This window comes from Zonotrichia leucophrys, chromosome 1A, assembly GCF_028769735.1.
Source record: "Zonotrichia leucophrys gambelii isolate GWCS_2022_RI chromosome 1A, RI_Zleu_2.0, whole genome shotgun sequence".
Lineage (NCBI taxonomy): Eukaryota > Metazoa > Chordata > Aves > Passeriformes > Passerellidae > Zonotrichia > Zonotrichia leucophrys.
The window spans coordinates 41,284,007-41,510,531 of NC_088170.1; the positions used below are offsets into that span (position 1 = coordinate 41,284,007).

Genomic DNA, 226,525 nt, shown 5'->3' on the forward strand with positions numbered 1-226,525 from the left:
AGAAATGTTGCACTGTGAATTGTTTCCTCAGCTAAATTAAAATTTTAAAACGAGAGAAGGAAAAGGCATGATGTGATGTAAGTGACATAAATACACACTGAGAACTGATAGTGTTTCCCAAAATATATCATGCTTGAAAGAAAAACAGAGAATAGGGGGCTGCTAGGGACCAGGCTCAGGAATATCTTGCTTTCTTGTGCAGTTGGTGTTGTTCCCTCTTTGTGTGACAAAGCCTCATGTCTGTATGAGTGAGTGAGAGATCCACTCCCCCTGCCATCTGCTCTCCTGCCTGAATAATTAGAAGGAGGAAACAGGCCCAGCTCAGGAAGAGAGGGAAGCAGAGAGCAGGCTAATATGGGGAGGAAAACATCCCATCAAAACTAGCAGCAGGCTGGGAGGAGGGAGGAGATGAGTTTCCAGCCTTAGGCAAGTGCAGCCTGCAGTGAGTGAGGCTGTTCACAAAACAACCTGCAGCACTTGGGGAAGGAGAGCTGGGAGGGAAGGGAGCAGCACTCCAGTTCCAGGCAATGCTGTCCTCACCCACGCGCTTGGGCGAGCACTGCCGAGGATGCTGGGGCTCTTTAGACTCTGCCACTGCAGCTCAGGATTGCTCTGTGTGCTCTGTGAGGCATCCTGCACTGGCCAAGCAGCAGGACTGAAGATGTGGTGCCCTTCAGAGCAAACCTGCTCTCAGTGTGCCCTGTTTTTACCCTCTGAGTATCTCAGTCTTGCATTTAGTTGATTCACTTCCCTTTTCAGTTAACAGTCTCATGTCATCCTTTATTTCTCAGAGCAAGAGATTTGTATTCCACCTGGTCTGGTGGGATATCCAGAAAAAGCACCAAAGCCATTCTGCACAATGTGACTGTCTAATGTTGACTGTTCACACAGAGGGCAATATTAGGAGCATTGCAGGACATCTGAGCTTCCTCTTGTAGCTCTGCTTTAGATTCTGTGGGTTCACATCTAAATGATGAGTCTTTATCACCTGCATCTCTTAATGTAAAACCATATTTCTTTTGAGGAAACCTAGAACCACAGAAATGCAAGAAAGAACACAGATACTCTTCTGGTGCTTCCAGTGAAAAGATTTGCAGACCGTCTTACAGCAAACTAAAGAAGGCAATCATTATTCTAACTGTGGATTCTGCAAAATTCTTCATTGCTAGCTTACACTGCAAGTATATAGTCAGCAATTTCATAGCCCAAACTCGGTATTAAGGCTTCTCCCCAGTAACCTTTAAATGACAATGTGAGGAGTAGCACTGAGTGAGTTCTTCCTGGTCATCAGCCAGGACAGGGCACAGCCACCAATGCTTGTCAGTGCCACTGTATGTGGCACATCATGTGTGAGGGACAGACCGTGCCATGTCCTCTGGTCTCAGAGCTGTGGCAGCAGGCAATGAATGCGAGACTGAAGATGTATGGCCATGGGCAAGATTGTCATTATCTCTTGTCTGAGTGGAGATCTTTGGGTTTGCTTTGGGATGTTTGGATGTGCAGGATGCTGTTCCCTGCTGCTTTGCCCCTAGGAGGTATTCCACTGCAAGAGAAGAACCTCAACTCCACCTGTGCATGCACAGGCAAACAAATGCTTGTGTTCACTTTTCATCCTGTAAAAATGACATTTTCACCACTTCCCTCTGTCATGTGTATTTAAGCACACACATCTCCCGCCCATGCATGTGCACACAGTTTTACAACATATCCTTTGAGAGGGTATGAGAGCCTTGCTTCAGGGGAAAATGTTTCATTGGGCTTGTTTTGCTTGGTTTTTTAATTCTTTAATCACCCCCTTGATGGCAAAATTTCCTCCAAGTCTGCAGCTGCCCTTTTCATGTGTGACATACCTTTCTAGGAACCAGTTGAGCAGTTCTGTGTATCTATCCACTCTTGCCAGCCATGGTTGATCTTGTCTTTATTTTTATTTTATTCCCTTTGTGTAAGGTTAGAGCAGGTTTTTTTACCAAAAGAAAAGACTTCTAGGAGTTGCCTCAATATAATTCCTTTCTTCTGCAATAACAAACTCCAGCTGCATTTCTTATATTTTTGTTTGGTAGTAATGGGGCCCATTTTGGCTATCACTAAACAGAATGTACATATTTTATCTTCTTTCTCACCTTTACCTCACTCTTGTGGTTTCTGCTGATTATTTGAACTTTTATTTCATGCAGTAATTAATGTGCTGTAATAAATTAATTCTTGGCTTTCTTTCTTCCTTCATTAATGCAGGAAATGCTTTGTAGTTCAAAGAGGTTATGTGTCTGCCAGATTTCACACAACTCATTAAAAAGGAGCTTTAAATACTGCAAACAAATCAACTCTCAACTCACACAACATGGAAGGCATATGGAAAAGCATGGTGGTTCTACTTTCATATGAATCTCTCCCTTTTGCAGAGGTAAGATCATATTTTTCCTAACTGACATTCTCAGGATTTAACTTTTTCTTAATTTTTTTACTTGTGATGTACGTATTGGAATCAGAGATCTGCAGTACATAATCTCTGTTTAGTGACCACAGTGATCTTGTATTGCAATGGTTTGAAAGCCTGGAAGACTTAAAGATATTTCAGAAGTCCTTAAAATGTAGAGGCTTCATCCACCCACAGTGGTTCCTGTTGATCTTTTTATCTTTTACTACAGTAAAGGATCCTTGGGTGTTTTCCTTCTCTCTTTAATAAGAACAGACAGAAGACTTCTCTGAGGTTCTGTGGCTGTTGAATTTCACACATTGCTTTATTTGGGTAAACAGACCCCGTGGAGAAGAAGTCTCAGCACTAATAAATTGGTGCAGCTCTTTTCTGAAATATAAATCTCTCTGTTTTACTGGTACTGCTTAGCCTGTGGTTGCACTGAGAGGATATTGCAAGGTGTTTCTGATCTTCTGCTCCAATGCTGACTTACAGAATGGGCAGCAATTCCCCAGCAATGTACACAAAGAAAGCTCAGGTGCTACAGCTACAACATTTGGGGTTCTCAGTGTTGTCTTTCCTTCTCTGTGGGGCTTCTTAGAATCTACTGACTGGAGAAAAGAGGCTTGTGTGGAAAACAGCATTTGACTGAAATGTCTAAAGGCATCTGGGAAAGAGTCCTGGGTCTGGAAGGTATAGAAATCTTGAGTCTGTCCAGATACATTCAATCTAAATGCATAAATAACTGGAGAGAGAAGTATATCTAAGATATAAATTTAAAAACCATGAAAATGAGAAGACATTCATCTTTTTCTCATTGTGTCATAAAGGCAGGAAGTCATTTAAGCAGCAGCAGCAGAAGTAGATACAATTAAGAAATAGGGAAGACCCCATGGTAGAGACCTGTGCCAAGTCTGACTGACCTGTAGACATGAGTCTTCTCCTGTTCAGGAGCCAGGATTACTGTGTGATTCTGCTTAAGAATATGTGCAGGACAGCACCCATGAAAACCAGTGAAAATGGATGAGTTATCATTACCCCTTGCTCACAGGCTTTATAGACACCACATATAACTAATTTTTTCTACTGAGGCTGCAGACAATAATAATTTACACCACAGTCCCTAAAGCCAGAGCTGCTGCCTTATGAGAACATGGAAGTGCACTTGCACGGCCCAGAGCACTGTGCTGCAAACACAGAGCTGGGGCTGCAGCAGCACCAGAACAGCAGCACCAGAATCTGAATTGCACCAGTGTGCTCTTCTGTCCAAGGGGCCTGCCCTGCTCCTCATACAATAACTCAATTGGAATGAGATACAAACCTGAAGGCCTCCTCACAAGGTGCTGGGTGCTTAAAAGACATGGCCTAAGAAATGTGAAGGAAAACTGACTTAGCCAATCCCAGAAAAATTATCTTTAATGAAGAGCATGTTATTTCCCAGATAACTGTGAAGTCACACTATTTATAATACCCTACAGGAGACACCAGAGGTACTGAGAGGGAATAGTGGTCAATATCTGTGCTGTTCAGCTGTGTTGTTTGGTCCTAGCCATTCTGTCTGCTGCTGTAGCATACACCCACCTCTCTCAAATTCCTTTCATCCTGCTACCAGTGTCTCCTTCTCCTTTAACATGCTCAGAGAAAGACATTTAACCACCAGCATTACAAAATGTGTTCATATTTTCACTCTCATTATCAGTCAGCAAGTAATTCTAAATTGTTACTTTTCTGTTAACGATTTCTGTGCTTAATTTTGAAACCTTTAGAGTATTTGATTCCCAGACCCCTCTTTTAAATGCAGTTGTTTCTTGCCCACTGCAGACCACTATTGGAAATGCTCCCTTAAGATATCTGTACCTTTGGAAGAATTTATTCCCTCACCTTTCTTCCTCACTGAACAAGTCTTTAACCACTTCAAACAAGAGGAGTCTGCATGGCTCCACCAGATTCCTTCCACTTCACCTCCCTGCCACTCTACTTGTTCACCATCCCCTCCCTTCACAGTTCCCTCCCCTGCCCCCTCGTACTCCCCCTCCTCATTCCTCTTGCCTCAGCCTGCCCACTGTCCCCATGGGGTTTGGGACAATGTGAAATCTGCCCCATTCCAGAGCCCAGCTGGGCCAGCGGGGCTGAGGCTGCTGCACAGCCCTGCACAGTTGGGAACACTGCAGAAAAATGCGTCCAGGCAATCCTGCTTATCCCATTCTGTTCACAAAATCCTTTGAAACCCTTTTTTCTTATTCAAGACATTTCTCTCTAGAGCCAGCAAAAGGATAGACCATTTCAAAAAACAGCAAGGTTTGCTTGCCAGTAGTCATAATCCCATCCCTACCCTTCTCTGAGTAATAGCAGAGACCTTGAGATTAAAAAGGTGAAATTAATACCTCATTAGAATAGCTGGTTTGTTTCCTACCAAATTTGAAAGATTTTTAAAAGGACAAAAAGGACAACTCAGCAAAAATAAAATGATTCCTAAATCCTAATTTCCTTTCCTTAGTCACTCTGAACTTAATTTTCCACTCCAAAAACGGCAAATGCACTTTTGAGATTTTTGTCATAGAGTACTGCTTTGTATTTCAAACCTCAGCAGAAAAGACAGCAAGCCAAAATTTGACCTTGGATATGACAGGAAAAAGCAAAAAAACAATCAGGAAAAAATTAACTGTCTGCATTGGACTGCTAGAGGACTGGAGGAAAAACCTGCTTCTAGGCTGGATGCAGTTGTTTAAGAAAATATCAAAGAACAACAGGACTCAGAATTGGAGCTTTGCAGTTGTGAAATTATTTCATTGCTAGTAAAACCCAGCCTTGGTTGAGGTGTAGGTGGGGGAGGAAGAGCACTTCTCCTTTCCACTGAGAGCAAAATGTGAGTCTGTTCAGGGGCTGGCCATCTAGATCACTACTAATTAATGCTTGTGTGCTGTACACAAATAGCAGGTGGGCTCAAAAGGGCTGGGAGGGAAGAGTTCTGGGGGAAACTGTAGAAATTCCTGAGATTTTTGGGATATGTGGCTGTGTGAACTGAGACTGTGGAGTCTGTAGGGAGTGCTGGTAGGTTCAATGGCCTCAGGGTACAGTGTTTATCAGTTTAGGCACCACAATAGAAAATAGAAATGGAAAACTTTGCTTAGAAAAAATGGCTTTTCTGGCATGATATATGGAGTTTAGGTATAAACCAGATTTTAGGGTGGCTTAATAAGTCTCAAAATATGCCTGAAATACTGAAAAGCCTCGAGAATTCAGTAAATAAAAATGAAAAGTGATATTGAAAATGGTGAAATGGAAAATTTCTTCTCTTCTCTTTCTTGCTGGATTCAGTCATAGAGGATAAAACTTTGCCAATTAAGCTAGTTTTGAAAGTTAAGTCATAGATGTGTGTATCTAATCTTCCACGTATTTTTTTAATCTGACTTTATACCTCTGGTTAGTTCATGCCATCGTTTTTTAAACTAAATTACACTTTGAAATACTGATGGTTCCAACCATCAGATCCCAAGGGGCAGTTATTTATACACTTGAGATTTATCCCTCAATTTTAAGGAAACCAGATGAACTTTGGAGAATGAGACAGCCTCTCTCCCCCCAAGTTGGCCAAGGAACTTCATGGATGCCAGTACAGGGCTTTCCATTTCACTTTCTAGTGGCTGATCTCAGTCCTCTTCTATAAGTCTCTGAGCTTTTATGAGCAAGCACATTTCTGGCCAAAAAATGTGTTTCTCTTGCATTAACCCCATGGGCACACTGTTAAGTGCTGCAAACACATGGCTCTGGCCAGCTACAGCAGTGATCCTCAGCTGAATGGGATGTCTGCTATTGGGAAATGTCCTGCTGCACAGGCTGGCAGCTTCTGTGCCTGAGCTCCTTAAACTGTTGGTCTGTGGAATTGACGGGAAGTAGCTGAGCCACAGAAAAATCTCAGAAGCAGCTTTGAGTCTGTGAAGTCATTTGTTTTGGAAGTCATGGATATACATCACTTGTCCCACAGCCAGTGTTCATGCAAAGCAAGGTCTCACAGTGAGGTGTTGCCTCCAAAGCCAAGGCCGCTTAGCCCTGGAGCATTTTCTAGGAGAGAAAACCCAAACCCATGCAGTGTCCCACAGGATGGTTTCCTCTAGCGCGCTCTCTGGTCCTTTTGTAGTTGCCTGGCAACCAGGGAAGGGAGGAGGAGGAGAAGGATGTGAGAGCATGGAGGCATCTGAAGAAGCAGATTATTTGTAGAAAACCAGTCAGCAAACATTATTAGTAAAACATCATTATCTGCAGCAAATCAGCTCTTGGTTCTGTTGAGCTACTTAGGTCACTCCTACTGGCCCTCCTCAGATGGCTGGCTGCCAGAGGTGAGGACCATGATTCTGCTGTAATTTTACAAGAGTTTCTGCCTAGTGTGAATCCTTTGGCAGTGCCAGAACTCTTCTTCTGCAGTGGGAACTTTTCTTACCTTTTCTGAGGTAAGAAATGAGCTTTGATCATTGCCCAGAGCTCCCCTGTGTTGTGTTAGGTATGCTGTGGGACTGAGTGGGGCCCCTTAGCTAAAAGGAAGCCGAAGATGAGTTCAGCTCAGCTGTCCCTTCTGAACATGATATTTAATCTCAGATCTTGTATGTTATACTTTCCATAATTGTCAAAAGGGCTAGAAACTCTAAAAGGTGAAGTAGGTTTTTCTAATCCAAGAAAGTAAAGAAACAGAAAGGTATAATTTTTCTTCTCCAATTAAATATCCAAACAACAAATCCAGTGCAGGATTTGTTGTTTGGATGAAAACATGCTTAGATGAAGCAGGAATGTGGGAGAAAGAAGTCAAACCTGTGCTCTGTGAGCTACAAGCCAGAGTGTCACATTCTCATGAGTGTCTTGGCCATTGGTCATCCATTCAGTATTTGGCCCAATGTTGCAGGGTGTCCAGAGTGTAGAATAATTTCTGTAGGAGGTGTAATGGTAGTCTCTGCTCTGAATAGCTGACAAAATCTTGGTGCAGTTACTTTCTGTGCTGGGGAGAACCCAGAGGTGAGTCTCCTGTTGGCTTTGTTCAGGTTTGGGCCCTTTGTTTCCTTCATCCTAAATGGATGCTATAACCTTTGGTGTGTTGCCTATGCTGACACGGAGTTAGGGCAGGTCTCTCTCTTTTCTGATCTTTGGGAGGGGAAAATCCATACCATCAGTGAACAGGAACACTATTTTTGTCTTGGAAAACAGCCTAGAAACGACGCTTTGCAAAGCATGGCACAGGACTTGGTGAAAATGCGATGTATTTTTAAACATGATTAAAGCTATTAAATAGATTTGTACTCACAGAGCCTCATGGAAAAAATTATATTTGTGCTTTCTTGTGTAAGAATAGCAGAGTGGGATAAAACATGGCTTTTAAAGGCCTCATTGCTATTGTCTTTGAGATAGCAAGAAGTCACTGCAATGAATAAGCTAATTACAGAAACATTTTAGTGAATCATGGAATCATAGGATCATTTGGGTTTGAAAAGGCCTCTGGGATCAATTCCAACCATTAGCCTAACACTGCCAAGTCTACCATTGAACTGTGTCCCTAAGAACCACATGTACATGTATTTTAAATACCTCCAGGGGTGGTGACTCAATCACTTCCTTGGGCAGTGTGTTCCAATGCTTGACAACCCTTTCAGTGAGGATTTAATTTTCCTAATATCCAATCTAAAGCTCCTCTAGTGCATGCAGCTTGAGCTAGTTTCCTTTTGTCCTATTGAGACACTTGTGAGAAGTGACCAGCCCCCTTTCAGGTGCTTGTGGAGAGTGATGAGGTCTCCCTTGAGCCTCCTTTCCTCCAGCAAAGCAGTCCCAGCTCCCTCAGCTGCTCCTCACCTTTACTCACTGAAGTAAAGAATACCAGTAGAAAATTTGTTCACTTTTCTTTCCCTAGATGAAGAGATGATACCTAGAAGTTCTTGAAAAGTTTGTTTGAATAAGTCACTATTGCTGAAGAATGAAAAACCATTTTAATTAAGAACATGTTTAGATAATAAAACATGTTTTCAGTGGGATGGTAATATGCTTTTTATAGAGACCACCATACAGATATGCAGTAGCATTGAAGCCTCAGAATAATGCCTCAATCTGACTAGATAAAAGAAATTCAACTTGTCCCACTTCAGAAAATAACATCCCAGATACTTCTAAGGAGCCGTTCCTCTTCTGCTATGCATTGCTCTTTTCTTCCTATCTCCCTGTTCTCTGTTCCTCATGTTCCTCAGGCTTGTGGGTCCAAAACAACCCTGCCTGGCTTGTGTGCAGCCCAGCCTACTCCAGCTGCTACAATGAGATTGCCTAATAAATGTTTTGTGCAAGGCTTTGGCAAAATGGCAGGGAGGGAGCAGGAAAAGGAACAGCCAGTCTCATTTTCAAGTAGATAATGAATTAAAGCCTTGTTTTCTGGTCAGTTATAATCGATTAGGTGTTGGACACTCTCAGCAATGTGTGCATGTGGATACCCTGGCACTGGGAAGAAGACGCCAAGGTGTTGAAATAATGCCACAACATTTCAAGTAAGGCAGACTTCCAATGAATTTTGGGGCTCAAAAGATGAACTGAACATCAGGTATGGGAACAATTGTATTATAATGAAAATGCATCGTTTTTATAAACAGAGGGGTTTTTTTTCAAAATTTCTTGAACTTGTGTATCTCTGTAGTATGTGTGCTTTTGCTTGGCAAGGATCCTGTTTGGACTGTAATGCTCACTACAATACAATCATTTATCTATCCTTAAATTTCTCAATTGCTTCTGATTTTCATGCTAAACACAGTTCTTCATCAGGAGATGAAAAGAGAGGACAAGAAACTTTTGCAATTTAACTTCATTTGTCCAAGTGCTTAAATTTCCCTAATTTTGGATCTGCTCCCACTTACTGCTGCTACCCTTCAAAAGGGGCTTATGCCCAGTAAGGCATCATTTCAAAGGAGAATACCAAAACTTCCACTAGCAATAAATTATCTGATCAAAAATAATTATGGGGAAGGAGAGAGCTTCTATGAAAACTACAAAGCTGTCTGGAATTTTTCCAAAATAATGTACTTTGTTTTCAGCCAAGAATACCTCAGCTATTGCAATTGAGAACCAGAAGACTTCACTGAAAATTTTCTATTAAAACAGTGATTTTCTTAGAAGGCGCGCAAAGAAAAAATATTCAGCTAAAAGAGAAGAAAAATTAGAAAGAGAGCCAGCTTTGATAGAAAATATTCAACAATCCTACCAGGGATTTAATTCCTTCAGAAGAACTGTAGTGTAGTAGCCTGTCTTCCATTTGCTTAGTTTGTCAGATTCTCCTGACACCATTGATCCTGCAGGTTTCTTCTCTTATTTGCTTTAATTCATTCCTTGGGGTTAGCAAAAGACTTTGCTCAGCTTGTTTCAACTTCCAGAGGGTTTCCACCAGAGGTGGTGAGGACTCTTCTTCCTTCTCTCCCTCTCCCCTGTGGAAGTTGTCTCTCCTCTTAACTGCAGCACAGATTCAGGGTCTGTCTGTCTGTCTGTCTGTCTGTCTCTCCACTGCCTGCCTGCAGTGACGCCCCTGCCCCTTCCTGCACCCTGCTGCATATGTGCTCCTGTGGCAGAGCTGCCCCCTCTGTGACTGCTCTGTGGACCACACAGCTGAGCACCTCACAGCAGAGTGAAACTCACATTAGTGCTGGGAGGGCTGGTTTGTTCCCTCTTTAGCCAAGCTTTGCTCCCAGTTATTAAAGCCTTTGTCAGGGAGGCTTTGATGCTAGGAATTAACTTGAAAGGAATTTGATAACCAAGGGCCATATTCATGATGCAGAGATCTCCACTGAAGGGCTCTTCCCCCCTCCCCAGCATCTCCTGAATTTTGAGTAGATTCCCTAGTTGTCATGGCAACAGCCTAATTTGCTCTCTTTTTGTGGTTTAAGTAAGCATCATGTAAAAGCTCCTCAACAAATGATGCTAAAACATCCTGAGCTTTGGTAGTGACACTGGGCAACTTGCCACATGGCTTAGTTTAATTGCTCTGAAGCTACCACCAAGTACATAATTCAGGCTTTCCTTTAACACAGGAATAAAGTTTGGATGGCTGCAAGGGAACAAGGAGGAGGAAAAGAGCAACTGCCATTCTTCAGAAGTGAAGCAACTTCACGATCAAGAGGGCACTTTTGTCCCTTTTTGTGGCAAAGAAGCCCATAACAGAGAAAGACAAAAGCTTAGTTGAGACTGTTACCTTTTCACTCTTTGGATCACTTTGAACTTGGTGAGAAGGGCAAAAGCATCCACTGATCCTGTACTCCATTCTCCCAGGGAAGGCAGCATGGCTCGATCCTGCTTTGGGACTGAGATGGAGGTAGATAGCCCAGCCATTTAGGAGCTGGCAACCCCCATGCATTGTCCCAGCTTCCTGCTAGTCTTTCGATGTGAAGGCAGTGCCTAAGGAAAGGCAGTGTCTTTAGGAAAACTCCTGGTCTGTCACCAGTGAACTGCCTTTGTATCTCTGCTGGTACTTGGGCTTGACTTCACCCTGGTGTCCCTGCTGCCTCTGGAGGCAGAGCTGAGGCTACCCAGCCTGGGAGAGGAGCCAAACCAAGAGCTGGTGTAGGAGTTGCTTGAGTTGCTTTGGGCTTTAGTGCAAATTTGAACCTCTCATCATTGTGGTAGTAGATATATAGACTCTACAGAGTAAATATTAGCACATGGAAAGCAGAGTGTAAAGGGTGTTCTTGGACTCTAAGGGAAGAAGAACAGCAGCTTCATCCTGCCTGTTAATTTTTCAATAATGGTGGAATGACACATCTCTTTGTTAATACTGTGCACATCAGCATGTATTAGCAGTAGCTTTCAATATTGCTGTGAATGGTCATTAAAAACCCCTGTTGTCTGCCTGGTCTGTTCTGAGAATACCAAAGGGTTGCCCTGCTGAGCTCCTCCACTTCCACTATTCCTCCCATAAAATAAAACTCTTTAGGCAATCAAAGTGGTCTGAGGCATGATTTAGATAGTGGTGACCCTGTTGAGGGAATCTGCAATGGTCTGTAACTCTTCAAACAAAGCATCACCTGAGGAAAAACAGCAGTATTCATTTTGGGACCAACTACTTCTTAGGAAATGCAAATATAGATAGTTGTCTCTAGAAATTTCTGGTCAGAAAAAAAAAAAGTGCCAAAACAGAACACTTTAGTCATTTGGTTTGGGGGAAAAATGCCATTTTAGAGTGGTTTTTTTTATGTGGGGATCCAAACTCCCACAGCAGGCATGTGAAATCACAGTCCCTGGGCAGTGCATCTGTAAACCTTTTTCTCTCAGGAACCATGTACTTGCATCCTCTGGGTGTCTGAACCGATGGGATGACAGCAGAGTTGCTTTACAGAGGATACAGTGATTCAATGCAGACTCTCCCTTTTCCCTGTGATCTGCTTGTCTTGTCACTCCCTTCTCCAGAACAGTTTCATTCTTTTCTCACGTATTGCATTTAGCTAAGAGGCAAAGTGTTTGATGCTCTGCGGTATCGCTTTGCCTAGACAGAAATCTCTGCAACCACTGAGATGGTAGTGACCATTCACAAGGGAAATACTCTATTATGGGCTGAGGAAGGAGGTACAACAATAAAATGGAAATGCCATGGCTTAGGGGGAGGAGGACAAGAGGGATGGTATGGGGAATACAAGTGGGTAATCTAAGGTCTCCTTTTCAGGAGTGACAGAGAGATTCTGGTTTTTTTTACCCACCTCTCTGATAAAAGCCTGACAGTGGGGGTGAAGTCTGTGACACCAGAGCCTGCACACCCTTGTTGTTTTACTAAATTATTCATTCCTGTTCCTGTGATAATATAGTTATAAGGAGGAGCCTAATTGAATTTACTGTCTGGCATTGGCCAATAGGGTGATAAGGATCCAGCAGAATGGGATGACGGTGAATCCTGCTGGTGTGCTGTGAATGTGAAGCAGGACGGACTGGCAGTTTGTGTGCAGGAGGGAAAAGCAATCGGTCCAGGGCCCCTGGATTAGCAGAATAAGGAAAGGAAAGGTAAGGGAGCGCGTGGGAAAGGGATTTGCCTGAATCATATACTGACCCTGTGCTGAAAGGCTGATTTTGTTCATAGGAAAGCACTCTGCAGGCAATGTTTTCCTGCAGGGTTTGGAGGGAGCAGGAATGCATGTGGTGGCACTTGCTCAGTGCATGTAGCCTGTGCCTTTGTCTTTATACGTGCTGCAGGGCTCTATAAGGCTGCATGCTCACCGAGCGTGTCTGTGCAGAGATTCCTGTGGTTTGTGTGGATCCAGCAGCAGTGCATGGAGCCTGTGCAGTATAAATGTAATGAGGGGAGTCCAAAGGGAGGAATTACCTCATGGGCAGAGTGGGGAAAACAGTAGTGCTTTCTGGTTGGATTGAAAATGAAAATGCCGAGGCTCTTAGTGAGCTGCTGGCAAACAAAACAGAGCAAGTGTATGTGCATCTGTCTGTGTATGTACTGGATCTGCAGTGAGATGTTAAAATGAGAAAGAGGAGATCAGACTGGAGCATTAGGTGTCGCAGGTAGAGATAAATTGCAGGCAATCTGTGTAATCAGATTCTCTAACATGGAGAATGCAAGTGAGTACGGAAGTGGATTAATCCTCTCTGCTGAGCTGGCTACACCTGGAAAGCAAGGGGGAGATGGGCTGAGAATCGGGACAGGGAACGTGCCTGGTTAGGGAAACTGATGCTCAAACCATCCTGCCTGCTGTGCCTGCAGCTAAAGTGGTAGCTTATTGAGTTACTTCCACATATTTGTTATTTCCCTTTTAATGATGCAAATGTGAACATCTCTGAGGATCGGGGTAGAGCCCATAAATTGACATCATCTGGAAGAACAGGACTACATCAAGCAAATTAGCCTCTGCCCTTCCTTTTGTTTCACTGCCTTTGCTCTGATAACTAGTGACTGCTGAACAGACGGGGCAGGTGGGGGAAGATGGATTACAAACGTGGCAAGTGGCATTAAGCCATGCAGACAGCGAGTGTCCTTCGCAGTGATGTTATAATCACACTTCTTCTGCTTACATCTTTGCAAGAGTGTGAGACAAGGCTGTCCTGAATTTGGGGTAAGCTTATTCCGGTCGCCACCTGGAGCAGGGGTCACAGCTCATTGTAAGGTACTAACATTTTTAGCTGCTTCTCATAGGGGTTCACCATCTCATTCTTTTCAAGCGGGAATCCAGAGGAAAGTGTTGCTGAGACTAAGACGTTGCTCACCTGTGGATATCTCATCTCTGTTGGAAACTCATTCTTATGATGAGTGGGGAGGGAGATATGCTTTTACTGCTTGCACAGAAAGCAGCAGCCAGAGGCTGCCTCCAAAATAGAAGGCAGAAAACCCCATAGGGAGAAGCTACAAAATGGCTTATCTTGGATTAGCCAAACCCTTTTGCCCAAATAGGTTCTCCTTCCTTCCTGACACCAAATTTCTTACATCAGGGGTCAGCTTTCCTCTACCCAAGCTTCTTTCTTTTCTGTAGTTTTCTCACATGGCCTGAAGGTTTAGAAAATGACTGATATCCCCATCAGAGAGCACCTCCCTACTCATGTCTGCACTCTGCCCATGGCATCTCCTGGAGTCGCTGGGTTGTGCTCCTCTGAGTGGTGGGCTGAGTGTGACCCCCTGTCTCACAGCGTGTGCATGCACCCCAAGCAGGGCCAAGGACACTCACTTGGTAAAAGTATGGAAAGGTTCCGCCTTGCAGAGGGTATTTGTATTGGGAGATGAAAAAAAGGAATCATTGCAGATTCCTGCAATGTTAGGATAGAGGCAGGCTCTCCTCATCTCACCTGAATAGCTGACTAAAAAAATGGATCTAACACATGGCATATGGTCATAGTTGTGTTTGACTCCAGCTTTCAAAGCACTCACAGTAACAGAGTCATTGAAGACATGAAAAAAACAACCCTGGCCATTTGAGAATAAACTCCCCAGTATAACAAAATGCTTTCAATTTGCCCCAAAACAGAGGAATAGTCGAATAACTTGCTTACTCACACACTACAAAAGGCTGCACAGCTCCCAGGTGCAGAGCAGGAGGTTTACCCTACCAAAAGGTGGGCAGATACTCATTGCTCCTGGAGAGTCCCTCTCTCTGCACATCAGAGGAAGTCCTCTGCTCTTGCTGGTTTTGGGAAGCGCACCTTCCCTGGGAGATTTGGCAGGAGGAGCATCCCCTGAGGCTGCAGCAGCAGCAGCAGCAGCCCGGTGGTGCTGGCAGAGTCGCTGCCGGCTGGGTGCCTGCATTGTTTGCTGCTGCCCTCCGAGTCCACGGGGAGCTCGGGACGGGCAAAACGCCAGCAAATCCCCAGGGAAGCTGACGTCATGGCCAATTCACCGGTGCCAGACACTGTGCTGGAAACCTGAGGTCTCTTTGCTGCCATTAATTGCTCAGATGATTAATTCATGCAATGATATCACTTTCTGGGGTGGAGGTTAGGAGGTTGTGTGCCCCAGTAAAGAGAGGCAGGATGGGATGCAAACTCGTGCTCCTGGCTGGTGTTAGCACTAATCAGAACAAACCAGCCACTGCGTGCTCCACATCATCCCTCCTCCCCCAGAAAGGGTACAGCTTTCTTCTTAGGCTTTTTAGGGGGAATGAGGGGGTGGTGCCATGGGATGTGCGAGCAAGTGTTCTTATGGGATTTGCAATATTGCAAATTCTACACCAGAGGACTGAACCATAATGCCCCTTAACTTTCGCAGCTACTCTGCAACAGGGATTTTGCTTTGTTTTCATGTTCACTACTTTATTAATGCCATTTACATTGCACTTTCTAACAAGAAAAAACAATATTATTCTCATTACAAAGACAAAAGATAAAAAGAAGTGAGTTTGTTTCTTATTGCACAGTGGCTGGTGTGTTGCATTATGGTGCTCTCATCTCAGAGGGTCCTGCTCAATCTATAGGGGTGTAGGATCAATTTTTAGTTGGTATGGAAATTCTCCAGAATGTCAAATTTTGCAGTAAATACTCTAGGATATTTAATTCTTTTGCAATGTTTTTAGGTTAAAAATCCCTTTCCTGTCTCTTTACTAGCTAAGCAAATAAGTCTAGAATTCCTAGATGGGCACTACAAAGAGCTGTCCTGGCCTAGACACAATTAATAGCTGATAAAGTTGCAGCAACTTGATCTGTCAATCTTGTTGGTAGGTGAAACATCTAACTTGAAATGTCAGACAAACCACCCAGGACATTTTCAGAGCTGTTGTAAGAGAATTTTGTGTCGCTCTGCCACATGGACCCCTCCCTCTCACTCACTCCAGTGCTGTTCTTCTCACTTCAGGCCTCTATAGTTTTGGCTGATTTGCATCCTCAGAGGCGTACAAAGCCCTGGATCATAAGTTTTCAAACAGGTTTGGTAAGACCAAATGGAAATCTTTCCATTTCTAGATTGGCCTTTTATTTATGGCCAATTTATCCCCAACATTTTATGGGATAAAATGTTTTCCTTTCTGTTTAAGCAGTGGGGAAGCCATGCTCTCTCTCCATTTGGATAATTCTTCGCTTTTCCCATCCTTTGTGATTTGTTGTGGTATCCTCCTACCTCATCTAGAGATTTGAAAATGTCAAGGAGCTTTTTTAAATGCCGACAAGTAACAGAGATTTGATTAGCAACTGTAGCAGATCACTTACCAGTCCAGTACTGTAGACTCATATATATTTATAATACAGTTATCAAGGAAAATGAAGTGATTAAGCAGAACTAACGATGTCTGTATTAATGGCTATCAGGTTCCAGACGTTCATCTCTTGTTTGTTTAATGAGGAATAGTTCTACTATGTCTGGGCAGATCAAATGCTAAAGCAAGGGTGCAGTTTGGCTCTGCTGCCCTTAGCAGATTGCACTGGCCACAGGAAAGGTGGTCCAGGGCACATGCCTGTAATTTTAAAAAGTGAGAAAAACTAGTAAAAGTGAGAAAAACTAATGACACAGCCTTGGAAAAGTAGGAGGAAGAGTCTGTGGTGGGGCCTTTGGGGGGAATAATGTTTTGTCCTGGTGGCAGCCCTCCACTGCAAAGGGCTGAATTGCCATCAGAGTGACAGGAAGAGGAAGAAAATGTTGTCTGCTTCCCAGGATGGCCTGTGGGGGACTGCCATGGGGGAGAGGGGAAAAAGTGAATTGGATGGCATAGGAAAGACTCTTTTTCTAGGTTTCCTGAAACTGGGAGTATCCCCTTCCTATCACTTTGAGAGAGTAACTACAGTAATTTTTAAAAGTACATTAAATTTTGGTCTGAACTGTCAGACTGGGATATGAAAAGACAGAGAACTGCTGTGTTGTATCATACTGCAGCCTGAAGAAGACAAGCAGCATTATATTCCTGTGTATCTGAAAAATAAATCAGAGTCCGTGTTAAAAGGAGGAAGGTAGGACAAAGGTAGGACTGAGGAGCCATGTGAAAAGCTGGACAAAGTAACAGAGAGGGGTGTGTGTTTTTTTGTAAGAAGGAAATTTTGGTTTCTGCCAAGCTTTATGGGTTTTGGCTGATTTTCCCACTCTCATCATGATCCAGATCAAGCACTCCTTCAGCTGGGGAAAAAAATAAAAGCATTTGCTTCCTTGTTTCTTCTCATACACAGGAGCAAACATACACCTACCAACGCCTTTTGAAAGATGGCAAACACTGTCTTCAGCCAGGTCTTCATGGTTTGAAATGGTTTTTGGCTGAGCTCCCTTGAGTTTAAAAAGTGTGCTACCTTGAGCCCTATGTTTTAATTTACAATTTAATGTTACATTTAGTTGACAAGAAGGAAATAGTATGCTGATTCTAGCCCTTTAAAACCACAAAACCATTTAAGAAAAGATACTAATTGACCAGTTGTTCATAAAAGCCACAGCTAAAGCCACTCAGATTACTTGGAGTCAAATAAAGAGTTTACTGATTCCCATCCAAGTGAGTGGAGAAAGTCCCACTTCTCTGCAACTCAGAACTTCCAAGCCTGCTGGAAAAAACCAGCCAGAAATGCTTACATCATATCTTTTATGTAGCCAATGCAAAATATTTTTAATCTAGAAGGACTGGTAGGCTTTCACCAGCACTAAATTAAGTTTATAAGTTTATAAACACAAGGATATTTACATAGAGCTATTAGAAAAGCAAAACCAATAGCAGCAGAACAGTCAGCTCCAAGATGATTCAGACCCTTAAAATCTGTCATTTAAAATATAGTAACACTCCTTTTTTAGATGAAGTGCATTATTTTTAATATAGGGTATTCTGGCCCTATGTGCTTTTTGTAAAACATAATGAGCATATCTGTCATGCCATCATCTTTCTCCCCCACTTCTAACTGTACTTTGCTGGGTGTAGAGTAGGGCTGAAGAGCCCTGTAGTGCATTGCAGCCCAGGAACATATCAAAGACATTCTTGGCTGCAGAAATACTTAGCAGAGCAAGCTGATAAACTCCAGAGGATGATGCTAGAAAATACAAATCCTTCTTGGAGAAGGAAAATCAGGAGTTTTCTCGCTGAACTTACCAGCACAGCGCAGTTTTTATAGCCGCTGCTGTAGAGCAGTGAACAATAAAATGGAAATTTGGGTTAAAGAATGACCCCATGGTGCCAGAGGTGGTGGCACCATGTGTTTCTGTCCCTGAGTCACCACACACACTTCTGATGCACTGTGCCCCTCACTGGCAGCTGCCAGGGGCTGTGGACACAGCGCATGGGCAGGGAACACACTTGGTGCATGGCTTTTTTCTGAAGTGACCTTGGCAAAACCAAATTATGTGACAAGCTAGAAAGCATTTATTCTTTTTTTAGCCGCAAAGGTTTTTGATTCACGGCTTAAAAATGAGTCTCAGTGCCTGTATTTCCCTGCATGCTCACTAAAGCACTGCACTTTGGCAGGAGAGGTTGGATGAAGCACTGTGCTCCCTCCAGCAGCTCAAGGCTGCTGTATTTAGCTTGATGCTTCTATCTAAAATGGGCCTGTGTGTATTTAGTTAATCTTTTGGGCAGACTTTCTTACTTCAGCTTCTTGTGAAGTTTCTTTTAGCAGGAGAGAGAGGAGTAGGCGAGGTAGGGGGTTGCTGCTTTATAATAAAACTGAAAGAGGCTGACAGGAATCCACATGAAGGTTACCTTGGTTCACTCTGGGCAACCTTAATAATTCAGCAGAGCCTTTCTAGTCCAGGCTTCCCACGCTGTTCCCCACAGGGCCAGTTTCACATATGAGAGTTTCTTGAGGCCATTCAAGGCACCAGCTACTGAGAAGCACAAGGCATAGGGGAGGATGGTGCCTGTCAAGAGCTGGAGCTGCCAATTCCTATTAATGTGCAGGCAGGCTTTTCCAGGGAAGATTCTTTGATGTCTCTGACTCTTGATCACAGTTCACAGGCCTCTGGCTTTACATCATGCTTCTTTCTTGAAGGAAAGTGCCACCTCTTTCTTCTGCTGTGCCCCACGGTCAGACTGTCACCTCCCGAGGCCTGACCCTCAGAGCAGGACAGTGCCTTTGGTCATCCAGGGCAAACCCAGACCTTGCAAAGTCACAGCTGACATCTCCTGCAAAAATCATGCCAGCTGTGCAAGACCATCTGCCTTCTACCATCATCAGGATGAGAGAGGGGTCACTTCTAACTTCCAAATTCTTTTCATTTCAGAGAGAACCCCTTAGAAGTTGATGAGAATTTTGCTTGAGCTAGAAGGGAAAGAATTTACTTTCTGCTTTCTGAGATAGTTTCCAGTTAAATAAGTAGCATTGCTACAGTTTTTCTCTATGCTCTGTTCTGCTAATAGAAGCAATAGCTGATTACCTCACACAATGCTGTAAGATCAGTATATTTTCTACGAACAGAGTAGGTGGTGAAGAATGAATAGACTCTTCAGTTGTCTGAATTCCTAAGTGTATGTTTTCATGCTTAGTGATAGGGCAACAAAGGCAATGGGCAGGTGAGAAAAACTCTGATTTTTAAGGAGATTTAAGGATTTTTAAGGAGATTTTTAAGGATTTTTAAGGAGAGCGTGGCATCTGCCTGTTTTGTAGTATGGTCAGGGGTAGCAGCTGATGGGGAAGGTGAAATAAGAATAGAATCATAGAATATCTTGGTTGAAAGAGACCTTAAAGATCACCTTGTTCCAGCCCTCTACCACCACGGACAGGGACACCTTACACTAGGTCAGGTTGCTCAGGGGCCTATTCAATAATCATCTGCAATAAATAACAAACCAGCTGCCATCTCCTGCATCACTTGGCAATATTTTTTATTCAATTTTCAGGGCAACACAAACCAAAAAATCAGCTCAGTTGAAACTGCTGCGAGGCACTGCCTAGCCCTGTGCTGTCAGCAGCTGCTGCTCAAGATCTAGCTGCCCAGGAGAGAGCTTCTGGTTTACAGCATGAACATCTGAGCTCTCCTGGGATGCTTAAGCAAGTGTCTTTGCATTGGGGTACCATGTGGTCGTGCAGTCCTTGCTGAAGCTGGGAGAAAACCCTGTTTTCTTCACTCAGGCTTTCAGGGAGCTGTGCTTTGCTCTTGCTGCAGGGACTATGGCTTAACTACAGGACTGGTTTGCACCAGCTGGTGCGTATTTACAAACTAGCCTTGGAGTTGTTTTTTCAATCAGAAACTATAAACCCATGATGGGAGGAGATAGGAGAAAGTACACAAGCTGCACTAGTGGGAGGACAAGCTCAATGATCCTAGACTTCAAATTCATTTGATTTCTACAAGTGCTCTGCAGTGCTTTAGTGGTAATTGAAGAGATCCAAAGCAATTATCCTCTTTCAGAAATGAGATACTAATGATGGAGAGCTGAAGCGAGACAAGAGCAAGTGATTAAGCTGATGATAGTGAAGGACTTCTATATATTTGTTGTCATGCTGTGTACATTACTTCTGCTCACAATATGGCCCCTTCTTGTCCTGGTTTTACATTTGTGTTCCAATATGCAGTGATTTAACCAGGATCACTCATGCAACTCTTAGGAAAACACATGTGGATGTGCAGGGCCTGCCACCAGCATGTGAAGGTGATTCAATACTTTGATGAAGTTCAGTGATGATAACAGATTTTATAACCCCATCACTGGGACATGTTTGGTTACTGTTTTTGCACTGAGTAGGTAATAAAGGGGATAGAACTCCTTGTGTCTAACCTGGCTTATTTATAAAAGATCATCCATACACTAATTTCTTACACATTATCGTCTTCTGCGCATCAACAACAGTTTGTGCAGCAATCAGCTCTGAAACTAGACTCCAGTGACATTAGCAGTGTCACAGACATACTTTATGAAAAATCCTTTTGCCAGGGTCTTTTCTCCTGAGAAGCTGAGAAGCTTCAGCTTCTCCATGTTTTGCTGCTTTGGAATGTGATTTGGAGAATTGTTTACCCAGCATGTGAAATTGTTTTTACTTGATGACCAATGACAGCCACCTGTGTCGAGGCTGTGAGCAGTCAAAAGATTTTATTATTATTCCATTCTATTCCTTGCTAGCCTTCTGACGAAATCTTTTCTTCTATTCCTTTAGTACACTAAAGGAATTTAGTGTATAATTTTCTTTTAATATAATATATATAATAAAATAATAAATCAGCCTTCTGAAACATGGAGTCAAGATCCTCATCTCTTCCCTTGTCCTGGGACCCCTGCAAACACCACTACAATTATCAGTACTCATTTAAGCTGAGAACTCTGTATATCCTTCCATGTTAGCAAGTAATATGTTTTTCAGCTGGTTTTAATTTTAAAGAGTTTCTGTACTTACGTTGTGTATTACTGAACACCTCTGCAATCTGTATATATGTCACCGCAGAGATCAGTCTCTCTAAAATGTGACACAATTTAACCTTTCAATGATTTATTTGTATAGTTAGTGACTTCCTTAAAGTCCCTTAGAAAAAATAGAGAAAGGACAGGTCTTTTGATCCAGAAAAACTCAAAGACTGGTTTTCTTTTGTGTGTGCAGTCTTGAAATAAAGCATAATGTTTGGTATGTTTTAGTGAACTGACTGCTGCACTGCAACCTGCAGGAATATCAGTTCTGCCCTTCAGGTCAAACCTTTGGCAAATGCAGGATATACGAGTGTAAGCACAGATTTTGGCTTGCCATCTGAACAGGAGGAGGCCAGGGTGAGTGCCTCTGCAAAGCTGCAGGGAATAAACACTTCCTCAGCCTGTTTGTTTAACATCTGGTCATCCATGCCAGCCATAGAAATCTTGGAGCTATGAAGTTACACTCTGGAGTTTGTGGTTTGGTTTGGTTTGGTTTGGTTTGGTTGGGTTTGGTTTGGTTTTTTAACCAGTTCTGTGCCTCCATAGTGATGACAAAGTGAGGCATTTGTTAACAGGTGGCCAGAAAATTTCAACCTTTCTGGCCTTAATGATCCTGAGAGCACAGACTCTGTCTGGGCAAGAGCTGGAAACAAACCTAGCAGAGCAAGGCAACCCTCCAGCTGTTTCTCAGGACTCTGTGGAGTTTGGTTTGGATTCTTCAGCTGATACTGCAGTCTACTCTTGGGCATGTCTTTTTATTTTGTAAATGCATATCCAGACTAAAAGAGGCTTTTGTCTGTAAGCTTCAGTCATGTGGGACAGCACTACTTAGCTCTGGGAAATGCAGATTGCCCCAGAGAGGAATAGGAATACTTTGCAATGATGCTTCTATCATTACCCATATCATTGTACAATTGTACACAAGCACAGTAATTCACATCATGCTTGTGTGTGCACCCAGAAAGAGCTGACATCAGTGTCTGTGGCTTGAGTTCCTCTCACAGTGCCTGCTGGGGCTGTCCAGCTGCAGATGCTCCTCTTTCCCTCACCCCTTTCCTTCTCTCCTTTCCTTGAGACAGAACTTCTCAAAGCACAGAAGGAGAACCCAAAATAGCTGTGCAGATTCATCCTTTGTGTTCCTGGTTACAAAATGCTTCTAAGTGCTGCTTTTTTCCAAGCTTTCCAAGAAACCTTTCTCATTTTTTCCCCCACTCATGGTGGCTATATACTCTCCAGGTCTTGAAAGGTTTGGTGGTTTGTTTCTTAAAAAAGGCTGGCCACTCTTGTAACTCTTAAAGCTTTGTAATTCAGCTCTTGATCAGCAGGGGAAGCAGAGCTCCTGAAGCTGCCTGTGCTTGGCTCAGAGGTGCAGCATGAAGGTGTAGGAGCTGAGCCTTGCAAGATCTCTGCACTCTGCAAAATAAACCTTGTCATCTTAAATGGGAAACCAAGGCACTGCATGACCTTTCCCCAAGCTGATAGCAGGAGACTTTGTCATGGTTTGACGATCACATTGTGCTTTATTTCCATCTCTGGGCACAGCCCACTAGCCTGATTTTTCAGAACTTTGTATGGGTCCAGATTCTGATCCAGTTTCCCCAATCATGTATTATATGTTCAGATGCTTTCTGTCCAAACACAGTACCTGGTGTTTGGAGCCAGTTGTGGAGGGCTCCTACAGCATTCAACATGAGTACAAAGACTGGATAGGCAAGCAGGCAGGAACTGGGAGAGAAGGCAGCCGGATAAAAGAGAGTTAGTGAAATAAGGTAGCAATCAAGTTTATCCCTAGCTTTTTAAAAGTTATTTTCTGATCTTAGCAGTGCATCTCTGGTGATGCAACTCTTCATCAACACAGTGTCCCTACAGAGACAACATAAATTCATAAATAGCCTTCAGAACCTGTGCAGATCCCTTATTGTAAGGGACCTAACACCTACCACCTGACTGTCTGCAGAGGTTTCTGCTGGTACCACAGATATGTTTGGCTTGCATCTCTCCAACCTGCAGCCGTGCTAGAGCAGGATCTTATGCACATTTTTCGAGGTTGCAACAGGGCAGCAGGCACTGGCAATGTCACAAAGACTGGGGTGCTCAGTTCAGCTCTGGGATAGGGGAACGTGCCCCTGTTGGGGTGAGACGTGTGTGGGTACACGGTGGGAGCAAAAGGGACATGTTCCACAAACCCACACTTGATCACATGTGTCTCCATGTGATCAAAGATGTAAAAAAGTGAGGGAAAATATCTCCCACAAATCCTCAGCATGGCTTGGATTGGCTGCCACAGAGCTTGAGACAACCCATGCAGTGCTCCAGTTGAAGGTCTACCCATCCTCATTGTCAGGAATAGTCCAGCCAATCTCCCACCACTTCTACATCACATGTAAGAATTGACATCAAGCTGTCTTACAGTTGTGTCACAAATCTTGCCCAGAATGCAATAAAACATTGTCTTTCCCTTCTCTCATCAAAATAAATCCGTAAGGGTGCTCCAGTTCTTGGCTTAGTCTTTGTATTGCTGCCTGAGATGGGCACATAAGGTTAGAAAGCAAAAAAGCTAAACAAAGGCAAGCTACAGGTTTTATTTCTCCAGATATCTGCTGTTCACACCATCAGGTGAAGTAAATCTCATGTATATAAGGGGTTCCTTGCCATATGGGGAAAATCTGGGAAACTGGAATATGCTGGTGCCTGGAGTGATGCAGGGGGAAGAAATGAGGCAGATGCAAATGGCAGCAGAGCTTAGATGGAATATGTTAGTACTATAGATAGTTTGGAGGACTTAAAATGTTTGAAGGAAGACTTTTTAACCCCTAGAAGCATAGAACATTTGGAAAAGAAATTGAGTTTTTGTAGCAGCTTAAAATGAATTAGAAGCATAGATGCAAGAATTATGAAGTTTTGTTTGAAGCTTTTTTATTTGGAAATATGCAATAGATTTTTGTCTTATATCAAAACTTATACAATTTGGGCTCCAAACAGAAAATCCTTCTTATCATTACCAGTTAACTAATAATTATGTATTTGATGTATACTATAATCTCTTAATTAATTGTTTCCTCCTGTTTCACAGCCTATAGCACTTTTTCCCCTACAACATATCTAGTTCACTTTGTGGTAGTGAAATATTTTGTTTACAAGCATTTTGAATAACCAGTCTATTGTGGCAGAACTGAAATAGAGTAGAAAGAAAATGGCACGGGAATGAGGAAGTGATCACAATCAAGACATGAGCCCCATTAGCACTGGGCAAGATGCTGCAGTTTCCTCTGAGACCCTGTGAGTTGTCAGTCCCTGAGGCACCTCTTATCTGCATGAGCCCTAATGCATATTGGCAGGCCCTACATATTAAATACACCCAGCTCCTTGATTTTATTCAGATCAGCACTCTTCAAAGCAGCACGCCTCTCAGCTGAAGGAAATCCCTGCTCTATTAATGGTGTGTCTGGTGCCACTTTCACTCTTATCACCATGAAATCAGGGCTTGCACGGTTGCTGCAGAAAACTTGAAGCATGTCTCACAGCACACAACATGAACTGCATCAGATCCAAGATTGGGAAGGAAAAAGACAGGACCTTCCAAGCCCTGCTTACTTCCTTCTTACGATTTCATCCCCTTAATATGCAGAGCATTTATCTTCACAAGTTCTCTGGTTGTACTGCTGTCTCCTGCTTTCCTTTACCCTCACCATGAGGAGCCACTTTGGCATGTGTGCAACTATCAGCCTTAATGGAAGCATTAGTGTCACTATTGCTGGGGTAGGAATGACCACAGCACTCCTGGGAAATAAGAAATGGAGCCAGGATGCAAACTCAACTGACTTTGAGATGGAGATGACTCTGTGGCATTCAAGGATTAGACACACTGCCTGCTCCAGTTGTGCTGGGTCTGGCTTTGCTGATAAGCAATTATTGATGTTGAGCAGACAGGCCACAAAAGGCCTCCATAAGCTCATTGACAAGAGGATATTACCACTGAGACAACACCACAGCCATTAGGTGCCAACAGGATTTCCAAAGTGAGACTAAAATTATGAAATAATATATTGCTTCCAAGAAGTAACAAGTCGCTATTTGATCTTGGGGGATATTAAAGCCAGAGAGTATTATCATAATATTCAGATTTGTTTTTGCTAGAAAATTTTTCACTATTGTTCATGGCTTTAGTCATCTTCCTTTGCAATCTGCTTGAAAGTCTGATGATCTTACAGAGGCATTTTTTCACTTCGGATTGTTTTTCCCCATCTTCTTTTCCTCACTTGCCATTATGAAATAATAGGCAAAAGAGGAAGCAGACTTACTCATTTGCTGTGCAAATGAGGGTGTAGCTCTTGGGAAGTGGTCCCATTTGCACTTGGTTTGATATGCACACCCCCACTATCTTCAGGAGATAAGGCAGCCCCCCCTACCATGAAACTGCTGTGTAGAAAGCTCTGGCAGCTTTGCAAAAGGAAAATGCAGATAAGATTTGTGAAACCCACACTTCCAGTTAAATAGCCACCCAAGCAGGCAGAGAGGATTTTTTTTAAGATCTACAGGAATGCAGCAATAAGACAATGGAATCATTGCACCTTTATATGTTTCAGTGGCTTAGTGAAGCATGTTGAACATTGTGAAGTGATTCGCTTCTGACAGAGAGACGTCCTGCCATCTCTGACAGTCTCTCTGTTTGAGCAGAGAAATTGAGTGCACAAGAGACTGGCTTCTTGTGAAAATCCACAGAAGGATGGGTGGAACTAGATGATTCTTAGGATCCCTTCCAGCCCAGGCCATTCTCTGATTCTGGTGAGCTGCTGTCTAACACGTAGCAGGAGACTCAGGCTCCAGATAGGATTATTGTCTTGAGAGCTCTTTCTGCTCCCCTGCCCTGGCATCCCCTCCAGCTGCAGGCTTCTGACTCCCTGCAACTGCCTCCAAAGACACCATATGGCTCTGCTGGTGTCAGTGGGGTTTGTGCTGAAGTTTTACATGCTCTGGAAAATTTAAACCAGTGTCTACATTAGGGAAAGCTCTCTGCAAACTGAAAACCAGCATGGAAACTCTGCTATCTTCTGTTCTTTGGGCTGGCATACAGTCTTTCCAATTCCTATGCTTTTTGTATGTGCTTCAGGTTTACAAAATGTGGAGTATTTTTGGGGGTGTATCACTTTCTTTTTCTTACCCATGTTGTCGCCATTTCCTGATTTATGGAATTTCAGCTGTTGCTGAAAAATACCAAGAAATGTTTAAACATGTGAACCTCTTGAACCCAGGGCTGTGGCAAATAAAATAAAAAACTAACAAAAATTATAATTCATTTCAGAACAATTTGTTTTATTATGCTTTAAGTTCTTCCCAAGAAATGCCAAGTTATGCCAAGCTTGGGATGCTGAAACACTGAAACCATTCAGGGTGAAACACTGAAAGCTTGACGATGATAAATAACTTCTTGCTTTCTTCTTTTTGAAATATACTATAAATGTGGAAAATACAGTTTTAAAAAATATACTGTGTGTGGAAAGGCATCCAGCTGGATTTTGAGTTTCCTAACGTGGCTGTTTCCTAACGTGGCTGGGAGTCGACCTCCACAGAGGTCGACTCCCACATGATGTCAGTATGCCTGAAGGCAGAAAGGGATCCATGGGAATGTATTAAGACTTGAATGTATGCTGAAGGCAGGCTGCAAAATGGATGTGAGGGGGTGAAAGGCAATGGTTGTTGCCAGGTGAGGAACTTCCCCTCACCTTCCCTCCCACCGTGGGGCAGAAGGAAGAGTGCAATCTCTAACAGTGAGGTGGGGGATAATCCCTCTGCAGTGTTTTTCCATCCTGCTGCCCCCAGCATTGCTCTGTCAAGAGCAGTAATCAGATGCAGGTTGGTGTGGTTGTGTCAGTTCATTACCTGACAGCATGAGATAGCAAGCTCAGGGGAAATCTAAGCGTGGGTAGCAGCTATCAGCCAGCTGAGCTGGGTTCCCTCCAGACACTGCTGCACATCAGAAAATAACCCAACAAGAGGTTTAAGTGAACATTCTGTTCTTGTTTTCTAACACATGTCAACAGGTTTTCTGAGATAACTTGCATCTCCATGGAGTATATCCTTGAGAGAAAGCAGGTAGGTGCTTGGCTGCTGTCAGTGCGCTGAGTGAGTAGCTTGCATATCCTCCCTTGCTCTTCCAGAAATATCAGCTAGGAAGTTTAACTGTGTGTTAGTAAGGGGCTGACAGTGCCAACCCCTTGGCTGTTTTTTTCAAGGTCAGCTCCACTTGACCTTCTTCTTGCCTCATTTGGTTGCTCACATTGTTCCCTTTTGGTTTCCTGAAGGTGCTCACATTGTTGGGATTTCTGCGTGCTCCTGCATTGTCTGCTGGTTAAGCCTATTCCTGCTTGCTTCCTCCCTTTCTGCTACTGCCTTCTCCTCCTCCTGCTCCTCTGCCTGTCTCTCTTGCCTGCTTTTTTTCCTCAGGACTCTCTCATTCTCCTGTGCCTCAGTTGTTATTTCCCCACCCTGAAGTATAGAGTAGATCCCAGCCTGCAGCTCCATGGCCCAGATACTGTTTTCCCAGCTAGCTTTCAGGAGCAGCTGTTTCACTCAGCAGCAGATGACTCCTGCTTGGTGAGAAGCAGCTGCTTGTCTTGCAACTTGAGGAACTCCACAGGAGCTGTTGCTTGGTCTGGAAGCAGCCCATGGGCTGTATTTGCAGCTGTGCAGGGAGCTCCCTTCCTGCAGGCAAGTTAGTGCCTGGCACAGCATTAAGTAGGTGATGTGTCTCCCTGTGAGCCATACGGAGACTGGTGTACACAGGGAACGTATGACTTGATGGTGTAGAGCCAGCAGCTCTCCTGCCTGTGGCTCTGGAGTGACAAAAAACACTCAGCAGATCTGTCTTGCTTCTGATGGAGGTGTAGGCTCCTGCATTTGTGACAATGAAAATTGCAGCCCTGCTCACTTGCCAGGGTAAGATCTGTGCGTGCACTGGGTGGATGTTGTGCTGCATAAGAGCTACAGAGCCAGATTTGGCCTGACAGGCTGAGCCCTCAGCAAGTCCACAGAGAGTTTCAAGCTGTAGGAAAATGAGGCCCTAACCTACTCAGCCTGTGCCTGTATGAAAACACCTACTTCTGAAAGTTAAATAACAGTAAGTGTGAGTGATGCAAAAGCAGACTATGAGCAATGAAAGCAGTGTAAACTGCTGGCAGAAAAGCTCCTGGCAGTTTGCACTGCTCCCATTGCAGAGAAGATCTCTGTGGTGGCGCTAATGGCAATTGACAAATCGATACAGTGAAGCCTAAAAAAAAAAAAAAAAAACAACAAAACAAAACAAAGAAACAACAAACTTTTTCAATTACATTAGCCTATCATTAGAAAAATGTATGTAATGAGAGGAGGAGCATTACTCTGAGGTGCCCAAAGCTGAAGAACCCCAGAGTGGAGCCAGGCGTTGCTCTCTGCTGCAGTGTCATCCATTGATTTTAACCTCTGTGTGCTTTGCCAGAGGGAGATTTCCCTGTGACATCAGAGCTTAGGTTTCCTCTCCTTCCTCCCCAAGCCAACGGCATGCAGCCCAGTCTTAGCAGAGAGTGGAGGCTGTGCCAACCAGCACAGGGAAAGGCCAGACTAAGTGCAATGTCCCAAACTCTCTAGACAAGAGAATTTTGCCAGCTCCCAGCATTTCCTGGGCAAAAGCTCCCACTATGAAACCCCTGGTGGAAAAAAATGACAGGTCACTGCAAACATTCCTGTTTAAAAGGGGCCAGGATCAGAGTGGTCATGGCCTTGCACTAAGTATGATAAATTGTTTAGTGCAAGCACTGAGTACAATTTGGGAAGTCCTGTTGAAGAGGAAAACTGTGTGCCTTCCATGGACCTCATGGAATACTCTGGCCCTTCACAGCCTTGGGACACCCTAGGTCATGAGCCTTCATGCTGTTCTTCCCTCACTGCAGGGCCTAGCAGAGACATTTGCCCATTCATTTACTTGCTGATGCTTTGCAAGTTATCCATGTTCATTTGGAGAGTGCAAATCTCTCAGGGGAGGAAGCAGCTATGCAAACACCTGGCAGAGAGGAAGAAGCACCTTGACAAAAATGGAAGTCTTTATGGACCCTGTCCCAAGGATGCTGGCTTGTGCCAAGAGCCTTCTCCAGCCTGTGTGGCTGGGGGCAGGTTCCCTCCCGTGGCTGAGAGCTGCCACAGCAGGAACCAGCAGCTCTGTGATGTGCAAGTCGTTCAAAGAGCAGGGATCTTGTGCTGCAAGTGCTTCTCCCAAGGCCAGTATCAAATTTATGCCCCAGGTCTTGCCAGTTAACACCAAGGCCCTAGAAGAGAGCATGCCTGATAGCTGTACACAGCAATGGGGTACTCATTTGGAGGCCTTCTGACAGTGGGCAGATCTCTGGGATACTCCTCTTTTAGCAGGACTGCACCTACTCCCGAATGAATTGTCACTCAGGGGAGGGGATTTTTCTTATTTGTATGAAGGAGAAAACACAGGTTCCTGATTAGAGGACAGCACAGCACATTTTTACCCAGTCTGTGGCATATAAATCCCCCAAAGCCTTTGTAGGCTGTTCCACCCCCATCATCCTGGACAGGTAACAGTGGATGGCTCAGCGCTGGCACTCACCATTCCTGCAGCAGGACAAGTATTGTGTGGGTGTATATATGGGGTAAGTAGCCCGCTCACAATTCGTGGGTACTCTCCATTACCTGCCTTTTGGAGCAATTGCTGCAGGCAGTGCTACTGAAGTGCTCCCTGGTGTGTGTTGCTGATGTTGAGCAGTCACTGGGAGGCGGGAAGTCAGCACAATACCCAGAGATACATTATCGACTGTGAATGTGGCAGGAAGTCATTAAAGATTTCCTGAGCCATTCCCTGGGAAAATACTACCTCCAGGCTCCAGCAAAGTCAGAGGACTTGCACTGCCAGGGCTTAGAAATCAAAAGAAAAATTATTCTAATCAGCCAGGGTCAGCAGCTCCAGTAGGGAGCCCTCTGCTCTGGATGGATCCTGTGCCCACAGATTGAGGGTGGTGATGGATAGCGAGATTTGGGGATGTGCCAAGGGGCTTTTTGTGGCTTGCTTACTTCCAGGTAGGCTCATCTGAGCCTCTCTAAGGGTTTGGGGGTTATGACCAATGTGGTCTGACTCTTTTGTCTGCAAAGCTTTGCAAATCCCTGCAGGTGAAAATGAAGGAGAGCTTATTTTTAGAAAGCTGTTTGGTTGCTCCATGAGCTCTCACCCACAGCTCCAGGAGAGACATTCTCAATTTGTCTTCTTGGACAACTGGGGAAAGACAATTTTCTGCCCTCAGGAGGCAATCAGAATTTGGGACAGGAGGGTGAGCAGTAAGAGACACCAAACCAGGTGAAGGCAAGGAGCTCCACTATTTGCAGGGGGTCATTCAAAGAGACTTGAAGGGAGTTAGGCATAATTTAAACAATGATACCATGGATGCATGAGACTCTTCTCACTTGATGTATGAGGTAACACTCGTTTTTGTTGCTGCAAATATGTATGTCTCAAAGAACATATGTGTTTTACCAGTATTAATTTTTTGTTGTTTTTCCCCTTAATCTCACCAACCAAGACTCAAAGGCTGTCTTAGCAGATAAAATTTTCTCAGGAAATTACTGTGGAAGTCTGTCTTCTGGGGTGTGCCTAGAGGTGATTTTTTTTTTTTTAATTGTGAGATTATTTAATTGCTGAAATACACAGTATTCTGAGTAAAAACAAAGCCATCATACCATGGTCAAGGGAGAAGAGTCAAGTACTTATATTTCACCATGTTAGTTTTCTCATTTGAAGAGAAGAGCAGAATAAATTCCCGTTAAAACGAAACAAACCAAACAAACCAAAACCACCAATGAGAGAGGAAAAAAACTGTATGAAGATTAGACAGCCAAGTTTCTAGTTTTGAGTAACTGCAAAATTCCTACAAGTGAATGTCAAAAATCAGATGGCCTGCTAGTATTTTCCAAACAACCACCAGCAAGGACCTGGCTCAGAGTCTGAGTGCAGAGAGGAGGAGGAGCAGAAAAGTGTAATTTCTGTCACTGAACTTGATCAAAATGTGTATGGGAATTATTCTGCTATTTTTTATTTAAATCCTATTTAAATTTTGGACATTTGTTCCTTACATTCAAAACTTTGCTCACAAGCCTACCAAAGATGATACAACTTTATATCCATTTGGATTATTTTCTTGTGATTCTTTAATTTTCAACACACAAGATACTAGAAATAAGGTGCTTCTCATTTTAAAATTAACATTTATCAGAGTAATTTTTTCTTTGTCCACAGTGATAGAATTGTTAGCCCCTAAGCTAGTGCAGGCTGGTCTCTACAGATCAGAAAATGTTTGGGGTTGACAATGGTGACACATATTTTGTCCTAATTGTTTGACTGTAGCAGTGTGGAATACTACATAGCAACCAGCAGTCCCTTCTTCCATTGATTAAGGCACCTGTCTAAGACACCCAAAGGAGGTTACTTAACTCAGTCTCACAGTATGTATCTCACATATATGTCTTTGATTCTCTTCCCGCAGGAGAGAAGGAAAATATAGCTGACAAAAGTAGGCATAGATCTCCAGCACAGTTTCAAGGGGTAAAGCCTGCCTGCCTGGACTTTAAAGAAGCACCCACACGGCCACAGAGGCATCCTCCAGGACTGGCAACAGCGCCGTTCAGTTTCCCCTCAGCGCTGCAAAGATGAATTTCCTCCGGCGGCGTCTCTCAGACAGCAGCTTCGTGGCAAACCTGCCCAACGGGTACATGATGGACTTGCAGCGCCCGGACAGCTCCACGAGCTCCCCGGTGTCTCCTGCCACGGAGAGGAAGCACCTGCAGCCGCCCCAGCCGTCACACTCCTCCTCCACGGGCAGCAGCATCTTCAGCTCCATCTCCAGCGCCATGAAGCAAACCACGCAGGCGGCTGCGGGCCTGATGGAGCACTCGGCCGGGCCCGCGCCCCCCGCGGCACCGAAACCGAAGGTCCTCCTGGTGATCGATGACGCGCACACGGACTGGTGAGTCACCCTGAACCCCACTAATTCAGCTCCTGGGAGCTGAGGGAATCATGGATTCTCATAAATCCATAAGAATTCTCAGGGAATCACGGGTAATCTGCAGGAGGTGCACAGATGCTTTCACATTTGGGTAACCAGCTCTGGCCCCCAGCTGGAGTCTGCCAGACAGCTTGTGTGAATGGCAGAGTGGGATTTTTCGTAACTTTCTCGGTAAAAAATGTTCATTTGGTATTCACTGATCAACTTCTTCATGGCCTTAATATATGCACACACATACGGCATTCTTGGCTCAGCAGGTTTAGCTAAGATATCATAGCTAGCAATGATCCAACGAGGTCAGAGCTGAAGGTTTGTTAATGATGTCATTCAGGACCTTAATCCACTGTGCTGACTCTAAAAAGTGACTTAATCTCTTCAGCTCTCCATCTCTCTTGAACTTTCCTCTGTATGTAAATTTATACATGAATTATGAATAGATAACCAAACTTTGTACTACCTGTCAAGGGCACTTCACGTTCTAAGCATAGTAACGTGCATTGGCAAAAGGATCTCAGGCTCAGCTAAGCCTCAAATTTGTCTAGTTCATGCAGGTCTCTTTACAAACAAAAGTTTGGAAGTTTGTTTCCTATGATGTTGGGTAGCACAGTAAACTTTCCAAAGTGTTCCTGTTTGAAGTCTTCTGAAATGTTACAGAAATTTCTTACTGCCTTTTGTATGCTCCTTTTCAAATTCAGCTGGTTCAGAAAGCTTTAGGCAACTTGTCTGAGAGTCTCATCTGGGGGAAATATCCAGAGAATGTGTTGAAAAGATGCTGTTGTTTCATCTGCCAGCTTGTCACAAAACAAAAGGAAAGAGTAGCTCAGGTAAGAGGGCAGTATTGAAGACTTCAAAATGAAGGAAGTTGGGTTATTGGGTTGGGTCTTGATCAAGAGAGATTATTTTATTTTTCTTCATCCCACACCACTCTTCAGTACAGTTCTCACGTTTGTTCTTCTTTTTTTAGCTAGAAGAATAGGGACAAGGTGAGACCTACCTTTCAAGTGTATCTTCACAAATCAAAAGCTTAGCTCTTACCTAAAAACAGACCATGACTGAGTACAACTAGGCTAGGCATCTTCAGCCAACTTGAAGTAAGACAGGGAAAACAACGGGATTTTTCTCAAAGGAGGAACAACTTCTTCAGTGAGTGGGAAAGTCCCTGATAAGGTTGTCCCCATGAATGTTTCCCTGGCCTAGTGTCTTTCATCACAGCAACAGCCCCTCAACGCCAGCTCTGTCAGTCAGCAACATCAGTCTGGCTCAACCAGACCTGATCTCTCTTTCCTGGGCGCACCACGAGTCTCTGCAGGCTGATGCTCACTAACCTCTGTCTCTGGGAAGTGTTTTTGCAGTTCCTTGGAGATGCTGCCAGGTGGCAGTCCCTTAACACAGCATCCACCGTCTGGGAATGGGCGTGCCTGCGATGCTCCAGCATCTGGGGCTAAGCCAGCACTGTGCAGTCCAAACATTGTAATCAGAGAGGAAAGCCCTAGCTCAAAGGCCAATCTAGTTTTTCCTTGAGATTAATGGTGCTGGTGTAGTCAGGGCAGGGCAAAAGACAAGGAGGGTTGGACCCTGCTGCAGGGTTTTCATGTTTTAAAATACACACACTTCATTTTAATCCCTGCCTTTATATCTCCCAGCTGCTGTTCTGTCATGCAGACTTTGCAGTCTGTGAGCTGAGCTTGCTGAGGGAGCAGCAGCTGGGATATATGAAAAGGAAGTATACCTTCCTTTAAGCAAGGCTACCCATGCTGTCCTCACTCCTTACTCCTCTAAGCACTCCTCACATCCTGCTGTCTTGGCTGTCCCTCTGTGTCTATAACTTCGACATTTCTAGGAATGATGGGATATCCCTTTCACTTATCCCAGCTCTCTGACTCAACCCACGAGTCTGCAGGTATCAAATGCTGCTTGCAAAGGCTCCCTGCCTTTGCTTTCTCTGAGGCTGTGAGGACACTGAACAAAATTAGTGTATGAATTCATGATCATACCCTGATGTATGTACAACATGAAAAACAAGGAAAGAACATTACTAACCCTTGCCTGCCATGGCTCTTTGTAGCATGGACAGAAATACATGCCTAGAAACTTCCCCAGTTTAAAGTCTGGTCCTTTCTCAGAGAGCACAGCAATGCAACCATTCCAGTGGACTACAAGTGCTTCCTCCTGGTTGATTTTGTGTCTTCAGGAAACTCAGTGAGCCCCTGAGAGCAGCACTAAAGAGCAGTGACTCCATGGCTCCGTGGATGTTTATTTTTGGTAAGGTTCTTCTGAGCAACACCAGTCACCTTCTTGGTCTCAGCCAGGGTGTTATGTGAGTTCAGGCTGAGCAGTCTCAGGAAGCTGTGTTTGCCTTGTGAGAGCCCAGCTGACAAAGCTGATTATCCAGGGATTCTGACTATCCCCTCTGCATCATGTACAGAAACAGTTCCAGACTTTGGAAGGTGAACAACAGCACATTGTTACTTCTGTGCTGGTGATTCTGGGTTTGGAAAGAGCATCATGTTTGTAATGCATTTCCCCTCTGCCTGCTCTGCTCTTTCTACTTGTAAAATCTTAGTATTTGGTTTTCAAGAAACTCTTTCCTTCTCCTTTTGAAACAGCTAGTTAAAAAAATCCCCAACAAATAACTACTGATGTGCTGCCCTTATTACAAGGGTGAGGGGCTTCACAGTGCCTCCTCCCCCAGAGCAAGTTACACAGGGTTACAAACAAGGACCAGCTTGTTCACAGACAGGAAGGGTGAGAGACAGTGGAATCTGCCATTTGATTTCTCTTCTCTAAACGAAAACACTTTCTCAGAATTGGAGACTGTAGCAATATTGCCAAGCCAGACATTAATTTATCATCACTGTTTGTGTTACAGCAAAGGGCTGCAGTTGTGGGTTGGGATGAGGTGTTGCACAATTGCTTGATGAAATGCTTTAACAACCCAAATAGGCAAGTGCATGTTAAATGCACTTTAAAGAGACAAATGACAATCCTTTCTATTTTTGAGGAGCTACTATGTCTCTGATGGCACAGTGTAGCACTCAACTTCTCTCATATGTCTGAAGGAAAGAAAGAGCATCCATGGAAATCCATGGCCTGTCTTCCACCACAAAATCCTTGCCATTCTTGACATGCAATATGCTCTGGTTTATTCCAGAGGCAAAGTACTGTAAAAACAACGTGAGTCCCACAAAATATGATCAGCTGCTTTCTGCAGCAGTAAAAGAAAGGTACATTCTATTGAGAACAAGGGAACTCACCCAGCTTTCTGTTAAAGTGGCAACATTTTGACAAATTTTCCATTCTCCTGAAAGGCGCAGCCCTAGACATTGCAAGGAAGCACGCAGTGGATTGCCATGTGTGGGATGGGCACGAGAGGAAATCCTGCCTCTGGAGCTCCTTGTGCTCCTGGCTTTGACAGGCAGCCCTCAGAGGCACGCACAGCAGTGGGTGTACCTGGGCATCAGCACACCAGGGAAGAGCTCGGCTTCTCTGCCCTCATTATTGGCACATTTCTCAGCTGGGGAGCCTCCACCTGGAGAGTGAGGCTCCTTCTGCTGGGCTGGAGTATCTGTGCTTGGGAGACTTCCAAAGACGCATCCACAGCTCACCTGCAGCAGCTGCCAGAGAAAATGGAGCTCAGGCATGAACACACGTGTGTGTGTTAAACACAGCAAAAGGGAGCAGCCCATGAGGAGGGGAGACAGCAGAACTCCAGGTGCTGGCACATGGGCCAGCTCCAGCAGCCTGGCCCCAGCCAGCAGGGAAGCATCCCACCTCTGGCAACCTCCTCGCCCACCGTGCTATTAAACAAAATTATGCTCCAGCTGGATTGAATTTCTCAGCAGATCAAACAGGATTTTGCACTGTAAATTATTAACCCCCATCCTCTGTGAAAGTGCTCAGCTTTCCAGCCTAATGCCTCGTGTTTAAACAGCTTATGGGGGAAGTGATCAAGCACAGCTAAGGCTCCTATTAGCCACACATGCTAAAAGCATTGCTTTCTGGACCAGACAGCATAACAAAGTTGTTCTTTCTGCGTTTGCTGGATATCTAAGTTACATTTGTGAAACAGCTCATGTGGCTTTCCAAAGCCATTGGTGTGTTTTGTCCACATTTCAGGCTGTTTCCAGAGCTCGCAGTGCTGTGTTTGCTGCCTTGTCCAAAATACAAGTGCCCTGTGTGCAGCAGTTGAGTATTGTGTTATATACACGAGTATTGTGAAATGCTTCACCAAAAAATGAGTCACAGAGGATATAAAAATTGCATTGTTTTATCTCCTTTTTAATTTGCAGCCAAATCTGCCTGAACTACTGTCTCCAAAAATTTTAAGATCAAGGAAGAGAGAAACTGTGATTAGCACTGAATTAAATCCTCTTAAAACATTTGAAATGGTTCTTTGTATAACAATAATGTCATGATTCAGGTCTAATTATGGACTGATTGGACAGGATTATTGTTTTATACTGGTCAAAGGAAATAATGAACTTTTTTAAAAAAGAAAATAATTTTTCCTTCTGAAACATAAAAATATTGAGCCCTAAATATGTCATATGCCTAAAAATTTGATTGTGAATAATAACAGTCTAATACTGAATCTTGGTAACATCGGAGTTCCTAAATACTGGGACTTTTTTCAAGGAATTCCTTTTAAAAATATTCAGTAAGTATCATGAGTCATTTCATGCTCTCAGTAGGCTGAAGGCGATATACTAAGGCTCCTGTTAAGAGGAGTATTCCTGTACCTAACTCATTTAAACATAATGAGAAGTTTTGGAATTTAAGCTTGAACTTAGGAATTTGCTGGTAAAATTTCAAACTTTTGTCTATAATTCCTGGTAAGAATGTCCCAAATCATCTAACATGATGGTCACTGACAATAGATTATTATGAATAAGTTTTTTTTACACAGTGCTTTTAATGTTTCACAAGTTCTGTGCAACAATGTAGCAATAATTTGAAAAAACTTACACATAAAATTCACGTTTTCACAAGTCTGGTTTAAAAGCCCTTATATTTTCATGACTTAGCTTTGTCTACCGAAGACCAAATATTTTTTTCCTATGCTTCCTGCCAAATTCCACTTTTTGAGAAGTGGAAAGCAGAAAGTGGAGGCAAATTTGTGTTAAATGAGTGTGTGTGTTTGTGCACATATGCACGCCTGGGAGCAGCATGGAGAGTTTCTGTATTCCCTAGCATACAGAAAGGGTGAAAAGGAGAAAAGACTGTCAAAATTTTTCAAGAAATTGCATTTATCACATCACTTTTCAATCTGTTTTAGGTATAGCACCATCATGTCTGTCTGTATTTTTGTCCTGCATATGTAAACTGTCTTGGGATCTAGTCCCCCTAAATGAAAGGTGATACAGAAATGTACAGGATTAGTATCATTACAAAAATAGACACTAGGAATATGGAAAACATTCCCCACCAGCCTATAACTATGCTAATGCAAGTCAAATCTGGGTCCTTAATTACTTTACCAGAGTTCCTATAAATGCATAGAATTTAACCTCAGAAAGTCCTGCCTAGTCCTGTACATATAAAAAAACAACATCCAACAAACCCAACCCTCAGATACATTTCTCAAGGTTTGTGAGCCAGATTTCTTCTGCCTGAAAGTCCACAGCCCTGCCCCAGGATTGGTCCAAGTTAGGCCGGTTCTACTGCTCCTCAAATTCAAGGAGAACTGAATTAGGCTGGGAAAAAAATTGCAAAATCCTCAACAAAAATTGATACCCCTTGCAAACAGCTCCAGGCCATAGTATTTAGATTTAGCAACTTGGAAATGTTCCAGCAATGCACTATTTTGATAATACACAAAAATGAAATTGCTGCCTCATGTTGCACTTCACGCAGTACCCCACCTCCATCCCCCAGCTCTCTGTGGGCAGGAGGAATGTGACCACAGCACAGCCTGGGTGGGGGACCAGACCTACAGCAAAGTGTCCTTCCTATTCTGACAGCTCGGAGAAGCACAAAAAGCTGTGCCCAAAAGCAATAGTGCTGCACTAACCAGTGCTTCTTCTCTTGGTGGGGGGTGGCTTCGATTACCCCTGTTTGATGAGCACAGGAAGATGCCGGGAGGCCACTATTGTGTGGGACTCCACAATTCCTTGAATAGGACAAGTGGCCTGAATGGCTGTGTCTGCAATGGTTAAAGTGCTGGTGGCTTGCCAAGCCAGGTCTCCCTGGAAAACAGGCCTTCAGAAAGGGAGCACTCACAAAGGAAGATTTTAAAAACACTTCTCCCTTGCTGCCCCAACGCTTCCCTTGCCATCTGCATTCAAGCCAAGAAAATCCTCCCAGCCCTGTAGGGTGGGACCTCAAATCTCATCGAGGACCTCACCAGGAGGACTTCCTTTATCCAAAAAACCCTAATCCGTCCTGCCATGAGAGCCCAGCACAACCCCCTTTGGGTGAGGCGTTCCTTCCCTTGATGTGATCCCATAACTAATAATGTTTTGGGGCTGGTTTCACAGTACCCAGAGTGGTTGGGTTTGTGGTTCCTCCCAGAAAGCAACAAAAGAAGTCTGTTCCCACAGCCCATCTGAGGACACTGAGGACACACCTGCACACTGCAGAGCTGGCTCTCTTTGGTGCCCTCAGCAAGTCAGGTGGTGACAGCACCTAGAGCAAGGTGACCTTGCCCCAGGGAGGGGCAGGGCTGGTCACAGCACTGCTGGGCCCAGGCATGGAGCTGAAACTTCTGTGGAGCTCCTGGCAAAGTAGCAGTGTATTTAGGGTACCTTTTGACCCACCACAAACCTGAGATTTACTCACTGGCCCTTCCCCGTCGGTATGTACAATGTGAAAACCTTTTCTTTCTTTCTGCCTTGCCTCTGGTCCATCTAGCTTTTTATTCAAACCTTGTTTTCTGAGGTGTCAAAGCACACATCCACCACTCTTATTCACCATTCTGACACCCTCACCTCTTGCCCCAAGGTACTCTTGGAGAATAAGTATTAATTACCAACCACTCCACCTCACAGCTGAACACTGCATAAAGGTCTCTGGGCCAAAGTAGATGTGGACAAAACTCCAGCAATTTGCAGACCTCAGCATTTATGGGGCGATTTTTCCTATCCCTGTGCCCTGGGAAGCCAGTAGTTGACCATCTTAAAATTTCTTACTATGTACAGCTGAGAATTTCTGGAGCGGGGAAAAGTAGTGGACCTAATGAGAACTGGCTCCTGAAAGGAAAATCTTCCTTATTTTCAACCTTGAGGAAAAAAAAAAAAAAAAAAAGGCACTCCTCCCCCTTCCCCTCCCTGCTGCCCTTATAGCGTGCAGGGGCTGGGGGGGTCGGGGCATTCCAGCAGCTGCTGGCCAGTATCCTGGAAACTGCCTCCTTTTTCCCAGTCTCAGCCCCTTTTATGAAGGAGACAATGTGGACATACAGTGAGTGCCTTGTGCATCACTTGGGCCCCCAGGCCCTTTGACATGGGGATTTTATACAGTGCTCACCACCTCCCCACCCTCCCTGGGGTGCCCCCACACCCAAACCAGGGGGCTTCAGCCTCGCCTTTATCTACATTATTCAGAAAGAAATTACAGGCCTTATTTTCTCAAGGGCTCCAGAGAAATATGTGTAACGTGATGCCTGGGAAATAATTCAGATAATTCCAGAATTTACCCATGGATGCCTTTTGGTTTGTTTACCTGAGTCTCTTCTTACCGTTTCTCTCCTTCTTCCACCCACTCGCTCGCCCACCTCTCCCCACGACCCCTGTGCATTTCTCTCTTCATTGTGTTTTGCTCTGGCCCCTCCACAGCATAGGAAAGGCTGCTTCCTGCTCTAGATAAGTGGTTTCCATGCAAAGTTTGGCTTGGCTTTCTCTGCCCGCTGTATCTTGATCCAGAGGCACAAGCTCAGTCAGAGGATTTGGAGGAATTTGTCATTACAATATCCTAGTGTCCTTCTTTTGCATGCTGTCAGTGAGGAGAGCCCATTTCTGGGTTGGAGGTACAAGCCAGCTCTCGAGTTTGTAGCTCAAGGCCTCTGTTGAACAGTGATAGAGGTGTGAGTCACTCACATCATGGGGGATTTGGACTCAGGCTTATTAGTTCATCTGAAGAATGGCTTCCCAGTTTCCAAGACAGCATTCCAATATTTGCTGTATCAGTTCCACTGAGGTCTCTCCTAGGAAGATCTGAAAATCTGTGAATTAGCCTGAGGTAGATAATGGGAGGTGAAATGATCATCTATTTTTCCCTACTGCTGGTAAAGGCACATTCCATATCTGACAGAAAATTGTTGTGCATGCTTCCTCCAGCCATGGTAATTGAGGCAGACTGGGGCTGGTTTACAGAATATCTCTACAAAATAAACTTATGTCCTTTCCAGATTACTTCATAAGAAGAGGCTTTGGGTTTCTTATGTCCCTGTAATCGTGTCAGAGCTGGGGCAGAAAGCAAAACTTAAGTTTGTTTGATGTCTTTGCACCCATAAAATACATTCTTTTCCAAAGCATGCAGCTTCTTAATCAGAAAGAGAGAGGGCTTTGAGGCAAGCTTCTTTCCTGCAAGCCAGGGCAGACATTTGTGTGTTTATCACAGTCCTTCCTCCCTCCCAGTGCATGGGGCCACATTTAAATGGATTGCCTGGCTCTATAAATCCCACCCAGGAACTGCTCTTGAGTATGGCCCTGCAGTTTTCTTCAGTCAGAACATGTTTACATGCTAATTCACTGAGATCACAGCAACCACACCAACCCATCTGCACCCTGCCTGGCCAAATTACAGCTCTGTGTTGTGCTGAGCTGAACATCTGCCATGCTTTAAATAAAGGGGTGGCCAGCCAAGCAGTGGGCAGTGCTGCAGACTGCCTGGCAGAGGCAGTGGGTCTGTGTGGCCAGTGGCTTGCCCAGTGTCCCAAACTGGGGACATTAAGCCCTCCTGGGGCCATGAACTGCTCCTCTCATCACTGGGAGCTGAAGGTGAGTGGGGACACTTCCAAGGTTCCCAGAAAGTTTTTGGACTGGTCTTCTGGGCACAGCTCCTCTGCTGCACTACAAGCTGCCTAGATAGCTCTGCAGCAGTCAGGTCCTAGACAGAGTTCTGGAAGAGACTTGCTCAGGTGCTTTTGGGGCAGAGAGCATCCACAAATGTCTTGTGCAGCCAGGAGTCTGCCAGAAACATCCTTCTCCCTTTCTCATGCGTGCTTCTCCCACCACAGCAGCGTGGTATTCCTTTCCTCTGTCCCATGCCCACTGTGAGGACCACAAGCCATTTCAGACATTGTGCAGAACTGACCCAAAGAGTCTCTTGCAAAAGGTATGATACTTCCACAGCAGTGGCAATGATTCCAGCTTGCTTAAAATTTGAGGGGCTCCAGGAGGATACTAAGGCCATTTTTCATTTCATTGTGATAGCCTCGACTGCCCAGAGGCTCCAAAACCCCAGGTGAGAATTGAAAACATCACTCCATCCATTTCAGAGATGTTTCAGTAAGAAATGTTTTATTCTTATCCTGGGCTGCGTCAAAATGATGGGTGGGCCAAAATATTTGACTGCAAATTGCTTAGCACCTGTTGTGTTCAGAGACACTCAGAGCAGGTTAAGCTTCCTGGGGGACTGTTTTGGGAAGAAAGTGATATATTTTACTGTTAAAGGAAAGTTCTAGGGACATTGGATGAGACAACCTGTGTGGAAAGAGGGATAGACAGAGGTCACACAGCATCTAAGCTGAGGCGCCTTGCAGCACTTCAGCAGCTCCCAATGCTGGGTGCACCCTCTGTGTGACCACCCGTAAGCCCAGCCAGGACTGCAGAGAGGAGAAAGATGGGTTTGTGTGCAGGCTGATTTCCTGGACCAGGCAGTGGAAGCCCCTGTGATGCCTCTGAACCAGGCTGAGGACTGTGGTCAATCACACTTCATTACAAGCTGAAGCAAAGCATCACCAAGGAGTTTGCAACCAGCTGGTCAACAAAGAGGAGAGGCCATAGAGGGAGGAAGTGTGCTCCATAAATGTGGGTAAGGAATATATATTATGAGCATGCTGGGAATAAAAGCAAACTTGTACCAGGGAATAGTATGCCTCAAGTTTCAGAGCAGTTCCTGTGAGCCCTCTGAAAGCTTATTGCAGTTTTTAAGAAGTCACTGGTTCCAGCAATATCCCCAATGTTTAGGAGTGAGGAATGTTGCCAGACCCTCTTGAGCTATGCCTCCAGAAATTTAATAGAATCATTAAGTGCATTTAGAGTTCCTGTTTATTGTTAGAGGCATGATGTCTTAGCTTGTCTGCTGAGTTGTTTTTTTCATGCAATGCTCATAAATTAAAAAAAAAAAAAAGATGGAAAAATGAGCAGAGATCTGCTTTATATACCAAACAGGGGGTTTTTGAGTCATCTGGTCTCAGTTACACCTGGCTGCTACATTGTCCCTCACCTATACAGAAGTCTTACAGGCTGATGGATGGGCTGTCTGGGAAGGGCAGTGTGACACAGCATTCAGATGTCCCTGTTAGAATTAAGCAGAAGGCTTTTGTCATTTTTAATGTATTTTTCTATTATAATGAAAAAAACTTTACTTCATTTTGAGCCAGAATGACAAAACAACTTTTTTATTTACACATCACATTTCTGGGGGTCGGGAGCATGCAGCTATAAACTGATGTGATTCAGCCATGGGGAAACTTGCCTTCCTACTGTCTCTCCTTTTTTTATTGGAACAAATAGACACATAGTAAAAATGCAAGCCAGCTTTTTTTTTCTCATACTATAAAATAGGGAGCAAAGCCGGCTTCCCCTCATTTTCCTTTACTTCTTTATTCTGTCCTGTCTTTGCCAATTGGAAACAGAACCCAGAGTTACTTTGTCTCTGGAAACAGCTCTTGTAGGGCTAAACTGTTTTCAATGCTTTCCAAACAGAAGAGCCCTTTGGAGCCTACATGGCCTTCTGAAAGTTTATAGGGGAGGAGGACAAAATAAATTCATATTTTCTTCTGTCAAGCTTGTATGGTGAGAGGAAGAATTGGTGAGAAATATTCACTGGGAAATTTATATTGGCAATTTCCCCACTGACCAATCAATATCAGGGGCATGATACATAAATATGAATACAAAAAGCTAAAACTGCCTGTCCTTTTCCTCTGTTTTCTTCTCCAGCACTACTGACAGCCTTCCCCTTGCATGAATTACCTACTAGAAGTGCTGTGTTGACTGCATGGTGTGAGGAGATAGGAACAGAGGTGGTGGAAGGTGTATGTTCTTCTCACAGCAGTGTTCAGCCCCAAAGCAAGCACAGTTTCTGTGCTCAGGAGAAGAGATCCTTCATCAGTGACCCTGTAGAGATGCAGATATAGTTTCCCTAAATCAACAGCAAAAAGGAACAGAAGTGGGAAGCAGCTCTGGAGTGAGAGAGCATGAGAACAGGCTTCACAAGTACTGCAGCTCTGATGATAAAGCTTCTTGCTCAACATCAGAAGAAATTCCCAATGCTGTGCCATATGTTGTTCTCCTTTTACAGAATAAAGATTGAGTATTAAATGAGATACAGCAAGGAATCACTGATTAGAGTTGTTCCCTGGAAAAGATTAGGAGAACATTTGGTTTTCAGTTTGAAAATTAAATGAAAAAGTAATCAGCCTTGAAGGAACTTTCCAATGTGGTTTTCATCTGGCTTGGCAGGTTTCTCCTGGAGAACAGAGAACAGAAAGGTAAAAGAAGATAGGAATTAAAAAAACATGCTGTGACCCGGATAGAAATTCTTCATCAAAAAAGGGAAATGCAGAAGCAAAACTGTATGTAATGAAAGCCAAAAATCTTATTTAACCATGTTTTTCTCTCTTGTTTCTTCTGCAGGGCCAAATATTTCCAGGGGAAGAAGGTGAATGGAGAATTTGATATCCGAGTGGAACAGGTCAGTGCCAAGTGAATTCTCTCTGATGAATGTATGTGGACACAGCTAGGGAGAGGTAATCTGTCCCAGGAACAGTATTGAGGTTCATAGCCTGGTTTATGTGCTCCCCTGGGCACTGGGCACATTCTGTTTCCCTGTTAGCCTTGGCACCAAATACTCATTTCAATTGAAGCCTCTTCATGTTGGGGTCTGTCCCCTGCTCTATGCGTTGGTGCAGTGTCTGTCAAAAAAAGTCCCATATGAACTGAGACTGGATGCTGTTGCCAAAAGAGAAATTATTATTAATAATAATCATCTGCAGGCCCCCAACTGGAAATCAGGCATAAGAAGAGAGAGATGTAGAGATAAGAAGGTGGTCCTGAGGGAACCATATGCTTGTTTTATACTCATTAGGACTATAAAAATGTTTGGGTGGGTAAAGAAAGCTGCTGAATGTTGTTTGAATGACCTGATATTTCTGTTTTTATAAGGCTGTTGATTCTGCATGTGTGCATGTACAGATTATTAATGCAGTGCTTTTGAAGACTTTCTCAGGACCCATTGCCCTTGAAAAGGTGTTTCTTTTCTTTTCAAAGGGGTCCTGTCCTGTTGTCTATGACTGTTCCTGAGCACACATGTTCTGATCAAACTGTGTCTGGGACAGATTTTTCTTTTTTTATTGATATCACACTTGTCAGTCTGGGTGGTAATAGCAAGAATAATTCTTCCTGGCATTTCCTTATCAAAGTATTTATTTTGTTGTCAGCCTTAGCAATTATTCTAAAAGAGAACAGGAAAATATTAAAAATTTACAAATCATGCTACTCACTTAGAAGCATGAAACCAAATAATTTAGGTTTTCCTATCATTCAAGGTGGATACAGCTTCAAAGCTAGACCTGGTACTCTTCAAAATGGCCTGTTAATTCCTTCCCAAACCTACAGTCTCTGCCTTTCCTCTCATAATCCTTCTCCTCAGATGTTATTGCACTTGAAGTCCTTACAAAGGAACTGCCTTCAAATGTTTGGTGAGTGCAGAAGGTCAGGAGTGGACTCCTGATCCTTGCTGGGGGATCAAGCTGTGACCCTTGTCACCATCACAGAGCAGCTTATCACGTGTCCCCACGGGCTCTGGTAGGGAGGCTTTCCCATTTTACCTCTGGAAATCCTTCACATAGGCTGAATGCCCATGTTCCAGATGAGGCAACAAATTGCTCCAGGCAAAGACCATAATGCAATTTCCTGGTGAGGACCATGGCTCAGCCCCTGCAGCTTTCACTAAATGCCCATAGTGACTGCAGCACTGCCCAGTGGGTAGGAGAGTTGAGGAATGGAAAACAAGGATCCTGGCTATTTCCACTTTTCCCCTCCCTGCCACTCAGATCAGGCAGCCCAGCCTCCATTTAGTGGGCAGGGAGCTGCTCTTGACTCCTCCAGACCTCAGAAGAAGGGATGATGGCTTTTCCCAGCTGGATCACTATCTCTTCAGGGAAACACAGAGGCTGCATTGTCAAGGGCAGTCCTTGAATCTGACCCCAGGCCCCTCTTGTGTATTGTTAGAGGCACTGATTCCTTCAGTCTCTGGCTTTTTCTTCCCTTCTTATTTTGTCCATCCATCCTTGCTCAGTATTTCTTGATAGTTAATTTTCACTCATTGCTTCTACCCTATTTATTTGGAGCCTTCCCAACTTCACCTCTTCCTCTAGCAGTCCAGGAGCCTAAACTGTTGTGGGAACAGGTCCCCTGAAGTTGAATGTTGACCCTCTCTACCTGAAAAATGAATGTTCTTCCACAGTTTTCTTAAAAAAAAAACCAAAGAAAATAACTGTGTTCATCAACATGGTCCACATCTTTCTCTGTGAGCTCCCAGCTCGCAGCCCTCACTCCTGTAACTCTCCCCCATGTGGCACACAGGCTATGCCATGGTGCACAAGCCTTAACCGGGCTGTTCAGTTCTGAATAAACTCCCCATCAGAGACTTCGATTCTTAGGCACCTCTTGAACCCTGAGCATTTAGTCTGCTCAGTAAGCTCATTTAGTTTTTCATTTTTCCATGTGATCCTGTATCAGATAACCACACATTATTAACTCAGCCAGAAATGCAGTTTGCCTTAGGAACTTTTTTTAGATTTTATAGGCAAAAAACCACTTTTGATCTGAAAGGCTAAATAACAAAGAAGTTTGAACGACAGAAAGCAGTGAAAGGAAATATCCAAATGTTAAATACTCTTGGAAAACCACACTGGGAAAAAGCCATTTGCCTTATTTTTACTGTCCTTGCTAACTCTTTTGCCATTCTTCCAGGGTGTTCAGTAGTTGGTTTGAACTTTTTCTATTCCTCTTTCATATCCATCTCTGTTACATTTTAATTCTTTCTAAGCAAGCCATTTTAGCAATCTGTGGGGGAAGCAGAGCAGGATAGTAGGTGATATTTTTTGAAAGCTGTGCCATCAGTTATTTGTAAAGGAGCAGGAGTGCTGCAAGCAGCAGTGTCTCTCAATAATCTAATCTGGTTGTACACCCCTACCAGCTCTCCAGGCTGCCTCCCCCTCCTCTGAGGAGTGCAGGACATTTGTGATCAAGCTGTCCTGCTCTGTCTGTCCCCACACCCAGCTCTGTGGAATGCATTGGCTCACTTCAGCTGGATTCCAGAACCAGGCAGAAGCTTCTGCAAGAGGTGAATCCAGTTCATGTTAGACACTGGGTAATACACAGGGAGGAGATTGTTAAATGCATCCTGCTGCTCAGGGAGCTGCTTCTGCAAGTCTCAGCTTCTATGAAAATAGGTTTCATGGACTCTCCAATAAGGTTTTCTGGTTCTCTGGCAGTGAGTGAATTGCATACCTTGATAGCAAGCCCAGGCCCTGGTTCTTCTCATCCATTATTCCCAGGAAGAGACAGGGGTTACTGTGGGGCATCACCTGGTGCCAGTGGATGAGGAGAGAGCTGGCAAGGACACTGCAGTGTGTACACCACTCTCCTGTCATTCATTAAAATTAACGTGAAGCCTGACTTTGTTTCTTCTCTTCTGATCCTCAGTGTAACACTGAAATCATATTTACAATATGCTTTAAAGGCTGAAGGATTTATTATTGTCCACCATTTAGTGAAACCAGGCAAGCAGAGCCACTGCTTTCTTCCTGCTGGCTGCAGGGAGGGAGGTGAAAGGCTTTGGTGGTGTAAAGCCAGTTCAAGCACTCCCCTGAGTCATGGCCTCTTTTTCTTTGGAGGCAGTTTGGATTACATTTTGCTTCTTTGGGTATTTTTCCACTTCTGTAGCAATGATAGCTGTTCATGAGACTGATTGAAACACTGATACAAAAGTGAAAATCTATTTGATATTCTGATCAAACCCCTGATGGTTTAAGTTTTACTCAGTATGGGTAAAGCTCTAAGCTTTAAGAGAACAGCTGAGTCTAAAAATACTATCTCTTATTTTATGCTAAAAATAAGCTGCTTAAATTTTGATCCACATTGTTGCTTTTGCTTGTCTGGTGATTTCTAGCTTTCAGAACTGCAGTGTATGCATCTCTAGTTCTTTTCTCTAGAAATACAAATACTAAAAAAGTTCTTTTAGAAATGAAAAGCATAAGTTTGAATAAATGTCTCTAAGGCTAAGTTGAACTTAAAGAAGAATCCTAAAGTGTCACAGGAGTGGACCACATTGCTTTTAGTCTCTCACAAAAAAAAAAAATCTTGCTTTTATCTCCTCAGTTCTTCATTGGCCAGAGGGCAGGAGGCATTAGGAACCACAGTATACCGAGGAAGAGGAGGAATTATACCATAGGCCTTATGCTCTGTCAGATGTTTTTCTTCTTTAGAGAGAAACTAATTCAGCACCTCCTTCCCCACCCTCTCTGCTGTCCCAGAGGAAACTAAACCTTGTGCGCTCTGAGGATTTCTGAGGTTTTCCATTTGGATCATTACATACCTTGTGTGGGGTCTCCTTGGGCATGCCCCAGAGGAATGCCTCATGGCCAAAATCCCCAGAGACAAGCAGAGAGGGTGGGAGAGATGGGGCTGAGAGGGGGCAGCCCAGGCCCGTCAGCCAGCCATGGCCCGGAGGGTGGGGGCACACGAGGGGCCCCTCGATGCCCGTCTGGAACAGTGATGTCTGCAAAGCAGGACATGTGCAGAACAGGGTCACTGCGATGGCCGTGGAGATCTGGCTTGTGAGAGGAGACTGCATGAGTTGAGTTTGTTTCTCCTGCCATATCAGAGCATAAAACAGACATGAATCCTTTCAGTAAAAAACTTGGTGCAGGCAAGTTATGGTTTCACGACACAGTGCCGAGCGTAGCAAGGGATTAAAGCCTATGGCTCTGATGGGCTTTTCCAGTCCCGTGCCCTGCACGGACCAGTGAGGGACACAGCAGGCAAGAGCAAGCAGCACCTCTTAGAGAGGGTCCCCCACCTTCAGGGTACCTTTCCTGCAGGTATTTCCCAAAGGAATTTTAATATGTTCAGATACGTCTTTCCTGGCATTGCCTAATTGATGGTGGAGTGGGGTGAAAATTGTGAAAGGGGAGTCATGAAGCTCAAAGATCCATTTATATTTTTATCCCTGGTGTTTGTTCACCCTTCTCCTTCCCACCATTTCCTTGCTGTGACGAGGTGGGTCCGTCTGTCTGTCTGACACGCATTTTTCTTGCACAGCTCATTCACTTGTTCCCACTGTTCAGTTTATTTTCAGGGAATGATTATTCAGTGAACTCCTATGCACATGCTTCTGGAAAAGTCTTGTGGTATAGATTATGACTCCATTGGCAGCATTGTCAGGAAAAACGTTGTACTTGGCAGTCACAGAAGATAATTGTAATACAAATCATGAGTTCCAGCTCCATTGTACTTCCCGCCCTAAAGAGGTATTTTCATGTGTGGTGTAAAATGGTCCTTTCAAAAGGTAGAGTGTGACAGGTCGGTGTGTGATGAAAGGAAAACTAGCCTCTTGTCAAACAACACTATAATTTTTATTCATTATATGTTTAGGGTTTGGGATTTTTTCCAGCTGAATGCCAGAAAACAGTTCAAGAACAGCAACAGGGTTCTCATAGCTTGCCACATGCAAGCATTCAGAAACCATGAATAAAGGGAGAAGTAGCAAGAATTACTTTAAAGTCATTATTTTCTTAAATGAATACTATCTTCTTTTTTTTTAAATTTTCATTGGCTTTTGGAAGTTTACAGAGTTCATGGTTTTGAGCCATTTCCTGGGATCAAAATATTTAGAAATATGCTTTTTCTAAACCTCAAATTTTCAGGTAACTTCTGAAATGAAAACTCATGAGACAATTCTGAACGCCATCAGAGCTGATGCACCAAAAGGTGTTCTGACAGGTGAAGGCATGTGGCCCTTCAGCACCAGCATTGTCTCTAGCCTCTATGTAATGTCTGTAATGTCTCTAGGAGAATCACCCCAGCTTCAGGACTTGTGAAGAGCACTTGAGGAAGCTGCTCTTGGAGCCATAAAGCAATATTCACATCACAGATGGACTATCTCCATTCTTTCCTCCCAGGGAGCAACCCTAGTACTGGGGAAAGGTGGGGAGCAGGGTGCCTGCCCAAGAGAAAATGTCTCAGGAAAAGACATGAGGAATCAGGATGTGTAATCTCTAATTCTGCGTGCATGCATAGCCTCAGCCCTCATCCCACAGGCATCCAAACTATCTGCTCACCTTTCTGTCTGTGCAGGACTTAGGGATTGCTTACTTTCCCCTTGGGATGCTTGTAATGGTTGTAGTGAAATGTGCTGCTTTAGGAATGCAGCCTGATGTGGGCCCTTCCTTGTACATGTCAGAAGATCCACCAAAAAATAAGGCATAAAATCCATGAGGAACGTATGAGATTTGATTTTCCAGTAGCAATTCCTCATCCCAAGTGCCTAAGCCATGGCACAGACCAGGCTAGTCAGTAGGCCAGACAAAGCAGTGCAGGGATTACAGTGGATCTCAGCCAGAATATGAGTTAAAAAATAGTCACACTGCTGCATGTATGACAAATCCATACTCAAGCATATGGTTGGCAATTTTACATATGGAGGAAGTTGTGGACTTGCCAGAGAGAATCCCTGTGACAGCAACAACTCTGATCAATTCACTGAAAAGATCACCTTCAAGAAAATCTTATAAGAATGGGACTACTTTTGTCTAAAAAAAAAAAAAAAAAAAAAAAAAAAAAAGGAAGGGCAAGTCTTTGAGGAATAAAATAAATCTTCAGTTTCTGCTGAAAGAAGTAATGGACACTGCCTTAAAATGTAAGGGGAGAGATTTAGATTTAGATTGGGCTTTGGGAAAATTTTCCTTTGTTGTTAAGGTACAGACTGCCTGAGGAGGTTCCTCATCTATGGAAGACAGAAGAAGATTATGTAGTATCTGCACACAATGGCAGAGGCAGAGCCGGTCATGCCTTAGGAAAGAGAGAAAGACTATGTGATGTCTTGAAGTCCTTCCAACACAGCTTTCTGTTATTCTGTGAAAAATGCTTAAAATACACCTTGAACACATGCTTCCCCTAAATCACTAACAGGCATAGCTACCAAGCCAGGCATTTCTACTATTGCATGATTGAAAATGAAATATCTTCCTGTTTTAATATCAGGAAACAGAAATAGACACTCTAAAATAGCTCACCAGAAAGAGCTCCAGCATACAGAGGACACTGATGGAAACTGAGAGTACCTTAAGGTTTAGTCCAAATGATTTGGAGAGTCTTCCAATTCTTAATACCTGAAGGAGGCATCTTTGACAAAACTGTGATCAAAGTAGCTGTGGGCATCATCTCACATCTGAGCCTCACAGAGGTATGAAATATTTCTACTCCCACAGTCTTATTAGATTATTCTTCAGGACAGACTGTGTCACATTTGTCACACATGGTTTGCTCTTGCCCTGAATGTTTTTGCAGCCACTGGCACTGCTGCAAAGTATAAAACACCATCAGGCTAATGCAATGCCTTCTGTTCCATGATTCCTCATGCAAATGACTCTGCAAGGCCACGGGGACTGGGCTCTCCCGTTTTGTGCATAGTTACCTGTCACTCTATCTGCATGGGCTGCTTTCAAAGACCTCTTTGTCTGCAAGGTAAACTCAGGCTGGAGATGATCTCAGAGCTGAAATCCCAGCCAAGGGAAGTCATCGGGCTACAAAACCCACAAAGTTAAAAATACAGGGAGCACTGGAAAATCAACAGGAAACAATTTCTGCTGACTGAAGGTTTTAGCCTTCTTCCAAAAGCCAACTAGCAGCGGCCTGTTGGATGGAACAAAGCAGCTACATGAAAGGAGCAACATTCCTTAACTTTGTCTGTTAAAGCAGAAGTGAATGCCAGGCAAAGGTCAGGATTGTCCCTCAGCTCTGATTGTAGATCTGGACGTTTTGGGAGTGAGATAGCTGAATCCCCCAGACCCTCTCTACACTTCTCTCTCCTTGCCAGTGTTCCCTGGACAATGGTTGCCAAAGGGGATTTCTCCTTTTCTTCTGGCTCTTGACATTAGCAGGGCCTGAAATTGGTCCTGGCAGTTTGGCATGAAGTGCTCACCAGTTCGGGGGGTTCTCAGGGCTGTTTGCAGGTCAGGTGTCTGAGCACAGCTTTGTTGGCCTGACTGCCTCAGGGAAACGCCTGTCAGACCAACTTAGGCAGACTGCAAGTGCCCCTCCTCGAATGAAGACTGCCCATTTTCTCCCCCAGCAAAGAGGAGTGTTAAGCACTTTACTACAAACCATCATGGCAAAAAACTTTGGAAGAAAAGCATAAAAAACATGAAAACATAGACCTAAAACTTCCCTTTCTTGCACTGGTGTTCACATCAGATGATGCATTCCTCAGCAACAGAAGCTGGAGGTCCAGCTCCACAATGCTCTGCTTTCAGAGTGCGACATCTCTGAGGCACATGGAGACACAGATGTGGGAAAATCATCCTTTCATCTCCCCAGTCCACAGAGCCTCTGGAGCTAATGTGTACAGTAGCAAGCTTGCCATGACCCATTGGGGAGATCGCTGATGGTACCCAAAATATCTGATCTTACTGAGTTTGTCCAAGGTGGACTCCTCTCTCCCCAGGTCTCCTGAGATTTTTCAAATGTCTAAAAGGCAGGTGCCTTTCAGGGGTGCATTTTGCTCACCTCTGATCTGATAGGGTCACTGAAGAAGCGTGGCTGTGGCCAAGGCAACACAGTGCAATCTCTCATGAGTAAAACCCAGGCAGTCACCTGAACCACTGCCAATCACTCCCTGTGAGCATGTCTGTGTGTGTGTTTGTGTTTGAAGTAGAATTTATTTCTTGGCAATAGGAATTTTCCCCCTCTTTTCATTGTAATGGGGAGTTACAATGATGTAAGATCGTGTAAGGGTGTTGCTTTAAAAAGTTTACACTGAGCTGCAGACATGAAATCTCATTACATCATCGGGTCACCAGTCCACAGCCATGGCTTTAAAATTACATGGATTTTAAAAGGAAAGTTGGAAATTATTTTTTCATTTGTCGTCTGGCCTTTGAGCCTTTACAGGTGCACCAGTTCTCCATTGGCAAGTTTTTTCCATGAGTTCATGAGGACAAAACACACTCTTTTTTTTTTTCTTCTTTTTTCCTTCTTTTTTAATGCATAAAATTTGTTCCTGGCACTATCTTTTGGTTCCAACTAATAGAAGTAGCAGAAGAACATTAAACAGTACAAGGATCTCAATAAAGTCATAAGTATTAGCAGCACCATCTGAGTGCTCTGGTATTAGCTACTGGTTAGAAGATGAATTTACTGCTGCCCAGCCTTCATCATACTAAGTCTGAAAAAATGCCTTAAAAGGAAGGGGAAAAAAGTACTCAAAGGGAGAAGACTAAATTTTCTGCCTCAGAAAATGAAACCTGTTTATTTATATTTATCATAATCACCCCTGTATCTTTTGCTCCCCATGGTTGAAATATCCCTTGCCAACTATTCCAGCCTTGCAAGTCATGTCTCTTTTAAAATACAAAGTGTTTTAATGATTGAGCAGATGTCTTAATAACTTACCCAACTTTGCTAATTCTTTAATAGTAAAAAACTTAGTAAGCAAATCACACCAGGTGACCTCTGCTTATCACCTTCCTGCAACATAATGAGGTTTAAAAGGGTTTAAATCTTTTGTATTAGGTTTATAGCTGGCCAGTGGCACGTCAGCCAACTCAGACATAATTCTTAATGGATGTCTCCAAGTGGAAACTTGGAATTTGAATTCAAATGACCTAACATCTCTTCATTATTATTGTTATTATTTTTATTATTCTTTCCTGTGTGCATTTTTCAGCCTGCTCATTCTTAATTCCTTCAGTACTTATTACTGCAATAAGTCTAATCCTGTGTACTTTCACAGCCCAAGTGTGGGAGCCATAAATACTTCTGCAGTCTCTCAGGGCAAACCAGCTATAATTGGATCTCCAGTTGCCTCACAGAAAAAAAAAATTAAAAAAAAAAAAGAAAAGAAGGAAAGGCACATTCCAGACAAAGAAAATTCTGCGTCTGTGTCTGTGTGTTTGTGTTTCTGCCACCCTTGAGTAACACTTTGTCCTTTTGCTCCATTCCAGGCTGAGTTCTCCGAGTTGAACCTGGCTGCTTACGTCATGGGTGGCTGCATGGTGGACATGCAGGTCATGAGAAACGGCACCAAGGTGGTCAGGTGAGGAGCACCAGCTGGTCTTGGGAACTGGGCTCTGTGGATCAGTGTTGGGGCAAGCAGGTTGGCCTCACAGGGGGACAGATATGTGAATCAGGCAGCACAATCCAGGTAGCTTCAAGGATTCTTGGAAGTGGTGAAAGGAATGGCCTGACTCTGGTGGGTTTGTATCAGGTCTCAGGTGCACATTATGCCAGTCATTGTTTCTGGTCTAGACCCTTCATGCAACAGCAAATGCCTCCTTCTCAGGTTCTTTTTAGCCTCCAGACTCCCAATAACAGGGACAACAGATCTTCTTCTCCCTTGATTTTTCTCTTCCTCTCTGTCAACTAACCCTCATTTTAAACAGTGCCTCTGATTCACTAGCCTGCCTGTCTTGGGCCCTGATCCCAGTGGACTGCCCTTGCAGTAGCCACTAAGCCCAGATGACCAGAACAAGAGCAGCCCTGAGAAGAAGGACTTGAGGGTGTTGGAGGATGACAAGCTTGACATAAGCCAGCAGTATGCTCTCACAGCCCTGAAAGCCAGCCACACCCTGGGCTGTCTCCAAAGAAGCGTGGCCAGCAGCGCAAGGGAGGGGATTCTGCCCATTTGCTCTGTTCTGGTGTTCTGGTGACCCCCCAGCTGAAGCACTGCGTCCAGCTCTGGGGCACCCAATGTAAGAAGGACGTGGAGCTGTTAGGGCGAGTCCAAAGGAGGACCTTGATAACCATCAGGAGGTTGAAACACCTCTCCTGTGAAGACAGGCTGAGAGTTGGGGTTGTTCAGCCTAGAGATGAGAAGAAGAGACCTTGTGGGACCTGCAAGTACCTAAAGGGTACTACAACAGAGTTTTGCAAGGACATGTAGTGATAGGACAAGGAGGAATGGCTTTAAACTGAATAGGGGTGGATTTAGGCTATATACCAGGAGAACATCCTTTACTGTGGGGGTGGTGAGGCGCGGGCACAGACTGCCCACAGAAGGTGTGGATGCCCGTGCCTGGCAGTGCTCAGTGTTGCATGGTGCTTTGAGCAGCCTGGTCTAGTGGAAGGTGTCCCTGCTCATGGCAAGGGGGCTGGAGCCAGGTGACCTTTCAGGTCCCTTCCAATGCAAACTATTCTGTAATTGCAAGATCCTGATGCTTGTAGCCTGATTTGCTCCTGAAGTAGCATTGTTTTCTTTATGGGAGATGCCCAGTGCTCTGGCATTGCCCTGTGGTGTATCTCAGAGGTAAAGCCTGTCTCTGTTTGATGGGGATTTCTGTCCTACAAGCATTACTTCATAATGGCATTCATTGCAAGCACACTCTTTTCCCAAACAATGCTTCTCAAATCACACATCCAATTCACTTCCCAAAAGCATTGCTCCCCTTCTTTCAAGCACCAGAGTGACAGCAATTTGGAGCTAATGTTAGATGCATCTTTACAAGTTCTATGTAAAGAATAGTGTCACATCTGTGTAGGATGCCTCTGTTTACCTTCACAAATATTACCTTCCACCCTATTATTCCCAAGCCTTCATCTTTATGGGTTCCTGTCATTACAACTCTACATTTCATCTTTGATACAGTAGCTTTTCTCTGTTTGTGTTGAAATCTCGTTGTTCCAAATTAATTTTTTTTAACCACCCTGCTTCTTTTTGTACAGCTCCTTTGCACTTTTTGGTGTATTCAGGATCTTTGAGCTAAATACTGTTGACATATTTAATCAGCGCTTTTGTCTGTTTGCAACAAGTTCAAAATTAGAGGTAGAGACACATAATCGAGCATGCAGTGATATTTTTGAAAGGGATTACTAGAACAGCTAAAAAAACGTAATTTTGAGCATGCTGGCCTCAGTTTAATTTCTCAAAATCTCATTTCTAGTCCAAACAGTGCAAAGCAAAACATGTCACTGTCAATTAGCTATGACTGTGGTCCATCAATTCATTTCAGGTCTTGACATCTCTCTTAGTACACCCACAAGTCTCCATTTGTTCTTTGGTAATACTTCACGAGCCTCTGCTAAAAACCTTTAAAGCTGTGTCTGTTACATGCATTTGCTTTCTCCCTGTCTGTTTCTGAGTGAAACAAAGCATTATGTCCCATGAACCAGCCACTGGAGCAGTCATCAGACGGTGTGCAGTGCTAATGCACTCCTGCCTTCGCTTGCTCATGGTGCTGGAAGGTTTCCCAAGAACCATTTCCTAGGTTGATCACATCTTCATTTTCCTTCCTGTGTCTTTCCTCCAAAGCCATTCATACATCTGGCAGAAAGATCTTGAGCTATTAAACTGAAACTGAAGACAAAATTTATTTTACAAAACTGTCTGGGGCATGGTGTTCATGTTTCTGCTCACGCTGAACACACAGGTATTCCTGCTACCATTTTTGCATGGATATTTATATGTGAATTACGTGGGTTTTTGAATGGCATTAGCTCAGGAGGGTTTTTTGTTTGTTTGTTTTCATTCCTGCATGTTTAAGGACACATTTGCATTGTGGGAAGCAGGTCTGGTAAATATATACTTGTCTGGATATGCAATTTATATAGCATATGCTACATGCCATAGTCCTTGCAACCAGCAAATATTTGTTTACAGCCTGTGCTGATATGACCCTCTTGTGCCCAGCTCAGTGAGTTTAAGAGCTTAGGTGCCAACTTCCACAGCCACTCCTAGAAATACTCTAGAAGGTATAGAAATTAAAACTCTTTTTCACTTCAGAAAGCAAATTGTGTGAGCTGTGTAGAGGCACCTCAACTCATCCACATGGGTACAGCTTCTTCCCACTTCCTTCAAGTCCCACAGTCCCATCCACAGCCATGTCCTGCCTGGCTACAGACACCTTTCAGAGTGCCCAGCCACAGGGAGACACCTTCAACTCATGTGTGCACCAACCCTGCTGCTGCTGTCCCCTTTCTTCCATCACTTATCTGTCCTCTGTTAATAATTGAGCAAAACATTCAGTCAAAAGTCAGAATGCTTCTAGGTGGTGAAGTATAATACTCATCATATTTTTTGAATACCCAGAATCATGGAAATCCCACTGACAATTTATAAGGAGATAAATACAACACCATCTTGCTAACAACCACATTTGGGATTCCCTCCTGCAGGAGCCCTGCCTGCTTCACATTCCTCTTCAAAGGAAGAGCAATGGAATGTAGCAGTTTAGGGGAAAGACAGTGAATATACTACAGACCAGTAGATTTAAATCACTGAAATAATAAATTTCTTAAAACCAACAATTCATATTCATATTCAGCAACCACTGGGCTGCCCTCTCCAAACTGACATTACATTTACTGATAAGCTATCTAACAATTTCTTAGTCTATTAAATTCCATCATTTTGGAGCAGGTCTCCTAGTTTTTTCTTTAAACTGGAAATACCATATGGCACCTGTAAAGCAAAGTTTAAACCAAAGGGTTTTTTTCTGCTGATCACTTGGTGTTTTCTGACACCTTGGAGTTAAGGCTTTCTTTCATACTCCACGTAAACTGATTTGAAATTCACCAGGAAAAAATTATGGTTCTTTTACCAGGAAGATTAATTCCCTTGGTAAGAAGGTATAACTGTCCTTAAAGCCTTCCATTTACCCCTTTTGACTCAGGATAATTTTAAAAAAAGAAAAAAAGATGCTTTAGAAATATTATTGGCAATTACAGAAAGCAAAGACATGGACATATACACGACTTCTAGCCTGTGTATCTTGAAATAAGTAGCTGCAAGTAAGTTAACAAACAATCTAACTGAAGCCAGACATTACTTTGCTTGCCTGAGTTTTAAAACAAACGTGGCTCCAAGAATTTAAATTTACAGTAACAATGTTCTGGGTCTCCAACTTCTCTTTTTTGGCTACTACATTCTGCACATCTGTAGGAGGGGGTGAAGGATTTGAGATAGTCAACAAAATGTGCTACTGGAGACAGAGGCTATCATCTAACAAATCTAAAAAACTGCATCTGTGTTTTCTGTGCCAGTTCCACCATGGTTTGTGAAGGCTCCATCAGCCTGTTCAGCACATTTCCTTCAGAGAGCTGGCCATGAAGTACCTTGTGCAGCCTCTAGCAAGCACTTTTCCATGTCAGTGCCCCGTAACCCTGGCCCTGACTGAGGACATAGGGGGATGAGCTGGGCAAGGGAGCCGCGCTGGGTTCAGCCAGGACTGGTGGTGGGGTGGGGTCCTTGTTACCCCAGCACTTACTTGGAAAAAATTGGCAGCAGACCTTCCCTATTGAAAAGTTAAATATGGGAAGCAGGAGGTAGTGTTTATTCGTCCCAAAGGATCCCTATCCAACTTAGACATAGCAACTCTTACAACAGAGAAATTGAATAATTTCTGGGTGCAAAGTACTAGTGGAGTACTAGTGTGTAAAAACAAATGTGGGTTCATGCCTACTTTTAAAACACTTGGGTGGATTTCTTCATCCTCCTCCCAGTGCATACACAACCTCCTTTTGGACAGGCCTACCCACACAAACAGAAAGAGACAGAGTGAAGCATCTGGAATCTAATTTACTCTAGAAAGCTCTTGGACTGCGTCACTTTTACTGGGGATAGATGTGAGGAAGGGGATTTTTATTTTCACATTCCTCTGAAGGGCCCTTCATATCAATGTTTTGGCAGTGTAAAGAGGCTGTCAGTGTTGGCACTGCACCCACTCTGAGATGCATTTATGCTTTCATGATATTATAAAAGTGTCTAAGTAGAAATGAAAATTTGGGCTGTGTCTGTTTCTGACAGCAACATTTAGACTCCCAAACTATGATCTCAGGTTCTGTATTCAATTAAATGCTTGACTGTTGGGCTTCAACAGACTTCAGCTATTAATTCCACTAGATATAAGGCAGGGATATGTTGAAAATCTGGACAGCTCTTCTACCTGGGGAATACTAATGTCTTTGGGAGCATTTCAGACCTTTAAGGATATAAATTAATCATGCACCAGACTGCTCTCATCTCCTGTCTCCCTGTAGAGCTTCCTCTTTTGCCACTGGGGCCAATCATGCAGGAGAGAAAGCACATTTTCATGTTTGCCTGGGACCTGTCGGAGTGGTGGCCATGCCACGAGGAGTGTGGCACGCAGGCTCCATGCAGCCCCACAGCACAGGCAGCAGCTGGGGAACAGCACATGCCCAGGGGCTGATGTGGGGAGGACCCTGAGAGGAGAAATGGCCCTGGTGGGTGTAGAGGGGTGTCCAAAATAGAGGCAGCAAAGGAGAGAGGAACAGCACCCAGCACAAAGGCTTGCTGTGGGGAAGATCTCTGCCATGGAATGATGTTTATCCCTACAGGCCTTGCCTGAATGTGTAAGGTGTGTGTCAGGTGTGTGGCTCCCCTGCCCACCCTGGATGATGTGCCCTTGCTCACAGCCATGGTGGGGTCAGTGAATTCTCCACACAAGCCCATTCATTCCTGTCGTTAACACTGACATTCCAGTTGCTTCCAGCTGATTCCGTGCTTTTATGATTCCCTGTGCTGTGACAACAGGACAGCAACCTGTCCTGTGCTGTGACAACAGGACAGCAACCATCCCCAAAATCCCTGAAAGTGCTTTTTTTCTTTAAGCATATTTTCACACTGCAAGCTACAGTACAGTCACAGCATCAGGAGGCAAATCCTTTTACATGGGAGGGGTAGAGAAGAAACTGGCCAACTCACAGGTGTTTCCTGGCTATTCAGAGCTTGCAGGCTCCAGGAGATGTGTAGTCTGACTAAAAAAGATCTGTCAGCACCAGGATGCCAGATGTTTAAAGCCCAATGAGAACACTGTCCTCTGCCCCAGTGCATTTTTCCCATCCCAATAGGTTCACTCAGCCCAAAGGTCCATTGAGAAGCAGCTGCCTGAAAGAGGCATGGAGGTTTTCTATCCTACAGAGGCTGTGCTTGCTCACCTCACAGTAGTTGCACATTGCTAGAAGGATGCTTTCTTGTCTCTCCAAGACAATTTGTTCACAAGAGTTGATGGTTTCTTGTAGTTCTTCTACAGGATCAGCACCCAGGAAGGTCATGGGAGTAGCTGCTGTTGGTGGACACTGATGTAACAAGTATTGGTAGGCAGTAGGTCATTGTCCAGCTTCTCTTGTTCCAATAAGCTTGAGCCAAAGATGAACTCCAGCCATTGTCAAATTCCTGCCTTTTTTAATTTAACTCTTGACCCTAACTAGGATCTTTTATGAAATGTATTTTTCTAGTTGTTGTTGTTTTGGGGGTTAGGGGTGGGGTGTTGTTGTGTTGGTTGGTTGGTTGGTTGGTTTGATGCTTCCAAATCAAATTTCTGCAACTTTTTGTAAAGCTGCAAGTAGGAGAAAAAATGGCAGAAACTGATAGGGAAAGTTTAGGTTTCTAGCAGCCAGATGGAAAAATATGTTGAACACCTGGTTCTCCCAAGTTCTGCAGAAAGTGCCACTCGGTGGAGTACAATATGTGCTATGTATTTAACAGTGAGAAACATCCAATATGTGCTATGTATTTAACACCGAGAAACATTCGGGCAATATTTTTTTATCAATGGCATATCAATCCATTAAGGTAATGGAGAAGTGTGTGTAACAGCCTGTAAGCTTTTGAAAATTCAGTTTAGGCAAGGGACCAGTGTGCCAAATGACCACTTTCCTCACTGAAATACCCTGCAGAGACAATAAGCTGGGCGAGGTGTTTAACAGGGTATACACCCTGGCAAGCTGCAGTTACATATGAAGGAATTTAACACCTCTAGTAAACATTTATAAACTGAGAATTATTCCCATATGGGAGATGATCTAGCATTGTTTTTTTCACTAATATCTCCCCTCTCTTCACCTGCCTGTTCCTGTCTTCAATGTTTAATTTTTTTAATTTTTCTTTTAGCAGGAAGTGCAAAAGAGAAGAGACAGCGGAGTGTAATGATTTATGCATTTATTCTCAGTTACTTCCACCTCAGCTCCTGCTGCTAAACAGCTGCTTGGAGGCCTGCTTCTCCCCGTGGGGTTTGCCGATGTCCCAGATGAATAATGTCCCCCTTCACCTCCCTGGCAGCTGGCGCCCAGCCGACGTGCAGGCAGGATGCTGACAGTGATCAGGAAAACATTTGGCATGCAGGCAGCTGCCAGAAAGAAAAAGTCACTCTGAGCAGACCAGGGTGGGGAACATTTCAGATATTAAGCTACTCCCTGACCCTTTTTGCATTTACAGTAATTCTTTCCAATAAGGAATAAGCTGCCAGGGTCTAGAGCACTCAATAATTAGTTAATCCAGGATTAAATACAAGATTTATTCAAAACTTTAGTACATTGTTTCAGTCTTGATTGGCTTTTTTTTTATCAATCTTGCCATAATTTGTCTCCTTTCCACATGGGTTTTTACTAAGGCTTCTTCCAGAGAATGGCAATTATCCTAATGTCACCTCAGAGTTAGCCCTGCAATGAGCATGGTGTTGGGACAGAGGGTTTCCAAAGATCCTCTCCAAACTAAATTGCTCTGTGACCTTATTCTGTGATGTTGGAAAGTATTTGGATCACCTTCTGTAAAAGCTTAGGATCACAAGCATTTTGAAGGCAAGTTGGTGTTGGCAGGTGTGGTTGTTACTACTTTCAGGCTTTGTGTGAGTCCACATGATTTTCCTTGTCAATGTCAATCAGTTTAGAAGTAAAATATATGGCAGACTATTGAGACTGCCAGACTCCAGTTCAGAGAGTGTGTGACATGATTTAATGGTTAGCTGAGCATTGACCTGTGGCTGAGAAGCAAATCAGAGCATCTTCCAGGCTGTCCTCATCTGCTTACAGTGGTATTGGTCCTACTGCAACTGTGATTCCTGGCTCCTGCTGCTTTTGCTGCACTAATCTCCCACACCTCCCATGCTTTTTACTCAGCCATTCTCTATTGTAATGTTAAAAAAACCCCCTGCTTCTCGCTTCCAGCCTAGTAAGGAGAGATTATATATTCTTTATTCTATGTTGCTTACTTTTTTTTTCTCAAATCAGCTCTGTGTTATCTTATTTATAGATATGTTTTTTCTTTCTTTGAATAACTTCAGCAAAATTTATTTCTTTCTGTAGAAAATATAACGTGAGGTTTTGACTGAAATGACTTTTTTTCTTAGCATATTTTACACTTTACTAAAGCATCAAACAGAATGCTAAATCTAATATTGAGATAGGAGAAAATGTAATTGATTTCATATTATTTTTCAGTAATTTAATAACAATGCTATTAACACTGAAGCAATGCACAAAAAGAACTTGTTCTTATTTGTAAATGTCATTTTCTATTATGTGTCAGACACCTGAGGCACTGCATATTTGGAGGGACTTTTTGCACTTCTTGGGCAAAAGTTGCGGCCTCTTATGCCTTGTACTTGTGCCTCAGATGCTTCCCTGAAGGCTTCATTAATTGCCAGTAATGCAAAACTTTTTGTATCATTTTGCTAAATTATGCAGTTCTCTTCTTCTCTTTGTCGTGCCAGATAGGAAAGGCTTTGGAAGGGAATTTAGTCAGAGTGTCTTGATCCCTGGGAAGTATCTGAAAGCTGAATGAAATCTCCTAGAATAACGGAGGGTAGCCAGAACCTGAAGTGAGGATGTCACCTTCAGTGTCCTGAGAAGATCTACTGTCCCAAAGGGCAAAGTTCTAGTAAGACTGTCAGTCTTCTAAAAAGAGAGCAGGAGAGCCCATCCTTCTCCAACTACACCAGAAAAAAGCCCTCTCACCCATCATGGTGCTGAAATATAAAGCACCCTTTGCCTGCAAATGATTATGCACTGCAGAAGGGGTCACACAGAAGTATTTTGACAATCACAGAATTGGCTGGGAAAGAACTCTAAGAGCATTGATCCCCCATTAATGAGCACTGCCATTTTCACCACTAAATCACACCCCTAAGTGCCATATCCACACACCCTTTGGACAGTTCAAGGGGTGGTGACTCAACTACTTCCCTGGGCAGACTGTCTCAATGTTTGATAACCCTTCTCAATGTTTGATAACCCTTTTCATGAAGAAATTTTTCCTGATATCCACTAAAGCTCTCCTGGCACAACCTGAGGCCATTGTTCTTCCTCTCCCTCTTGTCCTATAGCTTGTTACCTGGGCGAGGAGGCCAATCTCCACCTCACCACAACACGTTCCAGCACCTCATGTCTTTCTTTCAGTGAGGGACCCAACACTGAACACAGGATTCGAGGTGTGGCCTCACCAGTGCTCAGCACAGGGAGACGATCTAATGTGTTAATCACGCTATTTCTGATGCAAATAGTGCATTCTTCTGTGTTCTTTCTTCATGCCCTGGAATCTCTTTGTGCTTCAGTGAGAAAAGCTGAAGGACCAGGAAGCAAGCCAGAGTTATGGCTCTATGCAGAAATAAGAAATAGGAGATCTCTTTAAGGCATGAAACCTCCCAGCAGGAATTGTTGTCATTATCTTCTCTACCCCAAAGCAGGCTGGGGAGCTGCTTTCTGCACAGAGATGTTATTGATTGTTATTAATTTTGCCATTGGTCTCCGTTTCTCTGTACAGGCTCTGCTGCTCTTCAGCTGGTGTTTATTCTGAGCTAGTCCCAGGCCTGGCACTCCACTGCCTTGTTCTCAGTATCCATGGGAACATTCACATTGTTCCACAGCTCAAAACAGGGATTCAGTGTCCACCTTCGCTTTAGAGATTCACTCCTCATCTGCTGCATGAGAGAGTGCCTTGCCTTCCTACAGGACACAGAGTTTGAGAATAGGCTTTTCTACATTAATTCTGTATTCTTGTGTCCATCCTCTAAGTGGAGAAACTCTTTCTTTGCCAAGATCTGAAAAGACAAGAGCTTTTTTCCTGAGATTTTGGCTGGCAAAAGTAAAGCAAATGAAGGCAGTTTCCCAGCCACTCTGTGTCCTCCCCCTCTCAGAAAGCTGCATGAAGAGACATGCCCAGAGCTCCTGCCTCTCCAGGCACCACAGCTGTTCAGTAACTCAGCACAGATACTGAGCCCTGGTCCTAAGTAGCTGGTTAATCCTTCTTGGGGACCTGTGCCTGCCTCCAGGGTGCTTTCTACACAGCAAGTCCAGCAGAATGGAGCAGCTCGGACTTTCCAAAATTCGTACTCACTCGCTGTTTCTCAGCGGGGGTCACCACTTGCCTCATCCCCATTGATACCAGGGAGGTCCATGAATCAGCTGCACAGCGATAGCACAGCCCTCATGGTGCTCATTATGCATCTTGCTGCTGGAGGAGAGCACCACCTTTGGTGCCAAGTACATTAGGGAACATGCCTGGGTTTAAAAAACCTCCATGGGAGGGAATCACAACATTTCTACAGCTTGGCCTCTTGCATCACAAAAGCTGAGCCTGCTCCTCACCGTGTCTCAGGCGGGTGATAACAAAAGTCCAAGGTCAACAAACAAAATGAACAGCTTTAAAACAACAAAGCTGTGCTGGGGTTTGTGTACAGTGTTTGTTGCCACAATCTGGCCCAGAGTCACCATCTCACATTTCCCTGCCAGAATGATGGAAATATAAATAGGGGCTATAAACCCAAAGTATTTCCAGCTCATACATCCAAAGGATAGAAATTATAGTCTCTTAGCAAGGAAAATGTTCGAGGCTGGTGAGGTAATGGGACCTGGTTACAGAGCTCATTTCTCTGAAAATCTTTAATACAGCATGGAAGTTTTTCAATGTCCTTGATGCAACCTCTGTTAACTTGTAAAATAATCCCTTCTTTCCGTGGAAAAGCCCCTTCCTTCGAGAATGAACTGTTGGGCTCCATTTTGGGAACCATTTCTTTCCAACTGCTGTTTCCAGATATTTTTGAATGGCTTTGAAGACAGAGTGTCAGCAAGGAATAAAACCTGGCTGCTTGAAAGATAATCCATTGCTTGTTGGCTTACCTAGAAAGGGCCTCACCTTCCTGTGCATTAGCTGAGGGCTGCTGCTGTTGAACCATAGGAGTCCAAGCTCCACTCTTGCTAAATAATATTCTGGAAGCCCATGCCATGAGTCACAGCAGCGCACGAGGGGCTCTGCTCATTTGATTAATTTCATTGCCATGCCTGCCCTTCACTTGTTGACTCACAGCCATAAGAGCCTGGGATGTGCTGTGTACGTAGTAAACTCATTAAAGGGGGAATGTGTGTCAATGTATGGATGTGTACGAGAGCTTTTTGAAATCCCTTATGATCTTCCCACCCACTGGGCATTGCTTCAATACGGAGCTCAATCGTCAGGAAACAAACTTGCTCCCTCATCTGCGTTGCACATTGCAAAGAGCTTGCCAAGTACGGCCAAGCTTTTAGAAAGAAAAGAGAATCCCCCCACCAGTGAATTTATGACCCTTGGCTCTGCTTGTGGCTTGTTCCTGTGCATGCCTGAGTGACATGGAAACTGCAGAAAATCTGTTTGGCCTGTTTCTATGCTCTCACACTTGCAGCTACGTTGGATTTTTCCTTTTTTTTTAAATGACTAGGGGGTTTTGTAGGGTTTGTTACATTATAACACAATCAATACGCCCTGAGAGGCCCTAGAGAAGAGCAACACGCATTCGTGAAAAGAAAAGGGAAGGATGGAAAAGAAACACGGAGTGGTTAGAAGTGCTTCTGGAGCATTTTAAAGTAAAACACCATTCTCCTCGTCTCTTCCAGGTCCTTCAAGCCGGATTTTGTGCTGATCCGCCAGCACGCCTACAGCATGGCCCTGGGGGAAGACTTCCGCAGCCTCATCATCGGCCTGCAGTACGGCGGCGTCCACACCGTCAACTCCCTCCACTCCATCTACAACTTCTGCAGCAAGCCCTGGGTGGTAAGTGATGAGCCAGCTCTGCTGCGTGCCAACACTGCACATGAGACCTCTGGCACCAGCAGAAAGCCCAGCTCACCTTCCGGGAGTTTCAAAGGAGCTGGTCTCTTTAGGTTAAAATCTAAACAACCTTAGGAATCCAGGTGGGGGTCGTTGGAGGAGAAAACCTACCAGCACTACTTCTTTATCAAGATGCTATTTCTGCACCCTGAGCAGGATGTTTCCCTTGTCCCAGACTCAAAAGGATCACCAAGAGCTGATAGTGCAGCAGCACCTAAATTTCTTGTAAGGGGTGGGAAGGACCCACATGGGAAGAAGTAGAGAAAATCAGTCCATCAGGGTCAAATCACCATACATGTAGTTTCGCAACAGTCTCAGAACAAAATGCAGTATTATCATAAAGTGTTGGTTCATTGAACCTGAAACATTGAACCTTGCAAAGACTTAGGCTGGGTCAGCTCCTGATGAGGGCAGGGCAATGTTTTGATATTTTGCACTGGAAGATCCCTTCGCCCATTCTTTAAATTTTGTCAAGTTCACATGAGAATCTCAGAAAACCTTGAAAGATATTATCATTAGATTTTCTCAGCCCCAAATCCCCAGACAACTTCTATGACCAGCCCCAAGGCAGCTGTAGCTGCAGAAGCAGGAGTGTTGGAGAGATAATTTGGCCATGAGCCACAAGAGTAAGGCTCTCCATGGCAGCACCTGCAGGAGGAAGTCAGATCCTGATACCATTTTGGAATTCTTGTATGTGTTTTCCAAGCAGTTTTGTCCCAAAATGTGTTCTCTGATCACTGATGCTTCCAGAATGGAAATTTCCCTGCATTCTTCAAAGCAGCAAACTACAGCTATATGGATGTGAGAAGGAGGTGGGGCTTTCCAATATGAAAGTTTTCCATGGAAAACTTTTAGATGCGTTTTCAGGAATTCCCTTACTCATTGAACAAATTGAGCTTGGGGTGAGATGGAATTTTTATAGCAAATGATAGCTATCTTCCTCATCACCTAATTAAGTGGGGTTTTATTGTTGCTTTTCTCCTTGGAATAAATATCCTAGTGGTCCTCAGTGTGTTGGTTGGTAGCTCAAGTCCAGATGAGGCCTCAAACTTTTATTTCCATGACTGGGCAGTGTTGGATTTAAGTGATTTCTTACTAAAATGGTACCGGTGTAATAAACACAGTCTTTTCAGTTTTCACCCCTTTTACAACATTTTTGGGGTTTGTTGAGACCAAAAGAAAGATCTTGTCTTTTCCAAAAATGCTGTCACGCAATAATCAGGGTAGTGAGAACAATCTCATTTTGCCATCACTGTATAAGTGGTCAATGTACATTTGACCTGTTTCCATTTGATTTTTCAGTTCCAGGCTCAGTACCACACCTCCACACTGTTTCTGACAGCTGGTCCTACACACAAGTGCATTAGCCCTGATGACCAGACAAAAAGCCTCCACATTTACACTGCCATGTGGTCCATTCCATTTGATTTTGGGGTCAAGTCAGTCAGGGCTTAGTTGACACTTTGCAACTCATGCCTTGTAATTATGTTTCTGATGGTGAGAAGGGGCCTCAGGATGCGAAAGGCCTATATTTAGGCATCTAAAATAAAAGGAAACAAACAAACTTAGCACATTAAAAAAAGGAAGAAAAAAAAAAGCAGCGCTGGAAAGGCAGTGTGGGAGAACTTGGCACTGCCAGCAGCTTGGCTCTAGCTGCTCTGGGTCTGGTTGTGCCATGCTTTCCTCACAGGGAATACAGCTGGCACAGACAGACTTCCCAGAGGAGTCAAGGAAACCACTTGCAAACAATTTAAACAGGTTTTCAGAGTGTCTCCTTTCCTTTCTGCCCCTGCACACCCATCACCCCCAAACCAGTGATTGTATCGTGCTCAGCAACCTAAGATTGCATTGAATGAGCAACGTTCAGAAGGTACTTAAGCTCATGGAGAGATTGCAGTGGGGTATTGGAGGGCAAAAAGCTTCACTGGCAGCAGAATCAGAAGATTTTGTTTTTGTGATAGCTGGGAAGTGAGAGATAGGGATACTTCGGTGCACGTTCCACTTTGATTGCAAAACAAGCATCTTGAAATGAGGGATCTGCATAACAAAGATTACTGGAAACTTTTTGGATCTAGAAAACAGTTGGATGCATGAAGAAATGAAATTAAATACCCCTGGGAAATGTGCTTTTCACTCTCATTTTTTATTTTCTCCAAAAACGGTTCCATTTCATAGAAATGATTATGATTTTGTGGAGGGGGATGAAATTGAGACTGTTTTTCCTTGGCAGTTTGCAACCATGTTTTATTCTCAGCAACTCTAATTACAATCAGCTGAGTTTGGTTTTGAGTTTACTCAAACATGAAGCCCCATTTTTAATGACGTTTGCCAGGTTTCCAGTTCTGCAATACAAAAATTTCTTTTAAGATTAAAACAGGCACAGTTTGAATTAGATGTTTATGAGAGAAAAGAAAAAAGTATTTAAGGAGTCTCACATTCTGAGAGAAACATCTAAGAAATCTAAGATGATTTCAGAACAATTGAGAAATAATACTACAAGCACACTAAACACAATGCTTCAAGGACCAATAGTAATTTCTGTGTTAGAATTCTAAGTTGCAGTCCAAATTACAGTGGGAAGAATGCTCAGAGTAGTAGTCACACTGCATGCAGGTAATGTCTGTAATTGCAAAGCAAATTCTGCATCTGTAAGGCAGCAGAAAACATGACAGTCCCCTCCTGAGTCCAGGGACTCCTAGCCAAACTATTATTGACTGTCAAGGGATACAGGCTCCCTGATGACCTAGGCACTTTCAAAATGTGTGAAAGGCCTTAAGATGCTCTGAATGGAACTTTTTATTTCTCTGTAAAGACTCCCTGCATGTAGCTGTTCTCCAAACAGTCAGGCCAAGGCGTTTCCCTTGCCTGCATGTTCCAGGTACCTTAAACCAGGCTCTGCCTTCCCCCATGTGTTATCTGTGGTCTGGATGCAATCTCACTAAAACCAGTGGAAGGACAGAAAGCCAGAACTGCCGCCAGCATGTGGAAGGTGTGGTTATATCTAGCAGAGCTGCTGACAACAACATTCCTACCCATCTGCATGGGGAGATGTTACTTGAGCTCTGTTATCAGGTATCTCAGAGGCTGCTGCACCACTTAACATGGGAGTCTCTTTGTCAACATCCTGTCCCTAATAACTGGTAAAAAAAGAGAAAATGGGAGGGAACTGTCCCATGAGGGGCAATACCAAAGTCAGACCTTTTTGCAGGCTTGGTCCCAGATGTCTGAATCTCTCATCTGAAACACTCGCTATTTCAGCAACAGCCAAGAGCTTATGCTTCAAAAGGAGCAAGTCAGAACATTGTCTATCAGCTGCACAGTTGTTCCAGTTATTTTGTTTGAGCTGTTTTCCCAGGATAACTGTACATTGCCTCAACATCACAGTGTCCATGGTTCACCAGGGCTGCGTGCACACACAGCAAGGGGCATGGGCTGTTCTCAGCCAGAGTGTTTTTCCTTCTCTCTCTGTCTCTGGCTCATTGTGTTTAACTTTTAAGCCCTGTTTGCTCACCTTGCTAGTCAAAACAGGGCTTTATTTTTCTTTTCTAGAATGTGCAAGGCTAGTGCAAGTAGTTGAGAGAAGCAAGCTGTCCTCCTTTCACAACATCAATACCCTCCTTGCCAACAATAATTATTCTGCATTGGGAGTTTTTCCTCTTATCTGCTGATGCATGTGAGGGTGGTGGTGGTGTTAGTGATGGGATATGCTGCCTCTTGATGTTTCCTGGATTTTCTTTAAATGCTGTGTTTTGAACTACGAGATTAGGAAAAGGATTCTTTGCATTTGTCTGCAAATCTGCTGGCAGCTGCCTCTTCAGCATTTGGCCTGGTTCTGGCACACACCTTGCAGCCTAATTTTTTTTCACAGTGACTGCATGCCAAGATTTAACTCTCAAAGGGGTTGTTCTTCTCCACCAGCAAATTAAGTTTCCACTACTTATGTAGCAATTCTTTTGGAGCCCTTAGACTAGCCCAGTAATCAGGTGAGAAGGCTTAACAGGGCTATTCAGCAGAAAACATCCTCAGTACCTCTCTCTATCTGCAGTGTAACCTTGGTGTTGTGATTTGGTGCATTTACTGGCTCCAGCTGTTGCCCAGAAGTGCTCAGAACATGCAAGACTAAGCTGCTAGTGCTATTGTGAAGAAAGGGAGCTTTCTTTTCTTTCCCTTCTTCCCTAGATGTCTGTTTCCTTCCCTTAAGTGACACAGAGATCTCCTTCAAGATTAATACATCCCTACCTTTGATGGGCAACTTGAGAAACACATGCAAAGACTTAAAATCTGTCCTTGCTTGGCCCAAGGTGGAGACCTTTATTAATTAACTTGATTTTGCCTGATTCTGAGGGGATTGGAAACTGAATTCAATTTATAAACTACACTGTGAATAGGACTCAATGGAGAACTCAGATCTACCTACCAGCTCAGCAGGAACCAATTCCCAAACACTTTATTCTCTTGTGTGGCTGCCAGTCCAACCACTTCTCCAACAGTCATGCCAGTTCAGCACTGTGGTCGCAGGGCTGTGTCTAAGCTCCTCCTGAGATTCTGGGATATGCATCACTCTTACTCTCTTTGGCATATGAACCCTACTTTAGAAACATTTTCTGTCATGGTTATTAGGTTTCCCCCTTATAGTTTTGATTTTTTTTCTCTGTGTGATGAATGATGGATTGAACAGGGAGACTGCAGAGAACGTACAAAATGGTCTGCTTGCTTCACAGATGGCTGAAGTGGAGCAGGAATTTGCTGTGATGTGTTACACTTCTCTCAGGGTTTTGGAACCTGAACAGAAATAAAAACTCAGTCCTACCATGGGGAGCTTTGGGTCTGGCTGGGCACAACCCTGCAGAGTAAAAGGGTTTATAATGGTGATAGTGGTGATGATGGTGAAGTTCATGCTGATGGGTGGGGACAATGACAAATGTTCTTCCTTGTGTCTGAAATGCTGGAGTGGCTGATGTCCCCATTGATGTCATACTGCTCTCTAGATACTGCCCTCACAGAGTGGGGCCTCCCTCAGACCTCATGGTAGATGGGACAGAGACAGGACAGGCATATGAACCCGTCTCTCCCATCATTCATGAAGGGCTGTTGGGGGCCCTTGGTTCACAATAAATGTCAGTTCTGGTTAACAGTGGACTCTACTCCCTTGGTCTGACACTCAAACCCTCTTGTAATCGCTGTCCCTTAGCAGCTCTCCTGCCCTCCAGCACAAAGTGCCTTGCTTGGATTTGGTTGTGAGGAAGAGATCCAAGGGACAGCTTTGGTTTATTTGGTCTCTGATGGGAGCAGTGGCACTGATTTCCTGGCTCTATCCTCTACTAAGAAAGGCTCCTCTCCCCAGTTGCATTTTGAATGCAAATCTTATCCATAGTAAATCTCTAAGTAAATGCAAACTGATTCCCTTCTGTCTCTTGAATCCCTTCTGTGCTCCCTTAGTCCAGGTTTGCGTACATAGGCTGGCTTGGCCATGAATAAATACAGCAGCATCATATTTTCTTGCTGCTCTCAGGTCAAGAAAGCAAGGTGGGAAAGACATGATAACATTTCTCTCACCTCCTTCACCACTATCAGAACATTTTGCAAGCATTTGCCTGTTGCACAATGAGTCACTGACATCCACTGTGTCTGTTTTTTGTTCCCTCTCCCTCACCCCAAGTTCTCTCAGCTCATTAAAATCTTCAACTCGCTGGGCCCTGAGAAGTTCCCCTTGGTGGAGCAAACATTCTTCCCAAGCCATAAGCAGATGGTGAGTAACTTTGCTTTCTTCTGATGCCACTATGGATGAGGTGGAGACAACAGATGCAAGCTGGACCCAGGAAATAGTGGCAGGAATGCTGGGAAGAGTCTGAATTTTGCTTACAGAAAAATACTAGCTAAAAAGTGCTATGCAAAAGGCACTCCTTGGGAACCTCTTTCCTTTCTTGCCCAGCCCTCCCCTAGGTCACGTAAGGACCTTGAAAAAATGTACAAAGAGGCTCAAAGGCTCAAAACTAAAGCAGAATTCCATTTTAAAACACCGTCAACAAAAAGCTCATCCCTTAGAGGAAAAAATCACTCTATTCAGATAAAGTGGATTTTCCCTGCTCATGGAATTGTTTAAAAATATTCTGACAATTTGGAACATGGGTCCTAAGAGATGTTTGTTTCACAGTGTTAGTTTGCTTGGTCTGTCACGTGCTCACCATCCATGAAACATTTATCAACCTGAAGGTACTCAGAGTAACCTGGAGTTCTTAAAAGAGTTTGTTTCAGCTTCTCATGTTTTCTTTGCACAGTGCTTTGGGGTCTGGTCTTTCTGTCAACAGCTGAACACTCAGTGCCCTGTGTGACTGCTGGGCACTGTACCAAACTCTCAGGGCACCTTCCAAAGAAATCTGCAGAGGTGCCTTTAGTCCTGGAGAACATGGCAAAGAGAGGGGCTTTGTTTACAGCTGGTCATGGCTCTTTTTTTCCCTGTGTTAAAGGAAAGACTAGTCCTTTGTGAGTTTTTGCTCCCAATGTACATCCATGAATTAGTGGCTCTTCCTACATGGCTGAGGCTTTGATGAAACCCTGTATGAACCATGACCCCTTCTGTGACCACTGGCTGGCTGAGCTAATTTCCCAGGCTTGACTGTGAACCCAAGCAGCACTGCCAGCCTGAACACGAGGGTTGTTGAGATGACAAACTAAGGCTTAAAAATATTCAACCCCATCTTTTCTCACATGCTTGTTGCAACTGTGGGCCAGCCACAACACAAAATAGGGTGTAGATACATGATCCTCTAGTTTCTTGTGAAAAATCCCACTGCTGCCTGCTAGGTACTCAAGTATTTTGAAATGCCAGTCCTTCACCTCTCTGTTCCAGTACTCTCTCTATCTACCATGGAAGTGCTGTGTAGACTATGGCACTTCCATGCTTCACAGGCACATTGTGGAGGTAAGTACAGTCATGAAGTTATATTATCATTTAAGACATAAAGAAATGGATAGTCCTTAAACAATGTGACAGTGTTTTCCACATTTATAAGATAAGTAGTCACATAGCTGTTGCATTTAATTACTAATGATTTATGAAGACGGTTTTGTGATGTAAGTAATACTTCAGGAAGGTTGTGACTTGGACCACCATTTCAGGAACAGTATTTTTTGAAGACTTGATAAAGGTTACCATTGCAAATAAGTTAGCACTTTTAGCACATTTTTCTTGTCTGGCTATCTGATTCTTGGTTCTGCAGATGTAGATATATTTGGCACCAGCAAAGTAGATTGGTTTAGCACTGATCTTAATTTCACTTATTTTCCATTTTTGTAACTAATGACCTACTTGGAGATGCTTGCTTACTTCCAAAAGGGTACAGGAAGCCTTTTAAACTGTGGGTAATCTCATATGAACACAAACACTACTGCTGTAATCTGGTAATCTGGTTTAAATCAGTCACTTCCCAACAATTTACAGAGCAACAATCCACTTGGGCAAGTTCAGGTCAGCCCTTCCCAGGTGACAGGGGTGCTCTGCCTCACAGAATGAATCTTCACAACTTAGAAATATCTTTTCTGGGAGCATCTTCACAGCATCCTGGGTCTGAGAGGTCAAGTGCCTACACCAGGCATGCTGCATTACAGTCATCACCAAACACCTGTGGAAGTTGCTTCTCCACTGTGCATCAGCTTTTCCATTTGTCAGATAGGAATATACTGATCCTCTTTTACCACTCTTTCTCTTCACTCTCCTGGAGGTATTTCCAAGCTGCACCAGTGAGCACTCATAAAACTCACTGTGTTTCTTTGATGGGTCACCCCCTGGAAGTGTTTATAATGAGTGCTATGGTTTTACCTCTCCGCAATGTGACACACTTTAAGCACTTAAATTCTCACACCAGAGACCCTCATCCTTCTATATCCAAATTTTTCCAGAGTCTACTTTCTAAACCTTTGGATTAAGCAGAGAACAGATTCAAAGACCTCTTTCATTCCTTCATCTCTGTAGAGACTAGACTTTCCAAGAGTAAAAAGTGAGATATAGGAGGTTTCTAACAGTAGGTCATTTTTGTGAGCATTTTAACTTATCTGAAAATGCTTTTTCTGAAGCTTCCTTCTCACGAGAACAGGGGACTTTAAATCAGCCTTAAACAGTAAGCCTAAAGAGAGGACACAAGATTCTGACATTTCACAACAGAGAAGATGAACTTCTCTTCCCTTTGCCATGGGCATGCACCTTTCAGACCTCCCCATAATGTTCAGTTTTCTGGAAATAAGAGCAATCTGGTAAGTGTTCTTCCAAGGACCTACTGGTGCTACAGCCAGCCCTAATGAGTGCCTTGCTCTGTACTGACCTCCTATGGCCAATTAACAACTGGGAGTCATTAACTTCAAAATGGATTTTTCGCCTCTCCTGGGCTTATGACCACAATAACAATTCTTAGAGAGAACAAGCTCTTAAAAAGAGGGGGGATTCCTGAAGGGATCTTTGCCAAAGCACAAGAATTACCAGAGGTGGAATATCTCCTTTGGGACCAATAAAAGGGTATCAGGAAGGGGAAGGAAATTAAGAAATCCAGTTGCAAATCCATTTGTGTATATTTGAAGTCGACAAGAACTAATATAAGTGAAGCAGAGACAGAATGTCTGTGATAGAAATAAAACCACTTTACTGTTTAGAATAAAAGGACACTATAAAAAGTGAACATTATGCAACATTACCTTAAAAGACAATATACATTCACTGAATATAAAATTTATAAATAACATGGAGGAAATCTGTAAACAGTGCTAGAAAATTTAGCAACAAATACATTCCTTCTGGACAAGATTTTTCACATGGGTTTGTTTCTCTCCCCAAGTTTCCATGACTATCAGGAACAGCAGAGTGGCTCTATGAAGGAAGGACAGTGCCAGAGAGAAGGAGAAGCCAGTACAAGTAAAACAGCAGCAAATGTTTAGTGGGTTTTTTATGTTTTTTCTCAAGACTGGTAGCCCCAGAAGTCACTTACTCTAAAAAAAACTAAAACTTTTTGCAGTTCCCTAAATTCTGTTCTGTCCTTTGAAGCTGTAAAACACATTATAAGCAAGCAGTATTTTCAGAGACACCTGCAAGGATAGAAACTTGTTCTCATGGAGGCCTTTATTTCCAACAGTCTTTACTATAAAAACACAACAGTATGTTTCCCATCAGCATTTCACTCTGACAAGTATAAATGGGATACAATGATAGATTTATGTTTTAGAATAGTTCTACCTCAAGGGCCAGATAACTCTTCAAAACATGAGACTTAAAAATGGCAAATTTTTTCCCCATACAGGAGAGGTAGAAGCCTCCCACAAGAGGACTTTATTTAAGAAACTCCATGCACAGATCTCCTCCTACTCTCTACCCTCTCCATTTTGGAAAAGGCAAATAGAATCTAACCTTTCCCAAACCTTCAATATCTATTTTTGTCATATTAAAGGGGAAAACACTCTACAGCAAGTAAGGGAAAAAATATGGATAAGAAACTGAACAGCTTCAGTCTAGATATTAGCTATGCACTTTTAAAAGTATTTTTAATAATGTTTGTGTGTCTAAAGCATGGTGGCAGGGACTGTGTGTGTAATCCTGGGCATCTCCATTGGCAGGCAGAAGTGACTTAGCAAGGCAGAAGAAAGGAGAGCTGACAGAAAGGAAGAAGTCTTTGAGTTCAATTTAGAGCCTCTTCAATCCATGTAATGGCTTCTACTTCAGAAGTGCCTTCAGGCAGGTCCTTAATGCAAGCACAAGCCCCAGAAATGCATGTTCCTGATAGCATCCACAGAAACAAAATAAAGAAGCTTCCCAAAAGAAATGTATTTTCATTGGATTCTTCCCCCTCCTTTTGGCTTCACATTTTGAGAAGCCTTAACAACTGTTTCTTTACACAGCAAGGGCAAAGATTTGCCATCAAACCTCTGCCCTTGCCAGTCTAGCTGTCTGCACCTCAGAAACATTTTACTGTCTGCAAAACAAAGTGGGAATATGCTTCACTTTCTGGTAATGCATCTACTGTTTTGTTGTTTACAAAGCACATAGCTACATTATATCCTACATAGGGACACAAGTCCTCATAGTATTAGAACGCAAATATTTTCACAATAATTTGAGTGCAATACTGTGATGTCTCAGCTAGCTAAATGAATCAGTGACAGGTAAAATATGCAGAGCTGCAGTTTAATGAAAACTCAGATCAACACTTTACTGCATCAAGGGGCATTATTGTTTAGCCTTCCAAAGCTGTGAGAAGTGGCTGCAGCTCAAAGAGACACTGGCTTTGCCAAGTCACCTTGAGCTTGAGGAGGGCCACATCCTGCAATGCCGACTCCAAACAACGCAGACACTGAGGGCGGCTCCATTCTGCCCCCAGTGACCCTCACAGATTTTGTCAGCCATGCAAAAATCAAACAGAGATTGTTCCACTGAGCCCAAAGCCCAAACCCATATTTTGCCAAAAGGAACAATTTTCTGAACCACCACCTGGTCCTGTGACAGGTGTCATGAAGCACCCTACTCTCCCTCTCATCTCCAGCCCATTATTTAGGAGTAGTCACAGGGAAGAGGACTTCTGAGAAATGTTCCAAATCTAAATAGACTTTTAATGTGTTTTGTGCTGCATTGCCACTCAGAGCTGCTGGGAAAAAAAATATATGTGGCAGACCCGGGCACTTCTTACAGCAATTCTGTGAAAATGCCCTTCAGAGTTCATGCTAAAAATGAAGCTTTTTGCTGCAACAAGTCATCCAGCAAATTGGGTGTTTCAGAGGGCGTACATCTGGCAGAGCTCTGGTAGCACGCAAGGAACTTAAAAACACATCAGGGCCCATCTCAGACACCCATTCTTTTCCATTTGGCAAAGTGGTTCTAAACAACCCTCCAGTAATTGAGGTCACTGATTGTAAAATGCTGTATTGCCCCAAGCCGGATCACTGCTACAACTTTTTCCTGCTCATGGCAGCTCTGCTTTCTAAGTGGAATGAATGGAAGATATATCAAAACTTAAGATAAATAATCATAATAATACAAAAATGAAGTTAAGCACAATCTTCTCCCTGCCCAAGCCCTCCCCATCCAAAACTTAAGTCACCCATTTTGTCAGCACCCCTTCTTCACCATCATTAAAACTTAAAATACTTTTATTTGATAAGAAAAATTATATTATAGTTTTCTTAATAATAAAAAACCAAAATATAATGAAAAAAACTTCTCCAGTCAACAGCAAAGCACAAGACAGTAAGGCTTCTCCTCCCACATGACTGCAGGACATGGTATGAGCACATGCACAGGGCTATGCTTAACAGTGCCTAGGGGGAAACACAGCACTTGACACAGAAGGAATCCTCCGGGCAGCTGAAAATTTTATGATCCCAGACAACACTTATTAGAAGACCACTTTTCCTTGCCTAGCCCACACACACACTTCCTTTCACCATATAAACAAACGCAGCTATTGTAGCTGCAGGGGAGGAACCGTGGTGCAAGGAGTTACAGAGGAAACAATGACTGTAGCCACTACTGCAGATACACTGGAGCTTCAATATCTTAAAAGCGACTCACCAACTCGGAATGTCAATATTTCTGTCTTTAAAACACAATCAAACCATTCTTTTGTTTATAACACCAAAAAAATTCCACATCCTGTCAAAAATAGCTTATGTCATTATGTGTATATACATCTTAGTTCAGCAAAACACTATTTTGGCAATATTTTTTTAATAATATGAGTTCTAGCAAGTCTCCCCTTTCCCTCTCGGACATGATTGATTTACAGTTGTTATTGTTGCATCTGTTTGGTCTTGGGTGTTCACAAGCTGGTTTTCCTGTTGAAGCTAAGCTGCAAAAATTTCAGGGGCCAATGCTGCTCAAAACAGGATGGGACAACCTTTCTTATGCTCTGCTGTAGTTGCATTTACCTCCCTGAAAATAGGGGATGGGTTTTTTGTTTTTGAAACAACAACAACAAGAATACAAAATACTCTCTTTTGTTCTGGGTAAAGCCAGAACTCCAAATGTGCTGTTGCATTCGCACTGTGACTGAATTAGCAAGGACAGTCAGTCAACAATGCTTTTACCAGATGATGTGGTCAAACACACCAGGTAAAGTCTCCCATTGCTGGAGTCAATCACATTGACAATCTCTCCTAGAGAGGAGGATTTCTTTTGGATGTCATCTTGTCCATAGTTTAGGCTGGGTTTCTTTTCATTTTCCTTCATTTGCCTGATTAATCTGATTAATGAAATCTGTTTCCCTTAAAATAGGTTTTTCTATGTATTTTCAGCACTTAGTGCGTGAGGAGGGGTGATGGGAAGCCAGCGCATAGAAGAATACAGTGCCTAATTGGCATAGTTTTTAGATTTTTGTTTTCCTAAAAAAATAGAGATTATATTGCTACAGCTAATGATACATGTAACAGAGCAAGAGCTCCATCTTTTTTTATTTTTTTCTTTTTTTTTCCCTCCCATTTTTCCCTCTGGTGTGCAAAAGTAAGCTCCCATATGTTGTCTGATCAGAATGAGTGGTATCAAAAAATGGAAAAGGTGATTAAAAATTCAGTAAGGTAGCACAGACTTTTTTCTTTCCTTTCCTTTTTTTTTCCTTTTCTTTTTTAAGTGTTCGAAGTGCTAGAATTTGCATGAAAATAGGCACTAATTTCATTGTCATCATCACGATCTGGTAAGAGTTAGTGTCCAAAGGAAGATCAGCCACAAGTAAGGGAGAGGGGAGATAAGAAAAGGGAAAGCTGCTCAGGGATCTGTGGCATTGATTATCGTTTTGTCTGGAGGTGCCCATCCTCTATACCAGCTGCAGTAGCCTTCCACCCTCTGGATGCAGGCATAGTGCTTTGCTTGATATCCCGAGTGGCCGAAGTTGGAGAGCATGTCTGTCCAAATGCACTCATTCTTGGAGGTGGCAAAGCAGGGCAAATAGTAGCAGGGCCTAATCTGCAATTGGAAAGAGAAATCATGTAAGGCTACATGTAAAAACAACATTATATAATATGTCTTTTTAACAGAGACAAGTGATTCAAAATTCCACAGCCTCAAACCTTGCTTACTAATACAAAATTCAGCCTCAGTTCTTTAAGCACGTAAGCATGTGCTTAGCTTCACACACACAGCTAATTCTGTCGTCAAAAGGGCTTTTCAGGTGCAGAAAAGTTGAGCTTATGTCTATGTTTTTGCAGGCCTGACGCCACATGCAAAAGTCTTAGTTCCAGTGCCAGGCTGTGGGGTTTTAAGTACTCAAAATGTTTACACAGGAAAAAAGCTGGGCATATCTTGCCAAGCCTTTGGTACCTGATTTCATTCACCTGCAAATGATTCTGCATAGGTTCTGAAAGTCTTCCCCAACCCCAATTAACTCCAACGGGGTATTAAAGACATAGACTCTGCAGTTTTATTTGATTGTCTCTTCTCTGTCTCAACACTGAAAATGAACTTTACTTCTTCTCTGTAAAAATTGCTGTCCTCCATTTCTCTTCCTGGCTCTTCTCCAGCATCATTGAGTATTACCAGCCAGGAGAAACAGAGTTCTTGGGCTTGAACACCACCCTAGAGACACACCTACCTTGCAGCTACAGCCCAGGTGATAACGGTGGTTCAGTCCTTTGCGCTGCGACAGAGTCAGCCGGTCCCATTTCTCATACCAGTTGCACAGGCCAGTGTAAACCTTCCCCTCATACACCCGGCCTTGAAAACAGACACATGGTCACAAGTTAGCACTTCTCAGCTCAAGCACTTCTCTCGTTTCCTGACATTGCTAATGCTCTCAATATGTTTGGCTTCAGCCACTGCTCAGCAAATGCTCTCTTTTTATTAACTGGTTCAGGAATCTCTGGCCAGCAAGATAACAGCACTTCTGAAAGTCAGGAGTGTTGTGCCAGCTGAGAGCACCACCAGCAACATGCAGTTTAGTAATGCTCTCCAGCTCCTCCTAACAACAGAGCAAATTAACTGACACCTTCCCTAAAAACAAGACTTGGCAAATGACACATGTCCATCCCCCTGCATCCCCCCATCTCATTCTCCAGCTCATTCCAAAAACAACCTTCCATTTATGACACAGCCCAGTAGCACCCAGTTCCCTGTAACAGACATGCCAGCTCAGGTATAAATTGAGAGCCATGAACTCTCATAAAACATACTTGTCACAGCATGTCTGGGTATAAGACACACTTTAGGAAAGAGAGGGACATCTAGAGAGTGAAGTGACTCTCAGAGTCACTCAGAGTAGAGTACTGAACACCAGAATACTGTTGGCCATCTTAACACTTAGGAAATTGTGTACAGAGCTATCTACACCACTGCCCGTGACCTTAGCAGGTGTGTGTATAAAACAGAAGAGGTTTTGCTTATGGAGAAGTACAGAGTTCATTACCTGTAATCAGATATTGGTACTTGTTGACCTCCAGCTTGACTCCACATAGACTCTCAGAGGCTTCTGTGTAGATGTACTGAACATGTGGCATTATCTGGAAGCCCCTGTACATCTAGAGAAAGAATAAAAAGTCATCTTCATAGGACAAATTTCACTTAAGGTTTTTTACAATCTACATTCCTAGTTTGTGGTGGTAAGCAATAAATTTTCTGGTTTTTACAAGAGTGAAGGAATAATGACACTGGCTGAACTCACGGAAGTCTCCCTACCAGATCTGCTGGTAAAGCAGAAAAAACACCTGCTAATAAGCCATTGCAATTCAGCACAGGGACCAGTTTCTCCCATTCATATTAGTTCCAGTGGCACTGACTGAACAAAGTGCCAATGCTGCAGACTCTGCCAACATCCTGAACATTTTTTCCCCTATAAAGGTCAAAATTAGGGAGAAATAAAATTAGTTCAAGCTTGGAATCTTTCTCTCTCTGTGATTTAAACAATTTCCTCCAAACTAAAGGGTTTTTCTTTTAAACAATTACCCTATTTTCCAGTGTTGTTGCTGTAAGAGTTTCAAACCTTTGGCGCTTGATCTAAGTCATCAAGCCAGACACCTCCTTCTCCAACGCAGAGCACACGCAACTCCTGCTGACCTCAGCAAGGACTTACTGTTTCTCTAACTCAATGAATGCAGACATGGAATTCTACACCATCTTCTAAAATTAGTCCCATACTGATGGGCGCCATAAAGAAAATATCATGTATACATAATTCCTCTGCACTCCTCCTCCATCTTCATAATCTTTCTTCCAGCTCAGTTTAATCGAAACATGAGCCCACAGATACACTGGCAGTTGATTCAGTCAGAAATTAGCACATGTCCCCATCTGACCTGGCCTTACTGCTGCAATCTAGAGAAACTCATGTCCACCTGTTAGCAGCATAATGAAATCTTTGCATAGCAATGAAACAACCACTACATGTGTACATTGGACCCATTAAACATATCCTATTTTTGAAACACAGAGGACTATTTTCCCGAGAATTTAGTCTTTAAATATTTTTTTGTCTTTTCAAAGCATTCAGTCACTCTTTTTTCCCTGCCCACTCCACAAATGGCCAATATTTAGAAGTTAAAGAAGAAATAATACAAGTCAGAGAGAATCAGTTTCCTGGCATTTCCCAGCCTATCCTTTTCTCTCTCATCTTTACTGACAGACAGCATATTCAGTTTAGTAGTAAATATTAATTATTTAGGCAAAAGAGGATCAAAAAATCCCAAACAATCCCAGAGGTATAGATCCTTACTGCTGTGTCACCTGAGCTGTAGTATTTTTCTCCAGGCTGCATTCTATTCCTTTAAGTCTTCTATTACTCTGGGGTATTTCACCATGCCCTTACCTCCTTTAAAAACAGCAAATCTTTTTCTTTGTAGAAGAACATCTGTTAATTTAACAGAGTTTATGCTAGGCCCAAATACTTAATATAAAACCATAAAAAATTACTACTAATTCTGCTATGCTGATAACCCAAATTATCTTTGGAGCATCTATGGAATGTCAGCCAGGTAAATTTTTTTTCTCCTTAGATTCCCCTAATCAGCATGATCTAGTAACAGTGTCACAACTCAGTAACAGCATTGCTGGGTGCAGTAAAAGATACATTAAAGAGTTTGTATTTTCCAGCCTTTCTTCTATACCCAGCTAATATGCAAGCAAAGTACTTTTTTTTAATTAATTCTACTATACCAACAAAAACTCATAGATCATGCTTGAAATATGACCAAAGTGGCCAAAGTCTTTCAATGGAGATGGAAGAAGTGAACTTTACCTAATCTCTGCTTTATCCCTGCAATTTTCTTGGTATCAGATGACCTACTCAGATTTTCCAATCCAGTCAACAGAGCTGGAGATCTAGATTCTGGCACAAGCATCCTGTCTGTCCTTGGATGAGTTATTTAGCCCTCAGCACACTTTTGTTTATTCCTTCCCAAGGGTACTGTGAGGAAAGGCACATAGAATAAAAGTCACGTGTCCAGACCCCTTTCTAGTGGGTGTCACACCAAGAAGCTCAGATAACAGCATCTAAGCAAATAAAACGAGCTAAGATAACAGCTGGGGCTGCCCAGTCCCTCCAGGCAGTGCATTATCAACACTGCAGAGAGCTGCACACTGTGCATGGCAGTGCAAGGGATCAGTCACTCACAGTGCTGAGCTCATGTTGGGCTAATTAGGCATCTCTGTTATAAGGTCTACATGTGAGCAGGTACACTTGGAGCCCTTTCTTCCTGCTGCCCACAGGCCTATGAGCTACCCTAATCATTCCCCTGGGAAGCTGCTCAGGTCCTTCCTACAGGACTGTTGGTCATCACTTTTCACGTCTTCTAAGCTATCAAGCCCAACATTACTGCCTATGAAGGAGCCAGTGATGCTGAACTGGGGCTTGTTTTTCAGCTCCTGGACCTAATTTCCTGTTCACATTACCATCAGGGCCACCACAGTCAGGGCTGCTAAAGAAAGCATGCTAAGCCTCCCAAAAAGCACTTCCACTCAGCCCTCAGTGATCCACGTTGATGGGAGCCACTGTCACACTGACTGAACCCATGCTGGGGAAGTCAGGGCCTCCCACACCCTCTGATAACTGAATAAAATTCACCAGCAGGACCTTGGTTCTCAAGGAAGGAAAAAGAAAGTTTGGCAAGGGGCAATCTTCTACAGATGCCCACTATTCAATAAAACAATACCTTGAGCATTATTTTTGGATATACAAAATGTCTTGGAAGTGCTGTTAGACCAGTCAGAAGAAACTCACCCATAAAGCTAGCCTCTCTCCTAACTGCTACCCTCAGAGTTCTCCTGTCCCCACAAATGTGTATTTTTGGAAGCATAATAACAGGGAATAAAGTATTAGCAAGCATGACATGGTGATGTCTGCTAGTGCTGCTCTATTTCCATCTGTGTCAGCATTCCCCTTAGGAGCCCCCATACTGCTTCAGAAATGCACAGGCAAATCCTGTGCTGGTTCCTGCTGCTTAAACAACTTCACCCTGTAAAACTGTTCATGATGTTCCTCCCTCTATCCCTCCCCTGTGAGGCTGCACTAGATACCAAGAGCTGGGAGTCACACCTTGCCTAACCTTCAGCTACCTAAAATATAGGCAATTCACAGAAATTAGGCATCCTCTCTAGTCAAATGCCAAGAACAGACACCTCCAGAGCAACTCAGCCCATCCTAAAATAGCTGCCTACAACTTGTGGGCTGAATTACACTTTAGTGATTCCTCTCTCTACCCATTGACAATCAAGAGAGCAGGAAAGACTCAACACCTCATTTCAGTCTGTCTAAAATTAAACTAAATTAATCCTACCCCACTTCTTTCCTCTTGGGACTATCACATTTCCCCCCACAGACTCATTTTACAGATAAGCAACAAACCAAGGAAAGTCTCCTTGCTTCTGGCAGCCTGTGCAGGGTGCTGCCATGGTCAACCAGGACTGTTTGTGCTCATGGAGGAGAAATATCTTATCTCCTTGTTTCCTTTGCAGTTTCCTGAAATAGGCTTGGGCCATTCTCAGAATGCACTGCAAGATCACAGAACATGTAGGGGTTAGGTCAGTCCTGTGCAGATTTATGACACGTGATCTCAAAGTATTCTTATAATATTTGAGAAAGCAGTGGGGAGAGGCAGAGATTGCTTGGGAAAGCACAAGGCCTCTTCAGACAACAAACCTGAACTCTAGAAAGCCCAGCACTGTTCTGTCCCTGTGGGCTGACCTTGTGCTCCAGTCCAGGCTCCAAGTTGGTTTAGTTGTGAAATGCAGCAACGAGTTCAGGAATATTAGTGAGATCAAGAATCGAACCCACAAACTCCAAGGAGCCTGTGAAAGAACTACAGAGATGGTTTGTTGCCCTTTAAGGCTTTCAGTGCTTTCCACAGGCAATTCAGCACACACTGATAGACTAAATGGCCTGTTTATTTTTCACCTGCAGGTGCAGAAGGGTTTATGCAGACTGTTAGTTTTATCTTCAGAGTTGTTCCCATACAGCTGTGCAGAGCCATAGGCCTCCTTGGTTCTCTTTTCAGCAGGAGGACAGTTAGCTTTCATTGGAGTAAACAAGGGAAAAATTTGCTGTGTCACTGAGAACTCCCCCACTGTATGGATCTAAATCCCTCTTTATACTGAAGTCTCTAAGCTCAGCAGAAAGACAGCAGGGTTTCCAAAGAAGACAGTTGGTTTGTTTGTTTATGAAGAACTTTGTCCTCCGGACATTCCAGTCCTACTGAGCACTTTGCTTCAGGTTCCTTCCTGCCAAAGGTCACAGTTAAACGTCCAGTGCAACATCCCACCAGCTCACCATCTAAGCAGCAGACATAAGGGCAGTTTGACCAACACACGATTTCCTTTTTAAAATCTCTCTTGCTTTTGTTGGACACATAACTTCCTAAAAAACACTGTGTAAATGCTCCTGCAGAAAGGCCTCGTGCTGCAGAATAACCCAATGAAAACAGCTGGGACTTATTTAGAACAGGGGCACTGTTCTGAGTGGTAAATAGGGTAGTAATTCATTTCAAGGGACTACCATCATTCTAGATCACAGTTCATGGTCATATGTTAGACAGAAAGCACCAAACTCTTGGCTGAGAAGGAGGAAAAGAAGTGGTACTGGGCAGACCAGGATGAAATCAGAAAGAGAAGCTGATGAAGCCACTGCAGCATGTGGACACTGAGTAGTTTTGTGAAGCAGGGTACACTTGCTGAGCTGGAGAGTGACAAAGCTGGAGAAGAAAGGCAGAGTGCTGCAAGCTTGATGGACCCAAAAACAGCCATTAAAAAAAAAAAAAAAAAGTGGCAGTATTCTCTCATTATTGCCAACACAACCAGTTGTTGGTGTGTTTGTATTTTTTTTTACAAATATGTATTTCCTTTGGAATCTTGCAGAGAAATTTTCAAGGTTTTTAAGGAAGTCAACAAGCCCAGCACCTCACACCCTCTTATTCAAAGTGCAGGCATTCCACTCTTGTGGAAAGGCCATGCTAGGACCAGATTTGGCTGCGTGCATGGTTTTGCGACAGCTTATGAAACAGGCTTTGCGTCTCCTCCTCCCGGCTTTCGTGCTTAGCTATAAACTGCCTTATAAAGAGAGTTACTGTTACAAGGCAAGCAAGTGACTGGTTTTTTCTGAACCTTTACTTTGTCTAATATGTTTCAGATTTCTGCAGTCTCTGCCAAGCTTTTCCATTCCCTTTCTCTTTTTTTTTCTTTTTTCCTAAAGACATAAACCAGTCTTATGACTGGAATGGCATTGCCAAGAAAAACAATCTAGGGCTGATTTTTAGCATTACATAACAAGGGGGCAGTTTAAGAAAAAAACCCAAGTCCAAAGCAGCAGGTTGAGTGCAGTTTGTGCAGCAACGAATTAGAGCTCTGAAGAAAGAAACTAAAGAAATCGAGCAACTGGTGTAGTTGTGCCTCTTTTCATCTCTGAATCAATACTTCACAGCTCTTCTAAGCTGACAATATTTAAAAGCTGCAACGCTCTGTTTAGCTTTATATAAAGACTTCACTATATGATTTTCATTTGTTTTGTACATGGAAAAAATGCTGTAATCCTAACTAGTGGTCACAAAGAAAGCAAGGAAAGAAGAGAAACGAGCACTCTCCCAAGGCTGGCAGACCCCCTACCATAATTTCCTTCTTGGATTTAATGAATGCGCTGCATGGAAAAGCTGGCATTTCCAGTCCAACACTGTGCATGTTGAACACAAAACACTTCTTCAGTACCTAGAGAAGACCATCTGGCATCTTTAACTACCAGAAATCTTAAAATAATGGGAGAATTCAGGTATTCAGCACTGTATGTCAGGAATGATCTCTTCTTCCTCCTTTCCCCTCTTCAGTCAAGCTTCTACCAATTGCTGGTTTCCTTCCCTTCTGTATGGCCAGTACAAAAAGTGGAGGTGCTGTTAAGTATGCAAAGCGTTTGCTATTATGTTTTAATTAGATTCCTTATCATATCTCCTAGCCCATGGGAAATGTCTGCAAACATACCTTCATCTGCTTTACTGTGTATCGCATTGTTCCAAAGGGTCCATCTTTCATGAGCTTCTTCCCCACCACTTTAGCTCGGATCACTGTCATAAGGGAGAGAAAAATAATGCAGATTATAGACAACTTTACACAGCATTTTTGCTATATCTTCCACTTAAAAAAAAAACAAAAACACAAATCTGTTTACATAAGTTATCTTGTAAAATAAACAAAAGTCCAGGTCAACCTTCCTCTCAATTTATTCTAAGTCTCACACATAGTGAAGGTATGTCAAACGGGATGGCAAAGCAGGTATTTATTTAGAGGAAATCCAGTTCTGTACAAAGAATAAGAACAAGCATGTTACAGTCTACAGAGCAGACTGTAGCTGGGACCAAGACAGATTAAAATCTTTGCACCAAGCAAAGTTTGTAGTGCCTTAACTCTCAACATACAGGATGATGCTCAATAGGATAATACTTTTACTTTGTTCTTTGTGTGCCCACTGCAGCTTCTGTTTCCCAATAAACATAACAACTCAGTGCAGGGCACTGGAATATCTCAGATGTGGGATTTCATTACAACTGCCACCTCTGAGGGGCCACAAAACTAACAAATGTTCCCTTGAACAAACAGCTACTGTGCAAACTGGATTATTCAGCAACCACCAAGTGCCCAGTGAAAGCTGCCAGGCTAGCCAGAAGTCACCTGGAAGACCAACTACAGCTGACCCATCAGATCTTATGTACATTGCACTTCATTTCCTCATGGATAGCAAGGGGCAGTGTGTGCTCTGTGGCACAGCTACTGCCCACAATGTACCACAAATGCACTACAGCAATGTCAACTGAGCCCAACCCACCACAGATAAGCATTTTGAGGTCCCATAGATAAGGATTTATTTTTTTTTATCTAGTGGGAAGTTTGCAGTCAGTGCTTAATGAAGGATTCTCTTGCTCACCCATTTTTGGGGCATTCCACACACACACACACACAAGAAAATTTTAAAAACTGTTCTATCGATCCTCTTTGAAAAAGTTCTTCAACTACCTGCTCATCGCAGCAGAGGAGCAAAGCTCAGGGACAGGCAGGCATTATCCATTTTAATCTATCACAGAAAACCAAAACAAAATGCAGGGAGGCATAGAAATGAGCCAAAGAGGTGGAAGCAGGAAAATACAGTGAGTTATTTGCATTACAACACTATCTAACAGCAGCAACAAAGTTCTGGGATATGTTCTCCTGAATATAAAGGACATAAACATCTTGCTGTTTTTTAGTTTATTTATCAAATCTGCAGAAGCCCACTGGAAGGAATGGGGGAAAAGAGATGACTAAGGTTTTTTCACTATCTAGGTCCAACTAAGGAGACAAAAAGCTTATCCCAACTTTGGAATATTCAGAAGAAGAGATTTAAAGGAATAGATAGGTCTGGTTTTACACACCAGTTCCTGGACTTTGTTCCACGAAGGTGGTGTGAAATGAAGACAAATCCACTCTGCTCTGATTTATATCCTGTGCTTCAGCCAGACTTGTCAAAGAAATTTTAAAGTAGGTAGGACAGTCTTGGCTTTGATTCAAAGAACCAACAAAACCTTCATTCACTAAGTGTAAAACTTCAATCTTTTTAAACTTCTATTTCCCAATGGCAGTAAAAGAAATTTTATTGATTCTTCTATTTAACAAGTTGTTCCGAGTTCAATTTACTCTCATCTTCAAATTTTAGTAACCCTATTGAGCTGTGTACTTGAGGACTGCAAATATCTTTAAAGAACTAGCTTCCTCCACTTGCTGCCCCCAACCACCAGCAAAGCTACAGAAACCAGACTGTCCAAGGGTCAGTGAGAAAGAACACAGTTCCTTAAGGTTTTGCGAATTCCAGGACAGCTCACTAACACTGGAGTCTATAGCAGAGAACGGCAAAAATCTTATCTTCATTTGCGGATACACTGAAATTGAAAAAGCTGGTGTTTGCCCAACACATCTAACACGAACAAAAAAAAAAAAAAAATCTTATATCTTATTGACAATTATAAGAAATATACTGAAAGTCAGTATTACAAAAAGTTAGGGTTTCCAAACCAGAACATAGTTAGCATATAAGATCACAAGCACATTCTTAGTTGCTGACAAAATACCTAAAAAACCATTTTCTTCATGTGTTTCACTCCTAGCTTGTCAGTCTTTTGACTTCTAGTTAGGGTACCACAGCCATTTCAGACAGAAGTTTTGCTTTATGGACTAACCAACAGCTTCACCAAATATTAAAAATGCATACCTCTACTAGGACATAAGAGCATTCTGATTTCAACTAATAATACCCTTGCAAACAAGTAGAAGGGTCTGCATTTTTCTATTACTGTTCCCTCATAAAGTTGGAGAACCATCCTAGCAAATTCAACTAGAAAAGCCATGACAAACCTTAGTGTGAGCTATCACTTCAAGCCTTTTGTAAGAGGGTGAAGCCCTCTGTTTTTCAGAGAAGGTGCCTTATCACTCCAATTGTAACATTTCTAGCTAAGTTTTCTTCACTGAAGAGCTAGAAATGAAAAAAAGAACCCACCCTGCACAATTTTTCCCATATTGAAGGAAAAAACAACCTGTTAGCCAAGTAGCAGAGGACATTCCAAGTTAAGTCTGTCACCTTTAATTTTGTGGTTACATTCCCATCCCTGAGGATGAGATGCCTCTGAGCCACTGGAGAGAAATGCTGGATGGACAGAACTGCTCTTGCATGTGCAGCTTCAACCCCCTGAGGCTCCACACACGAGAGCCACTTGTACACCCTGCTCAGAGCAGAACTCCACGCTGCACACCTGCAGCCTTGTGTTTCCCAGTCCCTATCTTTGCTCCCTCAAGCCACCACTCTCCAGTTCTATGGCTGCACCACTTTCACACCTGGACAGAAAATAAAGAACATTGCTCCTGGCTGAGCAGGGGCCATGCCCACTTGCCAGAAGAACTTTCCACCCTCTGCAAATTATCTGAAATTTACAGCATTTCTGTTGCAAATTCAGTCTGTGTTAAGTTAATGAAGTCAACTGTTTACTGCTGCAGACTCCTACTTCTTGAGCAGAATGAGGCAAAAGGTGCTGTGACTGCTCTCCTGAGCTCCTCCCTTCTCCTTGAAGCTCTATTACAGTCCTGCTGTTACTGATGGGAACTTTATCCCACACAAGTGGTCACCAAAATAGCTGCATATTTTTAAACCGCAATTCCTTTGAAGCACTGCCTATGAAAATACTCCAAGATGAATGTTTCTCAGTACTTTGGGGTTTCAGGTCAGGTCACTTTGTGGGACTGGAGCAGTTGGCAAGGTCTCATGAGTGATTTGTAATTATTTATGAAAAGCTAAATTAGACAAGGATATAAATTTTGGTAAGATAAGCATGGCAGCCATGCCATGATACAAAGAGGAGAAAACATATGTACTGCTTCTCAACATTTGACAAGATTAAAAAATTGAGGGAGGAAACATCCCCTCATGAAAGGAAGGAAACCAGGCTTTTAGTTGATACTCTAAAAAAATAATTAAAATAATAACCTGCTGTGTTTGAGTATTCAAGAAATGCATCTAAGAATGTATCACAAATTATTAGTGTCTTTATCTCTTTTCCTTGGCTTTTTTGTGGGTTTTGTTTGCATTTTTAAAATGTAAACTAGCTTGGTAGTTAGGAAAACAGAGATGGCTCAGATTTGCCAGGACTAGTATAGTGCCAGCAGCTACTGGTTTGTGTTTCCCTGGCATCTCCAGGGTGGTACAAACTATCTGCAGGTGCAAGAACACTCATAAATACAGGCAAAAATCACTTACATCTTTTCCAAATGTCACCGGATGAGGTCCTATAAAGGCAGACAAATCAGAATGGGGAAGAAAAGGTGACCTTTTATTTGCCCATATGCACACATATCTAACTCGAGTACTCTTTACCTTATCACTTACTCTGTGGCCATTTTCTCAAGGATTCAAGGGAGAATAGGCCTAAAGGCAAGGCATGAAGCAGAAGAGGACATTGACTTTACATCTGAGATGTCAGAAGGCATTCTTTGCACGAGTCAAGGAGCAGAAAAACAGAGATTGAAACAGAGATTAAAACATGCATTCGCCAAGCTGAGTAAACAACATAGTGAAAAGACTTGTAGCTACCAAATAATTCCATCCAGGTACAGAGCAACTACTACATGTGTGGCAGCTCGTTTTCCCCACTGATATGCAACATCAAATGTCCTGGTTCAATTCAACCCGTGTCTTTTATCGGGACCAGCCACTAGATGGTGACCCTGTCCCAAATCTTACCTTCCCCTGATGAGAGGGCAGCGGTACAGACCCGGCCTAAACCACCAATCCCAGCTGCTTGCTCAACTGCAGCATGAGAACCAGATGCTTTCATCCAAGTGGGCCGGTTGTCATCCATAAACAGCATTTTAAATGGAGGCACACCCTTCAGAGACCAGGATTTGCTCCAAACCCATTTCCCTTGTGACCAATTACCATGAACAGCTCAGGAGGGTAACAACTGCTACACTTCTCATTATTGTTTCAAGGATTTATTTTATTGGTGTGCAATATAAGTAATTTTAAGTGAGAGCTTTGGCTGAAATGCATGCTCATTGCACTTAAGTGAGTGAAGGATGTGGAGGACTTGTTGTTTACTAATGGAGACACACGGGACAAGTTATTCTCCCAGGCCATTCTCTGACGTAGTGGCTAAATTAAATGTATAGGGAGGAGTAACATGACTGGGAGGCTGAAGAGAAGCTCCTTCTGTCCTAAGGCCACTGACTACACCAACACTTAAAAACACTGCTTTAACACCAGACACATGATATGCCAAGGAGGATGGTTGCCATTTTATTTATCCAAATGAGCAATTTACTGAGACCTTTTTACCAGCTTTACTAGCAGCTCTCTCATTTTATCTGCCTCACAATAACTCCTTTCTGTGCTGGTACATGCTGGAGGGCTCACATCACACAGGGCTAAGGCAACTGGTATGTTTTGGACTTCTCTGAGTATACCTAGCACACTCTATTGAGTGTCATTTATGGCAGTGTCTCCTAATGTGGTCAAGGCAGGATGCTTTTACACACAGAAAAAGCAAACAGATTTTCTAGTGCTGGTGCTGATGGTGCTGCTAAGTTGGAATTGCTGTCTCCCTTGCTCATTCTCACAAGATGCATTTCTTTTCCCACTGCCCTGGCTGATCTGTTAGCAATTACTATCAACACTCTTGGTTGCTCTAAAACCAGAGGACCATAACTAAAGGTGGATTTTGTCCTATGAACTGTAAGTGTGGCCCAACTGTCTGCAGCCTTTTGGGAGGTTCCATTAAATTGCCTGGTGACTGCAGGCTTCTATGAGCAGCAAGTAGCTGGTGCCTGGTTTAGGAGGGGGAATAGATAGCAGCCCTTCACCCATTCCTCCACTTCCACAGGAAAGCGGAGAGGAAAGGGAAACACTGATTAGAGCAGGGGATTTATGAAGAGGGGAAAACAATAGAAGCCTCCAGCCAGTTTGATGATCCATTACTACTGAAAGTTGCCTCCTCCTCCATGACCAAAACAGAATTCTTTTATAAATCAGAGTGTTGAATTTGAAGGGTTCTTGCAAAGCACAGGAAGGCTGAAAAAACACCACGGAGAAGCTTTATTTTGCCTCATTTCATCATGACCTTCATCCAAAGCCAAAAAAGGCAAACCAAACCCCTTTTGCTTTGTCTTTGAAGAAGTCAAATTCAGCTGTGCTGGTACACAGCATCACCAAAGAACATCAAGAAAGCAAAAAAAAGGTAGTGAATGTTAAGAAGTTCACTGCTTGTTGCCTTCTTCTCATACCCTGACCAACAAAATAGTTTCCATTATTGGCACTCCAAATCTTGACTTCTTGTCTTTTCAAAGTGGTCTCAGGAACATGAACGGAGAAAGAGCACCTTTTCAACACCATTCACCTCTGCCAGTCAATTGTCACATAAATATCACATTGTAAAGGACGTGCATTTACATCAGCAAGTGTGTTGGTAACTAACAATGAAAGTCTAAATAAAAACAGGAAAGCAAGACAGAGATAACTTTCCTTCCCCTGTTCTAACCAGAATTATGACATTTACTTTTGGCCTTTGTTTTACAGTTCCAAAAAAATTTCCCCTGTCTGTGGTATGGCAAGTCTGTTTGAAGGCCACCCCAAAGAAAAGTAGAAGGCAATTAAATGGGTTTGCCCAGGCCTAAGCTCCATATAAAACAACTGATCACAATTACACTTGCTAAATATTAACCACATTTCCCATGCCTGCAGATTTCCTTGCCACTGAGATTCTGTTTGCACAACATGCTGTGCTTCTTGACTTCTAACACTGCAAAATAAGGAATGATACAACTTTTTCATACAAGATTTTGATTGTGTCAGACCTTCCATCACCTCAAAAAGTATATGCTTCTCTAGAAGGGCTTTACTTGGGAGAAAGTTAGTCCTCCCAACAAGACCATAAATTAAAGACACAAGGTTGCATAAAACAACCAAGCAGAACCTGGTTAGTGCTAGGCAGCTTAACTGGATACAACTTTGTGATGGCAGCAGTATCAAGCATTTTCTCCCTCCCTATATGGCGCATCTGATCCTATGGAAGTCCAAGCACTCTTTGAAATACATAAGAATCAGAGAGAAGCAAGAGATTTCTGTTAAATAAGAACCTGTAAATTCTCTTGTGGACATTTCTTTCAGGTTCCTATACGCAACTTGGCCAGTTGCTCAAACTCCCTTCAACTGTTCAGCACTTCCCCTGCATTTAACTCCTGATGTTAGTTCCCCTGCTTCCCCATCATACACACCGTTGGGAATACAGAGGGAAGACTGAATGGAGAAGGAAGAATAGATGGATCTAAAATGCATTTATATTCATTTAAAAAGTCCAAGTAGAATGTCTTAAATCCATATGTAGATGCTAGTACACGTAAAAACTAGCTTCAGGAAATACCTCATTAAAAACACAGAGAAGCTAAAGAAAAGAAAGAAGAAAAAAATCCCACTGTCTGTTATTACCAGCTACTAAATTTAGTGAAGCCAGGCAGACATAAGAGATTAGTTAGATCAGGCACAGAGTTGAGTTACTGGAGTTACATGCATTGCTGGGTTAGTCTCACAACTTGCATCAACAAAACATTCTAGATTTGCTATAGATCTAAGCAGAGACACTGCAGACTATGTAATGAGCATGCCTACATCATTGAGAACACTCTGGTAAAATAAAAGGAGAAAACAATATCATTCCTGCCAACTAGACATTTTTCAGTCTCCCTTTTGGCAGGCTTTTCTTTTTACTTTCCACCTATATTTTTAAAATCATCACTGGAAGCTTAGTTCAGTCTAAGGCAAAAGGCAGTAGGCAAGATTTAGAGAAAAGGAAGGAAAAATGACACAAGTGGAGGGAGGGGAAGGGCGTGTCTCATGTACAGAGCACAGCAGAGGCATCTCACATCTCTCTCCGAAGAGTGTTTTCAGCAGAGTGCATTCTCCAAGGACTGTTTTCAGCAGAGTGCATTTTGCCTCATTTTGTGTCTGACAACTGCCAAAGGCAGAAATGCTTTCAGCCAAGGTTAGCAGTGTTGGAAAGGTGGTAGTCAAAACTATCACACAAAAGCTCTTCCAAAGCCAGCTTACAACAGTGGATAACAAGTATATGACTCAGAGCAATACTCAGCTCAAAATACCTTTTCTGTATCCTTTTGTCTACATACAATTGGTGCAATAGATTAAGATTTAGTTCAGCACTCTCTTACAGATCAAGTACTTCTCGAGACAGTACATAGAGGACCAGGGGAAGCCAGGCTGAGACAAGGCTCTGGTTTCTCACAGTTCTTTGGAACTGTTCAAAGGAGCCACAGGTCTAAGCTTTCCACTCAGAGAATATGGCAGAGCTGATGTGAGACCAATTAGGGGCAAATGGAAACCATATGTGATTTTAATGAAACAAGAAGCTGGTGCACATAACTTACTGCTGCAGGAGCATTTACTGCCTGAAAGGAATGTGCATCTGGCATTGATCGTTTCCCAACCCATCAAGTGAGCAGTAACATGGAAAGCAAATTGGAGCATATGATGAGAGACGAATTGCCTAAAGAGCACAGTTAGGGGAGCAGCCTCTGCAAGGAGAAAAATATGTCCTTTGCCTGTGATTTAGTGATACAGCTGTAATGAGGCTGATCTTCTATTTCCACAGATCATGCTGATAAACTGCAAGAATGAGTGCTAAAGTGATTAAAATGGATCAAGTGATATTTTCAAGAACCTACCACAATCACAGAAATCCTATTCTGATTCACATGGGGCAGACTTTTTTTCTCTTGAGGTCAGGGGCACTCTTTAAAGAACAAAATACTGTTGAAACTGAACAATTCTCAAATGATGTTGTTTTCTGGTGTATATCAAAATGGGTACACAATGAGATTTCAGGTTGAAGAGGCAATGTAGACACACCCTTCTGAATTTATATTTTTTTAATTTACTATAAATTACCCAGGAAGTTTCAATTCTGCTGAGAAATGGAAGTCCCCAGCCTGTAAAGTTGTAGATAAGTTGCTTTATGGGGCTGTGGTAGCTTCTTCTGTAGGCTGTTGTGTTGCAGCTTAATATCAGGTTTCAGAACAAAACCACTGTCTCCACTAAGCAGCCAAGAGAGGGCCCACATACATCAAAGAGGAGGTGAGGGAAGATGTTCTGATCCAGCACTTGATGAGTGAATGCCCAGGGCTTGAACCTGGTAGATGCTACTTGGCATTACAAGTAAAAATGAAACTTTTGTAAAACCAGACACATGGAACAGGCATGTTTTTGTCCTCAGTGCTAGATTTCCCTTGGGGTATAACCAGAGTTAACAAGCATCATAAATTCATCACTGTATTTTTTAAGGATGCAATATAAAAATTTTTGAGCTAAATCTGCCAATTTATTAGTCTTTCTTAACCCACTGTGCAATCCACAAACTCACTGGGCACCAGATCCAAACAGATCAACAGGAGGAAGAGGAGGAGGAAAGACAGTCCTACTAAAGAGAACATCTGAAGTCAGTTTTCATCTATGCATTAGAAGTAGGGCATCTCTGACAGCCATGCAAACCTTTCAAAAGAGAGATTATCAAAAGCCCCAGGCCTGGACACTCCCTGCTTCATCAACTTACTTCAGAGGACTCTCCTTGCTCCAGCACCTTGCCCATCTGGGACGGGTGCCAGCTTTCTGCGAGGAGGCCGCACTCCACTGATCACATGGTTTATGCTCAATTTTGCACGTAGGAGCTGGAGAGGAAGAACTGTTTGGGAACATGTATAGATTTCAAGGGTACTGGGTGGGCCTGCAAATTCCTTCCTGCATTACAAAACTTGCGCTAAACTGACACGCTAAGCAGCTGTCCATACCAGAGAGGTAAACATATTTAACCAGGTCAGGCCTAGAGGCACTGCTCTGCTGCTCCTATTCACGCTGGGCCTGACAGGACCTAGTATTTGGTCTGCCAGACTCTGAAATCAAACCTGCATTCAAATAATTTCCCCAATGAAAAGAGTATCTTTGCCCACCATTCTGGAGACATCATCAATTGTTCTCAAGGTGCCAGCATCTGCAGACTGTTCACATACACTGGACACGTCCATGACACAGTTCTGGTTATATCACAATGCTTAAGGAATTTACTAATTGCTCATTTTATTAATGTCTGTTATGTAATCACAGTAATTACTACCATGTAGCTGATCTTAGGTACATGAAGAATTTTATGGAGTCTGAGCACCACATAAAGCTTTAGGTGTAGCACTCAGATCCTGATTCACTGCTCATTACAGCAAGTAGGAAACCTCCCTGAGTCCTGAGGGAGCCTCACATAACACAGTTCCCAGCAGCCTACAGGTCAAGGACAAGGACAATACAAGGTCATGGTTAGGACAATAGCAGGGCAATTTAACCAATCTGCTCGTCTATCCAGAACTTTCCAGAAGTCCCTGTAGTGTCCTGTCGAAACTGCATTCCAAAGCATCATCCTTCACTTTTGACTTTAGGAGGCTTCAAGAACCCAGTGTTGTGGAAATCAAGTAAAAAAACAACCGACCAAAAAAAAATCCCCAAAAAACCAAAACCACCAGTTCTTTACATGAGCAACACAAATACTGCACGCTGTGCAACCTCTGGCTCTGAAGACAGGATTCTCCCTGTGCAATGACACAGAGCACTGACAGCAGAAAAGGTAGATAGCCAGTGGTCAGTCACCTTCCTTCTTTAAACAGTTTGCTCAAACTCCTTGACTGTCCTACTGACAGACTAGCCTAAGGTGTTCCATGGAAACTGCATCTCATTCTTCTACTACCCAAACTTTCTTCACACATACTTTTCATCAGAATTTTGTATCCATGAACAACCCAGTAGACCATAATCAAAATGGATTCCCAGAAGTACTGTATCATTACTAGGGTGCTTATATACATCCCTGGTGCTACCAATGACACATTAATGAGTTATGATTATTAGCCAGACTTGTGGAAGTGCAGAGAACACACTGAATGGTTATTCATGCCGGTCTAACACCAATTGTTGACTTTTTTTTTTTGCACAACAAATATTTACACAAATTAAAGACTGACCCATGTTGTTGTTTTATTCTTAGACAGTGTTGATAATAAGTGGGTTTGTTTTAAATGGAAATGCTCAAGTCTGACCACATGAATCTGATGGAGATTCACTCTGAAGTGAATCTTAGTTACTTAGTTACTTAGCTCATCTGTGCTACTGGAGTTTGACAGCTTCAGAAAGAATTCTTACTGAAAACTTTCATAAATTTCCAACTTGAGGGAGGCAAGCTTGCATTCCCATATCAGTTCTTAGGTGTCCTTGTAACTTTTTAGAAAAAAACCTAAAGGTCACAAGATGTGGTTGGGTAATCATTTCACAGCTGCCCTGGCACAGTGATGGCTATTTCTGAATGCTCTAAGGCCCATTAACCGTTTGAGAGGCAGAAGTTCTCTGGATATGGCAGTGCTGAATGTTTACAGAGAAGGGTAATCATTTCCAGGGTATCCACCAAGCCTGACTGTTTCCTGCCTGTCTCAGTCTTCTCAGACATTGCTGTAACAGGACTATTTTGGCTAAGTAATGCACCACACTCCCAAGAGCCAGCTTTTCAGGGCTGGAGTTAAGCTGGCACCTGGAACACAGGTGTAAGCTTGTTTAAACATTGACAGGGAGGGAACTAACAGAAATACAAGGGGAAATACCTCGTCTCAGTCCACTGGCAGCAACACAATCACAAAGCAAACTTGTTTGTTCATTAATGCAGCAAACACAAGGAGAACAGCCTATTGACAAGGACTAGAGCAAGCAAAGGGAATCTAGTTTTGTGTTGTAAAGGGAATTCTCAGCATTCAGGAAAAGCTAGATTTGTGTCTTAAAGGGAATTCTGAGCATTCAGAAAAAGCTAACTATAAGCCTAGAAGGACTAATGAACTGGAATCTCTCCCAGCTTGAGAGGCAGCGTGTAACCTGATCAAAACCATCACTTCCAGAAGGGGAGGCTGTTACTGTTAAGCCATCAGGGATGTTTTTAGAAAGGCTTTTTCCTGTCAGGGATCATGGCTTTACTTAAGTCACAATTTTCTACAGAAAGTATCAACTCCAGCAAAACTGGGTTTTTTCATTTTTTACTCAGAAAAAAACTGAACTATTTTTAACCTGCATCAGCAATTTTCTTCAACTGCACTTGAAGTCTTAATGTTGACACAAAAGACACCTTCAGTCAAATTGGACATTTTCAATTAATCCTTCAAAACATTAGATTCAGATGTATCTGAATCACTTTTCCTAGAAAATGTCAGGCTGAAACTCCACTATTATCATTTTCCCTCACATTTCAGATGGAATAAACTTCTGCCATTTCAAAATTCTCTATGAAGCAGAAAATCTGACCCTCATCAGCAAGTTTCCAGCCTTCTCTTTCACTGTATATAAATCAGGTGACAACAAGAATCTGTACTAACAGAAGCAAGAGTAATTCCATTTTTCTCCTCATTTTTCAGACATGGCAAGTAAATTCATACCAATGAGAGCTGCAGGTACTGAGAACTTGCATAATTTCAAAAAGTAAGCCATTACTCCTATGATTTCAGAGTATTCAAACTAAAATCAGCATTCAACATCAAAGATGAGTCCTTTAATTCACTGTGCCACTATAAGTCTGCCAACACTGCAGACTGTAAATGAACGTAGATCTACAAAAACCATTTTTTAAAGCAACTTAGGATACCACAAACACTAATTTAACCTGTTCCTCATCAGCCTGCTTGGTGCTTGTACTTTGAGCCTGCAGGCAAGTCAGAAAGTCAACTCTGTGATAAATGCTTTCCTACTCCCATTTTCTTTTCTGGCTGTTTCCAACATTTTGAAGCAGTATTGTTTGATTGCAGGCTGCTTCCTGAAGCTGCTTCCTTCAACTGCCCACTGAACCCAGTTGGAAACTTTCTACTGATTTTAACTGGAGTGGGATCAGGCCCTAAATAAGTAGTGGAGGAATCCCTACACTTACAAACAGAACAGCTGTCTCTGGCTTTCCAAAAGAGAAGTTATTCCTGCAGCTGTTTTCCCCTAAGTGCCATACCGCTCCAAATTGTTACAGGACTGGAGGGAGGGGGAGAAGGTGGAATCTTAATAGTCCATTAAAAAGGCGTATGGGCCATTGCGCAGCAGCTCTTTCAGTTCGGCTCAGGCAGGGTCACTGCTGCCAGGCTGAGTCAGCCCTAAGGGCACGGGAAAAGTCGTCTTCTTGTTTTCACATCTCATTCACGCAATGGATAACGAGGGGGAGGGAGGAATCAGATTTTGGGTTAATTAGCACCATGAACAGACAGCTGCATTGTCATTAAAAGTTCAAGAAGTCACCGGGGTCACCACCGAACCGCGAGATGTACACACACGCACACGAGGCACATGTCGGAGCCTGCGCTTGGCAGCCTTGCCCGCGCTCTCATCTGCTCCTACCCCAAGGATACGCTTTGAGTCAAGAACACTCAACTGCTAGAGCTCTGAGGAGAAGACCAAGGCATAAACGTACCTCATCTGAATAGCAGTTGTTCATCCCCTTGGAACCACTTCATTTCACACATAATATACCAACTAAGAATAGTTACAGAGCTTTTTTCCCCTGAGAAAAATCAGAGGTGTGGCTTACAATGTGTAGTTTCATGTTCACTTCTAAGAGTCTGTGGGATAAGCAGAACCCCAGTTAACAAAATCCTGCTGTTGGTGCACACTGTTTCCTTCCACAGCTTCCTTCCACAAGCAAGGAAGCTGAGGAAGTGCAAGTGCACATTAGCAAATTCAGAAATGAGCATGTATGAATAATAATGAAAAAATAAAACCTCTAAAATGTCAAGGACTGCTATTAATAAGATTTGGAACAGTGTTAGCCTCAGAGAGTCACAAGTTGGCTTAAAAACAAAAACAACAAATCCAACTATGCAAAACAGCCACAGATTACATTCTCCTTGCCTCGGATTGCAGTAACATTTTCTGTTAAGGGATTTTAAGGAAAACACAACAAGACAATTAAGGATTCCCCTGTCACCTTCCAAACAGGGCAGAGAAGAAATATAACCTTGAACAGCTGAAACATTACTGGTTCTGCAGAAAGCAGACTGGCATTGCCTGGTTCTGTCAGCTTTAGCTTTGCTGCCTATATATTCTAAAACCAAAATTGATCTGAAACCACCATCATTACAGTGAAATCTCACCAAAACACAGTTTTGTTTCTCTGGGTAAAAGCATAACAGATCCTGCTTACTCTTCCTATTAAACTGGCAGGCAAACATGTAGCTAACTCATGAGTGTATAGTTCCATTCAGTGCCTGGACTTTGGCAAGGAAAAATACCCTGGGAACACACAGAAACAAGATTTTATTTTATTTAACACCTTTTCATCCCAGTGTACAATGACTGTCCACATTACTGCATTTCAGTATGTTTATGACAATATAGCATGTTGCAGCAACTCCAGCAGTGATGTTCACATGAGGTGCAAAAGTAGAATAAAGAGATACAGTCCAAAATTCAGTGGGGAAATCACATACATCAGCATTTTGGTCCTAATTGCCCAAATTAAGATTGGATACTGCAAGCCCTGGTGGATTTCATCAGAGAAGGGAACCAAGTGGGCTAAGCTACTCTTAGAAAACTCCTCTGAATTCTTCCTCTCCCATTCAGGTCCTGGATATTTTTTTGAACCAAAACTGTCTTTCCCATATTTTTCAACAGTGCAACCTAGTGATGCTTCCTCAAAGCACCACCACAGTGTTTCAATAACAACTTTGGTCAATCTTTCCAACGTTAGTCCACATATATATTGAGGAGTATGTACTGGAGGAATCCTGCCATGTGCTGACCTTATGACAGTTTGATGTACAAACATTGAAGCTGCACAAAAATGTGAATCCCTGGGTGTGCCAAGACAACCACCACCCTAGAATCCTGTTCTCTCCTCTTTCCTTCTTTCTGTCAAAACAGCAGTCGGGATGTGAGTAGAATGTCAAACTCAGAAGAGGAGAGCTTTGAACAGCACAAAGAACAAAGTTTACGTCAATAGCCCGAGCTGCCATGCTGCATAAAGGACAAACAGGAAAGCAGGAGGGAAAGAAAGACCCGGTGCTTTCCTTTATCCAGCTCTTCCAACAGCCATTAGTACTAGAGGAAATCAGTGTGAGAAGGGCATGCAGAAACAAACATGAAACCTTGCACTGACAGGAAGGAACCTATTAGCTTGAAAACTTTCCGGTACTAGTGAAAGCTTTGTTTCCCATACAGCCAAATACATCAGACAGGTGCGGTCTGATGCTCTCAATCTACACCATTTCTTCAGTCAATTTAAACCTTGAATAAAGGCTGGCAAGGACCTACTTTCCACCCTGTTGATCTCCCAGTCAAACAGAAAAAGAGGAAAACAGAATACAGTGGCAAACTCAAGAGATAGCTACAATTTAGAATGCATGTGGGAGGTAGATTAGGCACTCATCCCGAAAAAAAAGACTTCAGAGTTTTGGAGGGAACTTAAAACCCCATGGATTGAATCAATCTCCAATAACAAGGAATTAAAATGACAGCCTGAGAAGGGAGCTTTGGGAAAGTCAGAGTATCCCACACCACACTTCTGGGAGGTATATTTTATCAGTACCAGGACTCCAGCTGTGCTGGATGATGCAAATGACTCATTATCATAGGTTCTGCTGCAGTGTGTAAGTTCCAAAGTAAAGGTGTTAAAGGCAAAATACTGATAAGGGTCACTAGCTATTTGCCACCTGATCTAGTTGAACTTCTGTCTGAATGCCTTAAAACCTTTCTGTGATAACTTGGAGTCTCCTAAATTACACCTAGAAGTTCTATCTGATATTATAAAATCTTCTGTTTCTCTGTAAAGCTGCAAACTGTTTTACAGTGGGGAAAAGCAGGACAGCTGCTTAATTCTGTTCAAAATATACTGTCTGTAGAGAAGATGGAAAGAGACTTATTGAAGTCTCTTTTTTTATCTTGATCCTCTAAGGAAATAACCAAGTAAATCCTTAATCCCCAACCCCTTGGTGAACAAAAAAAAAAAAAAGGAAAAAATAAAAAAGGGACAGGTGCTGCTCTTCATATTTAAAAAAGTAAAACAAAGGGCTTAAGAACTCATCCTGCCCCCACTCCAGCACTATCTTTTTCAATACTGAACTTCTTGCACACAGGAACTGCAGCTCTTGTCTTCCCACGCTTCTCTGGGTTTGTGATTTTTGCCCTGCAGGATGATAAGGGAGGGCTGGGTATTTTGTGGGTATTGAAGTACTGTACATGATGGCTATTTAAGTGCCCCAGGGATCACTTCACTCTTTTATTTCCTCTTGGACTGATCCACCTCACCAAAGCATTTGATATTCAGTATTGTAAGTGCTATACTTTGCATGCAGTGTGGTCTCTCAACTAGTTCCATCTTTTCCCCACCCTACATTCTCCCAAATACCAGAATTCTTTCAGCTTTCAGTTCTGTGTCTTATGTAGCACATTATTTATTGGAGGAAATAATTTCCTTAGAAACACACCCATGGATCCTAATTCAGAGGTGAGCATGATAAATAAGGAGGATGTTTCACTCTTCAAGAAATTTAAAGCAGGGGACTCAGAAACCTCACACTTCACAAGACAAAGCAGAGGACCCAACAGTCACTCTTTCACAAGAGCTGGTCTAAAAGCTGTTTCATACTGTCACCTCAGATCTGTTTTATCTGCAGTGTGCATTTCTCTGGACCTAGGAAAGGCAGGCAGGATATTTATAGCAGTGTCAGAGGAGGCAGGAAGTAGAACTGGGGTGGGCGCTTGGAAAGTGTACAAAGGGCTTGGAGCACAGGGGTCGGCCTGGAACTCCATCCCCCAAAAGAACACAGACCTGGAGAAGTGGTGTCTGGGGAATAGCTAGTTTTCCATAGATATCCCCTGGCTCACTCCTCCTCTACCTGTTCCCTTTCCAACACCAGCTATTTCCCGCCTTTCAAAGTTAAGCGGAAGTTTTCCATTCTGTGGTCTTCCTGTCTTGGTACAAGCAAAAGCATTTTTTTCTCTTGTATTTTAACTGTTTGGAGACAAACAACAAAACCTGTTCACTGGAGGGAAATCTTCCTATTTACAGCTGATCCATGAAACTTGAGAGGGCTGATTAAACATCAGAGGAGCAAGATCTTTGCTTGCTCGTGTATTCACTGAGCATGAGAGATTGAACTTGTTGTCTGAACAAATGCTCCAGTGCTCCTCTATAGGAAATTAACAGACTAACATAATGCCAGCAGGCCTCCCTGCTGATTTCAGTGCAGTAACACCCAATACTCAGCGAAACATGGAGAAAAGGAAACAGATGTTGAAATCTCCATACTGTAATTACAATGCAACATGAGGGAGTTAAAATTCAAGTCCTTCATTCTAGGCCAGCAGGAGTTGGGTCATTTTGAATATAGCCCTCTGAAACAGAAGTACTCCTGTTTCCTATGGGCTGTTGTGTGACTTTTTTTTTTTTAATTAATCATCAGGGAGCAAGAAGTAATAATGTGTTACCTTCATGCTGTTGCACCTGGTGTAGCCATTGCTACCTGCTCATTCTTGTGTAAATTTGGTGCAATCTATAGCTGCCTTGCTGAAGTACCAGTGATCATGCAGGCCAGCGGAAAGTTGAGCTTGTTCATGTCATAACTGAGGAATTAAGGGGAAAATCTATGAGGTTGCTTTTCCCTCCTTGGGCCCTTTAACATGCTTTTTTACCTCCCCAACAAACTGGTTCTAAACTCTTACGAACCAGCAGGATTACAGAGCTCTGACACTTTAGGAACAGACAGGTAGTTAAGGAAGATTGTAGATTTTTTTTATTAGTGTGTATTTTTGCCCAGGATCAGTAACAACATGTTGAACAATGATGGCTCTGCCACCTACTCACTCTCCTTTTATCTCCTGGCTGTAGTGGGGCAGGTTATTACATCATGTATTTCAAAAGTGCCTTTAGACAGCATGTTATATATGGCTTCACTTGATTTGCTTCTCCTCCTGCTCAATGTGAATAATTTTCCAGCTAAGCAATATTTTCCTTGTAACTCACCTGGCAAAAATAAAAGACCAAGCCCTGCCCACACACCCATACAACCTGCATTTCTTGAAGGGCTACTTGAAGGAACTTTGCATTCATCTGAATGGAGGAAGGCAACAATTTGGCTGGAGTCCATATAAAGGGCATGTGTTCTGCCCATGGCTGGGTTTTTTCAAGGCCTCAGCCTTGACTGCCAGTCAGAAATTACCATGCTACAGGCTGTTAGGGATCAATCAATAGAACAGCAGATTGTTTTATGGTGGTTCTCCTAATGAAGTGATCTCTGAAGACCAAGTGCACACTTGCTCTCCTGGATGGATAAGATCCACCTTAGGCATGCCCCACACAGTTCCCATAGCTCCAGGCAGGGTGGCCTGCCATGTGTCACAGCTAGTGACTCCTCCTGGCTTGACAAGCCTGTACTAGTTCTTCACTGGGGCTTCCACACTGCACCTTTAGCTTCTCCAGGAGTCCTTCTCTCCTCCTTATACTCTGAGATAGTCTCTGGAGGGCCTTTCCCACTCCTGCAGCTCCTAATTACCTTCTCCTATTACAGCTTTCCCACTGAGCCTCTCACTATGGCTATTCTCTTCTCCAGTCTGTAATAAAGACAGAAGTTTTCAAAGCTGAGCCCACTGACACAGACCTCTAGGCCTACTAGCACAGCCCAAGACCATATCCTTAAAGTGACTATGGCACCCCCATTCACCAAGCACTGCTCTCTGCTGGTTCTTGGCACATTTCTGTCCAAGGAGGGACACCCCAAACCTCCTCCTTTCTTTCTAAAGTAAAAATGAGATTCTACACTGCAGGCAAACCATAGCTGATTTTTATGAGGTTTGATATAATTTTTTGTATATGCACCTCTCTGCTATTTAACTAGAGTTTTACTGTCTGTATACTGTTTCTAAGGGCTCAAATTGCCCTTTAGAAAGGTCTTATGTAAACACTAGCAGGAATTTGGACTATTCATAGTCAACATTAATTTTAGCACCAAGCAACTCAAGAGACTTCTGTCTTGTTTCCAGAAGACTCCCACTATCTTTTCTAGCTGGCAGAAATTTTGAGTAAATAAAGTAATCAGGGTAATGAGAAATTACTTGCATTTTTACATTATTAGACAGTGTCAGTTAATGCACTATGTCTTCACTCCAGTCACTAAAGAGAACTACTTCACATTACAGTAGAATGTTAACTTTGTTTTTGACAATAGCTTTTAAGCTCTCTAGTGTTTGTAACATTCCTCTTAGAAACCTGAAACGATCAAGTCAAATCCAGCCCTGATACAAGGTGGTGAAATACTGGCGAGGCACGTGGCAGCGCACCTGCCTTGCGCAGAGCACGAGGCTTACGAGGCAGGCTCAGTATTTCCTCTCCATATTCATTACTAGGCCAGATTTTAGATCTTGTCTAAGAGGGTGCAAATCCATTTAATCCCCCCTTGGTCTCATTTACCTCAAGCCCAGCACTAGCCTAATACCTTCAAAGAGCAGAAATTTGAAATTCACACTGGTTAACATTCTTTTCTCAAGCTATTCCAAAGCACCCCCAGTTTAGCCCTAGTTTTAAATAAAGCCCTATCCCACTATGGGCAAATAGCATTGGTAGTCATGTCACTGGTAGGCAGAGAAGTGATAAAGTCCTCCCCATGAGCTCTGAGCAGTTCTACATAGAGGGTTACCAAATGGGATGACCTTCAGCTCAGCAAGTTGCAAAGAGTGTTCAGTGCCACAAAGCTGTGGAAAAGCTGAAATAGTCTTGGATAGTTTCAAATGTAGTAAGCTGCTCTGATCAGCCTTGTCTCAGAGAAGTCTATGTAAGGGATAGTTAGCTTAAAGAGTAGTAAGAATCAAAGTTCTGCCAGTAAAATTTCAAGCGTCACATGGGGACGTTCTTCAGAGGTTTAGATGAGCTACAGTAGGCCTTTAATGAACTCCGCATTTACTTAATTAATTGGTGCTTGAAGGCACAATTTTCCTTTCATCTTCTACACTACTATCATTTTACCACTATAATTTGCTTCCAATTTATATTATCATGTGAAAGACAGAATCATACCCTGAAAGTCTACAGCAATAAGCAGCACATTAGAGCAAAAGCCTCTTCATCTTGAAATTTAAAAAAAAAAAAAAAAAAAACTATAATTATAGAGAAACTCAAACACAGGCACTGCTGACATTATGAGGACAAAAATAAGTTCCCTAGCTTAGTCTAGTTCAGAGCTGGCAAACACAGCATGCTTGGTCTTGCCTGTTGACTAAAACCAAGCTGTCCTCTCAGGTTTACCAGCTCTTCCAAACTCCCAGAGAGCAGCTGGTGGAAGTTTTATTTAATTCCAAAACCTCCTGACCAGACCAAATAGGCTCCTTCCTTCAGTGATGCATGCTTGGTGGGGCTGCCTAAGAGCACCACATGGTCCTGGAGCTGTGAGGAAAAAGGAGTTGACCTTAGACAATATTGTTACATCATAAAACTAAGTTTCCATCTTATTAGTTCCAACATCCAACCTAGGCTGAGGTGACTCAATGAGTTCTCCTATTAAAAATGCTTGGCCCCACCCACCCCAGCTGGGATTGCACTTGAGTACAGAGATCCATTTCATTAGATGCAACTCAGTTGCCATATCCAAGAAGGTCTGAAAGTGCAGGACTAACTGAAGTAGTGTCTCAGAAAATGTGAAGTCCACTGATGGAACTAAGAATTAATTTGTGTGACACCTTGTGTCACTTCCCCTATGGTCAAACAATCAAATCTGCTCATCCTGAAAAACAGACATGAGTAAGTCAGGTCCTTCCCAAACCCAGATGAAAAAACCATGCTGTGCATGGCTGTACATAACTATGTTCACACCAGCCCACCTCTTTCCAGAAAAATCAGAGGAGCAATTGACGGGTGGAGAGTTCTAAAGAACATGTGGGAAACCAGTGAAAATAAGGAAAAAAATGTCTGCATAAAGCAGGAGCTCTAAGGCTTAAGGTTGGAACATCTGGCTCTCTGCTGGCTTAAGAGACCTTGCTGGAGACGCTTCCTGCAGGAAATCTGGAGTAAGCATATGCAATAATAAAAAGAAATAACATTCTGCACATTCTTCTGAACAGTAATTTTCACCACTTTTATTTCTTAATAGATACATTTAGTCAAGTGACTAACTCCAGATCCCACTACTCTTATAAGGAACTAAAATCGCAAATCACCACACATACACACAAAAAAATTAATAATAATAACTAAAGGAATAATTTCTATTTCCACTTCTACTAAATAGGACAATTCAACTGCGAGTGGCCATCATTCTGTCAGGAGACATGACTAGTCACAAGGAACACCCTCTTTCAACAAAGTTATTAGCGTGGACATGGGAATTCCATAGAAGTCAAATCTCCTCCATTTCTTCCCACATAAAATGAAATTTGCAGTGCTTTTTTTTTATTCTTTTTTGAAGCTTTATGGGATGCTTCTCAGATTTCCTGCTTCTAAAATGCCTCCAAGGGAAGTCCGGTCTAAAAATAAAATCACATCATTACTTCCTTGACAAATGTCTGATGAAGTGGATACATTTTTGCAACCATTGCCACAACTTGCAACCAAAAAAATTAGTTTTAAATTCATCTCAGCACTAAAGATTCGTATAATTAATTTGAGATAGGTTATTGTAACTTTTTTTATTAGTTTATAGACCTTACCTGTCTGCCTTAGAGGCTAAGACAGGACATTTGATATCACTACAACAAAATAAAGAATCATGTTCAAAATCTCATGTGTGATCAAGTGTTCAGCACGTCTCTTTTAGGTTATTAGTGAGAAGGTGGAAAGATCAACTCAGGAAAACCAGGAAAGAGCAGGTTTTCATTAGGTGCTTAGACTTCAGGCCAAACAAGTTCACCAGTTTCCTCCTTCTCTGCTGTTTTCTTCTTGCTCTTCTCTCATATTCTCAGTTCAAAGGATGGGAGCCACTGCAGGTGTTGTGAGCTCAGTGGTGTGGGTATAGGAGGATGGAATATAGAATGGCTTCCACAGCACCAAGGGACTCTTAAGAACTTACCTTCACCTCCCCAGAGTTTGCCACCTCCATCTCACCAAGAGCGAAGTTACATAGAACAGAGAGGAGCACTACCCACTGGCATCCTTGCTCATACAGGTATTTTTCCCCCAGCACAGAGCAATGTTGAGCTCCTCTGAGCTTAGGTAAAAGACATCTAATAGTGCCATAGCTCTTCTCTAAAGTACATGCACAAGATAGAAGTAAGATAGCTGTGGAGTGAACAAAGTACTTTATCACTTGCAGACTGCTTTGTCAAAATGCAGTCTGCAATTTCACATATTTTCTCCCTTTTTTCTTTTTTCTGAAAGGACATGTGGGGCAGAGGGGGCCGGCCAAATGGGAAGCGTTTTTTCCAGACCTGTGAATTCAACATTCCGCAGCCAAGCTCAAAAATTCCTGCTGTTCGTGCAAAAAAAGGACAAACAAGTCCCTTTCATGTCAGCTATGTCCAGCTGGAAATGTCACAGCTTTGTCACAAAAGAACAAAGCATGCCTGGTGTCTGTTCTCTCAAAAGGTCTCTTAATTCAAACAAAAGAAAAATATTCACATCTGGAAGGGGTCATAGGCAGAGGGCAGAAGGGGAGGAAGCAAAGTTCAGATGGCAAATCATAGCAGCCGCTGTTTGTCCAATTACAGTACTGCCTCTTCTGGCACTTACTGATCCCGGTAAAGAAAGAAAGCCAAGAGTTAAAATAGCAATTTTATTATTGATTGACCCATAGGGCCAGATAAGACACACCTCTTCACTTTTGCTCCATTCATCATGATAGAACAGTCAGGCTAAGTGAAAAGATCCCTTGTGACCAATAGTACCTCTTTTTTTCTCCCCTTCCTCCTTTTCTAAATTAAAAAAATATATATACATTGTTATTTATGAAGTTCAAGATTCCTTCAAAGAACACAACCGTCACTCTCAAACTATGTACATATTGAAATCCTGCCCTTTCCAATGGGTTTATTTGACCATCTCTTTCTGTAAGGATTAAAACCTTCTAGTGACTGCAGGGTTGGGAGGCTGTATCAGAACTGAGCCATTGGAAAATGAAAACTTAAATGTCCGGTGAGATCAGATTAAAGGAGAAGAGAATAAAACTTGAGAGTAGGACTTCACTGGTTAAGCAGGAAAACATCAACAGCAGAAGTTTGCATTACAGTCCTCAACTAAAAGTTTTCTCCTTCTTCAAAATGCAGTGCTTCTGAAGATGAAAAGCCTCTCCTAGGCTGCCACCTAGCTAGTTAATTTCTTGCATTGTTTCAGGGGCTATTTTAAAAGCCTCTTTTGCTCCAGCCCTTACTGCACTGACTCCTCCCTTTAGAGCTGGTATTTTGTCAGAAGTTTTAAGAGCGATAAAAACTTGCTGCCAAGTCCCTTTCTTCCCCACAATGTGTTTTATAACCCAGCGTGTAGTTTAGTCTGTCTAAACACTGCACTAGTACACTGCCATCAGTTTCCATGGAGATGATTAACTCCTCCAAAGCCAGAAAGCTTCAGTGAGCTTTTTGTCCTTTCCACGTATGAAGAACATGACAGCATTTACTAAAATCAGCCTACAGAAATATCACATTTTCCAGACTGTCTTAGCAAATGTAAGGATTTACTTTTTCTTCAACCCATGCAGTCTTAACCAAACTTGCATTCAAGGCATTTACCGGAATGGGCTGCTCTTTCCCCTCAAGCTGCTCTTCCTTTGCATTGCTGTGATGTCTGTAGGCATGACAGCCCCAGACACATCAACTTTTTGAACTACTTTGCCTCAGAGCAAAGCCAACGCTTGAGATATAATGAAGAGCCCAGAAGAGGGAAAGGAAAGATGAAGGGAAGATTTTGAACTCAACCAGAAAACAGAGTAGAAAACGGAAAAACTTTGTGCCCTAAAGTTTAGGAGCACCATTATATGAAATGTCATAGTTTACTCTGAGTCACTTATCCGTATTGTAAAAATATTCTGTCAGTGTGTATTTATTACAAAAATGTATTTAATGCTATTTTTGAGCTGAAACTACCTCTTACCTATTATAGCATGACCTAACCAGAGCAAGAAAACAGTCCTTCTCCCAAAATGCAGCTAATGAAGGCCACATGCTGCCATCAGCTTTTAGTGTTTCCCAGTCTCACTTTCACAGAAAGAACAATCTCCCTGGCAGTTGCCACTTAGGTGGCACACTTGTTTATCCAAACTATGAAAATGGCAACAGAAGTTTGAATAGTTTAGTTTCCTGGAAGAATTTCCCAGTATAAAACTATTTTATGAATGTTTTCCAGGCTATCATCACTGAAACAAAGTGTAACCTTCCCACCACTTTTAATATGGAATGGGTTTTCTGGCATTCAGGAGCAGATTCACTATATAAACTAAACATGAGAAACCAGGCACAACTGCAGCTTCTGTAGCACTGAAGGCAAGAGATATTTTGCCACTAACCTTGGCTAACTTGAAAAGGCTACTGGCAGCATTCATAGCAATGGGTGTTCTGCTGCAGTGAGAATTACTTTCTATTTGACTTCCATAGCAGTTGCCAGGTGGATTTCTTTGCAGACTCTACTCTGAGTCAATACCATGTGGGTATCAGCACTGCAAAGTCCCTGGCCCCTTTTATGCTGTGTGCTAAGACAACCTACGGAGAAGGCAGGAGACCTCTCGGACTTGTGCCATCCTCTCACCACTGCTGAAGTGACAGCCTGTATTTACCATTACACAGACATGTGTCCAGTAGTAGCTCAAAGGACACAACTAATTGATTTCATACACTTTGCCACGAAAGAGCTAACAAGCAACAACAATATCATGTTACCCACCCTTGGCCACAAGCAAGCCAACGAACTTGGGAACCTCCTCCTCAGAGATTTCTGGTGTTTAGGTGTCCTCTACCTAAAGTTAGTGTAACGAAGACCCCTAGGGATGCTGAAACCCATAGCGGAAAATATCAGTCAGGATCCAAGGAAAGTGTTTCAACTTTCCCAAAAGCGTGCAGGTGTACACACCTCCCACAGCTGCAAAGACCACAGCACAGCATGCAGAAAGCCTAGATACACTCGGTACCTGCTTTTCGAGCCCTTCCCAACGTTACAAGCACAGCACCACAAGCCTGTGAGAGCCGCACCTCCAACCCGCAACCACCACAGGCGACTTCGTGGCTTGGGAGCACCCATCCTAATCCTGCCTCCTACTTCTTGTCACCAAATTGAGGAGGAAGTTTTGGCAGCCTACACTTCCAATTGTGTTTCTGCCCTGCTCTACAAATTACGCCACTCTAACAATGATTGATTTCTTTAAGATACTTCTGCGGAAGGCTGCTGCCACCGTGGGACAGGGCTTGGGAGGGCTGGGCGGGGGTCCGCCACCACACGCCTCTCCTCTTGCCAACCAGACGTCGGGGGCAGCACCGGAGCCCAAGCCGCTCCTGGGAGGTCAGGTCAGAGCTGTGCGGTGTGACCCACCCGCCGCACCGCTGCGCTCACTGCGTGTCTGGAGGGACGCGGCTGCCTGGCCGTGACAGCCGCGCTGCTGCCCGCACCCCTCAGGGTCCCGGGAGCCTTCGGCTTCCCCCGAGCCCTCCCGGCCCGGGCGGCTGCGGGGCGCCGGCACTTACCGATGTCGGAGTTGCAGAAAGCGTCCTGCGGATGGATGGGGACGCAAGTGCAAGCCTCCACCACCAAGTCCCGCAGGCTCCAGCTGCACAGGAACACGATGAGGAAGCTCAGCCACGCCGTCATGTTGCCCCCGAGGTGTCTCCTCACTTCTGCGGAGCGGGAAGCGGCCGATGCTGTGTTCGGCTGACTTTATTCTTGCTCCCTAACAGCCCGTGCTCCGCGACTGCTTGCCCTGCCCCTGTCTCTCTGGCTGACTCGCTCGCTCGCTCGGCGGGACGGTGCGGGTGCGGAGCTCAGGGGAGCTGAGGTGCGGAGCGCTGCAGGCACAGCAGCACCGGCGCGCGGAGTTATACCCGGCTCGAGCCGCTCGCGCTCTGGGGGCGCCGCCGCGCGCGGCCAATGGTAGCGCTGCATTACCTCATCGGCGCGAGCGCGGGGCGGGGCCGCGCCCGCCGCGCCTTATAGGGAATAGAGCGGGCGCGCGGCGGGTGGGGGTGCGGTCTCTGTTCTGGCCCCGACCCTGGTTCTGGCCCCGGCCCTGGTTTTGACCCCGACTCCGGTTCTGGCCCCCACCCCAGTTCTGGCCCCGGTTCTGACCCCGACCTGGTTCTGACCCCGACCCGCTTCGCTGCCGGTGCGGCGGGGCGGGGTAGCTCTCCCGTAGCGGCGGGTGTCCGCCCGAGCCTGTCGCATCCTGCCCCGGGGCGGCCGCGCCGACGCCTCAGGACACCTGGAGAACGCTCGCGGCCCGCTTGGACAGCCCGCGCTGTTTCCCCTCAGCCCGCCGGGGCTGCCTGCAAACCGACTGTAACCTGCAGGCACACTACTCCGGCTGTTCCGGAGAGCTGTCTAACGCACAAGTGCAGTGTGCTGCTTCTTTTCCTCTCCCAACGGGGCCGTAGAAAGAGGATGGGGGAAAGGACAAGACCTACCTGAACTGTAAACCAGGATTTTGCCCTGAATGTTTTTAATCCTGCTCAGATGCTCCTTGTCCACCACCCAGCAATTCTCCTTCTCTGGCCTTTCAGTTCGAAAGCGGTCATAACCTGCTAAAACCAAGCTGGAAAAAGCAGTGTTGTATCTACGCGGGCACCCCCAACATTTAATTTCAAAGTATATTTCAGCAGAGCAGCTTTAGTGGAATCTAGAGAAATGTCCTGTTTGTTTTGTTTTCCTTTATCCCCTTTCGAAGCCATAAATTTCCATCAGCTGTAGAAATGTAAATGTTATAGAAGAGCTGGGACTATAAGGACGGAGATTGTCAGCTGCATGATACAGACAGCCTTATTATCCTCCAAAGGGGACCGAGGGGTGATTAATCACAGTATCAAACCAGTGTATATAATGTCAGAGTACTTTCCATGGGGTTTACAAGACTTAAGCGCGTCTAGTTATAAATTATGCTGGTATTAAAGGCCAGGGACCAGCTGTCCTAAATTTCTACATAGTCAGCTAAATCTTTAGATTTACAATTCCGTTCCATCTGGGTGAAGCACAGTCTTCCTACACCTTTTCTTTAATCATACTGTCCATATAAAATTAAAATCTCCTGTCTTAAGGAAGCACAGGCTTTTATTTGGAGCATTGGTAGGCAAAAGCTTCAGGATGGGTGTTGTCAGTAGGGATCAAGCTTGCAATGCCAGCAGTGGGAAACACAAGTTCCTATCCTCGCTGTGACACAGAAAACCTGTGTGGCAGCTTTGCCTCACTGTGCTTCAAATCCCTGTGTCATGGGATAATAGTGTTGGGAGCTGCTCAGGAATGTGCATTAGTGAACACAGTGAAAAAATAAGACGGTGCTGAGGTACTAACGGGTCCGATGAGTATGTGTGAGACAGGGTATTAAATAAATCATTCTGTTTAGACACCTCACAGCCTGAACCATTGGGCCCAAGTTGCAATACAAGAAACCCTGCTCAAAAAATATTTTAGGTGCTTGGACTGTCTGTTCAAGGTACTACAAGTGAAGCTGGATCCATCAGGTTGGGTGGATGTCATTTCAGTCTCACTGGCTGTAAACAAGGAACAACTCCACCGACCTCAGCAGAGTAACACAGAAGAAGAATGAGGTGTGTCTGGCACTCTCATTTTTCCTTTATTGTTGTAAAAAGTTTGATATCCACCAGCATCATGATACACCTGGCCTATCAACATCTCAGATCAATATCTGAGAGAAGCAGAATTCTGCCAGAGCCTGACACTGGTGTAAATAAGGGAGAGTTTGGCTCTCACACAACTAGATTATAAGCACAGCTCCTGCACCACCTCCCTTCGCTCTCTGGCCAAGTAACTCCCCTGAATATGTTTCTTCATTCCTATAATAACACCTTTCCTGTGTGTTCCGAGGACTAACATGCTAAATGCTTTGTAATAAGCTTTTAAGCTGTTGGGTGCTGTGTAAATGCTGACAGTCTGTGATACACAGATGCAGGACACATTGAGAGGAGACTGAAAAACAAACCCACTTTCTCGATATCTGAAGCAGGAGAGGAAGGGGCCCAGAAATTACTGAAGTTCCACAGGGCCCTCCAAGCTATGGAAGTAGCTTGCTTGCAGTGAGGCTGACCAAGCTAGTTAAAATGACACCAAGTTTGTGCTGATTGCAGGAACTGGCTCACTTTTCAGATATAATCCAGAGAAGCAATCAGATGAAAAGGAGTGGCACAGCTTGATCCAAGGGCTGGGCACATCTCTTCGGAAGGGATGGGGTGCAGGCTGTCAGTATGGCAAGGCTTGCCACTATCTTCTATACCATTGTTTGGGAAATGATCCAGATTTTTTTTTAGTGCTTTTATTATCATTGCCTGGAGTAGTAGTACCTGTGTTTGATCAGGGCTTAGCTGATTCACCTGCTTTTTTTGCACTTAGATATTCTTTTTCAGAGAGGTTCATTTCTCTACAGTAGTTGGGGTGCAGTTTTTTCAATCAGGACTGGATACTATACATTAAGAACAATATTTATTTGCCTCTTGAAGAGTACACTTCACACAGAGAAACCAGAATGTTCTATTTTTGTAAAGTACAAGTAAATTATACTCAGGAAAGTTCAGTCTGGCCAGTGGCCTGCTCAAGGCTTTTGTTAAATACTTTAATCTGCCTGTACACTTATTTTATCATCTACAAATAGAGATATTTTGTGTTATCATCTGATAATATCCATTGGATATCCAATATTAGCCTCTCCCCTTTAAGACCTACTGGCAAAGTGAACTCTGAAAAAGCCAGGCAAAGATTCTGAGTGTATATTTATATGAGAAAATATTGATAATGGTGTCAGATTAACAGAGAAAATCAATGAAGGAACTGAAAGGATAATTATCTCTTAATTCCTCTTCTATGGAAAAAACTGCACGGGAAAAAAAATAAAATAAAAACTGTCATTCTGCTTCTTTGCTCAGATAAAACTTTAAACCTTATATGGCCATAAAGAAGGCAGCATTGAAAGAAGGAGAAAATAGACACCTTGATCTTCATATGAGAAAATCTGAGTTCACGTTTGGTTAATGTCACCAAATAAAGAAATCTATGTTATTCCAGTCTTCCATCAAGAGCACTCTGCTGAACACAATTAAGGATGTCTGTGCCTTACCGAGCAGCCACCCAGCTTCACGCTGTGCTCCCGTCGGCTCCCGCAAGCCGAGCGTGACCGGGCTGGGTCAGTGGCTGGTGAGAGTCCCCAGGGAAGGCCGCGTGTGTCCCGCAGGCGGGGGTGGCTGAGCTCCGCGCCCCGCGCCCGGCGCCGTGCCGGGGTGTGCGCGGCAGTGCTAGGGGGCACTGCGCTGCAAGAGATGGCTCCGGCCTCCGCGGGACCGAAAGAGCCCATTCCTTGGAAAAGGAAACATACTGAGCTGGGTATCATTTAAATTTCGGCAAGGAGAATTACCTTCTGCTTTCTGATACTCAGTTTCTATCAGGTGCATGCTAACATCATTTTCCTTCCACAAGACCCGCCTGGAACCAGGGACAGAGACTGAGATATGAACTAAAGGCATGTTCACTTGCCTTCTGATCACATTTCATTGTGAGGGATGCCGGCTGCTTCAGTACAGAAGGGCTTCATCAAACTACAGCAACTGCTGGCAAAAAAAAAAAACCCACATACCAGGAGGGCTGAGAGAAAGAGAAAGAGGGGGAGGCGCAGAGAGACACCCCACTATTACCAGAGAAAAATACCCTGACAAATGTCACATGTGGTGGTTGGTAACACTTCCATTCATCACCAGATCTTAGCTGGCTTAAACTGAGCTCAGCATGAATAAAATCAGGAGAATTCAACCTGCAGTTCAACAGCCCTGCCACCTCCTTAACAATATATTAACTTTAAAAGCTTCTGAAGTAAGGGCCCTTTTCTGTTTTAATTTTTTGACAGCAAATTGACTTGATTCATGAGTGTGGAGTCTTGCCATTAGCATTCTAAATTGTCCACCTGACAAGTTGCTCAAATGCATCCTCTTGTCCTAAAAACTTTTCTTGAAGATGATGATCTTTATATTTTTTACAGCAGCTCAGCATCATGCCCTCTAGGATGTCTCGTTGTTTTTATGCATGAGGAGAAGGGTAGGTGTTTTCAGAGCTATCTGATGTTCTTTCTACAGCACACTCTTGCCATCTTGTAGGACAGTAGAGAATGGCCATGCAACGCTTAAGAAAAAGGTTCTCATATTTCTCGATTATCTGCTTCTTTTTCAGTAAACTGTTTATTTTCTAACACTGTCCTCTGAGAAGATGTTTTGTTTAAAATGGTTGTATTTGCTATGATTTATGTGTGTGAAACAAGTTAAAAAACTCCTATTAATTCCACCGTTGTACCTGTGAACTTTATATGCTATTTAAAATGAGAATACTCCTTCTTCAAAAATGTCTTTGATTCTATGAATACATACAAAAAAAAATCATTTGATCTCTTTCTCTGAGGTTGCAAAGGAATTATGTCACCTTCCTGTCTGCAAGCCTGACATAGGTAACACTCCATCCCATTCCCAAGCTTTTCATTGCAGGTACACCATTAAATTTTCATCAGCTCGAACAGTTCTATACTGTGTTCAGTCCTCAAGAATCCTTTAGAGACTGTGCCCACTGAGAGTACCCAGCCTGGTAGCAGACAGTAGGCACCATGTGTTTCCAGGAATATTACATTATAAAGGGTTGTGGAATATGAAATCACCCCTCTGTATTGTGGGGATCCTCCAGTCAGGCTGTGATGTGGTATCAGCTGCAGAAGAGTAACCAGGAAATATCTTTTAACAGCCTTATCAAGCTGAAAATGTTTCCTGCACATGACCGCGCTCTTTGGCCCAAATCCAGCAAAACACTAAGGCACATGTTCATCTTTAAGCACACAAGATGCTCTACTGAAGTCAACAGAACCATTTACATACACAAAGTTAAATATAAGCTTAAGTGCATTTCTGGACCAGGGCCAGAGGGCTCAGTACCATGCAGGGTTCAGGCCAGGAGCCTGTGATTAGATGGTCTGACAGAATCCGGGAGGGAAGGACACGACGTGATTTGCTTGGTTCTACCTGCCTATGCCTCATTCCAAGCAACTAATATTCTCTCATTTTTGTTTATAGTAAGTCTTTCCATTTCTCTTGTTTTGCTTTCCTGCTGCTGTAGCCATTTTCAAATTGAAGTTTTGATTTTCTTTTTTAAAGCCTTCTAAACTGCATCAATAGCTTTAAGTGACTGAACAAAGAGATTTCAAATAGATGAAGTACTTCAAATGGTAATAAGAGCTGGTGTTCCCAGAGCTTTGGAGGCTGCACTAAATACAGAAGAGAGTGAGAGCAATTGAAAATCACTTTTCTGTTGTTCCTTTGTATGAACTGGTTTCTGGCTTATGCAATGCACAGTAATTAAAATGACTGGAATGCCTCACATTTTTAAGAGAGCTTTAAGGCAGCTCTGTGGCATTGCAGCCAGCAGAGTTCATGAGCAGATTCATGGCTGCAATCGAGGTTTGACGTTTCTATCCACGTAACTTGAAGAAGACAATATCTCTGTAGAAGCCTTTGAGGGGAGGCTTCTACAATATCTCTGTAGAAGCCTTCCCTTGAGGAAGAAGGGATAGACACAGAAACACAGTAACATCTGCATCAGCTCCATGAGCAGCTATGGTGCAAATCTTCCTTTTGATGGGATAAGAGCCTAAAGGTTGGTGTGCTTGTCAGAGATTTCATTGCCTTCTCTCACTGTAGCCTTTATGTCCTGCTCAAATTCAAGTGTGGGACAGAAAGCCTGCCAGACTGGCATGTCTCTCACAGCTGGTTGCCCTCCCTGTGATGAGGTTACTTTGCTAGGCAGGGGTGAGGGATTATCTTGGTGCTTTTCAATCCCCCGGCACAGTCCACTATTTAATTTTCAACTTTTCCAATTTTTTCTTTTTACTGAAGGTGGCTGACCACCTGCATCCCCGGTTTTCTTTCAACTACTGGCCTGGCTTTTCATAGTGATGACTGACCACAGAGGAGCAGGAGAGCTGAATACAGCCTCCCTTGGGGGGAGAGCTGGCTGACCTGAGGACATGGCCCTTTTGGCATGTTGAAGATAGTATTGGGCTGTCTGGTGTGAAGGAAGGGTCTTTTCTTTACCTGCAGAACAGCTGCAAGTGCAGGAAAAGTTGATGTCTTGAGTTGCTTCTCCCTGCACAGCCTTCAGAAACTTCCTGTAAGAGTAAGCCAGTCTCCTCATCCCCATAGTGCAGGTGTTACCAGCCTCTCACCTGAACCTGCAAATTAAGGTATTAGTTACAAGGACACTCTCTAGTGACAAGGAGAGTGTCCCAGCAGGGAATGAACTCAGTGACTCCTGTCATGCATGCCACTGCGTGATGTCAAAAGTGAGAAGCAGTTCCTCTGTGTGGAATTGCTCCAGCATAGGATTTTTCTTATAAATCCAGACTTTTTCAATGCTTTCCTTCCTGTGCTCCCAAATCTGTGCTGTATTCTAAACAGTAGCTGGCTGCTCACTGACATCAGGCCCTTCCCTCAGACTCACAGTCCCAGCCAGGAGAAGCTGGGGAATTTCCGATGGGAGATTTCAAGGACGGATCTCTTTCTTCTCTAGAGCAAAAGGCAGCGCTTCGGTTTCCTCACTCTTTTGGAATTTTTATCCATAAATCTCGGCATTCAGTGTGAGACAAAAGATGAGGAGATGGTAGATCTGCAGTCTAAAGTGAGGATACTTATTTGTTTATTGTCTTGCTCTTCCCAAGTGAAGAGTAATGCATTCCTCAAAGGAACTTTTCAGGTCAGCAATGTGAGTTCCACACCTAATGTATTAATGTCAGGAGTGAAAAAATCAGTGTTTGATTTAGCACAGATGTACAAAAATAGTATTCTTTGTCCACTGAAAAGAGAGCTAATCCACAGCCTCTCTTCCCCTTTCCTTTAATCTGACAGCCTCTATCCCTTCACTGTGCCTTTCTGAGGGGTGCTTCTGAGGGGTGTTTCAGTGAGAACTACCCAGAGCTGTAGGAACCAGGAAGATGTAGTTTGTATGTACGGAATACATACCAGGAGTTGAACTCTGAATGTACCACAGCTTGACCATGTGCTGTGAGCAAGCAAACACCTCTCTGTAGCTTTGCTGTTTTGTAGCTGTGCCACCAAATCTCACACAGAGTGTTGGCCAGGGGTCTGGCATTATCCCAAGTGCCTGCAGTGGGATCCTGGACTGCGCTCCAAAGCAGTGGCTCATCTCAAGTGCTAAGAGGTTGGAGAGGGACTGAACACTTCTAGCAGAAGCAGGTGTCCAATAGCAGCTTAGCACAGCACATTCTCTCTTCTCCCTCTCCTCTTTCTCTCCCTCTGCCTCTGCCTGCCTCTCCTCTCCAAGGAAACTGCAAGAAGAGATTGAATTCTCACCACACGGGCCAGGAAGGCAGAAGGGTTGTCCCTAGATACCTAGCTGAGGTCAGTGAGGAAAGTGCTCTCAGAGTAAACGTTATGCAATGCATGGGAGGAATCCACAGTTTTAATCATGGGATAATTAATGGAAAACAATAAACAAAGGGCTGAGCAACAGCAGTTTCTACCAACAAAGATATGATTCTCCAGCAGACTTTCCCCAGCACCTGACAGTACAAAAGACAGTAGATAGACAAGTATTTTATGTGTTTTCATTTTACCTGTATCTTTATGTTCCCTAGATTGCAACCCAGCATTTTTTAACCAAAATCTTGCTTCCTTTTCCCTCAGTTCAAGTTCAGCAGAACCACCACAAGACCAGTGAGGGGAATGGGAGGGCAGGGGTGAAGTTCTGCGCAGTGCCAACTAATCTTTAGTGCAGTTAGGATAGAAGGCACTAATCTGGTCTCCCTTTCCTCATAGGATAGCTGTGGGTGTACCTGCTGAAGGCATTTCAATTCCCCTTTCCAGTGCTGAGACTGAATGAGCTGTTGCTGGTAAAAACTTGTCCCATTGATATTTAAATAAAGTATCTGCTGTGCCAAAGAAACAGGATCATCAAGAAGAGCACAGTCCACCCATGAAAAAGGAGCAAGCTAGGGAGGCAATCTTTTACTTCATTTGAAATTGACTTCCCCATCCAGAATAAAACTTCACCTTTGAACACCATGTATAATGGCAAGTTGGCCTAGAGAGGCTAATATAGCATAATCTGTATGGATGTAAGAAATAGCACTTCAGAGAGATGGCTGGAGGAAACCCATACTCACTCCAAGTGATTGCAAGAGCATTTCCTTCTCCTCCTGCTCCTCCAGAACCTACCTCCTTAGCTTAGACAATGTCTCCAAGTCCCCTAAGGTGTTTTCACATGTATCAATGCAATCACTTTTAACAATTTTTTTTCTCCCTGAAATTGTAATCTGAAGGATTAGGTAGTCATAGCCATTCGGTTTTATTTTGAGAAAAGGCTTTTAAAATAGGAAGGAGAAAATAGGACAACCTGGTGCTGCCAAAATAACCCAATTTATTCCATCAGGCATTTCTGGGAAGAAGGAGGGAGGGAAGCTTTTAAAGCCATGCCTGTGGCTGCATGCCTGTAAGGGATAGTTCTCAAAGGATTCCCCTAATCAGATTCTGAAGATGGACTGTATCTTTGTGATTCACTCCATGTCTTATTCTAAGACCATATGCTCTGGTCATGTGAAGATTTACAGTCTCAAATTTACTGGCCTCAGAGAATCTGAAAGAATTATGCAAGAAATCATGTTCTGTCATAACTGAGGCCTCACACAGCCGTGCTTCCTAAAGACTGCTTCTAACTCGATATATGGCCCCTCTAGGGCTTTGTAAGCCCTTCTGGGGAAGAGGGAAGGGGAGGAAAAAGGGGAGCTGCTGATCATTGCCATATGTGAGAAGCATCCCTGTCTGCACGTGGGTGTGACGTTCGTGTTGTCATAGAGGCTGAGCTCTGCAGAGCCCCCCTGTTTCCTGTTTCCAGTCAGAATCTTGCTGCCAGAGCAGGAATCCCATATCACTCTGTACTGCACTTACAAAAAAGGAAAATTATGGCCAATGGAGGGGGAAGGGGTGGGGGAAATCCTCTTAAATAGCCATGTAGGATGTCTGGGCAGGGATATGAGCCAGGAGTCCTCAGAGGCAGTAGAATAAGTGGGAGTTTAGCAAACAACCATTTTCTTCCTTTGACTAGTGTTCCTTAGAGACCTCAGTACTCCAGTTCTCATAGCTAATTTTAGCTATTTGTGGTTGGCCTGTTCCTAATGTTCCTTTCCTATCTCTCTCACACACACTGAACCTTGGGATAGTCTCTGTGGGTTGACAGATGACGTGAAAACCTCTAATCTGCAGGTCAAATATCAAAAAATTAAGTGGGATCATGAAACTGGAAGCATAATTTGCTTTTTTTCCAAATAAGGGCGACATATTCATATTAGTAGTTCTTAGCATACCAAGTTTATGAGGTTTTTTAAAAGTGTATGAGGGGAATGACCTCTTCTTTAAAATTTTATGGTAACTACCAAAGATGTTATCATCCCATGGACACTGCCTTTCCTATGCAGGCTATGACTGATGCACTTTCATTATGTTTTGGCACTGTTCTTTGTTAGAAAAACCAAAACCACATTGTCCCAAACACAGTACTCATACATAACAGGCAGGATGAGTCCCTGCCAAAGGGCATCGAGTGCACATTAGAGAGGGTTTAAAATGAACATAGTGGCAATAAATGTGCCATGCCAGGAGGGAAGGAGCTTGCAGCTTGTGGCATTTGTACTGCAGATACCACATTCAGGGAACCCTGAGTCTTACCTGCTTTACAGTCCTGTGGTGAATTGGTGTCAATGCTTTATCTAACATGAGATTTGCTGTACAGATTGTTATGAGTCTGAAATCCAGAGGCACCACAGGGTACAAAAGAATGGTAAAAGGGTAGGGATGACTCCTCTTGTCTCAACCAAATTTTCCCAGAAACATGAGCAACAGGTGGCTCTTTTTCTTCCACTAAATTTCTCATGGATTCCCAGTCCTGACTGCCTCTCCTCTCCACATAAAATCTGTAGAGGATGCTCTGCAGGGGAAAAGTGTGGGCTCTAATTGATGGACTGTGGACAGTAAAAGGGTTTATGGGCCCTTAGATGGTGACTCTGCTCTGTAAGAAAATTTAGTTCAAGGCCTGGAAATTGTGTCACTAATCTTATTTTCAGCTGGTTGATTTCAAAAGTCTTAGAGGCAGATGAGGAAACCTGAGAAACTTGATTAGGAGGAGGAAAAGGTAGTTATTACGTCTCTCAAAGACAGAAAAGCAGTATTCCTTGAGAATAGGCCAGAGGCCAGATTTACATTATTAATTAGACAGACACCTCTGATTTTGTGTTGGACCAGAAGCAAAAGACTGACTAGGGTATCTTGGACAAGACTGCCTGTAGCACCCTGCTCTGGCTGGCAGGAAGCAGTCAGTCTGCACATAAAACTGACCTGGTGAGCTGCTTTCCTGGGAGCTCTGCTGATTGCTGAAGGTCCTTTAATTTTTAAGTGTTGGCAGCTTGATTCACTTTCAGACAGAGATAAGTCCTGCCTAAACTGAAGGAATGAATGGAGAGAATCTCCCCCCACTACACCCCATATATAGGTTGCCCTAATAGTCCCTGAACAGATGGATGGGGTCATGTGAGCCCGTGAAACTCTATCTGTTTTGGAGGAGTGGTGGGTGTGGTGCTGTGGTCATGGACCACAGATATATGTGTTGCCTTTCACAGAGAAGCTCACTGTCCTCCAAAGACTGAATATCAACAAAATCCTTCCTGTGGGGACTTCCAGTTCTGCCCGAGCCAGCTGTAAATTCCTTTGAGGCTAAGACTAAGAAAACTGGAATCCTGGGAGGGCTTTGGTACAGTCCCAAAACCATTTCCACTGAACCTTCCCAAAAATATGGTTTCTCTGACCCAGGAATGTGAGCTCTGTAACAATGCAAAGCTGAAGTCCTAGACCACTGGAATTAACCAGTATTAGCTCATTGCATCTTTGCGCTCTGTCTCGGGTAACATGAAAATCATTTTCCCTCTGGGACACAGACTTGGTTCCATTTTTGTGTAGCACCTGGCACAATGGGGATGTTGGCATTTGAGTGAGGTGCTACCTCTATATAAACAAATTTAAAAATTTGTGGGACCTCTGCTTTCTTCTTTGCTGCTTTTGAGTTGATTATTTATGAGTAAGTGATCATAAAGCATCGGAGTGAGCAGAGCAGAGCTAACGGCTGCTTCAGCCAGGAAATGCCTGAGGAGCAGGGAAAACAGAAACTGGAGTATAAATTGCTGTAGCACAGTGGAACAGAACGCATGAGCTGGTACAGACTTGCTGAAGCAGGAGATATCAGAAAAGTAGTTATGTGCACAGAGAGCTCCTCTACGGTCCCAGCAAAGCTGGAACAAAACTACATTTGCTCTACAGCAGGTGATGGTCTTGTCCTCCAAACCCAGGACAGCTGGCCATCCTGACCACTGGACCTACCAGCTGCCTCCTCACTTGTCAGACCTTCTGCTTTTGCCTTCTGTCCCTCACCATCTGTTTGTCCTTTTCATGGGAGAGCTCCCTTCCAGTTGTCACCCTCTGCAATGGCCAGTTGAAACATTTGCCTCCCCTACCGGGACAAGTTTCCTTCACATTTTTTGTGCTTCCTTGCATGATACAGTTTCTTTTCTGAATGAACATTCACAGTGCTCCCCATTTAAACACAGAGCTTCTAGAGCAACGTAACACCTCTTGGAGCAAACACCTTCCCTAAAAGCCTTGATGTTGAGGCCCCAAATGTCAACACTCTGTCTTCCAAGGATATAGAATGTAATCCAGGCATCGCTCCCTTGCCTGTGGTTTCTCTGTTGCAGTGAAGCGTCCGGTGAGCAGACAGCCAGAACAGCCACCAGCATGCCGGAAAGGGCATGTCAGGGGTGGGAAGGAAGAGTGGCTGCACCACATTGTGTTCCAGGCATGTTTAGTTGGCACATGGTCCCTGAGGGAATGCTGGATGCTGGAGTATATTTAGGGCAGTTTCTGGGCTACTTGAGCTCACAGTGAGAGAGGTAAGGCAAAATCATGCAGCTGCACCCAACTCCTAGGGGCTGTCTTCCTTCCCACTGCTTGTGAGAAAGGTCTGAGCAGAGCAGAGAGAACTTAGACCCACATCACACTACACACCAACTTCTCTGCCTCTTCCTACCTGCCAAAGTAGGAGGGTGAGAGTTCCAGTGAAAACTTTCTTTTAGAGTGGGGAAGAAGACAAATAAAGAATAGCCAGGTGGTTTGCTGTGCTCCCACTCTTCTTTGCATCCTAAAGTAGCCCCACAGAGTGACGTGAATGATCTTATTATTGTGCTCACATGAAATACACACAAACACAGAAACGGAAAAGGCTTTCAGGGCTGTTCCCAGCTCTGAAGCAGCTCTTTCACAGGGCTAGACTGGTTGTTTTTTTTCTCCCCAGATGAGAGGCTGGTCAACACCACCCCTAAACTCACCTCCACCCCCAAACAGCTGTTTTGCCAAAGGGTGGAGAAGCAGACCTCCTGACTGAGGGTGGAGCAGTTTGAAGGGGAGGAAAGCAGTGACTTCACTTCTTATTAAGTAATAGCAGAGCGGGGTGTGCGTCACTCTGAAAAACAAGACTTTGGGTGGGGGCAAAGGCTCTCTGCAGCACCTTATGCATGGAGCCTTTCCCTTCGTGGAAAATTAACAGAATACACCATTCTGAAGAGTGAATTTAGAAAGTAAAAGATGCTGAGGACCTCATAATCTTATTTAAGGGGATCCAAGAAGAGCATCAAGGTGAAAGGGCTCGTAATGTCTTTTGGGCTAGACTTTAGGAAATCACTTTCCTCCAGCAAGGATAGAGAAACATAGGAATAGACTGAGTCCCTGTGAAAAAAGCAGCACGTGGGGGTTAGCTTTCATAGGGGGCAGATGGCACTGGGGTCTGTGTACAAATACCAGGGGAGTGATGGCAGGACAGACAAAGGTGTCTTTGTGATCACAGGGTTACCTACAAGGGGACTGCTCACAGCTTCCTTTGACCCTGTGGAACCAAGCAAGTATCACGTCTGGATCTATCTCCACAAATAATCCTTTCCCTGCAGCTGACTCCTTCAGGGCTGTATGAACAGCCTCAGGCCAGTCTGTTGCATTCTCTCTGCCTGATTCAATTGGCTTCTGCCAGTCCTGACTACTGCTGAAACAATCTCTTAGGCTTGAGAGCAGTCTGGTATGTCAGACATCATTCCAGGCTGTTCTGAGCATCACAGGAGTAAGAAGCAGTCTTGGACTCCAAAGGCTTCAAATGTAACATATTTTCATGCTCTGATAATGTTCATACTGCTCTGAAAGTGCAATTGCCAGAACGGCCATTGGAACAGAAGCTGTAAAAAGCCTTCCCAAAGACTCTGTGCAATCAGCACAGACTCTGTGCATCAGCAGAGCGTACCTCTGACCCCATTTGGAGCGGGGACATAACCATAGGCTGTTATTTCCTCTCCTTGGCCTCGCAGGTGAAATACCTTGGCAGTGTCCTAGAGACACATGGCAGTGTGGGGACACACCTCCCTCATTCCTGCTCTCGCTAGCATGGGAACTGCAGCAAAGTGTGTGAGTGCTGTGCATCATTGCTGGCGTGTGCTTCACTTGTTGGGCGTTTGCCCAGAATTTTGCCTGGGCATGTTTGACCTTAGACCCATGCTACCACTCATGTGAGTTATTTTACATCCAGTTTTTACACACCTTTGCATACTGCAGCCACACATGGTGAGCACATGTCAGATGCAGTCAGGAATTCAGGCTCTGATTAGGAGAGGTGTAAAAGCTGCCAAGGGGTGGCATCAACAGAGCGTAAATAAAGGGCCCTTTATTTTTTTTTTCCTGTATATAAACTGAAAGTCCAGTTTCGTGGTACCAACCTCCCAATGGCTCCTCATGCAGACTTTCACTAGAGACTCATCAAGTCTGCAAAGAGCTCAAACATAGGCAATAAGCAGCTTTCCTCACCCTTGCCTCAAGTGCACAACAAGGGAAAGATAAAAAATTAAGGAAGGAATAAATGTACTCTTTCTTCCAGTCTAACTGACAACAGCAAGGGCAGTTCAATTTCATTAACAAATAGAATTTTGTGTTCCAACTTCCAACCTGAGAGAAATAAATTAACTGAGTGTTCAGAGAGTTCTGCTGCCTTGCTCACAAATCATAAATGGCTTAGCAGAACAGCACTGTTTTGGAAATAAAGAAGAAAAGGACAAAGGAACACAAACAACAGGCATCCACCAGCTCCCAGAATGATACTTGCCAAAGCCCTTTCTCATTGCTTGCTGGCACAGCTGCTAGAGCAGACCATTGCTCCCCAGGTCTGGAAACATTCTACTCACATCTGACAGTTCAGGGGACTGCCACACTCCTGCTGGGTAGCAAAGGCTTCCTCAAGCTGGAGCTGAGATAGGGTAGGAACCCCTGACCAGTCCCTCTGGCTTGCTGCTTCTTGCAGCTATTCTAACTCTTTTAGCAGCTTCTATTAAGTGGGTCCAGCTAAGCATCTCCCACCACCTGCAGTTCCTGTTAAGTACTCCTGATCCTCACTGGGTTCTGGCTTTTTGTTGCTCAAAGATAACTTCTTCAACAGACTTTTCTGGTCCTCTAGTTTGCTGTAATTTTATCAGCAAAGACTGCAAACCATTACATGAGACTAAGGGTGGTGATCTACTATGGCACAGCTAGTCCCAGCTTTTCACACTTTATGCTGATGATGTTATTGTTTTCTGACACAAATCCACCCATATGTGCCAGCATATGTTGATCAGTATTAGGCCCACCTCTAGGCTGTTTCAGCTCTTTTCTCTCCAACTGAGGCCAGTAGGGCAATTCTGTCCCTGTAGCTCTCTCTGCCATGTTGGTCAGCCAACAAAACAGAAAGGAAAACACAGGGTCTTAGTTCCCTGTATCTTGCAGGCAGCCTGAGCCTCTCATTAGGATTCACCAAAGAATAGTAGTTGTCCTAAATAAGCCTCAGGACAATCCTCTGTTTATAACAACTTTAGACCCTGGTGTCATATCTGTGCTGCAGACAGATGAACTCAGAAAGGCTAAGCCATGCTAGCGAGTTTGTGAGTCCCAATGCTTCTCCACCCCTTCCCTGTTTTCCTAGAGCAGGCACTATTCCCTTCCCAAACCAGGGAATTAGTAACACTAATGGGGGAATGTGTCACCTCTGCATGCTGAGCGTGACTCACAAAGTCAATAGGGCCTCAGCAGCTGAAAGGAACAATGAGTTGTGTTCTCAGTTACGTTTTTTTTGGCTACACCATCACTGGAGCCCAGAACAAGGGCAGTGATGTCATGGCCATAGGCTTAATGTGTAAGTATCATATACAACACTACCAGCTCTCTGTGATCTGTTACTTCCACATTAACGTAACTTGGGGCATATATACACACAAATAATTGCCAGAGCCAAGAATAAGTCATTTGGAATGGATTATTTTATTTCAGGCTTTTAACAAGAATGCTTGCCAGTCCCAACAGGCTCATTCTGGGGAGGTAGTACCTAGCTCAGTACTGAGATATATAGTTTAGTCAAGACTTCAGCCATAAAGACAGAAGTTTGGAATGTACAAATGGGCAGACAAGAATCCTGCTAAGAAATAGCTTACATTTTTCTGACAATTAGCCATTGTTGCAAGTATTTATATAAATAAAGAGTAAGAAAAAGTTCTGAGACAAAGGAGGAAATTACTCCCAGCCATTTTCAAGAAAATGACTTTGAAGCATTTCATGCACTTGTATTTGAGCAAGACTTTTCTCCATTAGCCTCTGAGTGGAATGGGGAATTGTTTCTTCCTTTCAGAAATGTGCTGTGTGTATTAAGTGGTCTGTCAAAGGAGGCCGTGCAGGAGGGGGTGTAGAGCTGAGCATACAGTGACATTGTAATCAGAGGCCAGCCCCTGGGTCAGGCAGGCAAGCTCGAACTCGCAGTAACCTGCCTGGAGTGGGTGCTGATAACAACCAGGGCTGTGGAGTTCATGGGGAGCTGTTAGCAAACGTCCTCACACCAGGAACTGTGCAGGGCTGGAGCCTGCTCTGGGCAGCCCACAGTGCTGCTAAAACCCAGCTCAGGGCATCTGAACTGCACATGGATGGGGCTGCAGGAGCTACTGTCTGCTTTCTGCAGGGACAGCTGTGCCAAGAATGACAGTTCCCTGCTTTATGAAACTCTTTCCTAACGTAGTGCCAGGTGCCTCAGGTGACAAGGCCTGCCTCTGTCCCTTGTTATGGGCCCCTCTCATAATTTGCTGGGTTAAGCCAGGATTCCTCTGGCCAGAAAAACAGGGGAAGCCCTGAGAATTCATAACACGAAATCTTATCTCAAGGGAAAAAACAGAGGCATGTGTGTAGAGGCTTGTTGAACTACGCATTCCTCTAATAGTTTCCCAACGCTGAGTACCAGTGGGACTGTCACACACTTTGCTGCGTGCTCCCAACAGGCTGGAACCTTTATCTGCTGGGCAGGCTGGTGCTGGAGCCCTGCCAGTCTCCCCGGAGAGCAGCTGTGGCCCCCTCGGTCCCTGTGCCTCTGCACTGGGCAGCAGATTGGCGGAAGCTGGTGCAAAGCTGCCTGTCCGATTAAATTTGTTATTTTGCAAAAGGATTTAGCTTTGCTTGTTGGTTATTACTTAAGAAAAATCCTAAGCTGGTGCTTTAACCTGTTTTAAACCTTTCACAGGGTGAAAGAATCTGATTCCTTTGCTTCCAAGTTGTAAACAAGGAGCAGAAAGCTAAGAGAGAGCAGAGAAAACAAAAAAGTTTTAAAATACTATTTTTCTTATATTAATTTTATTTTCCAATCAAAAATTATGTTAAAAATTTCTTGTGCTAAAGGGCTGCCACATCAGAAGTGTTGCTGAACTTTTCTTCTGAAAAAAATCTGACAACAGGTCATTAGCCATCTCAGACATACTCCAGCTCCCACACATACCTGCTGTCTCTCCAGGGATGTGCTAGTAAGCCCATCCAGAAGGGTTTGTAGATTATAAAGATGATGAGAGATGCTCACATGTTTCATATTCTTTCCTGTACAAAAAAAAAAAAAAAAAAAAAAAAAAAAAAAAAAAAAAAAGCAGAGGAAACCAAATCAAATAAACCACTTATTCCAAGCAAGAAAAGCTGTCTATATAAAGATTCCCTCCGGCTTAATTGAGCTTGTAGCTGACTGTTAATTAAAACAAAAAAATTTCAGTTGAGAATGTTTCAGGTCAGCGGGGACTGGTAGGCTACAAGCGAAGATGACTGTAAATGTATTGTCTGAGTACAAAAACTACACTCAAATACTGTTGTAGTTGCAAAGTCAGGAATTGCCCATGAGAAGTGCCCAAAGAAGGGTTGACACTGAAGTTTTAATTTCCGTACTCTGAGACATGCAATGTAGATCATTTCTTTGACAGGATTCCTGTCACAGGATTTCTGCAATTAAAAAAATAAACATTTCAGATTTAGCTTTGTCCTTCTACTCAGTGGATGAACTTAGATCGTCTTTAGTTCGTCGGGTTTAAACAAAGTTCTGAGAGCAGAATGACTAAAACCCCTTTTGAGCTCATGGCATTCAGCAAGATATATCTGACTGCTTCAGAAACATCCACAAATTTGTTTTCACAGCAGGACAGTAAATATTATGTATTTTGTATTTTGAGAGGCTGCCTGCTGAAAGTGCAAAGTCAGAAGATTTGTGAACTTGATACAGAATTACAGGGACTTGGATTTTCAGTTTCTATTCTACCACTTTATATTCTAAGCACGAAGTCCAGGTGCATTTGCAAGTGTTCATTCCTTTTGCAAGTCAGCTGTGGCTCAGCCATTCAGGGGGCTCTGGTTGCAATGCCAGGTCCAATAGCTTCCACCCTGGTCAGCAGAGCCCTTGCCTTTCCACCCTGGCCCTACACTGAATCTCACAACACACATTTTGAGTTTTGGGCCCCTTCTGCAAATAGGATCAGGGAATCAATTCATAATAAAAATAACCCTGCTTGGCCTCAGAGCACGGTCTGGGACCAGAGGCTATGTTAAGCATGCAGAAAGCAATGGACAGCCTTGTATCTGGCTAACTTGCCAAGCATCACACGGGATGACAGGAGCACTGGTCAGCTCTGCAGGGCAGCAGTCCATCCCTTCAGTGCCATGATGGCCCTTGCTGCTTCTGCAGTCCCTTTTCCTCTGCTGACCACTGCCATCTATGTCCCACGATGCAAGAGGCAGGGGGTACTGCAGGGAGCCCTCGTGGGGCTTTCACAGCCATGAGCAGCCATCAGTTACCCAGGTAACTTTCATCCTGGATTTCTTAGGTTTCTAAGCACTTGACTTCACAGCCATTACAAATATTTTTGCAGGCATTTTCTGTGCTATACACACCATATGTAAAAGTTGTTCCTAGGGACTTGGTTTAGTGATGGACTTGGCAGTGTTAGGTTAATGTCTTGACTTGATCTTAGAGGTCTCCCCCCACTTAAACAATTCCACGATTCTATATGTCCTCATTTAAAGTAACCTGAAGTATAAGAACGAGAAAGGGAGGAGATGTGAATCTGGACAATGCTGAGGACCAGAACCAGTGCTTTGTCCTTGTCCTTTATGCTAGATTATTTGGAGATAAAGGAGTTTGGAGGGATTACCAGCAAAGATTCCCCACTCTCAGAACCTGGTTGGTGCTGTAAACGGCAGAGCTGAGCTAGACTGTTGGTCCCTTGCAGAGAAGCTGACACTTGCTAAGTGCTATTTTCTGTTGGAAGCAAGATGGTTACTGTGATGTACAGCACAGGCTCCTTCCTAACTCATGACCACTGCAAATGTCAGTGCCTCTGTTGGACACACAGAGCATGCATGACAGGCTTTGCTTCTTGTCACTGCCTAGCAAAATCCTTTTTTTGATCCCTCATAAGGAAAAATACAGAAAATAAGTGACAGTTCCTCTGCAAGTGTTGCCATCACTAGGATGGTCTGTCTAGCTCCTCTCCAATAGGACCCACTCCCAGACATCAGCTGGAGAAGTCTCAAGGCCTTTCTGACATCTTCAAAACACATGGGACATCCTCATGTCTCCTGCTTCCTTTCCTTTTACCATTTCAGCATGGTAAGGATGGGACAATAGTGTGAGCCACTTCACTTACACTCTTGTGCACTCTATCCTCTATTTCCCAAGATCATTATATCAGCTTTAGTGACAGTCTGTGTTTCTAAAATGGCACAGAGCCAACTACTGAATGGGCTAAAACCTGGCATAGGTGATATTCTAGTGAACTGTTGTGAAGTTCACTGGAATAACAAACAAACTTCGGCTGGGTCATCCTTAAAAGAATCTCTTTTGTTTCTTTAATTGCACCTGATCCAAGCTCCTCATTCTCAGTTTTTGGGCTGAGAATATCTGTGCCTTCCCACTCCCACTACTACCCCAGTCTGCCATTATTTTCTCAGAAGTACCTTCTGAGGCTTACCCTTTCCTCTTTGTGGTGTGCTGCTTCCTTCTCTCCCACTTCAGAGTCTGTGGGCAGACTCAGACACAGCCAGCTAGCTACCCTAGGGGTCTCATGCAGCAGAAAGTCATTGTGGGGGACACAGCACTGAGGCAAAGCAACAGCCAACCACTTCCGACTTTCTGGAAGATTATCAGCAGTTCACAGAGGGGGTGCACAACCAAGATAATTCAGCAAATGCCTGTCCCACTTATTCTGAGCCATGTCTCTTCTTCAAAAAAATAATCTTGTTGAGTAGCAACTGCATCGTTAAAGGCATATTATCGTGCATGAAAGATTTTTCATACTTTTTCTACCTGAAACAGGCAGCTCTTATTTCCCATACAAGTGCAGCCTTCTCATTCTCTTTCCAGAGGCTCCTAAAAAGCTCTGACCCAACAATTTTCCACAGTTTGATGTGCCATGCCCACAGCTCAGATTTTTTTGTTATTATATCTGCCATTACAGTCTGCAAGATACTGAAAGGCAAGCTTGATACTTGGGCTTTCTGTAATGACCTCCCCATAGATATTTCTGTGTTAATAACCATAAAGAGAATACTGCAAATAGCAGGAATTATGATAACTATAAGGTGAGTGGTAAAATTACTCTTGAAATCAGCCTTACATTTGAACAAAATGTAGTAATATCCCTTCTGGAGAAGCCAGAAGCACTCTCCTCATGCAGGATGAAAGGAGCTAAGGAATGTGCTGGCTGGCACTGAATCCCTGTCCTCTTGGGCCTTTAATGGGTTTCCTGCTCCTGAAGGTTCAAAGAGCAATTACAGTCTCCAGCAAAAGTACAGCAAATGGAAAACAGATTCTCTGCCTTTCACTGAAATGCCAAGAAAATAAGTAACTAAAAGATGGAGGACTCAAAGTCACCTCATTGCAGCATTGACTGAGCTGAAGGAAAATTTCCCTCTGTTCATCCCCAAGGCCAAAGGCAGTCCCTGCCATGTGAAGTGGGTGGTGGGAACCCAGTTCGCTGACCCCTATCCCTGAGGAGGCTCATGTTAGTGGAGAGAAACTCTACCAGGCAGCTGGAAACTGCCTCTGGGCTCCAGCTCCTTCACCTTCTCATTGGGGGTTTGGTTTTGTGCCTTTGAATGGGCTTTTGGAGAGGAACAAAAGCAACGTCAGGGCAGCTTCCTTCACTGCAGCAAGTCACCATATATATGGAGAGAGCCTTTTCCCTGAGAACAGGTTTCTTGCTTGGTATTCAATAAACTCTGCCATACAGGGCAAACTGAATAAGCCTGTCTGAAGTGAAAAGCCCTCCAAGTTGCTTTGCATCATGTTTCATTGCCACCTCAGATTACTTGAGATTAAATCCTATCATGGGTGGCAGGGAGAAATAGCTAATAAGTCTGAGCATCAGCAACAATACCAACTTTGTGCTCAAACAAGGATGCTCAGTATCCAGTGACAGTACAAGTAGGTCACCCAGCCAGCTTAGCAACAGGAGGAACTTCTCTAATAGGAATTAATTCTGGCACTGTTCAGTTGTATCACACTCATCTGGGATGTAGCTCAGCCCTGCAGCTCCTCAGGTGTAGAGAGGAAACCGTAGCCTCATAATTAGACAGTTGTGATGAAATAATTGCTAAGGATTTCTTTGGTCATCTTATATTACAAATTGATGCTTTCTCTAGTTTTCCTTACTGTCTAAGAGGAAGAAGGAATCCATTCTCTCCTAACCATATGGATGTGTAATTTCCCTTAACCATACAGAAAACAAAGCGAAATTGAATGTGAAAGAGGACAAGTAAGGAATAACTGAATGAATAAAAGGCTCCCTTATAACAGCTCTGACCTGGATGAGTGGGGTTGTCTTAATCCCTGACCTCCTGCTAACAAATATGGACTACAGGCAGAGACTTTGGATATGAAATATCCAAATCCAGAGCCAGGCACATTTGGAGTGTGAAGGGGTATTTTTGGTCCCATCTTTTCACACCAGGAAGAAGGACTTGCAGTCAAAACAAAATAAAAAATTAATTTATTTAATTTTTTCACCTTTTGAAACTCTTTCAGTCTATCTGGGGTGGGGAAATAAGTCTGCTGTAATTAAATGTTGTGACAGAATACCAGAAGAAGATGTTTTGAGTTTACACATTTGGACAACGTAAGTTGAAAATAGCCTTTTCTCACTGCAGTTTGCTGGGTCTGTAGATGCTAGCTGGCAGTATCAGCTCACTGTCAATACCCCAGGCCTTATCCCTTCTCCTTTAACTGCACAATAGATCTAAATTTCAATCTTTGTAGGTTAGGAAAGAAGCAATAGCAGAATGGCAAAGCAGCAGTTTTGAAACTTCCAGGACAATAGAGGCACACTATCTTCCATAAATGCCTTATGTCAGTTTGAACATGGTCTTTCTTTTATCAATCCCCTACTGTTGCAGATAGTCTTTTTGGAGAATCTCTATGAATTAATTTGGAAACAATACCCCCCCCAGTGCTGCTTTAGAAACTCCTAGAAATGGTAAAGCTCTGCTATCTTCTAGGCTTTTTAATGCTAAGGTTGGAAAAAGGACTTCTAGGTGGGTTAAAAATCAGCTGGACCACAAGACTGAGAAGATAGTGATGATCAAAGGCTTAGCATCTGCTCACACCTAGTAATAAATGGTGTGCAGAAGAGGTTGATCCTGTGGTCCATGTGCTTCACCAACAACCTGGATAGCGTACACATGCACCCTCACCATATCACTGGAAGATGCAAAATTATGAAATCTAACACATAGATTTAGATATCTTCAACCTAGGGGCACCTCAAAGATAAAAGGATTGTAGCTATAGAGACCTCATTTAGTCCAGCAGGGAGAAGCGCAAAGTTCTTCACCTGAGCTGGAATGATTCCTACACTCTGGGAGGGAACTGGCTCAGATGAAAGTCAGGATGAAAATCTGGAGGTTACGGTGGATTTCAGGCTGAATGAGCTGATCCTGCATTGACACCACAAGGCAGCTGTGTTCTGCACTACTCTAGGAGCAGCGTGGCTGGCAGATCTAGGAAAGTTCTTTTCCCTTGTGCCTGACACTGATGAGGCTGCTGATAGGACACACTATCCAGTCTGGAACATGAACATTGCAGAGGGATTGGAGGAAACTTGAGAGTGTCCAGCAGAAGTCTAACACTGACCAGAAGAGGTCAAAGGCCTGGAGCACATGATTGGCAAGGGTGTGCTGAGGCACGTTGAGGCAGGTGAAAGGAAGGCTAATCAAACAGCCTGCAATTGCCTGAAGGGTAATTACAAGCACAACAGATCCGTGTTTTCCTCAGCAGTATCAGATGATACAGCATTGAACAGGAGCCACAGGAGCTGGCCATTAAGAAGGAAATTCCTATAAAGGTAGTGCAGCATTGGAACAGACAGGCCATAGAGGTCATAGAATATCCAATTTAGGCAGTTTTCAGGATGCAGCTATTCAGAGTTAGGGCTGACCAGATGATGTGCTGGCAATAGCACTTCTGTGAATAATTCTGTGGGTGGAGTAGATGACTTCTACAGCTGTTCCGATCACAATATCTATTGTTCTGTGATTCTTTACAGTCGCTAGTCACTGAATTTGACAAGGGTATTTCCCAAAGTTCACTGTACAGATAGAGTTATTTCCTAGCAGACTTAGATCATTGCATGCCTGACAGCTATTTTTCCTCTAAAATATGGTGAGCAGCATTATAGTTAAATTTCCTCATGCTGAGCAACATGATTCCCATTTATTATTCTAAGTCAGCCACAGATCATACATACATAGAACTTGAGTTTGAGATGGATGCTCTTTGGGACTAATATTGGCATCAGCTGTACAATCAGCATCTTCTCTAATCAGTCCTTGGTCAGAGAGGACCTCACCAGGAAGTAACGAGGAATTTTAAAATCTTACACTCAGGTGAGGTTTTGAGAGCAAGCTCAGACCATCCTTGATGGTCAGAGACACCTTTTGGATTTTCTCTCATGTTCTGAGAAGCTATAAAGACATTTTCAGAGGTATTCAGCCACAACAGAGATGGTGCCACAAAAATCCTGAAGCAGAGTCAATGGGCTTCAAATAACTTATTGTCATGTAAAAATACTCTGAAGGCCCACACCTACGTCCCAGATATATATGCATGATACCGATGCAAGAAAAGGCACTTATTCAGGTGGCAGCAATCATTCCTTGCTGTGACAGCTGAAATGTGAATGCTAGGTCCTCTTTTTACCAATGTAGTCTCTTTGCCACAGAGTAGTATCCTGAGTGAGTCCTGGCTACAGACACACAACAATGACAAAAAGCCAAAGTCTAAATCTGGTAACTGCAGCCCTTATTTCAATCAATGACCCTTTAGTTAAAAAGGCTGACTAGTACCAAGGCAAACCCAAACTCAAAGTGTTGTGCTTTTACAAAGAATGCAATACTTTTACTCCACTATTTATGACTAATGTATCACAAGGACTCAGAGCTGCTAGTTAATTTGCAATCGTATTTATGAATCAGAAGAGGGACAGGCTTGTGGTTACAGCTGGACTGACATTTAGGATGTCTGGGTCCAATTCCTAGTCTAGCATAGATTTTCCTTTGTAAACTTTGGCAGGCTACTTCATCTCTCATCCTCAGTTCCTTGCCTACAAATTTTTTCCTCCCCTTGGCTTTTTGGCTGTCTGATCCATTATAGTTGTGAAGTATTTGTGTAGTTTCTGACATCCAGGAAAGAACAGAGTAACATGAATGATGTAACAAATTATATTTTCAGCGGCAAATATCTCTAAAACAGCCTAAAGGCTGGTGGTGTTTGCTTCAAATGCTAACAAATATACCCTTGAAGAAACCAGCCTGGACAAGTGAATGTAGCAAGTAGAAACTACATTCAAAAGTAGTTGTTCATAATGAATTCAGTTAAATATCTCCTGCTACTATTACTTTTTAAACCAGTGTCAGCACAGATATGTTTACTACCATTTCATGCCAGCCCATTTTAAGTGACAGTAGAGATAGCCATTGGTATTTCCAGCACCTGTACTATATTAAAAAAATAAGTATTGGAGTATTTTTTGATCATCAAATGTGAAGTAAGAATTCTATTTTTGACATTTTAAAATATTCTTTACAAATTGCAACATTCAAGTGCTTATCAGTGATGTCTTCCAGAAATGATAGCTCTACCTTTCAACATAGAAAATAGTTTTAAAATTGAACCTAGGTTGATTAGGTTGCTTTGCAGCCTGAAGTTTTTAGAGATTATGAAATTGAAATGTCAAGAAAATACGAAAACAAATGTGGACATAATCATTTCTCTCTTACTGTCTCTTTTCAGAAGAACTCTCTTGGCACAAGGAGGTCTAGATTTAAAGAAATAAAATCAAGAATAAGCAAGTCACATTTTAGTCACTTGGCTCTTTGGACCTCAGAATGGAAACACATGGATCTCAGGGTGTTAGAACTAAAACTTATTTTTTATTTTACTAGCAGAACTCTATACCCTTACAGACATGTCAAAAGCTGTTCCCCCAAAAGAATAAAGCACAAATATAAATACAGAATGGGGAATTAATTCAAAAACAATGGCAGACTAATATATATGCCTGGAATCAAAAGGAGAAGATAGATATCTTCAGAATGAGGTGCAGAGGTGAAAAGTACTGACAAAGAAAAGCTTCTGTTTTCCTATCAGAAATGCAATAATCAGGGCAAATTCCATGTACAGGGCACATGAGTTTTTAGTATTAAGCAAGAAAAGACAGTATCCACAAAATCCAGCAATGCAGTCAGGTGCTTCCTCATTGAAAATGGTCTTTGTGCATGCCAGGCATCTTTCATTCTGAACTGGGGAAGCCATAGGTTGGAGTTAGTGGAGTTAGTATCTGTTCTGGGAAACAGCATGAGCTGGAAAGTTCTCCAGTGGTACTAAAGAGCAGCAAAACCAGTGAATGCAGTGGGGCCTCCTCTACAGTAACAAGTGGAAAACAGCTGCATGTGCATTAGCCCTGCCTGCAACACAGAGACAGATCTCAGCAGAGTCATTGTGCCCAGCAAATTGCAGCTCTTCATTATATATGGCTCTGAATGCAGTACTACTACCAAATTCACATGGCTCTGCCCCTGTAGTTATAAACCACAAAGCCTGACAGAAAAAGGAGGAAGCCCCATGGGAAGTTTTGCAAAACTAGAGGTAGGAGGTGATGGACTCAATGAGTTTCCTAAGACTTGCTGTACTATGGTGAGAAAGGCTTACAGAGATTTTGGACAAGCATGCTGAACTCTGAAAAAGCACTACAGGGCTTCTACAATTTTCCAGAATTTACCAGAATGTGAGGTTCTATCAGTTGGCCACTCTTCTACACCTTATGATCTGATGAGGACCTTTTTTGCCTGAAGCTTTTGAAAGCCATTAAGAAAGTAAATATTCCTTGGAAGTACCATTCTCCCCTTTCTTTAGTTATGTTTCAAAATAAAGCAGATTCTCATAGCAGAAAAAAATTGAGAGAAGCTAAGATTTTGTAATCCTCCTGCATGATCCTAGGCTAGCAGCAGAATGGTACAGCTCAATTTTGAGGCTTCTAACAAACACCAGCTGAATCTGCCACCTCAAAACATGGGGAAAACAAGAACTGATGGGCTCATCTGAGGGCTCAGCCTCCCTGCTGCCATATGGTGTGCCTAACAACTTACTAAAACAGCGCATTGTTGAGTAAAGGGAAAAGAGTAAAAATAAACAAAATGATGTGCTATAAGAGCAATGAGGTGGAAGGACTAGATTAATCAGTTAGACCTTTCCTATAACACAGCCATCATTTCAAACCCTATCAGTTTTTGGTGAAGCAGCTGCCAGTACTGTTTCAGAGACACAATTGCAGTTTCTGCTGGCCTGGGCCTGAGACTGTCACAGCTGGATAGCAAGGCCTGACCCCTGCTTCATCAGGCCACACAGCATGTCCAGGCCACTGGCCCTCTTAGCCCGTTAACCATCCCTACAGGCATCCCTACAGGTTACTTCAGCTGGCCACCGGCACTGACTTTGACAGCCATTTCTGGTCATCAGTAACACCTTTGTTTTAACAAGAACATGCATATACTCACTCCATTCTGTCCAAAGAAAGGGTTTTTTGAAACAACGTGTTCCAATCCATCCTTTAGATTGGATTGTTACTTTCCTGAAGTACAACTATTGCCTAAAATGAGGATGTCCAAGCTCTTCCTGTCCATGTTTAAGTACCACTGGTTTGCCCAGCTTATGGCACATAATTAAAAGGCACAATATCCCTCCCTGTTATATTTGAAATTTTTTTAAACTTCACTACTGTCATGATAAAATATGAAGTGCCAACTGAACAGACTCAAGCCTACCCATGAATCACTTTCTGTCGCTTCCCAAGATGGTGAGAGGGACACCATCCTCACCAGACCACACATTTTTCTCAGCAGAGGGATCTCCATCCCCTTCAAACTTGAGTTGTTCAGCTCACAAGGGAAAGCCTGCTTCAGTAGTTAGAAGCTGTGCAGTGTTGGTATTACACCTATAAACCAAAGTAAATGCCTTCCTGTAAATCTCTGTCGTGCACAGTTAAAAGGGTGGTTACATTACATGATATTTACTTGCTGGGAAACAGGCAGAGGACACACACAGATAAGCTTTTCACAGAGCTCATCCACAGCTTCTGTGCTTGTGCCAGGTTTTGGAAACCACTCACCAAGGCTGGCTTCGAGCGTGAGACCTTACTTCCGTCATTCCCAGGACGATCGCTTTGGTCCCACACTTGATTTCTCACATATCGGAATGTCATGGAAGATAAACAGATACAGCAGAGGAACACGATGGGAAACAGCCTCGCCCAGCTCTTGAGGAGCCGTCAGAAACCAGCCTCTGTCAAAGCAGCATTGTTTTGACTCAGGCTCTGCAGTGCACTGTGGCTGTCTGGTCAGGGCCAGGCCTTCATCCTGCCTTGAATGTAAACACGCATGAGGCTTCTTTTACCACATGTTTTGGGAAGCATCAACAGCTCTTGGCAAGCAAGGAAAGAGATGACAGAGGCTGCTGGCATGCTGCTTTAGCTGATGTCATCTTACAGTCAGACTAGAGCTCTGGGTGCACGCACTTAGTCCCACATAACACACAGCTACCAGTCACCAAACTTTTGTTATGGCTAAAAAATAAAATTAGCTGGTTTTGACTGGAGAGCTCTCCCTCCCTCTCAGAACTGTTATGTTGCTTTCTGGCTCCAAATGGCAAGGCAGCTGCTCCCTCAGAGCACCCAGCACCCAAACACCAGGATGTATCTGTCAGGGAGCAGCAAGAGCAGGGCTGCTCCTTAAAGGAAGGGAGGCAGGAGCCAAGAGGGAGCCTTACTAGCCAGGTCTCAGTCCCACATTGCCAGAGGTGTGCCAGACAAACCCAGAGATGATGGCCAGGTCCAACCAAAAATTCAGGTCAAAATGCTCTATAATGGTGATGGGACAGGTTCTGAGGCCAATCCACAAAGTCAGGGAAAAGGATCAGGTCCAGTGCCCACCAGGCAGGCCCACAGTGACAAAAATCAAGCTGTGAAGGTAGTCCATAGGTTTGGATCCTGTTCAACAGGCTTCATAACCAAACAGGAGCGGGGCCATGACTGGACAGGAGACCAGCGCTCCTCCAGTATGGATCAAGAAAGCAATGAATGCCCAGGCCTGAGCTCAGATAGAGCTCCTGGGCCCATGGGTGTGAGCTCCAGGTGAGGACTCTCAGCATCATTGGGGCTTTAGTGAGCTCAGGGCTCAGGAAAAAGCAGAAACTTCATTTTATTTTGTATGTCAGATAATAAACTAAGGAACATAATCAGGCTGAAAACTGTCAATGTCATTGAAAATTCCATTATCAGGGTTGATTGAAACAACTTTCTTTGCTTCCCTTATGCATCTGTGCATAAGTCCTTGATTACTGATCACGTACTGACTTTTTTCCTCAAATTTTCTGCATCATTTAACACCCAATTCTGACTGAATGACCTGTTACCTCCTCATAAGTTTTGGTCCACTGTTCTGACACTATTCAAATGATGTCCTAAGGAGAGAATTATTCTTTTACCCGTGGGCATTTCAGTGGTTCGCATTGCTGAAGTTTCATAAATAATATACAGTGCACATTCAAAGCATCCCTTCCAGCTAAGGGGAGATTTTCAGACTCATCATATAAATGTAAATTTGAGCTAGTAAGGGATTACATTCAAAAGTACTGTATTTAAGTATCTTAAGTGAGATATCTGAGATTTTGGAGGTTTTTGTCTGTGTAGCACTATTTAGAATTTTATGTAATCATAGAGAAGTTTCAACTGACTTCAGATGCAACAATGACTACCTGGCATTTGGAATAAGTAAAGATAAAGGTTGTTAGGTCACAGAGTCTGACTGTTTTACAGACCTATATATAATTTAATTAAGTTATCCCTGTAATTAGTCAAACCCTTCAGGATTATCCAAGTAAAAAAGCAAGTAGCTACGAAGGCAGTTAGTCTCGATTTGAAGACCTGAAGAGATAAAGAGCTGATGATTTTCTTGGGTTGATTTTGGAGAGATGATTAATTACCTTCACTGGTAAAGCTTTATGCCAAATTCCTCATATGAATCTGCCTAGCTTCATCTCACAGATACAGGTGCTTACTTTGCTTTTCTCCACTGGATTATAGATTCTTTTTACATCTGGTATTTATTCCACAGGAGCATATTTGTAACCTGTTTTCCAGTCACATTTTTAAAAGTTTGAAAAGTTTAAGAAGTCAGTTCGCCTTTCCACAACAAACATGAGTCCAAGATGTCAGTCTCTGGAGTTCATTACAGCAGGATTGAAAAATTTTTGAGTCAGTTTACTGTGTCCAAAACTAAGAAAGTAAAAAATTGAGAGACAGAACATTAATTCCTACAGAGAACTGTGATTTAAAGGATTTTCTCAGAATTTCATTTGGACTTTTTGGCACACTTAGGGATAGAACTCAATTCCCTAAGATGTCTTTCAGCTGCCTAAATCATCAGAGTGCCTTTTCTTAATCTGCTACTCCCTGACACATAATTATGCATTTTCTGACTTCTGGAAAAAACGAAGCAGGGGTCCTGCAAACAACCTCTTCCTTAAGTTCAGATTTAGCCTCAGAACAGGTCTACCTGGTGGACCCTTCTGAAAAGGACCTGTGGAAAAAATAGCTCACAGTCATGTAATTAAATGCTGATTCATAAAGCTACAAGGAAGGAAAATGAAGTTTGTGTTTCCTAAAGTTTGGGTGCTTAACTTTTTGACCTTAATAAGGTTCTTTTCATGTGATATATGGGCATGGCAATCCCTAGGCTTACCACAAATCACACTGGAAAAAAAAAATCCCTCTGGCAGCTGTATATTGGTACATGCATGACTCACCAAGGTTGGCACTTTGACCTGCACTTCATGAAGGGCAGGCATGTGTTTGCATCCATCACCTGTGGCCAAAAGGACATCTTTGCAAATATTTTCCACTGGGAGAGAACTGGTAACAATCAGGACATTTAAATCCACTCTAGACTCTGAAGGGAAAAGGTTACATTGGAGACAGGCTTTCCTTCCCCGTTCCCTTGAATTCATCTGTATCTACATTCTGGGTCTGTCCAATCCTGGCTCCTTAGGCAAGCCCCATTCTCCTCATGTAGTTGGTTTTAATATCTGTCCTATTCTTCCCTGTCATAAACATGGTGCCCACTAAGTCCCAATATTTGTCACCAGTGCCACTGGCCTTGGCTGACCCATCCAGTGCCTTTATCCCTGGCTCTCTATCCATGGGAGAGGAGGGAGCCTTTATCCTGGCTCCCTCCCCTCTCTGACTCTGCCTACCTGCTTGTTTCTTCACTCAGACTCCCTTCCCAAATATCTGTTCATTCACAGTGCACCCCTTTGTTTCCAACTCTCTCCAGCCCATCCCAGTTTTCTGTTTGCCCCGTGATCCCTGTGAGATACCTTCCTTCCATAAGACCCTTGTCAACACCTTACTCCTTGGTCCATAGTTCCTTGCCCAGCTACTCCTTGCCTTCCTTATCACTGCATATCAGATCACATCTCTGCTGTCTTTCCTCATGGTCTCTTTGTCCCACTGGTCCCCATATACTCTGGTCTTGTGTCTTATTCTCACATGGCCAGACTTTACTTCTAGTTTCCCCCTTCATAGCAGCCTTCAATCCCAGTGTCATCAGCTGACTTCCCACTGCTCCCTGGATAAAAACACTCCTTCCCAGAGCTGATTCTTGTTTTTCCTGTGTTTAAACCGTGGCATTCCCGGTGGCCCCAATGTTAGCCCAGCACAGGGAGTGTGGCATGCCCCACATGTCCCAAAGAAAGGGACAGAGGTGCAGAAAGGTCACCATGCATAGCAGATCCCATCCCTCCTCATGACCACAAACTGGTGTCTGTCTGCTGACAGCTCTCACCATGCTGTAAATGCAGGGCAGTTTACTTGCCTTTTATTGAAAGGTAAATTGCTGTGAATTACCCCATTTTATGCAGGCTAAGAATGAACAGGGATAATTGCTACGTATCAGTTCACACAAAGTAATGTGCTTCCCTACATTTGTTTGTTCATGTTTCCACACCCACAGACTGCCTTGCTTCAGTTCAGTACCTGCAGCACCTGTAATTGCAGGGGAGGATCTCTGTGAGCCTCTGTACTTCAGAAATCTGCTTAGCACTGGGAGATGTTTTGATACACATGGGGTAGGTAGGTCTTTGGCAGGTGCTAACTGCAGGCACCAGAAGTTTGAAACTTGACCAAAGTGACAATGACATGAAGACAAATTTTTGTAATTATTAAAAAACTTCAGAGACTGCTACACTTCATTGGCTCTTTTCATAGCTGAAGGTCTCAGATTCACAAGGTAGCAGTCACAAATATTCTTCACTATGGGCAAACCAACTCTTCTTTTGTTTGTGTGTCTGAGTTCATGTCTATTAAGCCTTCTGGTTTCCCTGAAATATTCCATCTATTCTTAAGGGAAGCACTCAGGGTGGAATATTCCGTCCTGAATGGTCACCAGAAGGAAAAATTTTTCTAAAGGTAAACCAGTGTCTTATAGTAACTTGTGATCAGCCACAGAGACATCAGACAATGTCATGTCTCCATGGAACCTGCTTCTAGAGGAAGTGTTAAACATACACACCATCCACAGTGTATGTATTGACACAGTGCAGTCTGCTGGAAACAAAGAACAAATTATAATTGCATCTATGCAATCTTCAACAGAAACGTATGTGATGATGATGATGCTAATGATGATGCTAATAATAATAATAATATGCTGACCACATCTATGCAAGCCCAGGAATGTTTTCAAGCAAGAGAGATTAGTATGTATTAGTCTAGCATAAAGCTGGGCTGAGTGATAGGAAACATATGTTTCTTGGTACTTGTGCTTGCACAATGGTATAAAGAGTCCTGACATTCTATAGGTCTCTGGATAATTCTGCTATTGATGTGTTGTGAGTCACTGCAAACAGACCATCGTATGTTTCTGAATCACTTCCTGCTCAAGGGGTTCCTCCACTTCTTCCAGAGATTGTGCTGGGGAGGAATTCAGTGGGCTAAAGCCCTGGAGACCTATTCAAAATGCTTTCCCTTTCCCTTCCCTTCTGTGCCGCTGAATGACTCAGACGGGGATGACACCTTGAACCAATGTCACTATTCCCTTATTGGGATAGGAGAACCTTATGAGGAGTCCAGAAGGAAATTTAATTCAATATTTTATTTTAAGGACATTCCTTCTGTTTTGCTTTATTTTTCTTGTTGGCATTTTATGATTTATGGGAGATTTTTAGGGGGAATGGGTTTAGAAGTTAAGAAATGGTGCTGTGATAAAACAAAGGTTGTTTCAGCTGTTTCCAATACAGCTGCAGCGCTTTGCCCATCTGTCCCAAAAGCATTAAGGCCCAGACCACAGAAATGGTCCTTAGATATCTAAGTACCTCAGCAGTCTAATTAACTTTCCAGTTATTAATAGTTGTAACCAGCTCCATTTAGGTTCCCAGAATATTCATATATGCTTCTCTTAGATCTGTGCTATTGATTTGTCATTTTTATGATAACACAAAAGGCTTTAAGCCTGGCAGAAAATATAAGATAGGCCATCACAGAATTACAAGTTTTGTTTGATTTTCAATGTCCCAAAAGTCCCGCTTGGCATAAAAAGTATTGTTGATTGAATGTTTTAAAGAAAAAAAAAATCTGCATTTAAGGAAAATATATTCTTCTCCTAGTGTTTAAAATTCTCCTGCTTTCATTTGACATTTCCACTGAAATGTCCACCGAAAATACTGTCTTGATGACATTTTTTCACAAAGAGATAAGCCATTGTGAATTGCTGAAACCTTGCATTTCAAATGCCTTTTAGTTTGCTTTTCCTGAGTTATACTGGACTGATATGTGATCTTTTGGCAAATCAATATTGTGATGAAAGTACAATCAGTTTCTAAGTAATTGCAAAATTATTTTGACTTCAAGAGATGCTTATCCTGAATGCCAGCTAATGCAGTACTTCCTCATTAAAGGGCACTAAACAGTAGTCCTGAGTGAGCTGTGCCTGTTCAGAAATTATTAAGAGCTATCATATCTAAAGGAGATGCATTTCACTGGGGCCTGATTTTCAGTTCATCACTGCATAACATGGGCCTGTCATTAAGGCAGTTGCCGCTTTCAAAATACCGTTCTCCCTGTGCACCTTCACAAAAAAAAACATAGAATGCCAGATACATTATTTTTATAGATCGACTGCTTTTCTTTTGTGAAGAAGTGGATGGTTCCAGGACCTCAGTCCTTAAAAGTTTGTTCTACCTCATCTGTTTCTTTGTAGATGTACTAGGCTTTAGTTTGATCACTTTCTAACATTCTTACTTCTTCAGATTTTTGCTGAAGGAGACCTGTGTAGCTGACAAACCACTCATCTTCTATAAAATCCTATTATTTAGCAATGCTAAATGCAGGTAACAGTTGCTTCCTTACATCCTTACACTTTTCCACTGAGTGGTTTCTCATTTTAATTATGCTTCTTACCAACCTGTTGTACTGAGTGTAAATTTGGACCAGTAATAAAATGTCTCATAATGTCCCATCACAGACTCAGATCTGCTAAAACTGCAGTGCTGTGTTAGCAAATAGCTGTGCCATGTGAGAAAACCTAGCACAAATGGATATGATCACCTCTATGGCTACCTAGTAAGGCTGCCTCTGAAATAAATACCTCATTTCTCCAACATAAAGGAATTTATGCCAGACTGCATCAGCTGACCAACTGTTCCCATGCCATGGGAGTTTTCACTTGACTGGCCTGTGATTTCAGTAATTGTGACTAGCCTTAACAAGTTCCCTTTCCCTTGGAAGGTATTCTCAAATTATTTTTCAATCATTTTGATCTTCTGCCTGTTTGGTGAGTTACCTCTTTAATGAAATTAAGGGAGTGGCATGTTTTTATTCATGGGTAATTTTTTTCTCTTGGTGTGATTATAAATTGTACTTCTTCCAATTTGCTGATTGCCCATGAGTTTAGTCACAACTCTAATAGGAATTAGCTCACCACACTAAGTCCCAAGCTTCATTTGTTTATGGTCAATTGCCTGTAGTTTTACTTGCTATGCTAACATGCCTGTTCCTGGCAACATTTCAGCTTGCACCAGCCTCATGTTCAAGACACATGTTCATTCCTTTGCTTTTGAGCAGGTAGTGCTCTAATCCGCTGCAGCACTGCTCGCTGGTCCCATGAAGTGTTGCCTGCCAACATGGTGCTATTGTCCTCTTTGTCCATGCTGGTCAGTGTCTTGGACAGAGATAGAAATTATCATGGTCCTTGAAGGTTCTTCCAAATACATGTCCTTGTCCTGACTTGTGGTGTTTGAAGATCTGTGTGCAGCCTTGTGAGGCAGCTTCATGCCCAATATTCCATTCTGCTGCCACTCTCCTGTCTTGTAATGGCATCCTCTGTGGCATGACAGTACTGTCTGTTTTGTGTAGCTTTCAGCCTGAATTAGGTAATTTCCTTTGGCTGGCAAATTTTAATGGCATTTCCAAAAAATAGCTCTGGCTCATCCAGTAGATTTTGACTGCTTTTTCTCAAGCTCCAGCCATGTTTGCTGTCTTCCCTAAAGAGTCAGCTTCTCAAGATCAAGGAGTTTGGATTTTCAACCCCCTGACAATTGAAAACTCTTGCTGCTCTTACCCCTGGTTATCTTACTGCCTAATGACATGTGGTTCACATGTTTCATTTTTACATGGAAGCCAGCACTCTTCAAATTCCTGTGTTGCAGGATCCTGGTGAGTCACAGATAACAGGCTTAATTCAAAACTACTAGAAGCATCCAGTAATCCAGAGCCAGCTGTTGTCACAAAATAAAGCCACCTCTGAATGATGTAGAGTCATTCACCTGAAGAGTCACCTAAGCAAAATTTCCTGTAATCACTGAGCAGTGGAGGCCACAAGAACACAGATTGTCCACATTTCCACACACAGTCACTCTAGTTACCACTTCCCAGCATCTTAGAGCAAACCTGGCTCCTCCCTTTCCATGGCCCCCAACTTCTGGTGGCAGACAACAAGCCCTGTTTAAATTTTTCAAGTTACCCTCCATATGCCCAGAGAGCATTAGATCCAGTAAGGTGAGGATTTTTCTTCCATTCAGAGGATTTTCTTAGGTTTTTTTTACCTGTGGGCACCAGGGCTTTGGTCAAAATCAATTTCATTCAACCAAATCCACATGTGTATCCTGTAAATGTACATATTTGACCTGGTCACCAGCACTGTCTTTGTCATCAGTGGGGAGGAACACAGGTATTACTGTGGAGCACCTATTCTCAGCCTGAGGTTTGTATCTCAGGTGGTTTGGACAAACCAAGCTCTGAAACCTCCAACTGATCTCTACTGATATTACACTTTGTCCAGGCTGGCTGCTGCAGATATAAAAATGAGATTCATGTGTGTCTAATGTTGAGTGACAAGTAACTGATTGGAGGAGTGTGACAGAAACCTGCTTTATTCAGTTTCTCACTTCCAACTCTTCTGATTAAGTAATGCAAACCTGGACTCAAGAAAGGGATCTATCTATAACCTTTAAATGTCTTTAAGCTTTGATTGTGAAAGAAAAGTAGAGTGCAACAGGGGCAGTTTCTCCTGGAAGGGATGCAGTGGCTGGAAGGATGCAGCCACCAGGTTCCAATTTGCCAAGTTTCTGCTTCAAAATGCAATCTTAGACATAATTCTGGGTGCATCAAATACTACTCACATTTCCTGACATTCCTTACAGACAAAAAAATTTCTGTAAAGTCACCCCAGTGAAAACCAAAGCAGGGTTTGTGTCATATTAGCAGCAAGCAATGTCACAGGAAGAGAGCGTTGTGCCTTTTCAGCTGCACAGACAAAAGCCAGAGATCTGCCAAATTTTCTAGTTTCACTTTAACTGTGGGAAAGGAGTTGCAGAAGAGAGCCCAAGTTAGTGAAGGCTGATCTACATACAAAACATGCGTTGGGCAGACTCGCAGTTGTTCGGCACGTGCTCTGTGCTGGGACATCGTCCTTCTAGCACGGCACCAGGCCCCAGCTGCTCCACTGCCATCCACAGGGCAGTTGCCCCAGACCCAGTGCTCCCTGTCAGGGCTGGTGGTGTGGCTGCGCTCTGGCAGGGGAGAGCTGCAGACATGGGCTCTGCTTGCATCATGCATTGCAAGAGTGGTTACCACACGCGCTGCTGCCTTTTGACCCTCCCTGTGAATCTGTGCTGGCCAGGGCTACGTGGCACTCGGCTGGTAGGCAGCCCCTGCAAAATGATCTCTTGTTTGCCTGGGAATGCCATCCCCATTGATCACTTTCCAGCTGGCTTATATTGATTTAGCTTAATTCAATGCAAGTGTTTTGCATGTAGAAAAGGCTTCGTGAATGTTCCCATGAGATCTAAATCAGTTCTTCTGTCTCTCTTGCTCTTTAAATCCTATTGTCACTCACGTGTAGCTTTCCTGCACTCAGTACATGCCTATTCCTGGGGGAAGCAATTGCCAGGGTCTTAATTTTAGAGAGGAATGCCCACCCTGCTGTCTGGGAATGAAGCCTGGTGTAGCTAACTTCAAAGACTAGACAGATTTGTTGCTGAGTTTAAAAGACATCTTTCCCTTGACTGGGATTTGCTGTTGTATCCCTTTTTGCTCTTATCTTCCTTTTCAGGATATGGGAGGGCTCAGGTGCTTTCCAGACTCTTTCCATCTTTGGACCCTTTCAAATTGCAAAGGTGCTAGCAAATTCTCAGTTCTGCCTCTTGCCCTCTGCAGATTGCTGAGATGACTGAGGATGTGGTGGATTTGATGGAATCTGTGCTTAAAGAATCCATCCTTTGACTCTCTGTTTACACAGAGCCCTGGCACTCAGCACAAACCTAAAAGAAGGCTTATTTTTAATTCTAATGAACTAGCACAGAAGGAGAGAGTTCTTTGCCTTCTTCCTTCACTTCACATAACAATTTTAGTCCTAATGAAGGACTCCACACCAAATATAATAGAAGGAAGAATTATTTTTCCTGTGTGCCTGTTGTTTTTCTAACAAACATATGTGTTTGTTTATTTTTAGATTATAAAATGCAATTATTGTGTTCTCTGAAGTACACAAGTAAAATTAAAAACACGTTGAGTCAACTTGCTGCTTATTTTATGTTAATTAAACTATTCAATGGGAAGGATGTTCCTAGTTAGGTTGCTGCAGTGGGATCTGGATTTTATTCTTGACTTTGCCACAGATTGCCTGTTTGATTCATGGCAAGTCACTTAATCTTCCAGTGTTTCAGTTCTTCATTCCCCAAATGAAGATAATTCCCCTTCATTGTCTCTGTTTTGACTATAAATGCTTGAATTGGGGTGTGTTTTCCACAGTGTTCAGCATAATATACTCTAATTAATAGGCATATATATTGATAATAGGTCATCTTGTCTCCAAGAAAAAAATCCCTCTGCAAGTTCTTCCCAATGCATGGATTTGAAAACAAGTATACTTTTCACCACACCCAGACAGGCAATGTCAGAGTTCTGTCAGACCATGCTCAAAACTGAGTTTTCATCAGCGTAAATCTGCCGATCTCACATTTCCAAATCCTAGGCTTTTATTCTGGAAGTTAAGAATTCAACTTCAAGAAGAGCTTAGTTCTTTCATTGCATCCTTAGACTTCATCTAAGCTAAGGAGTGTATGAAATCTCATCAGAAGTGTTACTACAGATCAGGTCCAGGCCTGTGGGTTAGGTAACACAGAAACTCTGGCTTGAGCACGCTTGGCCAGCATGCCTGGGAAAACTCAGTATTGTGGGAATGGCTGTAGGACCTGCTTTACTCTGGTGCTTTCTCACATCTCCACCTGTCAAATAATCAGTCTCAGAAAAGCTTACACTCGGAGGATCTACTCCTGTGCTTCCCCCAGGATCTACTTCTGATTAGCCCGGTAAGTGTTTAGGAGCAGTGACGATTTTCTGTCACAATGTGGTGTTTACTCATTTGTGCTGACCATCTTCCACTACACCTGCACTCACCTGCTTTCCTGTTTATTCACCAGTTGTGTTTTGCCTGGATGTTTGCATTCTGGTTTTGTACAATGCCTAGTGCATTGAAGACCTCAGCCCTAAGCTGGCAGCACTGAAGCATCACCTACCAGAGGAGCTGCCCTCTGTTTTCAGTCAGTGCTGGCTTTAGCTGAATCATTTTCTCAAGCTGATCGAGTCCATTGAACCCTAGATCTAAGCCCTTATTCCTACAGATCTGGGAACTTGGGCTATATTTGCAGTAAAGAGAGTGAGCAGGAACTAATGCATTATGGGATTATGCTTTTCTTTTAGCACCTGACAGCACTCTGACAGATTGCATTTCACTGTCATCTGCAGTCACTGCAAACCTCTGAAAAAGGCCATGGTATCTGTGGGGCTTCCTCTCTTCTTGCTGCCTGTGTTTCCCTGAGCAGTGTGAAGGTTCAGCCCTATGATCTTTCCACCTGCAAAAAGTCCCAGTACTGGCACACTTCTACAGACTGAAACTCCTTTCTTCACTTGACATATATTGTATCATCCTTTGCAAATGTGAGGCACATCTAACGTGAGGTTCACAATGTGAGCTCTGAGTGCCAGTGCTTTGACTGCCTGGCCAGCTGGGCTTGGGCTGCTATCTCACAGAGAGGAGTTCCAACCCTCCACTACTGCCAGAACACATGCTGGGTTTTGGCCTCACACCCCAAATGGATTTCCACTAAATGACACACTTCCCATAGTCAAGCTGGCAAACAAAGCCCCTGTCCTAAGCATGACCCAAAGGGCCAAAGTATCCATCACTGCTGACTCTTGTGGTCGTGTTCACAGAGAGGAACTGGTGAGGAGTAGCAGTAACACCTGTCATTCTTAATGTCATCTGAAGTCACTATAAACCCCATTCCTTACAAAAATTTCCTGCACAGTTTAAATCTACCCTCCTAATTGCTGTATATATTTGCCCAACTGCATTTTAAGCTGCATTCTGCAACTCACCATGCTCATGGACAACACAGACCTCCCTTTCTGTCCATTGCTTGGGTTAAAAGTTCTGGCCACCAGCTGGCACTCCCAGGACAGCCCAAACTAATGAGGCTGAATTAGAGGTCACTGAGTTTCAGAGCTGTTTCAGTTTACACCTGGGTATTTAATTCTTCATGTCACTGGTATCCATCAATAAGCTGCAAACAAAGGAGAGTAATAGGAACCAAGAATCAGGATGTCCATGGGCATCTGTCTTCTGCAACACTCACACTGAATTAAACAAAATAGCCTCTCTTCATCCCATTTAGGCAGCTCCCTAACAATTCACACCTATTCCATACAGCCATTTCTGTCTTCCTACTGATTCACTGAAAAATTCTCGCTCACTCTTTCCGTAAAGTCAGCATCCTGTCTTCTGTTGAAGCTACAAGCCAGATGTTAGCTTAGCCAGTGATTAATACTTTGAAAAGGTCAGCTTTGAATTTTGCTGCCAAGTTCACCCACCTCTCTGGGCAACTCCTTATACGTCTTCTCTTCCCTTCATAACATATTTGCAGTTGAAAAATATTAAAACTGATATACTATTTTATATCTTGAAAGCACATTAAAAATAATATTGGGTGTTGGGAAATGTTTTAAGGCTGTGCTTGGAGAAGAAGGACCTGTTTAATCCTTTTCTCACATGGATTGCTTGTAGCTCTGAAAATCTGATCTCTGGCTCTCTATGCAGTACTGTGTACCACCTAATCACCTCTCAACCAGCCCACTGGATCTAAAGATGTGAATTCAATATAATTAATGTCATATAATTAATGTAATATAATTAATATCATTGTTTGGTGGGGACACAGAAGGTTTACACCAAATTTTACCAATGAAGGGTCCTTATTCTCCCTCCCAAGCCAGACTTTGTAAGCTTGGACAAGTAGTCTCACCGCATTAAACATTAATACTTTGTCACATAGTGCACTGCTTAGCTTGTCCCAGTTCTGTCTGTACTTCTATGTGTGCAGCATCCCCAAAGAAGCTCTGCTCTTCATCAACAAATGCAGAGTAACCCTTTTAATAAGTAATATTTTAGAAAATCTGATCTTGGATCCTCTCACATGGAGAAGTACAGTTAGGAGCAGCCAGATTTTGCCTAAGAGTGTTTTGTTTTCTTGTTTCTTTTGAAGTAAAAGAGGAAATGTGGGAACCATTTCTAAATTGCCCATGCTCTAGAGTGACAGAAGAAACCCAGAAACAGATAAAGACCGACAGCTGGAACATATTGTGGTACAAGGAAGTAATTAGCTTATGGCATAAAAGAACGAAATCACATCTAGAAGTTATTTGTGTCTCCTGGCATTACTTGGCAACCTGGAAACTTTGGGGCAAATGAGGTCCATGGTCCCAGGCCAGTGCTGGTGTGGCATGGAGATGTGCCACCCTAGAAGGAAGAGTCCCAGCCTGTCCTCAATGACCTCATCTGAGACCTCACAGATGTGTGGGAAGAGACAAGAGAGAGGAAGGGGTCAGCATCTTCCCCCCTCTCTCTGAGCTTTCCCAGCACTGCTCCAAATTCCTGAAAAAGCTTGCTTCTCCCTGCTGTGAGGACACTTCGAGGCAGCTTTGGTCCATGTTCCCCTGGGACCTTGCATCAGAAGCTGGGTGAATGGCCACAGCCTCTCAGCTGTCCCTCTACTCTCAGTCAGCCTCAGCTTTGGCATGAAAGACTATCTTCATATGGATTGCTTAAAAGTTACATCATTGAGCAATAAAACAGTGAAAATACCTCAGGATAGGAGAGGAATTTGAGATAAACATTCTTTACCAGATATTGCAAAAGAAAGCATGGCCTCATCAAAATGAATTAGCTGACTCCCATCACCCTCGGTGTGGCCAGGGCTCCAAGCCTTACGTGTGCGGTGCCGTGCTGCCGCAGTGATGAGCTCAGGACAGCATCAGCCGCATGAAGTCAGACAGCTGGATTGATGGATGCAATCAAATTTCCTGCCCTGGTTACAGTTTTACCATCCAAAGCCCCAGTTTAATCAGTGGTTGTACTCACAGTGGGATTTGTTTCAGGAGGGATCCCATTTACCACTCCCAGTTTCGGAGAGCTGGTTAATCCTTCCGTGGGGCAGGGTTCCCGTATCATGCCTCATAAACTCCCGGTGTGAGGGCTTAGGAAGAAAGGACAGGATTTGTCATTAGCTCCCTGTGGACGTGTCTTCCCAGCAGGCACAGAGATAGCCAACCAGATGGCTTCACTCCATTAACTTCTCACAGGTGGAGACCGAGGTCCAAAAATACACAGCAGCAGCCAGATCCATGTAGGCCAGACCCATGCTCCCTCCCCAGAAAGGTCTGGGAACAGAAACACCCAAACTGTCCCTTCAAAAAAAGCCATTTACATGTGGGTATTTTGCCACATTCATGCAGCCCTACATTTTCCTGCTCCAAACTGGTGGGCTGGCTTCATGATGTGCTTCATGAGCCTATCAGCCCAGAGAATCTCCACACAGTGTCCCACTGAGGTTATGGAAAAATTTGCTCTGTACAAAGAAAGGATCAGAGCAGCATTTGTGCTTTTGGGAACCCCTTCTCCCAAGGACTATTATTATCCCTGTGTGGTGCAGGATCAGTTTAAAATAATTTCACTTAGAGCACTCCATGGAAATCCCCTGCCAGTCACCCTCCTCACGTGCTTTTTGTTCTGAGAATCAACAGGCCTCAAAGGGCAGTCTCAGAAGAGGCCACATCTGTACAGAGTTTGCTTTCATCCCCACAAGGGTTCCCAAACAATGCCAGTGCCAGCCGGAGGTTTGCTGAATGGTATGAGAACCAAAGGCTTTCTTTGCCTTCTGTTCATCCATTAAAACCTTGTGAGTCAAAATTAAGAGGACAGGAGTGGGAGCTTTAGGAGGCTGTGGTTTCTCACAAATGCCTAAAGCTAAGTACTAATGAGAAAGTCAAAAAAAAAAAAAAAAGAAGTCTGCAACCCATCACCAGAGCAATGCCACAATTAGAGACAAATCCAATGTGCGCTGCTTTACATTTATGATGCAGACAAACTAATTTAACTAATTAGGGCTGTCTACAAAATGCATATGAAATAGCACTCTGTCTTCAAGGTCCAGTATCAGAGATTCTTGCTACTGAAGTCAAAAGTGTACTATGATGCATCACAGGGACACCTGCTACTCTCTGAGGATGGAATTAGCCAACTTCTGTAATGGGAAGTTTTGAATATTTTCTATATTGTCCCACCTACAACTGATGGATGAAAACCAATCAGTTGAGGGGTCTGCAAGAATACAAAACTCTCTTTGTTTAAAAAACTCTCTTTGATTTCACAGTTTAAGAAATGACACCAAGAAAAACTGAAAAGTCCATTTGGCTTCTCTCATTTGAACCTAATTTTTTGCGCATTAACTTTACTTTGCAGCCTTTATGTAAGCCTAAACAGTTAAGGTATGATTTATCTTCTTTGAGAAAGTAAACTAATTCCTTTGTCTGTGCAAAGATTTGTTGTTTAAAAGGTACTCCTGCTCCCCTGAAATTTGATCTGTGTATTTCAATAGCAAAGTTCGTGCAGCACAGAAACTCCACAGAGAAGTTCAGCTGCTGCATTATTGAGGTGCTGGCACCTCCTCCATGAGAATAAAAACCATTACCTCAATAGAAGATTTCAGCAACTATTTTTGAAAAATAATTTAATGACATGAAGTTTGATGGGAAGAAAAGAGGTAGAATTGTATTCAAGAAACACTTTTTAAAAGAAACACATCTTTCCAGACTGGTTTCTGACTTTGACTCTGCCTGGTTCTACCTCCAACCGGAATGCCTGGCATGAGCTCCTCTGCTGAACCCAATGCCCTTCTTTTGGGCACATCCCTGGTTACCTCCGTGTGGGTTTCTGCTCGCATTCCAAAATCCTATCTAGATCCCACAACAGCCTCAGTACTGTGCCTGGGAAAAAAACAAATGTCTTCCCGTACTGGGCGTGGACCAACTCAATCACATTTGTCTCATTTATCCCTGAGAAGTGGAGATATTGCCTCAGAGATTAAATCAGCTCAGGTCTCCACCTCTTTTTCCAGTAAAGGGTGAACCCTTTCTCTCTAGACAAACAGAAGGAGTGGGCTCAGAGACCACAGCATCCTTTGCTACTCCAGGCTTGCCCAAGGTAAAGAAGAGGGTCTATGTGTTACTCCAAAAGGAATTTCTCTGCTTCCTGCTTCTCACCATTCTTGGCTGTTGCAGCCTGTAGTACATCAATGTGTGCTCAGCGGGGGAAAAATGCCACTGGCTGAGGTGGTGGTTGCGAGATGAAAAAGGCTGATCCGCACAGTGGTTTCTTCTGTCTTCGCCTGAATGCTTTCACTTCAGGAGCCCCTTCCTTGTTACAGCTGGGAAAGATGTAAACAGAAGCCAGTCCCAGCTGAAAATAACTCTGCCTGTGTCCTGTGTGGAGCCTGCTTGATCTCCCTTTCTGCTTTTTATTGCTAATCAGACTAGGTTGTCTCTCGGCACTGAGTTCGCAGACAGTTAGGAGCACAGGTCACCCACAGCTTCTTCCACTTCACTGGGAGCTCTAGGGGCTTTACCAAACAGGTGGGGCAGGATTGTATCTTTTCTCATGGAATGAGACACAAGAGGGAGACAAATACCCAAGTGGTGCCAGTGTGGACCAATGCCCTTGAAGCCTTAGACAGGAAAATGTATTTCTCAGCTCTTGAGAGGTTTCAAGGTTTTGAATATCTCCAAAACTCTCAAGAATGAAACATGGAGAAATTTAATGCATGTCAGAAAAATTTCCCTTTTGCAGTTTGAAAGCATTCCATGTCCCATTTGGACTGGGGATGGGGGAATAAGTTAATTAGTGCTCATTCACTGAATCATTGAAACATGATACTTTCACCTTTGAAAATATAAAATTTGCCCCCTGGGACCTCATTCTCTTTCCCAAGCAATTGCTGAATTTGGAGAGATTGTGAAATACAGCCCTTCCTACAGTTTTTGGCTCCTACTGAAAACATGTAATTTGAAAGTTCCCAAGAAATCTCAACAGACACAGAGCTAATTCAAACATGGGATACAATGGCTGCCTTTCATGTCCCCAGTGTCTCTGACATGAGCCAAAAATTAGTCTGGATAAACACAGAAGATTTTTATCTGGAGAAAGAAGCTTGAAACTGTGAAGCACAAGAATGAGAATGTAGGAAGAGCAGAGCTCATACCTGGCCCCCACCTGCTCTAGGTGCCTAAAAAAGACACCACAACAAATTCAGGTTAAGAAGAGTTGTTGCCACTGTTTAACTCTGCATGCATCACAAGAAGGAGGGAAATCCATGGAACAAGATTTACTCCCCGCATTTGTGCCCCAGAGCACAAAAAGTAGGGGATGTGTATTTTACTCCAGTCCACATTAGCAAAGTATTTGAATTCCTGCATGAGCCTAAGGGCTCAAAAAGCTGAAAATATGATCTAGCTATAAAACAGAACAAACTTAGCCCCTAGCTCAAACATTTCTCATGTGAGGCAATACCTGACTTTCCAGGTCAGCAGGCAAAAGAAATGTGGTGTAAATAGCTGTGGCTGTAAGCCAAAAAAGGACCCACTGTGAAGTCAGCCTGAAAAAAGTAGTCAGTGGAAATTGTCATACGGGAATGGTATGACATCTGGCTGCATGAGATAGACCATTGGTGTGTACAACCAAAATGAAACACTAATGTGGCAGCAGACAAATATAATACATAATGCAAGATAAGAATTTCTCTCCTGCTCAACCCAGAGCAGGAGGCACACAGAGGCTATATTAGCAGTAGCAAACCATACAGTTTGCTCATTCTCCAGCAGCTCTGTCATGGCCCAGCCACAGCTGTGTTATCAAGCTCTTCTAGCCTCCTGTGTTATGTGGGGCATGTCTACAGACTTATGGTGGTTCCATGTTGTGCTTGGGAATTGCTTGGGAGAAGCTTATTCATCTTGAGACAGAATATGCCAGAGACTGGTCTAACAATTTAACAGTACAGGCAAATCAGGGCCAGTATCCTTGCTGTCATTATTCTATTTACTTGTATAGATGTGGCATGAGATGCCAGCTTCGGGGTGATACTTCCCGTAATCCTCATTCTTCTTTATGTCCAAAGTCCCTCCTGAGGCATTAATCAAGATTATTAACTGTGCTTTTAAAAAAGTAAAAAAAAATTAATCTTTCAAAGAAGTCCAACTGTGCCTGGTCCTCTGTGCTGCTATTTCTATAGCTTTCAGTGCTGAAGAAGGGCAAGAAGGAAGGAGATGGTGATTCATTACCCAAGAGCTTTCAAGAGCCCAGAGAGTATTTCAAATATTCCAGTATCCCATTGCCTGTACCAAGCAGCACCCATGGCTCATGGCCCATGCCAGCATCTGACATGGCAGCGCTGGCCAAGTCTGCACGTGGTCATTGGCACTCACAAGGGCATGATGCTCACAAGAAAACTTCGGAGCCATTTCTGTGGCAGGCAGGTATTTCACAATGAATACTAATAAGCCCAGGACCTGCTTCTTATTGTACAGTGAGATAACTGCACTACTCTCAGATGTGCTACAGAGGGCTGTGAAATTGGAACTAAGCTCTTGTAGTCATGTGGGGGCCTCCCAGCAGTCGGGACATACAGCTTTCCTGTGTGTAAAAGTCAGGGTGAGAACCATATGCACATTGTCCTTTGGTGACAGAAATGTACCTGCAGGAGACTGTGTGCTGAGATTAGAGACCAGCTGTAACTGGGTTGTGATTGGCTTCAGTGAGACTTGTTGCAAAAGGCTGTTTTCCTCCGTAAAGTTTAGGGAAGATTTTTCTCTCCAAAGAAATCCCATGCTGCCCATTTTGAAATCAGTGAGAATTCAGAGTTTTCCCAAAGAAAAGGAGACAGTCATACCTGCCAAGTGAAGAGAGGTTTGTTGGCCAGTATCTTGTGAACCTCAAGGATTCTTAGAAAAGTGATAGCTTTGAAGACTCCAGCATAAATTTATAAAGCATTTTATTTCCCATCTGTCTCCTTATATCTTTTACCATAGCTTAGATGCTACAGTTAACAACTGGTGTTCACCATCTCTTCCTTTGGAATGCATTTACATGTGGGATGGAATTTTCTAATTAGATAAAAATACAGCAAAAGGCATACAATTCAGGTCAGGAGGAAAATTAAACTCTAGTTTCTTCTTCTTTTTCACTGCATCCCACAAAAAAATATTTGGACAGTTTCTCAACATAAGGACTTGGGAGAATGTATTCACTCTCCTAGCAAAAAAGGAAGGATAAGCTTCCTTAAAGGCACTACTGCAAAATAGCCAAGTGAACATCATACATTAAGGAATTACAGAAATTTTCTACGAAGTCATGGAACGTTTTAAAAACCTGCTTGTGATTTGGTATGTAGTAGAGGGGATTTATCAACCAGGACCTCTGGATATGTGTGTGCATACAAGTACACACGTACTGCATTTTGGGGTTTTTTGCTGAGCATCTGCTTGTCTGGATATGTTAGTATAATTCTCGCACTTGAAGCTCCAAAGGAATTAGAATAATATCATATGCTCACACTCCTATTCTCCACTAGGGGAACCCAAATATGTCTTGTCTCAAATAAAGAAGTCACATAACATTAGAGGTGGAATCAATGACAAAATGTTCTGGTTTGTGCTTACCACTTTTTTTTCACTTCCATGACCCATTCTAACCACAGAAAGTGTTAGGAGCCCTGAAACATTGGTTTGTGGTTTGTTTACTCAAGGATGTGGGGATTAGGTCATGCTGCTGTTGGGGTTTCTTTTTTTTCTCTTTTGTTGTACTTTTTTAAAGCAATGGGAGAATCAAAGGATATTTTTACCACCCTGCTGCCATCTCGTCCATCAACTGCCCCACTGCTTCAGATCCCACCTGTATATAATGCGGTTGTGATCCACCTGTCTTTGAACTCCTCCTGTTGCAAGTATCTCACTGCTCTTCTTGTCATACCCCCTATCTCCTCCTTCCTCCTGAGACCTTTGCAGATCCCTACTCTTCCTCAGGATTTACTTCAACTGAATTGAAAGCTGTCTTGAGGCCCTCTTTCCCCAGATAATAATCTTTTTCTTCATTGTGCTCTAATTACAATACAGTAACCGACACACAGGTGTGTGTCTTACAGGAAACCAGATCACATGCGGCCCTGATCTTGCCAGTGCTGATCTTCAGCTCAAGTTTTCAGTAGGATAGTTCCATAAACACAATGACATAATGTCATGACATCATTATTTTCCTGTAGGTTTGAATCAGCTTGCTTGCTTTTACAGGAAATTATATGTTCACATCTCCTTCAACTTAATTGACACCAGGGAAGTGCCACACACGTTACTTCCAACATTTAGGTCTCAAGTGCATGAACAACATTCCCATCATCCATTAGGTACCCACCCAAACCAGACTTTGTCATCATACAAGTGAAAGCAGCTAAGTAAACATAAAAATCAGGTTTAGAGTATAAAAGAAAAATTCAGAATATTACTTATGGGGGAAGGGTAAGGGCAAAATTACAATACCTTGTGCTATGGGGCCTTCTGGCCTGGTTGAAAACACTGTATGCTATGGTAATACAGTACCAATGCCAAGAGAACAAAGTTTTAATGACCCCGTCTCCCACCACCCCAAATTCCTCCTAATATGGGGGACTTTTCCTCCATTATGTAATTGCAGCCTGTACTATTTATTTTAGCATTGATTGGAAGGGTTTTGCAGAAGAAAGAATAGTTCTAGAAACCGAAAGTTAATTGTATAAAATGAACTAGCTAAGGTGAACTAATGCACAAAACTATACAGAAGGAAATCAAAAGAGACATTCTACTTTGTTCATGGACTACAGGACAGTACAAAAAATCACAAACTTAAAATCAGCCTCTCTCTTGAGGGTCTCACAGGTTTCATTGAATCATCAATTGTTAAGGGGTTGGAAGGGACCTTAAAGATCATCTGTAATCCCTGCTGCCATATGCAGGGGCATCTCCCACTAGACCAAGTTGCTCAAGACCTTGTCCAACCTGGCTTTGAACACTGCCTGTCTAACATTCCTTCCTTCAGATCAGTTTAGATCCAACTCTGTTCTACTGCTCCACCAGAAAAGAATAGAGAAAATATTCATAAATTTACAAAAAGTACTGAAGCCCTCATTATTTTTTGAAAAGGAGGGGCAGAAGGTAAAGGGGAGAGTGTCACAGTTGAGAGCCACGCTGTTTTCAAATAAAGGCTAATGTGTGCATACCAGCACTACTTTTACACACCACTGCCAAAACTGATAAAGTGCAAAGTTGTCTTTGCAGTGACACTACACACAGAGCAGAGCTCTGAAAATCAGGGGCTGAAATGGTACACTTTGGGCCATCAGTGTTCTAAGTTGGAAATAATTTTCATGACTCTCTTCCCTACTACCAAAGACATGGATGAGTTGCTAGTTCAGGATTCAAATTGCTGTTTGACTCTTAACAGGCCTCTACATACGACAAGCTCTAGACATTTATGTAATCCTTGGCACCTCAAGGCTTTGCCACAACCTCTGGGAATATATTTGTAAGATTTTAATTCAAAGGGTTGAGTTATGCATATGAGCTAACACCCTGCATATGATCACTGAGCTAGCTGCAGCACTGCAGACCCATCCCAAAACCTGCTACCTTCATCTACAACAGTCCTGTCAGCAGTTCATGCACATGTCAAAATTATCAAAGTGTTTGTCACTATTTTTCTGAGAAAAGAGGAACCCTTGCAACACATAGAAAGACACAGATATATATCTTTGCATGATTTCAGTAAAAACATGCTTTTCTTATTAAAATGTGATGCTATTCTGTGATTATAATAATCTTTTTTCCTGGGAAATTTATGACTCAGTATGTGTAAATACTCATCTCAGGGGTCTGCCCTTGTGGTGGCTTTGGCCACCTACAGATCTTCTCACTGTGTTTGTGTGTGAATTGCACCAGAGTTGTGTGCATAACAGATTCTCCCTTCTTTTGGCTACCCTATCCATCTGGGTGCTTGCCAAGTATGTTGGCTGGCTACCTTATTAGCAACAAAAATGGGACTTGAGTCCCAGCAAGATTCTGGGGGAAGCTGGAGGTCTCCCTGTTGACTGCAGTGGTGCTCAACCACTTCCACCACTTCAGCAAGGGCTTTCCAGTGCATGCTTGTGGACTCCGATTGCTTTAGTCCTGCAGACTGTGGAGAGCTTTTGATTACACTTAACTTCAGCACAGGCTAAGGGCACTCCACTGTCACTAGATAACCTCATTATATAATGCAGTTCTGTGCATGTACTGTGCTCTCCAGTTGGTTCCCCCATAAGGCAGGTTCATGTATGTGGAAATCTGATGGGTTTTCAGCAGCAGAGGCAGATTCCTGGCTAACCATGCACCAGCATTTCTCTGGAGCCACAGCTTTCCCAGCAAGGCTACCACATGTTCACAGTCTGGATCTGTCTCACCTCAAGCCCCAAGTGCCATGCCTAGGCCAAGCCACATGTGACCCCAACATGCTGATCACCCCTACGTGGCATGGGATCAAGCCTTAGTAAGAAAGCTGAGCTGATGTTTCCAAGAAGCAAAAAGAAAGGGAGCAGTTTGTGCAGCACAATGTCATTGCCGGTGGTATTTTCCAGACTAACAGTAAACTTGGGTTGTTTACTGGATCCCAAACTTTTCTTTGCATGTATACAGGAAAACAGATGCTTCCCACCCCTGGGCCCCATGCCCAAGCAGGCTCCCTCAGCAACATCACAGGCAGGGGACAAAAAGCAGGGCAGCAGAGACATTGCTTCCTGCCTCTGTCTGCTTTGAGCTGGCGATACAGCATTATCTATCCTGCACACTCCTTGCCAGGCTATCAGGCGGGCTCACAGCGTGCCGTTTGCTTTTCCTGCTCCGTAGGAACAGCTGCTGCCTCCGCTCCCAAACAGGGAACAGAGGCCAGGGCTTGCAAGCACTTTGGCTCAAACAGGACACATGGGGCAGGGATGAGAGAGCTGGGAAGTGAGCCACATCTCCCAGAGCCTGAGCAGGTGGGTGCCCCAGCTACTAGGCTGCCTTTCATTTTCCAGCATTAAAGGCCTGGCATGGTCCATCCAGAACCCTATCTTCAGTAAGCCTCAGGTGCAGTCCTCCAATTGATTCATTTATGCCAGCATAAATTAAACTTCAGGCTCTTCCAATGAATTAAAGAGGCAAAGGTGAAATAGAGGACAAAAGCATGTGCCTGGACATATATGTAACCATTTGACTTCAGGATGGCCACCTGTCAGTCTTTTGCCTCTTCTTCTGAAGCAGTGGTGCTGGTCCCAGCCTGTGCCAGGACTGTGATTTAAAATGCCCTTCTGTGGTCCAAAGAGGATCTTTCTTCAGCTTTCTGCCTGAAGAAAGGGACACAGGCTGCTTGAGGACGTGATGCACTCACTGTTCCCCTCTCCTGTGACATTTCTTTATATAAGCAGCCGAATAGCAAAACATATCAGTGTTCATTACTAATTTTGTTATTTATAGTGAGCTGCCACAGATGGAGACTGCAGCACCATTCTATCTTTAGGGCGTAGTGCCTGCCTGCCCGTACAGACAATTGGTAATTAGCACAAGAACAAGTTGTTTACCTATTCTCAAACATAAATAAATAGGAGACCCATTTATCCATCAAAATTCAACTGCCTCCCTTTGCCAGATCTCCAGGTTAACTGCTTAATGAATAGAGCTCATCACTTCGGGCACTTAAGCAAATATAAAAGTGCCTTTAAAGGAAATTAAATATGCAATAAAAATTAACCAGCCATACACTGAACAAATAGCACTTAGATCACAAGAATCATAAGCACAGGACAAGATGAAGGACACAGGGATGCCAAGCAGAGGTGTAGAATTGGACTAACCAGTACGTAGGGGAAATGTAGTACATATATCCTACTTAATCCTGACATGTGCACTTCCTAGCAGTACAGCTGCCCAGCTCTGAGCCCATCACTCCAAGTGAATCCTTGCACAAGCTTGAAACTGGAGAAAAAGAGGCAGAGAGGGCAATTGCAGTTCTTCAAGTAAAATCAATCCCATGTATGCTTTAAGAGGACTTTGTATGCCTTGGGTGGCAGGACCCTTCCCAATGGAAACAGCACACAAGCCAGGGAGAACATATGACTTTTTCTATTTTTATTGCTGATTCCAATCCTTTGTTTTCTTTTATTCATAATACCCACCCCTGAAGGTAGAGAAGAACAGGCTTTATGAATAGATGGACTCTGTGAGTTGCTCCTAAGTGTTGGCCCCGCTTCCTTCTTTCTTTGTCCCCCCACCCTCCCTGTGATGGGAGGAGTGCACTCACTATTAAGGCCAAAGCAGTCAGTGTGGAGAAGAGAAAATAACCCTTGTCTTTCTCACCATTCAGGTGTTTTCAGCATCTGAAAGTGTTCACTTGCTCAGGCTTGCAAGTGCAACAGTGTTTTACATGCATATGGGTGTACACAAATCCTTATGTACAGAGTGGGAAAGCTGCTATCACACAGCAGAAATGGGTCAGATCTGAGGAATTCTGCCAGGCCTCCATTTTCAATCATATGGGATCAAGTAAAGCGCTATTTGCTCACTGCCCTATCATCCAGGCAAACTTTATTTGGCCTTCTTATTATGCATTTTACAGCATCCAGGAAGGGGGTAAAAGCCACTAAATAAAAGCAAATTATTCCAAATACAGTGGCTGGGGGGGAAAAAAACTAATGAAAGGGTCCTTTTGTCTTTCAGCTCACAACTCCAAATTTTCCTGTAGTGGTCAAGCTGGGACATGCTCATGCTGGAATGGGGAAGGTAAGTAAGTCAAAAAAAAAAATATATATATATATATCTGGAAACAGATACATATGTTGCTCAGCATTCCTGTGATTATACATGGCATGTGACCAGCCAGCCAAGGGGTTAAAGCTCCCCACAACCTATCTGGGTCACACTGGCTGTTCCTGTGGGAGAAAAGGCCTTTTTCCACTGTCACGCACTTGGAGACAGGCAGTGGGATTGGGTTGGAGACTGTCTGGGATGCGGGAAGGGGGGTTGGTGAAGTGTGGGGGAAAAGCTGCCTGGGCTGAAGTCATTAGGCTTGTCTTTTATACATTTTTTCTTCTCCTGAAAGTGGTAGTGTTGTTTATTCAAGCACCTGTAAAGTGCAGCTACACCCCATAGCACTCACAATGAGGAGCTGTGGCACTGGGCTTCTTGAGCGCATTATGATGACCTTATTCAAAAAATGGGAGCCCTTCAGTTATTTTTTTCCTCCTTGCAAGGAAGAACAAGACCTTACAAAGCAGAGTGGCTGGTTGCCTGCCAAGGAATCCTGAAAAACAGTTCACTACCCAGAAGGACCTGTTTGTTTTTCCCAGGCTTTCTGGGATCTTTATTTCCCAGTGAATTAGCAGCCCCTGTTTTTTGGGGTGACTGGGCTCCCCTTTCAGTGAGGCATCACCCGCACATTCCTACTGCACTTGAGTCTTGTCTTTCTTGCATATATCTTTTCAAAAGGCATCCCCTCTCTGTCTAAAACTTGGTTTGTTCAGAAGTACAAAATTGAGGTATCATCTCTGAATCCAAATGAGTGGTACATGAGCTTCGTAACTGATACGCCTGTCGCAGTGCCTCACTAGAGCAGACAGATCTCCCGGCCCCACACTTTGACTGAAAAATATATATAGTTACACCAAATTTAAACTTGGTACAGTTTGTTTGTTGTGGTCTGGAAACAGAAGCCCTTTCTGGCTTGCTGGATTGCACATGGAGGATCTAATAATCTTTCTTGCTCTGCTTGCAATGTTCCGCTGTCTGGATGGTAGCTGCTGGGGAGGAAGTGGGCACAGATCCCTGTGCCAGCGGTGGAGTTGGCTTTCAGCATCCAGGAACAAACATGTAAATAAGCAGGAAATGTTGGTTAATATATTGGTACTGCCCATGATAAGCAGGCAGAGGTGTCATTGAATTAGAGTGTGTGCAGACAGCCTAGGGGTGCTTGTAGGGAGCCATTAACTTGTTCCTAGGAAGGGTTCAATTAACAAAAACCAACCAGGACAAACCAGGAGGAAAACCTCTCCCCTGAGACCTTGCAAGCCTGCATGTCTCTGACTGCTCTGCCATTTCACTTGTAATGCAGGGCTTCATGTGTCTCATGCACCAAGGCTCCTTGGTGGCTACAGAAATGAGGGCAGAATCAGAGACAAGTACTCCAATCTCAACAGCATTTCCAGACAAAACTCTCAGCAGAACAGTTAGCTATTGTCTTCTGCAGCACACACCAGATCTTCTTCCATCTCATCATTTCCCTCCCTTTTTATTCTTTAATTATATTGATTTTTGCTATCACAAGTTAAGGAGGAAGAGAGTTTCTATTCAGACTCCTGGTACAATTGTACTCAGAGGTACAAGAAGGGTATGTAGGAAGTCATTCCAGATACAGATAGGCTAACAGCCAGCATCTTAGAAGAAAGAATTGATCTGAAGCCAAGTTTACTTTAGTCCATTATGAAATTAGTGACTACTAGCAAAGTCTGGATGTGCATTTGGGCACAGAGTTTCCACACTGCTCGTTCAGTAGATGGGGAAGGTACAGGAAGCAAGGGTTGTTGACCTTATGGTTTTAGTTTGGGCCCTTCTCCAGTCACAAGCAGCCTGAAGGAAAGTTGAGACTGACTAAATTTTCTCTGTTCAGTCTCACTCCATTTCATTGCAGAGCAAAAAAAGAGAGAAAGGTAAAATAAAATAAAATAAAATAAAATAAAATAAAATAAAATAAAATAAAATAAAATAAAATAAAATAAAATAAAATAAAATAAAATAAAATAAAATAAAATAAAGAATAAATCAGTTGGTTTAAAAGGCAAGTAGCAAGAATTTGTTTCATGGTTTTTTTTGAAACAGTAAGGTTCAAGCCCAAGCAGGACTGACAAAAGAAACTGCAGAAAATACGAGGAGAAATACAGAGAAACGCAATTATGGGTATACTAGGAAAGTAACACCTAAAAAATCAAACCTACAATAAAGTAATGCAGAAGAGGAAAGTTCTCAGGAGACATTATGTTGTTTTTAACCATCATAATGCAAAAGCAATAACCAGTGAGATTAGAGAGAGCTAAATTATTTCCTTGCACTGGTTTTCAGAATTAGAGTTGATAGCAGGAAATAGCAGGTCTTTAACTATAAAATATACATAATATGAAAAGAGATAGGTTTGCTTTTGGTTTGATGTATGCAACAAAGTAAATGTTAATAAAGCACCTGCGTCAGGTCATGTTTTGTATTAAACCAGTGACTGGAAAAACAAAAGAGAGAATTACCAATATATTAGCCAAAGTACACATGTGAGTATTAAAATAGTACTCACTGCAACAAATGATGCCAAGATAGTGAGCCATGTACGTGTACCTGTAATTGGTGCTTCAAAGGATGTCAGCATTCAGTGTTATTACAACAGAAATTGTCAAGGAAGTAGTTACTTTTTATTTGTGTTATTAACAATAAAATCACATGTAATGGGAGGCACCAACACATAGAAGAATGAGCAAAGATGGGAAGTCCAGGCACTGTTATTCTTTATTTGTCTGAGGCAGTGGCCAGGAGCCAGAAGAATTCTGGATGCAGAAAAGGCCTCTTCCCCAAAGAGTTCCACCATCTGCTTTCAGGGAGATTTGTGTCATTTCACAGTTTTCTTCAGTTTCTCTGTGTTACACACTAGAGGAATTATAATGATTACCTAATACCTGTTGCTAATTCATGTTCATAACCTTCTTGGCAGTGTAAGTGCTGAATGTTTCTTATTTTGCAATAATTGCTAGAAGGAGCATAATTATAATAGACTTTCATTTTCACATATTGTTTGTTTTGACACAATTTTCACCAAATTCACTCACCACATTTTTTAATTAGAGGGCTGAACAAAGAATCCTCAAAGCTAAAATGAAAAATAACCACAGTAGGGCTTGTTCAAAATAGGCTCTATTGACTCCCTTCCCCTTAAGGGTAGGTGACCACAACTGTCTTTAGCCTGGGGGAGGAGCAGCTATTATTCAGGATCAGAAGCAAAAGGGGTAGCAGTACACCATTTGTGAAAGAAATGCTCTTGCCAAGTGATGTGTGCATGTGAGGTGCACATGGAGATGGAGAAAACACATTTGCAATAACAGGCATCTTTTGAAAATTCCATTGAGAAATGCAGAAACAACAGCTTCTCTATTGACTTGAACAGAGACACCAGTAATAGCCTTCACCCAGGAACAGACAATCTTCTAATCTAAAAACAGAACACATGCCCCTCAGTCCCTCCCATGACCATCATTATCCTCCTTCCAAAATTTGGAGTCAGTTCATATTTCCATGGCTCTGGAAAATCATAACAAGTGCTCTCTGTGCTGCTGGCCCTGTGCAGTATCGGTACAAATAAAATATTTGTAGAAATACTGCTTAGACAACTGTTTACAATGGAGTCAGCAGAGAAGGACCTTTCTCATATTGTACTCAAGTTGCCCAAACTCACAGGATCAACTGTACCCAAGGAATCTTCCAGAAAAACGATGCATGGACCCTGAGAGATGTCTTTCCATGTGCAGAACAGAACTGCTGTTTACCCAGCAGCTCCTTAGAGGTCCAGGCATTTTTAAGCATTGTGCAGTTTAAGCCTACCTACCCCAGAAGTGATTGGGGGTCTCTGTTGAATAAGGACAGCACTGCAGTGAGAAAGGAATAACACTTCTTCCTGACTCCGGATCTCATGCCAGAGCCCATGGAAAAGAATAAAGCTCTGAGTGTGCTAGTATTTGCCATTTGTGTGCTAACATGACCCTAAAGTGCCCTAGGAACAGAGCCCAGTACTGCAAATTCACTCAAAGAGCCTCTTCACCTCTTCCTGATCAGATCATGAGAAGGAAACAACTGCCAGATCTACAAAGAGAGGAAAACCAGTATCTGTTCATGTGACTTTACATATATTTATATCAATTATATATATGTATATTTTGCTACTCCTACTTTATTTTTAGACCTCTCTAATTAGGTCAGTTTAAGAGTCACTCCTGTCTCTTCCTGCCCCATAATTATGTAAACACCTTCCCAGTACAAATCTTGGCTCAGATGAATTTATGACATTGTAGAAGAAAAACTTGTTGTTCGTAATAATATGTTTGGAGTTATTTTCTCTCTTACTGGATGGGAAAGTCTTCTCTGCTTCTTTTTTCCCCTGGTATAAATATAGCACAAACTAAACAGAGCCACTCTGTAATGTAAAAATACTGCAAGGTTTTTATCAGGAAGGACAGCTCGTCACCTTGTCTCTCTCGGGACTGGAAATAGAATGTTCCAAAAGTGAGAGCTTTGAAAATCCAGTGTGCTAAAGGGGAAAGGAAGGGAAAGGGCTGCCTCAGTTTGTCAAGGAACAAATATTTTCTTTTAGAGAAGACAAATAATGACTTGACATGTAACATTCATTCACAACAGAGCAGCCCAATCACTGCATTCCCACTGACTCATGTGTGAGGATGTTCCAAATGTCTTGAAAATAGCAAAAACATCCCCATTTCTTGCACATCAGTCTGGAAGGTTTTGCTGAACACAGGAAACAGTGACTGACCCAAGGCACCAAGGACCACAGCAGCCAAGACCTGGGCTCTGTACTAGGAGGGTTGAAAGCATTAAAGGCAGCAGATGGGGAACTTTAGTGTGAGGATAATAAAGAAATGCAGACCCCATTGTGACTTCACTGTTTTGGGGTGGGCCAAAGTTAGGCCTAAACTGATTGTGTGTCAGTTGGATTGGGTATTTTCTGAGAAGAAGATCATAATTTGGGGTAGAGGAAAGGAGATATTCAGGAAACCATCTGTACAGAACTGTTCCTGAAGACCCACTGTCCCAAGATGGTAGGGTCCCTACAGAAGGGCTGAGAGCAGGTCGAGATGGATGAAAAGTCACAAGCTTTGTGTGGCTGCACCAGTTCCTCTGGAGGAAAACACTCAGACCGTGCATTTTCATTTCAAGCCTACCAAGATTCAGTTAAACACCACATTGCCAAGTCCAGCCCTGGCTCAGCCTTGGACACTCACCTTCCAGCTGAACCTGGATCTAACCTCATTTTAAACACAGAAAGGGCTTCTGCAAGTTATCTCCAAAGTGATGTGTGTTTAGCCTGTAGGGCAGAGTTAACCTCAAAAGCAGAGTTCACACTCTGACACTCAAGGCAAGGCTAGGGCAGTCCTAGCAGACTAAAATAATTATGGCACTTTAGCTAAGCGATTAATTTTTCATGTGGCCACATAATGAAAGCAAAAGGGGACTTCAAAGCCAGACCTTGCAGTGCTTAGACTAAGGATAAGGGAGGAGAGCTGTAGCCCTGAAACCCTGGTGTCCAGGAACATCTGGGATGTAGAAGAGGCAGCAGATTAGGGACATGTAAGACAGTGGAAGCAGAAGTTTCTATCCAGACAGATCCTTCACTAAAGGAACCTGTGCTCACAGATCTGAGGTGTGGCTCAGACTGCCCAGGAAATTGCCACAGTGGGGTTTTAACTCTGCCAGAACCGATCCAAAATCCTGCCTTGCAAGAAAGATCTCAAAACAAGGTCTGCAACAGGGATGGAGCAGAGTGTTTCTTCATGATCTGCTCCTTGGACTGCTCTCCAGCCAAAGGCAGAAAGATCAGTGCTTCTTGGGCAGGCTGAGGATGGTAACAGGTGCCAGATGCAGGTCATGTGGTGGCATCAGGCTCTGAGATGCCACCACAGGGCAAAGCGATGGTCACACCTGTGTGAGCACGTCCCCAGCAAACCAGCCAGACTCCCCTTTCCAACAGGGAGCATGCTAGGGCATCACTGCTGCCTGGGTTAGAGAAGAGAGCCAGAAGGGAAGGAGGAGCTTTCTTACTCAGAAAAGGCATTTGTCAACACACTGACCCAAACCCTTCTTAATAGGTCACTAAAATGCTACAGCAAACAGCACCTTATGGCTTCAGAATGAGTCTATTGCTGCTCAAACAGCCAGCACAGCTAAGCAAACAGGCTGCCAGGGCAGGGGCTGTGTTTGTATTCACTGTTTGCACACCTCTATGCACTTAATGGGATATAGCATTTATCCTAAGAAGATTGCAAAATAAAAGGGGGCGGGGGGGATGGCTTCCTGCTGGTTTCTTTTCACCTCCTTTTATCAGTTTCATGTATTGGCCAACCTGCCATTTTAGGAGACAGATTTGTCTCTTGTTAGGTAAATTGGTAACTTTGCACTAGATTGATTTTTAATAGTACCTTCTTAAATAATGCCCTCTGGTGTCACACTATAGCCATCCTGGCTTTGGTTATGTCTGGGATTTTTTCTCCTGTTAGGAAAATAGATATCTTATTGACATCTAAAAGGGTTACAAGGCTGGAGGAAATGAATTATACAAAATTTAAAAGTAGAAAGCTAATAAAATGGGGGACTCGATAGATAAGGCAAGAAAATAAATCTAATTTGACTGTAACTTGAGTGCTTCCTGTTTATGAAGTAATAACCGTACCCTGGGATAAACCAGCATTAACCCAGAACACGGCTGTTGTTTTGTCAAATTTGGCTGGCTTTAACAATTAACAAATGGTGGCTCAGATTTCAGCTTTGGTGTGGTGATTATTTTGATGCCTGGTGGGAAATAAGGCTGTGATCCCCTACAAGGGGACTTCTGTGAGTTGCTTTTTCTGAAAAGTCCATGGGAAGTACTTTGGCAGAGGCCGGGGAAGATGCCAGAGCTGTTTCCTGAGGACTGTGCAGTGGTGTAGCACTGTGGGAGTCATCTTTATTTTTCATTTCTTACTTTGTGTCCTTGGTGAGTCCCCCCTCTTTATTAACCCAGCCTAAAGTCCTCAGGCCCATTAGAGAGAACACTTTCAATTGCTTTCCTTCTCTCCCTCTAGGGAAGGGGTGGTGAAGGAGGAGGAAAAGTGGACCCTTCCTTTCCAGACATCTGTATTTTTGAGGAAACATCACATTTAACAAGATGAGCTCCTTTCTAGCAATATAATATGGTCTAATTCCAGTGTGGAGGGGGGAGCTGCATCTTTTCCTCTGCTCTGTGTCAAATGCTCCTGGGCTGAGGATGCAAATATTTCAGTTTGGGCCCAAAGACATCTGTTGCACAAGCACAGCACTTTGTTTCAAATCCTACAAACGTCCTTGTTCCAAGTAGGTCATTATATAATGGCTTTTGTATTTTCTCACTCCCAAAAGGGTGCGGGAGAATATGTTTTAACACCGTGTCAGTGTCGCCTGCCCTTGCAGTCCCTCCTGTGATCATCTCATCTGGGTGGGACTCTCTTGCTTGATGTCATTCAGCCCAGGGCAGCTCTTATCAGTGCAACAAAAATACCCAGCTCCAACACAGCCTGCATTGTTTTCTCTGGTATTTTGCAAGTCCAGGCTCTGGGTTCCCTCTCGCATTCTCCCCGCTGCCTCCAGGGCATTCCTACCACCTCACCCTGCCCCGCACAGCCCCTCTCAGACAGAAAGGGAAACAACACAGCCTAGAGCAATGGTTGCCTTTACATATCCCCTTTATATTTGTTATTTCCCTTTTTTTTTTTTTTGGTACCCTCCCTTCCCACAGATGACTGTCATCGCCCTCTGCTCCTTTCCTCAGCAGTTCCTGGATGGTGAGAGCACAGCCCTCACCACAGCAAAAGGGAGAAGGACTAGGGGTATTTGCTGGTCAGTAATAGGAGAAGCAAATTCAGGCATCTAGAAATGGTCATCAGTCAAACTGGTTGCACTTTTTACCTTCCTCACAACTGTTACATTTTTGAAAGCTTTTCTGCAACAGGATGTGGCTAAATCTTTGTATGTGCTCTATGTGTAAGCTGGCACTTACACAAAACAATCTAAACAGAGTAAAGCAGGTTAGCAACAAGCTTGTTCTCTGTTCCTGAGTGAAGATGGCTCCCACCCTCCCATGGTTGAAAGCAGATACATAAAACCACTTGTTTGTTCTTTGCAAGGAAACACCAAATACCATTGCATGTGCTTCCTTCAGCTGGCTCCACGGAGTCTGGCATCACCCTCCTTTAACACAGGGTGATGCAGCTGGAAAACTCTTCTGGAGAAGACACCCTTGGATTGTCACCCGTTAATGCATGCTTAGCAAAGCAGGGCTGCAATCCCCAGCTGTGGTCTTAAAGCACCTTCAAAAGACAAAGTGAGGGTAATAACATAAAGAAAGTCACTCACTTGCTCATCCTCTTCATACAGTCATGGTCTTTTTTCCACAAATTAATCCCCCCTTCCTGCAAACGTCCAGCCCTAAGGAACAAGACTCGTACAGGTTTCTGTGATGCACCAAACAAGTGTTTGCCAATACACTAAAAGCCCTGATTAAAGATATGAGTGAAGTGAAGTTGTCCACTATGTTCTTGTTACCTGCTTGTTCAGTTTTGCTTTCCCAAATCAATGAGCTTTTGTAGAGGTTTGAGTATATCAATAGAATTTCTACTGTTATGGTCATTCCTCATTTAACTTTTTTTTAAATTAAGATACAGAGGTTTTCCAATAACTGAATACAGATCTGTGAAAAGCCATCATCTCAGAAAAACTGTAGCTCATACGTCTCAACTGCTCATTTGTTTCCAAGTGAGACTCAAATCTAACACCCAACCAGCTGTCCCACCCACATGCCCATTGCCTCACACTCACACAAGTCTCCCCAAGAGTCAAAAACTCCCCCAGAGACATCCTTTTCCTTCAGAGTTTATGTTCAGTCAAGAGACCTACACTTCTCAAAGAAAGTCTGGAGTGGGTTAATGTGAAATGTCAGGGAACTGAAGGCTAGAGGTGACAGACAACCAGTTCTCATGTTGATTTCCTGGAATTGGTTTGTATTTCCTGACCGCCCAAAATATTCTATTTTCATCCATCCCAACATGGGAAACAGCAGTTGCAAAGTCTGAATGAAGTAATAGCTCTTAAGAGATTGAATATTTTTCTGAAGCATCCTAAAAGCAAAGAGAATTAGCAAGAGCCACTTGGGCAAAAGGTCTAGCTGCCTCTCTGGTGCCAGGATGACCAGGGCTGGTGCATGAGGAAGGAGAATGGGATGGATTTGGTCTGGGTTGGTTTGCTCTGGGAAGCTTCTCTCTTTGAATCACAGAAGCCTTGCTCTGTCCTCAGCTGTGTCTGTGGGGGGGTTAAACTGTGCTATTCATAATAAATATTGTGCTATTCAGGTGCAGAGATTACTTCTGCTCACAAAGTATTCATGTTCTTTTTGCTCTTGTCTCTTTTTCACTGGATTTTGGTAATCAAGGTCAAAGTTGAGAACCAGCACGACTTCCGGGACGTGGCCAGCATAGTAGCCATGGCAAAAACCTATGCCACCACCGAGCCATTCATTGACTCCAAATACGACATCCGAATCCAGAAAATTGGCAGCAACTACAAGGCTTACATGTGAGTGCATGGCTATGCCAGAGCGAGACGGGGAGGAGAGAGTGCTATGGATGTGATTGAGTCGGTGTCTGCTCTGGGCAGGAGTGGGTAGCTGACTTCATTTCCTTGAAGAATAACCCTGCTGTTCTTCTCCCACCTCTGAACCCAGATCCCAATCATCTTCTCTATTAGTCACTGTCAGGTCATTGTTTCTGTCTGTCTCTTTCTGAGATTCACTTAATTCCCACTATAATGACTGTGCTCGGCCATCACCTCTCCATCCTGTTATTGAAAGGTTCATCTTTTCCAGCAAAGTCCTCCAGCTCCAAGTACCCTCTAGTGGGAGCTGAACCCACCCACTTTCCACCTGGAGAAAAAAAAAGAAAGAAGATTGAACTAGCTGCAACTCCTGGAGTCCTGCAGTGTCCAGGCCATAGCTGCACCCCATCTTTCAGCCCACAGCAGCACCCTATGCTCTCCCCAGCTGCAGATCACAGCACCACATCACACCAGGGGCACAGAGCACTGGGTATGAACGGCCTCAGCTAGGGCAGCACACAGAGTTTCTGTGGGCATTTTGCTTGTGTGCTCCTTGATGCATACAAAGGAGGGACAGGAGGTGAAACATTTCTGTGGGTGCCCCAAAGCTCCTCCCTGCCCTGTGGTGCAGTGAGGGAGGTGGCATGACAGCAATCTTCAATGCTGGTATGTTTAAAAGTCTTAAAAAGCATTCAGCCAAACTTCAGTAGTCACCATGCTCAATTAGAGATGTAACCACATGAGTCAGTAAGACACCTGTTTCTTCTTACTACAAACCAGTAAATGAAAAAGCCACACAGCACAGCTTCTCCAGAGGCTCCTTATCCAATCACAGAATTCTGGACAAGTAGTCAGCTCCAGCAGTACATTCTTCAGGTCGCCAGATAAATTGCATATGTTACCTAACACCCACAACACTGTGACTTTTGGGTCCATGTCTGCAAACCTCTAGGCCATAGTTCTGCTAAAGCGTAGTTAAACAAGATAATCAAATGTACACAATAATATATTTTTCAGCTATACCTGCCTAAAATTCCCAGTTGTATTCCTAGCACAGAGATGTTTAAGAAAACTAGATATCGACTGAGTTACATTCTTCATGGGAAGGAAGGACACAGGGGACACTTGCCTACTTCATGTGATCTCAATGAAAGAAAATTTATTTGTAATTGAATCCGATCAACAATAGCACAGTTGCCTAATACTACATTAACATCTTAGAGAGTCTGACTCAAATTGGCCAAAGGAAAGAAGGTTTAAAATATCAATTAAAATTCCCTGTTCCTGCCAACACACCCAGCCTTGGCTCCAGAGCCTGCTCCCCAACTGCCTCTAACTGAAACAAAAGCCAAGTTATCTTGACCATACTCTCTTCTCACTTATTATTCACACTCACCATGCACTCATCCAGAACAGGGATCAGAAATAACACCAGATGATTGAGGAGAGAAAGGAGCCACACTAAGACCTAATCCCACTTGGGAGTATAGCTGCACAGACAATTGTTTGCTAAAGAAAAAATGTTTTAATGTGAAAACTCACATGAACAGAGAACACCTTAATGAGAAATAAAGCTCATTAGCAAAGAAAGCAAACAGCAAGATTCACCCAGTGACTTGCTAACCCAGGAGGTTGAGTTAGATTGAGAGAGCCATTTATGGATGTGAGCTTGGGAGAGCAGTATAGTCAGTCCCACCAGGGACTGTTCCTTCCTCTCCAGCATTAGACAAAATAGGTTTTTTCTATGGTATAAGTCCCTACTATGTCCAAGGACAGAGGTAAAAGCACCCAAAATATCAGAGCTCTCACTGGTGTCCCAAATAGGAGACTCAAAACCATTAGTCATGCTAGCAAATCTCAGCCTTAAAGGCAATTCCAGCATCTGCAGTAGCGTCATACTAAGTGACTTGCTTTGATCTGTGAGCCATGGAATCTATTCAGTAATTTTATACCTTCACCCACACATATAGACTCTAAAAACCCCTTTTATATTGAGAAAAGACTGCACTGAAATTCTCCAGAATATGTTTACTTTGCACCAAGCATCTGACAGAGGGAGGATGCTGCAGGGTGAGTCATGCATTCCTCCTTGCCCCAGATGTTCAATGCACTTCCTTCCAGCCTATGGCCCAAGGCTTCAGTTTGGTTTCCCATTGGCTTCAGTGCAGTGACTCCAGATTTACACTGCCAACAAACTCCTACTTTGTCCATGCCTTGAGCCAGTCTGAAAACAGCAGATAAGCAGCATATGATACATGCCTAAAATTACACCAAGTGTATTTGACTGCCATTGTAATACTCGTAAAGAGAAAACATGAAAACAGTTCATGTTACAGGGGAAATTGGGACAGAAGTTATGCTTCCATACTCACCCCAACTGGAGGCAAACAGCAGGATCGTTTCCAGTTTAGACACATGAAATATTGTTCACTTTGAATTAAGCCAGCAGCTACTGACTTTCAGACATGCGCTATTCTTGCCACCAGCTCTTAGTAAGAGGGTAATACCCTTCCTTTGTAGTTTCATGACTGGGATTTTTGACTTGTCACCTCCAAAGCAGTTCAATGTGCACATCACCTGTGTCTAAACTAGAGCTACTTATAGACTGAGATAGGACACCAAGAGCTCTTGATCTGCTCGTTTATTCACTTCTCCTAAACGATGCTGAAGGTGTTGTGGTCACAAATCTGTTTGAGCAACTGATCTCTAGGAGTCTGGGGTCCTTCTCTTTAAGTTCTGACTGTACACTGTGTGGCCCCCTGATGTTTTGGATTGTTGGAAGCCTTTCAATCCCTAAGAGAAATGGGGTTTGAGGCAGGACATTCTTAGGAAAATTTTTTTGTCTTAAGTCTCCTTTTTCACTTTATACAATACAAAAAAGAAAATTGAAAATAAGCTGTATGAGGAACAGTTGGGGTCACTTGGTCACTTGAAGAACAGGAGACAGAGGGGAGGACTCATCCTGGTCTACAAGTTCCTCATGAGGGAAAGAGGAGGGGCAGGCACTGATCTCTCCTCCCTGGTGACCAGTGACAGGAACCAAGGGAATGGCCTAAAGTTGTTTCAGGCGAGGTCTAGGTTGGACATTAGGAAAAGGTTTTTCACCAGGGGGTGGTTGGGCACCAGAACAGCTTCCCAGAGAAGCAGTCACAGCACGAAGCCTGACAGAGTTCAATAAGCATTTGGTCAATGCTCTCAGGCACATGATATGGCTCTTAGGGATGGTGCTGTGCAGGGCCAGGAGTTGGGCTCAATGATCCTTTTGAGTCCCTTCCAACTGAGACTATGCAGTGATTCTGTGATTCTGTAAGTCTGGGGGCACAGTTGACTCCTGAACTGCTCAGACTTGCTTGGAAGAGAGTGATCTTGACAAAGGCTGTGGTGTAGGGTTTGGTGTCTGATCCAGTGGACTTCAAATAAAACTCTTCAGTTTCAAAACAGCAAGGTTCCCTAACAGGAAAGTTAGGAATACAGCAGAGATATATTTTAAATCTTATGCTGAAAACTGGCTCACACTGGATAGGCATAAACAAGTCCAACAAATCAGCCCAAAGGCTTGAGCATAGTTCTTATTTTGGGAGCTTTCCCATGTCAAATTTCCTTGTAAAACTGTCAAACTGTGGTTTAATTTTCTTAGGGACAACACAGCTGCTTACATTTGGTATGCCAGGTACATTTTCTAAAGCCCAGTGTAAAATCATCTTGTCACTAATGAGACTCCAGGAGTTCCCACCAGTACTAATGGGATTTTGGATGCCCTCTGCCCCTGCAGGGCAATTTTCTGTTAAAAATAAATGTTAGCAAAGAGTGGTTCTGCTCATTGCAGAACTGGAAAACATAATCCTAAGAATACCATATTAAAAGAGAAAGAAAGGCTGAGGACTGAGCACTGACCTTACAGTTCATCAAAGGGCTAATGACAGTCCAAGCTTGAGGAGGAATCCAGTCTGTTGCTTAGGAAGTAGGGCAGCAGAATGGATGCTGGTTGAAGGCCCAAAAGTCAACTATATGAAAACAAAGTTATTCAACACAGTAATCATGCTCCTTCAGCCCTCCCCACCCAGTCCAGTTCATTAAACATGGCCACAAAGACAATCTCAATTTCACAGCCACTAAACATGCCAGTTTAGAGGAGAATTGGGAAAAGCCCTCTAGGGTGTCTCTCACAAGAGTAAAGGGGAGCCTTAGGTAGTCAGCTATAATGATTCAAGTTTTAGTCTAGCAGGACATCAGTATTACCACTGCTAAATGTAGTTTTGCAAATTCAGTGTCTTTTGTACATGTTGCTGAAAATGTGAGAGAACTGGCAGCAAGGACTCCCTCAACCTCATATTGAAGTGTTGGATCACACCTCATATTCCCCTCATAAATCTCTTTCAGTGTGGAGAGGCTTCCTGGATGTATCCTGTCAGCTTGTTGACTTGTCCTGGCTTGTGCACTATGGAAGGGTTTCTGGAGTGTTGTCAGAGCAGGCTGTCCAATGTCTGCCTTGGGCCTAAGGTCAAGAAAAGGAAAATTTTCACCCCTGACAGTGATGGTGAAACCCAGAATTTTCTAGCAACAGTACCTTTTTTGGAAAATAACTATCAGTTGCAGCTAATGAAACTCCAAAGATTTTGAAATCAGGAATTCTCCAAGTCCAAAGACAGTGAGCCACGATAAAAAGTCAATGAAAAGTCAGTGATAAGACAGTATGATAATATATTCTATGACATCAGTACCACTGAAATCAAATTGAAGTGGACACAGAAGTACAATTGAAATCAAATTTAGGTAGACCCAGAATGTCAGAACTGATACTTTGTGAAGCTGCTCAGTAAATATTTGCCTAGAGACCTTCTATTCCATGGATGGAAGATGCTACCCATTGCAGAACATAAGGGTTATTAACCTAGAGATCTTTCACACACATTTCAGCTCTGCTAGGTCTAATGTACAAAGAAAGTACTCACAGAGCCTGATGTGTGCTCAAGATTCCTTGGAGGTTTCTCTGCCTAAAATCCTCAGTCAGTTTTTCATGAGTCTGAACAACATATCCTGCATGGAGTGTTGTTCAGGAAGGATTTGGAAAGGCTTCTGGGAGGAAGAACCTCACCTCATCCCCTCCTGTACAAGCACAGAGTCAAGAATGAGCACTACATTATGCAGGAGGATGGGTCAGGAGTCTATTTTCATGTTCAGGTTATGCTTTTGGTTTGTTTTCCTAGGAGGACTTCCATCTCTGGAAACTGGAAGGCAAACACAGGTTCTGCGATGCTAGAACAGATTGCAATGACAGAGAGGTAAGGAAGAGTTTCAAGACAGTATTAGCTATTCTTGGGTTAGAAGGGAGGAATTGTATTTCTGACTTTGGTCAATTGGGAGAACTGGTAAGTGAGGTCTCCTGGGAGGCTGGATAAAGACTTTAAAAGACCAAGTGTTTTCTTAAAAAAATACTAAGAACACAAAGGCAAACTGTCCTATTTGAAGAACAGACTGAAAGTACAGCTAGAAACCAACATTGCTAAATCATTAGATCTTTAGTGAATGCAACCACAGGAAACAAGACCAGCATGCTGGGTCAAGCACACCAGTACAAACATGTAGGGATAAAATCAGAAAGGTCAAAGCACAAAACACGAAGTAACATGAGGTTAGTCTAAGTATATTACTAACGAGAGGCAGAAAAAGAATTTTTCTTCTGCTTAACAGGAAAAAACCTGTCAGCTGAAGTTCTGAAAGCACTTTTTTGCTTTAGGCTCACAAAAGTGGTCACTGTCTAAGTTAAGGTCTTCTCACTGTTGAACAGAGCAGAAAGAATTCCCTCATGCATCTTACAGACTAAAATTTGCAAATGCTACTTTCATGTATTCAAATCACTGCGATATTTGCTAATACTGCAACTGCCTGACACTGTGGACTCATGGTAACATGCTTTGCTGTAACTCCTACCCTGCAGAACTAACACTTGTTCTCATCACTTTTCTCCATCCCATCCAAGTAGATTATTCATAGATTTATAAAATCCATAGATTACATGTAGGCATTCATCCTTAGTGAATTTAAGATTTTTTGAGATTATATCTTGTTTGTCAGGTTCATGATTAATTCTGACTCTGTCCAGTTTTGGGCACCACAATTGAAGAGAAATAGCAAGGAGCTGGAGAAAGTCCAAAGAACAATAAAAAGAGCATTCAGAGAAAACCTAATGAAATGTTGAGAAAAACATGGAACAAGTTCTATGCAGTTTTCCACCTTTTTCAGTTAGCAGACCACTGATATTTTTCCAGTAGAGTTGTAGACTATCCTGCCTGCAGTGCAGATGTTCACTCTCCTTCATTAAATGTTACAGACCTGGAAGAAGTTGCCCACAAGCTGAACACCTCTTCATTCTAAAGATGAAAAAAATGAAAGAGCATAGGGTCTTTAAATATATGATACAGGCATTTCTCATTACTTACATTACAAGTATAATACTGTAAGAAATAAATTATAGCTTAAAAGGTTCCTTTGAACATTTTCTGTATTTTCCTAAAGTAAGGATAGCATAGCACAGAAACTGATGCTCTGAAGGCAATAGCAAATCTCTGTCCTCTTTCAGGCCAGATAATATAAATGTTTCTTCTTGGGAGCACAAGAGTTGTGCAGGCAGCCATCTAAGGTCCCTTCTGCACCTTTAGTTCTGTGAAACAGGGAAGCCAAGCCCCAAATCAGATGCTGAAGGTGACTCGGCAAGATGCTAACAATACTGTGGGAAGTGGACATGATGATGCATCCTGGCTCTTTATAACACAGCTGAAGCTAGACACGTGAAGGGTAGACATTACCTTATTGCAGAGTTGTAGGACTGAAAGCCAGATTCCTGCCAGCCTGAAACACTGCATTTTGAAGGTTTGTTTTGTTAATTGTACCACAAATAACCAGTCCAGTCTTATTCAGCCTAAATGCAACAAACCCTGTTGAAATCTGTGATTTGCCAGTGCATTAAACAAGGCAAGAATGTGCTCAAATGCTCTGATGAGTAGGAGCAACCTGAAGTACCAACTGTACTGAACATAAGTACAAGGACTTTAAATGCACAGGTAATGCAGAAATGACAGTAAATCCTTTGAAAATGCAACACCTGGTGCACGTGCATAAATATGATCTCCTTCCTTATAATACTCCTATTACACCCCAGCAGCCCTGATGCTCCCAGAGCTCACCTATGGCCAACAAACATTGAAGATGTGCAGCCATCAGAGTCTCTGGTGTGACCAACAATTCCCTGGCTGCTGTGCCCAGATGCCAAGAGGTGTTCCTCAGGAAGAGAGGTGTTTTCCACAATGGTGCCCCTGGATGCTGGGTCACAGCTGTGCATGAGGGGTGCTCTCTGTGCCTCCTGCCTGACTCATGCAGTCCATAATTCTCCTCCTCCTTATGCTACTGATGCCTCCTCATACACTGTCTTCCTTGGGGGTCCAGGGTGAACACACTTGGTCTCCTCATTAGGGATAAAAGAACACCGGTAGTCATATAAGTCATAATTTTTCTTCTTCCCAGAGACATTGTGTTCACACAAGTTCATCATTATATTGTTAAGATATGGGGACTCTGGCTGGCTTCAAGGACATAAATTTGTTCTTTAGCCAGAACAGCTCTTTCTCCAGTCCCTGTAGGGTCTGCAAAATGTCAGTGTTTTCATGAGACTGTGGCCTTCCCTCCCCTCTCTGCATCATGTCATAACCCTGCTTACAGATCTGCTGTTCTGAGATTATTATTTTTATTTCAATGGCCAGGACCACAGCACAGCTGCACAGGAAATAAAACCAAGCTGCCTCATTCCCTCCTCATTTGCACAGTGGGGGGATGTGGTCCCCTCATAACATGCCTCTTGTCATTCTCTCTCTTCCTCTGACTCCAGGATAGCTAGGAGACCACCAGCTCACATCCCTATCCTGGGATGGATAGGGAAAAGCTGCAGCCTGAAGGTCTCCCTCCAACAAATAGTGCCTGGTCTGTGTGATGAGACTGCCTGACTAGGAACAACACCCAAGGGATAGAAAGAATCAGGAGACTGAAAAAGGATAAAATTGAAAGTAAATTGTAAAATGCAGGAGCTACTGCATTACAGATCAGAGAGGGGATGGCTACTCCTTGCTAAATTCAACACTCACTTTCTGATCCTATTCCAGTCCTAATGTCCAGGACATCTTATCAGGAGAAAGCTGCCTGCATAATGGAGGGCTTTCAGGCAAAGCCAATACAAACGCTGAGGGGCCAACACTACTGGGAGATTAAATGAGCTAAATATTTATAGCTTGGCTGAATGACAACCAACTGGAGATCTGATGTAAATACCAAGGAGGGAAAGAAACATTTTAAGGTGGCTTTGAGGGCAGGATTGAATCAATCTGAAATGAAGGGAAACTTTAGGCAAGATTATTTTTTTTACTCCATCCCCTGTGAGTGGGAGTCAAGAGAGGGAGTGAAGGACCCAGCAAAACACATGAAGGACAGCTTGTAATAAAGGCTCCCAAATCACTTTGTGTTCCTATGGGCAGCAGGGTGGGTGGCTGGTTTTGGTGGACTACCCAAGGACAGCTAATCCTAGGCCATGCCCTTGTGGTTTCTGCAGGTACCGACTCTGGGCAGATGCCTGCGCAGAAATGTTTGGAGGTCTGGATATCTGTGCTGTCAAAGCTGTCCACAGCAAAGATGGAAAAGACTATATCATTGAGGTGAGAGCATGGGCAACCTGAATGTGAGTCTCCTTTGGGAAGTGTATCTGCAAGCACTCTGCCTTGGAGTTCACATGCACCAACCTGCACCAACCCTGCGTGCTCTGCCATCTCTGCTCCTCTGTGCCCACCTGCATCCTCAGGCCATGGCCCACTGATATGTTAGGAACTGATTCAGAGCCCCAGCCAAACCAGCACATACACAGCAAAGTGTCAGGGTTGAAGTGCCTTCCTTTCTCAGCGTGGACAGTGAAAGGAAATGGAGAGCCTCAGAGTGCTTGGCCACCTCAGCTTTTCAGCAGATGATTCAGTTCATTAAAAATCTCAATTTCTCTCTGAATGAACCTTTCTTTGATCACTTTTAAGGGAACTTCCAAACAAAAATTCAAGTTGCACTTTATTTAAAAGAATAAAATAAATGGTGAGAGCACAGCAAAAGGTTCACAAGCCACAGGAACTTCTTGATGAGCAAAAAAAGAAAGGTGTATTTTCTAAAATCTTTTGTGTAGGCAGCGTTCACTACAGTAAGAGGCCATCAAGACAAAGCACCACAAAGTTACTCTGAGTAATGTGCGCTACAACTTTTTGTATTCAGGGCTGGACAGACTGTGGCTCTGAGAGCTAAAGCTCAATGTGCTCCTTCCCAGGCCAGGAGGCAGATATAGAGGTGGGGTAAATAGCACACTCAGATCATCCTAAGAGGACAGAGAAGGAAAAGCTGGCCAGAAAAATCAAAGTGGGAAACTGAAGAGATGCCCTGGAGGAGAGACAATCCAGCAAGTAAGCAAGTGCCTCTGTCAGTATGTGACTTGAGGAGACACAACATCTGACCTGCTGTAAACTCTACCAACACAGGCCAGCTGAGGAGGACGAGCAGAGCCAGGCTATTGGCTTCATGCAGGGGTGCTGACACACTGCAAAGCTATGTGTGGGAGAGCAGTCCCACCCGCTGAGGGCTGGGATGCTGATGAGAACCACATGAGCCCTCCAGTGACTGTGCATTCCTGCATTATGTATCTGCTCTCCCCAGGGAGGGGAGCAGTGACCTGTCAAAGGCCATGTGATAGAAGCGTGCTGCCAGCAACCAAACGCTGGCAAGCCTCTGTCTTTTCCTGAATTGATGGGGCCAGGGCTAATGGGTCTGCTCCCGTATGCAATCCATCAGCACCTAGAGGAGCATCCCCTAGAGCAGACTGTTTCCCTGCTGTGCACTTTTAAATCTCTATGCCCCTGCAGCTGGGAAAGAAAGAGCAAGAAAGCAGCCTTGCTAGAGACAACTGTAAGGACATGTGGATTGTGTCCACACATGGTTAGACGTGATACGTGGTTTTCATATCCCTACATATATTCCTGCACATAAGCCTATGTACGTGCACACACTGCTCGTTCTGGGCTTAAAGATGATATGGCTCTGTCTGGGTATGCCTCTGGGTTTTCACATCTGCCACTGTGTGTGACTGACTGGTGAAAAGCACATCTGTACTCTAACAGCCATCATCAGCTCACACACAGGGAAATGCACGCTTGTGCTCCTCTCTCTGTGACCAAGGTAAGCAGCAAGGCACACAATACAGCACAAGTTAGAAGAAACACTATATGGTTTCAGATGGGTCATGCTGAATTATCACAGTGGAGAACCTGACTGAGCAGGCCTGATATACCAATATCTAGCAGACATTCAGATGCCAGGCTGATGGATGTTGTTGGGAAAGGAGTAGAGTAGTGCAATATAAGGAGCAGAGCAAAGCCAAACAGGTACCTTTTTATGCAGATCTGAGGGAGATGTTGACAAGTAATTAATTGCCTCCAACCATCTTCCTGGGGTACTTTTACTGGTCTGAAACTGATCCTTTGTTTTGCTTTTTTCTTTTGATAGTGGGAGAAAACATTTATTTGACAGTGTGACAGTTGTATTTTCTTGGTAAGAAGGAACAGTATGCTATGACACTTTACAAGAAAGCATGCCTAATTGGGCTGAACAAACAAGGAATTTGCACAATACAGTTGTAGGCAGTAATTAATTTTCACAAAGTAGTTCTTCAGGAAAGATTCACAGAAGTAGTGATGGGCAGTGCTATGAACTGAGATTTATCACAGTGGTTTGTTGCAAAAAAAATTAGATTAAGACAGATGAGTTATCAACAGCACAAGAGCAATCTTGCACACATGGTACTTTGCTCTTACTTGAACTTCACCTTCTTTTCTTTTCCCATGACAAACAGCAGAATCTGTTACATTTCTGCCTACACACTTATGTACCATTTTCATGGCTCATATGGAAATAGATTGTGAATTTAGCAGTTAATGCTGGTAATTCCTTTTTCCTCTGCTTTAATGAACTTTATCAGCAACATGTATGGTTTAGTAATCTTCCCTCTCCTTTTTTTTTTTTTTTTTTTTTGTAATCTAGCCCATTTCTACATCTCTGCTAAGATAAAAAATATGAAGTAAGCAGAGGGCAAGAAAAATGGTCCATGTGGTTTATTCTTCCTCCTGGAAGAATAAGATAAGCCCTGACTGCTAAGCTGTTTTACTAGACATGCTCCTTGCTGCCCTGCAAGGAGCCTGGCTCATTCCTTCAGCAGTGCCTATAATTTCTTTTAATATGTCAAACCATCATTTTCCTCCCTCCCTCCCTTCCTTCCTTCCTTCCTTCCTTCCTTCCTCCATCCATCCATCCATCCATCACCTAACACTCCACTCTTGCACATCAGAGTGTAAAAAAACACGCTCAGGCTTCAGCATCATACAGGCACATAGGGAGAAACAAGATGATTTTTTTCTGAGTCTTTTTGCCTGGGCACTTTTTCTTCACCTCTCATTCACCTTATCAGGCAGCAGCAGCTGCACCAGGACCAGCCTCTGACCTTGGGCAGGCAGCTACAAAGGCTGGGTCCATATGTGCTGACATCGCCTTGCCCAGCTGTTCTGTGAGTGCAAGGGAAGGGATGAGTGCAGTCTGTCTGTAATTCACATGTTCCTTTCAGCCAGTTGATTTATTCAGTATTAGCATTTGTATCTGCCCAGTTCCAGACCAATTCACCCTTCCTGGAGGACAGGCAAGGTGACATCTCGTGATTCTTTTCAGTTCAGTGGCAACCAGCTGATGTCAGAAATCACTGCCATTTTCAAAGGCCTTCCCTTGTGCATGTGATTGTTCACTCCTGTATTTGCTGTTTCCCAAATGCCACATTCCCCTGCCAGATACTACACATCAGGGCATCAGATAGCCTCATCCCTGGTGTGTCTTCACTGGTTCAGGTGAAACTTGCTCCAGGGCTTGCTCCCCCTGGAGCCTTTGGTTTATAAAGCACCATCTTCCTCTTCTGCTGCTGCAGCCACAGAAATACGAAAAAGCAATCCTTGAGATAGGGAAATCAGCTCTGGGGTTCTCAGCACAGGGAAAAAAATTGACCTTTTGGAGCAGATTCAGAGAAGGGTCATGAAGATGTTAAAGTGCTGGAGCATCTCTCCTATGAAGACAGCTCCCAAAACAGGTTGTTCAGCCTGGAGAAGAGAAGGATCAGGGCAGATCTCATAGCACCTTCCAGTATGTAAAGGGGGCCCATAAGAAAAGGACAAACCTTTTAGCAAGGTCTATTGCAACAGGACAAATGATAATGATTTTAAACTAAAAGAGGGTACATTCAGACTATATGTAAGGAAGAACATTTTACTGTGCAGATAGTGGTGGATGCCCCATGTGTGGAGACATGTTCGAGGTCAGGCTGGATGGGGCTCGAGAGGAATCTGATCTGGTTGAAGATGTCTTAGCTCATAGCAGGGGTACTGGACTGGACGGCCTTTAAAGTTTTCTTCCAGCCCAAACCGTTCTATGCGTCCATGACAAGCGGGGCTCGGGGTGCTCTGAGCAGAGCCGTGTCTCGGTGGCTCCCGGGGAGCCGGCAGCGCTGGGCAGGGTACGGGCCTCATCCAGCGGTCACACGGCATCACCTAGCGGCCACACGGGCCCTCGCACAGCGCCGTGCGGGGACGCGGGACACCGCTGCTCCCTCGGGAACTGTAATTGCCACGCTTCCTTTCAAGATAGGACTGGAAAGAAGGGAAACCTGCCCAGGGACCTGCTGGAGGGCCCCCAGGAGCCTCTGGCTAGTGAGACCCAGGTGGGAATTGGCCATCCCCTGACCGTTAGGAAGCATCACATTCCTCACCTCATTTCTCAATGGAAAAACAGCTACGTGGATAGTGGAAGGAAAAGCCACCTTGTGTATTTAGCCAAACACTGACATATAATTTTCTAACCTTCTCCTTTTGCCCCCTGGGCCAAGTAGGCCATGGATATAAACATCAACCCCCTTTCCATGTGTACCTTAACCAAAGTTAAACCTTTCTAGGTAGCTTTTCTAGTGTTCATAGAAGACACCTCTAGAAATTAAACAAAACCATTATGCTGCATGAAAAGAGCAGAATACAAACTCAGTGAACTCACCTCACTGACTTCCTCTACTTTAAATCTAAAAAAAGAGGGTACAAAATTTTCCATTTCCCTCCAGGAGTGCACTCTTGTGGCCCTGCCAGGGTGGAGTGCACTTCCGATTGTTATCTGAGCGTGAGTCAGTGCCTTTCTTGAGCAATTCAACCTTCAACTTTGCATTTCCAGGGATTTTAATGTTTGCTTTAAAAATAAAAGCAAAATAAAATAAACTCTTCCAACTCTGATATTTTGGTACTATTATATTTACTCCAGCTGAATCTTAACTTCATCAGAGTACAGTTCTTCCTGTGGGATTTGGTGAATGTTTGCAAAACACTTGATTTATGATGAACTGTTGAAAATTATGTTCAGGGTCGCTATACAGCTGAGGGTCTGCTGTGCTTTCAGTATTATTGTTGTGAGGCCATTTCTTACCTGAAAGATCCTTTGACAGTTTTCCTTCCCCCATCCCCACAGTCTTGCTTCCCAGTTTTCCCCAGCAGATTTGTAGAACTTGCTAGGGCAGCAGTTGTATCACAGCATTATCAAGAAGACAAGCAGAGACCAAGTTTATTTTCCTGCACTTGGTGCTGGTTTGGTGACATCCTATTCATTACACATCTGTGGTGTTTATTTTCTCTCTCGGGGTGCAGTGCTTTGTGTTCATTAATCCCAAATGTTTCCTGGTTTCCTCCAGTCCCTGCTGCTCTCATCTCCTCAGGCTTCAGTACATGTTGTTTCTCTTCTCCTGTGGCCATTTAAATTGCAATGTCACCCCCAAGTACTGTGAGACAATGCCAGACCTTATCCATCAGAGGCATCTCCTCGGGACATGTGAAGGAGAAAATTTGTATTAAGTTGATATAGAAAGCTTCCAGCCGCCATAAGTCTTGGCTTGGCTCCCAAGTTGTGAAGGGAAGGAAGATGGAGAGTTGGGGGAAGCACATTTCCAAAAAAACCCCTAAGCAAAATCCCACACCTGGAAAAGTCAAGCATGTTGACTTCAGCATGAGGAGAGTGGTGACTGTAGATACTGACAAGGATGTGCAGACATGAAACATGTTAATGTAAGAGGTGAGTTGAAACAGGCATCTGCCAGCAGGAAACCACCTTACTAACTGTTGGTTTTGCCTTCTGTGGCAGGTGATGGACAGCTCAATGCCCCTGATTGGGGAGCACATAGAAGAGGACAGACAACTTATAGCTGATCTGGTTGTTTCCAAAATGACTCAGCTTGTCGCCACTTCTGGATCTACACCATCACCACTGAGGCCTTGGGTACGAGTGAACCTTGTGAGCAAGTTATTTCCCTGACCTTCTTTCTTTCTGTCACCTTGCTGAGTGTGTCAAGCAGTCACACATCTCAGAGAGTTTAACAGTCCCATGTGGGAGTGTATTGAACAGACTGACTCCTGCTCTTCCAAAGGAGACTCTCACAGGCTCTTTGAAGTGGGCACCCCTAAGCAGCACATCTCTCTCCCTTACTCTCCTTACAGCTAAGTATGACATCACACCAGTAGCATGTCCATGCGTCTAGACATTCTGACTTGCTAAACTCACTGATTCACACTGAAGACAGGCATTTTTAGAGGTACTTCTAATGTCCAGAATTTTCTACAAATCTATAACCCACAACCCAGTTTCATTTCTGTCTAACACCTTCCCTCAGGATAGGTTTCATTCCAGTTTTTGCATCCCTGTTCTGCTTCCAAGAACAGAAAGTGGGAATCTCCAGCAAGACTTGTTCCATTCCTTACTGCAGTTTCTTCTTCAGAGATGTCCTTTGCCACCTTCATCAGGGAGAGGCTTTACTAAATCTGAATTCATATAAGAATCTGTTACTTTTGCATTTAAACTGGCCCCTTAGTTCTTCTTATGTACATCCATTTTGAGTATCAAATGCATCTAATTTCACTACCACATTTCCCAGAGGTAGTTAAATATAAATGATACACCCCAGAACAGAACCTGAGTATCCAGGTATACTTGCTGCATCTCTTTCAGTATCTAACGGAGAGCCAAGTGTGAAGGTTTGAGGACAACAAATCTGTACAACAGAAGAGACAAGAGAGTAAAAAGTTGAGGGACAAACCTGATTGCAATACACTGGTAGAATTTTCATTTCCACTTGAGACAATAAAATGGGAGAAGGCACTTTATGGTACTCTGTAATATGACAGTCCACTCCTGCTGAACCAGGACCCAGCATGAAGGGTATTTGGGGTAGCTCCAAGTTTTAGCTAGAGTGAAGGAGTAAACATTTAATAGACACTGAAAATGCTTTGAAGCAGGGCAAGTGATGCAGAAGAGATAGAATTTACAAAGTGGAATCAAGAACTACCATTTGAAATAACCAAGATATAGACTGCATGAACTAAGAGAAAAGGGCAATCCAACAGAAACTGAGAACATGGATAGATGCATCTGTTTTCCATGTCTGTAATATACTGATATTGGCTCCCAAGTTGTGAAGGGAAGGAAGATGGAGAGCTGGGGGAAGAACATTTCCAAAAAAACCCTAAGCAAAATCCCTGATATGTCTGTAATATACTGATATCCAATTGGATTGGATTACAGCAGACCTAAACTGAGGCAAAAACAAGAACAAAACAAATCTTGAAGGGATAGGGTGTCTAATAGTAGAGTCAAATAAGAAAAGGGTCTTCATTGGGAATAAAACCTAGAATTACCTGTATATATAATTAAGAAAACTAAACCCACAAACATGTTAACTAGAGTGTTTTACAATAGAGAAAGGGCTCGGTGCCACAAGCATCACAAAAAATTGTACATTCGGCATTACTAACACAATGTTATAACAGTTAAAAGTGTCCAGGGAGAAAGAATTAAATATGAGGCTGGTAAGATGCAGAACTACTGCTACAGATGAAGACTTCCACAGAAGGAATACAAAGAGCAATTCTGAATATAAAGGCAGCAGTACTGAATACATAGTCCTATGGGTATGAATAGAATACCTATACTTATTATTGGACCTCTCTATACTAGTCTCTGGATTAAAAAAACCTGAGAAATTATGAAACTGAGTGCACAGAATTGACAGAGATGGAGAAGTAATGAGTCACAACAATGTGAGACTTCAGCTATCAAGAAGCATGTCAAATATCACAGGGGAACAGCAATTCAGAAGGAGGTAAAAACACCTTGACTTTGCCATAAGAAACATCCAGGTACAAAGTCAGATAGTGAGTGTGTACGATTAGATTTAATGTCCAAGGGACAAATATGATCAAAAAGTAAGGGTATGACACAAACGTGAGAAAAGAGAATTAATCCATTCCCTAGTAGTAAAACTGTAGAGATGCTATTTGAGAGACCACTGTGCATATATACATTTCTGATCTGCTCCTGAACAAAGAATGCGAGAAATAAACTTGTAGAATTAAATTACAGGTAGGACATTTAAGACAATCAGGGAAAAAAGTCTCCAATTTGGAAATCTGACATTTAAGAAGACCTTTATGTGGCATCCTACAAGTAATAAAAGGAAATGTAAAAAGGATAGAAATTAATTTTGAGGAGCAGATAGAGGAAAGAATGAAAAAAGTTGTTTGAGTTCTTCAGAAAATGGAACCCTACCAAACAATTGGTGGGCTCTATGGATCACCCAAATTTTATGGAGGAAAAGAAGACAACAGAGACAGCATTGTGACTCTAGTTAATCTAATTGCTGAAAGTAGGGAACTTCTTTACCTCATTATAGTTTTTCCTGATTGGAATGACACAGAAAAAAACAAAAACAGTTATTAAGTCAGTGATGACTGATATTTTAAAAAAATTATTAAGCCCCCAATTCCAGATGGCTACATCCAATGAACTGAATTTGGGAAGTGACTAAGCTGCCAAAAAAACTGTGCAATATCATTAGAAATAGTTACTGCTCCAGAAGACTGGTGTAAAACAAATACAAACTATGTGGTTTGAAAGCTGTAAGAGTAATGTAGAAAAATTTAGACAAGTAAGTCATAGACTTTATGAATTATCTCAAATGATAATTTAAAGAAGAATACAGAAGAATAAATAAATCAGCAGAAACCACAGCTCAGGGCATTTACCACATGATTTTTTTTGCAAAGAAGAAGAAAAAATGTCCCATTCATTTCTTTTTGATTCTTTTCCTTTCATTTCTTTGGGAATACTTTCATGAAGTGGTAGATAACAGGCAGTCAGAATGATGTAGCTAGTCAAAAAGCCTTAGGCAAGGTAACAGACAAGCTATAAAAGAAAGCATGGAGGGGCTAAAAGGTAAAGTTTTATGGTGTAGCAGAAGCTGACCTCAGATATAGATGTTAAGAGATTTTAATTCTCGCAAACAGTTAGCAGAGGGGATACTCCAAGGATACTGCGCCTGGCCATGTTGTTAAATGGGTTGGTTGAGCCTAGGACAGGATAACATGTTAATGACAAGTTTGCTTTCATGCCTTCAACATGAAACCCAGTGCCATGGCTACAATGTGGTTCTGTCCTTGCCTCTCTGACCTACTACCAGAAGACCTTGGGATGGCCCTCAGCCCTTCATCTCTCAGCCTCAAAAACCTGTTTTGCCTTTATTTCTGAGATGCCTTGGTTGGCTGTAGGGAGAGACTGTAGAGGTGAGTAGGAGATTCAACTCCTTTTCTTTGCCTGGTCTAATCAAGACATCTCACAGCATCAGAACAGGTAATTTCCATCAACACCAAGGCAAGGTTTAGTTCCCAAGCTATGTAGGGCTAGAAGCCATGAATGGAAAATTCCCAGATTTTCCTTCCCCGTCCATTTGCAAGTCCCAGGTAAATAGTGCAAAAGATGGACTGGCAACTTCATCAGATTTATGCTAGTCAGTTGAAACTAATTTCAATGTTTTCAACTATGAAACATTTCTTCACATTTCCAGAATCACTTAGCTCATTCTTCTGACCTTCCAGGAGCCTTGAAGACCCTTTTATCATGATGTTCTGCATGTAAATAATCCAGCATGTACCAGCCTATCTGTCTCCAGCTTTTCTGGTTTTCATAAACAATTTTGTGCAATAGGCTTACTCAGACTTTTGTTAACTTTGGACCAGCCCTTTGTGCAGCAGCTCTACATTGCTTAATCTGTTTATTAAAATATCTGTCAAAAAGATTAAACAGTGAGAGAGAAGAAAGAGCAGATGGCACCAAATTATTTGCATTAGTCAGGACCAGGGATGGCAGTGAAGAACATCTGACAGAGCTATGTATGTTCAGTCACCACAACAGCAAATGAAACTCCATATGGAAGACTGAAGGGTAAGCAAAGCTGGGGGTAGAGAGAGGGAGAGCATAAACAATGTGCAGAACTTTCAAGTGGCACCAGCCATTCCCTTGTGAAATACTTTGTCGCGTACAGGCTAATGAAAACCATTGCTCAGCCTATGGTTGTGTTGACAAGGGAAAAGCAGGAAATTAGGATGCAGGAAAAATGAACTGGCAATGTATACAGAGAACCCAGATATTGCTTCATCTGGAAAAATATAAGCAGACCCATCTCTGGCATCTGCAGGAGAAATTACAAAGCTGGGAAAGAGAAGTTGGTGGTGAAAACAATTAGGGGCTTGGAAATATTCCCATGGAGGGACTGGAGGGATTCTGAAGTCTCTTGGCTTTAGAAAGGAGGTAAATGAGAGAGAGGGCAGTGAAGGTTTGCAAAATAATGAACGGCCTAGCATGGGCAGTTGTGAGAACTAGTCTCAAAACAGAACAAAGCAACAGAGATAAGAAATGGGAAAGACAATGAGGCTGAAAGGTGAGCACGACTCAAAGGGTCTGGATGTAAATATCAAAATAAAATATCTGAAACTGTTGCAAAGATTTTGTGGAGCAGATAATAAGCTTCATGTTTCAGGGCTGAAGCTGACCCATGCTTATTAGTAATCAAGAGGAGACCCCTTAGGGTACAGAGATGATTACTCCATAGACATTTCCATGGTTCATCCCTCCTTCCTTTGGAACATCTGGTGCTGGCAACTGTCCAAAATAGGAGATGGGACTGAGAGAATCCCTCAGGCCAGATACTTTGGTAATTCCTGATTGCCTAAAAACATTCTAAATTTTCATTTCATTGTTATTCCCTGTGAGCAAACAACTTCTATGGTCTTTTTGACTCACCTCTCCATTTTAGTCCCATGAGATTTTACCAGCCAGATGCTGCATGTGTGTGAGTGTATTTAAGGAACACTTAATGACTCTACAGTTCCTGTATTACCTCAGGGCTTCTCTTTAGGGACTCTGTATTAACTGGACTGGCTTTTTTCCCTCTAGCCTCCACAAGCTCAGCCTGTGTCAATGAAATCTCAGACTGGACCTCCACTTGGACAACTGTCACAACCACGGCCTCCTCCACAAGGTACAGTTCTCTGATTCCCATGTCAGTGGTGACTCTGAGTCCTATCAGTTTGCCTTCTAAATAAAAGGTATCAGGGTAAAGGTTTTGCTCATTTTCCAATTCACTGCCAAGCAGGCAGCAAATTCAGTATACTATTAAAGCAAACACTGTCATATTCCATAGAAGCTTATAAAGTGGGATGAAAATTTGATATAAATCCAGTTGATACCACTGGTAGGACTTGGCTCAGCAAAACAAGGCCACTTGAACGGGCACTGGAGCAGGATTGTGGGCACAGAGTATATTGTGTTTGCACAAAGCTGTGCAGTTGCAAGTGTTAAGAAATGATAAGAAGGTGCTAGTGTTGTCAGGCTTGGAACAGACATCAATGTTGCAATGCCAGGATCCTTGATCCATCTGTCCAGGAGCTCCCATGTCAGCAAGAGCACACCTCCAGCTCCTCCTGACAGCAGAAGCAGTTCTGAATTATGTGGCTTGGTCAGAACAAGAGGTTTGGCTTATTGTCCTGATGTATGCTGAGGTGATGAAGCACAGGGCTGCCCCATGGGTAGTCAGATCACACCAACCACTCAATTCACATAACTCATTAGACCCTCATTTTTGCCACCTTCCCTTCCTTTCTCCATTGCAACTTTCTACCAAATTAACACCCTCCTCTAATTATCTTTTCCTCATTGGTCATCGTTTTGCATTTTGCATCCAAAATTGAGCATTTCTGTGTAATCTTGGCATTCCATACTGTTACTGATATGTGCTGTTGGTCTTGTAGGATACTACTCTCCATCTGTCTCCAGTACTCCCCTTCAATTCTCTGTAAAACTTTTTCTCACATAACTCCCCTGACCACCTGTGAAATCCAGCCAGACCTCACAACACTATCTGCAACTTTTGTCAGGCTCTCACAGTATTATCTGTCTTGTCCAGCAATTTCTCATGTCATGTCCAATTGCTTTCCACATCCTCTTCAGTTCTTAGAGTCTGCTGCCAAAGCAACTGAAGGCACTGGGTGATGGTTCTGGAACAGAGGGTAGGGATAGGATGGAATGTCTCACATCAAACTGCTGGGCCCGTGAAGGAACTGCTGACCCAAATCAGCAGGGTCAGCTTACATTTCCAACACAGTTGCTTCTCCAGTGACTCTTCCTTACCCAAGCAGGAAGTGCTCACCAAGGATAAGAAACACCAGATACATGAAGAGTAAGGCAGGTTGAAGTGACTCCCTTTGGGGAGAGCGGAGAAATTTCTTTAGTGCTGAAGAAGGTAGAGAAATGGACAACTCTAGAGAGAAGGAAATCACACCAATTTTAGGCCTGTAAGAGAGTATTTGCCATATTCTTCTCCATAAAGCTACTCCAAAGAGTCTCTCCTCTTAGCAAAACCCACCCTTCCATAGAGATGATCCATGCTTGTTGCCCACCACATGCACTTCCTCACGTTTATGTCTACATGTCCCTTTCAGGTGGACCACGCCAGCCACAAGGATCTCAGCCTCCCCGAACAAACGCACCCCCACAGCAGCGGCTGTCTCCTCAAGGACAGCAGCCCCAGAGTCCCCAGTCCACTTCCCCTCAGCAGCAAAGGTCACCTGGATCTCCACAGCAAATCCGATCAGCAACTGGCTCCTCGCCAGTGCAGGCCTCCAAGGCAGGCGCGTTCCCTCCACAGCAGCCTCGGCCTCCTGCCCAAGGCCGGGCTCCCAGCCAGCCGAGCCCCACGGAAATGTCCAAGCAGCAAACCACCCCACACCCACACCTGAAGTAAGTCTCTGACAGACTCCTAGTATCTGTAGACATTAGAATAAGGCTGTCCAGGAAGTATCCTGAGATGATGTGGAGAATATATCATCTGTTGTCAAGCAGCAGTCCCCAGGGAGAAAGGCCTGCACAACTGTGAGTGACTTCAGAGGCAAATGTGTGCATAACAGCACACCAGTGATCTGTTGTCAGGAAAAACAGGTTGTATTTGACATCACAAAGATTTCACATTATTCCTCTTGTTCATGTGCTCAGCGTTTATCATGTGCTCTACCCTGGACATATCAACAGAGCCACCACCTTCCCAGCAGGGTGTATAATCCTCACAGGCTGCGAACAGCACAACATTGGCCAGAAAGCTCACCAGGGGTTATTCCTTCACTATTTCCTAAGTGCAGGAGCCACAAAGGTTCTTTTTGCATTTGGTCACAAAAAGGCTGGGGAGACAGGGGGAAGTGGCCCTATTATATGTATATAAAATTCCAGATGGTGACTGTATGTGGAAGCACTCTTCTGGAGCAGAGCACACTGGTGAACTGTTGTGGATCTTTGGAAGCAGCTTTTGCTGTCACCCTGTGTGGAGAATATCTAGCTGGCGCCATGACAGGAAAACTGACCAAAACAAGGTCTGATGCTGACAAAAAGTTAACACAAGAAAATTGGTATGAACAGGCCAGAATAAAACATAGGCTAGGAATAAGAAGACAATTTCTGAGAAGCAGAGGAGCGATGTTATAGAACAAGTTTTCAGTGATCATGTTTACACAAGCAAGACAAATTAAAGGAGATGTACTTAAGGATCAAACTGTTGGTGCTAAGGATGCAGTCACCTCATCATACATATTTCAAATAATTTTTCCAGTCTACTTTTGTGCTGGATACCTATTACTGATCAGAATAGACTTAGCATGGTAGCAGGGAAAACTGGGACATTTACTTCAAAAGCACGTCCTGATCTGAACTTGATCGCTAGCAGATACACAGTCAGCAGGAGCAGTGTGGTCAACCCAAAGACCTGCATTACAGAGTTGACAGTCAGAGCAGACAGGCTGGGGAGGGCAGGAAACAGCCCACACTGCAGGGGATCTGGATACCAACTTACCTAGCCTCTTGGGCTCTCACAGCTGAAAGGCCAAGACAATCATTCCTGGTAAGGCTGATGAAAGACAGGTGACCCCCATTATTAATCTCTTCTTCTGTATTAGTAGTGAAATTACTTCAGGGTGTCTCATAACAGCCTCACCAAATAGCAACTGCATACTTCTAGTCAGATGTTTTCATCAACACCTACCAGTTTGGACTGAGCCACTTGCCCATGCCTCATTCTGTCCCACCTCCCCCATTCCTGGATATCTTAGCACATGGATATTTTCCATGCCAACCTATCTTTTTATCCTAGCATTTGTTTTTGTGATGAAACACAAAGCATGAGTAACCAGCTTTGAATTCCCACCTTCTCCTGCTGAGACTGAACTCTGTTTTCCCTTTCAGCAAATCGCAGTCCCTGACAAACAACTTCAGCATACCTGAGTCATCTCAGCGAGGAAATGCCACTGAAGATGAAGCAAAAGCTGAGACCATCCGCAACCTGAGGAAATCATTTGCTAGCCTGTTTTCTGATTAACAGTCCTGCAGCTGGATCTGTGCTTTTGTCAGCCCTCATTCTACATTATGTCATACCTGATGTCATCCTGGAATACACTCAGTGAACCCAGCGATTTACAACTAACACCTGGGTAAAGGGAATTTAGAGAACTATAGTTGTTTTAATACAAAGAAAATATTCAAATAATGATCTGAAAAGTGACTGTATAAAAGTGTCAGTATTTCATTGGGTTTTGTGCATAATCAGAATAATATCTGTTCTAAGTTGTAAAGCAAATTTTACTCTTGCTAACCCCTGTGGAGTCAACACAGTTATGACAGTGCAAAACTAGGTTTTATTTTAATTTGTATATAGTCAATACAATTAAATTCCAATTATTGAATTCTTGTTAAGATCAAGCTAAAAAAAATTAGGCTTCTTTCAGAAACACCCATGCAAAGGCAGAGTCAAGAATAAGTATCCATTGAACAACAAAGTGAGCATGCTTGAGCATCCAGTGAACTGTGGAATTTCATTACAGCAACTTCATAAAAGGTCACTTTTCAGAGAAAAACTACGTTCAAGATAAAGACGGTACCAGGCATCAGTAAGCACCAAAGATCACACAAGCAGGTCAGCCAGATGGTCTGCTGCTTTATTCCACATCATTCTGCTCATAGCAGATAAAACATCTCTGTTTCATGCCTTGCATTTATGTCCCCTGCGTGTGACTCCCGAGGTCTGAGAGAAAAATGTCATGTTCTAACCCTGTAGCCTTAGTTCAAAAATAACCTAAGAAATGGGTCTTCCATACAAAAAAACAACTTCTTCCCCTGCCCCTGAAAACACCAGAGTTCACACTCACAGTTCACACAAATTCCAGACAAAACCCAGCTAAACTCCAAGCACTTTGGTGACTTGGTCACATCTGGCTGTGTATGTCCCTCAGGAACATGCTTAATTAATAGCAGATCTGATGAAGTGCACATAGTTGCGTGCTGAGTGTTCCATAATACTGAATGGACAGAGAGATGGAGTGAAATCCTGTCTCCCGCCTTGAATTCCCACTGACTTTGCTGGGGTGAATGCAAAATGAATGCAAGGTGACAAACTTGCAATAGAACTGGAAAATTACATTTCACAAATAAGATGACCTGGGTCCTTCCTGAGATACCAAACCACAGGAGGGCACATATGGGATTGTCCCAAGCAGTAACAATCAGTGTTAGTTCTCCCTGACCATTCCCAAGAATTATGCTTCCAGAGAAGACAGAGATGGATCTTTGCTGATGTGCTTTTCCTCTTATCCTGCAACACTGAAAGAAGCTGTGTGTGTCTGTGCACATAGACTGGAACTGGGACATGACAAACCCCACACAAGCTGTGTTCATGATTGAGAAAACTCATCCTAGGTAAATCCATAAATTTCTAGCTATTTATACCAGCTGAGATCCTACCCCTTGCACCCTGGGAGGTCTGTTAGGAACACACCTAATGCAGGTGCCAGTCCTCATCTCACCTCCTCGACATGCAGCTTTGAGGCCAGACTTGACTTTGTGCTTCCCTTGGCAACTTCACCATGATGATACTTAAGAATGCCCAGGGATGTCAGTAAGTCAAAAAAATATTTGAGCCAATGGCCCAGATCTTTGCTGTCACTTAAACAAGGAGATCCCCAAAGCAGCAAAAGCAACATCTGCATTAGCCATCTTGGATCTTATGATTCACTGGTGGGACTAAAGCCAAACAAGGAAATCCTTCCTGCATAGCACCTGTAATGAACATCTAAATCCAATGAAGTCATCTGGACCTTGTATGACCTACCCCTGAGCAGGCCTTTGCACATATAATGACAAATAGCAGCTTTTCCAGATTGGAAGTCCCTCAAGAGACTCATCTGGATCAATGACTGATACCTCAAGTTCAGTATTACAGAATCATCTTATTCTCTGATGGTTTGTCTTCTGTTTTGCTTTCCTCACCTCTGTGCTGTCCTTCAGGGTTTGATAAGCAGTTTACCATGTAGTATCATAAATATATGTCATCATCTGAGAAAAAAAAAACCAGTCCCTGCTGTGTTGTCTCCAGGAGCAATAAAAGAATGAGAAATGGCCTTGAGCAAGCAGTGTCCCACTGGCAAGAGAAGTAGATTAACAGGCTTCACTATCTGTAGAAGAGGATTTCCTTCTGTAACACTTCTCTCAGCATGGTTTATGCCTTTGCCTTCTGAATGGCCACCAGAGATGCAGAGACAGAAATGAAAGTTTACTGAGAGAATCCTCAATTGCTTTATCCCCTGAAATTCCATTATTCCCTCACCAATAGGCCATATACAAAAAAGGAATGGTGACTAGTATGACATGGTCCCATAAATCAACAGCAGTTCATCACTGAAAGTGCAACAGCTGGGTCATTTGCTGAGGCTGCATTTGAACACAGCAGGGCTGTCCTCTGACAGACCACAGGAACAGGACAGCACTGTCAGATTTCATTCCCAGTAGTGACTCAATCTCTTCATTTGCCTACAGCTCCCAGCTGTCGCCTTTAGAGGCACAAGCAAACAGAATTGCATCTCACTGCCTAGCTTTAAGTTGTAACATCAAGTACAAAGAACAGGCACTCTCAGCTTAATTTAGTTAGTCCATGGTTCCTGAAAAAGCACCTTCAGTTCTATTCACAGAAGTGCTTTAAAGCAGTGAGTTGATTTCTAAAGCTAGAATGATGAAAATCTGCTGTGTCCTGTAACTGTCCCAACAGTACACTTCCCATCTACAGTTATGATGCTCACATACTAGATGTGCTAACAGGAGATTCACAAATGCATCATCCCATCTTCAAATTATCACCTTTGATGCTGGCTTTCTACTCCAAAATCTCTACCCTCTAGAAAAAGAGAAGAGGGAATACAAGGGGTATTCTTCTTTTATATGAATGGAAAACAAAGGTACACCCAAGAGGCATTTAGGTACCTAAATATAACAGTAGGGCAATAAGAAAACAGAAAAACTGGTAAAGAGAAGCTACATTTAAATCACAAGCCACACAAGCCCCACAGCACACTTTGGGATCTTTCTCACACAGATGTGAACACTGAGAACGTGGTCAAAGCTTCTTTTGTCCTATTTGCTTTAAGTTTCTTCACATGGAAGCCAGGAAACATGAATAGGTTTGTGTGTTTGGGTCCAGCCCATGAAGTAGCTGGGACACAGCTATGACACCCAACCATATCCACCACCTGGAAAATTAGTTTACATTTTGCTGTTTAGCTACAAACTGAAGAACACTTTGACTTTCTTGTCATAGCTAGGTGTGGTATTTCAAGAGAAATGGAACACACATTCCCAGGCAAGCTAAGGTTCAGCAGAACAGCAGTCCTGCTTAAAAAATACCACTTCTAAATGCAGTGGTATTTTACAGTCTTCCACTAATCACAAGCAGGTAGGTAAGACCTTGTGTACGACTCATAGGCCTTGTGTATGGCTCAGCTGCTTCATCTGGTTGGCCTGAAGTTTCATTATTAAGATAAAACAATACATAGAAAAGCCAAGGATAATAGTTCCTTATTTCCAAGTGACTCAGTAGCAACCTTTACAGTGCAAGATACTGATTAGTACAGGTAAGGAATGCTCATCTTAAGGCATTGCATCTTTTGTGATTTCTCTTTTGTCATTTGCAAAAGCAATGATATACACACAACTTAGGAGCTGGGAAATAGAAGAAAAAAAAAAAAACAAGCAACTAGTTTTCAAGTATTTTCTCTGTTTTGTCTTCTAATTTTATACTGTTGGTCCTGAGATACTCACTTTATACTTTATACCCTGTTTTATGAATAACAGGAACTCCTCTTTAAAGAACTTTACAGTTCCAGCTAAGTCAGGTTTCTTAATCTTTGGTTCACAACACCTTTACTACAATGTGAGGTAAAACAAAAAAAGGAAGGAGTATCTTCAGGTCACTTAGTGGTGTATGTGTAAAAGGGCTGAGTTCATTACTTCAAAACCAAACATTTAAATGACAAAATCCAGGATAAACTGAACCTCTGGCATCAGCCTGCAGAAGTATGACTTCATGGCTCTCTTCAGCAAAGAGGGCCCAATTCCAGAGCAGCACATGGCTTGCCAGCAGGGCAAACCATGCAACTGTCACCAAGGTATTGGCAACGTGAGCACCACTGGCACCAGAAAATTAACTTCTAACACGCATTATGTGATCACTGTTCCCAGAAATAGCTTGGAAAAAAAAGAAAAGAGGTAAGTTATGAATTATTTTATCAGTTAAAGCTCTGTAACCTTATCTGAGTATTATTTACGCATTGCTGAAGCACTGCTGAAGCATCACAAGCACAAAATTGTGCAAGACCAATACAGTGTAGATTTACCTTTTCCTTTTTATAGTAAGTGGAATATGAAGAATTGCTGCAAACTCTAAGAGATCTGACTATGCATTTCACTGGTGAAAATGCTTTTGGAACAAGGCAATTCAACCACTGAAGGCAAAAGTTAAAAGTTAAGGCTAATCTTGGTAGGGAAGGAAAACTATCTCTGGGAAGAAGAAAAGGAAGAAAGAAGCAATACAACTTTTGACAGCAAAATAAAATATTATATTTTACTTCCACTGGCAAAACTCCCTGACCTTACTAATGTCAGCTGATTTTATACAAAACGAGAGGATGAACTACTGAAATCTCACCAGAAAAAGCACATAAGAATTACTGATTAAATAGCTTGTATTTAACAGGAAATGTCATTCCATTTCCACAGCTGGAATTTCAAAAAAGTTTTAGAAAATAATATCAGTTGTCACAACAGCCATTAGTACCATTCACATTTATAGAAACACTGAGATCAATCATCTTAAAAAATACATAAGAAATTAAAAGTTCTAGCAAAGTTCAGTCATTCCAGTCTTCCTTTAATTGAGCTCCAGCATCAGTTTGCAGGTCTCATCAGGAAACTTTAACAGTGGTCTTGTTAGCTGCTCATTAGTTAATAAGACAACACTTGAAATGTGCTCATAACATGCTATGACACATTTCTTTTTGGCAAGTTATCATCTGATACTTAAGTAATGGAACTAAATGGAATTTACTAAAGTCAGAACACATTCTGCTTCTTATGTTGTTGTGATTCCATCCCCATTGTAACCACGTTCAGCCTATTTAATTCTTTAAGTATGTCAGATAGGAAGAACAGATGCATTTTCACACCACTTTTAGTTCAAACACAGTAAATGCAGTCGCGTACTACAGATCCTTATTTGTAAAGTCAAGGACAAAGTCAAAAGTTTTGCTGCTGATTCTTTGTAAAATTGCTCTGCTTCTGCTTAAACTTCTGAGTTGCACTGTGGCATGACTTTACTCAATTGTTTGTAAAATGAATTTATTTGTGTTCTAATATTTCCATTGTAAAGAAAATCCCTTTGCTGTATTCTTTGTGCATTAAGTAACAATACAAAAATGCTTTTTACCTAATAAAACATTAAAGGAAAAAGGAAACAACACCTTTAAAAATTTCCATGAACACACATCCACCATAACAGCGGCAGTATCCTGTTCTATGTGGTAACTTTTTTGTTAATAACAATTATTAATTAGCTGAGTAGATTTTAAACAAAACCTTTCATCCTGGCAATGCAGTAAAACTCTTCAAATAAAACAGACAAGTAGAGGGTTTGTATTTAAAGTGCTCTTTATCTGATGCAGTAAGGATTTGGCTGTTATTCTGGTCTCTAAGTAGCACTTCACAGACGATCAAGGGCAAGGAGGGGGCAGCAGAACAAACTGCTCTAAGTCGTAGCTCTTTGAGGAACAGACCTTAAGTGCCAGGTGATACAGCACTACCAGAGCACAAAACAAACCCAGCCTCTGCAGTTGGGACATCACCATGCACACATGTTCTTGACACAATCTGAAGGCAGATGTTAGTGCCTGGGATCTGCAATCTCCTACAGTTAGAAAGCAAGCTCAGCAACTACAGAACTCCCTGCAGGAAAAAGCAGCAATCAAATGAATGCACGGCGAATGTCCATGGGGCGGCCCCGGCTGGGTCGAGGTGGAAACCTGTCACTGGGACCAACTCGTCCTGGAAGCGTGGGGTTTGCTCCAGGCAGGGAGCCAATGGGGTCAAAATGTGGTCTGAATGGAGGAAACTGACCTGGTGCTTCTCCCTGGCCAGGAATGAGTGAGTTAATTGGGTCTCCAACATATGGAAGTGTTGGTCTCTCATCATATTCTCCCCCAATGATCATTGGGGGATAGATTGGATTTGATGGGAATGGGTTGGGTGGAAAGGGATTAGGATAGAATGGGTTGGGATGAAAGGGGATTGGATGAGGTATAGGGGGTAGAAGCATCATGTGCCTCCATCTCAAGGCTTCCTTCTTCTGTTTCAACTTTTTCTTGTATAGCTGCAGACAGAAAAAAAAAAAAGTATTTTAAAGCTCTCTAAGTGTTCCAGCTTCAGCAGCTGCATTCAGTTTTACAGCACATGCTCCTCACCACCCTGAAAACTCAGACCAGCAATTCCCCTGCCCACCAAAGACCAGGCACAGCACCCCTGAAGATCTCTAACCCTCATGAAGCATGCACCACAACTTGTTGATGTTCCTTTCAGCTAGTCCGACCAACATGCACACACAGAATACCACACTTCTAAGCTAAACTTTAACTCAAAGTTACTGCATCCCAAAGTCTATACTTAATTCTCAAACTAAGATTGATCTGAGAGAGATTATATTAAAAAGCCACCTACTTCTTTCCAATCTGTGTCACGAGGTCTTGCAATAGGATCTACAAAGCAAAGCATTAAGAAAAGCAACAGATCTGCAGATACCTGCAGTTTGTCAGAATTCAAAGAATAATCAAGATATAAAAAACACTTTTGGTCAATACATCTTTTTCTAAAGATAATGTATCTTAAAAAATATAAAGCTCCAGGTCCATTTGATAGGTAATCTACTTGCACACCCATTACCATGTAAAGCATAATCTTGAAATGTTATTAAATACAGAAATCCCAGAAACATCATCTCTGCCTTCGCCTTCTGACAGCACTTCCCCTGATTACCTTTGTTTCTTAACTCTCTTGTGAGAAATTGAAGCAGGAATATACCTTCCCCCCCATTTCCTAATATCTGCAGTAGCCAATACACCAAGGCAGCAAAGGAAACAGATGGAAACAACATTGTGTGCCTGCACCACACAATGGGATGAACCATGTGGAGCATCAATAATGGCTCAGAAGATTGCCAACCATTTTCCTTGGTAGAAAACTCTGCATCCCCTTGAATCACACACTGATGAACTGTACTGATTAGTATCACAAACAACTGCATTCACTCACAGTGTTTCAGTATCATTATTGGTTGCCTGAGGAGCCTCTTATCAAAGCCTGTCAGAACTAACCCCTCTGTCAACATGAGAACGTAATGAGAAAAAGGTGTGCCTGACATTACCTCGGAAATCCCGCAGGTACATAAACCTCCAGAGAAGCTGGTCATTGGAAGCTGTGTAGAGATCACGGCAAACAGCCGAGAGAGAGATGAGGGAACGGACATCCAGGAGTCTGAAAATCCGAAGCTTGAGCTCAAGAGGAAGGACCACTAACCCAAACACATCTGGCAAGTTCAAAGCTACAGAAAGGAGAAAGTAAGTTCAGAAAAAATACAGTAAACTCAACATCTCTTAGGTAGGGCTTCTATCTCCAAAGACCCTAAAAGAAAGAAAGAACATTATAATCTTTCCCTTACATCCTCTCCCTATGATGCTTGAGCACTTTTCTGAGCAACTACTGTGATGTGACTCCTTGCAAAACAGATCTCTTGCAACTCTAACTACACTTAAAAGGTGCACAAAATAGGACAAATGACACTTTATACTGAGCACTATGACTAAGAAACATTGCATACCAAATTATGCTTATAGGCTACAGAGCTAAGGAAAAAGTAAAGGGAAGAAAGACCTGCCCAATTTCATAACCCTGCAAAAAAGACAAATATAGAGCACATGCTTCACATAAAATCTTCATGTACTGAAGTCTAGAGGGAATTCCATTGTCTTCAGAATAGAAAGCTGAGATCGTTTATGGCAGTAAGTATGCAGAGAAAGCCTGGCTTCCTACTGGTTCACAAACACCAGCCTGGGTTACTTCCTACCATCCTTTCCAAGCCCTCAATGATCGTTCCTAGTAAGATCATTCCTAAGGTCAGACTTCCAAACATGATGCTAAATAAATGTTTCTGTTTTGACAAAGAAATAGATCAAAACTACAGAACTACTGCTATAAAATTATTGTGGTAGGATTTCCTCATCATTATGCAAGGAAAACAGCCACTCCATTTCCATCTCTGAAGTGAGAGTAGAGCAATCAAAATTAAAACCAGAATTATATTAACATTTTCTGAGTTACAAAGATTTCTTTAGCATGTATATTTTACTTTACTTTTACTGTTTATACACCTATTACTGAACAGCTATTTCTAACACTCTTCCTTCAAGGCTTTAGATTGACTCCCTTCCTTCCATGCTCAAAAATTAAGTTCCATCTTTAATTGCAAATATTTTCTCTCACCTTGTCGGGCAGCAGCTAGGAGAGAGTAAACCAGCTGGTCTTTAAAGAGACGGGACAATTTCTGAAGGTCTTTGTAAACACCTGCAACCTTCTCTATCAAAGAAGAGAGGGAAAAAGCTTAACTTCAAGAGGTTATAATGCAACAATTATATAAGAATTAGTTTTCTTATTAGCACAGCTTTTTTTGGCTTGTGATCTTGATAGGAGCAGCTCTGCATCTAGAGTGTAAAAATCCTGCAACAAGTCAGTCATTGAAGAACTAGACACCATGATTGGGCTAAGCTTTTCCTTCAGCCTTAGAACGCACAGTTAAGGGAAAGACTTGAGTTTTCTGGAAACAAACTGATTCTCAAGCTGTCAGAGCTTCCTTTGTCAGACTTCAAAGCTCCTGCCTAACACAGATCTATGTTCTAAGAGACTGCAACCTTCATTTCCCTGACAGAGGTACTCTTCCATGCTGTTCTCTGAAGAAAAAAGAGCAAGAAGACTTTAGTGTTATACTGGACACACTTCAGCAATCAGTTCTTCTACAACCTTTCAATTAGACTTGTATATCAGGGACTACAGAGAACATAGGAAATTGAGTCAGCCTGGACTGCCAGTAAAGCAACTCATATCCTCCAGAGAATACAAGGATGGTCAGGTCTGTGCTCACAAAGACCCACATGGATCTGCCCTTCTCTCCTCTTCCAACTTAGTTTTCACTCTAATTTTGGCACTCTGGAGAAACTATGTGGTCAGCATATGTTTTCTGACAAAAGGAATTTAACAACTACAGTACCACAACAAGAGTGCAGGTACCACCAGCCTCTGAAGCTCTGAGCTGCCAGGCAGAAAAGGGGTATCACTCAGCACTGCTGTCCCAGAGATTCACACATATGCCTAAGACCTCATAAATAACAGGCATATGGGCCAAATGATAAACTGAGCTTTACAAGGTTCTTTCCTTACATTGTTAATCCAAGAAATACAATTTGTTCTAACAACAAAATGTGAGTAAATGGCTACACTCTGAAATCCTTTTGCCAAGAAGTTATGACTAACCTAAATGGTAACCACACTTTTATTCTCTTTCACTATTCTGTACCTATTTGGCGTTCTACTAAAGCAAATTCTTACCCACTGTGTCCCTTCTTTACTTTTCAGTTTACTGCTATGAGATCATAGCTCAGGCATACCTGGGTCCTGAAAGCAAACAAAGGATGATGGCAATAGCTGGATTCTCTTAATACTTCTAATCTCTTCGTTGATTTTTAATGTTGCTACAAATAAAAGAAAGAAAGAAAGACATTTCAAAATTCAAAATACAGAGAGATAACAAAGACCACTTCATTACTTAAGTAATACATAGTCTGGAAGTTTTAAGTCTTGCAGAAAACATAAAAGAAGCCAAAACATAGTAGCTGAAGCAAATCTACTTCCTTCATGACTGGCAATGTGTACCAAAGTTCCTATGAAATGAGACATCAAACACATTTCTACAATATTGCAATGAAAAGGCCAGCTGAAACTCCTAAGGGTTAATCTCTTAAAACAAGAGGGAAAAAAACCAGTCAACACAGAGACTGGAAAAGAGTATTCAGCATCAGGAAGTGGCATCCTCTGCACCTCAACAACCCAAGTAATAAAGGTGCAGTTAAAAAGACACAGAAGCACACTCCAGTTCTCTCTTCCTAAACAGTGGTGATACTTAGGAATGTGCATCCAGGACAAAGACTTGACTGACTTACCATTAATAGCAATAAGATCTCCCAGAGGCACACAAGTCAAACCAGCAGAACCTTCTCCACAAAGGGGATGTGTGTACTGTAGCTTATAAACACCATTCCCTCTCCATTTCTCTGGCATGGAGACTGCCTTGGCTTCTATCCCCTACAAATGTAAAGGGATAACAAACACAGTCATACTTTAGCAATGTACCAATGCTGAAGGGTGAGAAAAGGATCAGAAGTTAGGAAATGGCAGAATGGTGCTTGCAATTCAACTCTCAGATCAGTTCTAATGACTCAGTGATTATGAATATATAGGATTACACACATTTTCCCCAAAACTAACAGCAAATCTAAGTGAAGTTCAGTATTTTTTGTCCTGACAGGAACAGACATTCAGTGAGCACTCACACCTCTTTCTTTGAGACATATACTTCATTCTGTCATCCATTCCAGCATTCTGACAACTCCTGCACATAATTAATTTGCTGCTCAAAAAAAAACTATTGCACCTTTTCTGTGAATTTATCGATTTGACAGGGCTTTAAGAATGATAGTTTGAAGTTAACTAGAATACCTGATTCAACTAACAGATTTGCTTTCAATTTCAGTATGAAACAGCTCATATGGATTATCACAGTGGGATACAATATCGCCACAAGCACAAGTAGGTTCCTTCTTTCCTCGTAAATCTGCACAGCATTCATCTTGCCTACCTCCAAGCCTGTTCACTGCCATAAACTTTATTCACAGTGGCAAATGTATTCTTTACATAGTACTTCAAATTATGGTGCTACAATGAACTTAGCAGATTTATTAAATTGGTATTGGTCAACCAGACACCCACATGTGCTTAGTCAGCCTCACTGCAAGAAAAAAGATGAGAATTTAAACACCTTACTGAGACCAAATCTTTTTCTCCATGTTCAGCCATGTATTAGTAAACATAAAATGCAAATGAAAAGGGGAAAAGTGAATCCATACATTGTACAGATGTACTGCCATAGGTGTTTGAGTACAATACCTCTACAGATTAGTACAATCAAAGCCAAACTTAGCACTAAGTTGAATATGGAATTAAAGACACTTTTTTGGCAGACTTAGACCTCATTAAATACCATTTGACAGGATATCACTGAGATGATACCGACACTTAAGGCAGTATTTTGGGGAAGTGCCACAATCTAAGCATATTTTCACATGCTCTATAGTAAAAGGCAGAAGCAGGAGGTTCAGTTGGGTCCCAGTGAGGCTGAGGATCAACAGAAACACAAGGATAGGCCTCTTCTTCTAAAGGCTGCTCCAGTCTTCAGCCTGAAAACTTTCTGGGAATTTTGAGAAGCTGATCCTCCAGCAGCCCCTACAGCAAACTGACATATAGAAAGGCAGAAGAAGATCCTCAGATGCAGCTTGTATATTCCACAGCTTCCCCACACTGACCCAGAAACTTCTGTTTCTGCTGCACCTACCTACCTGAGGTACATAGCCCGTCTCCATCATGAGAAGATGAACCAGAACGATCAAGGCATCAGTGGCACTGGTACACTCAGCAGAAAGGTAGAGCACCTCTAAGGAATGGGGTGTTTCACCATCAGCAGCCTCACTGCACAGCATGGGTTCGGATGGATAGGAACCTGTACTTTCTTCCAGGTCAGGATCTTCTGGGACTAATCTAGAAGGAAATTCTTGGCTGGATCCTGCCTTCAGGGGAAAGCAAAGCATATATTTGTTCAGAATATTACACCTCTATATACATTAACATTATACAGCTGCTTATTCCAGCCTGATTCCCCATACAAGTCATATGGATTCATTATACCTCCATTTTCTAGCATTCCAGATGGAGACTGGGATCATATATGTAGCCCTTGTGGTTTTTAATCTTTATAATGCAAACCCTTCATGAAAGGGTCTGTCATTTTGTTGTACATACTAACTGAAGGCAAAGTGATCATAGTATATTAAACCTTCATCACAATTTTTGCAACATACATAGGAATAATTTAATCACTACAGTATCAATATTTATTTGAACTTAGCCAATATGCATGGCAAGTAACCCAAATGCCAACTTGGACTGCCAACAAACACAACAGGCCTAAACAGCAGAGGAGGGAAAAAAAAAAAATCAATCAATGGAGTGCATCTGCTGCCACTTGAGGAACACTGTGGCTTCATTGTAGCTTCCTTTCTTATAAATCATGGCATGTTACTAATTAACTGACAAAACTACACACAGACACATTATTAAATAAAAGCAGAATGAAAACTGTAAGCAGTAAGGGTCAAGAAAGGGAGAAAAGATAAGAGCCTATCTTCAATACTGCCTGTTGCATCTGCCCCAGTCTAAACTCGGTTCCTCAAGAGGGCACTGAGGAAGGCAAGAAACATCATCCTTACTTCCTTAAGTGCATGTTCCAGCAAAAACATGTACTCCTGTAAACCTGAAACACTCTGGGCTCTCTTCTGTGCCACAGTGATATACAATGAAGAGAGACAAATTTCCATTCAAATAACTGAGCATGTATGAGACAAGGATAAGGAGCCAAATATTCCCAAGAAATTCACTTCTATATAGCACAGCAACTGACACAACAGGACACCTTCCTTTTTGCCTTGTGCTGCACAGGAAAATTCCCATGTACTTACCCTCTCACCACTCTCTTGAACTTCCACCTGCCCTTCTCTTGCACTGTTGGCCTGACTGTTGGACGGCTCATGACCATTCTGAAGTGGGGCTGGGGCAGCAGGAGGAGGAGGTAGGCTGGGCTGTCCATCTGGCTCTTCCAGTAATAAGCATATCAAATCACCAGAAACAATCCCATATGAAGCTAAGGTCTTCTGATCCTCTGTGAGAGCATCTTTTCTGTTCAGTGTTATTGAAAACGTGGTATCAGAACTGCAAAATAATTTTAAAAAGCAGTAAGGAAACATGGTTGCCTGCACCTGGATAGCTATACACTGGACATGGCAATTGGTGCTGTGGTTTAGGTGGCCTCATGGTGATTGGTCAAAGATGGGACTTGGTGATCTTGTCCAACTGTCATGATTCTATGATTCTACAACAGTATTGTGCCACGGGGCTTAATCCACTATTAATTACCCATATATAAAAGAAATACGGGTGAGGGGAAAAAGATTATATGGAACTATGAAAAGATTATATGAAATTATTTCCCCCATGTATCTCACCAAGTACATTTTAGGTTGCTGCAGCTGCTTGGTAAATAAAATTTTATTTACAGAAATTGGTCATAAAACAGTTATGAAGGAAAGCAAGTAAGTATCCTTCAAAAAAGATTTCACAGCTAGGAAAACAAGATCTAAATAAGCTACTGGCTTGGATTATTTAAAAATAAATAGTGTTGAAGACTCAACCAACTTGCTTTCTCACCAAGCTAAACATTTATTTCAGTGATCAGTAGGTGTCCTATAGAATGCTAGCTGCAAATGAGGATAACAAGATAAGACACTTCAGGCCAAAAAAAACCAGAAACGAAACTGGTTAGCAGGGAAGCAGCTACCCAGCAGCAGCTACAAAATACACCCACTGCGGCAAGGCAAGCAGTCACTCCGGATTCCTCCTGCCCACACCGCTGCGTGAATCACCAGTGAAACAGCAGCGCGTCGGACCGAATTAAAGGTTTGTGACACAAACCCAGCATCACAAAACGTTCCCCTTTTACAGGCGATTCATTTTCCTACGGAGGATACCGTGAGTTCTTCACAGATAAAATATTTAGGAAACTTCAACCGAGACTGTCCAGGAAGCCTGAGAGAAGTGTAAAACCGAGACCCTACAACATTTTGTAACTTCAGCGCCACGCAGAAATCTCAGTCAGCTCTGACCGCGCTGCAACCCGCACTTCGCAGCCGAGCACTGCCGAAGTTTTGCTTTCCCGCTCCGCAGCGCCCAGGCGGGAAGCAGCCCGAGTCCCAGGCCCGGCAGGAGCCCGGGCAGCCGGTACCGTGGGCCGGGTAAAGCGGCCGGGCCGGGCGCTGACACTGCCGGGGACGCGCCTCGGGCCCGGGCAGCGCCGCCGCAGCACCGCGCCCACCCCGCAGGGGGCAGCACCGCGCCCGGGGCCTGGGGCAGAGCCCTCTCCCCGCGCCGCGTGGTACGGTCCCGCCGGCCCGGGCCGCGCACGAGCGGCATCGCCTCCCCCCGGCACCCCTCGCGATGGTTGGCTCCGCTCGCTACCTGTACCCCCAGGCGGGCAGCAGGGCCAGGCGCAGCTGCGCGCGCAGCTCCCCCAGCGTTGGCTCCGCCCCCTGCACCTCCAGGGCCGCCGTTCGCTTCTGCAGCCGTACGCGGAGCTTCATGGCGGCGGCAGCGGGACGGGCGAGGTCTCCGCGCCCACCTCGCGCCCCGAGCGGGCCCCGCCGGGCGGCGGCGGCGGGGAAGGTGGCGACGGGGCGCGGGCGCAAGGGCTGCCGGGCCGGGCCGTTGTTTTGGTTGTCGCGGAACCGCCTCAGCCCGGCCCCGGCCCCGCCTCCGGGGCTCGCGGCACGCCCCCGATCGCTGTCTCTGCGTGCCGCGCTGTGGCCCGGCCGCGGTCGATGATTGGGCGCTCGGCTGCGCGCGGGGAGGAGCCGCCCCCGCGCGCCCCCAGAGGCGGTGCGGAGCCGCCATTGCTGCGTGTGCGGTCCCGGCGCTGCGCCCGCGCCTCGCAACGGCTCCGCTCCTCCTCAGCCCCTTACCCTGCCGTGGATGAGCCGTGGCGGAGGAGCTCCTGCGCTCGGGCTGCCTGGTGCCGCGTGCCGAGGGTGGTTGGGCCGCTGCCCTGCTCCTCCTCAGTGTGACATGGCGCCAGGTGATGCTCTGTAGCCAACGCTACAGGGGAGAGCCTGGCTGGCTGTCAGACTGTGGCCGAGGGTGGAAATGCGCAAAGAGAAAGGCTGAAGGAAGATGCTGCTCCCGAGAGTGTTTAGTTTTGTGAAGGAACGTGTTTTTTCTAGACCAGTCTGCTAAGTTGTCACTTCAGAAGTAGTGCTGCAACACCTGTGAGCCAATAATCTCGACAAAAGTATGAAGTGATACAAACTGAAGTTTACTATCTTTAGTTCCCCTTCACTTGTCATACTTGGAAAAAAAGCATATTCTCACGTCTTTTATCTGGAAGTGCACACTTGGCAGGAGCATAATGTTGAGTGGGGGAATAATGTAAAAAGCAAATTTGTTTTCAAGTTTTCACATCATTTAATGAATTCCATAGAATTTTCAAAAGCAGTAAATTGAGAGCTAACTTAGAGCAATGGATATTCTCAGATCATGGGGTTTTTCTAACAATAAAACCTGGCTTGCATCACATTTCTCCGTACAAAGAATAACATAAGAAAAGTGGGGTACTTTGTGGGAATGTAATACTAAAATAATAAGTGAAATTACAAGACCTAGCTTACACAGCTACCACCAAGTACAACTGCTTATTAGGGCCCTAATCACATGGCTTAACCCTGCAGGAATAGCCCTGCTGTCTTCTTTCAGCCCCTGGGAGCCCAGCAAGAAAAAGGAGACTTGAAACTTCAAAAAACTATTTTGGACTGCTGGTGAAATCTCCTTAATGCATCTGAACACAGCCATCCAATCAATCTAATGCAATTCTTTTTAGAGTTGGCTCTCAGAGATGTCTCAAGCTGAAGGGCAGCCATTCTCTGGTTCCAACATGCCAATAAATTCCTCAGTGGAAAGGAGAGGCTTGCACTGGAGGTGATGAAAGGGAAGAGGCAGCTGAGCTGGAACAACACCCGCTGGACAAGGGAGGAGCTCATGCTCGTTACAGTCAGCTTGGTGGAACTTACCACGACAACAAGGGATTTCCTGAGAAGCTGCACTCTTTGCCACCGCCCTTTTGGAAGGAGTCCTTACACAGTCATCATCAAATGGGGACACATCCTGAATAAACCCGGAAGAGTGGGTTGCTGCCACAGAGGGGGATGAGAGTGGAACTGGCAGAGAAGTAGAAAGGAGAGCACGTGAGGAGCACTGTGCTTTTAGAAATTCTTTGCTCTCTCCAGGAGCGTTGAATCCAAAGTGTGTCATACTGCTGCCTCAACATCACCACCATTTTCCTTTGGCCATGGATGTCCTACTCTGTTTCATTCTCCAGAGTTATCACTGTCACAGCCTCCTCCTGTTACCCCACTGGCTCTATGGCAGACGTGCTGCCAGCAGCAGAACCACCCTTCTTGTAGCTTGCACAAGCTGAAGCGACTGTGTGACGTGAGGTGGTTCAGTTTCTCAGGAGCTGACTAGTCATTATTGGGTAACCAGCTAGACCAAGTTACAAGTGAGCTTTTTGCTGCCACTCTGTGAATTTTTCCTTTGAACTTTATGAGTCATGCTATAATATAAGGTTTAGACATGTTTTCCACACAGCAGGAAAACCTCCTAGGAAACAATTAGGATGAAAGGCTAAAATGTTTTCCTCAGCTTTCAAGTCTGGCAAATTTCACGTGACTCAACACCACCATTATTTTTTCTTTCACACATTATTTTAGAGGAAGGGGCTGTTACTTGATGAGTTACAGGTTTTCTCCACCATTTTAATTTTGTCTCAGTCTGCAGGCAGGAGACTTTCAGTGGCCATATATGAAGTTGACCTCTGGCTGGGAAGGGCACTTGTCCAAATACTATAGGGAACCTGTGTGCTTAGAGACTTAAAGAATGGTTGTGGACAGAGGAATTTTGACTTTCAGCATAGTTCACTCTTGTCAGAAAGACTGAATTATTTTTAAGTCTAGTTCATTAAGATAATACACAGTATGGTGCCAAAAGAAAGCTCTTTGTCAGTAGCTTGGAATGATTGTTGAAGACTGGTTTCTCTACTCAAAATACTTTATTGAGGATGTTTCTTTTGCTCATGGTCAGTGTGAAACAGAACCTGTTTCACCAAAGCTGTAAAACCCTACTGATAGCCCTTATGGGTGCTCTTGAGTAATTTGAAAATTAAAGCTGGAGTCCTGTTGACCAAGTCCTATGGCAGAGGAGTACTATAAAATGTAAAGGTCTCTTTGGTTGAATTACATACCTCATGGAATTTTTTTTTCCTGAAAGAAGAGTGGAGTAATAAAGCTGTGAGCCGGTGGACCTTTTCTGTTATTTCTCTTCATGTATTTGCCACTATAAATGATGTATATGTATAATATGTATAAATTATTTATAATATGTATAAATAAATACATATGTGTATATATAAAGTTTCAGTGCTCATATTTTGAATGACAAGAGGCACACTGAAAGATGTGATAAAGTGTGGGAAGAGAAGGAGATGGGTATGAAGGCTGGAGTATCATTGGGAGATGAAGTGCCAAAGTCTAAAGTGCCATTCAAGTGTACCAGTGGAGGAGATTCAAATGAAGGCCAGTGGAGGCAACCTCCTAAATTCTGGCAGCTCACTGGTGGTCAGCTTTCCAGCTAGAAGGTGTTTTAGAGCCCTTTATGCTAATGCTCTATACAGTGAGTGCATTACAACATCTCAGGTTGGCTGTCTACAGATTACTCTTAAACAATTTGCTCACATGGCTCTTATCTTCTCTGTTGCTGATTACAATCTTGATTGTATGGAGCAAAAGACCTTCCAGCAGTTTTCCTGGAGTTTGCTGGGTTCCTTCAGACACTTTCAATGGTTTTTCTTGTATTTCCATATTTTTAACAGTATCAAATTGCTGGGAGTTGTGTGCTGAGCAAAAGTGTTTGAAGTGGCTAAAGTCAGAATTTTGTAGCTTTTCATTAGCAGACTAAAATCACATTTCTCTGGGTGGTAAAAAGAGACTAATTTTTTTCTTAGGGAGATCACTGTATTCACCTCTTGGGAATCTGACAGGACTGCCATTTGTGTGAGCCCAGGGAAGTGGCTGCCTAGGCTGAGTGCGCCCCGTGCCACTGTCAGTTCCCAGAAAGGAAGGGAATGGTTGTACAAGAGGCTGCTGAGTGAGCCAAACTATGGGCAGAAAAGCAGAGAGGAAAGCTTAGAACAGACCTGTGCAAATGATGGACTCGAGTCTAAATCTGGGCAGACAGATAATGCCTGCTGCATTCCGGTTCAGTGTCTCAGTGTTTCTTACTCTTTCCCTGTGTCTTGGGAACCACCCCTCAGTTCTTAGCTTTGAGGGCAGCAGGCTGGGCAGAGCCAGAACAAGGACACTGATTTTTGTTTTGCTAAATGGACTTTGGTAAAAATGAGCTGTCCTGGCTCAGGTGCTAGGATAGGGCAGTTACAGAGCTCAGCAACATCGACTCAATGGATTCAAACAGTGACAACGGTTTTTTCCATCAGCTCATCAGACAACTGCCTCCCAACATTGTTATCCATTGTTAGCAGATTCTGTGTAGGCATTGCAGCTATGCTATTTATTTTGCAGCCCGGCATAGATTAATAGTTCTCTGGCAACCCTGCTCCAAGGCCTTGAAAGCCTTTATGAAGGGCATCAGTAGTAAAGCCACACTTAGGAAAAGCTGTGGTAACACAAAGCTTTTGCAAAGCTGCTGAAAAATTGGGGAGTGTTCCAGACATACTCAGATACAACTTGTGGGGTAGGGGAAGCCATTGCCTCCTGTGGTTTCTGTTTGAAGATTTCACTGAGTAAGATTGATGGCTGCCTCATGAGCTGGAAGTGGATGGCATGACTTTCTACACAGAATGCAGGAAACCATGAGCAGGAGCTTACTGGAGTTTTTCTTATTCTGTGGGTGTTCTCAGTACATGGGAAGAGGGTTCATCTGCCTTTATGTAATCTAACAAACTCCTGTGTCATTTGCTGGTTTTTTTAAGCATTCCTACCAATATATCTCTTCCATCAATCATATAAACTCATATTCCTTTTCCCTCAAGAGGCAGTCTTCCATATGGAATATCAGTGTGTAGGAAGGGTTAAAACCCTGAGGCTATTGAGTCCTTTTTGATTTGACATTGTTGAGTGAGCTGCAAAAGCCATACTGGTTCTTGAGTATACTGCAGAGTAACTGGTAACAATGGAGAAAAGAAGAAACTGAAAAATCCAGTCCCAGAGATAACAGCAGAGATATTTGGGAAACTAAAGTGCTCTTTCTGGACTTCAGGTTGGGTAGACTCTATATTTGCTATCGTGTTTGAGAACTGTTTGTCTTGTGTTTGCTAACTAGTGGAGTTTCTAAATGTTTGAAAGTGAGACAAATTACTCTGTGGGTTGTAAACTGGAGAATCTTGTACAGGACCAAGGCAAGACAATTACAAAATGCCTTTTCAGATATACTCTATTCTGAGGATGGACAGTGTAAGATAGTGTGTTTTTATGGGTGTGTTAAACCTGTACAAGACAAGTATGGTGACTTTTTCTACATCAGAAACTTGCTGAGTTCTTAGGCAAATTTCATCTGTAATCTTTATTGTGATTTTTACTAAAAGTTTTTGCAGACTGTTCACAAAGGAGAAACCAGACATGGTATCTACCCTCTGGTAAGTAGGATACATCATTAGGGTGAGACAGGTACACAAATTGAAACAAAGGAGTTTTTAATCTTTTTCTTTATTTCAAGTACTTGAAGGTACTTTAATCTTTGTGAAGACAAAAGAATTAAGAGAATTTATTTACATACAGATATTGGTCTGTGCCTGCTCAGTTACTGAAGATAAAAATCAGAGCAGTTTGTCTGACATCTATTGTCCTCAGCGCTGCAATTGGCAGCTCTCATCCAGACCATGAGGCAGCTGACAAGTTCCTTCTGCTTAGCTCAGTCTGCCTCAGTCATCTGAGGGACCTTGTACACTCATCCTGAGTCTGACAGGGGCTTGGGAATGAGAGCAAGAGTATCAGCTTTGGGGTGCAGAAGCACAGCTAGTTGGTGTAAGGAAGCAGCCTGAAATGCTACTTCTTTTATTCCCATGGCAGTTCAGTTTCTCTTTCAGCTTCTTACCCACCATACATTTAAGATCCAAAGAAGAACTTATCAACTCCAAAGCACAGACTGCTGTGTTCTGTCCCTCAGTGTGAGTGAAATGCTATGGGAATGAGGTATCTCATCTACATCAATGTTTCTAGCAATCCTGATAGATAAATATCTAGTAAATATCCATGTCCTTTAATAATAGAAAAATCAGTCTTTCTGGTTTTACATTGATTTTTAATTGACTCATTAATCAGGATTGAAAGTGGCATGTTTGCAAGAAAAGTTAGGACACTTTTTTGGAAAACATGTAGGGTATGTGACTTCAGGAGTCTGTTGTGCATAATACAGCATTGCTACCTTAAAGTATTTATTTTGAGTTGCTTAAAATAGAGAAAACCAAATGGCAAGAACCAGAGATGGACCAATTAAAGGATACATTTTCAAAATTTGTCAGAATGTGGATTATGTTCTCAAAATGTTTTTTTCCCTGAGACTACTTTTTCTTGCACAGTGTCCTGGGGTAACTTTGTAAGGATTCCTCGAAGAACCAATACCAGGGCAATATTGATAATGTATTTTGTCTGTCTTATAGTGGGAAATCTACCAAAGACCAGTTTTTTATGAGGTACTAGGTAGAACATAGATTTGCAACCATTTGTAGTCTGACCTCATAATACTAAGTTCAATACAGAAGTTAGACTAACAAAGGGTTGGGCGTGGGGTTTTTTTGGTGGAGCAGAGGGTTTGTGCTTGTTTTAAGTGCATTTATGTGTTTTCTAAGATTATGGAAAAGATTGCCCAAGACAATATGATGCTGGTTAGAAATCCAGGAATGACTTTATAGACTCCAAATGACTGGGAAAGCAGCAAAACCTATTGCTACTAATTAACTAGCATGGTTTTATACATAGGCAGGTATCATGATCACAGTCAGGCATGTTAGAAAAGAATGTGCCACTCCCCTCTGTGCTAAGCCCAGCATAAAGTTATTATGGGTCCCTAATAAACAATTTTCTAAGACAGCACTGGGAAGACTTGGAGTTGTCTTGAGAAACAGTATTGTTATTTCTAGGAAATTGAGCAGTAGCTGTCATTGGTAGTGAAAATCAGGATCAATTCAAGAATTTTGAACAAAGAAACCTTATTTTTATAGTAGGGATGTGTCACAGAAAGAAACAACTTGCCTCAGCTTTTGTGAATCTGTGTTGTGTGGTTATGTCCCACCACACAGTGGCTCAGAGTCTGCTTTGCACTCAACCACATCACTGCATTCTCATGCCAGGAAACCCTTCACTGTTCCTTTGTGATCACCATGTAATTCTCATACAGGCTTTGAATTTAGCCTTGCAGTCCCTTCTCATGTAATCTAATTTAGTCAAGCTCATGTAGCAGTGTCTGACCTACCTTGTTGTATTAAACCAGAAGATTCAGTTGAAAAACTTCGGAACTCTCACAGCCATTGTATCCTAGGGAGGCTCTGTAAAAAGAATGTGGTGTTATAGAGAAAAACCTACTCCTGCTTGACTGGGATTGCTTTGTCATACTCACTCTGCAGGTAGTAGGACAGATGATAAAATACAATAGCCAAGACATGGGTGTGGGGCAAGGGTAGAGTAGTGCAGCAGAACCACTCAGTCTCACCAAAAGCTAGTGCCTGCCAAAGTGATATCCAAGGAATCAGAAATCTCTGCTGGCTCCCACAGTGATGGCTCTGTGCAATAAAATCATTAACTAGAGTCCTCTTGCCTATCCATCCTTGTCCAAATTTCATTGAGGGAAGTAATGGATACTGATTTTTTGCAACTCATGGTATGCATAATTTATGAAAGCATCTGTATCATACATGTTGTTAATAGATCTGTGACAAGGGTGAGAGAATGCCAAAGATATGGTATTTTTTCCTGCTGTGTTGGCTGTTCTTGAGGCTTGAGGCTAATCCTGGTCTTAAAGTGGGGATTACTCAGAAGGGGCTGGACTTTATTATGTCTAACATTGCCAGAAGTTAATTTATCATAAATACTCTATGTACAGAACTATTGTTTCTTAATAGAGGTGCAGTGAAGAAACAAGCTTCTTAAATACTGAAAGAGAATATATTCCTTTTGTCACTTCACACCAGGAAGACACTTTGTCTCTTCCCTAATTAATTTCCTTTCTTTTGTGTGCATCCCGGGTGTGAATTTATCGTTTATTGACGACTGCATTCTCCTACAGTCCAGAAGGTTCTACAACATTCTTTATATCTATATACTTTCTTAGAACCAGGATTAGATGGTCATACAATTTCTTTTTTTAAAGTGTCAGAAACCTGACTTATAGTGCAATATTTAGCTGAAGATAAACAGACAAAATTGGAGAAAAAAGCTTACCATTTTGGAACAGCCACATAGCTTCACACCTTGACTCTCACTCTTGCATTTGGCATGGGACAGCACCTGCATGTACTATTCTTTAAAAAAGAATGTAGTGACTGCCATAATTCTGCCCCTAAAAGAAAATTTCCACAGTATGTTTTCCATACTCTTTCTATTCATGCTAACTTTCACTGTCTCTTAGCTAAAGCTTACTCCATGGGTGTGAAGGACATGTAATAGAATTTCAGTTGTTTACAGAATTAATATTAGTAATAAAGGTTAACAAGGCACAAATTCAACAAAGACTGGGTCATGCTAAGGATTAATTGTCATTTATGTAATGAGCATGCTGACAGGTATGGACTTGTGAGGTGAAAACTAAAAGGGTTTATGCGACTGAGATGAAAGCAAGGATCAGATCTGCTTATTTGGCTGTATGAGCATTGTTTTAAAGGCTTCTGAGGAGTTGAAAAGTGCAGGGCAAACATCAATCACCCAAAATAGTATTGATCTCCCTTGCTTTCTAGGGATCTCTGATGCCTTTAGGTTCTTAGTGTGAGCATAGGAGTTCTTGTTACAGTCAGCATGGCTTTCCAAATGCTGAATGAACAGACTAAGTTGGCACACCCCTGCATTAGTAGTAAGAGCAGATTAACAGTGCCCCTCCCAAAGGTGTTTCTCATATTTGAAGATCTTGGTGCCTCACATCCTTTCCCTTAATGTGAGAATTGAAGACTGAAGCAATAGATCCTGCCTTCATGCTTCTTGCCTGCTACAAGAACCTTGAGAGAAATTTCACCTGTGATCACTGTCTGCCTTCACTGACAGTCATAAGAGAGCTTTAAGTTATTTCAGTGAGAGGCCATATTTTGCTTTGGAGACAGGACTTCCCAGGGAATCATGACTTACTTCTCCCTCATAAAACATGCATTTTATAAAAAGATATTCCAGTGTTACCTTATCACAAATTTCAATCCTTTGCTTTTCTAATACTATGGAGCCTGGCGATGAAAAAACCCAGGTGTTTTGTATTCAGCAATTGTGAGGTCAAAAGCTAAAGACTCTTGTGTTACAAACATTGGAAAGCAGGACATCATTCAGTATTAAAGTTTTAATTATGTCTTAATCAAAGAAGGAAGGCCCAGGAATTTGGAATGAAAAGATGCTCTGTTTGTTAACAATAGGGTCTGTGTATATTATCAACGCACAAATAGCATTGAAACATTCAAGAAATTAGAAATTCCTTAAAGCAGGAAAGAAGGTAAGAAAATAAGTCAGGTATCTGAAGCAAGCTGTAAAGGTTAAGGTGCAGTGGCAAAACACACATACTGTGAAAGAAACTGGAAGAAATAATTTTAGAGGATTGTCTTTAAAACTCAAACAACTTCCTGTACACAAGCAACAATTCAGACAGTTCTGCATTTGACATACCAGTACTTCAGATGCATATGTCACACTTTTTCTATAAGTGACCACTACAGAGAGAAGTTGCCTTGCTACTTCATAACTTGCTTTTTCATCCAACAGATGTGAGCCAGTCTGAGGTGAGGGTGATGATCAAGTATTTCCCAAGGCCACCTACGTTATGAATGAAGAGAGTATAAGAGTTCAGAAACCTGACATGAACTCTCAAATATGAAATACAACTCAGGGACAAAATGATCCTAACAGATTGTCTTGATCTTAGATTAAATGTCTTATACGTGAGCTTAAGAGAAGTTGTAGATGGGAATATTTGTAGTTGGAAGGTGATTTAGGTAAGGATCATAGAATCAGAGTGTTGCAAGAACTATGATAAAAATTAGGATTAAATTATTCAGCAGTGTATCTGGGCCTTCAGGTGCCTGAATCTAATCTGCAAGGCACATGCAGATGTCCTATGTCCTCTTGTAGGCAGGAGGATTGGGATGGAGCTCCTGAAGCAAACAGTATTGAAAGAGACTTTCCCAAGCTGGAGTGGGCAGGAGAGTCTCTCAGTTGTTAAGATCAACTATGTCATTTCAAGGTAAGTAAAGGAAATAATTTTCAAAGTTTTATGATGAAACCGCTTTTCATTGCAACATTGCAATAATTACACAGCCACTGTTTTGTTCAGTGTAAAATTTTAGTGGTTCATCAAACTCTGCTTCTGATTGGTTTTAAAAGTACTTGTTCTGCTACACTCAGAGGTGAGCTTTATAAAGCTTCTGAAGGAGCACCTCGGCTGGTTTTTTTTTCATCTAGTTTGTGTCAGAGTTTGGGGCAAGACAGGTGTAAGCATGGCTATGATACAGCAGTAGAAATAGGTGTGAAAGAGGGCAGAATATGTGCTATTAACAATATGTGCTATTATCTTCTACTATGAAGGACCTGTAGCGGTGAAAATAATCTGTTTGTGTTTGATGAAAAAAAACCAAAAAAGGGATAAGATGAAAATGTGTGCAGGGGATTATGTATTTTGGCTGATATGGCAGAAAGATGCTTTTTACAGAATATTTTTGGATGAATTTACATCATAAATTACCATTTTAACTGGATAGAGCTCAACAAGTGTTTATTGAAGAGGAAAATCTTTGTACCAGGGACAGCCAGTAGAAAAAATGGCTTTGTAGAGCTTCCTACAAGTTTTCCAAATACAGAGACTAACATAGAAGCAGGTCTTTCTACAGCTTTCAATCCCACCTTCCAATAGGCTATAAACAAAAAACCAAGAGAACACAGAGCCAGATTCTTCCAAAGGTACACACTGGAATAATGATGAGCAAAAGGCATAAGTCACATCAAGAAAAGTACTGCAGTTAGGAAAACATTCTAGGGAGCACCAGAACAAGGGCTGAAAATGCTGGGGAGTCTGCATTCTTGGATGAGTTCAAGACTCAGGTGGGCAGAGTCTCTGAGTTGTTTCGTCTTTAAATAGGAGGTTGAACCAAAAAAGTCTCCTGAAGTCCTATTTCAATCTAAATTATTGCATGATTTTCAAAAGCCCAATTCATTCCCCCAACCATAGTTCTTGAAATTGGCTGTCTTCCCGGTATATAATCTGATTTTGGCTCACAGCAAACAAGATACCTAAAGGTATCAGGCATGCCTGAGATGTTATTGGAAGGTTATGGTCATATTAACTGAAAGTAGCTGGTGCCTTCTGCCCCAGGGAAAGCAGACTAATGGCAATTGTTTCAGAGATCTCTGCCAGATAGCAGGGAACAATGAGGAATGGATACTGCAGGATAAGATGACATGAGATATCTTTACAATGTTCAGCTCAGTTCAACACACTCATTTGCAAGACAATATCCTTGAATTTCAGAAATATTTGTTTTGGCAGGGAAATATTCAAGTAAGATTTAATTTAGAAAAATGGATCCTCTCCAGAGCCCTTTGTTTAGGCATGGAAGCAGAATAGGAGAATAAAAACTTTGGTTGTCTTCAGCAAATGCTAGCATTTGAGCAACCTGGATTTATTTAGAAATGTAGTATCTGAGATTAAACATGGATTTATTCTTTGCCTGGCAAGAAGATTTCTCTTGTTCATTCTTCTCTCAAGGAAAGTTTTTGTTACAAAAAAAAAAAAAAAAAAAATAATAAAAAAAAACAATAAAAAACAAAAAAACTCCCCCCCAGACACAAAACCCTAAAAACACAAAAAACAAAACAAAACAAACAAAAAAAACAAACAAAAAAAACAAACAAAAAAACCCCACCCTGGCTAAATATCAAGGATTCTTTTTCCAAGGATGCTATGAGTTAAAATGGTACAAGTGTCCTTCTTTCCTAAAATATACATGGCTCAGTCATTTCTAAGAAATGCTTTTACTGAAGCACAGACTTTGCCTTTTGTACCAAAAGGGTTTTAAGTGATCAGAGGTCTTTCTTAGTCTTTTGACATGCAGTGTAATAATGCCTCTTTCTGTATTCTGTAGGCACAGAATTAATGCTGTAGATTTCCCAGAAACTTCTGCTTCCTTTATTCCTGGCACTGGCATTTATCTGTCAGTGGCAAAGGCTTCTGCTACAATCAGTGCAGACTGGACAATACACACACGGCTACTGGAAGTTTTGTACAGAATGCAGGTGGGAGGGCTCTGGGAGAAGGATTGCAAATGAAACTAAGAAATATAGTAGGAAATTATTTTTCAGATCAGATATACATTATCATTTAACTACAATCCAACAATAATCTATTTGAATAAGCTTCTTAGGAAGGAAACATCCCCTGACAACTAGTGTTGGTTTGTGGGTTTTTATAAATTATTTTATTCCAGAGGTCTCTTTGGGAAGTATCAGTTCTGACATTTGTTAGCATGCTCAGTTTGCCCAGCATTGCATGAATATTCAGGACCACAGAGTTAACAGTGGCCACATTTGTTACTTTCTTTGTATAGTATAGCTGGAAGGTCGACTCTATAGCTAATTAGCTCATTGCTAATTAGCTATGTGCTGGTGCAGTGTATAGTGCCTTCCAAAGAGCTCCTACTAAAGGAAGGGCACTGTCATAATGCCAAACATTCAGAACTTCAGAAACTCCAGAAGTTTGGAGTTGGGTTGCTATGGAAAACTGACTTAGCTTCATAAGCCTGTGCAGTGTAAGAATGTCTGTTATGACGTGATTACATGCTGATTTTTACACTTATTTCAGCATTCTTGCAATACAATTTTAATACAATGGTATTAAATAGTATAGCTTTTCTTGGGAGTGGGGAGGGCTAAAACTTCGAGAATACCAGAAAAGTTTGCAAGGTGCTAATCTCTGCAATTTGGGTAAATGGAGCAGCTGGTAACAGTAGGCATTGCTCTATTGTGTGCTCTATCAGCAAGATGGATCACCAGGCTGCAAAATTTCACAGCACAGCACATCCTGATTCCAAAGGAGCATGGGTATGCAGTTCTGCATTCTGTCTCAGTGACACTGGTGGCTGGGAACTGCTGTCACTGTTCCTCCAGCCTCTCTGGTTTTTCTTCTGTTACATCACTGTTGTGAAGAGAAAATACATGAGCTGAAAAGGGGAGGTTTAATATGGTAATGGTGATAGGAAGGACTTGCAAAATATCGTGACTGGCAATACTAGACATTGGTTAGGGGCAGTCTAGGGTAAAAATTAACCTTTTAGGATCACAGCTTCTTTTTCCAGGAATTTTGCATTGCCTAAAAAAATTAAGAGGAAAGTGGAGAGACTCATGGTTTGAACTTTCTCTTGGACAGAGTTCTTTCTCTACAGTATTGTGCCATCACTGTAGTAATGCCTGAGAGAAGAAAACCCAAGTAATCAAGATGAAAATGTGAAAGGTGATGCTTACAGTGTCAGTGCTATTATGGTAAATGAGGTTTTTATAAGGCTATTCTAACAACCAATCAACTCTCTATCCTATGTGGTTGATCTACAGCTTTTGCAACTCCTAACCATAGTCCTAGTACCTAAATTTGCTGGAATTCAGGTTTAAAGAGATTTCTCTTGATACCTTAGTAGGGATTTTAGGAAGATTTCTCTCTTAGAAAGGAGAATGAATAGATTTGGGGCTGGACAAAAAAAAAATGAGTAATGTAAAGATCTAAAGGAGTTATTGAAAATTTTCTTACAGGAAAAAGCAAAGTGGAACAATTAAAGCACTGATAAAACTTGAGTTATATATTTATGAGCTATCTGGCTTCTGCTGTTGTAGTCCCAGAGACCTTCAGGGTGATCTGTCATGAAAAACTGGAGTGTCCTGTATTTCTATGAAATTGTGACATTTTTGCAAACTTGTCAAATCCTGCACCACACTGAAAATTCATGTCCTGGAAACCTTTGCACATAATCTGTTTTGGACACCAGGCATCTCCCTAAAATACTTCAATCCCTTGGAAACCCATTCTTCATTCTAGATAATAGAAACAAGAAGTCCTTTCACATTTGATTTACAGGCCATTTCTTAAATAGTTCCCTTACAGCAGATGTTTTCTTGACTGAGTTTGGCTTTTTTTCCCCAGGCAGCAAAGACCAAGGAGAAATTGCTGTGTTCATCTCAGGCCTGTTTATTGCAGTTATCTTTGGAGTGTCAGGGGATAGCAGAGGCCACTTGTGCATGTTGCTATACAGTTGCCAGCTGAGATTGATAGTGTTAAAGTCAAATCGTGGAGAATCTAGGTAGGTACAGCAAACTTTCTAATTATTCTGTGAGAAGTAGCACTGTTTGTACCATAAAGGGACATTTTTCAAATTTTGATTTCTAAGGATCCAGCTACAGGATGTGATTAACCACTGAAAGCTCTGAAAAGAGATTTGTAATGATCTGTTTTCAAAACTAAACTCCTTTGTTGAGGGTGTGAAGTGCAGTTAATTTACATTTCTTCCTGTGTGTGCTAGCAAATGAGCTGACTAGACCTATTGCACATGAAAGCATTGACATTTGACCATATTAGAGAGCCCAAGGTTGCAAATGGAGGGTTGCAGGTATAAAAGGCATCTAGATTGATTAAGCTTTTTGACAAGCTGACCTACAATTTATAAATACAGCTTTCAAAAGAGAATATGAAACAATGCTTACAGTTCTTACTAAGATTTTGTAGAAATTGTTTTCTTAGACAAAATGTGGCTAATTGAGCATCATTTATAAACTAACATTCACAACTTTGCAGATTGCTTTCTATATAGCTCTTCTGAGACTCTGACCCCCTAGATTTGTCTGACTCTCAAATTAATAAAAACAGTCAACTATAATCAACAACTAACAGTCAACAGTATAGCTATAATTGCTTCTTGTTAATATAAATGACATTCATATCCCAGTCTGATAGATTTTATTTTTCAAATATGTCAGTCCATGGTAAGAAAGCCACTGTGTCCCTTTCCTTTCCTCCAGCTGTATCTACTGCTTTCTATCTGGTTATCTTGATAAGCCCATTCACACCAAATTGGATAAAATGTAAGTTTGCAAAGATGGTTTCAGTTAGCGAAGGGAGGAGTTAAACACAGGCCCTACATTTCTGACTTGTCTCTCTTTTCATATAGCTATGCCTAAATATCAAATACAAAATCAAATTGATGGATGCACTGCTTAGAAAGCATAAGAGTGAGTTGGTGAGAGCAGTTTTTGGTTAAGTAATTTTCATAGTGCTCAAATTGTAGCCATTTTTATTAGATGCCAAAGTATTCCTGAACTATTCCTGAACACTATGTGTTCATGGTACAAAAAAAGGGAAAGGAAGAAAAATAAAGCCATTGTTCTGTATCTTAACATACTCTATACTGCACTCTAGAAATCTCTTGCATGCATCTTATATACAATATTTGGATTTCTTCTGTATCCATAGGAAGTCATCTGCAATCTTTCAGTCTGTTGTAATTGACCTGTGTTATTTCTTTAGGTTTTGGAGATGAGCATTTTCCTGCTGATCCTTTATGCTTTTGGTGTGTGGACATAAGACTTGTGTTCAGTGAGGTAACAAGATGCTGCAGGCAGACTGTCACACAGAGCTTGTTTCTTTTCCACCAGTAACTGTACCTGTGTCATTCTTGCAGAGACATGAATACAATAGTTATATATGTTCAAAAAGGTTATAAGATTTTCACTACTATAATCAATGCCACAGCTTTTTATTATTGTTCTTGTTAGAGTTTTTCCCCTCAAGATTGAAAACATTTGGGTTGTTTCTCAACTCAAATTAATTAAATTCCTGTAAGTAATATAATTCAAGTAATAGAGTTTGTTCCCATTCTTCACTGTTCATTGTGGGTATTTCTATTATCTGCTCTGTTATTCATAGGCAGAGTAAGTAGACATTTATTTTTCTTAAAATGACCTATACCTTCCATGTGCCAAGCAGTGGGAAATATTACTGAAAATCATGGTCATTGAGACAATTTTCTTACATAGCACATAATTAAACACTTAGGTTCCAGGGCACTCTGAGCTGTGCTGTCACATTCATATTCATATTGAGAAGTTCATAATCTCTGTGTGAATTCCCCATTTCTCTTTGAACCCATCTGATTTTTATACAGTATAAACAGACCACACAGTCTGTTTATCAAAAGTAACAGACTGAGGCTGCATTCAGCACCTTTCAGAAAAAGTCTTCAATCATATTGATAATGAAGCACTCTCTATGTGAAAAAAGTCCCTTTTCTTCAGCACTGATAGGCAGGAAAACGTGCTAACATCATCTTCCAAAGGATTTAGTCCTGCTTAGCAGTATTTCACTAACAACATAGGAGAGTTTAGTTCTCTTGTGCAAACATAGCAAAAACAGC

At 42.9% G+C, this 226,525-nt stretch overlaps 3 protein-coding genes across 4 annotated transcripts; 1 reads left to right on the top strand and 2 right to left on the bottom strand.

The window, feature by feature from the left end:
* Window positions 1–12,286: 12,286 nt before the first annotated feature.
* SYN3 (synapsin III) lies at window positions 12,287–196,042 on the top strand. 2 transcript variants are annotated; one of them, XM_064702503.1, is made up of 14 exons: window positions 12,287–12,409; window positions 31,659–32,138; window positions 43,976–44,033; window positions 53,569–53,660; window positions 65,222–65,378; window positions 71,095–71,184; window positions 163,282–163,344; window positions 172,820–172,962; window positions 178,188–178,262; window positions 181,577–181,679; window positions 187,258–187,392; window positions 192,397–192,481; window positions 193,941–194,238; window positions 195,727–196,042. In XM_064702503.1, the coding sequence occupies exons 2-14, from the start codon at window positions 31,822–31,824 to the stop codon at window positions 195,857–195,859; spliced, it is 1,749 nt and encodes a 582-aa protein (XP_064558573.1). In that variant the 5' UTR covers window positions 12,287–12,409; window positions 31,659–31,821; the 3' UTR covers window positions 195,860–196,042. The 2 variants fall into 2 exon arrangements, with proteins under 2 accessions (XP_064558573.1, XP_064558572.1); XM_064702502.1 differs by lacking the exon at window positions 12,287–12,409 and having other exon boundaries at window positions 31,680–32,138; window positions 187,258–187,407.
* TIMP3 (TIMP metallopeptidase inhibitor 3) lies at window positions 76,930–111,448 on the bottom strand. The gene is made up of 5 exons (XM_064702501.1): window positions 111,074–111,448; window positions 85,846–85,928; window positions 79,802–79,913; window positions 78,992–79,113; window positions 76,930–78,366 (listed from the first exon to the last, which is right to left on the bottom strand). Exons 1-5 carry the CDS (start codon window positions 111,195–111,197, stop codon window positions 78,169–78,171), a joined length of 639 nt encoding a protein of 212 aa, XP_064558571.1. The 5' UTR covers window positions 111,198–111,448; the 3' UTR covers window positions 76,930–78,168.
* A 5,447-nt stretch (window positions 196,043–201,489) lies between the features above and the next one.
* Window positions 201,490–210,572, bottom strand: FBXO7 (F-box protein 7). Its single transcript, XM_064702504.1, has 9 exons — window positions 210,298–210,572; window positions 208,746–208,995; window positions 207,570–207,797; window positions 206,118–206,259; window positions 205,566–205,649; window positions 204,388–204,480; window positions 203,273–203,449; window positions 202,570–202,607; window positions 201,490–202,225 (listed from the first exon to the last, which is right to left on the bottom strand). Exons 1-9 carry the CDS (start codon window positions 210,417–210,419, stop codon window positions 201,821–201,823), a joined length of 1,539 nt encoding a protein of 512 aa, XP_064558574.1. The 5' UTR covers window positions 210,420–210,572; the 3' UTR covers window positions 201,490–201,820.
* Window positions 210,573–226,525: the final 15,953 nt, after the last annotated feature.

What these genes read in the sequence shown, in the direction of transcription:
- SYN3 (XM_064702502.1), top strand. Translation starts at nt 31,822, where the DNA reads ATGAATTTCCTCCGGCGGCGTCTCTCAGACAGCAGCTTCGTGGCAAAC. An exon ending in TCTGCAGCAAGCCCTGGGTG is followed by an intron (nt 65,379 to 71,094) that starts GTAAGTGATGAG and finishes CCTCACCCCAAG; the next exon opens with TTCTCTCAGCTCATTAAAAT. An exon ending in CTCATGCTGGAATGGGGAAG is followed by an intron (nt 163,345 to 172,819) that starts GTAAGTAAGTCA and finishes TTGGTAATCAAG; the next exon opens with GTCAAAGTTGAGAACCAGCA.
- TIMP3 (XM_064702501.1), bottom strand. Translation starts at nt 111,197, where the DNA reads ATGACGGCGTGGCTGAGCTTCCTCATCGTGTTCCTGTGCAGCTGGAGC. An exon ending in TTTCTGCAACTCCGACATCG is followed by an intron (nt 85,929 to 111,073) that starts GTAAGTGCCGGC and finishes CCCTTATGACAG; the next exon opens with TGATCCGAGCTAAAGTGGTG. An exon ending in ACCTGGGCTGTAGCTGCAAG is followed by an intron (nt 78,367 to 78,991) that starts GTAGGTGTGTCT and finishes TTCCAATTGCAG; the next exon opens with ATTAGGCCCTGCTACTATTT.
- FBXO7 (XM_064702504.1), bottom strand. Translation starts at nt 210,419, where the DNA reads ATGAAGCTCCGCGTACGGCTGCAGAAGCGAACGGCGGCCCTGGAGGTG. An exon ending in TTCAAGAGAGTGGTGAGAGG is followed by an intron (nt 207,798 to 208,745) that starts GTAAGTACATGG and finishes TTTCCCCTGAAG; the next exon opens with GCAGGATCCAGCCAAGAATT. An exon ending in AGATCTTATTGCTATTAATG is followed by an intron (nt 205,650 to 206,117) that starts GTAAGTCAGTCA and finishes TTTTATTTGTAG; the next exon opens with CAACATTAAAAATCAACGAA.